General features: G+C 36.9%; 8 protein-coding genes and 2 long non-coding RNA genes across 16 annotated transcripts; 2 read left to right on the top strand and 8 right to left on the bottom strand.

Annotated features, from left to right (window-relative positions):
* Positions 1–1,080: 1,080 nt before the first annotated feature.
* LOC125280063 (phospholipase A2-like) lies at positions 1,081–3,938 on the bottom strand. The gene is made up of 4 exons (XM_048210373.1): positions 3,807–3,938; positions 2,398–2,545; positions 1,653–1,786; positions 1,081–1,262 (listed from the first exon to the last, which is right to left on the bottom strand). The coding sequence occupies exons 1-4, from the start codon at positions 3,853–3,855 to the stop codon at positions 1,141–1,143; spliced, it is 453 nt and encodes a 150-aa protein (XP_048066330.1). The 5' UTR covers positions 3,856–3,938; the 3' UTR covers positions 1,081–1,140.
* Positions 3,939–16,409: 12,471 nt separating this feature from the next.
* Positions 16,410–19,081, bottom strand: LOC125280065. Its single transcript, XR_007187522.1, has 3 exons — positions 18,652–19,081; positions 17,850–18,053; positions 16,410–17,625 (listed from the first exon to the last, which is right to left on the bottom strand). It is a non-coding gene; the product is annotated as an uncharacterized LOC125280065 (long non-coding RNA).
* Positions 19,082–22,073: 2,992 nt separating this feature from the next.
* LOC125280062 (phospholipase A2, minor isoenzyme-like) lies at positions 22,074–26,044 on the bottom strand. The gene is made up of 4 exons (XM_048210372.1): positions 25,973–26,044; positions 23,275–23,425; positions 22,785–22,918; positions 22,074–22,255 (listed from the first exon to the last, which is right to left on the bottom strand). The coding sequence occupies exons 1-4, from the start codon at positions 26,019–26,021 to the stop codon at positions 22,134–22,136; spliced, it is 456 nt and encodes a 151-aa protein (XP_048066329.1). The 5' UTR covers positions 26,022–26,044; the 3' UTR covers positions 22,074–22,133.
* Positions 26,045–26,566: 522 nt separating this feature from the next.
* LOC125280061 (phospholipase A2-like) lies at positions 26,567–35,329 on the bottom strand. 2 transcript variants are annotated; one of them, XM_048210370.1, is made up of 5 exons: positions 34,855–35,314; positions 33,826–33,878; positions 31,917–32,064; positions 31,682–31,815; positions 26,567–26,781 (listed from the first exon to the last, which is right to left on the bottom strand). In XM_048210370.1, the coding sequence occupies exons 2-5, from the start codon at positions 33,872–33,874 to the stop codon at positions 26,567–26,569; spliced, it is 546 nt and encodes a 181-aa protein (XP_048066327.1). In that variant the 5' UTR covers positions 33,875–33,878; positions 34,855–35,314. The 2 variants fall into 2 exon arrangements, with proteins under 2 accessions (XP_048066327.1, XP_048066328.1); XM_048210371.1 differs by lacking the exon at positions 26,567–26,781 and adding an exon at positions 30,942–31,391 and having other exon boundaries at positions 34,855–35,329.
* Positions 35,330–38,564: 3,235 nt separating this feature from the next.
* On the bottom strand, positions 38,565–48,109 carry prkab1b (protein kinase, AMP-activated, beta 1 non-catalytic subunit, b). Of its 3 annotated transcripts, none has more exons than XM_048210362.1 (8): positions 48,032–48,109; positions 46,457–46,604; positions 45,411–45,562; positions 43,776–43,869; positions 43,478–43,592; positions 43,261–43,394; positions 39,576–39,644; positions 38,565–39,081 (listed from the first exon to the last, which is right to left on the bottom strand). In XM_048210362.1, exons 1-8 carry the CDS (start codon positions 48,058–48,060, stop codon positions 39,004–39,006), a joined length of 819 nt encoding a protein of 272 aa, XP_048066319.1. In that variant the 5' UTR covers positions 48,061–48,109; the 3' UTR covers positions 38,565–39,003. The 3 variants fall into 3 exon arrangements, with proteins under 3 accessions (XP_048066319.1, XP_048066320.1, XP_048066321.1); XM_048210363.1 differs by having other exon boundaries at positions 47,936–48,074; XM_048210364.1 differs by lacking the exon at positions 48,032–48,109 and adding an exon at positions 47,522–47,777.
* Positions 48,110–50,105: 1,996 nt separating this feature from the next.
* On the bottom strand, positions 50,106–57,329 carry LOC125280056 (transmembrane protein 233). Its single transcript, XM_048210365.1, has 3 exons — positions 56,737–57,329; positions 52,541–52,675; positions 50,106–50,666 (listed from the first exon to the last, which is right to left on the bottom strand). Exons 1-3 carry the CDS (start codon positions 56,926–56,928, stop codon positions 50,655–50,657), a joined length of 339 nt encoding a protein of 112 aa, XP_048066322.1. The 5' UTR covers positions 56,929–57,329; the 3' UTR covers positions 50,106–50,654.
* Positions 57,330–58,504: 1,175 nt separating this feature from the next.
* On the top strand, positions 58,505–60,734 carry si:dkey-63d15.12. The gene is made up of 6 exons (XM_048210214.1): positions 58,505–58,841; positions 58,941–59,294; positions 59,457–59,606; positions 59,785–59,822; positions 59,964–60,062; positions 60,221–60,734. Exons 1-6 carry the CDS (start codon positions 58,793–58,795, stop codon positions 60,317–60,319), a joined length of 789 nt encoding a protein of 262 aa, XP_048066171.1. The 5' UTR covers positions 58,505–58,792; the 3' UTR covers positions 60,320–60,734.
* Positions 60,735–61,658: 924 nt separating this feature from the next.
* Positions 61,659–83,660, bottom strand: msi1b (musashi RNA binding protein 1b). Its single transcript, XM_048210361.1, has 14 exons — positions 83,528–83,660; positions 83,247–83,287; positions 82,201–82,282; positions 81,986–82,070; positions 74,191–74,232; positions 73,984–74,076; positions 68,998–69,046; positions 66,741–66,823; positions 66,530–66,647; positions 66,253–66,333; positions 65,075–65,131; positions 64,714–64,776; positions 64,390–64,544; positions 61,659–63,057 (listed from the first exon to the last, which is right to left on the bottom strand). The coding sequence occupies exons 1-14, from the start codon at positions 83,656–83,658 to the stop codon at positions 63,016–63,018; spliced, it is 1,122 nt and encodes a 373-aa protein (XP_048066318.1). The 5' UTR covers positions 83,659–83,660; the 3' UTR covers positions 61,659–63,015.
* Positions 83,661–88,325: 4,665 nt separating this feature from the next.
* LOC125280053 lies at positions 88,326–148,636 on the top strand. Its single transcript, XR_007187521.1, has 4 exons — positions 88,326–88,502; positions 101,778–101,862; positions 140,193–140,278; positions 147,968–148,636. It is a non-coding gene; the product is annotated as an uncharacterized LOC125280053 (long non-coding RNA).
* Positions 94,691–126,160, bottom strand: lzts1 (leucine zipper, putative tumor suppressor 1). Of its 4 annotated transcripts, none has more exons than XM_048210357.1 (6): positions 125,978–126,160; positions 98,806–99,303; positions 97,134–97,973; positions 96,025–96,213; positions 95,655–95,849; positions 94,691–95,563 (listed from the first exon to the last, which is right to left on the bottom strand). In XM_048210357.1, exons 2-6 carry the CDS (start codon positions 99,163–99,165, stop codon positions 94,976–94,978), a joined length of 2,172 nt encoding a protein of 723 aa, XP_048066314.1. In that variant the 5' UTR covers positions 99,166–99,303; positions 125,978–126,160; the 3' UTR covers positions 94,691–94,975. The 4 variants fall into 4 exon arrangements, with proteins under 4 accessions (XP_048066314.1, XP_048066316.1, XP_048066315.1 ...); XM_048210359.1 differs by lacking the exon at positions 125,978–126,160 and adding an exon at positions 101,963–103,080; XM_048210358.1 differs by lacking the exon at positions 125,978–126,160 and adding an exon at positions 101,990–103,080.
* Positions 148,637–264,157: the final 115,521 nt, after the last annotated feature.

The raw sequence follows: 264,157 nt of genomic DNA, 5'->3' as shown, positions 1-264,157 counted from the left end.
AGAATTTAAAAGGTACAGACAGTTGAGATACTGTTTTCGAACATTAAAAAAAGTAGCCTACTCTAGTGCTCTAATAGCATACTCTAGCTTTTTTTTTTTTACTTTGAATACGAACTTTGCTTTTACTTAAGTATATATTCCGCTCCTGACTCGATGTCATTAATTACGCACAAATTTAAAGTGTCTGGACGCGTCGACGGCGCTCGCGTTCTTTTAAACTCGGCAAATGATATATCCAGAAATAACGCCGATCGACAGAACACGTTTATTTTTAGAATACATTACAATCAGTCCAAAAGAGATTATGACAACTCGCACACCTGCGAACTGCACTTCTTTGAGTGCCTGTTTAGCCTTTCGCTTTGCACCACATGAAGGATGTTCGTTTCGGCGCAATCATAATTCAATGAATTAAAGCCAGTCAGCTGCAGAAAAGTTGCATTTTCATAACTTTTTTTTTTCATCTATTTAGAAGGTGGGACCCACTTTGATACAGTTACAATAGTTGGTTTCAATACTAAGAGTCACTGAGGTGAGAGTCACTGTGAATTCATTTATATCCAATGGAAAAAGAGCCTAGTATTTTGCTAGGGGGATGTCACGGCAGTGGAGGCAGGAGGCCCCTCCTCCGTGCCCGAGGCCCTAGGCAACTGCCTGCTCTGCCTATAGGTAGCGCCGGCCCTGAGTGTATGCTACATAATGCAACATATTATTATTTCAAAATGGAACAGTCAACTAGTATCCATGCAGGATTACATTAATTGTTTTTTAGTGTTTAAATTATAAAAGGTTTTATTATGATTCTGTCAATAATGGCATGTAAATGTACTTGACTTTTTAAAGAAAGTAAATTTACTTGAGAAGCAATTGCATAAGACTTGTTTTCAGAGAATTTATAATACGGTTGGTTTCTTCCCCTATATATGTATGTATATGTATATATGTATATATATGTATATATATGAAGAAAAATATAATAAATATTTTTAATTGCATGAATGTTCACATACCATTAAATAATCTCTCTGCTATGAATTAAATATCAATTAGCATGAACACAAAATAAACTGTTACATGATACACCATTGCAAAGTTTAATGAGACTTTAAGGACAGTCTTAAAACTTTATCAAGTGTCAGGTCATTTGCAGTTTTGACTAGGATAGTGCTCGTATGCTGGATTGTAACCCGCTTTTGCAAAGCATTCGGCTGCTTTTCTGTCACATTCACAGATGAACATCTCACAGGGGCGATTCTTGTCAGCTGCAAGAGACAAAAAAACAAATAAAACAAAAAAAAACAAACAGCAGTCTAACTATGTGCCACAATCCAGATGCAGTTCAGGTCTCAATTACAAACAGCTTTCAGATAAAATAATTTAGTACAGTTTGTCCTACTGATTTCTACAGTCTTTCCTACAGCAAACAGGGAGCATCCTCAGAACTTCCTGAGCGTTCTGGCAAGGTTTTCTCAGAGTTATGAACAAACATTCTTCTAGTAACGTTAATAGATCACTCATCATAACCAAGAAAAAAATGTTTTTAAAACATTTAAAAAAACAAACAGAGAACATTCAGAAATAAAATGTTCATAACCTAATGGGAATGTTGGCAAAATGTTATTATAACATATTTTTGTGATCTGGGGACTTACCATGACAGCTGACTTTCTTTGCCGATTTGTCACATGAGAATGAATATTCTTTAGTGTAGGGGTTGTCTAAAATACCCCAGCAATCATCTTGCTGCCATGAGTCTGAAAAGCACTGATCATGCACCTGACAGCACCTAAAGAGGAATAGATAGTGCAGTGGGCTTGGGGGCAGTTAATATTCATGAGCCAAGCTGATAAGTTATACCAAAATCTGAACTTTTTCTGAAAAGCTTCTTAAGAAGCTAATGCCATCAAATGTTCTCAAACAAAATAGCAATGCACTAATTTTTACTGCCTACAAAAATAAAGTCAGCATTAAATCAAAATGATCAATTATTGCTTTATATGGAATATTGCAGTATTTATTATATTCGTCTGTGCACATCATTCATTTTTTTTTCTCCAAACTAACGTGCCTTTAATCAAAATAACTTCCCCTCCCTCTTGCAGCAACTTCTCTGATAACGTGTTTACTGGCGCGAGGGCGGGACACTCACATGACATCACAGCCATAGCAAAACACAATGATCCAATCATTTCCTGATGGACAAAATCAAGTCCTGTCCTACGATATTTCTTTTTCGAGAAGCCATTTGCCTCTTTGCCTCGTTTTTAATTTGTGCAACGTGCAGTTTTCTGAATTTATAGTTATAAAGTGTGCACTAAACTTTTCAGTCTGAGCTAGCAGAAGTGTGACAGACAAAACTGATTCAAATGATTGATTCCAGTGTCTCTGTAATCTGACCTGTCCAGTGCATCCACCGGGGTGCCTGAGCCTCCCAGGCCGCAGTAGCATCCGTAGTCTGCATAATCCAGTAAAGGCCAGCTATTTGGGATGGTACAGATGATCATCTCCCTGAACTGCCACACTGCACGGTAGTCTAGAGCCAGCACTGTTAAACAGTGATAGTTTATTAGTGCTTCAAACTGATTAGCATCAACATAGTATGAAAATAACAGACTGTGATACTTAATCATAAACTGTTATATATACACTAAAGTTAAACTGTCTAACAAAGGCAAATTTCAGTCTTTTCACACCAAACTATCATATGGCTTCAGAAGATGTGGAATAGCACATAAGTCATATGAATCATGCGCCATGTTTTATGATTTATGTTAATGGTTCTTTTGCATCCTTTCTCATTCAGTGTCATTAAATAGAAAATGAAGGCCAGGATATTCTTTAAAGAAATTCAACTACTTTTTATGTTCCATAGAAGAAATGGTGCATTCACTGTAAAAATTCAACAAATAGAACTGAGTTAGAATTAATCAAATTGATTCCTTAAATGTCAACCATTTAAAACTAATAAAATGTAAGTCAAATTTAAACAAAAATATCTGAATAACAGGCAGACATCAAAGATGAATTAAGAACTCTTTATTTTTTATTGGCAAAATTGAAGACACCTGATGATAACAAGCAGAAGGAAAGAGAAACTCAAGAATTAACTGAGGTTTAGATGGTGATGTTGATTTTATTAAAAATATTTGGTCACCATTATGGTGATTAGTGTTTCGTTTAGTTGGGTAGTTTGATTCTTTGCTTTTTATGTCAGTTTGTGGATTTTGTAATGGTGTTTGCTAATTTTACACATTTTAAATGGTTGACTTTTAAGCAATTAATTTGATTAATTCTAACTCAATTCTTATATGTTGAATTTAATGAATAATATTGCTTGTAATCTGTTACCACAATTTTATTGAGTAGATAGAGCGTATTACTTTATCCAGTGTTCAAGTCATGTCAGAAAGACTTCCTATTGACTTCTATTGTATGGACAAAACAACAACAACAAAACAAACAAAAAATACATTTATCATATACTTTTGTTCCACAGTTGAAAGAAAAGCATACAGTTTTGGGACAGAAATAATGACAGAACTTTCATTTTGAGTGGACTAGCCCTTTAAGTTTTGTTACAGCATTCTCATAAAATATATTTTATCTAATAAATGAGGGCAAGAAGTCTTTAGTGCTATTATTTTAGACTGACTAATTAGTAAATGCTATTTTTCAAATTATTTTAATATCTATATTTAATCATCTCATATATCTATATTAAATAATTGCCTTGCGTACTTAAATTATTAAAACAATAAGCTCCTGTAAAGTAGATGAATAGTAAATCCAATTTTAAATATACTCACAGGTGGGCAGACTCACACTCAGGACCACGAGAGACAGAAAGGTGTTCATGGTGAAGACCAGATAAACAGGTGTTTGTTGACGATTATTTATAGAACTTATTTATATAACCTTGATGGGTGGGGCTCATTAATAAGCCAACTTTGTGAATATTGTGATCATGTGAAATATGTTAATATACAGTGCGTACACACACACACCACGAAGCACAAACATACAGTTTGTTGTTGAAATATTTACAGCTTTCTATAAGTTGAGTGTGTTTATGTATATACTTGTGTACACGTGTGTGTGTGATAACTTGTATTTATTACTTTGTGGGGTGCAGAAGACCCCAGAAACTATAAAAGATATGGTATCACAAGGACACAATCTTTTATATGAGACTAAATGTTGACTCAATTTACTATTGTCCTTCCCTACACTATCCCTAAACCTACCCGTCCCAGGAATCTAATGTAATTTTAACATTCTTAAAGAAACTTAAAACACTTAAATTTTAAAATTTAAAAAAATAAAAGAACCTTATAACATTCTTATATATATATATATATATATATATATATATATATATATATATATATATATATATATATATATATACAAGAATGTCAGAATTACGTTAGGTTAGGTAGGTTTAGGTATAGTTTAGGGAAGGGCCATACTATACTGACTTTTAAGATTTTGTCAAACATTCTTATTCTCAAGATAAAGGACCGAATAAAGATAAAGGACCGAATAAAGGACCCCACAATGTCGTAAATTCTTCATCTTACTATCTTAGTGGGGTCATTTGGACCCCACAAAGTAGTATAAACAAGGATGTGTGTGTTGTTCTTTGGGAACCCGAGCAAGTGTTGGCAATTTGCACAGCTGGCACAAGAATTCAGTTATCTCGAAAAAGGATGAGAATTTCATGAGATGGAGTGGAAAAGGTTTATTTTTGGCCAAATAAAAATAAAAAAATTGTTCAGTGCATGCACATTTCACTGATTGCCTTAAAGAGAGAGGCAACCATTATGAAAAAGAAGTGTGCTCAATTCAATCTTTTATGTAAAATATCTTACTCAGGACAGTATTAAATAAAAAAATAACATGCATTTTGTATGATCTTATTTTGTTTAAAATTATTCACATTTTCACATATTCTGCAAGGGGTTCCCAAACTTTTGCATGCCACTGTAGAGTATACTTCCATTAATATGTTTCTTACGCTTAAGTACACTAAAAAAGTGCTCTTTGTAATAATGTGAAATGAAAAGTTTTACCTTAAATTACATTTTAAATCATTATGTTTTAATGATATTTTGTTGTGCTTCAAAGAAGAAGTACACTTATTTTGATGTGTTGAATAAGATACTAAAGCACATGTAAAGAACTTGATTATAATTTAACTGTAGTGTGTTATTCAATATTATTTAGAGTTAATATATTTAGATTACATTTAAACTATAATACATTTTTATTTCATATAATATGCAATTAATTGTCCAAAAAACATTACATTTATGTAAGGACGCTGAGGCGGCGTTAGAATCCATATGCAGTGTTTTAATGAAATCCACAGCAAACAAGGCAATAGACAAACCAGAGGCCGGCAGAGGTATAAACACAATGAGGCAGTCCAATCCAAGCAACAGTACAAGGGGAAATCCAAAAGGCAGAAACAGATCAAACAGGCAATGGTCATACACAAGATAGCAAAACAATGGTAATGGAAACGCTCGGTAAGGCAGGTAAACTGGCAATACTTTGCGATGGTATGAAGGCATAGCTATGCTTAAATGTCCACCAAACAGGAAGTAACCAATGAAGCAGAGGGAGCGGTAAACAGTCAGTACTCGGGAGAGGGCTCCCTCTGCTGGCATGGCGTTACAGAATCCCCCCCCAGGAGCGACTCTTGGCGCTCTACGAGGACGTCCCCGTGGTCGCGGTGCTGGACGGTCGGGTCTGGCTCGATGAAAGTCCTCGATCAGCGATGGGTCCAGGATGTCGTGAGCGGCTACCCATGATCTCTCCTCAGGTTCTCCTTTGGACTGAGCACAGACTGAACATGACTTGACGTAATTAGCCACGTTCTTCACCATGGACGGCCACTAAAATGAGTTCTGTGTGAGATGAAGGGTAAATACCTGGATGGCCTGAGCAAAGTGATGTGTGGACCCATTGCATGACTCGAATACGAAGACTTGAGGGAACATAGTGTTTGTTAGGAGGGCAACCTGGTGGTGTTGGTTCACTCTGCTGTTCTCTCTGGATGTCGTCCATCAAATCCCATGTAACTGGTGCGATGATAATGGATGGTGGTAGGATACACTCAGGTTTGAGTTCTGTTTGTGGATAGTCATGTCTTCTGGATAACGCATCGGCCTTGCTGTTCTTGCTACCCGGACGGTAGGTGACGGTGAACTGGAATCTAGTGAAGAATAATGACCAACGTGCTTGGCGAGGATTTATCCTTTTTGCACTTTTGATATACTCTAGGTTCTTGTGATCTGTGATTACCTGGAAGGGGTGAATGGAGCCCTCCAGCCAATGTCTCCATTCTTCGATTGCTGCTTTCATGGCTAGAAGTTCCTTGTTGCCAACATCATAGTTGTATTTAGCATCTGTGAGTTTCCTGGAGAAATAAGCACAAGGGAAAATCTTGCCTGGTTGTCTGTGGCGTTGAGAGAGCACTGCACCGATTCCATTATCAGAAGCATCAACTTCAACAACGAATGGTAGGTTGGGGTCTGGATGTTTCAGGATGGGCACAGTTGTGAAGCTGCTCTTGAGGTTAGCGAATGCTTGAGTGGCTTGTTCAGTCCATTTTAATCTTGAAGGTTTACCTTTCAGTAATGACGTCAGTGGTGCTGCTGTTATGCTGTAGTTGCGGATGAAGTGTCGGTAGAAGTTAGCAAACCCAGGAAACGCTGTTCTTTAACTGTGGTAGGTCGTGGCCATTCGGTAACAGCAGTAATCTTGGAGTTATCCATTTCCACACCTTGATAGCTGACATTGTACCCCAGGAATGAGGTTCGTTGGACATGAAATTCACATTTTTCTGCTTTCACGTAGAGTTGGTTCTCTAATAGTCTGGTGAGTACAGTTCTGACATGACCCTTGTGCTCCTCTTCTGACTTGGAGTAGATCAAGATGTCATTGATGTAAGCAACTACATGCTTGTTCAAGATGTCTCTGAAGATTTCATTGATGAATGACTGGAAAACTGCAGGTGCATTGGACAACCCATACGGCATGACCCGGTATTCATAGTGCCCCCTTGTGGTCAGGAAGGCAGTTTTTCACCTTCTTTAATTCTAATGAGGTTGTAAGCACTCCTGAGATCTAACTTGGTGTAAATTTTGGCTTCTCTGAGCTGTTCAAGTGCTGCAGGTACTAACAGTAGTGGGTATCGAAATTTCACTGTGACATTGTTCAAACCTCTGTAATCGATACATGGACGAAGTCCTCCATCTTTTTTTTCCACGAAGAAGAACCCTGCAGCTGCTGGGGAGGTGGATGGACGAATGAAACCGGAACTGAGGGCTTCTTCAGTGTATTCTTCCATGGCTTGGGTCTCAGGACGTGAAAGAGGATATATCTTACTTTTAGGAGGCATGGCATTGGGCAGGAGGTCGATGGCACAATCCCAGGGACGATGAGGCAGTAGCAGGGTAGCTTTGGTCTTACTGAAGACCTCCTGTAGTTCTTGGTAGCATGATGGGATGGTTACCTGTTTACACTCAGGACTCTCTACACAGGTGGTTAGACATGACTTGAGAATTGTATTGTTCAGACAGTGGGAAAAACAGAATTGTGACCAATGCGTGATCTCACCATGGAGCCAAGAGATGACTGGGTCATGAACAGATAGCAAGGGGTACCCTAGGAAGATTTCATGGCGTGGAGAATCAATGACATAGAATGTGATGGTTTCCTGATGAAATAGTCCCACTTGAAGTTGTATGGGCAGAGTTTGTTGAATGATGCCGTCTCCAATAGGCTCGTTGTTAACAGCGTTAACTGTGAGAGGAGGATTGCAGGGTTGTATGGGGATGTTGAATGTCGTTATGAGACTTTGGTGAATTAAATTCAATGCAGAACCGGAGTCAATCAGCGCTGTGAATTCAAAAGAGTCATTTTCAGTAGTAATCTTGACTGTAGTAGAGAGAGACTTGGTGCTTAAGAGTGAAAGATTGTCAACACTCACTCGGCTGTTATCATTGGTGCTCCTCCGGGCTTTGAGTGGGCATACTGAATTGCGGTGGCCTGCCTCTCCACAGTAGAAGCACAGTTTATGGTCTAACCATCGTGATCTCTCTTCAGTAGATAGCCTGGTAACTCCTTACTAATGGGTTCTGGGTTGGCATGATCATTGGACTGGGTTGGGCTGGAAATCTGTGTCAATGGCTGGGTAGGTATGTTTCTCATATATGTTGACTTGATTCGAGCATGGTTGCTAGGCATGAGATTGTCGATCTTGAGAGCTAGTGTTACATATTCAGAAAAGGAGAGATCCTCACCCTTGCATGCAAGCTCTGCCTGTAGCTCTATATTCAGACTGCGTTGAAACACGGCCTTGAGTGAAACATCATTCCAGCCACTCTGTGCAGCGAGCGTTCTGAACTCGATGGCATAATCAGCGGCTGATCTGCGGCCTTGAGTTAGCTGCATGAGATGGGTAGAAACATCCCTGCCCCCCGCTGGGTATTCAAACACATCTCTAAGTTGTTTCACGAAATAAGTGTAGGATGTTTGGAACAAATGATCAGTTTCCCAAACTTCCGTGGCCCACTCGATCGCTTTACCAGTTAGCAATGAGATGAGAAACGCACATTTCTTCTCCTCAGACTCGAAATCATCTCCTTGATGCACGAAAAAGATTTCTACTTGACGAAGAAATCCTTTACATTGCTCCGCTGAACCATTAAATTGATCAGATAAAGCAAAGCTTACCTTTCTGGGCATAGGCGGTGGTAGCGATCGTAAGTGCTGGGTGAGATAGTCGTTAGCCACTTGTGCTTTGGCCAGTTGGTCTCGGTATTCTTTGAGAACATTGCTTTGATAAGCGAATGCAGCCTGTAGATTTTATAAACTTCTGCTGGATTCATCGTTGGCGAAGTATTATAAGGACGCTGAGGCGGCGTTAGAATCCATATGCAGTGTTTTAATGAAATCCACTAGCCTGACGTGGTCATACTCAATTCTAGTTCGAATATGAGTCTGATACTGCTCCATTGGGCTTTGATTATGGGGGCGTATTTCAACCGATCCAGGAAAGACCTCAATTGGATAGACCTACAACCAATCAGAGCTACAGAGTAAGTGACGTATGTTGAGCGACGCATAGTTGTCAACAGAACTCTTCTTAGCGACCATCGGGGCCAGCTGATAAATCAAACTTTTGCCGAATCCCGTAGGAAGGACAGCAAAGACATCTTTCCCATCGACAAATGCCTTGATCGCGGTCCTCTGTTCCTTTTTTAAAATTAATGCGCTGTCGATATCTTCTATAACGGACGCGATGACGGAATCTACACATCTCAGTTCTTCAACAACCATCATTGTTGTAAACTAATTGACCTCTATGTAATTGACCTTTCGCAAAGACCCGCCCCCCTTAGTTACTGTTGCTTTGTCCGACAAGCCGTGGCGCTATCACGCCACACAGAGTGGAAAATACATCGCGGAGCAAAGAGGAAACTGACAACACATCGACAGACGAGACAGAGCAGGTTACTTATGATATTAAACAAAGTCCCAGCTTTCAAACTGTGTAGTTATTAAAAAAATTCAAACAATAAAAACCGTTTTGTGGCTCTTTAATAGGTTGTGACCATGACCGTGACAGATTGCTGTAGCGCCTCAGCTCAAGAGGCTCGTGAACCGATCATCTCTTCCTACTAGTCCATTTATAGCATCAAATAAACATGAATGAACATGAGAATGAATGTTGTTTCAAACGCGGAAAGACGTCAATATGCACAATTTTTCAAGTTTAACTCCACCGAGGTTAATCTTCTAACTCCTGACTGCTTTGTCGGACAAAATGGCGGATGCGGCGTTCTGATTGGTTAGATCGCTTGTCAATCAAACTCCCCAAGTGCTCTTTGATGACGTGGCTGATTACGTTTCTGGTGATAATCTGTCAATTATCGCTCTGACAATGTGATTGGCATAATTACTCCTCTACGGATCGAGTCCAGACCAAACTCCCCGACCTCAAAATGTTGTGGGCGGGGCTAAGTTCGGCTGGCATCCAGGCTAGAAATCCACAGCAAACAAATCCAAATTGTCAGGCAATAGACATAAACGAGAGGCGGGCAGAGGTATAAACACAATGAGGCAGTCCAATCCAAGCAACAGTACAAAGGGAAATCCAAAAGGCAGAAACAGATCAAACAGGCAATGGTCATACACAAGATAACAAAACAATAGTAATGGAAATGCTCGGTAAGGCAGGTAAACTGGCAATACTTCACGATGGTATGAAGGCATAGCCATGCTTAAATGTCCACCAAACAGGAAGTAACCAATGAAGCAGAGGGAGCGGCAAACAGTCAGTACTCGGGAGAGGGCTCCCTCTGCTGGCGTGGCGTTACAATTTAGTTCATCCTTAAGTGTAGTCTTTAAAAATATAATATTTCTGTTGAAGGGGTGGATTCTGGAATCCACTGCTGCTTCAATATATATCTTTTAAGATATTAATCAACATTTATCTTTCTGTTAAATTATTTGAATGACTTCTTCAACATATGTTAAAGCATTTATTTTCCTTTTCAAAGATGAAAATAATTTTGAATATTGTCTGTACCTCTCACGGAGAGAAAATAACATGTTATCAGTATGTTTTGGGAAACTTTCCTGAGCTCAGATCAACTTCAACCTTGAAGAAGCTGTGAAACGTGTATCTGTATATGTGCGCTAAAGTGTTCTGTGCAGGACCTTTGTACTGGTGGACAACTGGCACTCTGCTTGAGACCAGCAGACGCCATGTCATGACCCCAAAAGGACATCCAGTACCTAAATCCAGGGTCCCCTCATCAGCATCCTGATGAATGGAGACACGCTTCTGACTATCTGTCCATGTGTGGAAGATTACCAAATTTGTCTGTTTTCTTAGCCAATCAGAATTATTCAACCTGAAGTAATGACGTAGTTAGTAGACTCTTGTTAGAGTATAATTATTGTGGAAATGTGAATGTACGCAGAGCGGCCTACAAACTTCTTGTGAGACCTGAAGCTGACTTCTGCTGATGAAACTGCAAACTATTCTTCAGTAAAATTTACTTCAATTTATTTTTTTTTTTTTCAACTCTGACTCAGGGTCTTTATTCATCATATCTGGTCTTTTGGGTCTTTAACTGTAAAATTCCCCTACACTGTAATAAGTATTCTTTTTAAAAGTATGTCAATCTGTACTTTTTTCACAACGGAAAGTTTATAATACATGCAGTTGGTGGATCCAAAATGGTTGATATTCATATTCATGTATTTTTATTAATATATTAATGTTAATCGTTTATGGCTTATGATTTATCAGTTTCACTTTTGATTTCATATATTTATGTACTCATACTTTATATATATTAGTTTTTATCATATTTTCAAGTATTTACTTGTTATTGTACCCTTATGGTTATTCTTATTTTATATTTAAGAGTATGTATGCTTGTTATGTTCAGTTGTTCTTTAAAGTGTTCCGGTGTGACAGGTCACGCTGACACGTTTGTGGTTAGATATTGGATGCCTGCCAAGTACTGCAGAAGTGCTCATTTGAATCTGATCAAAATATATCTTCTGACATTTAACAGTAAGATTTGCAAAATTCCCTAAAGGTTAAAACAACAATTTTTGACACTGGACCAGTGGACGACGTAATGGGTGAAATTAACCTTTTTCATTTTAGCAAAAACATCAGTTTGAGTGGGTTGGGAATTTCCCTATATGCTTATGGTATAATATGGAGTGAGTTGTTGATAATTTAGCTTTTTCTCTCCTTTGCTCTCCTGGGCTTCTGCTTCTTCTCTCTTATTTGCAAATGTCTTAATGTTTTAATTCTTTTTGATTTTCATCTATTAGATACAATACTCTGGATTTTATAATACTCTAAATTTATTATTAACTATTGACTACTCCTTTATGATGGTTATTTTACCTTTTGGTTTTATATTTTCATTATCGATTAAGTTTGCATGTGAGGCTAAATTTAATTGTAATGAATAAATAATGTTTCTTCAACTTTATCTACTGCCTGGATCTCATTTTCCCAAGTTTTTGCATCACTGTAAATACCAGGGTTATTATTATAATTGAAACTAAAACCATAAATCATTTTCATTAAAATAAATGTTAACTGGTGTAAAATAAAATAAAATAATAAAAAAAAAACTTTTTTTATATCAGTTAGTTGCCAAGGCAGCATTTCTCATTTTCATTTAGTTTAACTTGATGTATTAAAATAACTTAAAGATGCCCTAGAACCCTTTTCACAAGATGTAATATAAATCAAAGGTGTCACCTGAATGTGTCTATGAAGTTTCAGCTCAAAATACCCCATAGATTTTTTATTATAAAATTTTTTAACTGCCTATTTTGGGGCATAATTAAAAATGCACAGATTCTGTGTGTGTCCCCTTTAAATGCTCGCACTCCTCGCCCCCAAGCTCGCAACTCTATAATACATTGCATAAACAAAGTTCACACAGCTAATATAACCCTGAAAATGGATCTTCACAAAGTGTTCGACATGCAGCATATCAGATCATGTAAGTACAGTCTTTATTTGGATGTTTATTTGATTCTGAATGAGTTTGATAGTAGCCTATGCTGTGGCTAATGGGGCTAAAGCTAACCCTAAACCAAACCCTAACCCTAACTGTATCTCTATAAGCAGGGATGGGCAGTATTTCAGATACATGTATTTAAAATACGTATTTGAAATACAAAATACTATTTTGTAATTTGTATTTTAAAGCCTTTGGAAAAAATCAAATGTAATTTGTATTTAAATACATTTAAGATGAGTATTTTTGTATTTTCAAAATACTCAAAATACTTTGAGACAGTCATCCTCTTTATCAGGGTGTTGTTTTCATGCATCAACTAGTTGTGTTTGAAGCATTAACGTTACTGCATGTTAGGGATGGGTGATATCATATGACAATATCGTAGATTCGTAGCGATGATATAAATTGTGAATCGATGGAACTTTTTCTAAATCGTTTACATAGATAGGACTTTCTGCTTTCTCTTTAGCCTTGTGCAGTTGAAGCCTTGTTTATACTTTCGCAATTCGCATGGCTGTACGCCATGAACCTGCTTACTGTGCATGCTCCTCAGTAAACCTACGAGGGTTTTATGCTTGACGTGCTCTCCGTTGTATAATTCTGTGAAACGACAGAGGGCGACTCTGAGTAATTGTTCTCCAAACCACCAAAAAGCAGCGATGAGAGGAAGTAGTTTGCCGAATAATTTGTCAAACACCTCTTATACTATGTCAAACACTCGTCTCGTGAGAAGTTTGTGAATAAATGGATTTCTTCACATGTAAACTGATTAGGTTGTGGGTAATTTTGACGACACATGTGAAAAAGTTTTTTAGTACACTTCTTAAACCCTAACCAAATAATCAAGTTAAAGGGTCATGAAACCCCAAAACACATTTTTTGAGATGTAAACAGATATGTATAGGCTGCACATCATTGAAAACACTAAAGGTACTCATTAATGTTATTCATAAGTGAAAAATAGTTATTTTTGCATTTTTCAGAGCGATTTCTGTCTTCCTGTTTGAAAAGCCGAGTCGGAGCAACGTCACAAAATCTGACGTCATCGTGTACTTTCGAACATGCTGATGTAGACCGTTTCGAGCGATTCTCAACATATATTCATGACATAAAGCTCATTCAATCCAATCACTGCGCTGTAGTATGCATACGATATGAGGAAGTGTCACTTTTCTCGCCTAGGTCTTTTGTCATTCAGAGACATATCGTTGTTGCTCGTTTCCTCAGTACTACAACACAATGTGTTTTCCTGCGACGCGACCAGAGCAGAGGTTTGTGTGCATGTGGATTGTTTTGCTGTAATCTACCAGCACAAATGGAAATATGTTTGCGTGAGATCGCATTACAGCGGAGAATTCAAATGTCACAAAAGTGCGGCTCATTCACATCTGCCTGCTCTAGCTGCGTTCAAACACGCGATCCGTAGGCTGTTTCCCTCAGCACAGCAGCACATGTGTTGTTTGTATTTTGCTCGCGATGCGGTCAGAACTGGAGTTTGAATACGAACACATTAAAAATACGATTGTTTTTACGATATACAGGCGGAGCGCGCATATGATCGGTTTCAGCGCGGAGCTCCGCGATGAGTTTAATAACACTAGCCACGTGACACATAGCTCATACAGAATAAAGTATCTGTGTTTAAAGTTTTTATTTCACACATTCTCCTGCACCAAACATTAACCAGCACGGTGTAGTTATGCACACATATTTCATCAAGTCTTCTTCAAATGAATTATTTGTGTAAACAGGGACACTGATACAGTGGTGTAGCCTATCTGAACGCGACGACACGATTATTCTAAAAGACTGATTTTGAGACTGCAGTGCTCGTAAACGTAATCAAAGTAACCTATTATTAGCCCTATTAAATATTCTTTCGCATTTCTCCCTTGGGCTTGGGAGTTTGTTGTCATTCTCTCCGTGCTCATATATTAATATTCATTATTCTGTATAATGAGTGTGTTGTATGTCTCTGTTTCATTGGTTGTTCTCTCCCCTCTTCTCCCCCTCTACACTCCCACTTTTCCAGAGCTTTACACGCCCATTTTCACAGACTTTTTGAAACTCAGAGGTGTGAATGACCAGGGTAAAACAGGGGGGTTTCATGACCAGTAAACTTGAAATTGTGACTTGTGACATTAGAACAAAACATATTAATATGATAACATATGTATAACACTAAATTGAACAATACTGTGTTATATATGTTTTTTAATTCATTAATTATTTTATTTCAATTAACGATTGTATTAAACACGACCATTACTTTATTCATTATTTCTGCTATGCAGGCTCATTTTGTAAATGTAATCATTTTAAATTTTACAAACATGGTGCTTTATGAAAATGTAACTGGACACATTTCCAAATTGTGATTGTGTTTACCCATCTATGCAAATGTTTGTTTATGTAGAAACGAAATAATTAGGTTAATCATTGTCTGTCTCCATCAGTTTAGTGTAGTGATTGTGTGCATTTGTGATGACAATGATGAAAGATACACTACACTTTTAGTTTTATTGTTCACCAAAAAAAAGTGCCAAATGATTTCTAATTAAAAAAGTTTTTATTTTAGATAAACTTTATATTTTCTAATTATGTATATAGAAACAAATAAACTTTACATTAAATAAATATAAAAGTTACTATACTACTTGCGTAAAAAAAAAGCATCAAAAGAGTTTGAAATTCAGTTTTTGCTGTGGTATCAAAACTGATATTGATAATTGTGAAACCATGCCATATATTGTTACTGTGAAGTAAAATTAGAGAAAAGGTTCCCACAGTTTTACAGTTTTTTTTAGTAGTGTTCACCATAAGTAATAGACTACATTGTAACCTTGTCAGAAGTAAGTATATAAATGGCTGCTATTTTGCACTACATAAGTTTATTTGTAATTACCAGCAAGGAAGCAAGCACTTAAGAAAGAGAGAGAGAGAATGACAGAAAGAGAGAATGACAGAGAGAGCAGAAATGAGGTAAGTTTCTAAGTAGTTGCACACATCTAAATGCTTTTTGGCATTCAGAATAGGCCCAGATAGATTTCAGCCTAATAGGGATACCTGCACTGAATCTTCAATTTCACATGTATTTTGTGTATTTTCAAAATACAAAATACTGTATTTGTATTTAAATACATTTTCCCACGCAGTATTTTGTATTTGTATTTAAGTACATTTTTCCACACAGTATTTTGTATTTGTATTTTAAATACATTTCCATGTATTTACGCCCATCTCTGTCTATAAGTACATGTAGGCATTAATTAATATTACTCAGTGCTTATTTGAGTAAGTACAATGTAACTACATACACCTTAAAATAAAGTGTAAAAGTTTATTAAAAACTATATAATAGTATCGCAATGATACTAAATACTTATCTCTTGTTTACCATTAGTTAATGCTATACGGCAGCATTTGTGCATGAAGGTACCTCACGGAATTGATTTCGGACAGACTTCTGAGGCTGCGTAACAGTTTAATGATCTACAGCAAAATAGTGCGAGCTTTGGTGAGAACTAAACAAATATTTAATTATCACAGTAGTAATTTCTCGATAGAAATGATATCAAAATTGAAATATGTTGGTCAAAATCGTACATTTATACACAAAATGAGCAGCAAACGCAACTTTCAGACGCCATCTTTATTTTTCTAGCTCAACTGTCACAGAATGGAAAGCACAGGATTGTGGGGTATCAAAGGCAGCTAAGGATACATCCATGCTTCCTTCAAAAATCGATATGAGGAAGGTATCTCATGAGACAGGAAGTGAAGCTAACATTGGATTCGGACGTGCCTTGATGCCTTCCTACCTTGAAATGTGTCCTCAGAAGGCAGCATTTTCCAGTTTTTGGACGCAGCCTACTTTTCGCCTCGACGAGAAATCTTATCACATATTAATCTCGCGAGATCTCGTGACTCGTCACACCCCAGTAATACTTCAAATCTTTACAAAATCTAAGAAAAAGGGGCTTTACAGACCCCCCCCCAAAAAAAACAATTGCAAATTGCACATGTATAAAAAATTTAGCTAGTAAAATAAATAGATTTATTACATTTACATTTAACATTTACATTTATTTATTTGGCAGACGCTTTTATCCTAAGCGACTTACAAGTGAGGAATACAACAAGTGAGTCATCATGACGAGGCAAATAGACACAAGAAGTGCTCACAATACAAGTTTTAGGCAGTGCTATCATAAAAGAGAGAGGGATTAAAGGAAGTGAAAGGATAGGTATAGGTTTTTTTTTTTTTAGGATGAGGTTAAGTGCTCACGAAAGAGATGAGTTTTCAGCTGTCTTTTGAATATTGCCAGGGATTCTGCATTCCGGATGAAGGCAGGAAGATCATTCCAACAGCAAGGAATAGTGAATGAGAATGTCCTGGAGAGTGATTTCATGCCTCTCTGTGATGGTACCATGAGCATTTGCTCCTTTAATGAGTGTAGGCTTCTGGTAGGAGTGTAGACTCGTAAGAGTGAGTGGAAGTAGGAGGGTGCTAAGCCTGTGGTAGAGCAATCATCAATGCCTTGAATTTGATGCGAGCAGCAAGTGGTAGCCAGTGCAGAGAGATGAAGAGAGGCGTGACGTGGGCTCTTTTGGGCTTGTTAAAGACGAGACGTGCTGCAGCATTCTGAATCAATTGTAGAGGTTTGATTGTGCATGATGGCAGTCCAGCCAGAAGAGTATTGCAGTAATCAAGCCTAGAAATGACCAGGGCCTGGACGAGAAGTTGTGTTGCATGTTCTGTCAGAAAGGGCCTGATTTTCCTGATGTTGTATAGTGCAAATCTGCATGACCGAGCTGTCTTTGCAATGTGGTCTTTGAAGGTCAAGGATTACTCCAAGATTTTTGGCCAATTTTGATGAGGTAATTGAGGATGTACCTCGCTGGATGCTGAAATCATGCTTTAGAGTCAGATTGGCAGGGAAGACGAGAAGCTCGGTCTTTGCCAGGTTGAGCTGCAGATGTTCTTTCATCCATGCTGAGATGTCCGCCAGACAGCTTGAGATTTGTGCAGCTACTGTGGGATCATCTGGTTGGAATGAAAAGAAGAGTTGAATGTCATCAGCATAGCAATGGCAGGAGAAACCATGTGCCTGTATGATGATGTAGTGTAAATGGAGAAGAGGAGGGGTCCAAGAACTGAACCCTGAGGAACCCCCATGGTCAGTTGATGAGCTTTAGATACCTCCCATCTCCAGGCAACCCTGAAAGACCTTCCTGTGAGATAGGATTCAAACCAGAGAAGTGGAGTACCTGTGATGCCCAGTGATGGAGAGGGTGGACCAGAAGGATCTGATGATTCACCGTATCAAAGGCAGCAGATAGATCGAGCAGAATGAGAACTGATGATTTGGAATCAGCCTTTGCAATCCGCAAGGATTCAGTGACCGACAGTAGTGCAATTTCGGTTGAGTGGCCACTCTTGAATCCAGATTGACTGACGTCCAATTGATTGCTCTGTGAGAGGAAAGATGACACCTGGTTGAAAACAACTCGTTCAAGTGTTTTTGCTATGAATGGTAGGAGAGAAACAGGTCTGTAGCTGTCTACAAGTGACATGTTTAATGTGGTTTTTTTAAGCAGTGGGGTTACCCGAGCCTGCTTGAATGTGTTAGGGAAAATTGCCAGTGTGGAGAGATGTATTGATAATGTGTGTAAGTGCTTGTAAAAGTGTAGGAGTGATGGCATGTAGGGTGTGAGGGAATGGGATCTAGAGGGCAGGTGGTGGGATGACTGGAAAGAAGAAGTTTAGATACTTCTGTCTCAGTGAGGGGAGAGAACGAAGAGAGGAGGTGTGTGGCTGTGTATGTGGTTGGTCTGAGTTCCTGTGTGTGTGGAGTGGAGAACTGACTGCTGATGGTAGATGTTTTGTCAATTAGCAAAATTATCAGCAGTTAGGGAGGAGGTGGGTGGTGGTGCAGGGGACAGAGGAAAGAGTTGAATGTTTTGAAAAATGTGCGTGTGTTTGAAGCGCTGTTGATTTCGTTGTGGAAATAGGAAGATTTAGCAGCATGAATTTCAGCAGAAAAGGATGAGAGCAGAGACTGATAGCTACCTAGGTCAGATTGGTCTTTTGATTTGTGCCATTTCCTCTCTGCAGCCCTGAGTTTGGTCCGGTGTTCACGAAGAACATCAGATAATCAGGAATTTGAGGGAGTAGCATGTGCAGGCCTGGATGACAGAGAACAGATACTATCTAAAGATGAAGTTAAGGTGGAACATAAAGTGTCTGTTGCTGTATTCACATCCAGAGATGAGAATTGTGTGGATGAGGGAAGGGAGGATGATACAGCAGAGTAAAGATAAGAAGAAGAAAGAGAGCACAGGTTTCATCTGAAGGTAACTGGTAGAGGGGATGGTGGTGAACAAATGGGGAATTACGATATGAATTTTGACAGGAATTGAGATTGTAATAGCATGAAACTCAAATGAATTGTTGTCCCAGGTGAAAAAAGGACACTTCTATAATGTACTTAAAGTGCTCTATTTTTATGCACTAATTTTGTACTTAATATACTAAAAATTCTTCTTTAGTACTTCTTAATATCAACTTAAGAACATCTAAGTGTACTCAACTGTGCTATTTTGAGACAGCATGAAATATGAACTAAAATGTGCTTTTAATATACTATCTCTGTATTTAAAATATATTTAGCTACCACTTGTAGTATATGGGTTCAAATGTACTATAAGTGGTATCTAAATACATTTTTTAAATACAGAGATAAGCACATTTTAGTTCATATTTCATGCTGTCTCAAAATAGCACAGTTGAGTACACTTAGATGTTCTTAAGATGATCTAGAAGTACTAAAGAAGAATTTTTAGTATATTAAGTACAAAATTAGTGCACAAAAATAGAGCACTTTAAGTATATTATAGAAATGTACTTTTTTCACCTGGGGTTGCATAGAGTAGAGTGAGTTGAGTATTTCCAATTGTCAGAAATGAGCCATTTGACCAATCAGAGCAGAGGAAGCTCTCAAAAAGGAGGGGTTTAGAGAGACTGAATCCTTTATCAAACTGTTTCAGACACTTTAAGAAAAGAGGTGAGGCTGTAATGTATATTATGAGAAAATGAAAGTGTTTTTTGACCTTGAATCCATGTAAACCTGTTGTAGGAGACCTCCAAAACAAAATTAGGAACTTTTAAAATAACATAATACCATAATACCATCTAACACTTGATGTTTGTTTCAGCCACTGGGATATACTGTAGTTCAACCAGATGACTGGGATTTCCTTGTGAATGGTGAGGACTGTGGCCAGCTCCATGCTTGGATAACTGAGGAAAGACGGAGGCTGTGGAATGATGCAGACTGTACGCTCTCTTACATCTGTGAGGGCAAACCCAAGAACCACTGACAAAAAACAACTAACCTCACACACTGCAAAGATCTGTTTCTTAAGCAGCATTTTTGTCTCTTTTTCCAGTAAAAATATCTAAACATTCTTATTTGAGGTGCAAGATTGTACACAGCAAAATCCCCAGAGTTAAATCAGCTCTGCTCAGAGAACATATGGTCCCGCTCTACATAGAGTTAAAATATCACTGAAGCAGAGTTAAAGTTAATGAAATAATATGCTGTTTGTGGAGTTGTTTAATGAGATCTTGAGAGATTTAATGTCTTTTATCTTCATTTGATTTCATCTAAGGATGTAGCTGGAAGTCCTTTTTTGTTATTGTGTTTCTCTTCAGTGATTATGCTTGTTAACAGCAGGTGTTCATCACTAATGCTCAATCATAACTTCATCACTTAATTATCTCATTAACTTTAACTCTGCTTCAGTGTTACTTTAACACTATATAGAGAGGGACCATATGTTATCTGAGCAGAGTTGATTTAACCCTTTGAGCGGTACGGTCCCACATATGGGATTTTTATTTCTGTGCCCCTGGGCGTACGGTACCACATATGGGATTTCGAACGTTCAGCGACGTCACATAACTGCCAGATTCAAACTGTGCTTTCGCGCTCTGGCTGCGAGACGGACGCGCGCAGCTCTTGTCATATATCACAGCTATGCAGCGTTTTCAGCCACATAATGTTTCTTTTAAGGTTTCAGACATTTAAATATGCATAAGCACCATTAAAACAATACATTAAGAGTTTTATAAAATACACACTGATGTCCGACATCAGTGGAAGCAGCAATAACAAATATAATTTGCCGACATTTTATCAGACGCACATAATGGGCCTAAGTAACTATAAAGTTTACTCTATTATTCTTCCAGTTCACCAGCCACTTACTTGCATATATTTCGGGAGAAATTGATGAATTCACCTGCTGTAAATCCGACTGACAGGACTCTGTGAACTGCAGCGCAAACTAAGATGGCGGCGCCCATCTCGTAGTATAGATCAAGATAAAGATCATTTATAAAGGTTTTAAAACGACAAAGCACACTCACTTACATATATTTGAGAATCGGAATATCATATAGTTGATGACATGGTAAGCAATTTTGCGAATATTTTAAATATAAAAGGAAAAACTAAATAATAGCGATCCATCTGTCATACAGTGTTATTGTTGCTGCGTTCAGCGCTCGTGACACGCAAGACGCGTCGCCATGGAAACATTAAAGGCAAACGTTCTAAAATAACGGTCGCCTTTAAAAAACTCACTCTGGGGGGACAGTTAGAATATTTTAAACTCACGCTCGAAAGGGTTAACTCTGGGGATTTTGCTGTGTAGATGAGAAGATACATCTTGAATATGAAGTTTAATTCAAAAGTTCTCTTCAAATAGTATAAAACAGTTTACCAATGGGACAAGATTAATAAATGTTATCTAAGGAAATTTTGCTTCTCAAGTGAATTTAAGGATGTTTAGATGTTTTTATTAGAAAGACTGAAGAAATTATTTTTCAGTGTATGCTACATTATGTAACATATTATTATTTCAAAAATTAATGTGACAGTCAACTCGTATCCATGCAGGATTACACTATTTTTTATTTTTATTTTTGAGTGTTTAATTTAAAAAAGATTTTATTATGATTCTGTCAATAATGGCTTGTACTTAAAAATGTACTTAACTTGTAAAAGTAATTTTCTTAAATAGTATTTTTGACTTTGCTTCTCAAGTAAATTTTTATTTTTGAAATTTACTTGAGAAGCAAACGTAAGACTTGTTTTCAGAGAATTTATAATACAGTTTGTTTCTTCCCCTATCGGCAAATTGTTTTTAGTTTTTTTTAAGGATAAACCTCATAAAACAAGAATAACTGCCAATGGAAAGAAAATTAAACTTAATTCTTATGATCATATATCCTCTAAAAAAACAGTTCTTAATATATAAAACTTTAAATCTAACTTAGACATTTTTTTTCTGGAAAACAGACAAAAATATTAAGAAAATTATATTAAATATTTTTAATTGCATGAATGTTCACATACCATTAAATAATCTCTCTGCTACGAATTAAATATCAATTAGCATGAACACAAAATAAACTGTTACATGATACACCATTGCAAAGTTTAATGAGACTTTAAGGACAGTCTTAAAACTTTATCAAGTGTCAGGTCATTTGCAGTTTTGACTAGGATAGTGCTCGTGCTCTGGATTGTAACCCGCTTGTGCAAAGCATTCGGCTGCTTTTCTGTCACATTCACAGATGAACATCTCACAGGGGCGATTCTTGTCAGCTGCAAGAGACAAAAAACAAACAAACAAAAAAACAAACAGCAGTCTAACTATGTGCCACAATCCAGATGCAGTTCAGGTCTCAATTACAAGCAGCTTTCAGATAGAATTCTTTAGTAAATTTTGTCCTACTGATTCCTACAGTCTTTCCTACAGCAAACAGGAAACGTTCTCAGAACTTCCCGAGCGTTATGGCAAGGTTTTCTCAGAGTTATGAACAAACATTCTTCCAGTAACGTTAACAGAACATTTGTTCAAATTTATCTGGTCTTTAAAAAATAGATCTATACATCATTTTAAAACATTTTAGTTGGATGCCTGTCTAACATTTTTAAATACTTGTTTCAGAATGTTCAGAAAACATAATGTTTGTAAAGTGGAATGTTCCATTAACATCTGCATAACCAAGAAAAAAAATGTTTGTGAAACAATTAAAAAACAGAGAACATTCAGAAATAAAATGTTAATAACCTAATGGGAACGCTGGCAAAATGAACATATAGAACATATTTTTGTTATCTGGGGACTTACCATGACAGGTGACTTTCTTTGCCGGTTTGTCACATGAGAATGAATAGACTTCAGTGTAGGGGTTGTCTAAGATACCCCAGCAGTCATCTTGCTGCCATGAGTCTGAATAACACTGATCATGCACCTGACAGCACCTAGAGAGGAATAGATAGTGCAGTGGGCATGTTTATAAAGTTTGTCACCCTCACTTTTTGATTAATAATTATATTTTAAGAGATTTGTGTTATATGGAATCAGATCCTGATGGACAAAATCAAGTCCTTTTCTACAATAATTCTTGTTTGAGAAGCCGTTTCACTCGGATATACGTCACATTAGGGAAGAAAAGACAATCACAACTTCCATTTCATGCCGACTTTAATTTGTGCAACGTGTAGTTTTCTGAATTTATAGTCATAAAGTGTGCACTAAACTTTTCAGTCTGAGCTGGCCGAAGTGTGACAGACAAAACTGATTCAAGTGATTGATTCCAGTGTCTCTGTAATCTGACCTGTCCAGTTCATCCACCGGGGTACCTGAGCCTCCCTTGCCGCAGTAGCATCCGTAGTCTGCATAATCCAGTAAAGGCCAGCTATTAGGGATGGTACAGAGGATCATGGACCTGAACTGCCACAGCGCACGGTAGTCTAGAGTTGCCAGCACTGTTAAACAGTGATAGTTTATTAGTGCTTCAAACTAATTAGCATCAAAATAGTATGTAAATAACAGACTATAATGCTTAATCATCAACTGTTATATACATACTAAACTGTCTAACAAAGGCAAAAATGCTTTTAAATTTTAGTCTTTTCATACCAAACTATCATATGGCTTCAGAATAGATGAACCATAAACTTTGTTTTATGGTATATTAATGGTTCTTTTGCATCCTTTCAATGGATTCAACATCTCTAGTCGAGGGTAAATTTTCATAAATTATTTAAAAACATAAAAAGCAAAACAAAGCTGATCCGCATTCTTTGTTCTTCATTTTCTAGAAGTAGAGTTAAAAAAATATTGCTATATTTTTGTTTAGTTAATTAAGAGAAGGTACACCACCATCTTGCTCCGTCGTGTGACTTGAATGCTCCTCACATTGTAATTATGACTTATAATTCATAAATACGAACTTCCCAAGAGAACTTGAATGAACCAAAAGAATGTCAAACATGTTTAGAATGACATGAGAGTGAGCAAATGTTCATCTTTGGGTGAACTGTCCCTTTAAAGGGATATCTGATACCATTTATAGTACAGACTTCATTAATCAATAGACCAATTTGGTGTTTGCAAACAGCGATGACGTTTTTTATGGGCGGAGCCTACCTGGTTGCAGAAAATGACAGTTGAGCAGTAGCAGTCTATGGAAGGCACGAAATAAAAGAATAAAAAAAAAGTTAATTTCGAGTTTATATCTCACAATTCTGACTTTTATTTCTCGCAAACCTGAGTTTATATCTCACATTTCTTACAAAGAAAAACAGAATTGTGAGATATGCTCGTTATCCTGTAACTCGTTACACTCGTTTTCTGAATTGCAATTTATCCCGCAATTCTGACTTTTTTCCCCTCAGAATTGTGAAATAAACTCACAATTGCGAGTTATAATGGCCGAACTGGGAGTCATAAACACGCAAATGCAAGAAAAAAAGTCAGAATTGTGAAATAAAAATTTTATAGACTATGTTTAAAAGTTATCTATGTAAAATGTTATAGGTTTAAATATTATTTCATGCTGTAACTGCTATGTATGTATGTCCTCTGAACTGCATATGTGAATATTGTAATAATATGTAGACTTACTGTTTACATCAAATTCCTGCTTTAATAGTAGACTAATCCTTGCAGGTGTCATCAGTGCAGTCTGTGAAACGTCTCCATTTAGCTTCAAAGGACGTTTTCAACGATGGTTTTCTTTAAAAATGAAGACTATATTTTTTTGCATTCCGATTCCAACATCCAGAGGCACAACAAAACGTTTTTCTCTTATTCTGTGGATTTTGCACATTTTCCTCCAATTGCTACCGCTATTTTTCTGCAACCACTATGCGCGCGCAGCTGCAAGTGACGTAATTGTGACGTCTGCTCTAAAGAGGTCTATAGAAGCACCATATAGCATAAATTTATCATCAAAATAAATAAAACTGTATCTTTCATCCACCACCTGTCTTACAAAATATTTATAGCAATTTCATATGTTTTGTTTCTGCTTTACATCCAGTGATCCGTTTCATGGTAAAATTGTAGAGGGAGTGTCAGATGGTCAGATGTAACACGCTAACTTAACCAATTAGTTTCTTAACCAGTTATTTTCTCAAATATTTTAAAATAATTATTTTTAAGAAATAATTTCATTACCACATAAAAAAAATTAAATCAGTGTCCATGTTTTTTTGTCAGTATTACAATCCACTCTTGTAGTGAGAGCATTCTTTTTATTTGACATTAACCTCAGGGTGTTATAAGTTTTAGTTTTCAAAAGAACTTCATCTTCAATTTATATATTATAGAAAAAAGTTAAGACAAGAAAAAAGAAAGAAAATAAAATATAAAAAAAAGACTTACAGATTATACAATTATACAGACATTGAACCAAATGTTTCACTCCATGATCTTTTCAACACACCCAGTTTTCTGGGTTGGCTTTAGGTCTTGTATAAAGCGATACTCCACCCCAAATTGAAACTTGTCATCATTTACTCAACCTTGTGTGGTTCCAAACCTGTATGCATTTCTTTCTTCTGTTCATGGAACATAAAAGATAATATTTCAAAGAACCTACAAACCAATCAACATTGACTTCCATTGTATGGACAAAACAACAGCAACAAAACCAAATCAAAACACTGAGACATTTATCAAAATATCTACTTTTATGTTCCACAGATGAAAGAAATGCATACAGTTTTGGGACAGCATGAGGGTGAGTAAACAATGACAGACTTTTGGGGTGGACTAGCCCTTTAAGTTTTACAGTATTCTCATAAAATATATTTTATCTAATACATGAAGGCAAGAGGTCTTTAGTGTCATTTTTTGACTGACTAATTAGTAAATGCCATTTTTCAAATTATTTTAAATATCTATATTTAATCATCTCATATATCTATATTAAATGTTTTCCTTGCATACATAATAGGTGAAATTATTAAATAAAATATGCTCCTGTACAGTAGATGAATAATAAATCCAATTTTAAGTATACTCACAGGTGGGCAGACTCACACTCAGGACCACGAGAGACAGAAAGGTGTTCATGGTGAAGACCAGATGAACAGGTGTTTGAAGATGATTATTTATAGAATCTATATAACCTTGATGGGAGGGGCTCACTGATAAGCCAACTCATGTGAAATATGTTAACATGTGAAATATGTTACAGTATGTGCATGTGCACACACCCTTTTTTAAAAGGCTTATAAATCATACAGAACAAGTTTTTTGAGAAAGTAAAAATGTGCACAGTTTCCTGTGATGGGTAGGTTTAGGTGTAGGGTTGGTGTAGGGCGACAGAAAATACAGTTTGTACAGTATAAAAACCATTACGCCTATGGAAAGTCCCCACAACTCACAAAAACAAACGTGTGTGTGAATACGTTTTGCTCTTTGGGAACATGAACATGTGTTGGCAATTTGCACAGCTGGTACAAGAATTCAGTTATCTGAAAAAGGATGAGAATTTCGTGAGATGGCCTGGCAAAGTTGCAAACATGCAAAAGTACATGCAAAACAGCTGTCAGCACACAAAAGGTTTCTTGACCAAAATTACAAATAACAATAATAATGTTCGGTGCATGCACATTTCACTGATTGCAGGGTATTTTATTGCTGTAACATATTGTGAGAGTGACCGTGAATGCAACAAGAGTGATGATAAAGCTGCTGATCTCTCTGGATGCTGAACTGCAAACACTTGAGGGCAGATGATTATTGGAGGCGTTATAGGGGGATTGAGCGAAACACTCCGCTGCAGCCTTGTCACACTGGCAGATAAACATATCACAGTCATCATTACTGGCTGAAAGAGAGAAAGAGAGAGGCAGCCATTATGAAAAAGAAGTGTGCTCAATTGTATCAAATGCGCACTTGTACATCAAATCTTAAAAGTATATTTGCAGGTAATACAATAATGAAATAAAAGGTCACTTAAGAGAGTAAACTTCCATGGATATATTTCTCATGCTTAAGTACACTGAAAAAGTGCTCTTTGTAATAATGTGAGATGAAAAGTTTTACCTTAAAGTACATTTTAATTCATTCTGTTTTAATGATCTTTCGCTGTGCTTTAAATAAGTACACGTATTTTGAAGTGTTGACTAAAGCACATAAGTACTTGCTTATAAATTAACCGTAGTGTGTTATTCAATATTACATTTAAAGTTAACATGTTTACTGCAATTTATTATTTACAATTAACTGCAACTTCATTACAAATGTGTAATTACAAATATATTTAAATACACGACATGCAAGTTGTAATAGAAATGATATTAAAGTAAATTTTTGTTTCAGTACATTGGACATTGCACTTTAACCATATTTCAAAGACAACAGTGTCATGGAATAGAAGACGATTCTTTGTTTCGGTGGGAGATGAGAGAACACTGGATCACTAGGGAAGACTAATAACAGAAAACTGTAGAGTGAAGAAAGGATTGCACAGGTAAGTTTCACAAATTAGGGAGTCAGGTTAGGAGTTCTTGGTAGGAACGACGAGACCAGACAAATGGTGAACTGACTGGTGAGCTTAAATAGAAAGGTGCTGATGAGGGTAATCGCAGACAGGTGTGGTGATTTTGGAGTGTGAGCAGGTGTGAGCCAGGAGGGATTCTGGGAAATGGAAATGTAGTGTGCTAAGGTGACTGGACAGGTGAATGGAGATCATGAAAGTACTCCCTCCCTACTGGAAGGTGCGACCTTGCGCAAAACAGAATCCAGCCAGGGTTGGAGGGTGCATTTCCTGGAGCTGTGTCAGGTGACAGGCAGGTGAATAGGGATATACGGGCAGGTCAGGGAACCTCCAGAATGGCACCAGCAACCTTGTAAAACCAGGAAGGTGTCGGCAGCTCAGGGGACTATGGCGGTGCAGATAACTCAGGGGACCATGGCAGTAAAGGTAGCTTGGGGATCATGGTGGCCCCCATGGCCGCATCCTGAGAACTTGGGACACAGGAGATCATGGCGCCCTCAGTAGCCAAATCAAGGGAACTTTGAGCACAGGAACAGCTTCGGCCTCTGTGACAGTGATGAAGGGTTCTTGATCGGTCTCTGCAACAATGGTGAGGTGAATTTGACCGGCCTTTGGCAATGATGAAGGGATCTTGATCAACCTCTGTGGCTGTGGCGTGAGCTACATCAGTGCAAATTGAAAACTCAGGGACGACCTCTGGGCAAACAAGATACTTGGAAAAGACCTAGGTGATCAAATCTAAACAGACAGGAAACTCGGGGACGATCTCAGTGGTTGCATCGGGGCAGACAGAAAATTTGGGGATGACCTTCTTGGATGTATCTGGGCAAACAGAAAACTTGGGAACGACCCTCTTAGTCGCATCTGGGCATAGAGGGAATTCAGAAACGAACTCCATGGTCACATCTTGACAGACAGAAGTCTTTGAAACGACCTTCATGGTCAGGAAGAACAATCATTGGAAGAGGGGTCTCTGAATCCTCTGGGCTTGGAAATATCTGGCTGGGTTCTGGCATGATGGCCATGTTGGCTGAGGATTCTGACAGGATCACTGGACTCTGGTCTGGGGCTGGAGCCATCACTGGACTGTACTCAGGAGTGGACTCTTGGTCTGGGAGGAATTCTCATATGGACTGGAGGTAAATTTAGAGGTAACTCACAGGTGTGAGTGTGCTTTGAGACTGATTCAGGGGTTAGAGTGGGCTCCAATGTAGATTCAGGGGTTAGAGTGGACTCTGATGCAGACTGTGGGGCCAGAACGGGCTCGATACAGAACTCTGAGACTGGAGCAGACTTATTACTGGATTCTAGGGCTGGAATAGACTAGTTACTGAATTCTGGGACTGTGACTGAAATCTGTGATGAGGCTGAACTCAGGGACTGGAGCCAACTCTGTACTGTGCTCAGGGGCTGGAGCCATCACAAGACTAAGGTCAGGGGCTGGAGCCAACACTGGGCTGTGTTCAGGGGCTGGAGCAGACACTGGGTTGTTGTCAGGAATGGGAACAAACACTGGGCTGTGGTCAGGGGCTGGACTTGCAGAGGGCCGTTTCTTTTTCCCCTGCCTTCTCCTTTGAGCTGAGGTTAAATGAGGCGCTGAGACTTTAGTAGTCCTTGGACTTTGCTCCAACTCTGGAGCAGGCTCATGGGTTGAAGTATATTCTGGATCTGGAATGGACTTATAACTGAACATTGGGGCTGGAGCAGACTTGGGACTGAACTCTGAGGCTGGAACTGGCTTATGACTGGACTCTGGGGCTGAAGCGGACTCTGGAGAGCATTCTGGAACTGTCTCTTGGCTGAATCCTGGAGTGGATGAGATGGTCCTGATGTTTAGAGATGTGGAGGATTTGGTTGCAGGTTTGGGGTGAGTTGGAGAGCCCAAACACTTACAGGATGGGACTGGATGAGGGTTGAATTGTCCTCTTTAACTTCTTCAACCAAGGAATCAGTACCATTTAGCCAGAGGATGAAATTAATGGATTAATGGATGCACAGCATAAATGAGTACACCCCCTCTGAAACTTCTGAAAGTCAGAGAATAAATCTTTAGAGATATAATTTCCAGCAAGTCTGCTTAATCAATTACCAAAGAAGCATGTCAAAATTATTCAGGAAAATAAGATTTTCTTATCAAGGTGATAAAATGTTGTGTAGCAAAAATGAGTACACCCCCCTAAAAGTTACTAAATAAAACAAAATAAAAATTTTCTGGTGTTTGTTTAAGGCAATGTTTGATCAACAGGTAAGTATGTTGAACCAAAACATTTAAAGAGAAGTCATTTCTTGACAATTAAAAGTGTTATATAGCCCACTGAATCATTCTCAGACTTAATGCTGACAACAATGGCACCACTTGGGAGAGAACTGCAGGAGACTTATTTCTTAGCACAAAAGAGGACAGTGGTACAAGAGGATTACCAATTCATTGTTTTAATTGTGAAAAATTGCAAAGGTAACACAGAAATTCAAAAACAATGGACTTGTGACAAAGCCCCTGAATTAATCAGGCCTTCATTTTAAGCTTTCATTGAGTGAATTTTTGCTAGACAAAGAGCAGGAGAAATACCAAGCGAGTGTCTCAGAGCCAGCAAAAGCTATGAAAAGAGTGACTGTTTATCTCACAGAGTAAGATGCAGCCTGCAGAAATGACATGCATGGTTGTTGTTCTCACTGGAACTACCTACTGTAGCCAAAGCACAATAAAGTCAGTTAGCCATTTCCAAAGCCCATATTTACAAAATATAGATTCTGGGAATCAATACTCTGGTCTCATGAGACCAAATCAATCATTTCAATCATTTGGAACAGCATCCAAATGTTATGGTGTTGCTAGAGGAGGAGTACAGTGAGAAGTGCCTGGTTCCCACAGTAAAGTTCAGTGGTAGTAAAGCTCTTATATAGGGATGTATGAGTGCTGAAGGTGTGAGGGAGTTGTGCTTTATCAATGCTGTCATGAATCAATCTTAACACTCTTAAGCGCCTGTGGGGGATTCTGTAGAGATGAGTTAAGCAAAACTCCCCATTAAAAATCAGGGCATTTAAGGAGCTCATCATCCAGGAGTTAAACAGGACAGATGTGACAATTTGTCATGAACTTGTACACTCTGTGCCAAGAATGGTCAGAGCAGTATATTCAAAATTATGGAGGGCATAAGTGCTAGAATATTATACATTTGTTGAATTAAATCTAGGGTGTACTCATTTCTGCAATCCTTAATTTAAACAAAACTGGCTAATTTACTGGCTATTTTATGGCTATTAATAGCATATATTTCTCAGTTTTTATTATGTATTTGATTAATACAGTTTAGTTTTGCCATCTTTCCATTAATTGTATTAGTGATCATAAAGAAAATACATATTTTGTATTTGTTCAGAGGGGGTGTACTCATTTATGCTATGCACTGTATAATAGTATCTCAACGAAATAACACTTTCATACTTATCTATTGTCTACTATTAGTTAATGATATCACACAACCTCAGCCTTATATTTTAGTCAGGTTGTAAATGTGAACATATACAACAGTTAGTTCTGGGGTTTTCCATGGTTTATATCATCATTCGTTTGTCTGTTTTTATTCCAAAGAGATTGATAGCCTGTGTATTAGTGGTAGGGATTTTCATTGAGTCTTTCTGCATTTATATGTTAGGCCAGTATGTGTACTATTATTATGAGTGAGCCAATGAATCAACTGATTCGTTCAACAATGCTGATTTATTCAGGAACTTGTAAGTCATTCACTCAAACAATTTGTTCAACAACGTTGGTTCATTCAGGAACTAAAATTAAAATGGACAATTCTTGTTTTTGGATGGAATATTGCAGCATTATTATAAATTATTTATCAGTGCATATCATTATTTTTTAAATTTCACTTCTCCTCCCTCTTGCAGCGACATCTCTTCTCTTCTCTGATGAAGGGTGGGGCAACCTGTCACTCACATGAGATCACAACAATGGCAAACCATAATGATTCAATCAGTTACTGATGGACAAAATCCTACATTTTTATCTTGTTAGAGAAGCTGTTTCATTTGGATACATGTCACAATAGAGAAGAAAACACTATAAATAGGCCTAAAAGTTCGTGCAATATAGATTATAATGATACATATTTCTTGTGACCCTAAATAAGACAAGCAGGTTTGAAAATGGTTGTCTCTTTTGGCCTTTTAGGAATCACTGATATGGGATGGAATCCTGGGATTTATTTTCACTCACCCAGACATGTGATTGTTCTGGTAATCTTATCACACTGGTAGTCATATGTGTTTGTGTAGGGACTGTCAAACAATGACGTGCAGGACTGAAGAATCTTTGCCTTGGCATAGCAGTCATCATGGGTAAAACAACACCTACCAGGTCATTATAGAGGGAACATTATTATTACAAAAAATAATTAAAAATAAGCACCATTAAAATACTGTAACACATTCCCACAATAAAATCAACTCACCGGTCGAGCTGGTCAACTGGCGACCCTTGACCACCAAAACCACAAAAGCAGCCATAGTCTGCAAAGTCCAGCACTGGTGAACTGTTCGGTATTGTGCACTCGATCATGTCCTCAAATTGCAACAAGTTTTTTATACTGTACAGATGCACTACAGAGAAGATAATACTGTTAGAGTGCTAAATTATGTGAAGGTCACAGTACAGGAAAACATATTACAAATGAAAAGGGTGACAAAAAAGGATAGTTTTACCGAACACACAAACTGTAATTAAGCATAATGCTGATTACAATTGTACCTAATAATAGTCAAATTATTATTTTTAAATCAAACTTTATTTTACTTTATTTTTGGAATTCACCTGACTTTCAAAATCCAACAGCAGGTAATATACATGATTTAACAAGATTTATCTCAATTTAGACATGCTTTTTTTTTAAAAAAACAAAACAAAACAAAGTAATAAAACAAAGCAACTGGAATACATTGATTGTTAGAATTTGTAGCAAGATTTTTTTATATATGTAAATAATTATATATATATATATATATATATATATATATATATATATATATAATTATATATATATATATATATATATATATATATATATATATATATATATATATAGAATATATATATCCACTTTCAAATAGCATTTTCTTGATAATTTACTCACTCCCATGTCATCCAAGATGTTCATGTCCTATTTCTTCAGTCGAAAAGAAATTAAGGTTTTTGATGAAAACTGTAATGAATGGTCATTCAGGCAGGGATCCATTTGCATGCTTTATTAGACAATAGCGTGGTCGTACAGGCAGGGTAAATCAGGAGCAGACAGGTATAACACAGGGCAGGCAGAATCGTAAACTGGGACAGGCTAAGGTCAGGACTGGCAGATAACACTCGCAGAACAGGAGACAATGCACAGGTCAGAGACAGGCAGCAAAGGTTTGTAAACGGTAAACAGCAGGATCAACAAGGGGAATCAGTCAGACAGACAGATAGATAGATAGATAGATAGATAGATAGACAGATAGGTAGGTAGGTAGGTAGGTAGATAGATAGATAGATAGATAGATAGATAGATAGATAGATAGATAGATAGATAGATAGATAGATAACGCTCAGAATTGTACACCACGGCAATACAAGACTTTGCGTCTGGGTGGCGTAATGGTGAGTCCTTTATAGTCCAGTAGATGAGTTGCAGCTGGCGGATAATTAGTCCAAGGCAGAGGATTATGGGAAATGTAGTGTGTAAATGTTAGTACTCAGGTTAGGGCTCCCTCCGATGGCCAGAGGAGGGAGTCACGGAGTTCGCCTCTGTGACAAAAACATTCCAAAACCGCATTTTTGTAAGCTTTTTGAAGAATACGAAAATGCGGTTTTAGCGTAAACACTTGGAAGGCGATCATTTGTTTATATAAAGCATATACATTTACATTTTTTCGAAAATGACGTTTCGCTAGATACCCTTATTCCTCGTCTGGTATTGTTCAAAGCCCTTTGAAGCTGCACTGAAACTGTAATTTTGACCTTCAACCGTTTGGAGTCCATTGAAGTCCACTATAAGGAGAATAATCCTGGAATGTTTTCATCAAAAACCTTAATTTCTTTTCGACTGAAGAAAGAAGGACATGAACATCTTGGATGACATGGGGGTGAGTAAATTATCAGGAAAATTTTCTTTGAAAGTGAACTAATCCTTTGATGCTATTTCTATGCAAGATTAAAAAAAAAAAACCTCTTGGATTTCATCAAAAATATCTTAATTTGTGTTCTGAAGATGAACAAAGGTTTTATGGGTGTGGAATGACATAAGGGTGAGTAATTAATGACAGGAATTTCATTTTGGGGAGAATTAACCCTTTAGTGTCAGAGCTAATAAAATTATTAACAATACTTACATGTTGGTAGAGAGACAGTAAGAATCAGAAGTGTGAGAAGAACATCCATAACACTGCGAGACAGAAGCAAAGTGATGGAAAATTTCATATGGTCAGATTCTGTCATTCTCTTGTTTCACACTGAATATTAGCTTACAGTATTATAAATTATATTGTACATACTATATTATTGCAAATCTATTGCTATTGTTTTCTCCTGAGATTTCACACAGATTATAATTTTTTAGCAACTCTATGGAGCTCAAGACCAGGAGCTCAATTTGCAGAAAAATCATGGGGATCAATTCAGAGAATCCACATACCGCATGTCTCATTTTTAAAAAATGTTACATGAAAGTCTCTTTTCAGAAGATTTCTTGCACTTATGAAACATTTTTCTGAACTCCACACCTCTTACAACCTTCTGTGTCAGATGGCACTTCTGTGCTGTATGTTGTTTTTATTTCTCACACTTCATTCTGTATAAGTGTCCTCTGAATGAATGAAATGTTATTAAAAGCATGCAGGAGAATGGAGGCTGCTTGGGTGTGATGCCCTATGGCTTCACATGTAAACTAAAACACACCTTTCTCTTGAGGCTATAAAAACACTATTACATGAACAACTCTCATGAGGCAAACTACTCATGCTATATGATGAAAAACACATTTAGACAGGAGCATGAATATTTAAACAAATAAATACTGCTACTCCATTTACTTTATGTTTTATCTACGTTCTATCTACTATATTTATCTGTTATATAATCAAAATCTAGCCATATTGAAAGCAAGATGGTATTTCAGTTCTGGAAAGGATAAAATTCCTTTTTTAGTCACATAATACCAGAGCCTGCTTAATTTTAATCATTACAAATGACTGAAATGTGGCCTAATATTTATGATCCTAGTCTACACAGAGTGCATGACTTTTAAATAACAGCATAAATGCAAAAGACATTTTATTTATGTGACACACATACAATGCATACCCTTCACTTTATCACTGTGATGTTAAAGTCAATATAAAACAATGATTATTTCATCTTACCTTAATAAACACTATACAGGGCTTTCTCTAAACGATTTAAGAAATAACCACTGTAGTTTTCCAGTGTAGAACAGGTTTAAAGTGCTATGCCAAGCACAATGACTTGCACCAAATCACTGTCTCTTCTCTAATTAACAGCCTTCCTTTTATAGACAGGATTTCTTTTTACTCTTTTACATGTGAGCAGCTTGTTATTACAACCAACCAGTCTATCAACTAGTTTGGTGCAGTACATACTTTGCATTCTTCATTAAATATGTCTGTTATGCATGAGAAAAATTGCATTGATTGAACATTAGATCTCAAAGTAAGAAAGATTAAAAAAAGTGGTTGCTAAATTTATCAGCAAATTTGGAGCAAGTCCTTTCAGTAACAGGTGGTATTTTTCTTTCTCTGCCCATGTGTTCCACTTTTGATATTAAAAGAAGGTTACACTGAAGCACAGTGCAGCTCTACTATAGCAGCTGTTAAACTGAGTTTTTAAATGAATTCATAATGTACACTGTTAAAAATTATGGTAACACTTTATTTTAGGGTCTTTTAACTAGTTGCTTAATAGCATACATATTACTATAATATTGGTTCTTTATTAGTACTTATTAAGCACATATTAATGGCTTTTTCTACATGACCTTATTCTACATTCTTAATCCTACCCAATACCTAAACTTAACAACTAACTTACTATTAATAAGCAGTAAATTAAGAGTTTATTGAGGGAAAAGTCATAGTTAATAGTTTATATGTGTTCCCTATACTAAAGTGTTACCAAAATTATCTTAATTTTAACTGTAAAAAAAAAATGTAAAAATGCTATGGTAAAAATGTGTTAATTGGTATTTTACTATATACAGTGAAAACTGTAATACAACCCCAATTCCAGAAATGTTGGGACATTTTTTTTAATTTTTATTTGAATAAAATGAAAACTAAAAGACTTTCAAATCACATGAGCCAATATTTTAATCACAATAGAACATAGATAACATAACAAATGTGTAAACTGAGAAATTTTACACTTGTATCCACTAAATGAGCTCATTTCAAATTTGATGCCTGCTACAGGTCTCAAAAAAGTTGGCATGGGGCAACAAATGGCTGAAAAAGCAAGACATTTTGAAAAGATTCAACTGGGAGAACATCTAACAACTAATTAAGTTAATTGATATCAGGTCTGTAACATGATTAGCTATAAAAGGGATGTCTTAGAGAGGCAGAGTCTCTCAGAAGTAAAGATGGGCAAAGCTGTGAAAGAGTGCGTAAAAAGATTGTGGAATACAATCCGCCGTGCCATCTGCAGATGCCAACTAAAGCTCTATCACGCAAAAAGGAAGCCATTTGTGAACATGGTTCAGAAACGCCGTTGTGTCCTGTGGGCCAAGGCTTATTTAAAATGTTTCAAAGTGGAAAAGTGTTGTATGGTCAGACGAGTCCAAATTTGACATCCTTGTTGGAAATAACGGACGCCGTGTCCTGCGGGCTATAGAGGAGGGAGACCTTTCAGCGTGTTATCACCATTCAGTTCAAAAGCCAGCATCTCTGATGGTATGGGGGTGCATAAGTGCATACGGTATGGGCAGCTTGCATATTTTGGAAGGCATTATGAATGCTGAAAGGTATATAAAGGTTTTAGAGCAACATATGCTCCCCTCCAGATGACGTCTATTTCAAAGAAGGTCTTCTGTATTTCAGCAGGACAATGCAAACCCACATACTGCAGCTATTACAACAGCATGGCTTCGTCGTAGAAGAGTCCGGGTGCTGAATTGGCCTGCCTGCAGTCCACATCTTTCACCTATAGAGAACATTTGGTGCATCATTAAACAAAAAATATGTTAAAGACAACCACAAACTCTTTAGCAGCTGGAAACCTTTATCAGGCAAGAATGGGACCAAATTCCAACACCAAAACTCCAGAAATTCATAACTTCAATGCCCATGCGTCTCCAAACTGTTTTGAAAAGAAGAGGAGATGCAACACCATGGTAAACATGCCCCCATTCCAACTATTTGAAATTAGCTCATTTTGTGCATAAAATTTTAAAATTTCTTAGTTTACACATTTGTTAAGTTCTGTTGTGAATAAAATATTGGCTCATGTGATTTGAAAGTCTTTTAGTTTTCATTTCATTCAAATAATAATAATAATAAAAAACGTCCCAACATTTCTGGAATTCGGGCTGTAGATCTAACAGGACATTTCATGTAATTTTACAGTAACATTTTAAAATGAAAATAAATTCATTTTTTGAAAGTGAGAACCAAGACCTCTTAGAATTTACAGTAAAAAAAAAAAAAAAAAGCAATGCAAATTGACATTCCCAGAGTTCTCTGTGTGACATTTCAGTGAGGTTTTTTCATTTAAATCTTTTTTTTAAATATATATTTTTATTGTCCATTATGGTATGTACATTCATCCTATATATTTAAATGAATGTTTATTGCATTATTTTAGTGTCATTTGAGTTACCATGATGGTGTTTTGTGTTTGTGTGTATGACACTGTTCATCTTTTATATTTTAGTATTTAGCTCATCTTGTGGAAAAGCCACTCGTGGTGAACTTTGATTAATCATGTGGCGTTTTCATTACCAACTGTGTTTTGGTGGATACTAGTGTATTATATATTGGTTATGTATTATACCATTAGTTACAGATTATAGTATTTTTGGTCCCACTTTATATTAAGTGGCGTTAACAACTATGTACTTACATCAAAAAATAAGTACAATGTACTTATTGGGTTCATATTGAATTGCAAAACACTTTTGCTGCTATTGAGGTGGGATACGGGTAAGGTTAGGGAAAGCTTTGGTGGTATGGGTAGGTTTAAGGGTAGGGGTAAGGTGTAAGGGATGGGTCAACAGTGTAATTATCAATGTAGTTACAGAAATTAATTACAGATGTAATTACATGCAGGTATTTTTAAAATATAAGTACAATGTAAAAACATGTATGTACACAATAAGTGCATTGTATCAAATGATTAATTTAAATGTAAGTAGTTAAGGCCACTTAATATAAAGTGGGTCCGTATTTTAAGTTAAATCAGATTATCTGTAAATCACATACTTTTTTCAGTGTAGCCTAAGTCTACATTTAGATTTATAAAAAACAAAAAACAAAACACATATAAAAATTCTATAAATTCCAAATTCTCATTATATAATAAAGTGTTTTCAGCACTCTTAAAGGACTCATGCCAAGCTGCTGTATGAAAAAAACATTGCAGATCAGTGCTTTCCACCAAACTATCACACTTAACATACTAGAAAAACATCACAAATATCTCAGTTTAGCAGAACTTTCAACATTATCACCTGGTAACATCACATCACATCACACTCACAACACTCTCAGCCAACCCTAATTACGGTGCAGCACTGACCAAAACTGTTGCCATGAAACTTGTGTTGTGATTGATCTGCAGGAGAACCTTCAATTTCCTCTAAGCAAAATGTGACAGAAAGAAAACCTTACATTAAGAAAAACATGCACATAATGCATCATACTCTTATAGACCATACGTAATTATCACATTAAAGCCCATTAAAACTGCAGAACAGTTCAAATATATATAAAAAATATATTTGACAAAAAAAGAAAAAAAAGCTGATCCCACACTTTCAAAGTTCAGTCTGTGATTGCTCCATGTAATTAAATGATACACAAATAGTGTTTTATTAGCACAATGGTCCACTCATCAACGATTATTTTATGGTTCATTTTATTTGCAGAGATTTCTTAAGCAACGTGATGGGAATGTTCACATTAAATCTTTTCACAAAAATCTTTTAGTGACATCCCTAGAATCAAGATCTCAAAGATGACATCACAGATGTCCTTAAAATGGTCTAGAAGTATTTAAAAAACTGAAAAGCCACACACAAAACAATTATACATGTCTGCAAGTCTGATAAGAAATATCTTTACATTTGGAAAATGCATTACATTACGTGTGCAAACAGAAACACTGTAGATATGGGTTTATGGATCGGAAGCTGACATTCAGAAACACAAATATAAACTCACACAGACACGGTTTTGTGATGTTTGATAGTTATGGTCCCTTTCTTTGATGGGTAAAATTTTACAGTACATCAGGCAGAAAGCAGAGAGAATAGTGTTGGTCCCACAGGTGGATTGAGATCAGATAGGCTTGTACAGCAGTGTGGTCACATACTTCTTTTTGTAGCGGTGTGTTGCACTAAGGACCATCACACCATCCTATGTGAGGAAAGCAGATTCACAAGTCAAGTTAAGTCACCTTTATTTATATAGCCCTTTTTAAAATACAGATTGTTTCAAACAGCTTAATGGTGATAAATAGGAAAATAATGAATCAATGATGCAAAGCAGCTCTAAAAAGACAAGACACAAGATGCTGTCATCTCTACGGTAGTAAAAATTAAAATGCATAAAGAGTACACCCAACAATAAAAACATATTTACTCACCCTCATGTTAAAATTCACATCTATTAAAGTAATTATGCTTTTATGGTGCTTCTGTCAGCCGTTCATTGAATGGAAAACAGCAGCACTGTCATTCTGCTAAACATCTACTTTTGAGTTCCACTGAAGTCATACAGGTTTTGAGTGAAATGAGGGTGATTAAATGACAAAATGTTCATTTTTGGGTGAACAATCACTGAGGGTGTGAACATTATTAAATAATTTCCTTCTCTGAGTGTCCTAAAGTGTGTGTAGTCTGTTATCAAACCTTGATGGATAGGGCGTACAGGTGGTTGAGCATCACATGGTTTGGTTCAGGCAGCAGGGTTGGGTCACACTGTTCAAAGCAAAAATGGGAACATGTTAGGGAAAGTCACTGCTTTGTAAAAAAGTGCACGGTCAGCAATTTCCAACCAGAGGCTCTTTATCTTTTCTTATCTCTTTAAGCCCAAAAAGAAACTGCTTTAACTGCAACACTGTATTTACAAAGAATCGGCCTCCTCTCAAGTCACTTGCTGGGTTTCCATCCACCTGTTTTTGTGTGCTTTTGAAAACCTAAATGAAAATGCTTTAATATCCATTTGTTTAAATAGTTTTAAGTAATAGTAATAGTTTATGTTATTTATATTAATAGCAAAAAAAGGTAACGCTTTACAAAAAGGTTTAATTTGTTAACTACATAAGTTAACATGAACAAACAATGAAAAATACTTCTAAAGCATTTATTTATCATAGTTAATGTGTAAGGGATTTTCTGTGATCTGTTTATGTTTGGGTGGGTTTTGTCTAGTATTTTAGTATTTAAACAACAACAATATAAAAAAAACAGAAACATTTTTTCTTTGTATAGATGACAACTGTCAAAGCGATCCCCGTTTGCACGGGTCTGTATTATGCATGCCAGGCCATGCACCTGTGCACATACGCATTACTTTACAGAGCACTCATGCCAAATGCACATGACTATAGACTAGACACGTAATAAGCATGTGCATGCCGTCACAGTTTTCACAGATCTCCGTTTTTGTAGTTAATATCAGCATTGTTTTCAAAAACTTGCACTTTGAAACCAGTTTTCAAAAGTTTGCATTTCAGTTGAAAACGGTGCTGTGTAAACAGCCCCTTAGTTTTGTGACCTAGTTTTCAGTTGGTGCATGGTTTTTCATTAGTTGATCATCTGTTACACCTATTGTTAATTTCATTGATTGGTTTGTGTGTTTATTTAAACTCTGTTTTCTTCAGTTCTTTGTCAGTTCTCATCATGTTATGTTTGGTTTTTGTTCTTTGTAAAATACACGTAAAACCGCTACATTTAGATCCTTTACTCATCTTTATTTTCAACCCAATTGTAATGATGTTAATTCCAGCATTTACTAATGCATTGTTGAAATCAAAAGTTCTATCTATTGATATTATTTAATGAACCTGAGCTAACATGAACTAACAGCTTTATTTTTACTAACTAACATTAACAAAGATTAAAAAAATACTGTAACAAATGTACTGCTCATTGTTAGTTAAAGCTACAGTATGTAGATTTTTTGCTGCTAGAGGTCGCCTATTCAAAAGGCTTGATGACACCGATTTTGAGCGCAGAATCTTGGGAGTTGTCGTGTTCATCTCACAGCCAGTGGAAAAGAATCGGGATAGGACTCAGGCAGAAATCATGTTCATGGATGAGATTATTAATGTTACTGTAGTATGAAGCAGAGCAGGGCAGAGTGATGTTGGAGTTGAATGAGGCCGCTGGAACGATTGTTGATGAGAGACTAACGCAACACACGCCTCGCGAGCAGCGGAACTTTTATTATGCTGCAGTCGCCGCTTCCGCTTCTTCTGATCAAGCGTATGAGGTAACAGCGCTGTTTATCAAATTAGATACATTTGACTGTGTTGAAAATGATGTTATAATGTTGTGATGCATACATACAGCGGCTGTGAGACACTTGTTACACACTGCAGTAAGCTAGATCGATATTAGAATAACATATTAATAAATGCTGGGTGGCTTGTGTTGATAAATGGCATGTAATTAATTTTAATATGTATTGTATGATGGAGAAAATACTGTATTACTTAGGTACTTGAAAAAATAGTTTTTCTCTGAGGCATGGTAATGCACTGTACTCTAGGAAAATCAAGAAAACTGGATTTAAACAATAAGACTAAATGTGTTGAGCTATTTAACAATAATTCATTTTCTGTCCATAAATGTACCCAAACAGTTGATCCCTTGTCTAATAAAACATAATTCCAGCATTTATAATAAAGCGTCTTTGGTGTTTCCATGTAATATAATAAAGCGTCTTTGGTGTTTCCATGTAATATAATAAAGCATCTTTGGTGTAATATAATAAAGCGTCTTTGGTGTAATATAATAAAGCGTCTTTGGTGTTTCCATGGTTTCTACAAAATAAAACCGGAAACCGAGGGTAACGTGGGTATGACGCAATTGACAGGCGACTCTTCACACGTCCCGAAGCCTTGGTTAAAATCGTGATTTTTTTTCACGATTTACAAATAGTTGGAAACATTTGCGATATTGTAAGTACTCAAATTAACAAAATATATAACTTTTGGATATTTTACTGTAAAAATCGTACATATTGTGCCTTTAATGCATTAACTGACATTAAGTAATGGGACCCTAATGTAAAGTGTTACCATTGCCGAATTTCTTTTTTTTTTATATACTATTAAAGTATTTATTTAACATTTTGAATCACTTCTATTAAGATATTTTTAGTTTTCCTTTTAACCATAGTTTAAAGGGTTAGTACACCAAAAAATGAAAATTCTGTCATTTATTACTCACCCTTGTGCCGTTCCACACCCATAAGACCTTCGTTAATCTTCGGAACACAAATTAAGATATTTTGGTTGAAATCCGATGGCTCCGTGAGGCCTCCATGGCAAGCAATGACATTTCCTCTCTCAAGATCCATAAAGGTACTAAAAACATATTTAAATCAGTTCATGTGAGTACAGTAGTTCAATATTAATATTATAAAATTACAAGAATATTTTTGGTGCACCAAAAAAAACACAAAATAACAGCTTATGTAGTGATGGCCGATTTCAAAACACTGCTTCAGGAAGCTTCGGAGCACAAATGAATCAGCGTATCGAATCATGATTCGGATCGCGTGTCAAACCGCCAAACTGCTGAAATCACGTGACTTTGGCGCTCCGAACTGCGGATTCGACACACTGATTCATAACGCTCCGAAGCTTCCTGAAGCAGTGTTTTGAAATCGGCCATCACTAAATAATTTGTTATTTTGTTTTTTTGGTGCACCAAAAATATTCTCGTCGCTTTATAATATTAATATTGAGCCACTGTACTCACATGAACTGATTTAAATATGTTTTTAGTACCTTTATGGATCTTGAGAGAGGAAATGTCATTGCTCCCTATGGAGGCCTCACTGAGCCATCAGATTTCAACAAAAATTTCAATTTGTGTTCCAAAGATTAACAAAGGTCTTACGGGTGTGGAACGGCATGTGTGTGAATAACATTTTTGGGTGAACTAAACCTTTAAGTTTTAGTAACTTTATAATGTGCTTTTGTCATTTTTATTAGTTTTTGTTTCTTATAAATATTTCTGTATAGCTTTAACTAATTTTTTTTATTTTAATTTTAGCAATTTTAGAAGTTCAACTTAAACTTATTTTAGTTAGTTGTCAAGGCAACATTTCTAATCCCCCCCCCCCCCCTCTGTTATCTAATATTAATATTTTATTTTATTTCAGCTTTATTTCAGTTACTGAAAATGATATTTAATAGTTTAAATTTTAGTTGCAGTTAACAGTAACTGTTATTAAGGCTTTGAGACTCGAACCTGCGACCTTAGGATTACAAGTCCAACTCTCTAACCACTAGGCCACAACAGCCCCTGCAGCTGCTTTCATTAGATTGGGTGATCAAGGACGTAGCAGAGCAGCACTTACAGAGATTCCAGTGTCTTTGTTGAGGAGCACTTGCAACAGGTGTGGAGGGAGTATGGGTGGAGAGCGCAGTCGATCTTCTGATTTGGTGGAGTAGGGATCCTGATGGTACGGGCCTGGTGGGGAGCTGGATAAGTCTGACAGAAGACGTTTAAGATCAGAACCCGTAGCATATTTTAATTGCGTAACAGTGAAGAGCTTTATGTTGATCAAGAGTTACCTGACATGTCAGCACATTTCTCAGAGTCCGTCTTCAGCGCATCGAAAACCTCAAAGTCTGTTTTCCTCACTTTAATGACATTATTCACCACGCCTGACTTATTAGTCACAACAGGCTAGAAAAAAAAAAGTATTAAAATTAAACTTAATAAAAGAACAGGATTAAAAAGATGTTGACTACGTTCACACTGCCAGTCCAATTCTGAATATTTGAGTATCCGATTGGAATCTGATTGACTGTCCACATTGTTTATCGCAACTGTTCAGATAAATGAAAACTTTAAGAGGCTCTCTCCCACCTCTTTGGGGTCTAATATCCAGTGTCCATCCACATAGAACTTATACTGGTGTTCTCCTTCAGGCAGGTCAATTATTGCCACAAAATTATTATGACTGTTAAAAGAGAAAGAGAACAAAACAATAAGTGAAATGATGATGGTAGTGAAATGAAGGCACATGCAGAAAGATGCCCTTTGGTCTTCTGCATGAGATCACATGAGTGTTTACTGTCGTTTTTTTTAAGTTGTTTGTTAGCACACACTGACCCCTAGTGTTGAACATGTAAAAGCACAGAAAGTGCTGTCTTTAAATTATCCTGCCAGTTTTTACTGACAAAAAAGGCCAAAATTACAAAATCAGAAAGACTAAGTGTGTAAGCGCTATTTACCATAAGATAAGCTATCCTAAGTATGTATGTTAATAAGTAATATACCTCTGGTTCAATGCAAGTTGAGCTCAATCAACAGCTTTTGTGGCATAATGTTGATTACTACAAAATACAAAATATAATTTGGATTGGTCCCTCACTTGAATAAAATAATTACAGACCCCAAACTTGTCAAAGGCGGTGTTCATTAATTCTTCTTATAAAACTTGTGCTTTATTTTAGCTTGTCATTTTTTACAGTGGTTTTAGGGTTTTAGGCATTACATTGTCATGGCATATAACATAAGAAAAGTTTTTTTTACATATTTTTGAAAAAGTGAGTATTTTAAAGTTTACAGTTTTTGTGAGCTTAACTTGTATTGAACATGGAATATTCCTTTAAATGTATTTTATTATTTGGATTTAGCTTTTAATTTCCCTCTGAATCTCTGAACAGACCTATGATTGAGATCTAGCTGGCTTAAAGGTCCCGTTTTTCGTGGTTTTGATTTGATTTGATTGTGTTTATAGTGTGCAATATAACATGTGTTCATGTTTCGCGTGTAAAAAAACACAGTATTTTTCACATAATTTACTTATCTGTATACCGCTGTTTCCACTGTCATAAAAACGGGCTGATGACTTCCTTGTTCTATGAAGTCCCTCCTTCAGAAATACGTAACGAGTTCTGATTGTGCCAGCGGTTCCTGTGTTGTGATTCGACAGCAGTTTAGCGCATCTTGCCCGGAAAGGTCACGCCTCTTACCATAACGTGGAGATGCACGCGCTCAGTGTTATTGTAAACATGTCTTTAATTTTACCCTATCAATTTGAGCCGGAATCAGACCCGGTGATTGGACTGCGGGATGAAAATAACAGCGTTTCGACGACATGGCGACAAACACACTCTACAAACGCAACTCTTGTGTATTCCTGTGGGCGGAGGTTAGTCAAAAAAACTGTTTTAGTGACGTCATTAAAGAAGGAAGTAGAGGGATGTAGTCCAAACTGGCCGTTCGATGTAGGCGACTTCTGTTAAATAAAATATCTCGCTTGGCATTGAACTTTGAGCTTTAAAATTTTACAGATTTTATTTATACTCTAACAACAACATTACACACTAACTAAAGTTTGAAACATTGGATCACGAAGAACGGGACCTTTAAAGCCCCTTGTAGAACATTCAGCTCTATAATTTTTCATGATGATGTAGATACCTCCTGCTGTGTTTCTTGTGTTAACACAGTCTACATGTCATTCTAATGATCTATTGGTCTGTCAGCAGTCACCTCTTAGTCAAGGGAATTTTGCTGGCCCAGTTGTTGAAGGAGCCAGACAAGTAGATCTCTTTCCCTGGACCATTCCAGCGGAACACAGTGGGCCTTTCCTCTGGCGGGGCTTTAGTATCTGATTCCTGATCATGTCGCCAGGCGAGATACTCCTAGAAAGACAGAGCGAAAGATTGATGAGGTGTCTACAGGAAATAGAGGTAGATATTGCAGCAATAAACAAGTTAAAGTGATAGTTCACCCAAAAAATGAAAATTTGATGTTTATCTGCTTACCCCCAGGGCATCCAAGATGTAGGTGACTTTGTTTCTTCAGTAGAACACAAATGATGATTTTTAACTCCAACCGTTGCAGTCTGTCAGTCGTATAATGCATGTCAATAGGAATTCCATCTATAAGAATAAAAACATGCACAGACAAATCCAAATTAAACCCTGTGGCTCGTGACAACACATTGATGTCCTAAGACACGAAACGATCAGTTTGCGCGAGAAACTGAACAGTATTTATATAATTTTTTACCTCTAATACACCACTATGTTCAACTGCCTTGAGCATCCGGTTGGTGAGGTCTGATCGCGCTCTGGTGACGGAAGTGATCTCTCGCGTGTATACGTCAATGAGTGCGAGCGATCACTTCCGGCATCAGAGTGCATTTAGACCTCACACACCGGATGCTCAAGGCAGTTGGACATAGTGGTGTATTAGAGGTAAAAAAAAATTCTATAAATACTATTCGGTTTCAGGCACAAACCGATCGTTTCGTGTCTTAGGACATCAATGTGTCGCCATGAGCCGCAGGGTTTAATTTGGATTTGTCTGTGCATGTTTTTTTGACTCTTACAGAGGGAATTCCCATTGACATGCATTATACGACTGACGGACGGCAACGGTTGGAGTTAAAAATCATCATTTGTGTTCTACTGAAGAAACAAAGTCACCTACATCTTGGTGTAAGCAGATAAACATCACAATTTCATTTCTGGGTGAACTATCCCTTTAAGGGACATGTTTTTACAATTAATGATTCACTATAACCACACTACCTTGGCATCATCTGCTTGGAAGATGTCTCCGTCCTCCGTGCTGTCCATCAGGATTTTGGGTCGAGCTCCATCTTTACCACCACGGCTCTCTCGCCTGTTCGCCTTCTCCGCTCCGCTTCTCTCACTGCTGGTGTTGCCCATGCTGCTCCTTATTTTTATGAATGTTAAAGTTACCATGAAATCAAAATTGATATTCTGACGCATCCATGCTTTATAATGGCAGTGAACAGGAGTCACGAGTATGAGCTGAAGAAAGTGTCTCCATCCACATCCATCCATCGTAAAAATGTACTACACATGGCCCCAGGGTGGTTAATAAAGGCCTTCTGAAGCAAAGCGATGCATTTGTGTAAAAAAAAAAAGTCCATATTTAACAAGTTATGAAGTGAAACATTTAGCTTCCACCAGACTGCCTTCCGTATTCAACGTATAACGCTAACGCTACATCCTACGCCTTCCCTATTCAACTTACGGAAATAGCGCAACTGATGTGGCGCCAGTTTACACTTTCTTCGTAAGCAGAATACGGAACGTTTTTGATGGATGGATATGGATGGAAGCGCTTTCTTCAGCTCATACTCGTGACCCCTGTTCACTGCCATTATAAAGCTCGGATGCGTCAGGATATTTATTAATATTTCTCCGATTGTGTTCATCAGAAACAAGAAAGTCATATACACCTAGGATGGCTTGAGTGTGAGTAAAGCTTGGGGTAATATTCATTTGAAAGTGAACGAATCCTTTAAATTCATGTGCCCTCATAATCTTTTATCAAAATAACTTGCAGCATCTTCTCTGATGACGTGTTTACTGGCAAGAGGGCGGGGCCACGTGTCACTCACTTAATATCACATTAATAGACTTCTTCAGATGTATCAGCACATGACATACAAATTATGTAGAAAACATGATTGAGTATTTATGAGAAGTCATTATTTATGCATTTAAGATAGATTGCTGTCACATTCGACTTAAGTATTAAGTATTAAAAACTTAATTGTCGTTTAGCTAAAAGTAGCTTTGCATCCCACTAGTCAAACTGAAACAGACTGCAACCGAACCTACCTTTGTATTTACATTAAATAATTCAACATGGGTTTAAAATCCATTACAACAGGTCTGCAACACTGAAAGTCGTTGTTATAAATCGCAAACAGTGCAATACACGCGATTAAAGAAGTAACCTAACCTTTTACCGCTGTTTACAATTGTTTTGGCGATCATCTAATATACCTAAACGACATTTTTATACTTAAACTGCGTTTTTGTTTTGTTTTATCTGTCTGGAGTTACACAGCCGATTCTACAGTTGAGGGACCTGTAAGTACAAAGGAAGTAAAGACTGGGATGTTGCTTCTTTGGTCGTATTTTTCGACTTTGTTGTTCCTGTTCTTGCGTGTAGGTCTCGCCTACATGAACGACCGCAGTCTATCTCCCTTTCATCTTGGACTGTGGTAATTTCCCTTATGATCAACTTACCTCTGAAAACTTTATTTGCCTGTAGCCCGCGACTATGTTTCTTTTCATAACGCCATTTTCACATTGCCTCACAAAAAGGTTAAATGTTAAGCACACCTCTTCCGCCTGATACTGTCCGGGACCATCGCGCTCTGTGTAGTTAAACCATTGGGAGTCGGGAAGTGTTGTAACAGTTTGTCGCAACTCCTGTTACTTGGAGTTTTTGTGCTTTGTGTATCTCAAACGTTGATATAATTTATACTTATCTGCTACAGAGCGTATAAATCTACAACTTGTTTATAAACTATATAAAAAGAGCTGTTTTGACTACTTGCATTCGGATTGTTACACTTAAATAAAGCATTTTAAATGCTATGACTTATGTACTATTATCATGGAAATAAAATATACTTGTATCCAACCAGCTTCATTTAAACTGACAAAATTAAATTAAAAGTGGCTTAATAATTAAAAGCATACAGGAAATACTGTAGTTCAAGTCAGCACATAAAATATTGCATATTTTAATATTATATACAGTACAGTCCAAAAGTTTGGAACCACTAAGATTTTTAATGTTTTTAAAAGAAGTTTCGTCTGCTCACCAAGGCTACATTTATTTAATTAAAAATACAGTAAAAAACAGTAATATTGTGAAATATTATTACAATTTAAAATAACTGTTTTCTATTTGAATATATTTCACAAAGTAATTTATTCCTGTGATGGCAAAGCTGAATTTTCAGCATCATTACTCCAGTCTTCAGTGTCACATGATCCTTCAGAAATCATTCTGCTGATCTGCTGCTCAAGAAACATTTAATGTGTACAATTGTACAAAATGTTTGTGTACAATATTTTTTTTCAGGATTATTTGATGAATAGAAAGTTCAAAAGAACAGTGTTTATCTGAAATCTAATCTTTTGTAACATTATAAATGTCTTTACTGCCACTTTTAATTGATTTATAAAAGTATTCATTTCTTTAATTTCTTTTCAAAAAAATAAAAATAAAAATTCTTACTGACCCCAAACTTTTTAACGGTAGTGTATAATGCTACAGAAGCTTTGTATTTCAGATAAATGCTGTTCTTTTGAACTTTCTATTCATCAAGGAATCCTGAAAAAAAAAGTACACAACCATTTTCAACATTGAAAATAATCATAAATGTTTATTGAGCAGCAAATCAGCATATTAGAATGATTTCTGAAGGATCATGTGACACTGAAGACTGGAGTAATGATGCTGAAAATTCAGCTTTGCATCACAGGAATAAATTACTTTGTCAAATATATTTAAATAGTACACAGTTATTTTAAATTGTAATAATATTTCACAATATTACTGTTTTTTACTGTATTTTTAATTAAATAAATGTAGCCTTGGTGAGCAGACGAAACTTCTTTTAAAAACATTAAAAATCTTAGTGGTTCCAAACTTTTGGACTGTACTGTATATATATATATATATATATATATATATATATATATATATATATATATATATATATATATATATATATAAATATTTTGTAATAATTTTTATTTAAAAAAAAATATTGTATTTTTTATTTTTATTTTTTTACTTTTTTTGTTGTAATTCTATTTTTTTAATATTTATTTATTTATTTATTTTTAGGGATTGTGCCAGGTTGGGTGTGTCCTGTGATGGAGTGAGCCAGCTGTGTTTAAGAGTCCACATCAGAATCTTTCGACATTCTCACGGCTGTCCAGTTTCGCAGTGTCATGACATGACGGGCAATGTGAGGTACTGAGAGAAGTGGAACTGTATCCGTGAAGTACACGTCAATAAAAACAGACATGGGTGGCAACAGCAGAGAGATGGACGACCAGTACTTCTTGGAAAAACATTAGTTAGTAGTTCAAGTGAGATTGATGGTAGAGACACATGATTAGTATTACTATAATATTACTATAACTGAAAACTTGTCAATGAAACACTTGTAAATACTACCACTAGTATTCTATCACATGTGTAGCTAGTAGTTGTTTGCTTTGATTGCCAAGACTGGAGACCAATTTAGCTATATTTAACTATAGCTGGCTATAATATTACATATCAAAATACAGGATACTCCAAACGCGGCAGATTACATTGGGCGTGAAGGAGGAGAGGTACCCGCTAGTACCCGCTTTAATCCATTATAAAACTGAGACAGACACTTGCACATTTAGTATATTGAGACATTTAATACATTACGCATTTATTCATATTTTCCTTAAAAAATGATCATACTTTCTGTCATTTTACATTCACCTGTACAACATAACACTGGTTGTTTTTTTTCTGTAAAAGCATTGGTTAGCTATTTGGCTGCAAACATCCTTTTAGTATGCCAAGTTTAGGACAAACACAATGTACACTTCTAAACTACACATATACAATATTTGAAGTGTCATCATACTTAACAAATACAGACTGCCTGCAGGAATAAACATCATTCTGATATATCTTTGAGATGATATGAATATGAAGTGACTCTTAGTGTAAGATTTCAGTAGTTTGGATTCTTGGCCATGCTTTGAGCAAATCAGACCCACTTATACATTCCATTTGAAAATATATTGATTACTTATAAACCCGGGATGGTTCAAGCACATGGTGCCACCACAGTGAAACCACGTTCTGGGTTTAGCTCACAGTGTCCTCTGCCGTTCACTGGAACTGGTCTCCACCAATTTACAGTATAGTCTTCCTGCCATACCGGTTTCTCCACCATCAGATTGCAGTCTGTTTAGTTGATATAAAAAGAGCAATAGAAGAAGGAAATGTTTTCTTACTAAATGAGAACACAGTGCATAAATCATGCTACTTCAATAACAGGACACGCAAATGATAATTTAAAGCAATAGTTCACCCAAAACTAAAAGAGCTTAATTTTGTAATCCTCATGTTGTTTCAGACACTTTGATTTTATGTCAAGGAACAGAAAAGAAGAAAATCTGGTGATTAAATAGGGATGGAAGCTTTCAAGCCTAAAAAACAAATTCAAAAGCTCCCTAAAAGTAGTCAATATGACTCTTGTGGTATATTATATTATCTTCTAAAGCCACATAACAGCTTTGTGTGCTAAACAGACTGAAATTTAAAGTTGTAGCTGAGGCCTGGAAGAGTTTGGTTCATGTTGTCAACATGTCGAGAAGACGCTGCACTGCAAAAGTAAATCCACTTTACATGCACTTCCAAAGGATGAGGACTCAGGCTCGAATTGATACAGTGACATCGACGGCATTGTTCATATAACTGTGCTGAGGAAGCCTCCAGAGCTGAAATTCAGATATGTTGATGGCCGTTATGTTTCAGATGTGTGCAGTAAGCGGTAGACCAATCGAAAAAAAACTGGGCCATCTGGCCAATCAGAGCAGAGTGTGATCTTGGAAAGGAGGGGTTTAGAGAGACTGAATCCTTTATCGAGACGTTTCAGACACTGTGAGAAAAGAGGTGATGCTGCAATGTATATTATGAGAAAATTAAAGTGTACTTTTTTATCTTTAATGCATGTAAACATGTTGTAGGAGACCTCCAAAACAAAATTAGGAATCTTTTATAATAGCATAAATGTTGCATTTTAAAGGTGCCCTAGAATTAAATATTGAATTTATATTGGCATAGTTGCATAACAGGAGTTCAGTACATGGAAAAGACATACACTGAGTTTCAAACTCCATTGTTTTCTCCTTCTTATATAAATCTCATTTGTTTAAAAGACCTCCGAAGAACAGGCGAATCTCAACATAACACCGACTGTTACGTAACAGTCGGGATCATTAATATGTACGCCCCCAATATTTGCATATGCCAGCCCATGATCAAGCCATTAGACAAGGGCAGAACGTCTGGATGTGCACAGCTGAATCATCAGACTAGGTAAGCAAGCAAGAACAACAGCGAAAAATGGCAGATGGAGCAATAATAACTGACATGATCCATGATAACATGATATTTTTAGTGATATTTGTGAATTGTCTTTCTAAATGTTCGTTAGCATGTTGCTAATATACTGTTACCGTCGCAAATTAAAGGTGCCGCAACCTATATATCGGTGCATAGGTAATGATGCCCCAAAATAGGCAGTTAAAAAAATGAATTAAAAAAAATCTATGGGGTATTTTGAGCTGAAACTTCACAGACACATTCAGGGGACACCTTCGACTTATATTACATCTTTTAATATGGAATTGGTGGAATTTTAATCACTGCAATCAGACCAAGTGAATTTGAGAACCAGATCAGTCAATTTGTGTATCTATCTGGGATTCACATTCATTCATTTTGTGAACAGAATCAGCTGATTCATATAAAAGATTCAACTTCAAAGAATAATTTGTTAACAAATTGGGTATTGATGCTTTGTTTAATTAATACTCCAAGGTGCATGTGTCAAGATTTTCATATATATATATAAATATATATATATATATATACAGCATATATATATATTTCATATATTTCATTATATTGAAAAGACTAGAATATTTTTTCAAAAGTTCATGTGAGTTTGGAAAGACATGAGTAAATAATGATTTTTTTGAGTGAACTATTCCTTTAACAAGTCATATTTATAATATTCTTGAAACATTGAGCTGCTTTGTGCACATAAGTACCGTGGTGAAGTGTACAATACAGAAGATTGTTATGATCAGAAGGCCAATGACTAGAGAAGCGATTCCCATGTGAAGAGCCTTCCTCCCCAGCCGCTGAGCTCCTTCATAGTCTTCTGCATCATAACTGCTTTGAGACTGAATGAGAGAGAAATCGTAATAGTGAAATTACCCAATTTGACAAAATAAATCATCTCAGGGTGGAAAAACTCAAAGAGATTAATTTGATTGAGGTGATACAAAAATGATGTAATGCTTAACATGAAATTTGTAGCATATTTCAGTGGCAGGTCTCCAAGTGAAAACTAGACTTCAGTATGTGGCCCATAAAGCAGCAACGAGGGGCATAGTGATGATGCCAGTGATTTCAGCTCTCTTAATAAGATCGGACAGCAAACTGAGACTTGACATACAAATTACTGGCACTAAATCACATTTACTGGGATGACAAATATGATTTAACTTCACTTAGATGATTCACATTTTAAAAATCTGAATTTTTTCAGATTCAAATAACATTTGAGACAAGACAGGTGGTCTGAACTCTTTTAATAGACATACACATTGCTAAACTTTAGATTTATGCCATGAAAAAAAAATTAAATGTATAAATATTTTTAACATTTATATTTATTGTGGTTTCAATTTTTGTTTTAATACTACTGATGTTTTTGTCATGAATGAACATGAAGTTTAACTACATATGAGACAAAAACAATATTTAAAAGTATTAAATCTCTGCTCTTGTAAAGATAAACATTTTTTATGTTAACCACTTTTTACATCAGTACAGTGTGCATAAACCCCCCCCAGTGTGTCAGAGGGCAGTTATCTGGGTTGCGTGATTTGCGATGCTCATTTAGTTTCTCACAGGCCGTGTGGTGGCGGCTGCAGCTTCTGTAGTCACTGAGCCCTGACGTTTTACTGTGTAGCAGAGGCGGACTCAACCTGAAACTAGAGGTGTTGCTCTCCACAGCAAACCCCTGCACTTTACCCCATTCAGACCCCACTGCCATAGTCTGCTAGTGACATTTGAAAAGCACAGATTGATTGCTGAATGCAGGGCAAAAGTATGACAGGAATGGGCAGGTGGTGAAAATGATTCATTTTTATGCCCTGATGTGAATGGATCATATGCTATGAATCACTGTACCTTACAAAAATATACAAATGAACATATCCTACATTTATTCCCACTCTGTCATGCACCCCATGATTAATTGTACCATATTATGTATAATTTTTTATTATAGTGCTTAAACTTGTTAATAAAGCATTAAGCCCCACGAAGCCATGATTTACAGTGAATTTAAAACCGCTAAGAGACGTTGTTATAGAAGTTGAACATTTAGCTATTCTAAATTCACTGTAAACCAGGGCTTCACTGGGCTTATGGCTTTTATAAAACAGTTATTCAGTAAACATATTTATTTTAATAAATAACAGGTGTATGTTTGTGGAGTAATTTACAACGGCTTCGAACTTGGCTCAACCAATTAGAGTCAGGGACTATCTGTTTTATACTCAGACATTGTTAATTAAAAATAGCAAGGTTCTCATTAGACTAATCAAAAACTTAAGTTTTTTCCCCTGTTAATTTTCTTTCTTTCACCCTCAGACGAACATGCTTGAATTTCCCACAGAAATCCACCAGGTCTCTCTTATTATAAAACATTATTACAAGCTTACCATTGTGAATCGAGCTAAGATAATGAGATAGTTTTGAACACTGGCTGGTTATGTACTTGTTCAAAAATTGGTTTTGGATAATTTTTAACCAAAAAATGTTACAGACTGCAGCTTTAAGTTGTGTGTATAATTTTATAAAATAATATATAACATTTAAATAGATAATTTACATTTTTTTATTCATTATTAACATTATATATATATATATATATACACCGATCAGGCATAACATAACGACCACCTCCATAATATTGTTTTGGTCCCAACAGCCCTGACCCGTCGAGGCATGGACTCCACTAGACCCCTGAAGGTGTGCTGTGGTATCTAACACCAAGATGTTAGCAGCAGATCCTTTAAGTCCTGTAAGTTGTGAGGTGGAGCCTCTATGGATCGTACTTGTTTGTTCAGCACATCCCCACGGATGCTCAACTGGATTGAGATCTGGGGAATTTGGAGGCCAAGTCAACGCCTCAAACTCGTTGTTGTGCTCCTCAAACCATTCCTGAACCATTTTTGCTTTGTGGCAGGGCACATTATCCTGCTGAAAGAGACCACAGCCACCAGGGAACACCGTTTCCATGAAAGGGTGTACATGGTCTGCACCAATTCTTAGGTAGGTGTTACGTGTCAAAGTAACATCCACATGGATGGCAGGACCCAAGGTTTCCCAGCAGAACATTGCCCAAAGCATCACACTGCCTCTGCCCGCTTGCCTTCTTCCATTAGTGCATCCTGGTACCATGTGTTCCCCAGGTAAGTGAGGCACATGCACCCGGCCATCCACAAGATGTAAAACAAAACGTGATTCATCAGACCAGGCCATCTTCTTCCATTGCTCCATTGCTTCTTCTATTGGTGCTTTCGGTGGTGGACAGGGGTCAGCATGGGCACCCTGACTGGTCTGCGGCTATGCAGCCCCATATGAAACAAACTGCGATGGACTGTGTATTCTGACAAATTTTTATCAGAACCAGCATTAAATTTGAGCTACAACTGTCTGTTGGACCACACGGGCCAGCCTTCGCTCCCCATGTACGTCATCCTTCCTCAATGAGCCTTGACTGCCCATGACCCTGTCGCCAGTTCACCACTGTTCCTTCCTTGGACCACTTTTGATAGATACTGACCACTGCAGACCGGGAACACTCCAGAAGAGCTGCAGTGTTGGAGATGCTCTGACCCATTTGTCTAGCCATCACAATTTGGCCTTTGTCAAACTCGCTCAAATCCTTAAGCTTGCCCAATTTTCCCGCTTCTAACACATTATATATCCTACCCACTAACCAGTTCCGTGATGAAGAGATAATCAGTGTTATATATATATATATATATATATATATATATATATATATATATATATATATATATATATATAAAGTCAAACCAAAATTTTTTCAGACATCTCGAACATTTCATTCATTAATACAGTTTATTCACTATAGTTTAAAAAAAATGGTAATAAAATATATGAAATATGAAAATTATATATGACATATTATACCCAAAAATTTTTCATACAGTGGACTACCATTAAAATTGATAAAAATTTGGAACCAAAAATTATTCAGACACTTTGACCTGACCATGTTTTGCTTAAGTGTTATCTGACATAATTAAGATTATTTTTTTTTCTGTCAGTTTAACTCTGAGATCTTGTCATATTTTATTACCATTTTTAAACTATAGTGAATAAACTGAATTAATGAATGAAATGTCCAAGGTGTCTGAATAAATTGTGGTTTGACTGTATGTGTGTGTGTGTGTGTATATATATATATATATATATATATATATATATATATAGGTCTATTACATAATATATACTTTAATGAGAATGTAAAACAATGTTCTATACAACCAGTAAATCCATTGCAAAAATAACATGTATTTATTAAAAAGAAAGTGAATTGCTGGGTGTACGTTAGTGGCCAGAATGTATAACCATATCTCTCATTTTGAGGTCAAGGTGTGAAAAGTCAGGTAGAAAACCACTGAAAAAACTTTCCTGTTCATCTACAGTATAAGCATTGTCTGAGAACAACAGCCTGAGAAAGTTCATCATCATAATATCCACCTTTCACATGCCTTGTGCAAGTGAGCACATCTGCAGGCTGCCGTGTGAATGTTCGAGTAGGGGAAAGGGTGTGTGAGACGTGTGTGAGTGTATGCAGTCTTGCTTGCTTGCATGTGTGGGAGTGCTACAAAGTTAACTGCACAGATACTTGAGGCCTGTCTATTTATAACACTTATATGTCTATCTGGACCATAAGAACATTAGGTTTAGTCGGATTTCAAAGCCACGCGTATAACACACTGCCAAGTAAACCCACAAGAAATATACCTCTTAAGAAAAACACACTGCAGCGTATGACCAAAACTCTGTGAGGATCACTGTACGTTTTGATATATAACCTCAGTTAAGAATCTGATTTAATAAAGCAGCATATGAAGACACAACTCTCCAGTTAGATCAATTCAGAATACCAAAAATAATAATGTTTTCTACTCACCATCAGAGAAAAAACCAACGCCACAATGTTAATAGGCCATGCCGGACAAAAACAAGTGCAAATAGTCAAAAAAATGTAATTTTTCAGTGGCGGTGCCTCTTGAGCCTCAGTACTCCTTCCCAGACTGTGGTCAGAACTTCCATCGATAGAGCGGTTTGTCTTTCCATCTGACCGTTGAAGACCAGGACTCATGATGAAGGAGTTAAGAAGGAGCAGACGATGGTGAGAACATTTACAAGAAGATCAGGAAACTGAATGGAAGACTGGAGGAGAAACAAGAAGGCAAAAGCTCATGAAGACACTCATGGGGGATGTCAGATGATTGGGTAAGTGTGAAAGGCGATGGATGAGAAGTTGAGTGAGTCAGAGATGGCTTATGACCTAATTACCACCCGGGCTGAACACTATCCCACTTCAGAGAGGGAGAGAGAGAGAACGTGTGCAGGACATTGAAGCAATGTAAGATGTAAGAGGAGAGGCAAGAGGAGGGAAAAAACTCTGTCTACTTGCCCATATTACCATTATCTGTCAAAGGGAGAAGCGAGTGTTAAAGTTACAACTGATACAGCCATATGGATAATGGCCCCAAAATCACATTACTAGGCTGCCAAGAAATGCACACTGGCAATTTTCCCACGGTTTCGCATAGTACTGTAAGTGAGGAGAGCGAAAACAGCGCAGCATAGAGGACAAAAACTGTATTACGCATTACAGATGCACAATAGTGCACTGGATGATACAGTATAAATAAATGGAAAACTTTTATGTCCTTGTTACACATCACGTTATTAGTATAACTAGTAAATTATGCATAATTACATGCAACTAACCATACACCAAACCATAATTCTTACCTTAACCCTATAGTAAGTATATATAAGTATTACTCAGTACCTAACAAGGACACATTAAAGGTCCCGTTCTTCGTGATCCCATGTTTCAAACTTTAGTTAGTGTGTAATGTTGTTGTTAGAGTATAAATAAAATCTGTAAAATTTTAAAGCTCAAAGTTCAATGCCAAGCGAGATATTTTATTTAACAGAAGTCGCCTACATCGAACGGCCAGTTTGGACTACATCCCTCTACTTCCTTCTTTAATGACGTCACTAAAACAGTTTTTTGACTAACCTCCGCCCACAGGAATACACAAGAGTTGCGTTTGTAGAGTGTGTTTGTCGCCATGTCGTCGAAACGCTGTTATTTTCATCCCGCAGTCCAATCACCGGGTCTGATTCCGGCTCAAATTGATAGGGTAAAATTAAAGACATGTTTACAATAACACTGAGCGCGTGCATCTCCACGTTATGGTAAGAGGCGTGACTTTTCCGGGCAAGGTTCGCTAAGCTGCTGTCGAATCACAACACAGGAACCGCTGGCACAATCAGAACTCGTTACGTATTTCTGAAGGAGGGACTTCATAGAACAAGGAAGTCATCAGCCGTTTTTATGACAGTGGAAACAGCGGTATACAGATAAGTAAATTATGTGAAAAATACTGTGTTTTTTTACACGCGAAACATGAATACATGTTATATTGCACACTATAAACACAATCAAAGCTTCAAAAAACCACGAAAAACGGGACCTTTAAAATAAAATAGTATTACATAAAAAAAAAAAAAAAAATATATATATATATATATATATATATATATATATTATGACTTAATTTATGATTATGGAAAACTATAGGCTTTTTCTTGTTGTTTTTTTTTTACTTTCTCTTTTACCCCCATATGCCAAAAAAAAAAAAAAATCTTAAAATTAATTTTAATAGAGAAATTAAAATCCTGCTCATTATAGAATAGGTGCATTGACACATGCAAATTCATAGATTTGCAAATCAAGTAATGTGGAGCTGACAAAAGTGAGTCACGTCATCGAAAAAGCTATAGCGTTTCAGCTCAAGTGGCCCGTCTGTGGGTGTCACCGGAGCGTGTGAGTTTATGCAGATAAGGTGATGCTTTCAGATGGCAGGATACACCACACAGGAAAAATGAAAAACACCTGCTTCTGCTCAACGTGAGAAACCCGCTGTCTCTGCAGTTTAGATAAAATGACTCGCACCAGTCTCTGTGCTCTTTTCGCAACCATCTGGTTCACAGGTAATATCCTTTTTCCTCCTCGATAACTACTTATTATCAACATTATGTCAATAGCTTGATGAAATTATATTAATTACATACTTTGCTACTTTCTCACAGGTCTCATCTCTGAAGGTGTAACTTTGCCAAATCCAAATATATCTGTGTGGCAAAAACCTCAGACAATAAAATGGAAAGGCACAAGTGAGAACATCACCTGTCACATTAAAGCTCATTCACAATTTAAAAGAATCGTGGTTAAGTGGTTACAAGATAATAAAACTGAAATAAAGAGTGAAAAGATTGAACTGTCTGACAATCGATCGTCTGTTTCTGGAACTGTGCTTGTTAACGCATCGCTGGACCTGCTGTCAATACGTCTAAATCATAGTGCCATGTATTACTGTACAGCACAGATGGATTTACCTATACTTGGATTTGTTAAATATGGAAATGGGACGCATGTATATGTGGGTGAGCTTTATTTTTTATTCTTTTTAAAATGTTCATTCTATTCAGTTTAAAGACTCATATTTCATATTTCATGTAACAGGCTAAACATCAAACACAATTTTTTTTGGTGCTTAAAAAGTCATAGGAATCCAAAAGTGAAATATGTATACTTCTCATTTGCAGTGTCTAATTCAACAACTGTGACAAAACCTTCTCCCACACCTGAGACTGTGACAGCAATCCCAATGACACTTATGGTGTCATTGACTTTAGGATTGAGTTGTGTCTTGCTAATCATCTGCATTGGCTGTGCTATTCACAGACATTATAAAGGTAAGAAAAATTGTGAAATGTCTTTAAAAATTTGATGTTTATGGTTTTATCTTAAATTGCTTCAGATTATTAACAATGGCATGCTATCTACTATCAATTACTACTGATAGCATACAGTCAGTGTTTAAAATAAAATTCAAGTGACTGTAAAGTTTAACAGGTTGTTTTTTTTAACTAGGACACTCCAGGATAGAACCTAAAGCAAAAGAAGCCGTAGTGAGTAACATTTATTTACTTATTTTTCATTTGATTGTGAATACTGGCAGAAGTGATGATCTTTAAATCTGATGATCTTTTAAAAGCGATACAGTACTTTTTAAAAAAAAACAAAAAACAAGTTGTTATTTTCACTCTCAGGTTGATGCTACCCATGAAACACCCTGCCCTGAAACTCATGAAACTGTTGTTTATGCAGCATTAAACATTCCTCGAGACAGTGTGAAATCAAGAAACGAGGTAAATCGTGCCCATCAAGAGCATTTGGTATTCTGTAGTATCCAAGTGATGCTTAGTTAATTGCTACGTGTTATCAATTTAGTAAGCAAATGGACAGTTTTGGAGTTTTGCAAGCATCCAGATGCAATTATTATGTCATGTTATATCTTGTCTTTCAGAACAGTGCAGCTGTGGCACTCACTCCAGTGACCTGCACCGAGGACTCTGTGACATACTCTGAGGTCCATATGAAGAAAGGACCAAAGGATGAAGGTTGAGCATCAATTTATTCGCACTTTCATCATGCATATGGGACAGGGTGTTACTGACAGTCTTTGAGCTTCTGGTCCTGTTAGATTTTGTCATGGTATTGCTGTAAATACTGTAAATGTTGATATCGTTTTCAATGGTTTGTGTTTCTTCATGAAGACTGAATTGTTAAGTGCCGTCGGCTCACATTTGAGTCTGTTTTAAGCAGTATTGTGCTCATGGCAAATGTATATATTTAAGATACGATTATAAAAAAAATCCTCTGATAAAAACATAAGACTTTTTCTTGTCTTTTGAGTGATCAGGTTAGAGTTTGTGTTTATAGAGTTATGATGCTTGTACATACAGTCAAACCAAAAATTATTCAGACATTTTTGATATATTTTTACTAGTGAGGATAGCAAAATAAAGTAAACTGTGAATTCTTCTTCATACAGTGGACTACCAGTAAAATTGATAACAATTTGGAACCAAAAATTATTGACACTTTGACCTGACCATGTTTTGCTTAAGTGTTATCTGACATAATTACGATTTTTTTTTTTTTCTGACAGTTTAACTCTCAGATCTTGTCATATTTTATTACCATTTTTTGAAACTATAGTGAATAAACTGAATTAATGAATGAAATGTTCAAGGTGTCTGAATGAATTTTGGTTTGACTGTATTTTTATTGGATCCTATAAAAGGTTCCTGTCAAATTGATATGCAACCTCATGGAACGGCAAAATGATGTTTTGCAAGCGGTTTATTTGTCAGGGCTTTCGTTTTTAGACTAGCTTTAGATGCACTAAAAAGAAACTGTTTCAAAATGATTTCATATAGGAATTAACCTGCGAGAAAATATAGTGTGACAGCTCAGTGCAACGCTTTAAGGTATTCTAATATTTTGGTTTTCATATCATTTAATGATACGCAAGTTTTCGTTGGCAATAAGCGTCATATAAGAAGATAAAATGTTAATTGACAGAACAGAGATGTTTATCGAAAAAGAAGTGATGTGTTACCGCCTACACAACCCCATCTAGAAGCTTAACGGTAAAAGCCCTAATCATATGACGTGCTTCCACAATAAGATAATGCTGTTTCATCCTGACAGAAATCTTTAGTTTCGTTGTATTTTCACAAGTGTCCCGTGAACACAGATTTCTATGTGGGGGTGTTCAGTGAGCGCTTTCAGAAGAGACATTCAATAACAGACTGTGGGTGATTTGACATGCCCTGAAGCCACATGTGAATAATAAAAGACTGACAACATTAACAGGCCTAAAGTGAGTCACGCGTGCCATTTTTCAATCCTGTAGTAGGAGTTCTGAAATTTGAAATAATTTAATTGCCATTTCCAAATTTACTTTTTCATTTTTTTATTTCAATTTTCAGAGAGGGTCAAGCTTCAAACAAGAAACATTAAAACTTTCAAATATTAACAGCCATCCTGTTTACTTCATAAAAAGTGTTATATTAGTGTTCTTTTTTTTTTTTTACCAGTTCCAGAATCTTCAATTAATTGAAGTATATTCATATTCCAATTATTACAAGACTTTAAACCTCTAAAAGAGATTAATGGAATTGTGTTACGAATATAAACTTGGTAAATGCAATGTAACAGCATGGAAATAGGGGTTACAATTCACATTTTAAATCATCTTACTGAAGATAATACATTAGATCATGACAGCATCAGACATGCATTCGATCTCCAGCACACACAGACACACACACACACACACACACACACACACACACACACACACACACACTCACTCACTCACTCACTCAATAGTAGCATCATTCACATTGCCTTCTGTTTCTGTCAACAAAAAAAAAAAAAAAACACTGAACAAAACAAAAAAACAAAACAAAAAAAAGTTCAAGTTCATCAAATCATGAAAAAAACAAAACATTTTTGGACACGAAGAATTCATGCGTTTGCGTTCTTGAGTGTAAAAAACTCTCTTAGTCACGCTGACAGATCTCACCAGATCAAAAAGACATTATATACAATATTTTACACAAAGAAGGTCGAATCTAGGTCTGAGAAATATGTTCTCCTTATAATTACTGCTATTTTCATGATCAGTGTAATAAATCCAGTTGCAAAACTAACAAAATATACATTTTGATGTCCCATCACACTATATTCTTCAGTAGAAAATGTACCAAATGCATCTGAAAGTGATTTAGTCTTTTAAATACACTACAAAGATTCACATAGATTTGACACAGATTATTGCTCTTATAAGACTGTTCAACTGAAGACTTTTCTACAATTACAAGCCTACATGTACATAATGTCATCACAAAACTTTAAACAAGAACTGAGAGAGGAAAAAATAAAACTAAGACAAAAATACACACAAGTTGTTAGCATTTCAAACTGAGAAATAAACTAATTATTTACAGGTTTAGCTCTATATAAGAGGAGCAGGAGGTTAGTTAGACTGATATGACAGTAATTCATAAAACAGGAAATATGTCACATCACATTATTAGTGTTGCAGCCTTCATTCCATCAGATTAGGGCTGATTCATCTCATCCAAAACCATTCAAAGACAGAGAGCTTGATAAAATAACTATAAAACCCTGCTGCACGTAGAGTGCATCCATTATATTCGATTGAGATCATCACATACTTTAAAAATCCTTCCTTAAGATGTAGGGAAGACGTCAGAGTGATTAATACTATTGTACCTTTCACTCATTTCAATGGTAGCCGTTAGTAAATGCCGTAGCAATCAGAGGGCCCTGTGAAGGTGAAAATAGGCATTAATTGTAATGCAGCAAAACGGACAATTAATTCATTGTGGGCATCGGGTATTCTCGATCAATGATGTGACACTCATTTTTTTTTAATTCACACAAAATGCATTTCATACATACAATGACTTGGACACATCTTCTATGATTATCATGTTTTTAATTAATTTTTAGTGAATTATTATAATAAAAAAAGTAATAGATAACAATAATAATTATTATTTCTTAGAAAAATATGACTGCTTACTGCTTATTAATATTTGAAAATACTTGCAGACACTCCTGACTGTGTCAGGGTCAATAATTTGACCTTTTTCACATGGCAAGGTTAGTTCAGGTTGTTAAACGTCATGTGGTGTGGCTCTCCAAAAACGTAATATTTGAGAATATCGTATATTTGGAATCTTTTAACCTTGAAAAATATATTTTAAAATTTACTTTTTTATATAATTTTTGTTACTTGATGGATGTTTTAAGAGTCATTCAATTCTTTTTTTTTTTTAACCATATTAAATCATATGAAACCAATATGAATACAAAAAAGAACATTTCTACATTTTCCTTTTAACTTTGTCATCGGTGTTATTTTAATATTAATATTTCTAATATTTTGAATTAATTTTTATTTTTATATTTTCAGTTTACAATTTTAATTGTAGTTTAAGTTTTAGTAATTTTATGTGCTTTTGTCATTTTTATTATTTTTTAGATTTCTGTTTTAGTAATTTTAATACTTCAACTTATTTTATTTCAGTTAGTTACCAAATCAACATTTCTAATTTTCATTGACATTTTTTTATTTATTTAAATTTTTTGGACCCACTTTATATTAAGTGGCCTTAACTACTATGTACTTACATTTAAATTAATCATTTGATACAATGCACTTATTGTGTACATACATGTTATTACATTGTACTTACATTTTAAAAACACCTGCATGTAATTACATCTGTAACTAATTTCTGTAATTACATTTATAATTACACTGTTGACCCATCCCTTACACCTTACCCCTACCCTTAAACCTACCCATACCACCAAAGCTTTCCCTAACCTTACCCATACTCCACCTCAATAGCTGCAAAATGTGTTGCAATTCAATATGAACCCAATAAGTACACTGTACTTATTTTTTGATGTAAGTACATAGTAGTTAAGGCCACTTAATATAAAGTGGGACCAATTTTTCATTTAATATTTGCATTTTATTTTATTTTAGCTTTATTTCAATGACTTTTCTGGAAAAAAATATCTTTTTAATAGTTTTAGTTGACATTAACAACACTGCATTTGATTGATCCACTCATTCTGACTCACCCCAAGGCTGTGGCTGAATCCAGTGCTTGGAGCGGGACTTGCGGCGCTGATATAGCTACTGACAGTTGAGTCCTGACTGGCCGTTCCATACAGGTCTGCCATCGGCCCAGGGCTGCTGGTACCTAGAAACCCAGCTGAGCGAGAAGGATTTGAGCCTACAAAAAAATGAAATTCCACAATATCTCAATCACTTTTCATGAACAGGAAATCTTATACAGTAGATATATAGGTCAGATGGATAGTGAAAATGCACATTGGGGTGTGAGCGCTCGTTTCCTGAGAATAGGTCATGTGTAGGATGTAGAAAAAATGAAATTCTCGCACCTCTGACCACAGCTGCTGCTGCTGCGGCTGCCGCCATGGGGTTGTACGCCGTTAGAGGAATGGCTACAACAACATCCGCGAACACGCAGAACAAGCAAACAAACAGGAAAGAGAACTCAATCACTATCAACAAACAGTACGGCTTGTCTAAAACCAATGGGAAAAGAGCTTGCATCATACAGAGTACAAAATGATATGATAATGTGTGGTAGCGCCTGAGTAAGCTGTTAAGCAGGATTTCCTGGGTGGTGGAGTCACAGCGTAAACTTGCAGCACTCAAATCACACTTTGTTGTGTGTTGGAATACGGTGAGCGGGCACCATGAACAGTAGCTGCTTGTAAAGCTCATAGAGGGACTAACCTGTGAGCTCAGGGGGGTGGGGTGATGTCAGAAGGGGGGTCCTCTCTAAGTGGAATTCTAGAATAGAGATAAACACAGAAAGCGTTTAAACATACACACAAGTGCTGTTCAGACTACACACATGGACAAGCACTACAGGGCAAGTATACAGGCCTCAAGTGCACATAGATAGAAAGACAGTCTTGGACCGCCTCCCTGAGATTTACAAGCAGCCATGTGTCTCTATGAGTTTATTTAAATGACTGATTTAAATTCAGTTGCAAAACTGTGATATATGACAATATACACTACTGTTTGGAGTCCGTACCATTTTTTTATTAATAATTTTATTCAGCAAAGATGCATCAAATTGATCAAAAGTGACAGTAAATACATTTATAATGTTTTAAATATTTAATAAAATATGGTTGAAATATTTATATTGTTCTTTTGCACTTTCTATTCATCAAAGAAGCTTAAAAAATATATTGTTTTCACAAAAATATTAAGCGGCACATCCTTTTTCAACATTGATAACAATAAGAAATGTTTCTTGAGCATCAAATCAGCATATTAGAATGATTTCTGAAGGATCATGTGACACTGAAGACTGGAGTGATGATGCTGACAATTCAGCTTTGCATCACAGGAATAAATTACATTTTAAAATACACTCAAATTGAAAACAATTATTTTAAATTGCAAAAATATTCCACAATATTACTATTTTTACTGTATTTTTGATCAAATAAATGCAGCCTTAGTGAGCATAAGAGACTTCTTTTAAAAACATAAAATAATCTGAATATATGTGGTTTTTTTTTTACACATAAAATGGGAAATTTACATTTTTGATTTCAATTAGTATATTCTTCTGTGCATATGCAAATTGGGTGACATCAAATGCTTTACCAAGACAGCCAGATAATGTTCACCAGCATATTTAGCAACTAGTTAGTTATGTTGCTTAATGTTGGGGATTTGGATTTGACAACCTACCATTATATAACACTTTCTGGATAGTGTATATGCAATTATAAACTGATAATCAATAATTTCCTGGTTCAAACACCCAATATTTGATTATAGAGTCTAAAGATTCATTCCAGGAAAGAGTTAATACCCATGAACCAATGTGTGAAAAGCTGTACGGAGACACTGATACAGTATTACAGTATTAGCCAGACACTGAGTCTTACCAGGGAACTGATATGTGTATCCTGGTGTGAGACTAGTATAGCTGCGACCGGCGTATGTTGCTGCCTGGAACCCTGGATACCCTGGGGAAAAAATGTCACTCATCAAACTGTATTAAATTAACATTAATGAATGTAGTAGAATGAAAGTATAGAATTTGTATGAATTCTATGGCCTGTACAGATTGCACTTTTCACTCTTAACAGCAGAGGGCGGAAGAGTCCACACTATGCTTTTCATTACTACTAATCATCCATGCAATCAGTGCTACACTCTTACCCAGCATTCCTATGCCAAGCATGAAGGCGTCCATCCCATAGGGCATGACACGAGCACGACCTCTTGAAGAGCCTGTGGGTGACATCACTTCCTTGGGTTGGGCTTTCTTACACTCCACCTGTGATTGGAAAATGAAGACATCAGTCAGTCAAACACAAGTTGTAGGCAGTGTTTCTGAAACAAAACAGAGTGTCAGAAAAAGAACTCTCACCATTTTGTTGTTGATCTCGTGGAAATGAATTTCACAGACTTTCTCCACTACATCTTCATTCTCAAAGGTTACAAATCCAAACCCTGAGGAAAGAAAGAGTCCAGACACTCAGACTGCAGTTTACATTTGGATTTCCACTTCAGCCATCATTATAAACAATGTCTACAGTTCATATACTTCAGGTGAGAAGTTCAGATGAAACTGCCAGTGAAATCTACTTCCTTTTTCATAGACCTTGTTTAATGAATATGATTGTGACTTCACTAAAACGTACCATGATACCACTGTGTTTTTAGAACATGTACCAAGGGAGTGCCATGGTATACATCAAAGTACCATTCGATACCATCACTGTACTTTTTAATTAGGGATAAAGTTGGGTCCAAAAATGCTTTGCTTTTTAAAAAAAAAATATATAAAAGGTGTCATTACAATTGAATTATCAGCATAACAATTTGAGGGACTACATAATTTCTGTAGTACACTATGGTTCAAATGTTTGGGGTAACATTATAAATGACTTTACTGTCATTTTCAATTTAATGCAGCCTTACTGATTAAAAGTATTCATTTCTTTAAAATCTTACAGACCCTTAACTGACTTTTGAAGTGTATATCAATTACAGAATTTCTAATTATTTGGTATGTGACTAAAAAAGTTCAGTATCACGCAATCAGTGTCAATTTGTGTACTGCAGAATCTTAAAGGGTTAGTTCACCTAAAAATGAAAATTCTGTCATTTATTACTCACCCTCATGCCGTTCCACACCCGTAAAACCTTTGTTAATCTTCAGAACACAAATTAAGATATTTTAGTTGAAATCCGATGGCTCAGTGAGGCCTCCATAGGGAGCAATGACATTTCCTCTCTCAAGATCCATAAAGGTACTAAAAACATATTTAAATCAGTTCATGTGAGTACAGTGGTTCAATATTAATATTATAAAGCGACGAGAATATTTTTGGTGCACCAAAAAAATAAAATAACAACTTATTTAGTGATGGCCGATTTCAAAACACTGCTTCAGGAAGATTCGGAGCATATCGAATCTGCTGTTTGTAGCGCCAAAGTCACGTGATTTGATTTCACGTGATTTGATTTCACATGATTTGAACAGATTTCAGCTGTTTGGCAGTTTGGCAGTTTGACACGCGATCCGAATCATGATTCGATACACTGATTCATTTGTGCTCCGAAACTTCCTGAAGCAGTGTTTTGAAATCGGCCATCACTAAATAAGTCGTTATTTTGTTTTTTTGGCGCACCAAAAATATTCTCGTCGCTTTATAATATTAATATTGAACCACTGTACTCACATGAACTGATTTAAATATGTTTTTAGTACCTTTATGGATCTTGAGAGAGGAAGTGTCATTGCTCCCTATGGTGGCCTCACGGAGTCATCGGATTTCAACTAAAATATCTTAATTTGCGTTCCGAAAATTAACTAAGGTTTTACGGGTGTGGAACGGCATGAGGGTGAGTAATAAATGACAGAATTTTCATTTTTGGGTGAACTAACCCTTTAAATATTTTACCTCACAACATTTCCTTGTAAAATGTCAAAAAAGAATTCCTCTTTATATTCACATTTAAATGATCCTAGGTTGTGTGTTCCAGATGTTTGGACTCGACCAAGTATTTGTTAAAAAGGAATTTCATGTGCTCTTTCCATATGCCTGTAACTTCTCCATTTTGAGTTTGAATGTTTGTGAATGTGAGTGTCCTTAAGGTTCACCCTTAATACTGTAATTATACAGATTTCCTGTGACCTGTATTCTATTTTAAACCTTTGTGGTCATACACAAGTCCACTTTGCCTCCGTGAACAGTGCGATTTTCTCAACAAAAAGATGTGCAGCTAGATTTTTTTCAGGACAAACTTGCTTCTTTCTTCTTAAGTGCTGCTCTCATCCCCTGTCTGTCTGTCTCTCCATGTGTCTCATCTCCTCCACCTCTCCGCTGGGTTGAAAGGCTGCGGTAAAGCCATGCAAGCTGTCATAATCGATGTGCTGTAGAATCGGCAGGGGGAGGGAAGGGCGCTTAACAAGGTTTTAGCCTAAACCCCGATTAACGAACACACTAATTACTCAATCTCTCTCCTCACCTACCGCTTATCCTACAGAGTACAGGATGGAGGGCCATGGAGAGGAGACGGAGACAGATTGGACTAGGTTTTGGAAAGGAAGGGGCAAACAGAAGAACGGCTGGCATTGACAGGCTTAGTTATTTAATGAAAGATAAAGGGAAATTTACCTCTGTGCCTGTTGGTGGTTTTGTCAAACATAAGCATGGCGTCATCCACCTGTAGGACAGGAAGAGAAAGAGAGAAATTTATACATTCATTTATTATTTGTTAATATGTAGCATTAGTCAGTTTTCGATTCTATTATGAATTTCCTGTTGTAACAGGAAGTTTTGGGGATTTTTTTGTATATGTGCTTTAGTTACGTCATTGCCATGAACCATAATATGCTACATGATAGTCAGTTTCAGTTGATATTAGGGGGATTTGATTGGACAAAAATAATATGCATATATCTAACTGCAGTATCGTAGGGGTTTCTGTTAGAAGAGGCGTGAAAGTGTATTTTTCTTGCGTTTTAGTGTCTGTATGTGTGTGGGCAAATGTGCGTCACTGACAGACATCTCTCCAAACAGCTTAAACCCAAAATGTCAGAGGTGAAGGTCAAACTTAGAGGGCATAGTGTGAGAAAGATAGAGAGAGGAAGAAAAAACTGTTTCATATTCAATCCAAATATGAAACACAAGTCGACAGCCTGACCAATCAACACTTAATGTGCACAAACGCTCACAGTCTCTTGGTGAAAACAAACTAAAAGACCAATAACACTCTCTGCGCTCTCTCCGTTTCCTTTTACTCATCTTTTACTGTTTGTGCATGGAAAAAGAAATCCACTTGCCTAGTAGTGTAGTATGGCTTTCATTTAACTGAAAACTGGAACCAAATCAATCAGTTCAAGGTGTCATGTTCTCAGGTAATAAACCAGTAGTAGTAAATTTCTTCAGCAATGAGCCGCCTCTCGAATTTTCAGCCAAATAAATTTTACATATTGCTTTTCTAGCATAATTTTTGGCCATGGTGAAGTGCGTTCACACTGCTGACATGTTTGCCTAATGTAGCTTATTCGTGTTTTGTGCACAAAGCAGATACTGACACAGTCAAAATGTGACCTGTTTCTGTCAATGATTTCGGTTCTCCAAAACTATTCTAGCCAAAGCTGATTTTTTTTTTTTTTTTTTTTGCTGCTTCTGCTGAAAATTAATTTTATGCATATTTAATTTTCTGTCATTTGTGCTTGACAATATGGCAGTCTTGGACATAACAGCAAAATTTTTAATTTTTTTAACATTGTATTTTTAACATTTTCCAATCTGTTAATATTTTCAAGTAATAGACATAATGAGCAAAATTCCTGAATGCAACTTTAAAGGCCCTGAAATCGAAGAGCGAACTGATATAACATCATATAACATCACCTTCGAACTACCATTGTTTCGTGGCGATTACGTAATAGGTATTTGTGCTCTGAGACTCCGTCAGAGACGTGGATCTTCAGTTCATTTCTTTTGTTCAGTCCTTCAAGGTCAGATGTGAGTACAAACATGAACACTCTGTAGAGCTGCTTTATAGTAGAAAAAGAAGTTGTAGTTCTAACTGAATTACATTTTTTTTCACATTTTTCTTCATGTTTTTTTTACTGTAAAGCTGCTTGCTTTAAAGCAGTTTCTTATATAAAGTGGTATATAAATAAACGTGACGTGACGTGACCTGACCGGAGAGAAGAATCGCAGAGCTTGCGCAAACGTAGGCCCCATCCCATTTCTACCCCTTACCCCTTCCCTTTCCTGCTGCTAGAATGGGTGTAGTGATCATGGTAGTGAGATTTCCACTCAGGATCGATCACTTGTTGTGTGTTACCTGGCTGCCAGTTTCTCTGTAGCTTGGTAAACGCGCTATTTGAATTATGTGAAACAAATGAATAATACAGTTAAAAGAAATATCTGGTCATCCTTCATTAGCAAGGCAACAACAACTAACTAGTGTTTGTATTACATTGCAAAGAGCTCCGTTTTTGCAGCACCACAGTAGAAAACGAAACCATATCCGTACTAGCCGGCTCGGCACAGAATGGAACGGTTAAAGGTGCCATCGAACGTTTTTTTACAAGATGTAATATAAGTCTAAGGTGTCCCCTGAATGTGTCTCTGAAGTTTCAGCTCAAAATACCCCATAGATTTTTTTTAGTTATTTTTTTTAACTGCCTATTTTGAGGCATAATTAGAAATACTCTGATTCAGGCTGCGGCCCCTTTAATTGCTCGCGCTCTCCGCCCCCTCCCGAGCTCTCGACTCTATCACTGCATAAACAAAGTTCACACAGCTAATATAACCCTCAAAATGGATCTTTACAAAGTGTTCGTCATGCAGCATGTCTAATCGCGTAAGTATGGTATTTATTTGGATGTTTACATTTGATTCTGAATGAGTTTGAGGCTGTGCTCCGTGGCTAACGGCTAATGCTACACTGTTGGAGAGATTTATAAAGAATGAAGTTGTGTTTATGAATTATACAGACAAGTGCAAGTGTTTAATAATGAAAATAACAACGGCTCTTGTCTCCATGAATACAGTAAGAAACAATGGTAACTTTAACCACATTTAACAGTATATTAGCAACATGCTAATGAAACATTTAGAAAGACAGTTTACAAATATCACTAAAAATATCATGTAATCATGGATCATGTCAGTTATTATCACTCCATCTGCCATTTTTCGCTGTTGTCCTTGCTTGCTTACCTAGTCTGATGATTCAGCTGTGCACAGATCCAGACGTTAATACTGGCTGCCCTTGTGTAATGCCTTGAACATGAGCTGGCATATGCAAATATTGGGGGCGTACACCCCAACTGTTACATAACAGATTCGCCTGTTCTTCGGAGGTCTTTTAAACAAATGAGATTTATATAATAAGGAGGAAACAATGGAGTTTGAGACTCACTGTATGTCATTTCCATGTACTGGACTCTTGTTATTCAACTATGCCGAGGTAAATTCAATTTTCAATTCGATGGCACCTTTAAACAAACCACTTGGTCCGATGGAAAAGCATCTCCACCAGTCTTGTACGTTCTGTATCATTCTGTATTGTCGCGCCTGATTTCTGTTGATATGCACACTTAATTGCTGGTTAAATGTTACAGGACACTAATATAAGAAACTAGGTATGATGACGTGTGTAATGGTGTAGTAGTGGTGTCCCATTTCTTAGGGGAATATTTTCAACCCTACACCAAGGGGTAGGTGAAAAGGTATAAAATAGAATTGGGATTGGGCCATAGACACATCGCTATGATCAGATGCTTTCTTAACTGCTGTTTTCTCACTGATGTCATTTCTGATGTTTATTTTGTTATTGAGAGGAAAGCGTGCAGCACATATTTACATATTCATCTAAACGTCACTCTCAGCAACGCGAATGGCGTCGCAACGTTCACTAATATTATACCAGCAAAGGTATTCGCTGCGATTTTTGTTTTACACCCTGAGCAAAGAACAAACAAGAATTTTGCTGTGAGTATATCAGAGCCTTAAAGGTTAGAAATCTGAGAGCCGTTCTCACTTTTCACCCTTTTGTATTTAATATCTTGAAAACCTTTCTATTTTCTAGTATCTTTTGTAATTGAGTTCCAAATTGAGTCCCTTCTTGTTCTGTGTGCTTCTTCTCATGGTGTCTGTTTTTCTCTCTCCATCGCTCCCTCTCTCCATCCCTTGTTTAAACCAGGCCAGAACACAAAGTGACCAGTGAGGCAAACTAATCTGCAACTTCCCCGGGTGGCTGCGACTATCATCTCTCTCTTTTTTCTCTCTCTGTCTGCATTCCACACTCAAGTATGGCTCAAGAATGATGAATTATTTTCAGTCAAAGTTTTGCACCCAAATCACTGACAATGTGTAATTGAAGTGTGATGCAAAGAAACATTAGAAGATCTATTACAGAAGCACATCAGTTTTGGGGGTGTATTGTTATGCTACTTCAGTTATGAACATTTGTCCTCCCCCTAAACACACAGTCTCACCCTCATTTTCTCTCCTACACACACACACACCAAACACAAAACCTTTTGCCCGCTAAATTACTTGGGGACAATGGATGGGCAGGGTCACCGTGGTAACCGGGTAGGAGGGGGGGCTGAGGGCAGGAGCAGCTGTTCCATCAAATTAATTCAGATTCAAGTAATCTCCCCCACCTTCCCCTGCAAACAAAACTCACCCCTTCAAACTCTCAAACTCTACCCCAACTCTTTCTCTCAGTCTCTCTGCGCCTTTCTTGTTCCCTCTTTCATGCTTCCCTACCAAACTGGCTCAAATTTCACTCAGTACACCTCTGAAAAACCTCTAATTGATTAGTTTCTGTTATTTTATTTAGCCGTTTTAAAATTTTATTTAAAATTAATCATTCCGACTGTTAATTCTGATTGAACGATTCATGTTTGATACTATTTTAAATTGACTAGAAACAAACACATTCTACACTACTGTTCAAATGCTTGGGGTCAGTAAGATATATATATATTTTTTTTTAAAGAAATTAATACTTTTATAATACTATTTGAGCTGCTTACATCAAAGAATCCTGAAAAAAATGTATTACGGTTTTCACAAAGCATTTTTACCATTGGTAATAATAATAAGAGATGTTTTTTCAGCATCAAATCAGCATATTAGAATGATTACTGAAGGATCATGTGACACTGAAGACTGGAGTGATGATGCTGAAAATTCTGCTTTGCCATCACAGGAATAAATTACATTTTAACATATATTAACAAAAGAAAAATTGTAAAAATATTTCACAATATTACTGTTTTTACTGTATTTTTGATCAAATAAATGCAGCCTAGATGAGTATAAGAGACTTCTTTCAAAAGATTTAAAAAATCTTAATGACCCCAAATGCACATTAATGAAAGTGCATTACTTGGCAACTATAAACTGCTTAACATTAGACCAATGAACTTTATCTCTTATCGAAAGAATTGTTTATTCTGATTATTATCATAAGTATTTTATCATATTTCTTTTGCCAAGCCTAAGTACCATCACTTAACCATAGTAAAATCACCGTAACATGCTGCCTCTCAAGGCTTATCTCTTATATTTTATCACCATGATATCCCATAAAGCCTTCAATTGTTTCACACAAAGGCGACTTACCTTTCCGAACTGGTCAAAGTACTGCTTTACATCTTCAATAGTAGTGTTCACCGACAGGCCTCCAACAAAGATTTTCTTTGTCCGAGTCACCAACTGAAAGAGAGAGAGAGGGTGAAGAGATGAAGATCTTCAAAAATAACAAAAAATCTGAATATTATATAGCACAAGAGTCGGCGCCTTGACCATGTTGACCAGTCAGGCACATACCTTAGGCTGGGCTCGTCGCGGGAAGGCAACTTTCGGGTCAATCTAGAGGAGAGTTTGAGAGGAGAAGGTCTAGTTTAGAAATTCTGGAGAAAGAGGAACACTGACACCAACACACCCGGGACTGTAAATGAGAACATCAGTGAGAAGCTCACATCCTCTGAGCTCTGGTTTCAGTTGGTGTCTCTTGGCCCTTGCAGGGACATCTGCCTGTACGTTTTAAAGGCTCTGCCTGCACCCTGCATTAACTTTACTCTCTGAGAATGATGGTATATTCATACATGCAGAGTTCAGGGAAGGACAAGAGTGATGAGAAATGTGAAAAATAAATGTAGATTCATCTAAAGAGAGAACAACAGTGACAGTGAGAAACTATTAAGAAGAGAGTAAAGCTCTGTTCACACTGACAGTGATTTTATTGCTGGATGTTGGCAGGTCGCTGTGCTGTTGGTTGCTTGTAGGCGTTTCTAATATTATTGTTGGGCTGCACAATTGGCCGTAAGTTTTGGACATCCAATCATAGATGAGATGTACTGCCGGTAAAATAAGTGTCACTCTATTTTTACAATGAATCATTCTGGAAGGAAATTGCTTGTATATAAATCGACTCCTTGGAATTATAAGGTTCTATCTGACTTTTTTTTTTTTTTTTTGGTCAAAATTTAGTTATTCACATTCTATTTTTTTTTTAAATGTTGTGTACATTTTGGGACTTTTCATTTAGAAAACAAAAATGGAATGGAATGGAATGCAAAAACTTTGAAACTTAATATCTCAAAACTGCTCGGAATGCAGATAAAACCTTATAATTCCAAGGGAACGAAATGGAAGCAGTGCATAAAACATTATAATAACTTCCATATTCATAAAAGTCATAATTTTGAAAATTATATCCCTATATACACTACCATTCAAATGTTTGGCGTTAGTAAGATTTACAGTGTTTTTAAAATAAGTCTCTTATGCTCACCAAGGCTTGATTTACTTGATCAAAAATACAATAAAAACAGTGACATTATGAAATATCATTACAATTTAAAATAGCTGTTTTCTATTTTTTAAAACATTTGGGCTGCTTAATATTTTTGTGGAAACCTTGATGCATTTTTTTTCAGGGTTCTTTGATAAATAGGAAGATCAAAAGAACAGCATTTATTTGAAATAGACGTCTTTCTAACCTTATAAATGTCTTTATTGCCTCTTTTCATCAATTTAATGTTTCCTTGCTCAATATAAGTAACATAACATGCTCCACTGTCTTCCCTCCAAATGTCAGTCAGCGCAATGTGACTTTTCTCAACGCTAGCAGTCACCGCCGCTCATGGCAAACTGGGGTTCGCTTTGTCGCTGTCAGTGTGAAGTAACAAGATTGTAGTAACGACACAAATGACAGAGTGACAGGTGAAAAGTGTACAGGTTTCTATGAGAGGCAAGTGGAAATGGAGGAGTATGACTAGACAGAAGAGGCTGTCATGGCCACCTGTGACTGAGTGCACCGGAAAAGAGGGTCAGCTTTCCTGTAAACATCACTGGACGACATGAAAAACACTCAGGGAAACACCAAAACCATGTTTCTTTGGAAGAAGAGTGGTCAGAAAACAAAAGAAGGCACAGAAACTCAAGCAGAAAAGCATACTTGACCCACACACTCTTCTGACAGCCAAACAAAAGTATTTTGTTTGTTTGTGTTTGTTTGTTTTTGCATGTCTTTCTTTCTACTTCTTTTCTTTCTTTCTACAGATTTGAATATTGTTTAATGGTGTCTAAATCTGGAAAATGAGCTGTAAATTAGTGTCCAGCTCCTTGAAAACTGCTATATATTTGTAATTAAATACATTAAAACACTGTTGAAGTAGCTATAAAAGCTAATAAATCTGTGTAAATGTAGCAACAACATTTGATGATGTTTTATTTATGAACCATGTGTAGAAAATTGCTGTCGATCAGCACCCGTTGAAACAATAGACAAACTAGATTACAGATACTCAAGATACTCTATATTAGTCTATAGTCTAGTCCATCTATTTACCAAATGCTAGTCTACATCATGCTGTACTGAGGTTAAACTCTAGAAGACAGTGAAGGCAGTACAGCGCTAGCAGCAATAATGATTAGTCTGTCCGAGAGAGGGTTTGAATAGAGCTACGCTAAAGAGCTAGCACCTCTGAGGTAAACTACAGCAGTTTACCAGAGTTGCTTGTTTATTTTCACACACCAGACTACGAGTAACAGAGATTCTTTGTGAATCTAGAGAGTAAAATGAAGAGGCTAAGCTAATCTGAACAGAGATCTGATGCAGACGCTACGGTTTATGTCTATAGTTTCTAGACTACTCTGATAGTCACCTCCGGTCCACAACATTGCTGAGGCCACACCACTCCTGTGCACAATCAAAAACAAACAAACAGACACACACACAAACAAACAAAATCAACATACAGCCACCGACGCACATGAGAGGAAAGCTGAGGATAAAATGTATGGTCACATAAAACAGATTATTGTCAGTTGATTTTGACTATGTGGAGAGTGAAGAGACATTGTAAGTAATGGAATCAGCAGAGGCTTGTATGTTTAACCAACATAGACATTCAATAAAATCAGATTATTAGTGGTCGATCTGACACTTTTTCAGTCTTTAATATTTGTTAATATCTTTTGCATTTCAATCCAGGAAATTGGTCAATGAAAGTTGTTTTTTGTCTATTAATTATTAATTAAAATACATTAAAATGCAATTAATTTAACATGTTCTGAGTATGTTTTTACAGTACATTTAATCACTACAGGCATTCACAAAAAATCTGATTAGCGGTTGATAAATATGAGTTTTTCGACTCTTCTACTTTTTCAGTCTTTAATATTTGCTTATCTTTGCATTTTATCAAGTAAATGGTTAAAGGAAATGACATGAAATTTTAATTCTAATTCAAAAATGCATTAAAATGCAATTCAAACTTACAATGAATGAATGAATGAATGAATTACATTTCTATTGTAAACATGTTTTCTGAATTAAAATTTATTTTGATATTTTTTGGGGACCATTGAATCAAAATTGTTAAATATATCAAGGTGGTACACCTGTCCTGATATTATAATAAAGAAAAAAATAATAATTTAACGAATGCAATTCTTGAAATAGTCTTTTATTATTATTATTATTTAAATTATATTTTATCAAATTTGCTTCACTGCTTATAAAAACGTATATAAACAAATATATATGACCAAAATTCATAAAAAAAAAATGAAAACAGGTAATGATATTGTTAAGAAGTTCCTTGCAGATGCTCAAAAAGTCTCTTAAAATATAAGATAATTTTATGAAAAAGCAAGGTTCGTACAAGATGTAAAATGTCATGTGCTGCAACCCTCCAAAGCCTTAAATGGTATTCATAAATCAATAATTCATTTGTAATAAATAAATAAATAAAAATATTTTTTTTAACTTTTTTTGAAAATATTAAAATATTAAGATTTTAACTGGATGGTTACACCACATGACATTTTTATTTTTAACTTTAAACTTTTGTTAAACAGTATAAACGTTGTTTAAAACCACCTGAAACCAACATGAATACAAAAATCTAATTTCTAAGAACTTGACATGTTTTATGATAAGTTCACACAACAACGATGTTCTAAAAATGTAAAAGTTTTTTCTTTGTGTTTTTCGCGAACAGGCGACAACGTTTTCAAAATGATTCCATTCACACGGATCCACAAAAACAACAAAAAATGCTGTATTTTGCTGCCAGACCAGTAGTTGGCGATGTCACTTTGTAAAGAAACACTACGCACCTATAGAATGATATGCATGCGTGTGACGTCACTGCTTTCACAAATTCACGTTTTTGCAGTTTACACTGAGACGATAACGGTATTGTTTTCAAAAATTGCGCTTTGAAACCCATTTTCAAAACTTTGCGCTTTCAGTGCCCCAAAACGCTGTTGTCATGTAAATGAACAGCCAAAATACATGAAAAGGTTTCAATTTTTAGCTGAAACAGTGCCATGTAAATGCCCCTGTAAACATATAAGATTTTCCCTTTTCTTTATGTGGATACTCTTATTTCCCTTTGACTAAGAGGTCGATATTACAGTGAGAACGTCTTTCCGAGTTTGACTATCAGAACTGGTATTGAAGTGTACACTACAGCACTTTGTATGGAGATTGTGATTTGTGTGTTTACTTTGAGTGTTTTAAGACGCTGTCAATACTACTGTGTGGTTCAGGGAATAACATTCCCCTATTGATTCATAACTTTTCCATTTTAAGGAAATATAAAGCTTTCTTTCTTTAACATAAAAAAATATTCTAAACATGCATACATGATTTCTTAAATACAATAAAAATAATACATTCTAACAGTATTTGACCACCATGTGTCCTTAAACGGACAAAATTGCCATCCCTGTCAAAACTATTTCAAGTCAATAGACTTAACTAACCAGGTCAATCCTTTAGGGTCAGTCGCTGGAACCCTGTTAGCAGTGTGTATCAATCACATGCAGACAAACACACAAGCACACAACTTAACAGAATGATTGCATCGTCTACAAGAAAGTTCAACAGTGCGTCCCAAGACCGCTGACCAAAAAATGTGATTTTTATGAGTTGCGCCGTACACATTTCTCTCTTTCTTTCCTGGCCTCCCCTCCTCCACCGGCCCATCGCTGAGCTCGTTAAGCTAATCTCCAGTTTAAAGTCGGCCCAGGCGAGCAGCCATAAGGCACCTTCACAGGGGCACAGTCATAGAGGTAAAGCAGGACAAAGGCCTCCATGTTCCCCTGGCTCTGCCTGCCTCTCTCTCAGGGGGGAGGCACTTAGGAAACAGCACAAGCGACCACGCTGTGGAAGACTGGAGCTGAGAGACACTTTCTAAATGTTCTCTTTAGTTATTATGTTGGTTTTATTTAAGAGTCTGATGTGCTGTTCCAGTCTTTGTCAGCTTCAGAAAATGTTCTGAATAGTATGGAAGCTTATTTCCGGCACAGAACAAAAAATAAAACTTTTATGCTTTTATATATAAAAGTGTACTTTTTTTCAGTAACACTTTATTTTACAGTGTCATGTAGTTACATGTAGTTATTAGCTATTGTAATAACTATAAATTATGCATAATTACATGCAACTAAACCTAACCCTAAACCAAACCAAACCAGACCCTATCCTAAACCTATAGTAAGTTCATGTAGTTACTTAATATTACTCAGTACTTAAATGTATAATTACAGTGTAACAAAGACACCTTAAAATAAAGTGTAACCCTTTTTTCTAGCAATTATGAGTTTATATCTCACCATTGTGAAGTTTGTCATTGTGAGATTTAAACTTCGGAGTAAAAAAGTCAGAATTACGAGATATAAACTCAGAATTCTGAAAAAAAAAAAAAAATCAGAAATGTGAGATTTAAACTCAGAATTCTGAAAAAAGTCAGAAGTGTGTGATATAAACTCAGAATTTTGAAAAAAATTCAGAATTGTGAGATGTTGACTCAGAATTCTGAGAAAAAGAAGTCAGAATTACGAGATATAAACTCAGAATTTTGAGGAAAAAAATCTGAAATGTGAGATTTAAACTCAGAATTCTGAAAAAAGTCAGAAGTGTGTGATATAAACTCAGAATTTTTGAGGAAAAAAATCAGAAATGTGAGATTTAAACTCAGAATTCTGAGAAAAAAGTCAGAAGTGTGTGATATAAACTCAGAATTTTGAGGGAAAAAGTCAGAATTGCGAGATGTAAACTCAGAATTCTGAGAAAAAGAAGTCAGAATTACGAGATATAAACTCAGAATTTTGAGGAAAAAAATCTGAAATGTGAGATTTAAACTCAGAATTCTGAGAAAAAAGTCAGAAGTGTGTGATATAAACTCAGAATTTTGAGGGAAAAAGTCAGAATTGCGAGATGTAAACTCAGAATTCTGAGAAAAAGAAGTCAGAATTACGAGATATAAACTCAGAATTCTGAAAAAAAATTCAGAATTGTGAGATGTTAACTCAGAATTCTGAAAAAAGTCAGAAGTATGTGATATAAACTCAGAATTTTGAGGAAAAATGTCAGAATTATAAGATATAAACTCAGAATTCTGAGGAAAAAGTAGTCAGAATTACGAGATATAAACTCAGAATTTGTAGGAAAAATATCAGAATTACGAGATATAAACTCAGAATTCTGAAAAAAGTCAGAAGTGTGTGATATAAACTCAGAATTTTGAGGAAAAAAATCAGAAATGTGAGATTTAAACTCAGAATTCTGAGAAAAAAGTCAGAAGTGTGTGATATAAACTCAGAATTTTGAGGGAAAAAGTCAGAATTGCGAGATGTAAACTCAGAATTCTGAGAAAAAGAAGTCAGAATTACGAGATATAAACTCAGAATTCTGAAAAAAAATTCAGAATTGTGAGATGTTAACTCAGAATTATGAAAAAAGTCAGAAGTATGTGATATAAACTCAGAATTTTTAGGAAAAATGTCAGAATTATAAGATATAAACTCAGAATTCTGAGGAAAAAGTAGTCAGAATTACGAGATATAAACTCAGAATTTGTAGGAAAAATATCAGAATTACGAGATATAAACTCAGAATTCTGAAAAAAGTCAGAATTGCGAGATGTAAACTCAATTTTGACGAAAAAATCACAATTGTGAGATGTAAACAGAATTTTGAGGGAAAAAGTCAGAATGGCAGAGATATAAATTGTGAGATAAAAAGTCGCAATTACCTATTTTACATTTTTATTCTGTGGTGTAAATAAGTTTCCACAAAACAACTCGGTAAAATCTACGATGACTTAGTTTTGGGGTAATTCCAAACAAATCACCTGAAGTGTTCTGTATTTTTGAAGTACAGAAACACACAGTTTCATTGTGGTTTGCCGTGTACTACCTGTTGCCATAGTGCAAGGCTGTTTTCACTCAAAAGAGGAACTAGTTCAAACTTTCAGAAGAGGGAGAGAAAGAGATGAGAAAGTTTTTTTCCTTCTCCTTCAAGCCTCACCCTCCCTCCCCACTGACCCCCTGGGGGGTGACTCCACTGTCGCCATGGCAACCAACGGGCACCATTGTCCCAGGACCCGCCTGCTCTGCACAGTGACAAAGACTCTCACAAATAGATGCACCACAACCTCTCATCAAAGTTTCCTATTTTTTAACACTCTTACTCTTAATAGTAATTATTTAGCAAATACAAACACAAAATCATGTTCATTTTATGAATTGCAATTGTTGTCATTCATAAACTAGGCCTTACATTAAAAGAAATATACTTTTTATAACAGAAATAAACCTGTAAGGAAAACAGCATTGACACATCACAAGACTCAAGGACTTGCCACAAGGGAAAAATCGGAATTCCGCATGAGTCTAATGTGTTTGGTGAGCACTCTTGAGACAAGGCACCACAAAGGCTTCCCAGCAACTCCCAGCATACCCTGTTCGGGTCCCCTAGTTACCATAGCGATTGACACAGAATAGGAATGCTTCCCTGACAACCTCATTGAGGAAAGGCTGAGATGGGAACTTTTTCTCGCTCTCTCTCCAAATCTTCCCGAACTGTTTGACCAAAACCCAAAGTGAAAAGGCATGAAACCTCACATGCATACACAGCATCTGCGACTCTGAACGATTACGAATCGCCATTTCACGGCGTTACAGTCAGTCAGAGATACTGCACAAATACTCCTTAAAGAAAACGTGTACCTAAAGTGTTTAGTTAATTGGCTAATTGACAAAATAATCCAAAGAATGGCACTGACGCACAGGAAATGGTTAGTTAAATGAGGTTAAAACTCACAGTTTTGGAGTCCAGCTCATGTCTGGTCTGGGCCAGAACTTTGTCCACGCCAGCTTGGTCAACAAATGTGACAAATCCAAAACCCCTAGGCGAAAGAGAGATCAAAATTACAACACCGTCCTCCACCCATTCAGTGCAAAACGGACAATACAGTCAATAATAAAAGCCTTTGTATGTTTGTTGTCGCTTCTCAGTCAGGTTGGTCGTTCCCTTACCTCGAGCGCTTTGTAACTGGATCTCTCATCACCATACTCTCTTTCACTTCACCAAACTTGCAGAAGTAGTCCTTCAAACCCTCTGAGAAAGCAGGAGAAGAAGACTTATTCGATCACATTATGGATGAGAAGCTTAAACACTTTGGAAAAAACCAAGATTATTCGTGGATGACATCAACAGTGAACGGATGACATCATTAATAGAGATGATCTAAGAAGCCTGATGTGAAATACAAGGTGAGGTCATCAACATGTAGTGAAATATACAAAGCTTTTACATTACATTACATTATCCACTCTTTAATCATCTATTTTTGATGTCTACATCTAGATAGTTGCTTTAAAAACATCAAATATGATTTTCACACCCATACTTTAGGCTAACATTTGATAATAGTTATTAGGCCAAAATACGCTCCTTAGTTACCGACTTTGCTGTTAAGTTGGTGTCTGCCAAGTTTGATGAAAATGTTCATCTATTAAATGATCATAATAGCTGGCAGAATCAGATGACAGGGAGGCTATTAAGAGTTCTGTGGCGTGAACAATACCTCAGCGTAATTCAAAACAACAATGTGTCCTACATACTGAGGACAGCCTACAGCATGACAGCATTTGGTGAAACTTTCTCCATTCACTCAGCTAAACCTGTTGTATAGCCTTTGCACAAAGGATCAAGCCAAATTACAGTGCAAACCAATGGATGTTTTTCACCATCCAGGACTGCTTGCTTATGCATAAGATGAATGACATAACTGGAGCTGTGCAAATGATATGCATTATAAAAATGATTTTATCTTTGATTTAGTTCAATTGTCAGTATTTTCTTACATTTCTAATCAATTTTAAGCATAGATTTCCTTGAAAAAGTGGTTGAAAAGTTGCAAGTTGTAACTGATTTTACTGTACACTTTTTAGTTGGTTGCTAAATCTTTTCTAGATTTTATTCAGACCACAATTAGACAGTTATTCAGCGTTTTATTTCAATCAGATCTGTCTCTTTGGCTGACATCTGCAGATAGCCTGCTTAGTAAAGTGTTACTCACCTTGCGTAGTCTGCCAGCTCAAACCACCGATGAACATTTTGCTGTGAAAACAACACAAACATGTGATCAACAAGTGCGGAGTGCGTATAAATCTGAAAAGACATGGAGATCTTCAAGAGATTCAAATAACAGCAGTGATTCTCATCCGAGTGGATGTGAGGTGCGCTGGACACCGCCAAAACACGTTTCCCTCTTTGTTGAGTTACTTTTTAATTGATTTCGTCCGAACGCTCTTATATGTAGATATGTAAGTAAGAGGAAGATTTGTTTTGTTTTTTTACCAGGGGTCGTGCGGAGAGTCCGAGGAGGACAGGTTACTTTGGCTGCCTTCCGACTCCATTGCGCGGCTGTGTATCCCGTCCGAGTATGGTGCGAGAAAGGAGGCAGAAAGTGTGGAGAGGGGGATTGGCATGGGGTGAGTTAGAGCTCAAAGCCCAAAGACTCCACCTCTCTCTTGGTCCAGTCCCGACGTGAAACACGGGGGCTCTCGGGAACTGACCGGGAGTCAGTGGATTACCTTCCTCCGTGACACGATGATGACATCAGAACTTAAACGATTTAGTATCACGTTAACTGTTTCTGTTTTACCAAGTAATAGTGAATTAGCTCATTTAACAACATTATAAACATTTATGTATGTTTGTTATTTAGGCTATTTCAAATGACATTTCTGTGTTTTTGCTTACCAAAGCATCAAATGTCAGAGAAAATTTACAATAATGAAATACAAATATGGTAAATGGCTTACCATTAATGTTAATAATAATGAGAATGAACAATAAGACGTTAATGACTTATACAAAAGACTATACAGACAATAAAAAACGAATAACAACGAAATGTCAATATGAAAATCATGCACAAATGCACTCCCCTACCTGCGTTTGATCAATTTCTGACAGTTTAGGAGTGACATTTTAGAGTTTTTTCTCTCTTATATCTCTAATTTTATAGCAATGAGGGTGGAAATGAATCTCAACATCACCGGTGACTCTTTCTTTTGGAAGCCATGTTTGTCTGAGTTTGGCTTTTTTATGAGAATCCGTTTCTGACGTGTATTCAGACCAGACTTTACTCTGATTTTCACTTTCATTTTCCCAATCTTATGAGTAGGGGTTTTTGTGTGATTTGGTTTTGTTCAGCAGTCTTGCTATGACTGATTCCTCTCACTCTGCCATTTTCTTTTTTTTTTCTCCCCCTGACACTTGTTGATAAAACAGCTCTGGTGGAAACCCAGTCCACTCTGACCTCTCTAGAGGCAATCCATATCAGGACAGCATATCAGCATCACTATAACAACAATTTCAGAAATATAGATGCTGCTCAGCTGGAGTTTTCAACCTTTACAGACATAGTGACCCCCTAAAAAGTTACTGACTTGAAACACATTATTTCTACTTCCTGTTATTTGAAACCAGAACATGGTTTAAAAATACATTTGATTATAGTTCAGACAGATTTCAGTTCTCCATGCAAGACACAGTAGTATAATCTTTTCAAATTATCCTTTGTGAAAAAGACATAAACGCTGACTGTGTGCAGTGTGTGAGCAGGTGGTACTGGAGGCCATCTTAAGATCAATACCGATTTATCTTCCCGTATGTCCTAATTTGACACATATGAGAGGTGGAAAAAGGCCACTGCACATTGCCAAGTGGCTCTCTACAACTAGCCAGATCTTCTGGAGATTTATATGTCATAATAGGATTGTGAGTAAGCGGTGCTTGGCTGTGTGAATTTATGTGCCTGATTTGTCTGTCCCACTCATAGCACTCATTCTATCTAATTCACACACTTAAGGGCTCGCAATGGACAAATGTAATTAGAGCGGAACGTAAACATATGGTAGCAACAGTGAGTTTAAGACATTAATCCTCGCTGGTTACGTACGGTTGGATCAGTTCTGTGCACAGCGAGTGTCCATTTTGTCTCCATTTGAGTTTTATCATAAACAGACACCCCATAATGAATATTCTTCATCATTCCTCGCCTTCATGTCAGTCAAAAACCATTAAACTTTCATTCCACCTTGGAATAACAAAAATGACGTTTAGTAGAGTGTTTGTGCTGCTCTTTTTCAGAGCTGTCAAGCACCAAAAAGGACTAAAGCATCATAAAACACCATAAAAATGGCATTTTATCAACTTTAAAACTACATTTCAAGTCATCCCAAATTCAGACAATAGCTTTGTGTGAGGAACAGACTAAATTAAAGTTGTTATTCACTGAAAATCTTCCTTTGAAAAACTTGATAACGATGGTCCCCATTCACTTTCATTGTGGAGAAGAGCAGCTTGGACATTATGCTATAAATCTTTAATGATATTTATCCATGTGGTGAATTTTTAAGAGTAAGTTTTCATTTGTTTAAGGAATGTTCATACATTTTTGTCAAAAATATACTGAATTTCAAGAACATCTTTTCTACAACTGAATTATTAAGCGCTTTGGTTATGAAGTGGTTGGTTATGAAGAATGTAATACCTGCTTTTGAATATCTCATCGTTTACTTTTGTGTTTTTATGCAAAACTTATGTTAAAACGTATATAAAATCTGTGTAATTATATTTTGATTATGTAAACTTGCGTCAAATTTTGTGACATTTAAAAATGTAATTTCAGTCTTTGCAACTGAAAAAAAGAAATGCCTTAAAACTCTCTCTCTCTCTCTCTTTCTTTATATATATATATATTGCCTAAATGTATGATAATGCCTGTTTGTCATTTGAAGAGGTTTAATAAATGTTAAAATGTAAACTATTTATGTAAATGTAAAGATATACAGACATAACTTTATGGAAATTATTGTGCTCAATTTATGGAAATGCTTTGTTTAGAATTCTGTAATTCTCACACCCACAAAATCTGCATAATATACAAATAATACAACGTTCACATTTGTATGGGATATGATTTTCAGCTATTGTGCAACAATAACAGCAAGTTTTCTTCATGGAGTCTCAGAGTGTTGCTGAGGTTTTAGTCAGCATGTTCACTGATTATGGCTGAGTCTTAAGTATTTAATTAGTGCCAGCCATGGCTAATCTCTCTCTTCAGCACACACACATAAACACACACGCGCACACACACCTCAACATGTGACCCCCTCACCGATCACTACAGGATTACCCAACCTCTCTAGCATGCTTAAACACATGGTGGCCTAGTGTACAGAGGAGGACTTGTATGAGTGGCAGCACTGCTTTAAATATTTCTCTGAACAGTGTTGTGCTCTGTGTGTCAAACATGTAAAAGATTTAACTGCACACCACGTAGCCTATTTATAATCCAGCTGTTTATTTTTATGCATACAAATAAAATGTAACCTATGCAAATAAGGTCTTATATATATATATATTTAGTCAATAAGAATGTTTGTTGAACTTGTTTTAAATCAGGGTTCTACACCAGAAGGTCTGTGGTTCCCATGGGGTCCTAATACTTAAAGCATGATTCTAAACTAAATTTGAAGGGGGAAATAAAAAAATAAATAAAATAAAGTAGGCTACGCAGTTCAATTTTTTTTATTTACACGTCATTGGGGGTCCCTGCTCCGTCTCTATAATTTCTTCCACTAGAGGGCAGCCTTTACCCTAAGTAAACCTGCAACGAGATGCTGTTGTTGAAATTCAGAGTTCGCATTTGTACAATCATGAATTGCTTGTATTTTCGTCAAAAGCCACACTTATACGATTATTTATGACATGTTTCTAAAAAGGTTTGTTCTGTCAGTTGAATACAGAGAGAGAGAGAGAGAGAGAGAGAGAGAGAGAGTAACTTGATTCACAGTTGTTCACAGTTAGAGAAGGTGAATGGATTATTAAAAGTGCTCCATCTAGAGGACAAGCCGAGAATATTTTTCACCTCTGATACAAAAACACTTATTTTAAAGGGTTAGTTAACCCAAAGAAGAAAATAATGTAATTTATTACTCACCCTCATGTCGTTCTACACCTGTAAGACCTTCTTTCATCTTCGGAACACAAATTAAGATATTTTTGATGAAATCTGATGGCTCAGCGAGGCCTGCATAGACAGCAATGGTACTTCCTCTCTCAAGATCCATAAAGGTACTAAAAACATATTTAAATCAGTTCATGTGAGTTCAGTGGTTCTATGTTAATATTATAAAGTGACAAGAATATTTTTTGTGCACCAAAAAACCCCAAAAAACTTTTTAACAATATTAATACAATATTAACAACACTGCTTTAGAGTGTTATGAATCTTTTGAGTCGAATCAATGATTCGGATCGCGTATCAAACTGCCAAACTGCTGAAATCACGTGACTTTGGCGCTCCGACAGTGTTGCCAAGTCCGCGATTTTTCCACGGAATTGGGCTACTAGAGTAAACTGTTGCCGCGGGTTGTTTTTCATGTTCGTGGGTTGAAGTGACCCCAAATAACATGATATTTAGTCCCCGGAATGCGACTTGAGGAGCCCCGCAAAAAATTTGAATTTTAACCCCCGGAATGCAAATTTCACCGTGGGACCCCCTATGAAACGCGATTGGGCTAGTTTTGGGTAGCAATTGGGAGGGTTTTGTTGTGAAAACCTGGCAACTATGCGATCCGATCCACTGATTTGAATCGTAAAGCTCCGAAGCTTCAAGAACCAGTGTTATGAAATAGGCCATCACTAGATATTGTTAAAAAGTCGTTATTTTGGGGTTTTTTTTGGCGCACAAAAAATATTCTCGTCACTTTATAATATTAAGGTAGAACCACTGTACTCACATGAACTGATTTAAATATGTCTTTAGTAGCTTTATCTTGAGAGAGGAAGTACCATTGCTGTCTGGATAGGTGCAGTGCCTAACATAAGCACGTATGGGACACCAAACCTATAAATTTAAATAAACAAGACCTGTGTTAATAATAATAATAATAATAATAATAATAGTAATAATATAATAATAATAATAATAATAATAATAATAATAAAACGTTTCTTTTAAGCATTTTCCATTAATTTCATATTCGACGTAATATATATATATATATATATATATATATATATATATATATATATATATATATATATATATATTTTTTTTTTTTTTTTTTTTTTAGTCGGTTTTCATAAAAGTCATAATATTACTCTTATTTTGATATTTTACATAAACGGAAGCAATATTTGCATTAAAACTTCCTGTCTTTGATTTGGCGGGAGGTTTAGATTTCGCTTGACAGTGGCCAGTAAACGTGACATCCACGTGGATAAACGGAAAAGAGGAAACACCTCCAAATCAACTGTAAGCAAACATTTCAGAGAAGACAATCTTTTTTATTCAATTAATATGGTTTAATCGTGTAATAAGATAAAGATTTTTGGCTTGGCTCGGCATTTTTTCATCGTTGGTTGGCGTGTGTTTGTATTAAAAGTAGTTTACATTTATACATACCTTAGAAGCTGACTACAAATCTTCTGCTTCATCATATCTGACATCAGATTAGAATCAGTCACAAAGAGGACAGTGCTGAGCAGCACTGGAGGAGATGGAGGTAAAAACAACAACAACAACAAAAAACTTTTATACAATAAGAGTCAGACTGGACCTGTGTAATAACAGAAGGTTGCCACAAGAGGGCGACTTCACAATATCAGTGATTTATTTAAACATTCATAGTTGTGTCTGTCAGACTCAGTACTAGAGCACTGAGCAATATAATATTTTGCAATACCTACATGAAGTATTTTCTGTTCTGTTGCGAGTGGTTTGCGGGGGCGTGCCCCGTTTCTTGATAAAGTGCCAAAAGGGAACCGCACAGAACAGTGCAGCGCAACGAAAGCCGGTGAAACCTTGTAGATTTAGTAGGTTTGAGCATTAGCAAAGATAAAATAGGATTACTAGGTAATTGATTATATTTTTATTTTGCATAAAATATCACCATTTTCACTTTATTTTTGTTTGCTTACTCAATTCTTTTTTTTGTTTTGCATATTTTTGTGCAATTAAATTAATTTGACTCCATAAACAACAACAACAACAAACTTTTATACAATAAGCAGACTGGACCTGTGTATAACAGAAGGTGCCACAAGAGGGCGACTCAATAAGGATTTATTTAAACATTCATAGTTGTTTTGCATTAGAGCACTATATAATATTTTGTTACATGGTATTTTCTTTAATCATTTCATAAAATATCTTTTCACCTTACTGTCATTTGTTCAGGGTTGTTTTGCATTTATGTTGGCTTTAATCATTTCCTGTCATTTGTTCAGCTTTCAGGTTCAGTGGACATTTATAAAGCTATAGCAAAGGTTCTGGGTGTATGAAAACTCATTTACCTTACCCTACTAAGAAAAGCACAATATATGTAGTGCTGTGTGGATTACTTAGTCAGTTACTGATTCCAATTTACATGTTAAAAATTGTAGTTAATAATGTAGTCATTACACATTTAGGTTAATATTATCTGACTACATTTTGATTACTTTTAACTCGTTTATCACATTGTTTTGAATATGATAGGATGATCTTGTACCATACTGATATACAGTAAGAATACTAGAGAAAGAAATTATATTTCCATTCTTTGTTGTCAACAACATGAAGTGTATTAATGAAAATCTAGTAAGTAATTAAATCATAAAGATTTGAAATTAAAGTTACATTTACTAAAAAAGATTAAAAATAAATGTTCACCTACATGTCTTGTGACCATTAACTGAGAACGTTCTGAACCTAGTTTTGTTATAATTATTATTCACTTAATCAGATTAAACAAAATAAGTATTTTTATTAGATTATATTACATTTTAAAATATTTGTAATCACACTGCAGTTACTTTTTTATTGATTACATGTAATCATTAAAACCCCAGTCTGGGAAACCCTGACCTAATATTTAATGCACTTGTTGTTCATAACAAAGAATGTAATACAAACCCGATTCCAAAAAAGTTGGGACACTGTACAAATTGTGAATAAAAACAGAATGCAATGATGTGGAAGTTTCAAATTTCAATATTTTATTCAGAATACAACATAGATGACAAATGTTTAAACTGAGAAAATGTATCATTTTAAGGGAAAAATAAGTTGATTTTAAATTTCATGGCATCAACACATCTCAAAAAAGTTGGGACTGTGTGGCATCCCCTCTTCTTTTTATAACAGTCTGCAAACGTCTGGGGACTGAGGAGACAAGTTGCTCAAGTTTAGGAATAGGAATGTTGTCCCATTCTTGTCTAATACAGGCTTCTAGTTGCTCAACTGTCTTAGGTCTTCTTTGTCACATCTTCCTCCTTATGATGCGCCAAATGTTTTCTATGGGTGAAAGATCTGGACTGCAGGCTGGCCTTTTCAGTACCCGGACCCTTCTTCTACGCAGCCCTGATGTTGTAATTGATGAAGTATGTGGTCTGGCATTGTCATGTTGGAAAATGCAAGGTCTTCCCTGAAAGAGACAACATCTGGATGAGAGCATATGTTGTTCTAGAACTTGGATATACCTTTCAGCATTGATGGTGCCTTTCCAGATGTGTAAGCTGCCCATGCCACACGCACTCATGCAACCCCATACCATCAGAGATGCAGGCTTCTGAACTGAGCACTGATAACAACTTGGGTTGTCCTTGTCCTCTTTAGTCCGGATGACATGGCGTCCCAGTTTTCCAAAAAGAACTTCAAATTTTGATTTGTCTGACCACAGAACAGTTTTCCACTTTGCCACAGTCCATTTTAAATGAGCCATGGCCCAAAGAAAACGCTTGCGCTTCTGGATCATGTTTAGATATGGCTTCTTTTTTGACCTGTAGAGTTTTAGCCGGCAACGGCGAATGGCACGGTGGATTGTGTTCACCGACGATGTTTTCTGGAAGTATTCCTGAGCCCATGTTGTGATTTCCATTACAGTAGCATTCCTGTATGTGATGCAGTGCCGTCTAAGGGCCCGAAGATCACGGGCATCCAGTATGGTTTTCCGGCCTTGACCCTTACGCACAGAGATTGTTCCAGATTCTCTGAATCTTTGGATGATATTATGCACTATAGATGATGATAACTTCAAACTCCTTTCTGATATTGCTCCACTATTTTTCGCCGCAGCTTCTGAGAGACACTGCCACTCTGAGAGGCTCTTTTTATACCCAATCATGTTGCCAATTGACCTAATAAGTTGCAAATTGGTCCTCCAGCTGTTCCTTATATGTACATTTAACTTTTCCGACCTCTTATTGCTACCTGTCCCAACTTTTTTGGAATGTGTAGCTCTCAATTTCACAATGTCTCACTTTCAACATTTGATATGTTATCTATATTCTATTGTGAAATAAATATAAGTTTATGAGATTTGTAAATTATTGCATTCCTTTTTTATTCACAATTTGTACATTGTCCCAACTTTTTTGGAATCGGGTTTGTATATTTTCTTTCTCTTTGTATTCTTGTGTCAATATGCTACAAAATTATTCTTTTCAAATAAATGTGATAAATGAGTTAGGCCAAAAACAATCTAAAAGTAGTCAAATTATATTACCTTAAATGTGTAATGTAATTGATTGTTACTAACTACAATTTCAGTCATGTAAATTGGAATCAGTAATCAATGACTACAATTTGTCTAAGAATATAGGAAACTACTTTTCTCTTTATTCTCTCTGAGAATGCTAAAATACAGGATGAAATGTTGAAGATTACTACAAAGAAGATTATTTGTCTGGTCTGGGTTACTCACTTGTATTGCAGATTGATGTCATCACCTGCTCTGGCAGTTGCGTTGTCTTTTATCAGCTTTGGTTTTGGTTATTGTTAAGGGACTGTCTCATATATTTGTCTCTTGATGATTAACTATAAAATAACTGTCTGATTGAAAACCAATTGAAACAGTATTCAGAAAACATCTTAATTTATTTAATCAAAATAAATAAGATATATACAACACATACATGCATTCAAATGCATCTAAAGACAGCCTGACACCCCACCACCACCCTGCACCATCAATAATATGATTATCAGTTTGTTCTTATCAAATAAAGACTGCTGGAAGCTCTAAATATGATAATTTACAAGGCAGCTTTTTGTGAAATTTTGCATGATGAAACACTGGGTAACAAATTTGTGCAATGAAGAATCGAAACCATCTCAGTGCTGACCACCTCACTCTTTCTGTTTGGCATTTAAGGGACATTGCTAGGAAATGTTGTCCTGTGAACCGTTAAATATAGTATTGTATTACATCTGTTTTTTTCTTTTTTTTTCTTTTTTCAGTGTAAGTGCTGCAAAGGAGGACACACTACTCTGTTATCACCATCTTGTTTCATCACCTGTTTTTCTGCCGTAGTAAAAAAAAACTCGTTTCATCTCTGTATAGTGTACTCCAATAATCAGGCTTCTTGTAGCTACATGTTTTGTAGAAAACTCCCACTTGAGTAAAATAGATCACTGTTGTCCATTCACTTTAAGACTCATTTTTACCTGGTCCAAAAATGAACATTTTGTTATCATGTGTGTACTTCCTCTTATTGTTATAACCGAGTATTATCTTCCTTCTTCCATTAAACATAAAATGAGAATTACTTTAGACAGAAGGTTAGACAGTGGATAGTGATTAAAAAAAACAAACAAAAGTAGTCCACATGACTCGTGAGCATATTATTGGTCTTCTGAAGTCATTGTTTGAGAAATAGACCAAAATGTAAGCCTTTATTCACTGATTATCTTCCCTTCCAAATCTTTTAAATCTAATTCATGCTTGTTTTCAATTAGCAGAAAATGTCATCCTTTAGATGCATTGTGCTAGGTTTTTTCATTTTCATTTCAAAATGATCTATTCCTGTTTTTGTTTTTTTTATTAACCCCTGTTGATTATAATTTTAAAACTGAGATATACAATGTCTAGGTTTTAAAGTTGCGAGTATAGTACTGGTAGCACAAGTGTTATATGTGCTATATATGAAAAACTGTACAATAACAATGGAATATTTACCTGGACATTTGTTTACAGTGCATATTTGCAGTCAACATGACATCATCTTATGGTATGATACAGATTGTGTCTTTAAGCCTGTCTGGCAAGACATTGGTGATAAGTATTCTTGTCATATAAAACAGAAAGTGCAAAACTAGCAATTATAGCAATTAAAACATTCACACCACATTGTCTCCTTGTTGTGAGACTATACAATTGCTTAAGGTTTAGGCAAGAAGCACTGGATTGATTGGTTAAGTAGGAGGTAAAGCATTTGGTTGAATGTGCACAGATTAAAGGTGCTGTAAGCAATGTTAGCCATTCTGGAACTTCTGCAGATTTAAAGGGTTAGTTCACCCAAAAATGAAAATAATGTCATTACTTACTCACCCTCATGTCGTTCTACACCCGTAAGACTTTCGTTCATCTTTGGAACACAAATTAAGATATTTTTGATTAAATCTGACGGCTCAGCGAGGCCTGCATTCACAGCAATGGTACTTCCTCTCTCAAGATCCATAAAGGTACTAAAAACATATTTAAATCAGTTCATGTGAGTACAGTGGTTCTACCTTAATATTATAAAGCGATGAGAATATATATATTTTTTTTTTGTGCCAAAAAAACTAAATAACGACTTTTTAACAATATCTAGTGATGGCCGATTTCATAACACTGTTTCTTGAAACTTCTGAGCTTTACGAATCAAATCAGTGGATCGGAGCGCCAAAGTCATGTGATTTCAGCAGTTTGGTGGTTTGATACGTGATCTAAATCACTGATTCGACTCAAAAGATTCATAACGCTCTGAAGAAGTGTTTTGAAATCGGCCATCACTAGATATTGTTAAAAAAAAAAATTCTCGTAGTTTTATTATATTAAGGTAGAACCACTGAATTCACATAAACTGTTTTAAATATGTTTTTAGTACCTTTATGGATCTTGAGAGAGGAAGTACCATTGCTGTCTATTCAGGCCTCGCTGAGCCATCGGATTTCATCAAAAATATCTTAATTTGTGTTCTGAAGATGAACGAAGGTCTTATGGGTGTAGAATGACATGAGGGTGAGTAATGACATTTCATTTTTGTGTGAACTAACCCTTTAATGACTAAATTAGACATGCCCCCTCTTTCCATAACCCCACCCCAATGTTGTCCCATAGAGACCATTTTAGTCAGAGATCAGAAAGGAGAACGGTAGCATATCTTATTGTTGCCAGAGTTGTTAAAAACTAAACAATAGCAAAATAATTCTTCTAGTTCTTTTTATATGACAAACTAACAACTGTTAATTGCTTATGAAACTGAATATGGTGCTTAACTTGAATTAATCACTTCAACTACCACACTCCTAAACACCTGCTTCCCATGTTTGGGCTGTCCTATGAATGCAGAAAATAAATGACATGAATGAAATGGCTAAACAAAGAATCTGTGGTCAGTTATTTGGATTTTACAGAATTTATGGCTGCCACAGAGAGAGATGTGATAGTTTAGGAAACATGAATTCAGTGAGATCTGTCAAGTCAGAGGTATATTTTCTGAGTGCCATTCTAATAAACAAAATCGCTTACGGTTGACGTCCTAAGATTTTCAATTAAGTGATAGATCTAAAAGGAGAAAAGCTTTTGGTGGTCTGTACAAGTGATGTTATATTCTTGAGTTTCGAGTATCTCCTGACATCTTAGAATCTCCTGTGACGTTATGTTTCTCTCTTTAAATTTTGCTTTGTGAATTCTGCCCACTAGTACATTCATCCTTTTAAGACCATTCGGTTAATTGTGAAAACATTCATCCTCTATGACCTCATATCTCTGTGGCTACAATTTTATCAAAGTTCAGGTCAGAGCTATGGCTGTCCATGTCCATCTCTGTCCGACTGTCCATCTCAGCCGTTAGCTCTCTCAGAATCTTCTCCAGATCCTTGTTCTTTCTGTACATCTGCAGATAATTGTACTGCAACTGCTTTTGGTATCTGATTACTTTGTCTTTCTCTTTATTCCATGTTTGTCTCTCTTGCTGGAAGCTGTTCATCATCTTATGTTTCTTTTGCTTCTCTTCCTTCAGTTCCCCTCTCAGCCTTTCTACCTCCTTCTGTAGGGTATCCAAGTCAGCAGTCCCTCCATTATGATGCAGTGTTTTACTGGCACCTGTTCCCTCCTGGGCTTTCGATTTGGCTTGACTAGCCCCAAAGGCCTCCATCCGAGCTTGGCTTATCTTCAGTTGCAGCTGTTGCTCCTCAACCTTGGCTCTCATGGTCATTAGCTGCTGTTGCTCCTCTTTGGCCATTGCTAGGTCCTGCTTCATGCCCTTGATGTCCGTTTCCAGCATGTTCACCTTCTCCCTGAGAAGGTCAGCCTCATTCTTCTTTCTTTGAAACTCATTCTTAGATACCTTTTTAAAAGCAGATATCAAAGTAAGTCATATGTAAGAGTACAGGATGCAGTAGCAACTGCAAGTTAATCTAATATCAAAGAACACATACCTCGACTTCAGCGCACCGCTGGTGAAGAGCTTCCTCATACTCCTTGATCTTCTGTTCCAGTTCTTCCATCTTGCATCTGGACTCTTTCAGAGAAGCTTTGAGACTGACAATCTCACTGAGTTTGTTTCCAACATCAGCTTGGGAGTCCCTAAGTTGCTGCTTTAGCAGAGAAATCTCACCTGACTTCTGGCACACCTACGAATATAACATGGGGTGAAAAAAAAAAAGTAGTTTTTATAATTTACAATTTAGCTCTTTGACTATCCTAGTATTTGGGATAGTGCTCAATATTGACATATTTATCAAACATAGAGTGCATTCATTGTATCCACATTTGTCATTAAACCACAATAAGATCTTATAGACTGACCTCCCACTGAGTCTCTTCTAGAGTAGGTACAAGGTTTCTCTGGCTTTCATAGATTCGAAGTCGGCTTTCTGCAGTGTCCCTGTCACGATTAAGCTGGTCCACTTCCTCCTGCAGACGTTCCTTGTCCTGTTGAAGTTGTATCACCTGAAGTTGCAATAACTGTTGGGCTCTCAAAGCCCTCTGGGACACCTGCAGGTTATACAAACCAAAAAGTCATTAGGATCTGTCTGGATAAAGGTGAATAGTGTGCTTGGTTATCTATCAAGGTAAGGTAAGGTACTCTTATACCCCTTTTCCACCAGTATGAACCGGGTGCTAGTTCAGAGCTAGTTGGTTCAGCTGGCGAACCGTCTAAGAACTGGTTTGTCTTTCCACAGGCTAGAGAGCCACCACAGAGCTAGCTCTTACATCACTGTATATGTCTCATCTTTCTCAGCAATGCTAGCATGGCAGCGCCAAACACAAACACACAAAGCTTGTTCGAGATACATCGGCTTCTTGCAGACCGATCAGAGTATGAAATCAAAGTCCTGCGAGATTCAAAAGCTTAAGGAGTCGTATGCTCTCCAGATGCTCTTGCAGTACTTTGATGTCATATGCCGTTCGGTCTGCGCAGCGTTGATGCATCTCGAACAAGCCTTCCATCTACAATGGTGGACGTTGCGTTACTATTGATGCTCATGGCTTTGCGAACCTACATGAGCATCCAAACACAGCAAATCCGACGCCTTTGTGCAGCTCGCCGTAATTTGTATAGACAGAGATTACAATCAAGCTGCTATTAGCTTGATTAGCTGCTATTTCAAAAAAAGCAGTCACAAGTTTCTGTTCGTCTTGTTGGTCACGTTAACCCCACCCCAGCCCCTGACGCAAACAGTTCTTACTTCTAGACCAACAATGTTTTGGTGCTAATTACGAACCACATGTCCTGGTTCAGAGCTGGTGCTTTTGGTGTCGAAAGACAAAGAACTGATTTAAAACTAGGCTCAGGCTCTGAACCAGAACTCAGACTGCCTTGGTGGAAAAGGGGTATTATTGGTTTTGGATTAACACCAGACTTTATACATTCGCATTCCCTTCAAATCTATGAAATATTGTAAACAACTTACTTGACGAAGTTTTGTAGAACAGCGTTGTTTCAACCCCTCCATCTCCTCAGCACAGTAGCGTTGCTTCTCCTCAAATAGCTGACATGTGTCTGACTCCTTCTCCTCAAGGCTTGTCTGTAACTCTGCCAGCTCAGTTTCACGTTCCAGAAGTTTGTACTCCAGCTGCTGTATTAATGATTCATTCATTGAAATTGGTGATCGGACACAGCCCCCAGAAGCTGATGGTTTTGTTGGACTTTGCTCTGAAACTGTAAATCTGTGTTCCAGAAACTGCTCTTGGTTTCCAGAGAAATCAGCCTTTGGTTCAGTGGACGAGACTGTCAGTGCTGCAGCAGTTATTTCTCTGTTCATACTTATAGCAGCTGCCACACTTTCACTGAGGACACCAATGGATCTTGTGTTGCCGTTTGTGGACTCGCTACTTCTGTTTGTTTCACAAAATCCATCGACCCAACTGTTTCCATTAGTCCCACTACATATCCAACTGGATCCAGAGTTTCCATTCGTTCCTGCTACACCCCCCTGTGGGTTCTGAGATGTTTCCATGTTTTGGCCTCCATGGCGCACCATGTGGTTATTTGAGGTGCTTAGGTTGTCCATCTGGCTGCTGCCACTGGTGCTGTGGGTGGGCAGGCTGGACATAGAGTTCCTTCCAGAGTCAGAGAAGGTACCAGAATTTGTCTCAAGCTTGGGGTCCTGAAGATCTTTGAGCCTGTCTATAGGACTAATCCTCTTGCCCAGGATAGTGCTCAAGTTGTTATGAGTCTCCACCAAGGAACTGCTGCTTCGAGGAAGAACAGGTTTAAAGGCAGTCGGTCGAATCAAGGCGTTCTCAACACTCTAAATGAGAGAGGACAAAAAAAGACAGATGAGTGTTTTTTGAGATTTAAAGTGCACTATAACCAACTGATCATTGAAGCTCATGTTTAAGGCAGGACACTATCCATCTTAAAACCTATTGATCAGATGCTCTCAAGGTAATTACTCTCATAACTGCCAGACATTACAACAAAACATTTTGCATAAACGATTGATCAACAAGGCAATCTTAAGAATCGTTTCCTCCTTTTTTTATTCTTCTATTTTCTGCAGTCATTTTCTTTTCCCCTTGGTAGTATGTTTGCCCTGCTGGTTTAGCATTAACTTCCTGACCTAGTAAAACTGGGTTCATTTTCCTAGCTAGATCCTTCATAAATGAGGCTATTCAGAGAAAGAGGAGCTTGCCTGCTTGCAAGTGCCACACTGCCATTGGACCGAATCTCTGGAGAGATCAAGGCATTCTTACCTCGTCAATCTGGGGGTTTAATTAAATGGAGCAGACACTGCTAAGCTCTTAGTGAAAGTGTCAGGGGCTGGTGGGGATTACTTAACATCAACTATATTTGACTGTTGTTTGATTTTGTGTGATAACAATGGCTGGGGGATGGGCCATTTTTTGGGTTTGGCTGCTTTAATGTGAACTGAACATGCTTCCTAAGCAGACATTTTGCTTTTTACTGCTTTATAAATGGATTTGTACTGAGTTTTTATAGGATGGAAATACAACTATAATACAAAACAATATAGGCACTGAAGAAATTAGACTCTTGAAGATGTTATTTTGGCCATATAAAATGAACTTTGTAGCCCAAGCCTTGCTTAGTTTATTCTCTGGCTAACTCAGTTCTGTTACCTTTTCTAGTTTTCCAGACATCGGAACTAATTCTGGTGGCCCTCCTCTCCTGTCCACCACATTGTCCATTTCAGCTGTTCTTCCTTGACTGTCTTCAGCTGTATTAATGTTATGTTGAGCAGCTCGGGGCTTGTTGCTGACCTTGATGTAAAAGAAGTCTTCGTTTTTGCCTGAATGATAGCTGACTTTTGAGTTGTTGTTGGTGCTGCAATGGTCCTGAGAGAAGCCATACTTCAGAAGGCCATCCAAGCTACGGCCTGTTTTCTTAGACTGTAGCCCCTTTTTGAGTTTGTTTTCAGAGGCTTTGCAGTGTTTGCTGTGGAGGCTATGGCCTGATATCAAACTGCTGACACTACCCATGTTTGCTGGGACATCTGGAGAAAGCAGGTGGTGGTCTTGGTGGTGGCAGGTGTGTAATTACAGAATTTTAATGATGGAGGAAGGTCTGATGGGCTCATTGCCTTGTGTGGAGATCCTTCTTATTCCCATTTGGGAAACCTGGTAAAACATGGATTTTAAGAATTTTTAGTGAGATGTCTCTTGTTGACATTAGAGCAATATAGCACCAGGGTCTATGCAGAATTTGCCTTAATGTTTACTTTACTTAACGTTCACTAGGTGAGCAAACAGGTCCTATAAAAACAGGAACTACAGCATGTCTTGTTGGCTATTTGCCTGCATGGAATACAATAGGGGTAGACCTAATGGCAGTTACCCTGAATATCCTGATTTACAAAATTTAGACCATACTGAATTCATGCTATGAACAAGTACCCAGAACACCCTCCTCTTTGACAAACAAAGCTTGACAATGCTGCAAGCTTGAAATTAGTGTGACTAGGTCAAACATCTTTTCATTTTACTTGGTCAGTAGGTCAAAAGACCTGCCAATTACTTTTTGTTTTCTCCTTTTCTTTTTTTCTTGTCAGGCTACAAACATTTGTATGTTTACATGCACATTGAGTTTGACTTCAGTTCGACTAAAACAATATCTTTTTAACAGACCTAGATAATGCGACTGTAGCTTGGCTTCATCCAGAATGTACACATTAATTGGACTACATTTGGCCTTGGTGTTGTGTGCTTGTGCAATGTGCATTTAATCCTTCAAATGTCATGTATAGTTAGACAGACTTTAATGTACGACTTTAAGTGGAGATGCACAGGTCAGCCGGCCGGTATTTAGACTTATTTTGACCGATCTCTATTCCAGACACAAACTACATTGCAATCATTTAAATGTCATTTGTGTGGAAATATTACGAAGTCTGTAAACTGGATGCTAACACAGACTAGAGACTGAACACACCGAAGACGGACTCAAAGCAGAGAACAAAGACGCGCCAGCAGAGCTGTACCAGGCACAGCAAGCTCACTGTTCATAATGCTCAAAATATAGTAAGAAAAATATAGATATTGAATTGGTGTTTTGGTGAACGTATCTCTGAAGGGAACTGTGATCATAAAAGTTTTGATGGCATTTTCTTTTCCTATTACCTCTGTATAAAGTAGTGTATCCAAAGAAAGCACTGATGTTCCATAAGCGCCACCTACTGTCAGAGAGTGAATTTGCATTTTGATTCAGTACATCTGCTTTTGTTTTGTGCAGGTTTCTTAGGTAGCATAATTTCACAAATCTAAAGTCAGGCCATTCTGTTTTTGCTTTAAATCTTAAGATTATACGAAAAAAATAATAATCATAATCGGCCAATTTGCTTGTAGAAAAATCAGAATTGGAATTAGCCATGAAAAATCATGATCGGTGCATCACTAGCCTAATGTTTTTGCATTCTCACTTGTTTATGAGCTACCTTACTTATAAAAGGCTTCATATGTTGGAAATAATATTCCAATAATGGGAGCCCACTTGGGTGATTGGACCTGTCAGTCCCCTGACAACAGTTCAAGAGTACCAGAGGTCTGTCACCAGCTAATCAACCTTCTTTTATGATTCATATGTGCCTAAAGCATATTGCACATCCATAATCAACACATCATGCCTTCCATCTGTCTTTCAGAGCAGATAGCAAGGGGCTTTATGAACAAAAGACCTGCCATGATCATCACACGTGGCTTTGTATAACTAGCCTAATTGTGATGGCTGATATGTTAAAGGCTTATTAGCTAGAAGGAACAGAGCAAATATGCCAGCTGTTTCTTAATTATTAATATCACATTATGAATTCATACAATTACAAAGACATTGTATCTTTTTATGTTATTTTATTGTGTGCTGCCAGCTGCTTTTAGACAAGAAAAACATATATGCAACCACATGTTTGTGTTTGTTGTCTCTCTATATTCCGTAAGCTTCCTTGTTGCATGCCATTTCAAAATCGAATATAAAACAGTATAGGGGTATGTATTAATGACATCTTAAACACTGATTCAACTGTTTGTACTCCGTTATCATTGCCAGAAGCATGATGTTCCAAACAACTCAATTATCATTCATGTGGCTTTATTCTGCATATGCAGTGATTTAAATAAGGTTATTTGATACTACTTTTGCATTAAACATCTGTTTCAGCAGAAGGACTTAATGACTTCAGGCAACCCTTTGGCAGTCCCCTCCAATGAAAAGCGACCTCATCAGAGTCTTTGTTTAAGAGAGTTACACATATTTTGTCCTTGAGTCATGCCAACCAATGATGTAATGCTAATAGTCTTCTTTTATACAGCACTGCAAATTAATCACAGTGCTTGACATTATCATCAGTTCACACGTTCTGTCACAACACATAATACATACTTGGCATAAGTTAAAAATGCAATGAAATCCATTTAAAACAACTCCCATAAATCACTGGAACAGGCAAACTGTTTTTGCTAACACACAGAGGGGAGTATTTTTTTTTTTTGTGTGATGAGTTTGCACTTTTCATTTATGAAGAGCAATATGTTTAGCAATCTATACACACTGCATGTTATTATGTTATTAATGTATTTATTTATTTTTTTTAATTTAAAAGGTACAAACAATCGGCAGAAGTCAAGTCGGACATTGCATTGTGCTTTGACACATGCACACACATCACTTCCCACCATGTGCTGCAGGTAAACAATCTCAGTTGGACCGTCTCAATGTCCGTCTGGCTTCTCTAACCCCAAATCACCTCTTTTTACTCTGCGATTATGTTCAAGTTCAAAGGCTTACCGGAATAGATGATAGAATGACACTTACTCTTCGAACAAATAAATCCACAGACACCACGTTTGTCAAATCGGAATCAAATCTCCTTCGCATGCTCTCCGTGGCGAGTCAGAATGTGTTTGTCCTTGAGTGAACCACTGAATACTATATAGACTGGCTGTAGACAAGAGTCTACCATGCAAAGGGGGCGGATCTTATCATCACTGGGATTTTTTTTCCCCCCCGTATCTTTTTTTGGAATAACCGACATGTAAATGTTGCTGGGAGACGGGACCCCAGTGTCCCCTGGGGTCCCCTGGGGCAAGGAGGGGGCAGAGACCATTACACCTCTTTACATAAGACGTGTGCCACTAAAGAGATTAACTCACTGCTGCTCACAATGAGCTCCAAGCCCCCCTCTGTCACACTCACTTTCACTCCCGCTCTTTCTCTGTCATAAACATACACCAACACTAACACTAACATAATCACAATACACAAACAAATAAACAAGTTTGAGTAGCTTTTATGACTCACTCCTTTAGTATTGGTTATCTTTCACAGTTTTTTCTTTTCTTTTTTTTTTTTTTTTTTTGTACAAACACACACTTCTCCCAGTTGGCTCTCTTTGCCGCCCTCCCCTCCTCTCTAAACTGCCCTGCACCCACTCTGAATAAACACCCCTCCAGGAAAAGAAAGAGGAGCTTGATGTTCCCTCCCTCCGTCTGTGTCTTTGTCCACTGAAGTGTGCCTGTTTTGTTTAAGGTTCAGTGAGCCCGAACATTTATTTAGGCTTGAGTGCTACATTTACACCATAAAATAAATGACTCTCTAACTACCTCTCAAAAAGAAGTGTGTTTGCCATAATGTGCAGAAGGTATGCGGATGTTTATGTGTACAAAATTAACTTCTGTTACCGAAGCAATTGAATCTTTTAATAACTTCCAAAAGCAGTTCAACATATGTTTAAATGACCCTCTTGATACTTTCATATTGGAGTAGTAAAACACAAGTGGCCCTTTGACTGGCAAGCAGTCATAATTAGTATTTTTATGTTTTCCAGAAAGAAATCTAGTATAAATTGCTTTAAAACAAGATACTTCTATTATTTACTTCAGCAGTTTTTTTATAAATTAAAACAAAATTTTATTTTTGTATTTGTTTTGAGTAAAAGAATTGCTGGTTTAACTTAAAAAAGTAAGTTACATGGATGCCTTACTTTTGAGTTCATTGAAATTAAAAAATTGAGTTAATACAATGAAGACGCTTGGTTTAATCAGCAGAAACTCAAAATATTAAGTTTTCTGAACCACATTAATTATCTAAGTTGATCTGACAAAAGAAAAAAATGTTGATAACAAATATATATATATAATATAATATTACAGTGTATAGTATACCTAAAACAATTCTTATAACAATATAAGAATATTCTCTGGAAAAAGGTTGTAATATTTTTTTGCAGTCATGCTTCTCATTTAAATGTATCATTTTTTAAGGATGTTTTACTTGAAAACAAGACACTTACAGGAATATTCACTTGTACATGTTATATATTTCTTGTACAAAAATTACTTCAATTCAGCACATTTGTTTTTAAGTCCTTTTGCTAGGTCTGCATCTGGATTTTATTTTTTGTGACTTTTTAAGAAATTATCATAAGCATTTTCCCCAACAATTGTTCTAAAGTCGTCACATAACTGTTTTTGAAAATGATAAAAATATCTAAGAGTAAACTCAAAATGTCATAAAAACCACTACACAGCTATTGCTCTTCAAGTTTTTGCATCTGTGTACATTCATCTGAAGCGCAAATTCAGCACCACGGGGACCAGAACAAAGAAGGCAGACTTTCAGATAATCAATCTGGCTGTGAAACTCTATCCCAACTCTGCGGATGCATCCCTTTGTCCAAAACACCAAGGTTGGAGGAGTTGTGTTGTTTGGAGGGAATGTTAGATTTAGAGTTTTCAGAGTTTTAACAGTGCTAAACTTGAGGAAAATAATGCGTTTTCGAAAGCATTAGCACGGATTTGTCGCCCCAAGTCCCTTCCGAGTATTAATTTCATTGCACCCCGACAAGATGTTGTTTTGGGGGTGAAGTTTGATTTGGCAAGATGACAGCAGAAGGCATGGTATTGATTCTTCAGATGCTCTTTGTTAGTGCTTAGTGGAGGGATCAATGTAATCAATATGTAAAAACAGGCCATAGTCGTGGACAATGGGACTGGCACATTTGCAAGTGTGCGAGGAATCAAAGGTCAGCCAGTCTACGGCTGTGGCCCCTTGGGACAGGGGGCACAGACAGCACATTGAATACGTTTCTTTAAATTATGAATGTGGATTTAAGTGTCTAGGAGTTCCCAGAGGAGTTGTTGTTTAATACGGTACCTTGCTATGAAAGTGAGAGGGCAGAAGTGTAATAATGAGATATGCTTATATGCATAATGTTATAGGCCCTCATTGGTCAGTTCAAAGTAGGGCCAATTTTGATTTATGACATCTTCAGTTGGGTGCAGTTCTGAGTCTCATTCGGGAGACAACTGATGTCATATGTGGCCATGTGCCAGATGACTGTTTTGGACAAAAAGGAAAGCTCTAATTGACTAAAATAGTATGTTTTAAACTATTTTCATTAAATTATTGTATTCTATTATTTTTTTATTTTATTCTAACATTTGTTTATTTACTATTATTTTATTACATAATTTATTTAGGTTTTATTATAATGTAGTTTATTTATTTAAATATTAAAAATAAATATATTTATAATGGATTTATTTGGATTTATTTCAATTTTTGACTGAGCTTATCACAGTGCATCCTGGATTGCTATATCCACCAAGGATACATGTATTGTTGCCTACTTTTTGCACATATGATGCTATAAAATGCTGTTTCCAGAAAGTAGCCTACTTTTTTTTTTTTTTTTTTTTGGACAGACCTGTGGCTTTGGAACAGTTTATAAACAAATGAGGCGAGCTAAGGTTCCCTATCAGGTTGTGCAATGATTAATATATTTACTGATGTATAACAAATGGGTGACAACTCCGCAAACAGACATTTAAAGATAACACATACAAAATACAGCATCCTTAAGTTAAATCAAGTCAATCAAAAAAATAAGTCAATCAACTTTTGGCCTATAGGATAATCAACTACACTCAAATACACCCAAAGGTGCTTTTTGCAGCAATGCCATAGAAGAACCTTTTTTTTTTTTTTTTCTTAGTGTTAAGCATTTTAATAATCAGAAGAACTCTTTTCCAATAAAAAAAGGTCCTTCGGTTCCATTGATGTTCAGAGTTCTTCTTCATGGGACCATAAATCTCAATAAGGAATCTTTATTTTTAAGAGTGTTGCTGGAATTTTATGGGTTATGAATTACATTTAATGTCTATATAATAACTGACACTTTGCCCTCCCAGAGAATATCTTTTTTTTTTCTTTTCTTTTTTTCAGCTTAATTGTCAGATTTTGGCCTTTATAACCCTGGGGCTCGTTCAGACACCATTGTAATCACCCAGCAGTAGGACACATGATTTACAGTTTGTTGGAGAGTAGGTAATGCAGACTTGAGACGGCCAGCTTTGGCTCTTTATGCTCTTGGCTGTTGTTTCATTGTTCTCAGAGACAGATGAGAACGATATGACCTAATCATACAGTCAATGAGCTGAGTTCAGCGGGAGCCGTGACAGAGCGGCCGCGCGTGTCTGCAGGAGGGGCTTGCCGCTAATAGATGCTTAGATGTTATTGAGGTGGAAAGTCGAGCTGCTTTAATTGGCCATGAAAGACCTTTATTACAGACAGTGGGCCTCCTTTGGGTGCGTATGTGTGTGTGGTTTTGTTCCCCTCACACGTTCCACTTGTTTGTCAACCTATGCGGGACAAAGAAGTGTGGCCAGCAGACGTTATCCAACGCATGGCCAATCCATTACTGCATGCATGCATAGAGATCCAGTTCGGGCTGTTGTACTGTAGAAGATTTACTGCAGTCTGAACAAAGCGTACACTGCTGCACTTTACCACACCTGGGACTGCCAGATGGCACCCATAGACTTGCATCTGTATTGTTAAGAATCTTTTATTAAAATAAGTGTCCCTTCATATCATGGTATGAAGGACCCTTTTGCTCTGGGCTGTGATATCTGCTTTGCGTGTGGTACTAGATTTCTTGAAGAAATTAAATGCATTAAGAATTTGTGGACTTTTTTTTTTTCAGAATGTAATAATAATAACAAAAAACTACACTGTAAAAAAATATTTTCATGATTTATCACAATTTTTTCTTTTGTCAAATCAACTTAGATAATTAATGTTGTTCAGATAACATAATATTTTGCGTTTCTGTTGATTAAACCAGTCACCTTCATTGTATTAACTCAAATTTTTAATTTCAATGAACTCAAAATTTTAGGGCAACCAGGTAACTTACTTTTTTTAAGTTAAGTTTAAGTTAAACCAACAAATCTTTTTTTACAGAGTAGTTTTGGGGAAATTGACTTCTTGGTGCACTTACTGAGGCTATAAACAATCTATTATGTCATGTGTTTTTGGTCACACTTTAGATATGGTGTCTTTAACTTTATATACATCAAAAAATGTTCATGAAATGTATTCACTGTAAACCCAAATAAGTTGGCAAAACTCAAAATATTTGAGGCAATCAGTTGCTTCAATACTTTTAAGAAATTCAAATCTTAAGTAAGCAGAACTGGCATACTTTTATTTTGTACTCATACATTTTAATTCTTCTTAACTTGAAATGTTTGAGTACACTAATTCATACATTTAACTTAAAATTTTCATGTAACCTCAATGTGAACATTTTATTAGTGCAAACTTAGCTAGCTATAACAAGCTACTTCAGAAAATGCTAACTTGCTAATTTGCTAACATGTTAACAATAGCATGGTATGGCACTTGCTGAATGAATCTAGCAATATAAAGCATTTAACATACTTGATCTCAAACCAATCAACATGCTTCACTTGTCACCATGATGGTAACTCTCCAAAAACTCACATTAACAGAAACTGTTCTAAATTAGCATAATAAAACATTACTTAAGATTAATCTTGCACAAAAAAAACATTTATATAACACTTAATTTTAGCATTTAATCTCCCTTTCAAACCCATGGGCAAAGCATGCTGGGAAATTTAAATCCCAGCCCAGTTTCATTTAAACTTAAGTTCCTCTAAATTAAAAGAAATAAGTTCATAAAGCTCAAAACAATAAAACAGCTCATTTTACTTAAAGTATATCAGTTCTGCGATCTTGAAAGAAAAAGAAAGTGCTAAATTCTCATTAAAGTTAATCTGACTGAATTAATTTGTTTAATTAAAGTTTTTCCTACTCAAACCAATTAATTATTTTGAGTGTTAGGGTTTACAGTGTTGCAAAACAATTTTGCTGGTATTGAGGTATGGGTAAGGTTAGTGGCAGGTTTGGTAGTATGGTTAGCAGTGTAATTACAGATTTAATTACAGAAATTAATTGCAGGTAATTTTTAAAATATAAGTACCAGTACAATGTAAAATATGTATGTACACAACAAGTACACAATCAAATTATTAATTTAAATCTTAGTACATAGTAGTTAAAAACATGATGTAAAGTAGAGTAATTTTTTATTATGAATTCATGAAAAGCTCTGGAACATGTGTGCCATTGATATACTCAGTAAAATAACGCTGACACTATTGTGACATGTGATTTCCAGAAAACAGTGAAACACTTAAGGACTGATCAGACCTGCCTATAGAGTTGTGCGTGTATAGCTGCTGTGAATATACTGGAGGGCAGCCAGACCGGAGTGTCCCGTGGGAATAATGTTTCTCAATCATAACAATGCTGCTTTGTATGAGCACATGTGCTAATTAGCTGAACTGATAGTAACTTAATATTACTATGAATTAATTTGGTTCATTGCACAATTTGAACCACAGTTTTATCTTTTACATGTAGAATGAGGCTCGGGTATATATTTGCAGATGGTTAATAAGCAGGTTTTGAGCTGAAATACATACTCTCATCTATGTAAAAAACTAATGTCATCGTGCATGTTTAAAGACCTTGGATGTATAATGCTGTCTTATGGATCCATTCATCATCTAGTCAGGGAGACTTAATTGGTGGTATATTGTGTGCAGCTGCTAGGGGTCTGTGGGGGAAAGTCTTGTTAGTGATCTCTTTCTCTCTCTCTGTCCACCAGCAGATGTGATCTTATCATTCCTAATCAAGAAAAAAAAAAAAAAAAAAAACTGAGCACAATGACCATCTGGAGTTAAGCCCATCAATGTGCCCAAGCTTTTACACATCGAGCAATGTGCCCCTGTTAATTTTCTCTCATTAGCTAGCAATTTGTGCGTAATCAGTAACTGGTATAAAAGGCAATAGGATGTTGTTTTTACTTACTATTGATGTTTTTTGCCCCATGATGGAACAGTTACTTTTTTTTTTCTTTTTTTTTTTTAAACTGTGCTATCCACCAGTCTGATTGTCTCTGTATTTTGTTTTTTTGTTGTTTTGGAAATGTTTATGGGGTTCTATTAGATGGTCGTCATAGGAACAGTTATACTGCCGGACTGCGACCCAAAATGTCTGATAAAATGATAATTGTCAAATGACAAATGTCTGATAAAATGACTTAAAATGATAATTCACCCAAAAATGAAAATTGTCATCATTTACCTTATGTCGTTCCAAACCTGTATGACTGACTTTCTTCAGCAGAATATAGAAGAAGATATTTTGATAAATTTATCAGTTGTTACCAAAACTGTTTGGTTATCAAGATTCTTCAAAATATCTTCTTTTGTGAAAGTCATGTAGGTTTGGAATGACATGAGGGTAATTAAAGGATGACATTTCATTTTTGGGTAAACTGTCCCTTTAATGGTCAAAATCATACTGTGTTTAATTGATTAAAGGGATAGTTCATCCAAAAATGAAAATTCTGTCATTAATTATTCACCCTCATATCATTCCAAACACATTATGCCGGCTACACACTAAAAGATTTTTGAAAACTTATAAGATTTTCAAAATGTGAGAGACCACAAACATGAGGACAAAAAAAAAAACCTAGATTTAACCGTTTTGCTCCTATAGTGTGTGGTGTGCCGTGATGTGACAAAGACAGCACACCACACACGAACAGATTTTCAACCAGAGTCCCGACTGTATGGTGGCCCAGTAGTGCACAACACAACGAAATTAAAAAAGCAAACATAAGTTCACAACACAATGAAATCGAGCCACAACACAACGGAATAAAGCCACAACACAACAGAAACAAGCCACAACACAACGAAATAAAGCCACAACACAACGGAATTGAGCCACAACACAACAGAATAAAGCCACAACACAACGGAATAAAGCCACAACACAACGGAATTGAGCCACAACACAATGAAATAAAGCCACAACACAACGGAATTGAGCCACAACACAATGAAATAAAGCCACAACACAACGGAATTGAGCCACAACACAATGAAATAAAGCCACAACACAACGGAATTGAGCCACAACACAACGGAATAAAGCCACAACACAACGAAATAAAGCCACAACACAACAGAATTGAGCCACAACACAACGGAATAAAGCCACAACACAACGAAATAAAGCCACAACACAACGGAATAAAGCCACAACACAACGGAATAAAGCCACAACACAACGAAATAAAGCCACAACACAACGGAATAAAGCCACAACACAACGGAATTGAGCCACAACACAACGAAATAAAGCCACAACACAACGGAATTGAGCCACAACACAACGGAATAAAGCCACAACACAACGAAATAAAGCCACAACACAACGAAATAAAGCCACAACACAACGGAATAAAGCCACAACACAACGGAATAAAGCCACAACACAACGAAATAAAGCCACAACACAACGAAATAAAGCCACAACACAACGGAATAAAGCCACAACACAACGGAATAAAGCCACAACACAACGGAATAAAGCCACAACACAACGAAATACAGCCACAACACAACGGAATAAAGCCACAACACAACGGAATAAAGCCACAACACAATGAAATAAAGCCACAACACAACGGAATAAAGCCACAACACAACAGAAACAAGCCACAACACAACGAAATAAAGCCACAACACAACGGAATTGAGCCACAACACAACAGAATAAAGCCACAACACAACGGAATAAAGCCACAACACAACGGAATTGAGCCACAACACAATGAAATAAAGCCACAACACAACGGAATTGAGCCACAACACAATGAAATAAAGCCACAACACAACGGAATTGAGCCACAACACAACGGAATAAAGCCACAACACAACGAAATAAAGCCACAACACAACAGAATTGAGCCACAACACAACGGAATAAAGCCACAACACAACGAAATAAAGCCACAACACAACGGAATAAAGCCACAACACAACGGAATAAAGCCACAACACAACGGAATAAAGCCACAACACAACGGAATTGAGCCACAACACAACGAAATAAAGCCACAACACAACGGAATTGAGCCACAACACAACGGAATAAAGCCACAACACAACGAAATAAAGCCACAACACAACGAAATAAAGCCACAACACAACGGAATAAAGCCACAACACAACGGAATAAAGCCACAACACAACGGAATAAAGCCACAACACAACGAAATACAGCCACAACACAACGGAATAAAGCCACAACACAACGGAATAAAGCCACAACACAATGAAATAAAGCCACAACACAACGGAATAAAGCCACAACACAACAGAAACAAGCCACAACACAACGAAATAAAGCCACAACACAACGGAATTGAGCCACAACACAACAGAATAAAGCCACAACACAACGGAATAAAGCCACAACACAACGGAATTGAGCCACAACACAATGAAATAAAGCCACAACACAACGGAATTGAGCCACAACACAATGAAATAAAGCCACAACACAACGGAATTGAGCCACAACACAACGGAATAAAGCCACAACACAACGAAATAAAGCCACAACACAACAGAATTGAGCCACAACACAACGGAATAAAGCCACAACACAACGGAATAAAGCCACAACACAACGGAATAAAGCCACAACACAACGAAATAAAGCCACAACACAACGGAATAAAGCCACAACACAACGGAATTGAGCCACAACACAACGAAATAAAGCCACAACACAACGGAATTGAGCCACAACACAACGGAATAAAGCCACAACACAACGAAATAAAGCCACAACACAACGAAATAAAGCCACAACACAACGGAATAAAGCCACAACACAACGGAATAAAGCCACAACACAACGGAATAAAGCCACAACACAACGAAATACAGCCACAACACAACGGAATAAAGCCACAACACAACGGAATAAAGCCACAACACAATGAAATAAAGCCACAACACAACGAAATAAAGCCACAACACAACGAAATAAAGCCAGAACACAACGGAATTGAGCCAGAACACAACGGAATTGAGCCACAACACAACGGAATTGAGCCACAACACAATGGAATAAAGCCACAACACAACGAAATAAAGCCAGAACACAACGGAATTGAGCCAGAACACAACGGAATTGAGCCACAACACAACGGAATTGAGCCACAACACAATGGAATAAAGCCACAACACAACGAAATAAAGCCAGAACACAACGGAATTGAGCCAGAACACAACGGAATTGAGCCACAACACAACGAAATAGAGCCACAACACAACGGAATTGAGCCACAACACAACGGAATTGAGCCACAACACAACGGAATTGAGCCACAACACAACGAAATAAAGCCACAACACAACGAAATAAAACCACAACACAACGGAATAAAGCCACAACACAACGAAATAAAACCACAACACAACGGAATAAAGCCACAACACAACGAAATAAAGCCACAACACAACGGAAATGCTCCCGACCACTAGGGGGCTCTCAGAGCTCGGTAATATTAGTATTCCTTGCCAATGTTCTATAAAGTCGACAGTCTTACAAAGATATCAATACCATGATTAGTTTTAAGTATGTAAACGTTGTATATCGACATGAAATATTTATTCAAAATCACTTGAGTGCACAATAGCTTCATATTTATACCTGTGAATGATTTGACGTGTTACCACGGATGAAGGGAATGTCTGACAATTCCACCAAGTGGTTAAAACGTATAATTTGTATTCATTACAATGACTTTGTTTAACATTTAAAAACAGACATGTTCAAATTCCAAAGCTTGTTACTTCCTGTTGGTAAGACTGACAAGCTTTGGAATTTGAACATGTCTGTTTTTAAATGTTAAAAGTAATTTTAATGAATACAAATTATATGTTTTAACCACTTGGTGGAATTGTCAGACGTTCCCTTCATCATTCGCTGTGGTAGCGCGTCAAATCATTCACAGGTATAAATATGAAGCTATTGTGCACTCAAGTGATTTTGAATTAATATTTCATGTCGATATACAGTGGTTATATACTGTTGAAACTAATCGTGGCATTCATATCAATGCCGACTCTATAAAACATTGGCAAGGAATACTAACAATACCGAGCTCTGAGAGCCCCCTAGTGGTCGGGAGCATTTCCGTTGTGTTGTGGCTTTATTCCGTTGTGTTGTGGCTCGATTTCGTTGTGTTGTGGCTCGATTTCGTTGTGTTGTGGCTCGATTTCGTTGTGTTGTGAACTTTATGTTTGCTTTTTTAATTTCGTTGTGTTGTGCACTACTGGGCCACCGTACGACTGTGAACATGGGAAATCTCGAAAAATCTCTCAAGATCTCAAAATCTCTCAGAATAAACATGACGGACGATGGGCAGAAAGAGATTGCGTTGATAGTGTTTGGAATGATTTTAGTATGTTTTACAGGACACACTATAGAAACACTCGTGCTGTTGCCACAAATCGACAAGCTCCATCTCTGCTGTCCAAATCCATTTATCTTTCTGCGTTTGTTATTCTTCTGTCTTCTGTCAGCTTGCTTTCTGATTGGATATTGTTTAGTTTCATGTGATAATCTCCAGAGCGCGAGCGCATTTGTCCTCGGGGTTCCCCCCACACATCAGGATTTCTGATTTCTGATCAACATTGAATATTTACGATTCTCGATCAGGGTGCCTCCGACGTTCTTCCAAGCAGATTCAGTCACTCTTATCACACCTCACACCACAAGAAAATCTGATAAGATAATCTGTAGAACCATCAAGATAATCGGGACATTACCTAGGATTGTCTGAAGGGGAGAAATCAGCCCAAAATCAGTCTTGTTATCTTGTGGTGTGTACCCAGCATTAGACTTTCGTTCATCTTCAGAACACAAATACATTTTTTTTTTTTTTTTTTTTTGATGAAATCTGAGAGCTTTCTGTCTCTCCATTAACAGCTACGCAACTACCACTTTGATGCTTCAAAAAGTTCATCAAGAGATCTTAAAACTAATCCATGTGTATTGAGTGGTAAGAGCCTCATTGGCTTTATATGATGAACAGATTTGATTTAGGCTTTTATTCACATGTAAACATTGATCAGGGAACATAAACAGAAGCTCAACCGAACCTGCTTGATGCGCGAACCTCTCAAATCTCTTGCAGAAGTTCAAACATGCCATGTAACACACAAGAACAAACCTCATTGGTTCTTGTGGAAGCTCAAACGTGCTGCATAACACATGAGAATGAACCTCATTGGTTCTCGCGCATCAAGCAAACATGAGCTTCCGTTTTCCACAACTGATGTGTGATTTGATGAATGTTTATATTTGAATAAAAGCCTAAATACAATCTGTTTATCATATAAAGCGATCGAGTGTCTTCAGAAAATTTTGACTAAACTGCTCGATTCATATGGATTTGTTTTACAATCTCTTTATGAACTTTTTAAAGCGAAGTGTCAGTTGCATAGCTGTGTATGGAGGGACAGAAATTAACCAGATTTCATCAAAAAGATCTTTATTTGTGTTCCAAAGATGAGAGAAAGACATGAAGGTGAGTAATTAATGACAGAATTTTTATTTTTGGGTGAACTATCCCTTTAAGTTATCTATTGTATTCAATATCAAATGTGTCCTTTCTATTTTCACTTCACTTGTGTTTTGTGAAATCAGTCTTGCACTTTATTTTGTAACGCTTTACAATAAGTTCCAATTAGTCAGTTGTAGTGATTTAGTTTTCATACTTTTAGTAAAGTTCCAATAAGTTTATCTATGTAATATTCATTTACATAAATGAATACATGCAAGTTGTATTAATGAACATGAATGTATTGTGTACAAACATGAATTAAAAATTAACAATAGTAAATTAACATTAATCTAAATTAATAAATGCTGTAAATAATTGTTATTGTTCATTTTAGTTCACTTTTTCTTTAAAGAAGAATGGTAGATAATATTACTTTGCACTGTCGGAATTAATTCGAGCCCATGTAACAATATCCAACCAATTTTGACCACACTGAAAATCATGCTGTTCACGTAAATCTCCGTTCCCTTTCTATAGGAAACTCTCATACTTGTCTAACTGAGGATGTGGAACTTAGTGGAGAGTCAAACAAATAATCTGCACCAACCCAATAATTTTGCAATGCAACACTGACCTTACAGTATTTACAGTACAGAAAGTCTGTTTGAACTTGAAAGTATTCAACATGCATTCAACATTGCAAGTCTCCATGGCAACTCTAAATAAAGGATTTTGGTGGCCATTATTCATGGTTTTAAATTCTGGGCATTGCCTACTTTAATATACACCCCAGCAGTGCACTTATCTCATGCTGGATGATCTGAGATCTGAGTCCTAAGTAATTGAGTTGTACATAAAGTAGGTTACAGAGGGAGAAAAATCTTAGTAGGATATTTATTTTAATTCTTAAATTTGGCCGACACACACACACACACACACACACACACACACACACACACACACACACACACACACACACACATACACATGCAGGCATCCCATTGGTCACAATTTCAAACTCAAGCCCTCAGACACATCTGGAGCAGTTGAGAGTAAATGCACTCTTGAAATAAGAACTCTCGACATGAAGGCAGATGCATTACGGTGATGGAGTGAATAATTCAAAAGGAAGGACATCTCCTCCTCCAGCATCACTCAGAGTCCTCTCCAACACCCTCACAGCACTTTCTAACCACTCTCTTATGCACGCCGACCACTTAGAGTGCTTAAGTGATACGCCTTCCTTTGAAAGTTAGATTTCATGTATAATTGTGCAGAGGACAAATAAATCACTGCCATTGTCTATGAGAAACAGCTCGTACTCTTTCTCCTAATTCTAATAACTTTTTACGCCAAACTTGAAGTCTGATATTAGTCTGATATTATTGTTTCCACCACATAACTTAAGATAAAAAAAAAATCATGCTTTGCTAAATCATAATTATGAAATATATGTACTAACTTAAACCATAATTGTGAGATAAAAAGTTGAAATTATGATGTACTAAGTCATATTTATGAGATGAAAAGTCAGAATTATGACACACTGTCATTATTATGACATTAATTATGTCATACTCAGTCATAATAATAAAAAGGTAAAATTATGGCATAAAAATAATCAGTTTGACAGTCATAATTTCGACGTTGTATCTTATAATTACATTTTTTATCTATTTTTAATTATGACATAGTATGCCATAATTTCAACTTTTAAAACGCATAATGAGTTAGTATTTCATAATTATAACACTAATCATTTTCTACATAATCTCATAATTTCGACTTTTTATGTCATAATTAAACATGATGTATTTTTCTTATGTGGTGGAAATGGGCTTCCATTAATTACAGCTATCAAATGATAAAATAATTGCACATATCAATATTTGCTAAGCCCCCAAAATGAAGAAAATTAAAAGAAATCGTTGAATAACTCACTCAATACAACCCTCTTAGAAGTAAATCACTTGCATATGTGACTAAATTCTTTACCAGGCTACTAAATAATGTAAATAATATAAATAATATCATTATCATTATTTTAGTTTTAAATTGTAATGTTTATTTAGTTTTTGGCAATGGTAATTAGACTCATGTCTTGATTTATTAATGTATTTCTTTTAACCATATTTTTTTCTTAGAGCTATGACACTTAAATACCCACCGACACTCATAATACCCACCACTGCACTGATAATGCTACACAATAAGTAAAAAACAGGTGCCAGCTTAATTTGATCCTCAGTCTCCCCACATGTGGTGTGAAATAAAGGAAAAGAATGATGGTGGGCTAGAGTGGCCTCGATTATGTCCACCTCTTCCAATGCCCTTTAACCTTGCTGTTTTGGATAAAGGTGTGTAGGAGACTGAATAAAATGCAAGAATAGAGAGAGAGGAGAGAGTGATGGAGGGGGAGTTGAATTTGGAGTTAAATGAAGGGTGTGTAGGTTGGATAGAGTGAAAGCGAGCTCAGTTAACTAAACAACCAACAATTGTTGCCAACAGCAACACTGAAAATGAAACAGTTGTAATGATGAATCATAAGGTTATCATTAACTAAAATTATTAAAAAAGATAAGAACTATCAATGAATAATTTTAAAAATGATAAAAAAAGGAGTTTGGCAAAAAAAAAAAAAAAAGCAACAGCAACAAGGGCAATGTGAGTGCGGGCCAGTCGGGGAATGGGAAGGGGGAACAATCGCGCTCTGTCTTGGTTCAAGGCAACCGTGCCTAGTGTAAGTACACCCTAAAATACAATGATGTGACGAACTACTATAGTACAATGCGTTGTTGGAGAAACTAACCAACTAGTCAACAATGTTTCCAAAAACTGTAGTAACATGGTCACACATCTGTTGTTTGAACCACATTGTTTCAACAATATAGGACTGTCGTTAATGACGTCACACACAAGTGGTGGAGTAAAAACCTGAGCGAATCAATCTATTCGAGGTCTCTGAGATGGTAGTGCAATGAACATGGCACCTAATGACTACTTTACTGTTTTTGTTCCATGTCATTTTGCCTTATTTTATGATTGATTCATCGTGGGTTCCCTCATGTCATACTCCTTTGCACATTTTACACATATGTGCACTCTTCTTTAAAAACATCACTGATTGTTGACAAGCTAAAATATAAAGAGATTAAAATGTATATATTTAAATAGAATGAAAGATATAGAATGTATTGAATGTTAGCTTGCTTGTTGTATTCTAGAGCATGATCTATTTAAGTCCACGTGTCATTTAACAAGAAATTATGTTTCTAACCACAGCTCGAGAGCTGTAGAGCTCCACTTAAGTTGGCGATGTTTGCAAATGTTTGTTGGAACTATGGTTTCAGGAAACTCCAAATCATTGAACTATGTTAAAGATGGAACTTGCAACCATAATTGGCTGATGATGCTTTCAGGAAACATCCCAGATGGTGTAGTTATGATATCTACCAAAAGGAGCTAACATGGTAACAGTCAAACCTTGACCCCGTGATTTTTTTTTTTTTTTTTCTGTGAAAAAGAGCCATCCAATTAGACAGGATGGGAGCATCGTCTAATTAGCATCATTAAAGTATTTAATCAACAAACTTGCAAAAGGTGATGAATAATTAAAGCATTTCGTAGCAGATACCAAAAGGGCCTGTTCATAACTGATGAATTTTCTTAAGTAAAATAGTTTCTACTACTTCTAATAAGAATAAGAAAAGATGAAGAAAACATTTATTTGATTTAAAGAATGCAAAGATGGTTATTATCATATTTCTGCTTTCCTAGGCTCTAATTCTCTTTGGAAAAGTGATCGGATGTCATCAAGCATCTAGACTCTTGTCTCTGATTGATCTCTGTTGTCTGGCTCCTGGTACCATCAAAGATTCCCTGAAAGCTTAGAAGCCTCTGGAATCTGTCCAAAAGTAGTTTTAGAGACCAGTGTATCTGGGAAATATATGCCCCATGTCATTTCCATGAAATATTTACAGATATGCTCTCTTCTCTGAACGAGCCCTGACAGATAGAGACAGCACAATACCATATTTCCATTTCTTTTTTTAAGATTCTAGTAGTGACTCATGAACCCATGGTAGCACAGCAAACTAGGCAGCTGATCTTAGATCTGATCATTGATGTATCTGAGACCAACAGAGCACTCATCATGTTGGAAGATGTAATTAGATGTGCAAAACTATATTGTCCAAATCAGTTTGTCAGTGGGCTGTAATTAAGTAATTGAGCTGGTTTAAAGGGTTAGTTCACACAAAAATTAAATTTCTGTCATTAATTGCTCACCTTCACATGTTGTTTCAAACCTGTAAGACCTTCGTTCATCTTCAGAACACAAATTAAGATATTTTTCATGAAATCAATGAGCTTTCTAACCTCAGATAGCCTGCAACGCTATTACCACTTTCAAGGCCCAGAAAGGTAGTAAAGACATTGTTAAAATAGTCAACATGACTACAGTGGTTCAACCTTAATGTTATGAAGTGCCGAAAATACTTGTTTTGTGCAAAAAACAAACAAAAATAATGAATTAATTCAACAATTTCTTCTCTTCCATGTCTTTATCCTACGCTGTTCACGTAGTAAACACAGTGCGGCGCTTCCGGGTTCTACGTTAGAACGCCAGCTTAAATTAACATGTTAACTTTGACAGCCCTAAAATACATTTTTTTTTTTTTTTTTTTTTTTTTTTTAATATTTCCCTTTTACAGGACCTAAGGCCCTGTTTACACCTGGTATTAAGATGCATTTTGGTCAATCAGATTACAAGTAGACAAGAGAGACACATACCTGTTTATGCCTGGTATTTTAATCCATCTCTTTTGTCCACTTTCAACCTTTTGTACCTGATTTCTTCGAGGGGAGGGTCTATGGGCGGGTAAATGTATGTTTTTTTTGTTTTTTTCAGATCTTTCGATGTAATGGACAAAATAAGCTTGCATAATTTTCATATGAATGAGCCCGGAGATGATGGGAAAACAAAGAAAGCATAAGTTTTCGTTTGTGCTCTGATAGCCGAAAGAAGTGTTAGAAATCAGGAATGGTGAGCTTGTGTTTGGTACATTTTTTTTTTTTTTTTTTGTCTTCAACCCAAACTTGAGTCTCCATTCAACAAAGTTTAAATCCCGTCTGGCTAGCGTGCTTCCCATGTTTACACATTATGTCAGTAGGCACAGAGTCGGCGTCTTTTGTGGCTGTTCGAACTATTTTGACCACATGAGTGTCTACACTACAAAAGGCAGTCCGGTCAAATGCGTTTTCGACTACCTCTGGAAGTACTGGAAAGTGGACAAGCTCATAACATTTTAGACCCCATTTACACCTGTATTTAGCATCATCCACTTGTGATGCGATTGACCAAAATGCATCTTAAAGGTACAATTTGTAAGATATTCACAGTAAAATATCCAAAAACCACTAGGCTAGTGTTATATATTTTGTCCAGCTGATTACTAACAGTATCTCTAATGTTTTCAACTACTTGTAAATCATGAGAAAATTCCCATTCTAAACAATGACACGGGGCAGTGCAGTTGCCTGTCAATGATGTCAGTTACCCTTTGTTACCACCTTTACTGACGTAGAAACCACATGACAACAGTGTCGTGGACAAATGCGGAAGTAGTGTCTAGCGTCCAGCAAACCACTAGCTTGCTTCAAGCAGTTCCTTATTTACTTCTTGCACGTTTTATGGTGGATTGTGTTACTTATTTATGGAACATAATTACTGTTTACCATCTGCCGCTGGTTCTGTCGACAAGGACAGCTCCCGTAAATGTAAGCGTACGGGCCAACCAAATGACCCAAGAAGAGTTTGGGACAAGAGGAGAGAAAGAGCGAGGATCAATATCGGTGTTGCAATTTCTAGATGGAGAGAGCTTCGCGACAAACTTCACCTAGAAAGAGATGCCGATCTCACTTGTGTTTTACTCGACAGGTGAGTTGTTTTGATTCGTATCTTTACAGAAAACGTATGCCATTATAACGATCAACACGATTAGTATTATGGGGCATACACGCCAAACGCGGGGCGTCGCGTCTCTAGACCCATAGTTTGTACATTTATAAAACTTTACCTCATCCGTTAAATCCATGATTTATCTTTCCGTCTGATTGATGGCCGTCAGCGGTTGGGTAGAAGACAACAAATCCCATCATTCCACGCACCTTCTTAGCGTCATCAAACCACACGACTGTTATTGTTTTGGTAGTGCGCCCTCTAGTGGCAGGTCCTACAAATTGTACCTTTAATACCAGGTGTAAACAGGGCCTAGGATACACTTTCCTCTGTACATTTAACCTAAAATCTTGAAAATAATTCATGCAGTAAGTTAACACATAACGTACAAGTACAATGCTTGATTTTTAGAGTTTCCTGTTGTCTTTTTTTATCAGATACAACTGTAAATGTAGTTCCAAAGGTAGGTTCGGGAGGAGCCTAAACATTCAGTCCTGTCAACAATTCCCCCCAGCAATTTGTCAACCCCAGCAACAATTCTTCCAGCATCCCTCCTCCTCCACATCTCCTCCTCTATTTCTATTATTCTCCCACTGTGCAGTACTGTTATATGGGGGTTTAGCTCGGAGCTCGAGCCGAGCTTTGGTTCAAGCCTCCTTCAAGGACAGCAAGCCAAGTTTGTTTACCATTAACGGGCAGGCGAACTCATGAAAAGTTTTTAAAATTACATGTTCAGTGAATAATCAAGAGGGTAGATGCGGCAATCTATGTATTTTTGCCAGACAAATGTTTAAAATGCTTGTTTTGAGCAAAAATATATCAAGGTATAGTAGATTGTTTTCCTAAATAAATCCATTTTTGAAGCTGCTGGTGCCAAAACAAGTGTCATTGTTGCAACATGAGTGTTTAGATCCCAAAACACCTTTAATTCTTCTCTTGAAAGAATGTCACTGCATGACACCTTGTTCAGTGCCAGTGCTCCACACCCTGACTGTATCTCACCCACACAAGATTTCATAAGCGCGGATGAGTAATTTCTGGAGGCAGGAAAGAACATGTCTCTGTCTTCAAAGGATTAACTGTATACATATAAAAGGCCAGCTCTGATACTTCTGAATGTTTTGAATCCTCTAAGGTGCCAAACTGGAACAAAATCATTCATGAGATCATTATGTGCTCTAACCGTCTGTTTAGTAGACAGATTGTCCAAAAAAAAGTTTGACTTGGAAGATCTTCGTACCATCTTGAGTTATTGATCATTTTTGGAGGGAAGCAGGTGTTTAAAATATCTTTTGCTGAATATGTCTGGCATGTGGATAGGGGAGTAAAACGTCTTGGACTTCCAGTGAACTGGAAAATAACTGACTCTCTCTTAAAACCTGATGATAAACTTGTCTATTCAGGGTGAAGTCGTACACCAACTGTTCTCCCACATACAGAGACAGTAAGAGAGTGAAAAACAAGAAAACGGGAAGCGTCATTTATATGGTTAGGAGACAGTCTCAAGTTTCACACAGCTTTGGTGCTTGTATATGTGTTTGTGTGTGTGTGGTTCAGCTGTACCCTACGTTATGGGGACAAAATGTCCCCACAAAGATGGCAATATCTGGAATCTTTGTCCTTGGTCCCCATGAGGAAAACAGCTTAAAAAAAATCACACTAAGTGATGTTTTTTGAAAATGTAAAGATGCATAATGTTTTCTGTGATGGGCGGGGTTAGGGTTAGGGGATAGAATATACAGTTTGTACAGTATAACAATCATTATGTCTATGGAATGTCCCCTATATAACACGAAAAGCTAAGAGGAAGGCTAAATAAGGTCAGTTTAGCACTGCCTGATCGGTCATAATTATCATGAATTATTAATTTATAAATATCACGTTTTTGTGGAGTCGCACCACATGATATTTTAAAACCTGAGCTAACCTTGCTTTGTCAAAGAAAGGTCAAGTTATCTGATATTTGAAGAGACTTATTGACCTTGACACACAGTAATGATCGGAGTTGAATCTCTGTCTTGCCCTCCCAATCAGACTTTAGAGAAATTGATCTGGGGCAGGCTGTGTGTTGAAAAGTTTGGGGAAGGGCTGTAGACTGCCCCAACCTACAATATCATAACACCAGATAATTGCTGTATTTTTCTGAAAGCAATGGCGCGTTATGCACAAAGCGGCTTAAATCTGTTTGGGAAATACAGAGACTGACAATCACATTAGCGATAACAGGCAGAAATATTTGCATGCTAATGCTATCAAGGTGCGAATTACAGGGAGTTTAAAATGTATCTTCATGAATATGTATCCCTATACTGTATTTACTTGTAAATATGAAGCCACCCCTAAAATGGGTATAGCCTAAAGGCTTGTTCACACTAAGAATGATAACTATAAAGATAACTGTTACACTTTATTTTACAGTTCGTGCACTTTTAATGTACAGTGTACTTAACAAGAAATCAAAGAAAGAGTAATATAAGGTAACTACATAGGTTAAGAATAGGTTTAGGGGTAGGTTCAGGACTAGTGCGTCGTTATTGCCCAGTTATTGTAATAACTACAATGAGTATATAGTATGTATATGCGAAACAGGATTGTAAAATAAAGTGCTATCAAAATAACTATAATGATAACTATATTAGCGTCCACACCAGCACACGATAACGTTCAAGCTCTTTAAAGCAGGATTCTGATTAGCTGTCAATGTTTTGATAGTTCATCAGTTGAAAAAAAAAAAAAAAAAATTCGGTAACACCTTTTTTTAGGGTCTTTTAACTAGTTGCTTATTAGCATGCATATTAATAGAATACTGGCTGTTTATTAGTACTTATTACGCACATATTAATGCCTTCTTCTGCATGACCTTATTCTACATTCTTAATCCTGCCCAGTACCTAAACTTAACAACTTCTACTATTACTATTAAAGGTGTTAAAGAGGATGTTTTGTTTTATACATTTTTGCAATATTACTTGAAACTGTCTTTACTAACTAATAAAAGACTATTTATTAGGTGCACTGAAAGGAATAATATTAATATACATCATCTGTGCACGAGGTAGAGCCTTAAAAACATCAGCCAATCGTTTACGCGATCATCGCGTAAACGATTGGCCCTCTGGCTTGTCAATCACTGCCATTACGTTCCTTGTGAAAGACGTGCGCGGATTGGCCCTCTGGCTTGTCAATCACTGCCATGACGTTCTTTGTGCGAGACGTGCACGGCTGCGCGCTCCAGTAACTTTCCACACTCTACAGGTGCCGCATGCAATGTTTTTGTCAGGAGACAGGAGTAACAACTGCAGATTATGAGTTACCTGTGGTGAGTCCGACATAATGAATCCACTAACACGACACAGCGAATGCTGGTGGTAAACACTCGTGTTCCAATACTCGTGCACGAGTTTTGGGAGGCGTTCCCTTGAAAACTCACTAACAGTCAGCGCCTTTAATAAGCAGTAAATTAAGATTTATTGAAGGAAAAGTCAAAGTTAATTGTTCATGTGTTCCCTATACTAAAGTGTTACCACAATTGCTCTGAAAGTGATTCCAGCAATTTTGTTCCTAAGTCATTATCGTTATAGTTCTGTGGATTCTGCTATTATTTTATATTTAGAACATTTTTTAGAACTATAACTTTTATTGTTATAGTTATCATCCTTGGTGATAGCCTACTAAACACCTTACCTGAGCAGTTGAGTTAAATACGCAAGAACATAATGTGTTTAAAATAGTTTAAAATGCATTGTTCAGTTGAAAGCTGTCATGTTTGATTTGCTTTTATTGCTGAATGTATGAAGCAAACTGTCTGCTTAAACAAAGAGTTTGTGGTTTATCAATCAGATGCACGTTAATGTTGCATTTGTTACTATAACGACAGTATAAGCTACCGTCAAGCTACGTTTTCTTTCAGAATTGTCATTCAATGGCGGAAAAGTAAAAACTGTAGCATTTAATTTAAAAAGGGAAAATAAGATGTCTACCTAAATAACGTCATGTCACTGACCCAAATAACTGAATAAATGGTGCTCAGTAAAGCATTAGTTTATAATTTATTCATGCTGCAGAGAGAACTGAAGTCCTGCAGAGATCCATATTACTGAATGGTAAATTTGCAGTTTAACTTGTTATACAGATAATGAAATGTTAATAACTTAATTGTGCAGCCGATGAGCTAATATAGTCATCTATATAGGGCACTGGAGGTCCACCCTACATGGTCCACCTACATTTCTGTCCTTTTTACTTGTTTGTATGAACATAAGCCATGTCTTTGCACTGTGCATTCACACACCCACTCTATGAAAACTTGCCTGTGCAGATGTCCTGTTAAACTCTTCCTCTGACAGTAAATCTGTGTGTTTTCCTGCCTTTCCCTGAACTCAAGGACTGGTTTAAAGTAAAAGGATCCTGCACTCCCACACATCTTCAAGTACTTGTGTATTATCTGAACTTGCCTTGGCATGTAACAGGCTCTTGTGTTCACATTGTTATTCTGTTTAGATGGTATTACCTTCCCCCAGTCTGCAGTTTCTTTGAGACCCAGAAAACAGGATGAGGCATGCTTTTTTGCCTTTTTTATGTCATGTTATCATCATCATCATCATCATCATCATCATCATCACAGAGTTTTAACCTTCTAATTAACATTTGCTGAAAGTAAACAATATTATCAATAGGCTCATGACGTTTTAATGGACAAGTTTACGTTGTAAAACCAGAATTTATGCAAAATGTTACCTAACAAGAACTGTCAATGGTGTAAGGGATAAAAATGGCATAACATGGTTAACTGAGACAAAAATAAATCTGTTATGTAAGAATGCTTTTCTGACATAATTCATTGCAGTCTCTGTGGTCACTGATCACATTTGGTTCAAGCAGTGGCATGATTGTTTGTATCTTCTAGAGGTTTTGATAATGAGCATGTTCCTTGCAAAGAACATTTCATATTTTATCATATTATGATTGGTATCCTATTTGCCCTGTTACTGTATTGTACTCATAAAAACACTCATATGATCATACTATCTCATGCATGAGAAAGTTCCATTGGCTCTCATTTAATTTGATCAGCAATAATATTTTGTTATTATATATTACACACTTAGGACTGCTGTAAAATCGATTAATCACGATTAATCGCATCTAACTTAAAAGTTTGTTTCATATGTATATAATGTCTATGTGTACGCATATATAATATGTATAAATATAATAATATATATTTACACACACATATATTATGTAAACAGACTTTTATGTTAGATACGATTAATCGCGATTAATCGATTTTACAGCTCTATCTACACTGCAAAAAAACTTCTAATCAGTATTTTTGTCTTGTTTTGCATTGGAAATATTTCAGCAATAATAATTCTATAATAAGGTCTCCTTTTTTAACATTGAGTAAATATATTTTAAAGCATTTATTAACCTTTATTACCTTAATTTTCATATTTATGTTAGTTCACAGTGCAATAACTAATTAGTAAATTAAAAGTGTTGTAAAATTAAAAGATTAGTAAAAGTATGTTCTTTCTTTATGTTAACTCATGTATTTAACTAATGTTAACAAATAAAACTTTATTGTAAAGTGTTACCGTTAGATTTATGCTTAAAACAAACAAAAAATAAGGTAACACTTTAGTATGGGGAACACATATTCACAATTAACTATGACTTTTTCCCTCAGTAAACTCTTAATTTACTGCTTATTAATAGTTAGTAAGGTAGTTATTGTAGTGGTTAACTTCAGGTATTGGGTAGGATTAAGGGGTGTAGAATATGTGCTTTAAAAACAGCCAATATGCAGGCTAATAAGAAACTAGTTAAAAGTGAGAATTGTTCCCCATACTGAAGTGTTCCCATTACTAATAGGGTAAGTAAGTAATATTATATTCTCTGAAAACAAGTTATCTTATGCAGTTTTACTTAGCATTTAGCTTGCTTTTCAAGGATGTTTAGATACTTTTACTGTAAAACAAGAGATAATAATAATGATGTATTTTTTTTTACAGTGAAACCGAAGAATGAAAACAACATTTCAAATCGTTCGATACCCACAATAAATGTAAAATAAATAGTGACTCACCATGTTTCATGGTCCCTCAAGTGTGCTTTTGTTTTTGCTGTGTATGTTCTGTATAAATGCGCTGCTTATATTTAAATGGAGAACAGGAGGTTACAAGCATTATCTCTCTGGTCTCTCCTCTCTCGATCTTTCCTCCTTCTGTACTGTGGGTTGAGTCTCTACAGACTGCCATGATGTGGGTGTTTTGTGTAATACCCACCAGTTCACAAACCCTCCCTCTCTTTTGGTTTGTCCCTCCCTTTTCTGTTATCTCTTTCCGTGTGTCTATGTTTGCAAGAGCTGCCACACTGTTTCTGCTTTGATATCTGCAATGCATCATTCATACTTTTGCAGAATTTATATTTCACTCCATGCATGCATTTAGTTTTCTTCTGTCCTGGCATACCATTTATGTGGGCATTGATCCATCATAAGACTCATGTGCACTCACCTAAAGCAATAATTCTACCGCATGTGCATTTTTCCAGGTCTGCCAGATGGTGATCGAACATAAAGCAAGCTGCGTTAACATGAAACCTCAGGAATCCCAGCATAACCACTCGTTAGATGGGATCACATCCGTCCTACATGAGGGCAGTGACAGTTAAGAGGGATATGATACTTCACATGTCCCAAGGGCCGACTTTTAATGGGGCTATTCCGGTCCTTGAGTCCAGTGCCATCTATTACAGCTGTGACCTCCAAAGGGCGTGAATGGTGTAGTAGAGGATACTCTTTCTAAAACATCTGTGTCCTTGTGCAAGGATGCATCCTTCATTTATGTGATAGAGCCGTTTTTTCACCTACTGTATTACTTCACAAGTCTTTCTCATGTTATATCATACTGTGATGTGGATTGCAGAAAAGAATGACATATAATAATCTAAAGATCTATCACTGATCTCATATGTCAGTTTCGTTATTCTCCCAGGCAGAAATTTCCAGCTATGCAAATACTACTTTTCCTATCTACTTGAATGATGAAAGACATTGGATTGTGAATATTTAAATAAAGTTTGACATCAGAAATAAAATCTGACAACAATGGTAACATTTTAGGATGCACAATATATTGATACCTTATTGGTTATCATTGATATTAGATTTTCTATCATATCAGTAAATATTGCATATTTTATTAAATATTTAATTTTTTACATTTAGATTACGTTTGCATCATCTAACACTCACTTAATATAAGATATATAATAATAATTTAATAACACTTACTTACTGAACATGATAATTTTTTATAACTTTTAAAACAAATAATTTTAGCTTTTAGTGTTTTATTTATAATTTATTTGGACAAACTATAGAATTGTAACATTAGGCTTTTGTTGGTTATTGGCCATAACAGGACAATTATTATTGTCAGTATTACTGTTTTTACTGTGTTTTTGATCAAATAAATGCATTGTCAAATAAATGCAAATGTCATTTTCGTGAAGGTGATAATGGTATCGTTTTCAAAAATTTGCACTTTGAAACCTGTTTTCAAAAGTTTTTGCATTTTCAGGCCCCCAAAACGCCATTGTCGTGTATATGATCGGCCAAAACTCATAAAAAGTTTTCCGTTTAAAAGTTAAAAAGTTTAGTCAAGAACAGTGTTGTGTACACAGCCTCTTAGTGTTCATGTCTATTTCTTTCTCATTCAGTTCACCTGTTGTTAATTAATTAACTCATTAGCTCCCTCATTTGTTCTAGTATTTATACTCCCTGTTTCTTTCAATTGGTTGTCTGATCTCGTCTATGTTTTATGTCTGTGTAAACTGCTGAGTATCTCCTACATTTCCCTGTGGATTTCCAAATAAAGACTGTTTCGTTGGACTTTCTATCGTTGTGCACTCCTTGAAATCACATTACGTGACAGAAGATCGGACCTAACAGAAGTTATTTTTGTGACATTTTCCTTTTTTCTCTCCCCCTCGTCACTGTGGACCTTCCCGCTGGCCAGTTGTGCCTGGAGTCAAACACCAGGGATTTTTTGGAATTGGCATGCCAAATGCACTATCCTAACCGGGCAAGCCTCTCAGGTAACGGTCCTCGTGAGGATATCATTGCATGTGTGGAGTGGGCACTTGTGAATAACAACTCGCCATTCACCATCGGCCTATTGGAGGACACCAGTCCCACTCCAGACCCAGAGCCCAGTCAGCATTCACCCCATCCGCAAAACGACAACAGATCTCCACTGCAGACACGGAGTCAATGCCAACAAGCCAGTAAACCATGCTGATCCTTATACTGCCCTGGATCCTGTGCCCATTTTGATGTCTGACCAGGTGCACGAGACTGCAACATCGCCCATCCCCAAGGAAGTATTAGTGGAGCTTGAGGACTCTGATGGAAGCCCCACCCACACTCCCACTGCTGTGAATGTGCTAGACCTGGCCTCTCTGAATATAATAAACTTATCTGAGGAGGTAATACCCATGTTTCTCCCATCCCTGCTGGTCCTGCCCAGCATGAACTCTGCAGTACACCCACTTGTTTCGCCCAGCCCTGAGTCTCCTGTTTCCCCGCTGAATCTCCTGTTTCTCCACTGGTTTCCCCCAGCCTTGAATCTCCTGTTTCTCCTCTGGTCCACCCAGCCCCATGTCATCTGTGCTCCTTGTGATCCCTGCCAGCCTCCCTCTCCCACCTCCTCTACCAAGTCCAGTCAGTTCCTCAACCCTGCCACCTCTGGTTCCTGTCAGTTTCTTGGTGCATCCTCAGTAGATTCAGTCCGGTGGTGTGGATCTGCTTCACACCTTCCAGTCCCCAGCTCTGCCTCGGCATGAGGATCCCCCTCTACATTTACATTTACATTTACATTTATTCATTTTGCAGATGCCCGAAAGAGATGAGTTTTCAGCTGTTTTTCGAATATTATATTATATAATTCTGCATTCTAGATGAAGGCGGGGAGAACATTCCACTGGCAAGGAACAGTGAACAAAAATGTTCTGGAGAGCAATTTTGTGCCTCTCTGTGATGATACCACGAGCCTTCATTCATTTAGTGATCGCAGGCTTCTGGTTGGGATGTAGACTCATAAGAGTGAGTAGAAGTAGGAGGGTGCTGAGCCTGTGATAGATCTGTAAGCAAGTGTCAATGCCTTGAATTTGATGCGAGCAACAAGTGGTAGCTAGTGCAGAGAGATGAAGAGAGGTCTGACTTGGGCCCTTTTGGGCTCATTAAAGACAAGACGGGCTGCAGCGTTCTGAATCATTTGTAGAGAGCCTCAGACTCTCATTGGCTCCGACTTGGGCCAATGCTCCCTCAGCTCCACTGTAGCCTGTCATCCCGCCAGCTCCACCAGGCTCCCTCATCCACCCGTTTCCGCCTTTGTCAGATGTCACCCTGGCTCCACCATGGGATTCTTGGCTGCTGGTTGCACCTCTTCTCTCCATCCCTTTGGCTCCACCGGGTTCCGCCTTCCCTCCGGCTCCACTGTTGTCCTAGGTTGCACCGGTTGCACTGCAGTCTTCCGGATCCCTGTCTTCAACTTGGTCTCATGAGCCGTCAGCTCCACCTTGGCCCTCCGGACCTGAAGTGTCACCCTGGCTCCGTGTCTCCTCGGCTGTGTCTGGGTCTCTCTAGATTTGTCGCAGAAGATAACATCCCTGTTTCCATTGACTAAGCCTCCACCATGGCTCCTCCCTCCCGCTATGCCACCTTGGAACATCGCACTGGCTGTGGCCTGCATCATCACCTGGCCCCTTCTGCTCCTGGCTCCTCCCTCCCTCCACTCCCTCATGGACTGTTTTGTTTGCCCCGGATTGCATTTGTTTCTGTTCTCTTCCATGCCCCAAATGAGAATGGGGGTAATTTTGGATTCAGCCTAGGTCACAAGAACACAAAGCATAATCCTGACAGTTGCCCACTCCAAAGCGCGTCACTCCAAGGACGCGCCCAGAGGGGGGCCTACTGTCAGGATTATGCTTTGTGTTCTTGTGACCTAGGCTGAATCCAAAATTACCCCTATGCCCTCTTTCACTATTCCCTACATTTCTCCACTAATATAGTCCAGTGAATGAAAACAAGTGAGTGAATTCGGACATTGAGTGGATGGATAGATGATTTAGCTGCAGGCGCCATCTTCTGGCGAGATGCGTAAATTCATTCAGCGCGTGACTCACAATGCATTTATGGGTATTCTCTAGCCATTGAGCGTACATCAGTTGTACACTCGTTTTTGCGGTGCATTGTGGGATTGAATGAGTGCCCTTGATAATATCCACTAAGGTTTTGGACACCACTAGTAATGGCTGTTTGATCCCTCAAATAGTGCCCTATTTAAGGGTATAGGGGGTGATTTTGGACACAGGGCTAGTTTTCATGTCTGTTTCTTTCTCATTTTCTCCTGTTGTTAAATGATTAACTCATTAGCTCCCTTGTTTCTTTCAGTTGATTGTCCGATCTCGTCTATGTTTTTCGTCAGTGTAAACTGCTGAGTATTCTTTGTTTATCACCTACATTTCCCTGTGGATTTGTAAATAAAAACTGTTTCGTTGGACTATCATTGTGTGCTCCTTGCACTCACGTTACGTGACAGGTACATTCCAGAGTAAACAAATATGTGATTTGCTATTTGTACTATAAGGCAGGACATTCAATTCTAGAGCCGCCATATTATGCGTTGTGGTGTCTCTATCAAAACTGGAAAGTACTACAGATGCCATAATGATATAACGATTTATCTCATTCATAAATGTATGAGGGGACAGTCTCTGCCTTGTCTGGTTCGATTGCTGTTGAACAAGCTGAGTGAATCAGTCACGTAGTGTAATCAGTCACGTAGTGTAATCAGATGTGTGAAACTGTGATGTTTAATGTTGAATTAAGAGAGTTAATGGTCCGTTCTGCTGAAAGTAGAAAGGGTTGACACTAGGGGTGTGACGAGATCCCGTGGCACGAGATCTCGCGAGACTAAACTGTGACGAGATTTCTCGTCGAGGCGAAAAGTAGTCTTGTGATGTTGCCATGACAGAGTGTTAGGATGATTAGGAAAGAATATGCCACCGCTACATTTACATTATGCCTCCACTGTCGTTTTGCTTTGTATTTAAATAAAAAAAACATTTAATTCAGTTGGATAACGGTCGCCGCCGCTCCATATTTACAGAGTACGCGCGACCGTTGAAAGTGAAAGTAAATGCGCGTGCGCATTCAAACGTGATTTCAATACCCCGCATTTGAAAGCGGCTCCCTGATGAATGCAAATATCTCTCAATATGAAACCTATTTTAGGCTGGGCAGTGTAGTTGTAACCATCTCCTAGCTCTGTATCAAAGAAAAATTTGGTCTTATTTTATGGCGGCATTTTAATGCCATTAATGACAGTAAATCACTTCCGCGAGAGGATAACAGATCTGCACACGAGGAAACGGGAGCCCGCAAGCTCATTTTAAACCCGCGCGCGCGCATGACATCTCCTCTGCGCGCAGATCAAGCCCTCGCGTGCTCGGACAAGATTCGCAGCACGCGCATCATCATTCCCCACACTCGCGCTCAATCTTCTATTTCGCTCACGCGAACACTTTTGATTTTTGTCAGTCGTGGGGCGGGACTTTACTTATTTCAGTGTAACCTCAAATGTCATTGGTCAATTCAGTTTTTCCAGAAGTCTGTTTTGATTGGACGCCTGTTGTAAAATGATTAGACATGGCTTGGACCAGATGAAAAAAATACTACAGTAATTTATAGTAAATACTATAGTGTTTTTGAACCATAGTATAGTATAGTACTTTTATTTGCTGTGGTAATTCTATAGTTGTTGAGGGTAATATAAACAAATTACCCAAATACTATAGTTTTCTACAACTATAGGATATATTACTACAATATACACTAGAGTTTACTGTAGTAAAAACTAAAGTAGCCTATACAGTATTTATTACAGTTTATCAGTTCATCATAGTTAATACACTGTATGCTGAAGCATTCATTAACAAAGTGTTGTAAATAGTATAATGTATACAGTATACTACACTTTACTATAGTATGGTCCAAAACACTATAGTATTTACTATTATTATGCAAGTGAGTTAAACTTTATTTATTGACTGATTGATTGCATTATTATTATTATATGTCCTTATTAGATAGATACTATATTAACTTATTAGATTTATTATTTTTATGGAGCTGTAGCTGCTGGGGAAAAATGAGAACACATAGTAGTTCACCGCTACATTATCATTATACTTCCACTAAACAGTATCTGTTTACCCATGATAGTATACAAAAACAACAACAAAAAAACGAAATATGTCTTAGATATAAAGATTTCTAAATTGGGTTTCGGGGGTATGATCATTCATACTGTGTACTGTATCTTAACTTTAACTGCAACCTTTCAACAGAGTGAAATGCTGAAACCATTTTATACTGTATTTAATGGAAAATATATTAACCTGATAATATATTAAACTGACAAAGAATGATTACAAAAAGCTTACACAACAACTCTTGCTGATATGAACAAGTGATGTATCTTTCATCCAAAGCCACATGAAGCAATTCTGGATTTAGAATCATAGTTACAACTATTTAATTGACACTTTTGACATTTCTGTAGTTCTCAGAACTGATATAATTTTGGCTGGGTAAACAGATACTGTTTAGTGGAAGTATAGTGGTAATGTAGCGGTGAACTACAGCAAATATAATATGTGTTCTCTTATTTCCCCAGCAGCTACAGCTCCATAAAAATAATAATAAATCAAGTTAATGTATATGGTAGGCCATATTATAATAATAATGCAATCAATCAGTTAATAAATAAAGTTTAACTCACTTGCATCTGGTCCATTGATGAAGCCATGTCTAATCGTTTTACAACAGGCGTCCAATCAAAACAGACTTCTGGAAAAACTGAATTGACCAATGACATGTGAGCTTACACTGAAATAAGTAAAGTCCCGCCCCACGACTGACAAAAATCAAAAGTGTTCGCGCGAGCGAAATAGAAGATTGAGCGCGAGTGTGGGGAATGATGACGCGCGTGCTGCGAGTCTTGTCCGAGCACGTGAGGGCTTGATCTGCGCGCAGAGGAGATGTCATGCGCGCGCTCGGGTTTAAAATGAGCTCGCGGGCTCCCGTTTCCTCGCGTGCAGATCTGTTATCCTCTCGCGGAAGTTATTTACTGCGCGCGCAAGCATCAATTGTGCGCTCGGTCATTAATGGCATTAAAATGCCGCCATGTTATTTGATCTTTGAATATTGAGAGAGTGCGATTATGGTTGCACTTATTGTAAAGTGTTACCATAAAAATGAATAACAGTTTTCTCTTCTTATTATTTACTAGTACAAACAATAAGGTTTCATTTGTTAACATTAGTTAATGCACTGTGAACTATCATGAACTAACAATGAATGACTATTTTTATCAACTAACAAACAAAGATTAATAAATACTGTAGCAAATATATTGCTCATTGTTAGTTGATGTTGGTTAATACATTAATGTTAATAAATGAGACCTTATTGTAAAGTGTTACCATTTTTATTTATACTGTTTTTATTTCTGTGATCAGTTTGTAGAGAGGAGTTCAGTTAGGAGGTCAAAAGTTGTAGAAGTTCATAATTCATGTACAGTAAGATCTGAAGAGAAGCCAGTCAGTTGAGTTAGTGGCAAAACCTTTTACAGTGCTTGAGTATTGTTGTCTTTTACTGCATATGATAATTCAGTCTCAGAAAGTAGAACTGAAATGACATTCATTACAAAATGATTAGTTAAAACATTTCAAATACACCTGCAGAATATTTTTTCTAGTCATGTATTTCGCCATCTTGTCTCGTCTCGTGAACTCAATCTCGAGTCTCGTCTCGTCTCGTGAGATACTGGTCTCGTCACACCCCTAGTTGACACACATTAAACTGTATTGCACATGACAGGCAACACTTGTCAAATGTCCCTCTTGTGCTACTGATAGAGGCTCCATGCTTTTATATATCAATTGTCTTGTGTCTGTGTGCTTTATAAGCCTGTAAAGAGCTTGATGTTTACCCTAGTACTCCTGTTTCTTTTCCTTTCTTCCATCCTACACTTGTTTCTTGCTCCCTCAGCCCAGTGTTATGCAACAGAGTGACTGAATTAATGATCAGTTGATGCAGCCAAAACAACAGTGTCATTTCTGAAGCACAAATCAGAAATGACACAGAAAAACACTTTTCTTTTGCAAAAGACTGCTTAAAAATTAACATGAAACTTTTCACATCAGTTCAGTGTGGCAAGTGTACATCATTTAATCTGTAACATAAACATAACATAAAACCCCACTGTCAGTTGTCTTACAACTGCCTCAGGGGCAGTGAATGTCTCGTGAATTATGGGAAATACATTTGTTGTAAAGGGTTACCAACTGTAATCTCTGTCCAAAGGCAAAGAGTGCATGTGTAAATATGTGGTGAGTTTATGAAAATCCTTTCTGGTTCTAGTCATGTTGGAACTTGTAATGGCAGCAGGGAAGGTAAAGTTTGTTATTTACATTTTTAGCTTTTGTCCAAGTTGCAAAGAATTTATGACAAGCCTGAACATAAGGGCAACAAATGTTCTTCATTCACCATCTCTTTCTGCACATTTAAACCACAATATTGTCCTCATTTTTTTTTTTTTACATTTAAGTGTGTCTTTCCTTCTGCACCACTGATTGACTCCTTACTCGACAAAACTGGAGTAGAAGACCTGCAGTCAGTTGCAACAAACACTTGAAGTTAATGAAATCCTTGATGATTATTCCTTAACAATTGTAAGGGTTTTCTTAACTTAAGGAATATGTTGTAACAGATTCCATGAAGATTCCATGAAGAACCTTTAACATGGATCCTTTACATTGCACAAAGGGTTCTTTACAGAGGAAAAAGGTTTAGTTTATTAAAATGTTCTTCACACTAAGAAAACAAAAAATGGTGCTGTTCACTGAAAGCTTCTTTGGGGAGCCAGTAATAGTTCTTCTGTGAAACATTTTGGAACATTTATTTTTAAGAGAAGACTTGGGATGCAGCATGGTATGATACAACGATTAAAACTCACCTCGGTTTTGTCTGAAAAAAAGACTAAAATCAGTAATTTTAATAAGTTTACCTGCCTGAGTTCCTAGTTTGATTGTTAATTAGTCTCTCACCAGTTTCTGTTTAGTTTGATTACCTTCTCCATGTATTTATGCTGCCTTCACATGCTTTCGGAAATTTGACAATTCCCACTTCTAAAGTCGTGATTACAAGCTCATCGCATTCAACTTTCGAAATGGGAGGGTGTTCATGTGTAATTTTTACCTACACTGTAAAAAAAATCCTGTTGTTTCTACGGAAAAATACCGGCAGCTGTGGTTACCAGAATAATACTGTAAAAATGACATCAAACCGTAAACATACTTACGGAGTTACATGTGAATTTTACATTTTAAATATGTATATTTAACATTGGATTTCAGTACACTGTAAAAAAAATCCCAGTAAAATTTACGGTAAAATAACGTATTTCATTAACTGATATAATGTTAATTTACCAACCTAATGAAGTACTAATATCTGTTTTGTACCTTTATAATACACTGACAGTCACCAAACACAGTGGTGATAAGAGTCACATGATGAATCAAAGTTCATCACAAGCAGCTTTTCCACAAGCTGAGAAGGACAATACTAATATATAGAAGGTGCACACAGTGTCATTCACACACACACTAAACACCATCATGGTAACATGCATGAAATTTTAAAAATGCAATAAACATTAATTTAACAACATTAGATGTAACATAAAACCCTAATGTACATAACTGATTAGAAAAAAATGAGAAAAACTAAGAAGAAACAGTTATTTCAACGAAAATATATAAAATGTGAAGTGTCACGCAGGGAATTGTGGGAATGTCAATTTACGTTTTTTCACTGTAAATTTTACAATGAATTGTTATTTTTCACTTTCAAAAACTGTGAATTTAACGGTATTTTACCGTAAAATTACATTAAATGTACCGTTAGATCTATTACAGTTATTCACCGTATATAGTATGGAAACTTTCTGTAAACCAATTAACAGTTTTTCACCGCAGCATTTTTACAGTCTTTTACTGTTAAAATCACGGTAATTTTTTACAGTGTAGGAAACTCGTATTTACAATAAATCTGAGAGCACGTGAAGGCAACATTAAGCCCTGAGTTTCATTCTGCTCCTTTTTCCACTATTGTCTAAGTTAAACGTGGTAGTGTTCGTTATTCTTCTGCGATCTCCTGAGTTTTAGTTGTGGATTAAATAAAAATTGAAGCCCCAAGCCCCATTTTACAATAAAATTACTTTTAAGGTGATGTTAAACCATTTACAGTTACCGTATGAGGTATCTTACAGTTAACAGTTTTTTTACTGTAGCATTTTAAGTAAAAATGTTTAGTGTAGAGGAGACAACAGGGAAAAAAAAGGAACTGAACATTTTTACAGAGACCATTTTATGTTTGTTAATGTTCATAGCTTTTTTTTATGACTATATAATGCAATTATAATAAATATATATATATATATACACTATTATTTTTAAAGATCAATTCAAAGGTAATATAAATAAGGGAAATTAGCATACACAATTAAATGTACACTATGTAAGCATGAATTTTGCAGAAGAACATTGTTTTTGTTGTGCTTCGGCTCTGCGTGACTGCGGATGAATATGGTTATCCTACTGCTCATAAATCATTCACTATAGTCTTAAGAGATATAACCAGTTTAGATGGACAGGATCTCAAGCTGAAGCTATACCCATTAATAGACACAGTTCTTCCTTGAAAATAAATTCTAGCACAGCGCTACAACCATAATGAAATGACCCTTCACAATAGACAATGCTTTACAATGAACTCTGTTAGAGAGCTACATATGGCAATTTATCTGTTAAATAAAATACCTAACTCAACAGTTGAGTAATAAAACACCATCTCCGAAAAGCCAAGCCATTGTTGATTCTTGTTTTATTACGACCTCTGCTGCGTTCTCTTTTTGCTAGCAGACTCTCCTGTGTTCGGCTTTTTTTTTTCTTTTTTTCTTTTTTTTTTTTTAACCCTTAAATGCATGACTGTTTCGCCAATCATTCTTACATATTCGGGTCTTTATCGACCCGGATCTACATCTAACACGGAAGGATCTCAACCTGTCACGATAATATAAAACTCCTCTGATATTAGAGTAACAATTACAGAAGAATAAAATAAAGCATATTTTGTTACCTTTTGGAGCTTGAAAGGGCTCCGTTTGAGCAGATGTTTTATGCCATCACCACTGTCCTCATCAGAGCTCATTTCCCAGTAAATTCAGCAAATAATGGGCTAGTTTTATATTTGAGGTCACGAGCATGAGCCCATTCGCGATCTCAAACGTATTCTCAAAACTATTTAATTTCCAGCATCTTCAAAATCAATATTTTGATCGCCAACAACTTCACCAGATTCATCCTGTAACAGTTACAGTCATATTTGATTGCGTTCTGTACTTGCTCTGCAGTAAATCGCTGAGCCATTTCATATTTTTCTTATTATTTTGTTTTCTGTCTGAATGAATCGTCACTTCAGCATTGTGTATCAGACATTGCCACCTTGTGGAATAAAGGTGAATTGCACTTATTCCATTATCTAAGATTCAATTATTGTTGTGCAGAAAAAATACAGGTACACTGATACACACCTCGGGTCGTTAGCGACCCTATACAATTTTTACAAAAAATTAATACAAAAATAGGCAGTTTTATAATTTTATTATTTTTTTCTTGTTATATTCTTTATAATGAATTGATTGAGGAATACCAAGAAGGTTGATGTCTAACTTTGAAAAATGAACGAGGAGGAGGGTAGTGAATGACGTCCCGGGTCAATAAAGACCCGAGGTATGCATTTAAGGGTTAAACGGACGTTTGAGATTTGGTGTGCTCCATGTCAACCTTTCTCACTCCTTGCAATGAGTGACCAAACATTACCTGTAGCTCCTTGTCCTTGTGTGTTCATGTTTGTTTTTTTGTGCATGTACAAGGTTATACCTCAAATCTGATAATTTTAAACCTTTAGACAAGATGACCTAAATCAAGACATATGTTCACTGTCAAGAAGTGCATGTAACTTTCTCCCTTCAGCTTCTGTCTCGCTCTTATTGGTCCTCACATGGTCTTTTATTAGCTATTTGGCAGTGACACACACTGGCTCACCTCATTCCCATCTGTTCTTTCCCTAATGCACTTCACAGTGTTGGAGGAGAGAGGGAAGTGACCCCTGCTCACCTCTACTCAATACTCTACAAACACATCCATGCTCCTGACCACATCCTCCTGCTGAGCAACCCCAGGGGACGTGCTCTGAGCTGAAGGCCACATCAGGTCAAATAACTGCTGATGTAGAGCCAGTGTGACGCTCACTGCCATACATTCAAAGACCTTTTGCCTTGCCAAATTCAATTCATGTCCTCTGCTGAGATTCATACACAGATGTTTCACTGTTAGCTGAGAGAATCATGTGATCATGGTTCAAAAATACAGATAGAAATTCAAGTTGATGTTGAAAAGATTGTCTCAAAGTTATGAGAACAAATGCAGTCAGTTTACCCCAAGACTTTCTTCTTTTTGAGGTACACAATCTGAGTTATATGAATAAATATCCTGACGTGTCCAAGCTTTATAATGGCATTGAATGGGGCCAATGAGTTTGAAGCTCAGGAAAGAGCATCTATCCATCATAAATGTACTCCACACGGCTGCGGGGGGTTATTAAAGGCCTTCTGATGTGAAGTGATGTGTTTGTGTAAGAAAAATATTCATATTTAACAAGTAATGAAGTAAAATGTCTAGCTTCCGCCAGACCACCTTCTGTAACTGACATGGATGCACTTTCTTGAGCTTCAAACTTGTTGCCCACATTCACTGCCATTATAAAGCCTAATATAACTCTGATTGTGTTCATCAGAAAGAAAAAAAGTCGAATACACAGGATGGCTTGAGGGTGAGTAAAGCCAAAGACTATAGACCTTATTTACCAGAGAAACAAGCGCGCCGCCATCTTTCTAAAATTGTCTTTGAACTTCCGTTTTGCGGTAGCTCTGTACATTTCTATGGCATCGCTGTCAAAGAATAATTAGTTGGTTAAGTGGATTTACTTGTTGTAGAGTTAATGAAAGTTATCATGAGCATTGTTATGTTTAAAGCAGATGTCTTAACAAATGTCAGTAGGTCGGGAAGATTTTAAAACGAGCAGTTCATTCATAAATGTAAGATCGCTGTGGAAATACAAACCGGAAGTCAAAAGACAACGAGCGCAACGCTGAAAAGGGGCGGGGCTACATAAGGTCTATAGAATAACAGAAGTCGCGTCACTCGTATTGTTTTGAATGGGAGAAAGTGTAACGCGCAATATGGCGGAATAAGTCCCGCCTTCTAAATAAGAGCCAATCGCCGACTGGTAAAGTCATCGCGTCACTTCAGCGGCCGTTAGAATCACCGGTTTCTATAGAAACAGTCAGACGCGCGCCTCCGAAGAGACGCGCATTTAGGTCTGCGCATGCGCATTAGCTTGATCCAGCCTGAAAAGTACAGTTTTTTTGTCATGATTCGAGCGTTTAGAAACTAAATTTATGAGCCGGTTGTTGTTAGATTTCATTGGTGATTTCAAATATAAAATCATAAGGTTGGCGAACAGTTTTGGAGAATTTGATGTTTCCCCATTCAAACAGATTGCATGATGCGCAGGATGCCCGAGAGGCATTTCAAAGATGGCTCCCGAGTGAAATGTCTTAAAGGGACTTTGGTAAAACTTGGGGTAATTTTAATTTTAAAGTGAACCAATCCTTTAAAAACTGGATTTAGAAATCTGAACACAGTAATTATGACATAAAAAGGGTTAATGATCCTTTTGGAATTGGTATGTATTTTGTATAATACAGTGAATCGCACCATATCAAAACCACTTGCATGTTCTTGTTCCAAACATTTGAGGGTAAAAGGAGAACTTGCCCTCCTTTCAGATGTAGATTTTTTTTTTTTTCCCATAAGAATTTTACTGTTGTCTTGCCAAGATTGAGCATCTCTTTCTGTCATTGTGTCAGCTAGATATGTGTGTGAGCTGACACTGCATGTCCTCGCCTGCACAGATGCAGATAAACTGTCAGCATGGGGAAAGATTCACACTGAGTTCTGACTGTAGTTTTGGCTGGCAGCGGGCATTAGGACATGATCTGGATCTATATTGATTCTCTCTCTCTCTCGTTCTCTGCCTTCAGGACACGTGTGGTATTGAGCTCCTCTGTGAAGGGATCAGGCAGCGGGCAGAGAGTCAGCTCAGGAAACTGTCCCTGCGAACATATGGGTGAGTTTCTGATTACTGTACTCAATATTCACATTGTGTTTGCCTAAAAACTCGAGACCTCTAATGATTCAGCTCTGCCCTTTACTCTATTTTCTTTTATAGATTTCTAGAAAGTATCTAGAAAATCAAAACTAAATCATGGTTAACAGCTATTGGCTACTTTAAAGAAACAGATGTGACTGTATTATATTAAAATAAATTACAGTCATTAAAATATGGCCTATTAACCAAGAAATGATGAATTATGGTGAAACACTGCCCCCTTGGGGTCACACTGTGTCAACAGAGCTAGCTAATAGCTGCAGAAACATTCATATTATTTTAAATGGATCTTACTGTATCTGTAAAATCAACATCATAGCATGATTTTGTTTTTATTATGTGAGCATAAAGAAAATAGATATAATAAACTGTTAAAAGGATAATTCACCCCCCAAAATTGATGGAAATTCTGCCATCATTTACTCACCCTCAAGTTGTACAGATTTCTTTCATCTGCTGAACACAAAAGAAGATATTTTGATGAATATGGGTAACCAAACAATTGATAGGGAAAAATACTATGGAAGTCAATGGGGTCCATCAACTGTTTGCTTACTGACATTCTTTAAATTATCTTCTTTTGTATTCTGCAGAAGACAGAAATTCATACAGGTTTAGAACAACTTGATGGTGAGTAAGAGTAATACGGAGTTTTCATTTTTAATATAAATATAATGCAGTTTCATTTAATTGTAAATATGCAAATAAGTGTTACACTAAAGTATATTCTTTTAAAGTATATTATTTCTGAAATCAATACTTTTTTAAAGGTACACGAAGTGTACTTTTTATATATATATATATATATATATATATATATATATATATATATATATAACAAGAGACTTTTATACGGAAGAGGATTAGGGCCAAGCAATAATAATAAAAAAAAAAAACATCTCGAGATTAAATTAAATTTCGAGAAAAAACTCGTTAAATTTTGAGAAAAAAGTCGAAATAAAATGTTGAGAATAAACTTGTTAAATTACGAGAAAAAAACTAGTTAAATTACAAGAAAAAAATCATTAAATTTCGAGAAAAAAGTCGAGATAAAATGTTGAGAATAAACTCATTAAATTACGAGAAAAGAACTAGTTAAATTACGAGAAAAAAAAAACGAGATAAAATGTTGAGAATAAAGTCATTAAATTACGAGAAAAAAGTTGTTAAATTACGAGAAAAAATTTAAAAAAAAGTCTGGATAAAATGTTGAGAATAAACTCATTAAATTATGACTTTATTCTCAACATTTTATCTCGACGTTTTTCTCGAAATTTAACAAGTTTTTTCTCATAATTTAACAATTTTTTTCTTGTAATTTAATGACTTTATTCTCAACATTTTATCTCGACTTTTTTCTCGAAATTTAACACGTTTTTTTCTCGTAATTTAACGAGTTTATTCTCAACATTTTATCTCGACGTTTTTCTCGAAATTTAACACGTTTTTTCTCATAATTTAACAAATTTTTTCTCGTAATTTAACGAGTTTATTCTCAACATTTTATCTCAGCATTTTTCTCGAAATTTAACAAGTTTTTTCTCATAATTTAACAAATTTTTTCTCGTAATTTAACAAGTTTATTCTCAACATTTTATCTCGACGTTTTTCTCGAAATTTAACAAGTTTTTTGTCATAATTTAACAATTTTTTTCTCGTAATTTAATGACTTTATTCTCAACATTTTATCTCGACTTTTTTCTCGAAATTTAACACGTTTTTTTCTCGTAATTTAACGAGTTTATTCTCAACATTTTATCTCGACGTTTTTCTCGAAATTTAACAAGTTTTTTCTCATAATTTAACAAATTTTTTCTCGTAATTTAACAAGTTTATTCTCAACATTTTATCTCGACGTTTTTCTCGAAATTTAACACGTTTTTTCTCATAATTTAACAAATTTTTTCTCGAAATTTAACACGTTTTTTCTCAACATTTTATCTCGCCGTTTTTCTCGAAATTTAACAAGTTTTTTCTCATAATTTAACAAATTTTTTCTCGTAATTTAACAAGTTTATTCTCAACATTTTATCTCGACGTTTTTCTCGAAATTTAACAAGTTTTTTGTCATAATTTAACTATTTTTTTCTCGTAATTTAATGACTTTATTCTCAACATTTTATCTCGACTTTTTTCTCGAAATTTAACGACATTTTTCTCATAATTTAATGAGTTTATTCTCAACATTTTATCTCGACCTTTTTCTCGAAATTTAACGAGTTTTTTCTCGAAATTTAACAACTTTAATCTCGAGATGGTTTTAATTTTTTATTATTGCTTGGCCCTAAACCTCTTCCGTACTTTTATCCAAATTGACTGTGCATTCTTTGTATAAATCTTCCCAGTTTTTTTTTTTTTTTTTTTTACATTAATTTTTTAGCTGTTGTTTATATACTGCTGAACTGATATTGTATTGTAGAGTAATAAACAATAATTTGTTTTACAGTTTTTCAGTTTCTTTTTTTTAGATTGATATTAGACCCTTTTTAGATTATAGATTTATTCATGCCATTTGAAAAACTGTCATCTTATACGTTCCCACATGGCATCAGGGACAAAGCAGAGCAAAACTGAAGCCATTATCTAAAGAGTAATTTTCAGTCAACTGTATGAATTTACTGTGATACCACTAGTCAACCATTTTTCTCAGCAGTTGTCTTCGACACATCATTCTGCTGTGGTGTTGAAACCTTCAATCAGCCATTCATGACAGATGCATTTCCTGTTTAGTGCTATAATTCCTACTTCTCTCACAGCATAATGACAAACTAACTCCCAGGAAGTAACACAGCACCTATTATTTGAAATCAAATATTTCTTTCTACATTATCAACTTTGATCTAGGGGTTTTCAAACTTTCTGAATCAGAAAGAGCTTTATTGCCAGGTGTGCTTGCACACACAAAGAATTTTCCATCGAGACTTTCAGTATATGTGTATAAATACCACAACAACACATAATATATAATTAGAAAATAAAAATAAATGAAAGTATGAAGACAGTTAGGTGATTTCAGAAAAAGAGCTAATGGGACTCTCCCAATGGGGAGAAAGGACAACACAAATGACTCTTCTTCAGTCATCATATGGACACTGCAAAGAACAATAGATGAACATTTACAAATAAATACAGCATGTTTTTCACAGAACTATATAATTGTCTATTTTTCACACTCTAGCACCCCCTTGTGGCTTCTTTGAAAGTCCCTGATCTGAAAAATTTTACACTACCATTCAAAAGTTCTCTTTAATCTCTAAGATTTTTTTTGAAAAAAGTCTCTTATGCTCACCAAGGCTCCATTTATTTGATAAAAAAAAAAAAAAAATAGTAAAAACAGTAATATTGTGAAATATTATTACAATTTAAAAGAACTGTTCTCTATTTTAATATATTTTAAAATATATTTTATTCCTGTGATGGCAAAGCTGAATTTTCAAAATCAATACTCCAGATTTAAGGAAAATCATTCTTATATGCTGATTTGCTGCTCAAGAAACATTTCTTCTTATTATTATCAATGTTGAAAACAGTCGTGCTGCTTCTGAGACTTCTTTCAAAAACATCCAGTTCTTTTAGCTTTAACAGTGTAATACATTTTGTTTGTGATAAAGTGAGATCTGCTGGGTCATACTTCTGGTAGAATACAATCAAGCTAATTTGAACAATATATCAAACATTATCAACCCTATCAACACTTGTCAACCACGTAGAGCACATCCTTTCAGATTTACTCTAAATAATATCAGCAATCATAATTCATACCACCAGGGAGGCATCTCACTCTTACAAGCTATTACAAATAATAAACGAGTAGTTTGGGATGAGGTGAAGTGCTTGGGAATCTCTATTGCCCTTCAAAAGATGCAGTACTGTGATGAGTGGTGAAGAAATAATCTCTAGTAATCTCTAGGCATTCTCTAATGATGAAGATGATTCAGAATCCTCACAGACATTGAGAGAAGAACCAGTTCTTTTCTGTTCTGAGGATATTTTAAAGTGCATATTGCAGGTTAAACATTTTTTTCGAGATGAATATATAACCTTGCACAAAAATACCATATAAAAAGGTACTGCAGGGTTTAAAAATGTTTTGCAGGACATAAGGGCATGAATTTAGTAAGTGACGGTCTCTGTAAAAAACGCATTTTTTTCAGCGTCGCGTCATTTTACGTCACTAAAGGGAGTCGTTTGCCGAGCTCTGTGTTGACTCAATGCAGAGTAGGCTGGTATTCAGTGACAGCGGTCGTGAATTAGTATGTTTTCGGTAGTTTTTGTTTTCTATTTATCATCGTCATGGTAAATTATTGTGTTTGTGGAGGCTGCACAAACTCCAGCCTGTCAGGACATGGAGTCCAGAGGTTTACTAACAAGAAAAAGGACGCTGCTATCTTCCGTGCCGGGGTGTGTTTTGTGCAGGTGAAGAGAAGGGACTTCACTTCTGCATCTGTTTCGAGAAACGCGTTCATTATAGACCGGATGATTATCATCCTGGCGATATGATGGAGTTCAACATTGTAATACTACTGTAAATAATGATATTAAATGAATAAACTTACACACGCGATGCTTCTTCACCGTTTTTACTTGAATCAATTTCAACACTGATGAATACAAATTATGTACACAAATGCATACAGTCTGCTGGTAATGCACTCTAATTTCATTCATACCATATATAAACTTGACTGTAAACGTATATAGCATATACATTCAAATTCACACAACTACATAATCATGGCGTCATATACATCCACACACAGTGATCGGCACGGAATAAACTTATAACACATAAAGAATGAATAAAGGATAACATTTCAAGAAACACATACAGTAACACTACTTATGTTCGGCCTCCGGCGGGAGTCATGATCACGGATCCATCAGAGAGATGAAACGTGAATGGTGCACCGTAAGTCTTGTTTTTTTATCTTTTTTTTTTTTTTTACATTTGCTAACGTTACCAAATCAGTTGTGATGAGAAACCGCTATATCACGTAACGGTAGTGTAGACGGATATTAAGGAAGTTTATTCGTTTCTGTTATTAGTAATCAATAACGTTACTCCTAGATGACCAATAGCTTTGTTTTTGCCTGATTCATAATAATCTGTACAATATTGTGATCTGAGAACAGTGTTGCATATCATTAGCTAACGTGTATAGGCTATCTATAAGCTAACACCTGTCTCCTACCCTGTTCTCCACTGCTTCTCCTCACACAACAGCTCAATTTGTCTATTTTGACCGTTGTTGTGTCTAATTCTGGCCTGTCGCTGCTCTCTTGACCACATAGCAGGCTAATTGTATGGCTTTGGTTTGTGATACGAGTATGAATAAACATTTACAATTTCCTCAGCGTCCGAACTGTCATTGCGATCCATTGTTTTCCTATTTTTTATATTGATCGCACTCCCTTGAGTTACGTCACTTCCGATTTGGCATTTTTCAGATGTGGAAGTAAAATTTTCTCACAAAAACGACCCCAGAAGCCTAATTAGCGTATTTATACGTGTTTTTTTTTTTTCAAGAAAATCAATTTCATACATTATGTTTCTATACATTGAATCACTGAAGCTCTAACCTGCAATATGCCCTTTAAGGTGGATTTTTAATTTAGCTTTAAGCTGTAGATTTTTTTCTTATGTATGTATTTATCAATTTTAGTCATTTACATTAGTTACTTTATTATTATTATTATTATTATTATTATTATTAAAAGTGTGGAAACATTAATTTGCTAGGATTTCTCTATTTGGGCCTTGTCGGTCCTTTTGTAACACTTTTTGTTCAAATCAGGGAAATTATAATTTCCAAAATACACCGATCAGGCATAACATTATGAGCACTGACAGGTGAAGTGAATAACACTGATTATCTCTTCATCACGGCACCTGTTTGTGGGTGGATGTCATGATCATTACTGGGAGTGCCCTTGTCTGCCACTAGAGGGCACTCCTACCTGGACTTTTGGTTTTTATCACTCGGACTACATTTCCCAGAACTCACTTCCCGGACTCATTATCCCCGTTTCATTGCACCCAGCTGTTTTGTGTTTGCTCATTAGGGTCTGTCTATTTATACTGAGTTTGTTTCTGTTTTTGTTATCGTGGTTTCACTTTATGTCACCGGCTTCTGTTTGTTTCTTTGTTTTCTGTTTGGACTGCTCTGTGGATTTTGACCCTTGCCTGTTGTGGATTACGTTTTGGATTACCCCATTAAGGCTGCATTTGGATCTTACCTGTTTGTCTCTGTGCATTCCGTGACATATTAGGCAGCAATTGAACATTTTGTCCTCAAAGTTGATGTGTTAGAAGCAGAAAAAATGGGCAAGTTTAAGGATTTGAGCGAGTTTGTCAAGGGCCAAATTGTGATGGCTAGACGACTGGGTCAGAGCATCTCCAAAACTGCAGCTCTTGTGGGGTGTTCCTGGTCTGCAGTGGTCAGTATCTATCAAAAGTGCTCCAAGGAAGGAACAGTGGTGAACCGGCGACAGGGTCATGGGCGGCCAAGGCTCATTGATGCATATAGGGAGCGAAGGCTGGCCCGTCCAACAGACGAGCTGCTGTAGCTCAAATTGAAGGTGGCCTGGTCTGATGAATCATTACCTGGGGAACACATGGCACCAGGATGCACTATGGGAAGAAGGCAAGCCGGCGGAGACAATGTGATGCTTTGGGCAGTGTTCTGCTGAGAAACTTTGGGTCCTGCCATCCATGTGGATGTTACTTTGACGCGTACCACCTACATAAGCATTGTTGCAGACCATGTACATCCTTTCATGGAAACGGTGTTCCCTGGTGGCTGTGGCCTCTTTCAGCAGGATAATGCGCCCTGCCACAAAGCAAAAAATGATTCAGGAATGGTTTGAGGAGCAGAACAACGAGTTTGAGGTGTTGACTTGGCTTCCAAATTCCCCAGATCTCAATCCAGTCTAGCATCTGTGGGATGTGCTGAACAAACAAGTCTGATCCATCAATTATCAATTTATCAATTTTACTGCTAGTCCACTGTATGAAGAATATTTGGATATAATATGTCAGTTTATTTTTCTATCCTCACTTACATAAATGAACTATAGTGTACTGCACAGTAAAAATAAATAAAAAATATCTGTCTGAATAATTTTTGGTTTGACTGTATATATATATATATATATATATATATATATATATATATATATATATATATATATATATATATATATTTTATATAAAAAGAATTTTACTATAATTTAGAAACAATATGTACTTTTCATATATACTTTTTGGTTTTCTGAGTTATTGTCATTACATACTAGGAAGGTCTCACTGCCAGTGTGTTCAAAAATAGCATTTTGAGAAAATGATTGATGTGGAAAACTGTTTCAGGTATATTGTTTCACAGGACTTTCATGAAATATGAGTTAGTCAGTGGCCTACTGAAATATTCTAAATGTCCACTAAGAGGCAATGTTGATCTTTTTCAAATGAGGTTTGGAAAGGAAAAGGATCAAATCTGAATAATATGGAGAGAAAAAAGAAAGAAAGAAAAACATATCAATGCACTTCAGCAGAGTCAATAATATGTATATTTTTTTTAATTTTTTTTTTTTAACAGAGAGGCCATTAAAAGGTAACCTACCGCTTACTTGTGCTGTGTTAAAATGCAGGATGAAGACTGGCGATTGAACTTCAGATGCAGCTAGTAATTAGATGACGGCATCTAAAGCCCTTTTCTTCCCACGAAAAGAAGTCATTTACAGCAATGCTATTATTAAGGAACCTGCTGCAACAGGTACCATTAAATTCATATATGCACATAGATTCAGAACTTTACTTTGTACATAAACCTGTATGGCCACATTTTGGATTTAAGTTTTAACTGAATCCGTATTGGCATAAAAATCTCAAACCTGGTAAAAAGTGTGTGCTGTGCTGGAAACAAGATTTCCCGACAGACAGATTCTCATTCAGACACCCACATCGGACATCACAGCAATCAGTAATAATAATAAAAGCACACACAGTTTGAAGATTAGACAAGCCACAGACACACAATCAGCACCTCAGAACCCGAATGTCAGCAAGAGAAACTGAATGCTTTCTGGCTGAAAAGAAAAGCGCTTACAGAGACAAAAAGAGGCTCACATAGCAGTGCTGATGATGTAACGGTGGAAATGGCTGCTTCAGATTCCTTGGTCTACTGATCTCAAGACCACACTCAAAAAAGGTGTTGTGACAGCTCCACTTTAGGTGCTGTTTGAGAAAGTGTGTGATTTTGACAAACAATTGTGAAGCACTATCATAGAGAACACTCTTACCGCCGCTATTTACTGTTATCTACCAACAAGAGCGAGGAAGAACACTCATGGGTAGCTGGTACAAAACACAGTTTAGAATGTACTGTCATAAACTGGCATAACTATTGCAATTTATCAGTTGAAATCTGTTCCCTACACATAGATCCAAGGGAATATTCTGATCATCTTTATAGTGATATTGTGTATTTCTGAGTGAAACAGTTTATTTATTGAACTAAAAGTGTAAAGGGCAGGACTTTTATCCATTGGGAATTGAATGGATCATTGCACTATTAGAGCAAATATGTAAAAATTGTATCTTTTATGGGTACAACAGCTGGTTCCTGGGGCAGTGCCCTCAGAAATACATCTTTGTACAATGCAACGAGTGCAATGTTGTTTTGGACCTCATTGACTTTATTATATGGAGAAAAAAAGTTCTTTAACCCTCTTAAGTTTTTCAAAAAAGGGTAAACTTTTTTTGGCCAGGAACAGTAAGAATAACTTAAGAATAACAGTAAGAATAATTCCCCTTTAGTAATAACAGTATAACAACATATTTCTTTTAGTGTTTATTTATTTATGTAAACATTTCTCACCATATTTTGTATAAGCAAATATACAAATACATACAGTACAAGTAGAACTCCACACTTCTGTAAGTTGAAAGAAACTCAAAGAAAACATGAGATTTTGTTATTTTTGGCCAGATTGCTGCTATCTGGTGTATAAAGAAAAATAACATGACTTCATGTCAAGTCAAAATCATGTTGATGAACTGTAGATGTGTTGCAGTGTTCTATTCATCCATCCCACTGTGCATAAAATAAACATTTCTATATTTATTTAGAAATTATCCAACTGTTATTTGTCAAAGTTTGGACTTTGTTTTAAAATCTTTGTGAAGTGTATTTTGTGCAGTAATGCTTACAGTCATTGACCTCATTCATTTCACTCTCTTAGTCTGCCTGTATAAGAGTGCAGTATGTGTGTGGCTGGGTGTGACTTTTTTTTTTTGCACTCTGACTTTTTTTTTTTGCACTCTGGATGTTTTATAGTCTTACTCCATTATTTCTGTGTGTGTTCGTTCAGAATTGTGTCCGATAAATAGATCTTATTCAACATGTTAAAAAATTCTCTGTCAGGGTCTTTCCCATTCATCTCCTATGTCAGTCAATAGGCTTTATGTCGAAAACGGGTCTCATTGCATCCGCTTGTTGGGGAAAGAGTTAAGGGCAGTACAAACCGAAGGCAATATCTATTTTTAAAGGGTTAGTTCACCCAAAAATGAAATTTCTGCTATTACTCACACTCATGTTGCTCCAAACTCGTAAGACCTTCATTCATCTTCGGAACACAAATTAAGATATTTTTGATGAAATTTGAGAGTTTTTTTTTTTTTAAATCCCCCCATAGAAAGCAATGATATTACCACATTCAAGGTCCAGAGAAGTAGTAAAGACTGTTTCGCCAATCATTCTTACATATTCAGGTCTTTATCGACCCGGATCTATATCTAACACAGAAGGATCTCTACCTGTTGCGATAATATAAAACTCCTCTGATATTAAAGTAACAATTACAGAAGAATAAAATAAAGCATATTTTGTTACCTTTTGGAGCTTGAAAGGGCTCAGTTTGAGCAGATGTTTTATGCCATCATCACTGTCCTCGTCAGAGCTCATTTCTCAGTAAATTCAGCAAATAATGAGCTAGTTTTTTGTTTGAGGTCACGAATATGAGCCCATTCGCGATCTCAAACGTATTCTCAAAACTATATAATTTTCAACATCTTCAAAATCAATATTTTGATCGCTAACAGCTTTACCAGATCCATCCAGTAACAGTTCCAGTCATATTTGATTGCGTTCAGTACTTGTTCTGCAGTAAATCGCTGAGCCATTTCATGTTTTTCTTATTATTTCGTTTCCTGTTGAATGAGTCGTCACTTCAGCATTGTGTATCTGACATTGCCACCTTTTGGAATAAAAGTGATTTGCACTTATTCCGTCATCTAAGATTCAATTATTGTTGTTCAGAAAAAAATATGCGTACATTCATACACACCTCGGGTCGTTTGCGACCCTATACAATTTTTACAAAAAATGAATACAAAAATAGGCATTCTTTTATAATTTTAGGATTTTTTTCTTGTTATATTCTTTATAATGAATTGATTGAGGAATACCAAGAAGGTTGATGTCTAACTTTAAAAAATGAACGAGGAGGAGGGTAATGAATGACATCTCGGGTCACTAAAGACCCGAGGTATGCATTTAAGGGTTAAAATAGTCAATATGACTACAGTGGTTCAACCCTAATGTTATGAAGACAAAAAGAGGCTCACATAGCAGTGCATTGCACTGTCTATACAAAATAAACAGCATAGGAGAATGACGGAAGAGACGAAATTGTTGAATAAAGTTTTGTTTTGTTTTTGCACACAAAAAGTATTCTTGTCGCTTCATAACATTAAGGTTGAACCACTGTAGTCACATGGACTATTTTAATTATGTGGTAATGAATATGGTAATATCATTGCTTTCTATGGGGGGGTAAAAAAAAACCCTCTCGGATTTCATCAAAAATACATTAATTTGTGTTCTAAAGATGAATGAAGGTCTTATGGGTGTGGAACGACATGAGGGTGAGTAATTAATGACAGAAATACAATTTTTGGGTGAACTAACCCTTTAATGTAATCAGCTAACATAGCTAGTTGTTTTTATTGTTGGTGTTTTATTCGATTGGAAATCTAAATGTTAGTGAGAAGAAGAAAAGAAAAACTTTTAGATATCAATCTGCATATCCGATGGACATCGATTATGCTCATCTTTGCTCGCTCCTTTGATATCTTGAGTGAAATGGCTCTATATTTAACGAAGCACATACAAAAGACTTGAATTGGAAGCCATGCGATCTGTTTTACAGAATACAGAAGTTTGTTGCGCATAACCCCCATTTTGACCATGAACAGCCAAGCTGTAATTTTATTTATGACCACTTAGACTCATCTGTCTTGTTTAGACAGATATGTTCAGATTGCGTATCTTAAAGGTACACTTGTAACTTTTGGCCATCTAGCGGTTAAAAACAGAACATTCATCTTGCAGAAAAACATTTTTTTTTTGTTGTGCTTCGGCTGTGTGTGACTGCGGATGAATGTGACCTTTCACAATAGATAATGCTTTACAATGAACAGTTAGAGAGCTACATATGGCAATTTATCTGTTCAATGAAGAACCTTACTCACCTGTTGAGTAATTAGAAATGCCATCTCCAAGTCATTTTTACATTTCAAATCCCTAAGTTCACGCCATCTCAGAAAAGCCAAGCCAATGTTGATTGTCGTTTTTTTAGGAGCTCTGTCGCATTCTCCTTTTGTTAGACTTTCCACTAATTGGCGTTTTTTTTTTTTTTTTTTAAACGGGTGATTTCAGAGGTTCAAGATTTAGCGTGTTCCATGTCAAACTTTCTCGCTCGTTGTGACAACTAACTTACACCATCTCACACCCAGTGATGTAGCGCAAATCCGCAACACAGATTTATGCAAATAGACAATTACAATATTTACAGATGAGAAATTAAATGCAAAATACAAATACAAAGACCAACAAAACATACATAACAGCCAATAAGATGTGTGTGTGTGTTTGTGTGTGTCTGTAACTGTAAGTGTAACTGAGTGTGGGAGTGGAAATATATTAATAAAGGAGCATGTAGGGATGTACAACAGACATAACCAGAGTTAAAAAAAATAATAAATGAAATAAAGAAAAAAATGTAATGACAATAATAATGATGATGATAATGATAGTATTAATCACACAAAAAACTGGAAAATGGAGGATGAAGCTTGTTGGGTGAAGTCGGTGCTTGAAGTAGCTCATGATGACTGCAGTCAGTGTTAGGAAATATTATAGACTGTTAATAATTTTAATTATAGGCCTATAATTCATTGTATAATAGACCTAAAAAAATGTTTAAAACATTTTCAAAGATGAGCTAATAGCCTAATCTTTTATTATCCCCACAGAACATCAGTTAGGCCTATGCGGTGATGCGCTATGAAATTAGGTTAGTAGCCTAACCTAATATTAATAATAATAGACTAGAAGAATGTAACAGGCTTACATTAATTGGAAATTCCAATAACATTGCCAATATTTTATGCTTTTGACAATATCTCTGGCTATCGTAGAGACATGATCATCGTCTGTCGATGCAACCTGGGTTATCGCAGGCCCCCCCGATTCATGATATCATGATATTTTTAGTGATATTTGTAAACTGTCTTTCTAAATGTTTTGTTAGCATGTTGCTAATGTACTGTTAAATGTGGTTAAAGTTACCATTGTTTCTTACTGTATTCACGGAGACCAGAGCCGTTGTTATTTTCATTTTTAAACACTTGCAGTCTGTATAATTCATAAACACAACTTCATTCTTTATAAATCTCTCCAACAGTGTGTAATGTTAGCTTTAGCCACGGAGCACAGCCTCAAACTCATTCAGAATCAAATGTAAACATCCAAATAAATACTATACTCACATGATCCGATGTATGCATGCAGCATGCATGACGAACACTTTGTAAAGATCCATTTTGAGGGTTATATTAGCTGTGTGAACTTTGTTTATGCAATGATAGAGTCGAGAGCTCAGGAGGGGGTGGAGAGCACGAGCAATTAAAGGGGCCGCAGCCTGAATCGGCGCATTTCTAATTATGCCCCAAAATAGGCAGTTAAAAAAAAATAATAAAATAAAATTTATGGGGTATTTTGAGCTGAAAATTCACAGACACATTCAGGGGACACCTTAGACTTATATTACATCTTGTAAAAAAAAAAACATTCGATGGCACCTTTAAGGGTACATATGAGTACCTTCAGGGCATCGATTGTTAGGTATTAATATGCAACCTTTATGGGTGAATAAGAGGGTACTACCCCAATGACAAACTAAAGGTACACATTTTGTGTCAGACATACAAACTTTGCGTCAGACATACAAAATTTTGTCAGACATTGAAAGTAGGTTTTACCAGAATGAATCAAGACCTGAATGTGAATAGCATTAAAACAATGCTAAATTGCTGAAATAGCTGTTTGGCTAAAGGTTTACGTTATCCAATAGCCACACAGATTAAAGATTAAAGATTAAGAAGCATATGCCTCAATGAATCATTCGCGATAAGAACAGGAATGTGCATTCAGAAAGCAAATAGGGTCAGCTTTGATTTCATGAGTAAAAACATTACGAAAAAACAATCAGCTACTCTAATTTTGATAAGCTTATTGTCGCTCAGTGTATATTATTGTTTACACCACCATGGGGTGGTATTGCATATAATGTACTTAGTATCTCATATGCATATTACATTTTTATGCTATTTTGATTGTACCCTTTTCTGCATAATGTGTTATTCCACATAACTCTAACTGTAATTGTAACTCTCTCGCACTATTACAGGCCCCCTGAGCACTCTACAAAGGTTTTATTCATTATTGGCAAACCCATGTCCTTCCCCGCAAGCATGCCATTGTGGTTTGCATTTAATAGAAGCAAACTTATCTGGCTGAATGAAATGAGCTTGTGGTAAGAGAGGGAACAGTGAATGTTTATCTGTGAAAGAGACTCCCACCAGGGACATTATGCAGAGGGGGAACTCGATGAGCTAAACTGAGCCAAGTTGCACAAATTATACTATTTATCTGTGTTTTTGTCTCAGTGCTCTGAACTCTTGTCTCAATAAGCACCTTATAAACTATTAAACGCTTTCTTTTCACCATGCTAAAATGTGGTTCTCCATCATTTCATCAGCCTGAAATGCGTGATTGCTTTTCATGATTAAGTATATTTAACATAACAACTGAATGTATCATATTTTTGTGTTTATTTCTAGTGCTTGTTTCCTGTGATTTACTTCAAACATGCAGACGCATATCCATGTTAAGCATAACTCCTTCACGTTTCGCAAACATGTCCATTTCACTTGAGAAATCTAGATCAAACTGCCTTTTTTGAATCACATTGACTGCACACTCTTGTTCTGGTGAAATGCTGTTGATTTCACCCTCAGGCTGCGCTGCGGAGCACTGCAGTTCCACAATCGAGGTGGCTCCAACTGCGTTTGATTGAATTACAGTCAGCAATACAGTGGACAAGTCCCCGAGGACTACAGTAAATCTAATCACCTGCTTGTGGAAATGAAAAGGCATGGCACTACCTGCCAGTGTCTATGTGTGTGTGAGTGGGTGGGGGGTGAAAGAGAGAGAATGGGCCACAACAGGTAGTGTCTGCAGTGCAGGAACATAATAAATATAGAAGAATGGGAGCAGTGGGAAGGACAGGTGTTAAATGGACATCGAGGGATTTTAAAAAAGGAAGAAACGAGAGTGACAGAAGTATAATATAATAAGAAAACTCAAGGAAGGAAGCCTAGAATAGTGTAGAAGGAGGGAACAAAGCTTGAGTGAATGAATGGGGATAAAACAAACAACATGAAAACATTTTGAGCTTGTCCAATTTTGACCACTTCCAAAAGTGGTCAAAAACGCATTTGACCGGATTGCTTCTGTAGTGTAGACGCTCATATGGTCGAATGTGTTCAAACAGCCACAAAAAACCGCCTACTCTCTGCCTACTGACCTAATGTGTAAACATTATGGGAAGCGCGCTAGCCAGATGGGATTTAAACTTTTTTTTTCCTCTTGGTTTGAAGATGAAAACCGTACCATGCACAATAGTAGAAACGAAAGCTGATGCTCTCCGTATGTTTTTTTCCATCATCTCCGGTCACGTTCATACGGTATGTAAATTGCGTGAGCTTTTTTCGTCCATTAGATCAAAAGATTTGAAAAAGCCCATACATTTACCCACCCACAGATCCTCTCCTCGAAGGTATCAGGACAGAAGTGGATGAAAGTGAACAAAATAGACGGATTAAAACATCAGATTTAAAGGGAAATGTGTCTCCATTTTCTACTTGTGATCCGATCGATCAAAACGCATCTTTATACCAGGTGTAAACAGGGCCTTCAAGCTCTTGCCGAGATGTAATGATTTAAGTAAGTCTTGCTTGATGGTTTGTTTGAAACAGTGAGACTTGCATCATGGGAAAAATTGACTTTATGTGTCCTTGTTTGTGACATCAAAGAATTCAATCACAATGACAGTCAATGGTATAAAACAACTAGATAACAGAAACGAATCTGATCTGATAATACATCTTCAAACATAAACAAGTGTTGCTTGCTGAAATACATAATATCACACTTCATGTCATCAGTTACTTTTCCCATCAAGTTCCATGCAACGCATTCTGAGAAATGGAAATCACATGCCCAGTTTCAGACAAAAATTATTTATAAAGTATGTGTAGAAAATGTTAAACAACTTCTTCTTCTTTTTTTTTTTTTTTTTTTTTTTTTTTTAACAAATTTAACACAGTTAAATTCCATTTCTGCAGTAGCTCGTTTAAAGTTACCTATAGGTAAATTGAGCCGGAAGCAATTATTTGAGTGTCAAATTATATGATTTTTACATGACAGTTTTTTTTTTTTTTTTTTTTTTAATGTTAAAGTCTCTCAACAAGGCTGTAATTATTTGATCAAAATACAGTAAAAACATTAATATTGTTAACCCTTAAATGCATACCTCGGGTCTTTAGTGACCCGGGACGTCATTCATTACCCTCCTCCTCGTTCATTTTTTAAAATTAGACATCAACCTTCTTGGTATTCCTCAATCAATTCATTATAAAGAATATAACAAGAAAAAAATTATGCCTATTTTTGTATTCATTTTTTGTAAAAATGGTATAGGGTCGCAAACGACCCGAGGTGTGTATGAGTGTACGTATATTTTTTCTGCACAAAAATAATTGAATCTTAGATGACGGAATAAGTGCAATTTATCTTTATTCCACAAGATGGCAATGTCTGATACACAATGCTGAAGTGACGACTCATTCAACAGGAAACAAAATAATAAGAAAAACATGAAATGGCTCAGCGATTTACTGCAGAACAAGTACTGAACGCAATCAAATATGACTGTAACTGTTACAGGATGAATCTGGTGAAGCGGTTAGCGATCGAAATATTGATTTTGAAGATGTTGAAAATTATATATTTTTGAGAATACGTTTGAGATCGCGAATGGGCTCATATTTGTGACCTCAAACATAAAACTAGCCTATTATTTGCTGAATTTACTGGGAAATGAGCTCTGACGAGGACAGTGGTGATGGCATAAAACATCTGCTCAAACGGAGCCCTTTCAAGCTCCAAAAGGTAACAAAATATGATTTATTTTATTCTTCTGTAATTGTTATTGCAATATCAGAGGAGTTTTATATTATCGCGACAGGTAGAGAACCTTCCGTGTTAGATATTGATCCGGGTCGATAAAGACCCGAATATGTAAGAATGATTGGCGAAACAGTCATGCATTTAAGGGTTAAATATTATTATAATTTAAAAGGTGCAACAGGTGATTCTCTTATGACGCTTTTCCGAGAGCAGCTGTGTGTGCGCGTTCATGTGTTTTGAAGGACGTGTGGCTTTGGACAGCGATTTGCAGGGAGGGTGGGATTTTACGCTTTCAAGGCAAGCTAATGTTAGCATTTCCCAGATCACCTACTGCACCTTTAATTTAAGTGTTTTCTATGCATCATTACTCCAGTCTTCAGTGTCACATGATCCTTCAGACATCATTTTAATATGCTTATTTCGTGCTCAAGAAATATTTCTTATTATCAATGTTTAATATTTTTATGGAAACTGTGTCAATATTTCAGGATTCCTTGAGAAATAGAAAGTTTTTTTTTGTAACAATACTGTCACTTTTGATCAATTTAATGCATCCTTGCTGAATAAAAGTACTAATTACTGCCAGAGCAATAGCCTTGCTGGCAGCCTTCTGATATACAGCACAGCTGCGCCTCTGGTGACACTAATTCAAGTCCCAGCTCAAGGTACTTTGTCTATCCTGGTTCCCCTCTCTCTGTGTGTGTGTGTGTGTGTGTATATATATATATATATATATATATATATATATGATAGTGTATGTACTTTGTATATTAGATTTATATACCACTTACGACCACCACTCTGCTCTAGTGATTCTTCAAATCTTTTCGTTTTGCTGAGCCAGATTCAAGGATCCAAGTCAGAAAAATGATCTGATCTTCCCATCACTAGCATACTATCTCTTCAAAAAGCATAAGTTGTTTTTTTGCTTCAAGTCATTTTGTTCATTTGAGCAGAATTAAATTAAAGGTTATATTTTCAATAGCCAGATTCCCCCAACATGTCTACTTACACAAAATGTAATCATATTCCGGAAAAAGAAAAAAAAATGATAATGTAGACAATGGCAAATTATGAGAAACAGATATGATTAATTCAGGGTCTTCTGGTCTGAGTCATTTCTTGTCATTTGACAGCTGTATAGATTTGAGTTTGAAGAAAAAGAAATGATTAGTTCACCTCCAGAGTCTTCTTGTTCAAGTTGTTCATTCTTTTGTCATGTGACATCTTAAATTGTCTCTGTACAGGAAACAGACATGATTAGTTCACCTCTGTTCACCATTCAGTTCATTTGTCACGTGACCACTACTCATCTCTGTATATAACATTCCACATCTTTACGAATTATCATGTAATTATCAAAAGGTGTGTGTAATAAACAGTTTTTGTAAAGACGTTTAGGAATTATGAACTAAATTCTGGATCCGATACAGAAAATACGCGGCGGTCACGTCACTTGAAAAAATGAACTAAAGACTCAGACTGGAGAAAAGACTCAAAAGGTGAACTAATCATTTTAGTTTCCTGTACAGAGTCAGACTCAGATCCTATGCGGCTGTCATGTGAAAGAAGGAACGACTCGAACCAGAAGACTTGGGAGGTGAACTAATCAATGTATCCAATCCTGTACAGAGCCTATGCGCTTTTCATGTTAAGGACCCGGTATACTTCATTTTCCACGTTCCGCTCCATCTCGTGCACAGTCTTGTCTGCACAGCTTTCAAAATATACTCAACCGTGGATATGTGAATGAACTAGTTCAACACATGCTCAGTACAATTGCTTTTCTATACTCTACAGGACTACAGAGGGCAGCACTGAGTCTTGAAATTTACATGATATTCGCTCGGTATCATAGAAGAAGAAAAGTAGTGGATGCGCTATTGCTTACAAAGTTCAGAACAAGAACCAAAACAAAAACGATAGAGAATGATATGCTGCCTTGTTTACTGTTCTTGGAACAGCATGTTTTGTATCCCCCTTTCCGCACTCTTTTTTCGACTGCTGCACACTACACACAACTGCGTATTGCCACCTAGTGGACTCTTCTGTCTCAACATTCACCTTACGCGTGCGCTCTTGTATGTGCACGGACATCCGCGGATCCTCCTTATGATGAAAAGTACATCACACGGACCGTCACGGAACGTGGGCTGTTGAAGCATGGTCTTTGGTTATGGCTCATTCACATGGGGCGTCGGCTCTTGACGGAGGGCGTGTCTGAAACTTGCCGCTGACTTGACCGTCATAGTGACAACAGCCAATCACAATACTTCCAGCTTACTTATATGCTATGCTATGCTAGCCGGCATTCAATGATAAACAGAGTACACAGACACAATACAAGCATAATATACACCCTATTCACTTCTGATATGAGAACCGGGTGATTACCCACTGCAATGATAAGCTTTTCCTCCATTTTGATGTTCCTCTATTTTCTGGTGTTGCATGAATGCAATTGGCTAGCGTCTGAGGTAGTGTATTTGCATAAGGCGATCTGATTGGCTTACGCCTGCGTTTGGCGCTTGAAAAGTTGAAAAATGTAAAATTTATGCCGCAGTGACGCGATGCAATGGATCCCACAATTCACTTTGGCAATGCTTGACTTCACCCAAAAATGAAAATTCTGTCATCATTTACTCTCCCTCAAGATGTTCAAAACCTGTATAAATTTCTTTGTTCTGCAGACACCAAAAGTGCCCCCCCCCCAAAAAAAAAAATATATTTTGCCCCTGACAATAATAAAATCCTCAATGTACAATGATCTAAAGTAGAGTGAAATTGACAGTCAGAGACTTGTGTAGACTGAAGGAGTGTGTACACTCAATGGACAGTTTCAGTTTGAGATAAAAACAGCTTATTATTTTGGCTTCAGTGGTTTGATTTAAATCTTGTCAATAGCGTTCTCTACTCTCCCCCCTTGTATTATTTATGCTCGGAGGCTGCATTGGCCCAGCACTGCCGTATTTTCTGCCTGTAAGTGTTTGTAGTAACCTACTCATTGAACCAGTAAATTGATCTGACAGATGCTGATGCTCTTATATTGTACGCCTTTAAGCAAAGTTTTGGCAGATAGCATCAGATTAGGCTCAGGCACTGGACTGCCAATAAGCAAAATCTGCAGTCTAACCATCTCTCAAGAGTCTGTCTGAGTGTTACCTTTGGAGGCGTCATAAATCATGTGATTGATTTGTTCTTTTTGACTAGCATAGCACCTTTACTATAATATCCAATAGCATCTACTCACTGGTCAGCGCAGCATAAGCCTACATCTTGTTACATCTTATACATCAAGTGCATTTAAAGCAAGTGCTCCTAGATCTAAATCTGATTAACATAGAATTACACAGTGAGATAGGGACTGGGGTACTGGGGTTATTCCAGATGTACCCACACAGCAAAATCTCCAGAGTTAAATCTACTCTGCTCAGAGTACATATGGTCCCTCTCTAAATAGTGTTAAAATAACACTGAAGCAGAGTTACATTTAATAGAGATAATTAAACAATTAATTAAATGATGATTGTGTATTAGTGATGAACACCTGCTGTTAACAAGCAGAATCACTGAAGAAAAGAGAAACACAAGAACTACAGCTGACTTCAGTCGCAGCCTTAATAATTGCTTAATTATCTCATTAACATTAACTCTGCTTCAGTGTTATTTTAACACTATTTAGAGAGGGACCATATGTACTCTAAGCAGAGTTGATTTAACTCTGGGGATTTTACTGTGCATGCAGAACTTTTACTGTTAACTTATGTGTTAAGTTGTGTGCTCCAAATTTTGGGTTTTGGACATTTAATAATGTTGATGTATTACTAATGTGAGCAGGAGAGTCCAGCCAAGGGTGAGACGATTATCCCAAAATGCTCATCCATAATCCGTTAATGCTTCCAACTTCAGAACATCCTGCACAGAAACCAATGTTTTCGTTAAAATGAAAGTGAAATGATCCTAGTGGGCATACATACATATGTATTGCTTGATTGATTGATTGATTGATTGATTGATTGACTGATTGATTGACTGATTGATTTGATTGATTGATTGATTGATTGATTGATTGATTGATTGATTGATTTGTGTAACATTTAATTGCATTTATTGCATTTTAAATGCATTTATATTTTCTAGTCCAGTGGTTCTCAAACTTTTCAGACCAAGATTTTGATTAATAGCATATTATGCCTGCTGATGTATGAGTAAAATGTTAAATTATTATTATTATTTTTTTATTATTATTCAAAATAAAACATGAAAAATTACAATTTGAATAAAACAACACTTAAAATATTATTATTATTATTATTATTATTATGGTGTATACAATTCAAAATTTTGTGGTCAGTTAATTTTTTTTTTTTTTTAAACAAATTAATACTTTCATTCAGCAAGGTTGCATAAAAATGATCAGAACTGACAGTAAATACATGTACAATATTACAAAAAAATTATATATATTCTCTAGTCCAGTGGTTCTCAAACTTTATTAATATCATATTATGACTGCCGATGTATGAGTATTATAGATGCATAATGATATTTTTTAAATTGCAATCAGATTACATTTTTTTTATATATATTTTATTATTCAACAATGATGAAAAATTGATTTGCGTAAAACAAAACTTCTATTATTATTATTATTATTATTATTATTATTATTATTATAACTAATTAAAAAAAAAAAAAACTTTAATTCAGCAAGATCACATAAAATTGATCGAAAGTGACAGTAAATAAATTTACAATTTTACAAAAGATATGTATTTAAAATAGACCCACACCAAATCAGCATATTCGAATGACTTCTGAAGGACCTTGTGACCATTCAGCTGTAATCACAGAAATATTTCAAAATATATTAAAATTTAAATTTTACGGCAGACCTGGTGTATATGGTGCTGGCAAGTACTATTTGCCATGCATAAATATGTGCAGTGGATCACCTTTGGAAAATCACAACAGTAGTGTGCATTTCTGTACAGAATGCTGGCTGAGTCATTCAATGCAAGACAGTCACTTTACTTTGGCTGTCTCTCTTTATTTGACAATTTTCAGGGATTGAGTATAAAGAATAGAAACAGATCAGAGCTGCTTTCCATTTAAAAATCAGGACCTTGGCTGAACTGTGCAGTTTCAGCAGCATCTGGGTGTTATTATGGACTAGATAATGTCTTGCACGATAGTAACATCTCCAATTGTATCTGTTTAAAGTTAATACATCCCGTGCGGCACATATCGATTTCCAGGCCGCAATTTAAACCAGAAAATGACGAACACTAATAGGCGTTTCATCGTCTTGTTTAACCATCCTGAAGTCTCACAAGCTTCCATTTTGTTTTGTTCCCAATTTCAGTCTGGCCCTAATGCAAATGCAGCCCTTCTGTCTGAACAGTTTTTGTGTGGAACCATCAGTTAACTGCTGTAGGCAGTTGAGTTGATGACAACATGGTGCTCTAGAGTTGAAGAAATAACTGGAGGATAAACGTTGAGATTGACAGCTGCTTTCACTGAAGTAACTGACGTTGATTCTGCTTTCATGTGTTTGCACTGAGCTAAAAGCTGTAATATGTTTTTGAGAAAACATCCATAAAGGAAATGTTCACCGAAAAATGAAAATTGTGCCATCATTTACTCATCATTTATCTTCTTTAGGAAAGCAAAAAGAAGACATTTTGAAGAATGTTTCAATTGTTTTTGTTCATGCAATAAAAGTAGTGCCCAAAACAACAATGAACTCCATTCACTTATTATTTGGACAGTTGATACATTCTTTAAAATGTCATCTTCTGTGTTCTGCCGAGGAAAGAAAGTAATACATGTTTGTAACCAGGGCTTGACATTAACTTTTTTGCTCACCAGCCACTGTGGCTAGTGGTCTTTCCAAAGTTACTAGCCACTCTGCATTTTAACTGGCCACAATTTTGCTGTTGGGAAATTACATTTTAAATGATTAAAGTTGACTTTGGCATGCTTAAATTACTTGATTTTGAGTCATTGTACTTGATTTAGTTAGATATAAAACACTTTCAATCTTTCAGATGCAGATTGACCACCCAAATCAAAACTATATGGTATATCAGCTGGTATGTATGGGTGGGAAAGGGGTGGGTAGTATGACCATAATATGAGAAATTGTATAATTTTATGTTATTTTTGTTAGGCTATATAAAAAGAATAAGCGCTTATGTTGTTATTCAGCGCGATTTTGCCTATCCCGCCTTCACTAACTGCAAGTTAGATCGATAAAGAATTGAGAATGGATTGTAATTTTGTGCTACGACAAGCTTGGCTACCTTTGATTAGGCTGTAGGCTGAAATTATATTCAACCCGCCTAAGTGGCTAGGGGGAGTGGCTGTCTTACCCACCACCCACCAATCTACCCGCATTTGGCGGGTTGGCGGGTGTTAATGAAACGTTTGAGTAAATGAAAAAACGAGTAAAATTTGTCAGTTTTCAGTAAACTATTGTAGGAACCGTGGACGAACCAGACATTCAGATGATTCTTTCAAAACATAATTCCAGAAACCCAAACTCAGAGAATCTAATTTTCAGCTCCAGTCTGACTACAGAAAACCCCTGCTGGGAACAAAGAGTAACCATGGAGTAACAAGAAGAAGAAACAAAGACAAGACCAAGCAGCTCATTCAAGCCATCCAACCTTCACTCACTTTTCTTTTCTTTTACTTAATTTTCTTTTACTTAATTTTATTTTCCGTTGAGAGTCTTGTGTTCTAAGTTTTGCCACAAAGTGTAGCCAACGACTTTTGCCGCTTCAACTTTAACTCCAGCCACAACAAGTGACTTCCGTTCATTTTGCCAGTATGCTCAAACGTGATTGGTTTTTACCTAACCTCCATCCGGACCCGAAAAGACCCTGCAACAAATCATCGACTCGGGAAACCCTTTTCTCCACGCCGATGAGAAGATTCACATTTTAAGTCGACTCAAGCAAATACCTCCAGATTCTAAAGCTGAACTGCTGCATTTAAAGGTGCCCTAGAACTTTTTTTAAAAAGATGTAATATAAGTCTAAGGTGTCCCCTGAATGTGTCTGTGAAGTTTCAGCTCAAAATGCTGCCTATTTTGGGGCATAATTAGAAATGAGCCGATTCAGGGTGTGTGGCCCTTTAATTCTCGTGCTCCACGCCCCACGAGCTCACGCTTGCCTTAAACAACATAAAAAAAGTTCAAACAGCTAATATAACCCTCAAAATGGATCTTTACAAAGTGTTCGTCATGCAGCATGTCTAATCACGTAAGTACAGGTGTTTATTTGGATGTTTACATTTGATTCTGAATGAGTTTGAGGCTATGCTCCGTGGCTAACGGCTAATGCTACACTGTTGGAGAGATTTATAAAGAATGAAGTTGTGTTTATGAATTATACAGACTGCAAGTGTTTAAAAATGAAAATAGCGACGGCTCTTGTCTCCATGAATACAGTAAGAAACGATGGTAACTTTAACCACATTTAACAGTACATTAACAACATGCTAACGAAACATTTAGAAAGACAATTTACAAATATCACTAAAAATATCATGATATCATGAATCATGTCAGTTATTATTGCTCCATCTGCCATTTTTTGCTATATTGTCCTTGCTTGCTTACCTAGTCTGATGATTCAGCTGTGCACAGATCCAGACGTTAATACTGGCTGCCCTTGTGTAATGCCTCAATCATGGGCTGGCATATGCAAATATTGGGGTTGTACATATTAATGATCCCGACTGTTACGTAACAGTCAGTGTTATGTTGAGATTCGCCTGTTCTTCGGAGGTCTTTTAAACAATGAGATTTATATAAGAAGGAGAAAACAAAGGAGTTTGAGACTCACTGTATGTCTTTTCCATGTACTGAACTGTTGTTATTTAACTATGCCGAGGTAAATTCAATTTTTGAATCTAGGGCACCTTTAAATTAATGATTCATGGTTCGTTCAGGTCAGGTCTTTTGAAGTGCATATTTTGCTAGGAATCCTGTTCATCATAACACTCTCTCTCTTAAACCTCTTTCTCTCTCATTTCCTTTCTTACTGCAACACGTATGAATGTGTGTGTGTGTGTGTGTTTGTGTTAGATTAGTTTGTGTTAGAATAAATAAAGTCTCTTGTAGATTTTAAAAGAAAGTGTCTTGTATTATGTGCTTGTAAAATTTAATGTCTTTAACTGTCGATCTTAAAGTTACCGGGCTCATCCGTGTTATCACGATAGTGGATATTCATATCCGTTACAAGAGCATATTACGGCTTGAGCAGATGAACGCTGGACGATTCAGTTGCTCAGTCGTAAACTAAATGACTCTTTATAATTCCCTATGAATTAATTATTTCATTTGAGCTAATTTTGGTCCTTTACCTTACACTATTTTAATTAAGAAATAATTGCGAAATTAATGTTTCCCCCATCCATCCATCCATCCATCCATCCATCCATCCATCCATCCATCCATCCATCCATCCATCCATCCATCCATCCATCCATCCATCCATCCATCCATCTTTTCCAGAAAAAAATGCTTTAAACATAAATCAAAAGTTAGTGGTTAGGGGTAAAAAATACAACGGATGTAATTCAAGATATGTTCTATGTTATATGTTACTGATTTCTTTCGCCTGACTCAAAATAAAAACTCAAATTAAATCTAGATCTCTACATTCCTCAAAAAATACCAAATACATACAGTTAAATGTTAAATTGCTTTTTTCTTATCCCAAAAATCATTTTATTTAATTTGTGTTTAACAATTGGTAGATCAGATATAAATATCCCCATGGCCATTTATCTATAATTTATTGTAAAACAATAAACTATAATTCTCTTTTTGGAATGATAACAAATCATAAAAAGACACATTCATCAGCCAATAGTGTTATAACCAAATTTTCTGATAGATTTTGTAAATGCAATGCATTTACAATCAGATTACAAGTGATCACTTAGCAAACTTGGGTCCGTTGATCAATTTTTAAATGTTAAGTGTCCCCATGGCAGTAGATATTGGGAAAAAAATAGCACAAATTCTGAATGAACAGGCTTGCAGAGACCGTATAATAAGCAAGGCTGTTGCAGTAGAGTGTGATGAGATGTTTTTGCTATGCTCACACACAGTGTATTCCCCACAGTCTTTGTTGGTTTTTCTCTGTGGCTCCAGCTTCATTTGTTCTGCTGGGCCTGGCTGCCTCTTACACCTCCACCCGGCTCTCTTTCTGTTGGGATCGCAATGAATGGCTGTGAATTTTAAACGCTGGATTAGAATCCCTGAGAGAGAGAAAGGAAGTGGGGAGCTTTACAGGCAGCAGCGTGCTAATTTGTAATTTTCGAACACAAGCCCAAACATATTCTTGCTATAGGTTGGTCCTTTAACCACAGAATGCCAATCTGCTGAGCAAAACCGAAAAATATTTGTCGGACAAACTATGAGTGAAAGCATGAACAGATAAGTTTAAAGATATTTGGAGGAAAACGCTTATATTACACTGCCCGTGGCGTAAATTCACAATCCTTAGATTAGTGTCAATCCTTGCTAATATGAGGCCAGAGCGTTTGGTATTGAGGTTAAGCTTATGCATTCTAAATCCTCTCTAAATCCCCCTTACAACACTGTAGCTCTGTTAATGACTGAAACCAGAGTTGTCTGGGTTGGGATGTCAAGAATTGTACCATAATTACAAATGTAAACGTTATATAGAGACAGACATATAACTGTTTGCAAATGATGTTATCTTTAAAGGCCCACTTAAAGGGTTAGTTCACCCAAAAATGAAAATTCTGTCATTTATTACTTACCCTCATGCCGTTCCACACCCGTAAGACCTTTGTTCATCTTCGGAACACAAATTAAGATATTTTAGTTGAAATCCGATGGCTCCGTGAGGCCTCCACAGGGAGCAATGACGCTTCCTCTCTCAAGATCCATTAATGTACTAAAAACATATTTAAATCAGTTCATGTGAGTACAGTGGTTCAATATTAATATTATAAAGCGATGAGAATATTTTTGGTGTAAATATCTTGACGTGTTAAATATCTTAATTTGTTTTCCGAAGATTAACGAAGGTTTTACGGGTGTGGAGCGGCATGAGGGTAAGTAATAAATGACAGAATTTTCATTTTTGGGTGAACTAACCCTTTAACCCTTAAATCGATACCTCTGGTCTTTAGTGAGCGCCGGGAAGTCATTCACTACCCTCCTCAGCTTGTTGGCAGTTTTTTACAAGTTAGATCATCAACCTTCATTGGTATTCCTCAATGAAATTCATTATAAAGAATATAACAAGAAAAAAATCATAAAATCAATAAAAGAATGTCTATTTTTGTATTCATTTTTTGTAAAAAATTGTATAGGGTCGCTAACGACCCGAGGTGTGTATGAGTGTACATATGTTTTTTTCTGCACAACAATAATTGAATCTTAGATGACAGAATAAGTGCAATTCACCTGTATTCCACAAGGTGGCAATGTCTGATACACAATGCTGAAGTGACGACTCATTCAGACAGAAAACGAAAGAATAAGAAAAACATGAAATGGCTCAGCGATTTACTGCAGAGCAAGTACTGAACGCAATCAAATATGACTGTAACCTTTATGGATCTGGTGAAGCTGTTAGCGATCAAAATATTGATTTTGAAGATGTTGAAAATTATATAGTTCTGAGAATATGTTTGAGATCGCGAATGGGCTCATATTCGTGACCTCAAACATAAAACTAGCCTATTATTTGCTGAATTTACTGGCAAATAGCTCTGACGAGGACAGTGGCATAAAACATCTGCTCAAACGGAGCCCTTTCAATCTCCAAAAGGTAACAAAATATGATTTATTTTATTCTTCTGTAATTGTTACTAATATCAGAGGAGTTTTATATTATCACGGCAGGTAGAGATCCTTCCGTGTTAGATATAGATCCGGGTCGATAAAGACCCGAATATGTAAGAATGATTGGCGAAACAGTCATGCATTTAAGGGTGAAGTGCCTTGGAACGTTTATTCACTGTGTTGATGTAATTTCCAAATGAAACCGGAAGACAGGGCGGGATATATCTAGAAGCTCCTCACATTTTTTCAAAATAGCCAATAGCGTTTCTCCTAGATCACAGCTTGGCCAGAGCTGTTGAGCTCGTAAAACCCAATATTCCTCATAATTCCTTGACCTTTTTTCCTTCATGTTGCTTTAAAATATAGCATTGTTTGTAGAATTCAAATGTGTCCGAACGTTTTGTGGTCTGTATCGAACTCATACGTATGATCGTCTGTGCTCTCCGTGTCTCTGGACCAAATCAGACTGTGCTCTCGCTGCGGCGGTTCACGTGACCCTAACGGATTTCAATCGCATCAATGGAAAGCATATTTACACTGTCTGAAATCGTTCCCTATCCTCTATATAGTGCATTCTGTGCCATACACCATATAGAAACTTGTAAATGTGTGAACAAATGACCGATTTCAGTCACAGATTCAGCTCCTGTTTATAGTGTAGGAGGGGGCGGGACTTCAGATTCTAGAGAGCATTTGATAGGACAGAAGATTTGATGAGAAGCTGAAGTGCGATGTGATGTCATGAAAATCTGTGATCCATTTTAGCAAATGTGAATTTTGTTTATGTTTTGGAACACACCAGTTTATTTATAACCTTATTAATACTAAAAGCTAAAAAAACTTAAATTTTGATTTCAGGGGGACTTTAAAAGTAGGCAGCGGCAGTAGGCACTAAGTAAAAATGGCATATTTTCTTATCGATAGATGCTATTTACACTAAGTGCAAATAGCTGTAGATGCTATTTAAGTGAAAATAGCAATATATTCTATTTATAATAAGTGACAATAGCAGCATTTTCTTAGCAATATGCTATTTACACTAGGTGAAAATAGTGATAGATTCTATTTACGCCATGTAAAAGTATCAGTTCTTTGTAATAAGTGTAAATAGTAATTAGATGCTATCTATACTTTATATTGACATACTATTTCCACCTCAGTATTTTTGTGCATTAACAGGATGCAATAATATCATGATGATGTAAATGATTATATTTCTTAAAATTATTAATGGATGCTGCCTTATTGGGAGAATAAAATCCCTCCCTATACCTTCCCTTAACCCTACCGAGTAAACATTTTTACTATTATTAAACACTCGTTCCCAGTTTATTTCCACTTTTAGAACATTATTTTTATTTTTTATTAAAAATAAATCCAAACTTGGCAAAAGGTGGATTCAAACCTGTGTCATTAAAAGCCAGGTCTGCGAGCCTTACTCACATCTTTTTTAAAACCTGGGTGGCCCAACCAGACATTGGTGGGCGGAGCTAGTTTAAATAGCATTTGTCCAACAAGGGACGCTATTTGCACTTGCACCATTAAAATTAAGATCCACAAGTTACAGATAAGATACAAACTATGCTGTTTGCTTAAATTTATGCTATTGTGCAAAAGTTTGGGAACAGAAGTTTTTTTTAAATGTATTATTATATATATTTCATTTTGTGTATTATGTAGGTGTAGTATTTAGTCTTCTAGGTTCACCAAGGCTGTATTTTTTTTTTTTTAATCTAAAAATACAGTAGGAAGAGTATTATTGTGAAATATTATTACAATTTAACAACTATGTTCTATTTGAATATATTTGAGTATTTTTTTCCTGTGATATCAAATTTTCAGCAGCCATTCCTCCAGTCTTCATTGTCACATGATCCTTCAGAAATTATTCTAATATTCTAAACATTTAATATTATTATCAATGTTAAAAACAGTTGTGCTGCAATATATATATATGCAATATATATATATATATATATATATATATATATATATATATATATATATATATATATATATATATATATATATATATATATATATATGCAGATTCTTTGATGGAGGATATAAAGTTCAAAAGGACAGCATTTACTTTAAATATCTTTTTTTAAACATTATAAATGTCTTTACTGTCACATTTGATTAATTTAAGGCATCCTTCATGAATTAAAGTATTAATGTCTTTTAATAAAATCTTACTGAGCCCAAACTTTTTAATGGTAGTGTATGTTGACTGTATTGCTTAACTGTAACTGTAGTTGTAGTCTTTTTTTTTTTTTTTTTGGAGAATAATGAAAATGGTTTAATTCTTTATTTAATTTATTGAAATAGTTTAATATTTGCATAGTACATTTATTAAAATAAACATTTATTGGTAATGTTATCAGGCTGTTAGACTTCTCCAAAAGATGCATTCCAATTTAAGTGTATATCAGGTCTTATTAGGGCTTATTTTTACTTCATTTCTAGACTTTCTGGAGCCACTGCAAGCTTTCATTTTGCAGCATTTCAGACAGTCAGGTGCTTCTCTCTAATTGGATAACATTTGTAAGCAGGGCCATTGTCTTACAGAGAATGAAGAATCCTCAGTTTACTCGCCAGTACATTTAAACAAAATATAGATTAATTATTTGCATTGAAAACAGAAAACCTCATTATTTTAAGATTATTGACGTTCCAAGTGTGTTTTATGGCCCTACAGTGGCATCTCACAGGAAACGCTTGACACATTAATTAGGTGAACCAAAGCCTGACTTAATGATGGGATATACCAGGATAAGAAGGGATCATTTCTGCTGTTTCTTTTAGTTCACACAAGGACGAGCAGGTAAAGTCATTAAAGAGGTCTCATGAAGCAACAATAGTGCGACGTAAATAATGTCAGAAACAAAACATACATCTCTTTTCATTTGAAAATTCTATCTGAGTTATGTCTACATGTAAAGAGAAAAAAATCACACAGTATCAACGCTTAGATTGAAAGGCAAATCTTCTGGAAAATCTGCACAATTTATACTCCTCACACATTTATACACATCAAGGACAAGCAATTCAATCTTCTAAGAAGAGATGATTCTTATACCTTGTTTGTGGCACTCACAATGACATTGCTTCACAATATGGATACCGGGAGGTCCCATGTGTAGTCCATGAATATATTTCCAAAGGATTGACGTGTTGTGTCTTGGTTTGCCTAACATAAGCAGGCCTTTCCAAGGTCCTTAACAAATGGCACTATGTGTGGAGAATAATAAAAAGGAATATTACTTGACTCCTACCTCACTCAGCATACACCTGTAAGATGAAATGATTTAACCAATGTCTGCTCTGAATACAAACAGCTATATGAATATGTTATAAGAAAGTCCATTGAAGAGCAGATGCACAATGGAAAATGGAGATACTAATAAAAGTCAGTAGATTCAGCAATCATTGTTTGGCTTCTTATATGAAAAAAAAAAATATTAATCAAACTGGCCACAATAGGCAAAGAGAGGAGGCAGAAAGTCTAATTACCATTAAAAAGATAAGATTTTTCATTCCTCCATTTCTGCATTAAATATAATTAACAGCATTGGCTTTTTGGACCTTATCTAGGTAAAGAAAATGTCAGTGGCTTTATAGATATGACAAGTATGGTGGCGATAAAGAAAATGTCTAGAGTGTTATACTTTAATATTTGCTATAAAAAATGCCTACACTGTATTTCTCATTCACATGTATTGATAATAATAATTTTAGCAGAAATAATGCATAAATGCAAAACGAAATAAATAAAAATACACTTTTTCACGCAGCGTTTATATATGCATGTTTTATTTTATATATGTGAGGGTTTTCAGAGGAACTCTGATAGTGTGCTACAGGACTAGCTTACAGCAAACACTGAAACAGACTATTTAAATGTTGAGCAAGTAATCTCATTGGCTGCCAGATCAGCAGAGGCCAATCAGCTTGTGCCATGCAATAATGATGTGACTGCTTGCAGACTGCATGTAAAGGACCAGCCTGTGCCATCTAGTTTTTCATGTCTGAACTAGATGTTTCATCATTCATTTAAAATTTTTCAGAGATCTGTGGGAATTTATTCCATGTAAGCTTGCTGATGTCTGTAGCACAGTTAATGATGAAGTTATACTAAGCCGCTCTTACCAGGCACATGACTGTCCAAGTCTGGCTTTAAGCTTTAGCTCTGAGCTCTAGGAATCCTTCTCTGGTCCCCTGCATCCAGATTTGCACTTCCGTTCTTTCCAGAGAAACACATCCTGTGCAAAGTTTCTGAACTATCCACAGACCCTTATGAAACTGCCAAAATCGGCACTGGAGCAGGACTAGGGGAGTGATATTTTTTTCCTCAGCTGAACCTACGTAAAAGTATGGCCCTCTTTTATGCAGTGCCCCTAGTGTCTAATGGGTAACAGTGGACATGACAGGCAAGATAGTGAGAGTATAACAATGTGTAAGGTGTCATTCAAGGTGTCCAGCTGGGAGTTTTCACTGCTGAAATGTTGTGAATGTGCATTTGTGTCCATGTTATGCTATAATGCAGTGTTTATATGCAGGATCCATCATAGAAAACAAGTAAAACATGAACCATGTAGGATCCATGTATATTAATACACATCCACACTATCATAAAAAGACAAAAAATATGCATTCACATGGTTGCATGAACACAATTGGCTAGCATCTGTGATCTGATTGGCGCCTGCATTGGTGCTTGAAAAGTTAAGAAATCTTCAACTTCTGCCATGAGCAACGTGAGTGAAGCTACGCGACGGAACCCACAATTCAGTTCGGCAACGCATGACGTCACCCAATCAAGGTAAATGAGAAGTGTTAACGCAGCGTTAGGGGTTCTGCTTTATTTCTATGTGATCAAGGGAGGCACAAGAGACGCGGACTCCCTGCTATAACTGTACCTGCGGGTGTCGCTGTTGGACAGTGTTACTTTCGAAAAACGAGTGACTTAAACTATATCATGTCAAATTTTGTAATATTTGCATTGTTTTATTTTGTAATATCAATTATTTTCTCATCTAGAAAATGCCCCTGATATATATATGATATATATGAATTTTATTACCAAATTGTAATATTCATTCAAGTCCCATTACATCTTGATTCTCTCCCGTTATGAATAATGTAGCTTTCTTTAAAACTGTGGCACCCATTAAGTAACATTATTTGGACTCTTTCTAAAGCATAGTGGGATTTAATTTTTTTAAATTTAAATTTTTAAATTTTAGAAATTTTTGTAAATTTTTTTTTTTTTTTTTTTTTAATGTGTCTTTTCCTTAAAAAGTAGAAAAAGAATAACTGTTAATTGTGCAAACCTCATATAAAATGAATAGAAAATTAAATTTGCTAATTTAGTTTGACCTCCTGAGGTTGATAATTACAAGTACTTCTTTTCACTGACCATTTGTTGAATTTATTTTATTTATTTATTTATTTTTTTTTTGTGGAATGTTCCAGTAAACTAGCCATTTTCTCTGTTCTTTAACCGTAACAGCCATTTGTGACATTATTTAAGGTTGCACACAATAGATCTCCTGTACTCCTTATGTGCTCTTGTTAGCATGTAGACCTCACTCCAACTAACAATTTTGTATCTATCATCAACAAAACCTCTGAGCTGTTGGTAAGGGTTGAAATTACCTCTGGGGTTCATGGTGAAGATGTTGTCAGGCAGTCGGCTTACTTCTACCTCTTCAATTTCGACATCATCTGAAGAACTTTTTATTCTTGAAATTTCAACCCTCTGGCTATATCCTCAAAGATTCTCTGTTTGTGGCTGTGTTTAGAGAGCAGTCTGTGTGTGTGTGTTTTTTCTATACTGTAGATTTTCACAATAAAAAAATGAATAGAACATTTTCTCCGGCATACAGTTCACCACCTCTTGTATCAGTGTGTTTGACTGAATCAACGGGTGGCACAGTGATATTTTAATTAAGCATGCACATCAATAGTACATCTTTGGCCAGCTACGGGGCAAATTTTTGCTAGAATTTCAAACCACTCTTAAGACCTTTTAAACCAAATACTGACATTATTGGACTGACAACAAACCAGGTTACAGGATTGCAGGTTGCTTGTTATTCAGCAGAACTGAAGCACATTGTTACAGGAACTGTGCAAAACTGAAACCAATCATAACCTAACAGACTCCATTTATATTGCCAGTTTTCCTACAAATGTGATGCTGATATAACCGTAAATCCCTAAATTGAGTGTTTGCTTTAAAATTAGAAGGTATTATCATACTAATGAAGTATGAATATCATCTAACAGTGAAAACTAACATATTTTGTGTTGTTTTGGAGAGATTAAGGCGGAAGTGGGTTTTGCTAGTGGAACAAATTACCTACAGATCAAGCCAAATTTGACTCCAGGCCTTTCTGGAGATAGTCAAAATGAATAATTTATGTGGAAGGACAGAAACCTACTCATTGCTGTGCTCAGTCAAAACGAGAAGGGAAAAAAACACAACCACTAGATGATTCAAGGTGGCACAAAATTGGGTTTTTAATTAAACGCTTGATTACCTCCTATTAATTGGACTTCAGTTAAAATAAATGCCTGGGACTAATGTTTTAACCTCCCTGAAAGTGAGGTTCCCTAACAAATTATCTAGAATAAAACCTCTTCATTCATATGTATGCATTATCTCTACTTAACCTTTATGTCACAGTGGAAAATGGTTTGTTTATAAAAAGAGAAGCAGTTGATCAGTAAGCTGATATGAACATAACATATTCAAACATCAAATAATGTTCAAATATACAAGTAATTCCAGTTAGATCACTAGGTATATCTGAAAATAGATCGAGCTCTTGTCCGATCTACATGAAATGTCACTGGTACTGTATACTATGTTAAACCTGTCTTAAGTCACACTGTTTGTATGCTAAAGAGCAATGAAATTGTTTTTTTTTTCCCTTTTTTTCCCCCTGAACATATTGTAAGATAACCACTAAGTATTTTTCTCATTCATTTTTAACTATAAAAATGTCTAAATATTATTCTTTAAAAGAGTTTAAAGCATGATCCAAACAAACTAGCTCTGATGTGAATCACAACATAACAAACAAAAAAGTATGTGAAAATCTCATAAAAATATTGCACGACGTTGGGGAAAAAACAACATTATGGCCTTAAAATAAGAAGCAGATTAGTACAACATGGTCACAATGTAACTAAAACAAGGGTACAGTTAATAAAACATGGTTACGAAATAATAAAATGTGGCCATGTATTAATTCATGGGAACAAATCCTTAATTTGTGGCCAAAATGCCTATTTTTTCCCCCCTCATGTCATGCAAGGGTACCCATACAAAAAGACAAAGGTACAACACTTTGTACCTAACATTTAATTAGGGAATGAACTACTGTCCCACTAAGCATTGAAATAAATTTTAATAAAATTAAAAGCAGTGGACAAATTATTGATGTAAAATTATAATATATATATACAGCTTATAAAAAGTATTAGGTGTAAGGGACATTGTCGTTTTTGAGAGCATATATTATCTAAAAGTTAAATAAATTTAATCAACTTTTAAGAGTACAATATAGCATTTACAGTAGATGTCGTCTAGGCTAACAAACATGGACTAAAATCCAGAAATCTCCAGTTTTAATTTCATTGGATCTTTACAGTATAATAACAGGCACCTCATAGTTGAATTCTTCTATGTAATGTTAGATACTTTTATAAGTTTAATATACAGTAGCACAAACACACCATCAATCACCATTCACATCAACCGCTGCCTATAAGATCAGTCTGAGACGCTTCTATGTGTGAGTATATCTGATACAACAACCGAACATTTCCACTGAGACGGAGCTGACTTTGTATGTGTTTGTGTGTGAATGTTTGTGTTTGTGCGATACAAAAAAATGACTGGTTCCACTGAGACAATGCTGGCGGTTTATTGAGTTGATGATTTATGTGTTTGCTGCTGCCCTTTCCACATCCTGCACTAAGAATGCAAAGCACAGGTAGGCTGCAGCTTTTTAGGGAGCATTCACAATGTGTTTGTGTGTGTTTCTCTATGTGTGTGTGTGTGTGTACATATCCTCGGCTGAATTTCTGATGCAACATTGTGCCTCGGGCAGTCAGGACTATGTTCTCAAATCCAGGCAGTTCATCACCAGCACCTTGGTAGACATCTTACCAGAGAACTGCTTTGACACTGCATGTGCAGGGGCGAATGTGGCCTCATATGTCCATCAGCATAAGTGTATTTATACAGCATGCATACCATAATATGAAGGGTTTTCTGTGTGTGTGTGTGTCTCAATGCTCAAGTATAGTAGATGCATGTCCTGGCTATGTACAGATCCTCCTTGTGTATTTCTGTCTAGTTTGTCTAAAAAGAAAAAAAGGTTTCCCATATTACATGTCTTTAAACATCTGCCTTTGGGTCAATGACGTGACTGGTCATTTTTTTGTCCAAAGGCCTTAATAATAATAAAACACCAAGATATGACATACAAAGTATGTAAGGTAATACAACAAGAGCTCTTTTATTGAATCCAAAAGGTTTTAATTATATTTTGCTACATAAAAGTATTTTAAAGATTTTGAAGTGTCAAAAGGTCATTCGGTTTAACCGTCCAAAGGCCAATACAGCAATTTCATTTGTGATTAAAATATCTTAAAATGTAATAAATGTATTATTTTTTTATTCTGGCATGATTTTATTACATCATATATCAACATAGTGCAACATAGTATTAAAATTATGTATAGAAGTCTTTGCTTTGTAATGAGAAAGAATGTCCAGAAAAAAATTAATTTCACTGATGTCATTCGGAGTAACCAATATAAAGGGACCATTTTGGTTCAAGTCATGTGGTCAATATCATATGACAGGATGTGATATCATTCAGACCCCTTGCAAAGGACCATATGGTCGTAAAGCAAAGTAACCAACTCTCTTAACTATTTGAAAAATTCATGTTTTCACTTACTCATACGCACGTCCCGAAACATCAGGTCATTCGGTACATCCGCTATAAAACATGGAAAATGTTGTAATATTTTAAAAACTTGTACTAAATATAAAATGTTTGATTGTCCCTTTGTTAGCTAGCTAGCCAGCTAACTAGATATCAACCTGTTAGCATTGTTTGAAAATGTTATTCGGTATAACCAAAAGTGTCATTCGGTAAAACCGAAATTTTGGTTATATCTAATTAATTTTTTGGTGACAAATTTTGTCCATCTTGTAAAAAAAAAAAAATGACAAAAGCAGTGTTAATTGATTATAAAAACCACATAATCTCATTGTTAACACTTAATAAAACTTAAAAATTAATTATATCTACATTGTTTTTTTGTTTTTTTTTACACTTATTCATCAATGACCCATTCACATCTGTTGTTCTCTACAGTCATAAAAAGCAAACAAAGCCTTACCCTTCTAATATTATTAAAATATTAATTTTAATGTGGGTATTGTTGACTGTAACAAGGTTTAAATGCTCAGGAAAGGAGTAGGCGTGAACCGGCAAATATTCAACATAAACTTTAATCCAAAAATAAACAAACAACAAAACGAAAGTAAAGCGGCAGCCCCTCATGGACGACTGCTGCACATAAACATAATAAAACACAACATAAAGTCCAGGTCTGGTCCTCTCTCGTCCTTCACTTTTGTCACTCCTTCTTTTATCCTTCCGGAGCTTCTCCGTGAGACTTGAGACTCTTTAGCTCTCAAATCACCGACCTCACTCCATTCCCACAGCTCTCGGCCTCACCCTGCTTGCCATATTAAATACTTTAGGTAAATTGACATGTCCTGCGTTGTCACATGCTATGCATCTAAAACTATTGTTGTGTACTAATAAGTTCAGGAGATCTTGAAGATATCTTAAACACTTTATTTTATTTTACAATATTTGTTATATTTCTCTTCTAGGTTGTAATATGGTCTCGTTCCTAGTTGAACTACAACACAAAATTTGCCGAAATGAAAAGATCTGTGAATTTGATAATCATGATTCAGTGGCAGAACATTCCATAGAGAGGGAAAGTTAAGTAGGAAAAATAAAACACTGATGCAATGAGTAAAAGTTAATTGATCTCTTTCAGAGAAATTATAGTTAACACATACAGTGGGTACGGAAAGTATTCAGACCCCCTTAAATTTTTCACTCTTTGTTATATTGCAGCCATTTGCTAAAATCATTTAAGTTCATTTTTTTACCTCATTAATGCACACACAGCACCCCATATTGACAGAAAAACACAGAATTGTTGACATTTTTGCAGATTTATTAAAAAAGAAAAACTGAAATATCACATGGTCCTAAGTATTCAGACCCTTTGCTGTGACACTCATATATTTAACTCAGGTGCTGTCCATTTCTTCGGATCATCCTTGAGATGGTTCTACACCTTCATTTGAGTCCAGCTGTGTTTGATTATACTGATTGGACTTGATTAGGAAAGCCACACACCTTTCTATATAAGACCTTACAGCTCACAGTGCATGTCAGAGCAAATGAGAATCATGAGGTCAAAGGAACTGCCTGAAGAGCTCAGAGACAGAATTGTGGCAAGGCACAGATCTGGCCATGGGTACAAAAAAATTTCTGCTGCACTTAAGGTTCCTAAGAGCACAGTGGCCTCCATAATCCCTAAATGAAAGACGTTTGGGACGACCAGAACCCTTCCTAGAGCTGGCCGTCCAGCCAAACTGAGCTATCGGGGGAGAAGAGCCTTGGTGAGAGAGGTCAAAGGTCAAAGATCACTGTGGCTGAGCTCCAGAGATGCAGTCGGGACATGGGAGAAAGTTGTAGAAAGTCAACCATCACAGCAGCCCTCCACCAGTCGGGGCTTTATGTCAGAGTGACCCGATGGAAGTCTCTCCTCAGTGCAAGACACATGAAAGCCTGCATGGAGTTTGCCAAGATGGTGAGAAATAAGATTCTCTGGTCTGATGAGACCAAGATAGAACTTTTTGGCCTTAATTCTAAGCGATATGTGTGGAGAAAACCAGGCACTGCTCATCACCTGTCTAATACAGTCCCAACAGTGAAGCATGGTGGTGGCAGAATCATGCTGTGGGGGTGTTTTTCAGCTGCAGGGACAGGACGACTGGTTGCAATCGAGGGAAAGATGAATGCGGCCAAGTACAGGGATATCCTGGACGAAAACCTTCTCCAGAGTGCTCAGGACCTCAGACTGGGCCGAAGGTTTACCTTCCAACAAGACAATGACCCTAAGCACACAGCTAAAATAACGAAGGAGTGACTTCACAACAACTCCGTGACTGTTCTTGAATGGCCCAGCCAGAGCCCTGACTTAAACCCAATTGAGCATCTCTGGAGAGACCTAAAAATGGCTGTCCACCAACGTTTACCATCCAACCTGACAGAACTGGAGAGGATCTGCAAGGAGGAATGGCAGAGGATCCCCAAATCCAGGTGTGAAAAACTTGTTGCATCTTTCCCAAAAAGACTCATGGCTGTATTAGATCAAAGGGGTGCTTCTACTAAATACTGAGCAAAGGGTCTGAATACTTAGGGCCATGTGATATTTTAGTTTTTCTTTTTTAATAAATCTGCAAAAATGTCAACAATTCTGTGTTTTTCTGTCAATATGGGGTGCTGTGTGTACATTAATGAGGGGAAAAAAATTAACTTAAATGATTTTAGCAAATGGCTGCACAAAAGAGTGAAAAATTTAAGGGGGTCTGAATACTTTCTGTACCGACTATAGCTTTAAGAAATAAACATTCTTAATCAGCACCTTTGATACTTTTTAATACTTTTGTTACCAAAGCAGAATATAAACTTTTAACTTTTTGCCTCAAACTATAAATTTCTTTTTGTCAGGTTGTTTTTCTATTTGTGCAGACTGTGCTTATTGGGAGCCAGGTCCTTGATATGACTCCACATTGAGTTGTGCAGTAAAAAAAAAAAAAAAAAAAAACATCTAATGAATACTTTGCATTTATACTGATGGAAAACCTCTACCAAGGGATTTATGAAGCCTATTGAAATTTGCATGATTTGCAAGGGGCCAGAAAATGTGAAACAATTCACAGTTTCAGTGTTTCAACCTTTGGCTCTCTGTTAAAATATAAGTATATTAATTATTTTATGGTAGAAATCATTGAGTTATTGCTTAAAAGATCAAAACATATATTCAAATATTTAAGAAATGTATGCCTCCATTACATTAATGAGTCTGTGTGAAATGGCTGACTGAGGGAGAAAATGCTGCCTGAAATGACAGGGAAAGCAAAAAGTTTGAGTTCTGTGCTGTTACAGCATAAAAGTACACGTCAGAATGTCAAAGTCTTGTGGAACTGCAGGAAGTTTCTGTACTTTAGTGCCATAAATTAAAAAAGGCTCTTCAATTTTAATTTTTACATCAGTCACAGCCATGTTGATACAGTATTCAGGACAACAGAATTATAATTTAAAGTACCTATTGTGCTATTTTAAAGGTTCAGAATCGATTATTTCTTTTAGGAGACCTTTTACATTCACAAACATTACACACTGCATGAAATGTATTCGTAATAGGGGCATTTTAATATGAGTGAATCCAACAATCTATAGGTTACAGCACCACAAGTAATTTAAGGGTTAAATCACGTAGAAATATATCTTTTTGGTAACAGTTGCAAATTACAAATTTTACAGTTCATGGCCCAAAAGAAACAAATAGATTAAATTAAGGTTTGGTTAGCAGTTCATTGTTTAAATTAACAGGTGAATTCAGTTAACTGTTTATCCTCATAGACCCTGTGCATCAACAGCCTTAAGCCCAAAATCCCATTCATTTTCTCTATAGAGGTTATTTTTAATAACCTTTGCACTTTTGAGACCGACTCACTGTGAGTTCTGACTTCCTAAGCAATGGCCCATGCTTCTTTCTTGGAATTTTCATTGCCAAATTCTTGGAAAAGTGCTGCACTACAGTGACTCATACAGTGACAAAATTAGGTCAGCAAATCATTCTTTCTATATACTGTGATTCTTTTCTTTTTCTTTTTCTGACTGTTGTGGAATGAGCAGTTTTTCCCCATGAAAGAATGAAAGGTGTTAAACTGTAACCTGTAAAATCACACTGTTGTTTCAAATCAAAGTGTTTCAGAATTCTCTGTAATTCTCAGATCTGGTTCGTTTCATTCAAAGCTTAGAACTCTTTTGAATGCATATAGAGAAAATGAATGGAAAAATACTTGAATGGGAAAAAATTTACCTGAACCCAAGGCCGCTGAAAAAGTAGGCAGTCACTGATGCACTTAACAACCCTGTATGTCTCAGTAGCTGTTCTAACACTGGGTCCTAACCATTTGTGACATGATAAAATGGCAAGCAATAGAGATCCTATGTTCTCCATATTATTCTGAGTCGTGACCCTAACCAACATTGACAAGCAATGAGCGACAAGTCATTGTTAGTGACTTGGTTTCTATTTTTGTTGTGTTTTGCTGCATGTTTTGTTGTGTTGTGCTTCGCCCACAATGAAATGTCACTGGTCTACATATTAAATCTCATATTTTCTGATTGGCTGTGATTTTGTTGCTGTGCAGCAGTGTGTTGCTTTGTTAGCATAGAAATATTTGTTGGAAACTTGTATGGTTAGAACACAGTAGGTTTTGAGTAAGGTTAAACGAGTCTAAAGGCTAAAGAGTCTCAAGCTTCACTTATGAGCTCCAGAAGGATAAAAGGCGGAGTGACAACAGTGAAGGACGAGAGAGGACCAGACCTGGGGCCTGTTTTAGAAAGGAGGTTAAGTGAAAACTCTGAGTATGTTAACCCTGAAATGAGGGAAACTCTGGGTTTTCTGTTTCAGAATGGGAGGTATGTCAAACCCGAGAAAGCAGGTTAAGTCAAGCCCGTTTCTGAAAGAGAGGTAACTTATACTCAGAGTCAGTTACCATGGTAACTTACTCTGTGAACCTAACCTGGTCAGGAGCAGGTTTTTCAGTTTCCTTCGGTCTCCTCCCCCTTTTTAAAGTGCAAGTGATGTTTAAATAGTTAACTCATTCATTCAAACTGCAAAAATGCTTTTCATAATGAGTATTTTTCATCCTATTTCAAATATCTAAAAATTCCTAAATCAAGATGGATTTTCTATATAAGAAAATGATATAAGATATTTAGACTTGTTTAAAGGGGGATCTAAATTAAGTGCATTTTACTTAAATAAAATGATCAATATCTGCCAGTGTGGTAATAAAAATAATCTTAATGCAAACTGAAAGTGTTGGAGTGTCTACTCAGGTGGAAAAATACACTTTATTTTAGTACACTTCCATAGTGTACTTAAAGTGCTCTATTTCCGTGCACTTATTTTGTACTTAATATACTAAAAGCTCTTCTTTAGTACTTCTTAAGATAATCTTAAGAACATCTAAGTGTACTTAACTGTGCTATTTTGAGCCACCATGAATTTGAACTAAAATGTGCTTTTAACATACTATCTCTTTATTAAAAAAATGTAATTAGTTACCACTTGTAGTACACTTGAACCCATCTTTCAAACTTTTAAAATAGACTTATGATGTATTTCAAATATAAGATTAATATATAATGAATATATACAGAATGTATTTATAATTTATTGCCTACAACATTCTGAATACATTTTGTATAGATTTATCATATATTATTCTTATATTTTAAATAATTCATAAGTGTATTTCCTATGCCTGATGAGTACATTTAAAGGTGTATGAAAGATGGGTTCAAGTGTACTACAAGTGTATTGGTGTATGTATTGGCAGAAGAAAGTCCCTGTACTCGGTTTGCAGCAGCTCTATTTCACCAAGAACAAATGTGACCCTGGACCACAAAACCAATTGTAAGTCGCACGGGTATATTTATAGCAATAGCCAACAATACACTGTATGGGTCAAGATTATCAAATTTTATGCCAAAAATCATTAGAATATTAAGTAAAGATCATGTTCCATGAAGATATTTTGTAAATTTTCTATCGTAAATATATAAAAAATGTATTTTTGTAAGTAATATGCTTTGCTAAGGACTCCCGTTTGCTCCTCTTTAAGAGCCAATAGAAATAGAAACCAAGTAGGTAGCACAATAATTCTTTTTGCATACAAAATCAGAGAATTTACACGTTCAGATCATGCCTCCAACATGCTCCTGTTGCGTAATTTTCACCCTCTAATGAGTCTGCACAAATTGAGAGTACAACAAAATCAGGCACAGGCGCTAACTATAAACAAATATGTAAATTTCACATGCCGTTTTTGCTCATAACAAAATTGCACAGATCACAGATCATCACATCACCATTTAAAGCAGATTCTTACAAATAAAATGAGCCCAAAAAACAACATAATCCATTGTGTCGATAACGAGATATTACTCACGGAATGATGTAACATATTTGGCTACTTAGGAGTTAATCAAATTGCATTCATGCATTGTAAAGTTCAGACACTAAGCTTTCAAATGACACCTATTTTGTGTTTATTAAAGGTGCAATATGTAGGATTTTTATGTAGAGTTGTCATGATAGAATTACAGTTATTTTAGTGCAAAATACCTGGGCTAACATTAAAAATGGATTTCAGGAGAAGAATTTATAGAATTGGCTTTTTCCTGTCAGTGGTGTCCTTGAATATCTGTTGCACATTTCCAGTGACACTAAAATGAATATCCTATTTGACCACAATTCAGTTTATTTATTTATATATATATTTTTTTTTCTGAGGGTTCTTCAGTAAAATTACAACAAATGATGAGTGACTAAGAAAAAAAAAAAAAAAAAATTGACAGTTTTGGAACTAATTGAAAATACCGTCTATTTAACAGTTTAGCTGGCGAGATTTAATAGGAGACTGTAATGGCGTCTTACACATTGCAAAGTGGCGTATATACCACAAAAAGGCCCATCTACACTGAATGAGATAAATGCAATTACACAGAAATCCGAATGGCAAAAATAATATGAAATTCACTCAAGCACCTTATTCAAATGTTTGTTTTGGCTACTAAGCCTTATTTGCCATCTTGCAAATAAGCTGTCATCCAAACAAGATCCAATTATTCAATGCCAAGCCTCACACAATTTATTTTAAAAATGTAAAATAAATAAGATGAATCTACAAAATAGCAAGGATTTCACTACATGTTCCTACTTATATCATGCTATGCTAATTTTGCACTCATCTGTTCCACAAATGAATTACACACAATTCAATATGCTTTCCACCAAGGTAATTTGTTACCTTACGCAACTGTTTTAACATGATAAGGGCCATGTAACAATATTCATACTTTTTGGTTTGTCAATGGGCTTATTTAACGCAGTGGAAATGAATGAGCTTGTGCTAACAAGCATTGTTGTTGCTAGCACTCAAATGCAACACCACTAGCCAAAGTCTATATAGAGGTAATCATTCATGCTGAAGTTCTGTCAGTAGACAAACAAATAATTGGGTCCGTTCTAGAACTCAGTGTCATAGGGCGAAACATGATTTAGAATGAACACTGTTTAGTTTTGCTTCCTGTTATGCGAAAATTCACATACTACAATCCCACAGCTACAGGTTTCACTCCCACACACACACACACTTATTATATCCACAAAAACAAGTATGAAAACTCTAACTTAGAAAACTGTGAAGCACAGAATCTTGAAAAGTTGGTTTGTAATTGTATTGAACCAATGAAAAATTACACATTATAAATTCATTGTGAGAATTTAGTCTGTTTAGAGTGAGGTGATGAGCTCCATTTCATAATAATGACAAATAATAATAATAATAAAAAAAAACATCTTTGACTCATTATCTAGCAATAATACAACTGCATGCAAATATTATCCAAGTCCTTCATATTGAGGGATAAGGATAATATTATATTATACTTTATTCTAGCGTATGTTCATGACTTGTATGAGTTGTATGGAAACCAAAGTTACATTGGACTGAACTCCAATCTATAGTAGTTGGTTCAGCACCATCAATTTCCCTGCTGTGGTTATTCAATGCAATCTATTGTTAATTCACACAGAAGGAGACTTCTGATTAACAGAGTCCTTGTGGACCACCAAGCTCCTCACCACACTCATGCAGCTCTTTTTAATTAGGACACAACACTCAATGATACATTTCTCAGAAATTCATTAGAATTCAAGTGGCCTTGAGCCTGTGTCCCTATTCATTTTCAATAGGTGGCTTTACACGAGGGCAATCAATCGATTCAGAAGAAGCCCATAGTGCTATCCACTGTGTGAAATGACAAATTGAACGGGTGCTTTTCGTGGAAATTTTTTGTATAATTTACAACATTTTATATCAGTTTTCCATTGTTGGTGTACCTTAAAATTATAATCTATAGTACTACAGAGTTATTCACTCAGGATGGGATGTTTAGTGTTTGTACTTACACTATATACACCGATCAGGCATAACATTATGAGCACTGACTGGTGAATAACACTGATTATCTCTTCATCACGGCACCTGTTAGTGGGTGGGATATATTAGGTAACAAGTGAACATTTTGTCCTCAACGTTGATGTGTTAGAAGCAGGAAAAATGGGCAAGTGTAAGGATTTGAGCGAGTTTGACAAGGGCCAAACTGTGATGGCTAGACGACTGGGTCAGAAACTGCAGAGCTCCAAAACTGCAGCTCTTGTGGAGTGTTCCTGGTCTGCAGTGGTCAGTACCTATCAAAAGTGGTCCAAGGAAGGAACAGTGGTGAACTGGCGACAGGGTCATGGGCGGCCAAGGCTCATTGATGCACGTGGAGAGCGAAGGCTGACCCGTGTGGTCTGATCCAACAGATGAGCTACTGTAGCTCAAATTGAAGGTGGCCTGGTCTGATGAACTCATTACCTGGGGAACACATGGCACCAGCATGCACTATGGGAAGCTGGTGAAGGCAGTGTGATGCTTTGGGCAAAGTTCTGCTGGGAAACCTTGGGTCCTGCCATCCATGTGGATGTTACTTTGACAAAGCATTGTTGCAGACTATGTACACCCTTTCATGGAAACGGTGTTCCCTGGTGGCTGTGGCCTCTTTCAGCAGGATAATGCGCCCTGCCACAAAGCAAAAATGGTTCAGGAATGGTTTGAGGAGCACAACAACAAGTTTGAGGTGCTGACTTGGCCGCCAAATTCCCCAGATCTCAATCCAATCGAGTATCTGTGGGATGTGCTGAACAAACAAGTATGATCCATGGAGGCTCCACCTCACAACTTACAGGACTTAGAGGATCTGCTGCTAACATCTTGGTGCCAGATACCACAGCACACCTTCAGGGGTCTAGTGGAGTCCATGCCTCGATAAGTCAGGGCTGTTTTGCCAGCAATATGGGGACCGACACAATATTAGGGAGGTGGTCATAATGTTATGCCTGATCGGTATATATAGTTATTAATTGGAAGTCATAATGGTGGTTCCTTGTTAGAATGATTTTCTTAGTATTTATGTCTTGTTTTCCAGTATAAATATCTAAACATTTTAAAATCGAGATACATTTATTTGAGAAGAAAAACTTGAGATATATCTTGCTTCCAGAAAAAAATATTTTATGCTTAAAAGTAGAATAAATATCTGCCAATGGTCTAAGAAAAATACATTTATTAACTCTTTAAATTAAGTTTATTTTTCTTACCCCACTGGTGGACAATTTTTCTTGTTTTAAGCTTAAAGGGTTAGTTCACCCAAAAATGAAAATTATGTCATTAATGACTCACCCTCATGTCGTTCCTCACCTGTAAGACCTCCGTTCATCTTCAGAACACAGTTTAAGATATTTTAGATTTAGTCCGAGAGCTTTCTGTCCCTCCATTGAAAGTGTAGGTACGGTGCACTGTCCATGTCCAGAAAGGTAATAAAAACATCATCAAAGTAGTCCATGTGATATCAGTGGGTTAGTTAGAAGTTTTTGAAGCATCTAAAATACATTTTGGTCCAAAAATAACAAAAACTACAACTTTATTCAGCATTGTCTTCTCTTCCGGGTCTGTGTATATCCACAGTGACGCTGCTTCTTCTTCTTCTTCTTCTACGGCGGTTGGCATCCAGCTTATTGGTGCATTACCGCCCCCTTCTGCTCCGGACTGTGACGCGATTAGGACATCCGCGACATGCACACCTACGCACCATTTTAAAAAATATAGCAATACCAAAATACAAACAATGTAGAATAGCTTGAATACAGCGTGCATCTCCCTCAGACTGTAAACGAAGCTCAGGCGCACCGGATAACACGTCATCAGCGTCACTGTCCGGAGCAGAAGGGGGCAGTAATGCACCAATAAGCTGGATTACCTTTCTGGACATGGACAGTGCACCGTACCTACACTTTCAATGGAGGGACAGAAAGCTCTCGGATTAAATCTAAAATAACTTAAACTGTGTTCCGAAGATGAACAGAGGTCTTACGGGTTTGGAACGACATGAGGATTCATTAATGACATAATTTTCATTTTTGGGTGAACTAACCCTTTAAACTCACTTTGTAACAGAACTTCATTTTGTGGGACACAAACAAAGATCCAAGACATGATTTTGGACCCCATTGACTTTCATTGTTTGACCAAAAACATTCAAAATGTTCTTCAGAATATCTTCTTTTGTTTCTACAGAAGAAAGTCATACATGTACAAGTTTGGAACTACATGAGGGTGAGTAAATGATGACAAAACGTTTTTAGAAAAGTTTTTAGATAAACTTTGACTACCTCTTTAAGGAATTAGTTTCAGTAAGAAAATGTGTCCTTTATATTCTGGAAATGTTCTCTTGTACCTGATGTTGTCTTCTGCAATAGGACTGCTCATTTAGGATAATCCTTGGATGTCTGTCTTCTGTGAACAGTTTTGGCTAAAAGGGATTACATTCAGGTGTATTAGGTGGAAAAAGCTGTTGGGAAGTGATATGCAGGTTTTGTAGGCTACATGCTGCTATCCAACATCAAAGACATCCTTCAATTCCTACCTTTTTGACAAGAATGTCTACATATTTACCTGATATGCAAGAGTAATGTGAAGAAACTTTGATATTATTCCAAGACAAATTGTTGCTGTTGGTTTGTTGACATCAGTGACGGATATCTTTAGTATATTCTCGGGTCCAAAAGTCATTACTGCTAATAAAAAATTATTCTATTTAGCATTTCTTGTAATTTACAGTAATTGACCTTATTTCAATTTATTAGCATGGAAAAATTGAGAGAAAATATGACTGAAAAATTAACATGAATTTCATAAGTTCTTAGTATTTGGTTTGTTAGCAGTCAAACAGTTTTGCACTGTACAAGTGTGTGTCAAACCTGTGGTTGGATTGGTAAAATATTTTTTTCACAAAACTTTCATGGCCCCCAAAGTTTGAATGTTTTTTGTAAGAATATCTGAGCATGGAATATATCAAAAGAAAAAACAGAGAACAAAGAACATTTTATTCTAGCTTCATGCATTTTTTTTTTTAATCAACACTTGAATGTGGGTAAGTTTCATAAAAAAAAAGCAATATTTTCAACAAAAAGCTGAGAAAATTGTGTTTTTGTCAAAGACTACAATGTCCATAAGCAATGCTTTTATCGCTTGTTTCTGCTTCTTTTTTGCATGTGTTTTAAAGTGCTCCTACTATGGATTTTTGAAAATTACCTTTCATGTAGTGTGTAACATAGCTCTAAGTGAATGAAAACATCCTGCAAAGTTTTAAATCTGAAAGTGCACTGTACATAAAGTTATTGTCTCTCAAAAGTAAGAGTCGATTTAGAGTCAATTAAACGAGTTGTTTGTAAAACGAATCCCAAGCCATTTCATTGTGACGTCACAACGAAACATTAGCATATTGCCCACCCACTTATTGTGTGTGCAGACGCCAGGGAAAATTCACTTTTTCAACAATACAACAGCAGTACAATCTTTTGTTGTGTTCTCGTCATTTTACTGGCGACTGCCTCTTAAACCTCGGGGAGTTTAACGCAGGATTCACAAAACGCTTGGTCTTCAAATATGGATCAATACCCAGTTTATTTAGACCAGCTTGCTCCTCTGAATCTCAACCTGTAAGTATGATTAATAATTTATGTTTATATTTTCTAGCGATCGTTCAAAATTCGTAGTTTTGTATGTTATGTTGTGTAACATACACCCTCGTCTGTCTCCCGCTAACCGGCTTACGTTTCTATAGTTCTGCTATTCAGATGTTGGTCCAATATTATCTAAACGTGTTGATTAATGCAGCTTGTCTGTCTTATTACTTGGAGTAATGATCAAGGATGGAGCACGACTTTTGTTTACAAAGTCTATTGCATTATCAGCTATTCATGTTTGTGCTTGACTAACGTGGGCGTTTACAACAAAGCTTTGGGCCCGGGTCGCTTACATAACTGTAAAACAAACTGTTTTTTTTCCTCTGCGTTTTTATTATTACAGTAGAGTGGAGCTCTATCTGTATTGTAATAGGATGCTAAGATGCTAGTCCGCGCTAACTAGTTGAAGTATTCTCAAATATTGGCTCATTTTGGATTTCATGAGAGCTACACATTCCAAAAATGTTGGGACAGGTAGCAAGTTGAGTTTCTCAGGGAAAAACTGCAAAGAGTTTGACATTATCATCTACAGTGCATAATATCATCCAAAGATTCAGAGAATCTGGAACAATCTCTGTGCGTAAGGGTCAAGGCCGGAAAACTATACTGGATGCCCGTGATCTTCGGGCTCTTAGACGGCACTGCATCACATACAGGAATGCTACTGTAATGGAAATCACAACATGGGCTCAGGAATACTTCCAGAAAACATTGTCGGTGAACACAATCCACCGTGCCATTCGCCGTCTATAGGTCAAAAAAGAAGCCATATCTAAATTTGATCCAGAAGCGCAGGCGTTTTCTCTGGGCCAAGGCTCATTTAAAATGGACTGTGGCAAAGTGGAAAACTGTTCTGTGGTCAGACGAATCAAAATTTGAAGTTCTTTTTGGAAAACTGGGACGCCATGTCATCCGGACTAAAGAGGACAAGGACAACCCAAGTTGTTATCTGCGCTCAGTTCAGAAGCCTGCATCTCTGATGGTATGGGGTTGCATGAGTGTGTGTGGCATGGGCAGCTTACACATCTGGAAAGGCACCATCAATGCTGAAAGGTATATCCAAGTTCTAGAACAACATATGCTCCCATCCAGACGTCATCTCTTTCAGGGAAGACCTTGCATTTTCCAACATGACAATGCCAGACCACATACTGCATCAATTACAACATCATGGCTGCGTAGAAGAAGGATCCGGGTACTGAAATGGCCAGCCTGCAGTCCAGATCTTTCACCCATAGAAAACATTTGGCGCATCATAAAGAGGAAGATGCGACAAAGAAGACCTAAGACAGTTGAGCCACTAGAAGCCTGTATTAGACAAGAATGGGACAACATTCCTCTTCCTAAACTTAAGCAACTTGTCTCCTCAGTCCCCAGACGTTTGCAGACTGTTATAAAAAGAAGAGGGGATGCCACACAGTGGTAAACATGGCCTTGTCCCAACTTTTTTGAGATGTGTTGATGCCATGAAATTTAAAATCAACTTATTTTTCACTTAAAATTATACATTTTCTCAGTTTAAACATTTGATATGTCATCTAAGTTGTATTCTGAATATAATGGCCTAAATGTTTATCTTATGTTAGAGGTTTTTAGCTTGTCATTCTGATACAGTTCCCACAGGTGCACCTACATAAAGTATAACAGTGAAACTACTATCACATCTTATAATTAATGCAAACTAAGGTGACACCATAGTGAAACGTCATACTCCAGTCGTGATTATGAATCAGTTTCTGGTTGATCGACTATTTCAGATGTTTCATCGTCGGACTCGGGCTCTAATTGATACGGTAAAATTTATGCTATCTTTTCTGTCCATACATTCAATGTCTTGCGAATTGATAGATGTCATTCGGTTATGGCAATGGGCGCGCGGTGCACACTGTAGATCACAAAGGATTGGGCCATTTGACCAATCAGAGCAGTGTAAGCTCATGGAAAGGAGGGGTTTAGAGAGACTGATTCTTCAAACTGCTTCTAATGAATAGTTTACAAAACGTTACAGAACTGAGGTGAAATTAAATGTATATTATGAGAAAACGAAAGTGTTTTTGACCTTGCATGCATGTAAACCTGTTGTAGGAGACACCCAAAACAATATTAGAAACGGCATAATAGGCATAATAGGGGCACTTTAAACTGGAGATTCTGTACTCTTTCAGAAGATGCGTAACAGCGCCCCCTACCGTTTAACAGAGAAAATGCCGGGGGAAAAGTTAAGAATTAAATTCAGTAACACTTCATAATAAAATTCAGTTATTAGTCATAAATTATTAGTTAATGGTGAACTAATCATTTACAAAACATGACTACATTCATAAATGATTAATAAGTGATATACTAACATTTTATGAAGGTTTTATTAATTCAGTTATAAGTCATTTATACATTATTAGTTAATGATGAACGAATCATTTACAAAACATGAATATACGTTCATAAATTATTAATAAATGGTATGCTAACGATTTACAAATGTGTTGTAAGTTATCTTAAATAATGTGTAAATCATGAAGTAAATCAAACAGATCATTAGTAAATGGTTGAAAGTTATTAGCATCGTTATCTTCGAAACACAAATTAAGATATTTTTAATAATTATAAATAAATAATTTCTGTCCCTCCATTGAAAGTCTATTCACCCAAAACGCTGATGCTTCAGAACATTAATAAAGAGATCATAAAAAATAAATCCATGTAAATCGAACAATTGAAGTTCAAGTCTTCTGAAAAGACACGATCACATTATATGACGAACAGATTTTATTCATATAAAAATTCATCAGCCAACATATATAGAGCACTAAAATTTGGTAAACGGAAGCTCAGTTGTATACTTTTCAGATGTCCCATATTTCCAATGTGGTCTCAGATATTTGGATCCCACTATCCCCATTACACAATGGCTTCCTGTTCTTAATACACTTGAGATGGTCCTCAGCAAAAGCAATAATAAAAACAAATGGGATGAATCTGAACTTCTGCACATAGCTGTCCTTATGTGGACATTCAATCTACCCTTGTTGAGGGTTTCAGTATTGTACAAACACCAGAACATACCCACAGCTTACCAAGAAGACAATGAAAAATATGAGCTCATAGAATTTTGGCTCAGTGAGTGATGAAAAGGAGGGAAAAGTGTGTGCGTGCACAGGTTCTCAGATGCCTGCAAGAGAAATCCGTCCACAGCATGGGATCAAAAAGAGTGAGAGAAAAAGGAGGAAAGGTGAAAAAGCATAGGATGAATCTATCTCTTCAGTACACAGAGGAGATGAAACAATCGATCCTTTGCTCTTGAGCAGAGCCTGTTGATGATGATGAACCTTTGCAGAACTTTCCTGCTGGCCACAGCACTGCGGCCCTGTTCATCCCAGTCCCCAAACCCAGCCGACTGCAACCCATCATTCTCTGACAGCCTGCCTCTACGCTGCTTACAGCCCATTCTCGCCTCTTGCTGCACTCACATATACAAAGCTGGAGAGAAGCTACAGGAGAAGGTCTCGCAATGTGCTTCTTTAAAGGGGCAGCTCAGCCAGAAATGAAAATTCGTCATCGATTGATCACCCTCAACAAGAAGAAGAAAGGTCATGTGTTGTTTTTATTGGGTAATGTTGAATTTCAATCACAGTGTTAAAGCTCAAAGCTGTATTAAACATTTTGGATGCGATCTGGCACATTTGGTCTCTTCTCTCACCCAAAGAGATCATCTTATATGATAACGACGTAAATTGTGAATCCGTGAAGCCTGCATGGCCAATATAATGATAAAAGTGTCCATTACTTTTCAAGAGTATGTCATAATTTTCTCAGAGGACGGTGTGAAATGAAAGGATGCGCATGGCCAATGAAATTTAATTCTGTCTTTGTGGCATTTAAATGGTTTTCATCCTTGTCATTTTAAAAGAACATGTCTGGTTTTGAACCAACAGGCCTTGTTGCTCAGTATGTTCTGCAATTTTCCCTTCTCTCTTTATATCAAATTTATATTTAATTTTCAGTTTCTGCAGGTGTTCGCTATGACAAATTCATTCCTTTTGGCTAAACAAATTTTTTCCATGAATCACATCTTTTCAATAGTTTGTTTGTGCAGTGTTCCTGCTCTTATTTTGGCAAGCTTTGCATGACAGGGAATTGGAAAGTCCATTTATTCGGCTGACATTTATTCTGTCATGCACATCGCAGGGATATTTAAATGTTTGCAGATAGACACAAACAACTCTTTTTTTTCTGAACTGTCATGGTTATTTTGCATTCTTGGTAGTAAGTCAGACTTGTTCCCAATGAGTGTTGAACTCCACCAGGGCTGTCCCTGGTCTCATATTCTGTCTGTGGTATTCATGGACAGGATCTCAAGGTGCAGCAGGAGGCGGGGGTTGTCCAGTATGGGGTCCTTAGGGTGGCATCACTGTTATTTGCGGATGATGTTGTCCTGATGGCTTTGTCGGGCTGTGACCTCCAGCGCTTACTTACTTACTTACTTCCCGTGGTGGGAATGAGAGTCAGCACCTCCAAATCCAGAAAAAAAGGTGGATTGTCCACTCTGGCTAGGGAGTGATTTGCTTCCCCAAGTGGAGGAGTTCAAGTATCTCAGGGTCTTGTTCACAAGTGAGGATAGCTTGGAGCAGGAGTTTGATAGGCATATTGGTATGGCAGCAGCACTAATGTGGCTGTTGCACTGGGCCGTTGTAGTCTTCGCCTGAAGTGCTTGATTTACCAGTTGATCTGTATTCCAAAACTCACCTATGCCACATTTTTAAAGGGGACCTATTATGCAAAATTCACTTTTTCATGGTGTTTGGACATAAATATGTGTTGGCAGTGTGTGTACACAACCACACTATAATGATAAAAATCCAGCCACTCCTTCTTTTTAATCCCCATAAATCATAAGCAGTGTCTCAGAACAAGCGGTTTGCTGGTTCCTGGCAATGTGATGTCACATTAGCCACAGGCCCCACCCAAGAATGTTGACAGACACTGCCGTTTTAACATAGAGCCGCCCTGAGCGAGTTCACAGCCAGTTGTACACAGTCCGCCATTGCTGCACTGATGAGAAATTCTCTCAAACGTTTTAGGTGTTCTGTAGCTGGATGGATTAATCCACATAGCTCTCTCCATTTAATCCTGAAATCTAAGATGCTGAAGATGAGGTGGATTAATTTTGTTTTCGAAGAAAATGCTCCCTCAAATCTACTGAAATTCATTTATGTCTGCACAAATCATTTCACACCGGACTGCTTTGTGAACGAATGTCAATACAAAGGGACAATACAAAACAGAGGTTGTGCTAAAAAATTGTTACTCAAGGATAGATCAGTACAAACTGTTTGTGATCCAGCTTACAGTCTCCAGAGTGATACTGGATACAGCAGTAATGAAGGTGAGAGCACTTTATTACAGTTCATCAGAGTTGATTTACGGATATAAAGTTTACCAGTTTGTTAAGCACCACCCGAAAAGGCATAAGGTCTTCATAAATTTGTTTACTGTTAGTTGTAACAAGTGTTTCTGTGTACTTTTCTATGTATGTTGATGAGAATACAATGGAGAGAGAGAGTTTATGGATAATATTTTAATGCACACTTGCACTGTGTCTTATTAAGTTCTTAAAGTGATTTTTTTAGAGTGAAAACAGATGCTTCATATTTTGTGTGAAGTACAATAAATGTTATAAAACTCATCTGTAAACAGGCTTGTACTAATATAGTGGATAAAAACAAGAAGACAATATAAGTTATAACTGTAATTTAACTAAACTATACCTGTTCTATCTCCATGCAGCATGTATTCACAGTTTCTGACATTATAGTGCGTCCTGACTGAATCCTGACAGGGGAGAACCTTAGACTAGGGAGAACGAGCTCTTGAAGCTCCGCCCTCTTAGGCCGAGCACAGCTGCTCATTTGCATTTAAAGGGCACACACTGAATCGGCGTGTTTTTGCTCACCCCCCAAAAGTGCCAATTTTAACATGCTATAAAAAATTATATGTGGGATATTTTGAGCTAAAACTTCACATACACACTCTGGGGACATCTGAGACTTATTTTACATCTTGTAAAAGGGAGCATAATAGGTCCCCTTTAAAACACCAGGAGCGTAACGAGGCGCTGAGTAGCTATTTCACGCTGAAGCGTTGTGTTGAAGAATGTTTAACTTTGGGTAAAAGGCGGCAGTCATTACTGTCACTTTCCATCCAATCACAGTGGAGGAGGGGCGGGACAAATACAACACCCACCAACCACTACATTCTGCTTGTACAACGTCAACAGATGACAACAACAAGCTAACGTTACAAAATAATTTAAAACAAGAGCCAGAGCAAATACTTTACATCGTATAAACATTTTTATTACAGAAACAAACTATCTGTGAAATAAGATATTAGTAACACTTCCACGGATATTACGTATCATAGCAAACAAAGCATCTCAACTGGAAAAAAAAGTTACGCTGCCAAAGCGCTCACAGCTAGGTGTTTTCAGCAGAGCGCCTGTCATTTTCAGCTGGCTAAAAATGCTTTGGTGGACACACAGCCTAAGAAACAGGGTGCAAATCCCTGATATTAGGGAGGGACTTGGAGTAGAGCCGCTGCTCCTTTTCATTTAAAGGAGCCATTTGAGGTGGTTTAGGCAGCTGGTCTGTATTCCTCTCGGACGCCTTCCGGTGGAGGCAATCCGGGTATGTCCAACTGGGAAGAGACCCTAGGGAACACTAGAGGGATTATATCGCCTGACTGGCCTGGGAACGCCTTGGGATCCCCCAAGAAGAGCTGGAGGTGGCCCTATTTAGCCTGCTGCTATATTATATTATATTATATTATATTATATTATATTATATTATCACTAAAAACACTAAAATCTATCAAAACAGCAACATTTGATAGCGTACAGTAAAACTGTCTTAGGAATTTATTTTTTTTTCTTCAGTGCCTTTTTTCATCTTCCCATGGACGTCTGTGTTTTGTTAGAACAAGCTTTACTGTGGACTTTAGCTCCTGCTGTTCCTTTATCTCTGCTTTCCAGTTTACCTTTATCAAAGCCTTCCTCAACACTGTCTGTCTGGGATTACTGTGTGTGTGTGTGTGTGTGTGTGTGTGTGTGTGTGTGTGTGTGTGTGTGTGTGTGTGTGTGTGTGTGTGTGTGTGTGTGACCTCATGTCTGATTGTCTGGGTGTGGGCTGAAAATAGTGTTGTGATGGATTGGTATGTTTAAGTGTGGATTAAATAGCACTTTATTTCCCATCCAACTCTTTTTTGTAAAGCGAGCACTAAAGACTCTAATCTCAAAAGTATTTCCAGAAGGTAATGGTACTGACCTAAACAATGAATGTTCAACAGAATATTTGCTGTTACAAATAGGACAGAAGAGATTGGATTGGTGGCTAGACTGTCTTTGCTTAAAGTAAAATCCTAGCTGAACAATTTTTTAATTTAATTTATTTTCAGACACATCAACCATCGAACAGTATTTCATTGTGCACTGTTAAGAATTCAGCATTAATTACCTGTGAGTTTATTTTGCTATTTGTCAAACATTTTTGAATGTTGACTGACAGAAATTTATGACAAGCTAAAGAGAAAAATGTCAACAGTGGGTTGTTCAGCTGTGATGTACCTCATGAATTTTGTACGGTTAGCCTGTCTAAAAATACACTGTGGTGGGGTTTCTTGTCTTGTTCGTTCTGCTGTCGCACAATGTAATCAAAGTAGGTTTTGGCACTTGGATTTTTGACAAGACGTGAGCTGTTGTCAACCAATAAAGTGTTTTCTGTAGTGCAACATGTCAGGCTTCATAAAACTTGTTTCCTCTTGCCAAACTGACAAGAAAAATAAATGAATCTTTAGGCTCCAATTCTCTCTGGTGTAGTTTGGGGAGCCTATTGGGCTTCAATAATCTGCAATCAATATCTGACAGGCCCTGACTCTGATGTACAGTTCTCGAACTGGGATTCATCTGTTGTGGCACAAGAGGGTTATTGGACATGAGAGTAGCAGTGACATGGCTCTGATAAGACAGATAAGACAGTTCTGTTGGATATACAAGAGCATTTATAGAAACTGATTGTGTAACCAAACATTGTGGAGATATTGAATAGCTTTAATTTAGCTTCAATTATTTTGATGATCGAAGTCATCATTGTTATCAGGACAAGTATTAACACCTAGGCCCATTCACACCAAAGACTACAACTATGATAAATACACCAATCAGGCATAACTTTATAACCACTTTCCTAATAATTTTGCTGCCAAAACAGCCCTGACCCATCAAGGCATGGACTCCACTAGACCCCTGAAGGTGTGCTGTGGTATCTGGCACCAAGATGTTAGCAGCAGATCCTTTAAGTTCTGTAAGTTGGGAGGTGGGGCCTCCATGGATCGGACTTGCTCGATTGGATTGAGATCTGGGGAATTTGGAAGCACCTCAAATGTTGTTGTGCTCCTCAAACCATTCCTGAATCATTTTTGCTTTGTGGCAGGGAGCATTATCCTGCTAAAAGAGACAAGGGCCACCAGGGAATACCGTTTCCATGAAAGGGTGCACATGGTCTACATCAATGCTTAAGTAGGTGGTACGTGTCAAAGTAAAATCCACATGGATGGCAGGACCCAAGGTTTCCCAGCAGAACATTGCCCAAAGCGTCCTGGTGCCATGTGTTCCCCAGGTAAGCGACACACGCACATGGCCATCCACGTGATCGGACCACACGTGCCAGCCTTCGCTCCCCACCTGCATCAATGAGCCTTGGCCGCCCATGACCCTGTCGCTGGTTCACCACTGTTCCTTCCTTGGAGCACTTTTGATAGATACTGACCACTGCAGACCAGGAACACTCCACAAGAGCTGCAGTGTTGGAGATGCTCTGACCCAGTCATCTAGCCATCACAATCTGGCCCAAATTCTCATGCTTGTCCATTTCTCCTGCTTCTAAGACATCAACTTTGAGGACAAAATGTTCACTTGCTGCCTAATATATCCCACCCACTAACAGGTGCCGTTGAAGAGTGTTATTCGCTTCACCTGTCAGTGCTCATAATGTTATGCCTGATCAGTGTATATACTGTAGTTCTAAAATTGTTCTGAATATAAAATAATAGGATAGGAGAAAAGAATAGAGTCCACACCACAACTATAATGATAACGGCACAGAGAAATATAGTTGAATTCACTTTCAGAATTATTTTTTCAAGCTGATGAATGATAAAAACATTGACAGCCAATCAGAATATCCTTCTTTAAACAGTTTGTGCAATTAAAGCTGCAGATAACATACTGTGTGCTTAGTGTGGTGTTGTGGACCCTAATATAGTTAATACTATCTAATAGCCCAAAATTTTGTCATCACTTGCTTACCCTCAAGTTGTTCCAGACCTGTAAGAGTTTCATTCTTCTGTTGAACACAAAGGAAGATATTTTACAGAATGTCAGTAATCAAACAGTTGACAGAAGCCACTGACCTCCATAGCAGGAGCAAAATACTGTGGTAGTCAAGGGCTACTGTCAACTGCTTGATTACCGTCCCAAAACTTTTGAATGCTAGTGTGCAATCTTTTTAAGTCTCTTAATTTTGGGGGATTTAAAAAAAAAAAATCAATTGATTGATTCTGATTAACTGTATTCAGAATTTAATTAATTAAAGAATCAGCATATCATTTCATTAATTTGTGTGCATTTCTAATCAGTTAAAAGCTGTAATATTTTTGTCATCACCCCCTCCCCCAACCTTAAAAAATATAGTTTAGCGACAGATCCATATTAATCCATTACTAATAAGCTGGAATGACAGCAGTTATGATGATGAGATTAGTTAACAAACCAGTCTAAGTATAGCTCCAGGTCTTAATTTGTTCATTAAACATTCACAAGACTAGGGTTAAATGCTATTTTAGTGCACCGTCAGTAAGATAAGGTGGATGTGGCTGGGCTACTTCCTCATTACCACCTCCCCCCTCAGTGAAGTTTTCCTCTCCTCTGTGAGTGCACATACACCTACATTCCTCTCATTAATCAGAATTCTGCCCCTCTTCTCCAATCCAATTACAGGCTCTTGCAGGAGGGCCTGATCAGGGATGAAATCAGGCACAGATTTGTTGAATTTCATTATCAGGAGTTTTCCCAGGCTTATTTTATTTATTTATTTATTTATTACCAGGAGAAACTCTTCTTCAAACTTCTTCAATCATCCCTTCATATTTGTCTAGGTGCCTTTGGGTTATCACACTTTTTCATGCTGTTTTTCCATAAGAGATTCAATCACTGCATGCTCAACTGTGATATGTTGTACTTCTTTAGAAGTTCTTCTGCCGTTTTCAAATATTTTTACGAGACGGTAAGAAATAGTTATTTCGCCTAGTGCTTACATAAATCACAACCAATATCAAACTCCAATAGTATTTTAAAAATACCTTTCAACCTCACAGCCATGAGGCAATGAACAACTGACGAATGACTAACCTTGAGGGGAGTGTAACATTAAGATGTACGATAAGGGGGTTTCTTTTTCTTTTTTTAATTTTAATTAGTTTAATTTGAGAAGACTCTGTTTGAGAGGTGAAACAGCCGCATGTCCGCTCTGCACCATTCTTGAGCTGATGCTGCTGCAACGTTTTCACTTATTCAACTGAGCCATTTATTATGCATCAGCTCAGCACTGGCTAATACAAACCTTTGGATCAATCTGTGAAGAACTACTATTTGGGTAGACTCAGGATGGTCTAACACTGGTTTTCTTTCAATTGGATTTGCCTTCACTGCATAATGGTTGGGAAAAAAAAAAAGCCTAATCAAATAGCGTGGTGCGACACTCATGACATTGTTGCAAGGTCAGTAATGCTTAATTGGAAAATTGGAGCTTTTATACAAAGGAAAGGATATAGTTCATGCCAGGATGTAATATGTTGTTGTGCAACTCCCCAAAATGTAATAATATTTATTATTAAACATTAATATAAAAAAACAAATATCTTTTATTCGGAAAAATATATGTACCACACCCGAGGTGGTAATGTGGCCACCCGTTACACCACAGGTGTGCATTATTCTCTAAGAATTCAATGGCCCAGAATCAATTATTCTGCTTATACTATGGTTACCACACCTTAAAATACTGTTCCAATGTTGTATTTCAAGTAGTGTTAATCTCGTCAGACGAGACGAGACGAGACGAGACGAAATATGTTCGTCAACGACCTTTTTTTCATGACTAAGACGAGACGATGACAAGACTGCACCACTGTCCAAAAACGCTGACTAAGACTAAATTAACATGCATTATTGTTGACGAAAAAAGATGAGACGAAAATGTTTTGTATAAAATAAAAAGTAAGATAAAATCTCTCTTCATTTTCGTCTACAATCGTCTCTGCTTTTTCATCAGCTGTTACGGCTTTAAAATATTCAGAACGAGTTCGCGGCTTCGCGCTGTTGCTCAAGTAACCGTGCGTTCACACCGCCGCCGACGAGAGCGTCAACAGTCGCCTTGGCCGCCCTGCCAACAACGCTGTACTGTTCGTTCAAACCGCCGCCGACGGGAGGGTCAAAGTAAATGACAAGTCGCGTCAACCAATCGGAAGCCTCTCAAGCAAGGACCTCTAGATTCCAATTGGTTGCCACCGAATTGCGTCATAGCTCATTACCATAAAGTTAACCTGATTTCAACTCTCCTCGACGCTCTCACCGTCCAAGACGCACCGCTCTCGCCGGAGCTCGCCGCCATTGAAAATGAATCACTTTGACGCTCTCGCCGCCGGCGGTGTGAACACACAGGCCTCGTTGAAGCCTTGTTTACACTGCATGCGTGTGCGGCTCGTTACGGCTCCGGCAAGGTGTTGTTCCGTCCTCTGCGCGATGTCAACTCAAACAAAGAAATTTCAAGTTTTTCAACTTAGAATTTCTTGTCGTCAATTTCTAGTGATGTAAAATATGAGCAGAAGTTTACACAGGGTGATTATTTTGACTTTATTTTGTATTTGAGCTGCGCGTCTTGGAGGCGAGGCGCATATCTTTAGCGAAGCGGCACATCGAGTCGCTTCTGGGACGCTTCTCAAACGCACCGCGGCGCGGCTGGTGTAAACACAAGCATTGACTAGAGCCGCACACGCGTGCAGTGTAAACGAGGCTTTACAGGTCTCATACGCCTGTGGCTGCAACACGAAACTGCTGAACACACAACACCCAAAGCGAACACGAGCGACGACGACATGCTAGCTTTTGAATTGTGTTGGTTAAAATAAAATACTCTTCAGAACAGGTTAATCATTTGTGAATGTGTCTCCTAAATCAGAAATTGAAAACAAGACATGTTTAACATTTGCATTCAACAAAAATCTTTCAACAAGTGTATTTTGTCAGGTAATTATGACATTTAACAATGTTTGAGATATGTGAAACACTTTTTTTACTGAAATGTTTATCAGTAATAATCTCAGTAATAATGTGTTATTTTAAAAAAAAAAGACTACAATTTTTTGACTAAAACTAGACTAAAATTAAAAGACTTTTAGTCGACTAAAACTTGACTAAGATACCTTGAGTTTTCTTTTGACTAAAACTAGACTAAAATGACAAGACATTTAGTCGACTTGACTAAAAAAAAAAGATATGTGAATGACTAAATATGACTAAAACTAACAAGGACATTTGGCACAAGACTAAGACTAAGACTAAATTAAAAATAGGTGACGAAATTAACACCAATTTCAAGACATTTGTCAGGTTTTTATCCTTAAAACACTCTTGTGTGTGGGACTAATTTCTTACGCATCTCATCCCAAGCCTCCATTGCTAATTCCACAACGTCATTTCAGAACTAGTAACGGAGGCTTGAGTCTTGATAGCAGAATAATACTGTTGATACAGTTATTAACGCAGATTATTTGTTTGGTCTGTGTCGTTGTGGGTTTTTTTCCTTTTGTGGTTGTAGGCTGTAAGGACCTATTGAAATAACTGAAATTGTTTGGCGAAGTGATATTGAACTGTAATGCGGTCAAGAGAATAAAGTCATTCAATTACGAGAAAAAAGTTGTTAAATTACGAGAACAAATTCGTTAAATTATGAGAAAAATGTTAAATTTCGAGAAAAAAGTTGAGATAAAATGTTGAGAATAAACTCGTTAAATTACGAGAAAAAAAACTTGTTAAATTTCGAGAAAAAAGTCGAGATAAAATGTTGAGAATAAACTCGTTAAATTACGAGAAAAAAAACTCGTTAAATTTCGAGAAAAAAGTCGAGATAAAATGTTGAGAATAAACTCATTAAATTATGAGTTTATTCTCAACATTTTATCTCGACTTTTTTCTCGAAATTTAATGACATTTTTCTCATAATTTAACGAGTTTGTTCTCGTAATTTAATGACTTTATAACATTTATAATTTAATGACTTTATAACATTTTATCTCGACTTTTTTATCGAAATTTAAGAAGCTTATTCTCAACATTTTATCTCGACTTTTTTCTTGAAATTTAACAAGTTTTTTTCTCGTAATTTAACGAGTTTATTCTCAACATTTTATTTAGACTTTTTTCTCGAAATTTAACAAGTTTTTTCTCGAAATTTAACAACTTTAATCTCGAGATGGTTTTATTTTTTTTATTATTACTTGGCCCTAATCCTCTTCCGTAAATAATGAACTGCACTTCTAAAGCATGTATTCATCTTTGTTATTGTTAATTACATTTACTAATACATTATTACAATCAAGAGCTGTATTTGTTAATATTAGTTAGAGCACTTTGGACTAACATGAACAAACAATGAACTGCTGTATTTTTATTAACTAACGTTAACAAAGATAAACAAATACAGTAACAAATGTATTGTTCATGGTTAGTTCATGATAGTTAAAGGGTTAGTTCACCCAAAAATGATGTTCATTCCCTTTAATGCATTAACTATTGTTAAAAAATGAACCTTATTGTAAAGTGTTACCAAAACTTCTACTTAAAATTAAGCAGGGAGTCTTGATTTTGGTCTATGGTCTTGTGCCCCACCTATGCATGGAACTTTATCAGATATCTAGACTGCATTCTGAGTGAGTAATAAACTCAGAGAGAAAGGTCAGAAAAGTTTCTTGAATTAATTTGGAGAGGGTAGTTTGGATCTGCTTTGAATGAGGATTATCTATAGTGGAGTTCACAAATGCCATCACAAATAAAACTAGACCGTTGGTTCCATTAGGCTACAGCATGGACAGTGATTTTAGCCTTCTTACAAAAACATTCTTTCTTTCTCTCTCTCACTTTCATTATATAAATAATCTATCTTGTCTACACCCTCGTGATGTCAAGTTCTGAATGACTGGTATATTGTAAATTTCAGATCTCGCACAGGAGCATTAAATAAAAATGATCAAGTTCAGAATTCTTATTGCCAATACATTTGACAGGAGCTCAATGCAAAGGCCATTTAGTAAATTGCTGAGGAGAGACGTAGTTATACACAGCTGTACCGTCATCTCCTCTAAAAAATGTTTTCTGCTGCGGTGGCAGAACTGTACGGGGTGGGTTTATGTGCTGTCCAATCATAAAACAATAAACAAATATTATTAATGGCCACCATTGCAGGGCTTAACATTTCAGTAAGTCTGCAATTTTAGGAAATGCACCATACTCTCATGAAGTTCTTAACCTTTAATGACTTGACCGCTCAGAGTCCATTATTCCACCCGAGACTCTCTTGTTTACTGCCCCAGGTTAGTAGTGTTGTAACTTTAGATCTGTAGAAACACCCTGACAAGTAACTAAAAATTTAAAACATGCCATTTGTCTTGGCTTTTTGTGAGTGCACACATTAAAATCGAAAATCTGCAGACCCAATGAAATGTCATTTCCCTTCCTTCTGAGTCATTTCCATTATTTGTGGAGTCTATTCATTTCAGTCCAAAAGCAACATAACCCAAAATCGAGCCCTCACATTTGTGCTACAGCAGCAAAACTGGTGGTTTTGAAGAAGTGCCTGTCCACCACGGCTCTGCAATTTACTAATTGGTGATACTAATCAACTCTCTACTGTCAGTTGCATTTAGTGTTGCGAACATTCAGACCGGAAGGTTTTACTTCACAAGAGGGTACTTTGTGAGGTACTTATAAAACCCACACTGGATTGTTTTGAAATATGTTTGTCTGTCTCTTAATGGGAATCCATCCATCCATCCATCCATCCATCCATCCATCCATCCATCCATCCAGTTAGTGACTACTTTAATTGTTGTGTATTGAATGATTTCCCTACTGAAATTATCTTTAAAATATTTTATGTTGGGTTTAAATAATTCGGTTCTGGTCTGATCAGCAGTGTACATATGAACGGCCATTTGCTGAATAAATGAAGATGTTGCGGAGGCCATGCCAGTGGATAAGAGGCAGCTGGACACAAGAATGCGGATATTTTAAATGTCATTGTCATTTTCTCGTGTCGTCCTGTAGCTTGTCACTCTCTCTATTCACACAATACAATTATGTCCCCAGAATTGTACTTTGAGCTGGTACAAAAGCTTCGGTGACTGAAGGTTACAGTACCTCTAACTCTATAGACGTTCAATCTTTTGAAAGACTTGAAGCAGTCTGGTGCTCTTTACAAATGTTAGTACATTAATACAACAAGGTCAAACTGTTGGTGCATTTGAATATCTTGAAAAGCTTAGAAATTAGTTGTCTGTCATAGTTAACAGTTCAAAGAAAATGGCCGTCTACTAGTAAATTGCTTCAATTTTGCACTTTTCTTATTTTTGAATGGATTTCTGAGTGTCTCTGTATTTGGTACGTTTAGTTCGTGGTAATAGATTACAATTGAAGGGTTAGTGAATGGGTCAATGACATAAAAATGTGCCCACAATAAAGTAAATGAAAAATAATTTTAGTTTCATTCATGCTGGTTTCATGTGGTTTTGAGAAACCTTAATACCATTTTCAGGAAAGTTTTCAAGTTCAATGACTCATGTGGTGTAACAGTCAAGTAAAATGTAAGAACATATTTTCTATACATCTACGTACACTGTATACTATACTATACATAAATATTGTCCAAGAAATAATAATAAAAAATTATTCCAAACTTAAAAAGGTTTCTTTTTAATAATTTGATTCTTTTTTTAACTTATGCCCCCCCCCCCCCCCCCCCCACACACACACACATTTTTTTTTTTAAACAAAAAATTAAAAATGCTCATCGAAGAATGTGTGTATTTTAGTCATTTTGCAAATATATATATATATATATATATATTTTTTTTATATATATATATTATTATATATATATGGGGGAAAAAAATGATCTTTTCATAGTGATTACATAGTGAATCTGCCATCAAATGTTTAAATTCCGGCATGTGCAGTGACTTCTGGGTAGTGCTTTAAGAAGCATATGGATTACAGAAGGACTCTACATCAGAAATTGGCAGGGTGTTCAAGTTTATGAGTTATGCTGAGCCATGCAACACTGTGTTTCCACTGCTGATGTAGCTTTCAGCAAGGCACTTATCTCATAGCTCCTCTAAGGGTTCTGTACCCCTGATCCTAACAGAGCGGTCTGTGACCACAGGGTCATGACCCTCTGTTGTTTGACCACAGCCCTGGAAACAAGCCCTGTAGCACTCAAATGATACCTCAGATCTCTGATTGCAAGCAAACAAATGACAGCACCTGCCAGAATGGCAAATTATCCTTCCACCTGGCTAGAGTGGACAATGCACAGCTGTCATGGTTTGGGAATCAAACAAACACACACACACACACACACACACACACACACACACACACACACACACACACACACACACACACACACATTCTATTAAATCCTGAGCTGTCCAAACTCTATTTAAGTAGAGAGAAAATCACTCCGCTTTCCCCCCAGTAGTAATTCCAGAATAAATTGAGGAGATTCAGGAATGGAGTGGGAGTAGACAGGAGTTTTAATGTCTGTTGATTATAACAGTGACCTGTCCTGCAGAGCAGTTTTGTACTGGCTGTTGCTGATAATCCCCCTGGCCATCTGATGAACTTCTCTGTTGTTTTTACAGCCGTGAAGCCTCTGAGGTAAATTCCATCCACCGTGAGTCATGAGCAAACTTCCCATCAACCATGAGTCAGACACCTGCAGCACTTGGCCACTTGGCTCTTTCCCCTCTTTCATTTCTTGTTAGATGGAAAACAGAAAGAAAAGGAGCAAAAATTATAGGTCATCCCTTTAATGCTGTAGATGAAATTAAGGAGAGATTACATAAAAAGAAACCACACTTCTGGGTTCTTTATACTAACAGCTTTTAGTGTTGTGGGATTGTTAAACACTTTCATAGTGTAATAATGTTTGTTAATGGAATTTGCCATTACCAATACCTAATACTTATGGTATATAGTAGAGAAATACATGTTAAAATATCAACTTTATTTATGAATTTGCCATGAATTTAGCTAATTGTTTTATATATATTATAAAAATCGAGTTAAAGTTTTATTTACTTCAATATTTTGAAGTACTGTAATTCTGTTTGTTTATATCGGGTTTGCACACTTCGGGTCTGTCAGTCAGCGTGAGTAAGATCGATTTATTTACATCAGCGTGAGTTTGAAAATCACATTTCATTGTTTCAGACTTGTTCCATCAGAAATTTACTATGAATATTGACAAAGTTGGAATGCTGTGCTTTAAAACAATACCATACTTGTGCTGAGGGAAGCACGATTGGTGAAGTGAGCAGAGAAAAATTGCATTTTTCATGGACAAATGAAAGGTACTCCTTTAAAGATACTTTTAGATGTTTAATTGTTATTTGGAGCATTAGGATTGCTAGACGAGGGCTTAATGAACTTATTTTTGTGAAAACCTCAAATTCAACCAAAATCAACATTTTTGACTTGTTTCCTTGTAGCTCGTAATTAGCCCGTGCACATTCTGAATCATTTTGCCAGCACAGGTCACATATGTTACATTCTTGGTGTGTTCTAGTCAACACACATGAAGTACTAATTCAAAAGTCTTTAATAATAAAACCAGAACTCAGGAGGTCACAGGAGAATACACAGGAATACAAAATAGCATAAACACTCAGAGTAAAGACGATAACAAAACACAAAGTATATATACACAGAAGCAAACAAGGGAACTAAATGAGACACAGGTGCTATTAATCATAAACTAAGAAAACTAACAAGGGGATTAACAAGACTATACTGCAAGGAAACACAAAACATAGGCACATAAATGAATACACAATGAAATTTAACATAACCCTGACATTAGCCCCCCTTCCCACAAGGCTTAACCCCGCACGATAAAGTAAAGTCCAAAAGTGGAGGGATGGTGAGGGTCTTGGAGGTGGACGAGGAGCTGGCGATGGACAGGGAGCTGGATGAGCAGGTTCGGCACCTCATGGGGCCGATGAAGGGAGAAGCCAAAGTGAGCCCTGATGGACTTCCTGGGGACGACTGACAGCCGAGTAGGACAAGGTGGAGACCCAAGCTTAACTGTGAGGACAACTGCCCAGGTCGACATCGAAGGCCTGGAGGACAGCTCAAGTGACCGAGGTGGGGGCCTGGCAGAACGAGACGAGGAAGAGGGTGCATGGAAGAAGGAGCGAGGACCAAGGCAGAACCAGGAAGTAAAAGGAGGAATCCGGTGGAGCCGAAGGGGTGGAGAAATCCACTATGGAACCAGGGTGACGTTGGACCTAGATTGAGCTGGAGGGATGAGGGAGCCCGGTTGAGCCTGAGTGATGACCAAGGCAGAGCCAAAGGGCTGACAGGTAGAGGTGAAGAAATAGACTTGGAGGCTCGTGGTGCAGCCAGGGGATCCCCTCAGAGAGCCGAGCTGGTGATGGAGAAGCCTGAGGCAGAGCCGGAGAGCTGGAGGAAACCAGTGATGAGGGCGGAGCCGAGGAGCCGAGGAGTGGATGGAGCCAGTGGAGAGAACGGGAACAACGAGGCAGGCATGATATCAGACAGGACTGGATCATCCAGAAAGATTTCAGGGACAGGTTGATGGGCAGAGAGTTCGAGGGTGGGGCATTAGGTGGGGACTGGCTCCATGTTCCCCAGGTCAATGAGTTAGTTCCCCCATTCTGGCTCTAGGGTGGACTGCTCTAATGGCGCTGACTCCTGGGGGGATCTCACAGTAGGCTTTGGCTTCAGGATGCTCTAGCTTGTGGGGTGCTGAACGTGCTGGGCATGTGCGTTGTCTTATGGTCCGCAGCGGAGAATCTCTCTGGTTGTCCGGGCCCTCCAGGCTGGGATGATGTGACCTATCAGGAGCAGGTATAGAGATGGCTGCTGAAGGTGTTGAAGGTCCTGGGAAGTCAGAGCTGATGATATTGTCTTCCATGACTCCCACAGTGAGAGAAGATCCACAAACCCACAGTGGATGCTCCATTAACTCAATGAAGGGACAGTGACCCTCATTCACCAGCAGCATCTGTCCCAGAAGGTCATCCATTCTGCTCCAGAAAAGATGTTTAAGGGGATTCATCATCTCAGCGCAGCTCATTGTAGAGCTCAAGGATATCCTCTACAAGTTCCTCCAGCGTGTGACCATTCTGTGAATAATAGTCCATATTTTTACTTGTTTGAGGGCCAGTTTCTTCTTGTGTTCTAGTCAACATGCATGAAGAAGTACTAATTCAAAAGTCTTTTGAAAAATATTTAAATTAAATTAAGTTACTTTCCTTAATAGCAATGCTGAGATTAAAGAAAATTAACGACATTGTGAATACTAATTCAACATATTAAAACATTACAGCTTTAATCACAAAAGCATAGGTTTGGTTTGGTGATGTAGATAAATATTGTGTTTTAGATAAATATTATGTTGAAGGAATATAAAAAAGGGACAAATTTGTAGTTTTGAGTGAACAACCATTTTCCATAGTAACCAAGGACAAGAACACTGATGCTCTATAGATATTATATATATAGACAAAAAGATTCTTACTATAAATGCTATGCAAATTGATGTTGTAAATGCACTGCATGTGTAGAGTGTGGATCCATTTCACTTTTTGTTGCTCCAGTGAAATCTGATTAAACGATGCACAGTCATTTATATCCTCTTTGGATGATAGAAACAAGTCCTGAGAGATCTCAAGCATTATCTCAGTACTTTAACCATCTTGTTAAGAAGCAGTTTATTGTGCCTCAGAAATACTTGATTTATGATTGCCCATGTCTTCTAGAAACTTGCAGATATGGGTTTGGTTCAATTTAACACTTTCCAAAAAAAAAAAAAAAAAATCTCTAATAAAAAAAATCATTAGAATATTAGTAGACTGTCTGCTTAATAATACTGGTCTCCCAACAGACATTCTGTTAAGTAACTTTGCAACTACATCAACTTATAACACTAACCCAAACCCTAACCTAACAGTCTACTAATAGTCTAACAAGAGTAAATTGACATGTTAGAAGTTAGAAGAATGTCTAAAGTGGACAGTTGAAATAAAATGTAACCCACATTTTGTCTTTCTTTCTTTTCTAAGACTCATTCCATACTGTGCAGTATGCAACTATTCCATTTTGAACATTACGCTTATCTTAATGGAAGACAGGCAGTGACTAATGGAAGCAGAAATCCAGAAGAGCAACCCATATGGAGTTAATATTGTGCCATAATTAAACAAACAAATCCAGCATTTTGCAAACAAACACGTTCTGCTTTGCAAAGGAAAACTCGACTCGCAAACAAACAGAAAGTGATGTGCAAAGACAAAGGTAAGTTTGAGCGAAAGCACAGAAGAGTAACAAATAAATGTATTTTACAAATATAAATAAATGAGCCTACATCATATTTCACAAATAAATAGAAACCATCCTACAAATGGCATGTAATCTTTGAACAAATACCAAATCTAGTGCATACAAACGCACACCTGTCTGTTACGATTGTAAGACATTTGCCTTTTTATGAGATCTTTCTGCTTGATTTTCTCACAAATGTGTGCAGGCAGATTTTCTCACAAATGCATTTGAGCAACTTCCTCTTCCAAAACAGCAGATGGCACTTTGCTATGGGTCAATTTACACTAGTCTCCTGAGAGAAGCCCCGAAACATGCGTTTAAAATAATAATAATAAACGTTGTTTTATAGTGCCTTTAAAAGTTGCACCTCAAAGCGCTTTATAAGAACATACAAATACAATGAAATAGGGGAAATAAAAGATAGAAACATGCATCAAAACACATTTCAAGACATATATAGGCTCTCTCTCCATATAATTACATATAGGCTAGCCTGAAAAAAAAAGTTTACAAGAAGTTTTCAGCTGATGAAAATTAGTGGTGAGCAGGTGAGTATGATGATTTCTGAAGGATCATGTGACACTGAAGCCTGGAGTAATGATGTTGAAAATTCAGCTTTGATCACACGAATAAACTTCAAAAACATAAAAAAAAAAAAAAAAAAAAAAAAACTGTTAGCCGGTACTGTACATGCAGTGAAGATAATCCATGTAAGCATTGTCTGAACCAAATTTGTGTGGCTATTATTGATATGTTTAAATGAAAATTAAAAGAGGCAGATTGGTGTTTTATAACATGTTTTGTATAACATGTTGCTGGCGGTTATACATACAGAGATAACCGGAGTAGCCAGAGCGAGCCGAGAGATGCTATCAAGATTGCTGCTGTTGCATTTTGCAGATAATGTAGAATTACCAAATCTTACGTACTTGGTATTGAGAAACGCCCAACTCACCTGTTCACCACTCATTTTCATCAGCTGTAAACTCCTTGTAAACTTATTTTCTATACGTGATTATTTTGTTTTATATATAACTATATAGGCCTATGTCTTGAAATCATCCATCTTTTATTTCCCCTATTCCATTTTATTTTATTTGTATGTTCTTGTAAAGCGTTTTGAGATGCAACTTTTAAAGGCGCTATAAAACAAAGTTTGTTATTATTATTTTAAATGCATGTTTCGGGGCTTCTCTCGGGAGACTAGCGTAAATTGACCCATAGCAAAGCGCCATCTGCTGTTTTGGAAGAGGAAGTTGCTCAAATGCATTTGTGAGAAAATCTGCCTGCACACATTTGTGAGAAAATCAAGCCAAGAGATCTCATAAAAAGGCAAGTGTCTTAGAATCAAAACAGACTGGTGTGCATTTGTATGCACTAGATTTGGTATTTGTTCAAAGGTTACATGCCATTTGTAGGATGGTTTCTATTTATTTGTGAAATATGATGTAGGCTCATTTATTTATATTTGTAGAACTATACATATATTTGTTACTCCTCTGCGTTTTCGCGCAAACTGACTTTTGTATTTGCACATCACTTTCTGTTTGTTTGCGAGTCGAGTTTTCCTTTGCAAAGCAGATCGTGTTTGTTTGCAAAATGCTGGATTTGTTTGTTTAATTATGGCACAATATTAACTCCATAAAGCCGCATCTCAGATATGATTCATACACAGTGGAAATACAGAGATACAGAGGTTATAGCAGTCATTATGAAACACAGATGATCTTGAGAGGATTGCAGTCAGGTTCATCATCATTCTCCAGATCAATGTTTTCATTTCCAAATGAGGGATGAAACTTTGCTTTCTTCACACTTGCACTGAGCTTTTTTACAGACCAATTCTTTGCTACTTTCTTTCCTTTGCTTGAGCTTGTGAGTTTGTTCAGGCATTTACAGTACCCCAGGAGATGCGTACCTCACACTACACAGCTTGAGAACAGAAGATGATCTGATATTTTATTCTTTCTCAAGACATGACTGGCAGGCTGTTCTATATCTATGGTTAAAAAAAAACAAACAAACAAACAAAAAAAAAAACATTATTAAACAATTATATTGAGAAGTCTTATTTCTACGGTTATATGCTATAATTTACTTCCATTTAAAATTGATAGTAGACATCCTGTGAGAATGATGCTTCTCTTATACCAGGTGGTAAGTATTTTTTAATCATCTCATGTTTTGCCTGAAATACTGTTCAAAAGTTTGGGGTCAGAATGTTACAGTAAAGACATCTTTAATGTTGGAACTTTAAAGGTGCCCTAGATTCAAAATTTGAATTTACCTTGGCATAGTTGAATAACAAGAGTTTAGTACATGGAAAAGACATACGCTGAGTTTCAAACTCCATTGCTTTCTCTTTCTTATGTAAATCTCATTTGTTTAAAAGACTTCCGGAAAACACGCGGATCTCAACATAACACCGACTGTTACGTAACAGTCGGGGTGTACACCCCGATATTTGCATATGCCAGCCCATGTTCCCAACATTATGAAAGGCATTAGACAAGGGCAGCCAGTAACGTCTGGATCTGCACAGGTGAATCAACAGACTAGGTAAGCAAGAACAACAGCGAAAATGGCAGATGGAGCAATAATAACTGACATGATCCATGATAGCATGATATTTTTAGTGATATTTGTAAATTGTCTTTCTAAATGTTTCGTTAGCATGTTGTTAATGTACTGTTAAATGTGATTAAAGTTACCATCGTTTCTTACTGAATTCACAGAGACAAGAGCTGTCGCTATTTTCATTTTTAAACACTTGCAGTCTGTATAATTCATAAAAACAACTTCATTCTTTATAAATCTCTCCAACAGTGTAGCATTAGCCGTTAGCCACGGAGCACAGCCTCAAACTCATAGAGAATCAAATATAAACATCAAAATAAATACTTTACTCACATAATTCAAAGCATGCATACAGCATGCATGACGAACATCTTGTAAAGATCCATTTGAGGGTTATATTAGCTGTGTGAACTTTGTAAATGTGCTGTAATATAATCGAGAGCTCGTGTGGCAGGGAGCATGCGAATTAAAGGGGCGGCGCGCTGAAAAAAATCAGTGCATAGTTAATGATGCCCCAAAATAGGCAGTTAAAAAATTAATTAAAAAAAATCTATGGGGTACTTTGAGCTGAAACTTCACAGACACATTCAGGGGACACCTTAGACTTATATTACATCTTGTGAAAAAGCATTCTTGGGCACCTTTAATCTTAAAACACTAGTGAAAATTAATATTGTCACACATCAGAAAAATATTATATTATACATGTTTAAGTATGCTGGACATCAGGCCCGACTCCATGGGGAATCTAGCTTAGTCTCTAAGCAGATTTGTACCAATGGACAACATTTAAAGGGGGGGTATCACACACAGTTTCTGCCAATCTCATGTTAATCTTGAGTACCTATAGAGTAGTAGTGCATCCTTCATATCTCCAAAAAGTCTTTAGTTTTATCATATTTATAAAAGATACATACGCTGTACCGAGTCTTTCCAAAAACAGCCGAGCGCCTGGAGGTGTGCCGTGTGAGCGGACCTAAAGAGTGACGAGCCCGCGTAGCTTTTGCGTAGCGATCGTCTGCAAGCTATCGATGGTCAGCTAAACAACTGTATTTAAACACACACAATACACCATCGCATTATCCCTGGATAACTTTTGAATCACTATAATGAATATAACTTATAGTGAATGATGAATAATGAATTTATGAATTCACTACATTTGTGTTGTTTACATTATATGCACTTAGGCGCCTATTGCCAACAAAACATACATTTGAAGCAGTTTTACTCACCACCTGCGGTTCCGACTCATGACTGGGAACATTATCGCTGTGACCGCTCCATCTTTTCAGCGTAGAACTGGACCTTGTTTATGAAGCCATAACCGCCAATCCTGAGGGCTCGAGCAGCCATGGAAAAACATGAGATATTCTCCATTCATTTTAACCAATAAAAAAGTGACTGCAACTATCAGTTACTATGGTTATTTTAATAACTAATATTGAGAGCACATCAATGTAATGCATGAGCACAAAACTCTCAGCTCCACTTAACACTGGGTTCTTTGGAAAGCAAGGCTATCTTTCCCTCACAACCAAAAACACACTTCTTTGGTGACATTGTTGATTTCGTGAAGTCCTGTGACCTGTGCAGCACTGCCGACGACTTCCGTAAAGCCGAACGCACGTTGATGGGCGTGCTTTTGCTCTCTCGCTCTGGTCGACGTGTGCACGCACGCTCTTCCGGGAGAAGTTCTCGTACATGGAATTCCGACCTTTATGACATCACACAGCCCCATACTTGAAAAAAAGACTGCAAAGTTTATGAGGATTTGGAAGAGTATTTTTGGCACAGAAATACTCTGTCATACGTCCAACTCATGTTTTGAAACTTTGGCCATGTTTAGCATGAGAATCCAACTCTTTAACAGTGTAAATAAGTCAGAATGCATGAAATAGCATGTGATGTTAAAAACATCACAAACCTTCTGCTGGTGACCTGTTACAAGAGGCACTTTTACTTAAAAAGAGAGTGCAACAACATGCAGCGTTGTATGAAATTAAAAGCCTCTTCATACGCAAATAGTCTCATTGCTGGATCCATGCAGAGAGTTATTTTCAGCCACTGAGATTATTGTTTCATGTGGCTTTTTGTCTCCTCATATTATGAGGCTGCATGCTCACTAGAAAACGACATTGTCTGGTTCTCTGGTGGCTTTAGGGGCTATAAAACTCTCATGATACTACTCCTTCCTCCAGGGGGGGCACTCTCACAGAGAGATCACATCAAGGCAGGAGATGCGCTCAGCATGTTAGCCCCAAGTAATGTTTAATTATTCAAATTACACATTGCACTTAGCTGTCACGGCTGGGTATGTCTCTGTGCTATTTTACCCAGCAAACTGTAGACTTTTTTTGTTGTCATCAAGTAGCCTTTATAGACTTTATGCTGTTTTATATATGTAAGGAACAATTAACTTCCAGGGTTTATTTTAATTTGACACAAAATATTGATTTGAGTTTAAATATTTTAATTGCTTGTTAAATGCAAAGTTACCATGAAGGTAAACAGTTCCTAGCAAGCAGATTTGAGCCTAAACAAGTTCAAACAAGATGGACATTTAAGGGATAATGCACAGTCATATCACTTAACAACAGTTTTTCACAAAAGAAATAATGACAGGGACATGCAATATTGATTTGAGAATAAAACACAAATCTTACCTGTTTATTATCCTATAATCAATAACAGTTTACAAAAGCTGCATTTCCACTGCAGGAACTTTCCTCAGGAACTAGGGTGGTACTCGGTGTGTTTCCACCACAGCAACCAGGGTCTAAATGAAGTTCCGGGTAAAAATTTCCCCCTCAGAAAGTCCCTGCTCACGAGGTAGTACTTTTTCAAAGTTTAGTAGCTTTAGGGAGTGGGACTTGGGTGCTGAATATGCTGATTGGTTGAGTTCACACAGCATTTTGATTGGTTGACTCCATGCAGAATTTTATTTCAACCACCATTTTAAAAAGTGTTGCGGTGCGTGCACTAAGGGGCCCTTCACACAGAACACGTCTTTGCGTCTAAAAACCACTCAGGAGTGGTTTTAAAAAAAGCGCAGCATAGAACGCGAGAGTCTCAAGATGCACCTTTGAGACGTGATGCAATAACGACAATAACGTAAATAATATAAATAGGCAAACTGCAGAATTTACAGATACAAGTTTTGACATGGAAAAAAAAGAAAATAAGATAATAATGAGCGCCTCCTCCGCCATGTTGCCATTATATAAAACAGTTGTCATGCCAACTCGCAACGCTTGCCCCGCCTCCAAGTTCTTCTGATTGGTCCACTGTTTTGGAACTGACATTGATGAGCTACGCTGCGTGTAAAAGTTGAAATTCTTTTAACTCGACACGGCGTCTTAAAAACGCGGCGCTCATGTGTGAGGTGCTGCAAAAGACGCGAGACGCGAGCGTAACGGTCATGCACGTCCGTCAAGCGCGTTTACATAGAACAACAATGGGAAAGTAGCGCATTGGAATAGAAAAACGCGTTCTGTGTGAACGCACCCTAAGAGTGGTTTGCTATTCAAATCAACAATGGTGTATAAAAAATACGACCGATGGACCGACGACGAGGTTCAGTCTTTTTAAGTTTACATGTGGAGAACGAATTCCAGCGGGAACTGGAAAATTGTGCGCAGTCCTACATCACCGGACTAATTTGCCTAATCTTCACGGTACTTTAGATCATGATGGAAATGCAGACAGCAACAGATTGGGGGGAAAACGTTCCTTGGGACAAATTGTTCCAGGTAATTTCGGTGGAAATGCAACTAAAAAAATCATAGCAACAAGATGGACATTTAATCTTGTGTGATACAAGAGGCACCGGCCTCAGACACGGGGATGAGTAGTCAGTATACCGCATTGCTATTGACAACGGTCCTTAACAAAGAGTAAAGGTGCATTCATGCGGCCTCGTAATTCCTGTAGTTATGAGATTCTAGCTTGTAAAAAGCATTCACGTCCTCGTAGAGATCGTAGTTACAGCTTGTAAACTGGGATTTTTGGCCGCGCTGTACCACCTGACCACTGTAGATTCATTTAGGCGTTGATAGTGGTGCCACGGAAACGCATAATTCCCAGTCCAAGGACCAAAAGGACGTGAACAGCTCCGAATATAACGTCACGTGTTGTCATTTCAAGATTCCGGTAAATACAAAGTGGCATGAACGCAGCATAACTGACCTCGGAATCAAGCATTTCAGAGAGCCGTGGAATAAATAAAATTAAACTTTTGCTCCTCTTTTACAGTAATGAAGAGAATTCCTTTGGACCCAGCACAGATTATAATTTCATTAATTACAAACTGAATATCTGGAGTTGGTTAAAACACTTCATTTCATTATAAATTCATGATATTCATAATTAATGTGGTTGGTTATAATTGATGCCAGTGAACTCCCAAGACATCTCGTCCATGTACATATAAAATTTTAACTGTAATTACTTACTAATATCATAGGCAGCATGTTTTCATGGCATCACATAAAATCTGCGTATTTAGCCTTTTAAAGTTGAAATGTGCTAACATACGATTTATCAATACACTTGAGAGAGAGCTTTTTCACATATTTTCCACTTTTGCCCTTTAAAGTCCTCTCAAAACCTTGTCATAGTTAAATTTCATGTGGTTTTCCCAGTCAGCCGAGCAGCAGGATGTTTCAGTGGTGCACTGGACTGACTGCAGCTCCTCACAGGAGGTGGAGAGCTTGCACTGCAAGTCAGTAATAGATAGCCTACATCTACAGCGTGAACACGCGGCACTAAATGAGAGAGATTCTCGCCTGAGGATGTTACGTGTGTAGCGGACGAGATGTGTATATATATATTGATGTAGTGGTATGAACTCAAGTAGTTATGTATGTATTGCTTATCATTAATATTATTAGTTGTCATTTGTAAAATATGGTTCTTGTGTTAAATGTATATCAAAATATATTTGTATATAGTATTGTGCAATGATGCCAACTTGAACATCACGTAGACCTGTAGACGCTGGCGGGTGACGCTAGAGGGCGATCGTGAGCCGCAGGACATAGAGCTTAATTTATATATGAAGAAGCCACTCTGGCAGTCACTGATAAACAGTTGAAAACAACTAATTCCTATCTCTGTTTATGTGTTTTTACAGGTAAGATGAGTGATGTGGCATCACAGTTTGTGTTCATAAAATGTTATACGTTAGTTATATGTGTTAGTTTGATGAATTTGTATATTAATTCGATAAATTTAACGGTTGAGATGCGGCCGGCGGCGCCCGCGCGATGGATTGCGCAATCGCGGCTGGGAGGCGGCCGACTCCGCTGGGCTGGTGGAGGCCGCGCGAGATATTACAGCAACATAATCATATTGCTTAATGTTGTTAGTATTACAATATAATTGTAATAATTGGTTATGGAAGAGTTTATATTTGTTTATTGTTACGTTTGTGTTCTGTAAACCTGTCATGGGTTAGGAATAAATAAATTGCTGATACAGATCGTTTATAACAGAGCACACAGAGAGACATAGCATACTAAAAAGGAAACTAAGTGCTGTTTATTGAGTATTGAGTATTATTGTCTGTCTGATGTAATGGAAATGTTAATGTGTTACAGACAGTATACAGCAATATATTCTTATTTTCTTTTGATGTAGTGTCATAAGATTGTGCAAAGTGAGTTTAAGGACATAGAGCTTAATTTATATATGAAGAAGCCACTCTGGCAGTCACTGATAAACAGTTGAAAACAACTAATTCCTATCTCTGTTTATGTGTTTTTACAGCAATAAAACAATATATGTGCCACCAGAAGTCTCCGCCTCTTCTGTGTGTGCAACATCATGGCGAGCCAGCCAGGAGAGGACTGCTGATTGGATGTGAGAGAGACAGTTCCTCCCTGAGACGAACCTAGAAATAACAGAAGATTCATCAATAGAGAATAAAGTACATTATAGAGACTTAATTCAAACAAACAAACAAAAAAAAAAATGGAACAACTTCAAGACTGCGTTAGTTCCAAGTTTCTAATGCTAGAGAAGCATGATCTGATAAAAGTCTGCCTCCATCTGAAGTGCAGCGAGCCATCGGGTGAAGGTTTCCCAGGCCAAACGAGGCGAGCGCTGATAAGGCTGGCAGAGGGAACATTGGATGAAATTGAGGAAAGTTTAGAAGAGGAACAATATGCAGAGAGCCTTAATGAACTTCTGTGCTTCATCGAGTCCCTTAAGGAACCAGCCGAGCTCAAAGTGTCACCAGTAACCCAGTCTGAGATAGAGAAGCTAAGAAAAGAGTATGCAGAACTACAGCAGACTCATGCAAATGCTCGTCGTGCATTAGAGGAACAGATTGGGCTACTTGAAGAAAAACAACAGAGAGGAAAAGATAAAATGAGTGTGAAAGAGCAAGCCACCAGACACGAACCGATTCCTGAAGTTACTCTGAGGAGGGAATTCCGAGTCTTCGGACAGATTGGAGAGGCTGGTCAAAAGGAAAAATTATCATACACTAGCCTCAACAACCAGATTGAATCAGGAGTGAGAAAGGGGTACGCAGAGGCGGAAATCATTGAAGCAGTTATCAGAGCAGTGAGTCCTGGCCTTCCCCTCAGAGAACTCCTTGAAATCAAGCGAGACCTCACACTTTCTACATTAAAGACCATCCTCAGAGGACATTATAAAATAGACTCTTCATCAGATCTACTGCACAGGCTCATGAACATCTCTCAGGAACCCAAGGAGTCTGCTCAAAGTTTTCTGTTCCGAGCCATTGAACTGAGGGAGAAACTACTGTGGACATCTGGAGATGAGCATGATGGAGAACAGTTTAGCCCTGAGCTCATCCAACGAAAGTTCCTTCGCTCTGTGGAGACAGGCCTTCTAAACGATGCGGTTAAGTTCCAAGTCAAACCATACCTCAGTGATCCTAAAGTAGCAGATGAAGTGTTGATTGAGAAAATCGGTGAAGCTGCTAATCTGGAATTGGAGAGACAAACAAAGTTAAAGAAAGCAGTGACTCCAAAGCCTCTTAGACTAAGTGAAGTTCGAGCAGTAGAACACATCTGCAACACTGAGCAACATTCGAGCAGCGAGATGGAGACTCAAGGACAGAGGAAAGAGACATTAATGAAAGACATTATCACTGGCAAAGACAAGAAGAAACAGATACAAAGCAAAGAGACTAACAATGACACTGCTAAAGCAATTGAAGACCTCAGAGCAAACGTTATGGAAATGACCAAAATGTTCAGAGAGACAATGGAAGCGACCAGATCACAGTTTCACCCTCCCATGACCCCACTTCGAACTGAGAGGAGACCCAAAGGCTGCCGTTCATGTCAGGAGGCCCAAAGAGGTGAAGAGTGCAGGCACTGTTATCGCTGCGGACAAGATGGACATCTGTCACGGGGCTGTCGACAACGGAGGCCCGCATCGGGAAACGGGAGGGGACTGCTGAGCTGGACCCCCCAGTAGTCCATTCCGCCATTGGGTCCCAGACGAGTTCAGAAATGCAACAGACATCCAGACCTGTACAAAGCAAGCAAAATAGTAAAGAAAATAATATTCAACCTGTTACTCATTCAGATGCGATCACTTCTGCTGATAAGTCACTGTCCCTCGCCACGCCTGGACTTTTGAACATCATTGGAAAAAGGTGCTTGGTTCACTGCCAGCTCAATGATGTCTCAGTTGAAGCCTTATGGGACACAGGAGCCCAAGCCAGTATTATCAACGCAGACTGGAGGGAACGACACTTACCACATACCACCGTCAGACCGATTGAGGAGCTCCTGGGGCCAGGAACGCTTACTGGACTGGCTGCCAATCACACAGAGATCCCTTTTGATGGCTGGGTGGAAGTGAGCTTCCGTCTAAGTGATGATCCAGGTACAGAAGGGACCCTGCAAGTACCCATACTCGTGGCAAGTGATATTAGCGTGGCTGAAAACCCTATCATCGGTTACAATATCATCGAAGAGATAATTACCAGGTGGGAGAAACAGAGACCATGGTCCAGTACTGTCTGTAGGGTAAGCAAAGCTTTCTCTATTTCAATGAATAAGGCCAGATCTATGCTTAAACTGTTGAAGACTGTAAATTCAAATGTGACAGTTGGAACGGTGCGAGTGGGTAAACAAAAGGTCCAGCTCAACGCAGGGCAAATAACCACTGTCTATGCACAAGCACACATTGGGGGGCAATTTCAAGAACAAAGCCTGTTATTCACTCCAAGTGAACCATCACCACTACCAGAGTGTTTAATAATGCAGGAAGGCGTAGTCAAAGTTGGTAATGGGAAGACAGCAAAAGTGCCAATTGCCATCGCTAATACAGCCAGTCACCCAGTCATACTTGCGCCACGACTCATCCTTGGCCACCTGGAAGTGGTAAAGACAACTTACCCAATAAAAACAGACTCTTTCCAGAGAAATGAGACTCAGATGGAGCAGGTGATAGAACAGCCAACATCCACGGTGCAGACATGTGGGGTGGGTGTTACACCACATCAATCAAAGAGACCCAGTCAGTGGGATCCACCAATAAAACTTGAACACTTAACAGAGTCACAGCAGCAGATTGTACGACAACTGTTAAAGGAAGAGTGCAACGCTTTTGCTTTTGATGATGATGATGTTGGTTGCATCCCCTCACTCAACATGCATATTACACTCCATGACAAATCACCTGTGCAAAAGACTTATATTTCTGTGCCCAAGCCACTTTTACAGGAGGTGAAGGAGTACCTTCAAGATCTGCTGAACCGAGGGTGGATAAGCAAATCAAGATCTCATTATTCCTCGCCAGTCGTCTGTGTGAGGAAAAAGGACGGGAGCTTGAGACTTTGCTGCGACTATCGTGAATTAAATCGCAAGTCTGTACCTGACAGGCACCCCATTCCCAGGATCCAGGATATGCTGGACTCCCTGAGCGGCAGGTCTTGGTTTTCGGTCTTGGACCAAGGGAAGGCCTATCACCAAGGATTCCTTGATGCCGAGAGCCGACCCCTAACAGCCTTTATAACACCCTGGGGACTATTTCAGTGGAACAGGATTCCATTTGGCCTTAGCTCAGCTCCAGCCGAGTTCCAGAGAAACATGGAAGCTTGTCTAGAGGATCTGAGAGATGTTATCTGTCAGCCTTACCTGGATGATAACCTTGTTCATAGTACCTCTTTCAATGATCATGTTGCTCATGTTCGCACAGTTCTCCAAAGATACCAGAAACATGGAGTCAAACTCACCCCACACAAATGTGAACTGTTCCGAAGGAAAGTGCGGTTCTTGGGCCGTATTGTTTCTGAGGATGGATATTCCATGGATCCAGCTGAAATAGCCCCGGTGCAGGCCCTGAAGCTCCGAAAACCAGCTACAGTGGGAGATTTGAGAAAAATTATGGGATTCCTTTCCTATTATAGAACTTACATACCCAATTTCTCTCGCCTGGCAAGACCTCTCTATCAGCTGATAGCGGTGCCACCTCAAAACACATTACCTGCTGAGCCTAAGGGAAAGAAAAGAACTAAAGTCAGTACTAAGTTAAAAGGGCAGGCATCCCCCAACACACCCATAACTTGGACACAGACTCATCAAGATGCGTTGAACACACTGATTGACTGCTTAATAGAGCCACCAATTCTTGCTTATCCTGACCTGACTCTACCGTTTGTCCTCCATTGTGATGCGTCACAGGATGGATTGGGGGCAGTCCTGTATCAAAAACAAAAAGGAAAGATGTCAGTGATTGCATATGGGTCAAGGACACTCACACCACCGGAGAAAAACTACCACATGCATTCAGGAAAACTAGAATTCCTCGCTCTTAAGTGGGCCATTTGTGAACGCTTTAGGGATTATTTGTTCCATGCTCCACATTTTGAAGTGTACACAGACAATAATCCCTTAACGTACATTTTGACGACAGCCAAACTCAATGCAACAGGGCACCGTTGGGTCGCAGAGCTGGCCGATTTTAATTTCACCATCAAATATCGGCCAGGGAGATGCAATGCAGATGCAGATGGCTTGTCGAGGATGCCGCTGGACATTGACCAGTACATGAAGCTGTGCACAGAGGAGATAAACCAAGATGTGATAAGTGCTGCAGTGCAGGGTGTGGTTTTAACTTTCAAGGATGCTTCTCTGTGGACAAGTGGAATTCACTTACAAGCTGTACATCTGGTGGAAGACAACATCTCACTGCCCACTAATATGTGTCTGTCACAGGAGCAGATCAAACAATCCCAAGAGAAAGACCCAGTTATCAGCCGTGTCCTGGAGTACAAAAAAAATAACAGTCGTCCATTTGGCCGCACCCTCAAAGAAGAATCTCAGGATGCCAGATTCCTGTTGAAACAGTGGACACGACTACACTTGAGCGATGACGGAGTCCTGTACAGAAAAGCAGGAAAGAGAAACCAGCTGATTCTACCGAAAGAACATCATCAAGCAGTTTACAGAGAGTTGCATCAGGAAATGGGGCATCTGGGAACAGAGAGGACTCTAAGTCTAATTCGTGAAAGATTCTATTGGCCCCATATGCAAAAAGAGACAGAGCACTTTGTGACGCGTGTATGTGAGTGCCTGAAAAGGAAAAAACCTCATAAGCCTACAAAAGCCCCATTGGTTACAATTCAAACCACCTACCCATTCCAGCTTGTGTCCATTGACTTTCTTCACCTTGAGAAGTGCAAAAATGGTTATGAGTACATACTTGTAGTGATGGACCATTTCACACGTTTTGCCCAGGCTTACGCCACAAGAAATAAGTCGGCAAAAACTGTGGTACAGCATGTCTTTGGTGATTTTGCCCTCAAGTTTGGCTTCCCTGAAAAAATCCACCACGATATGGGAAGAGAATTTGAGAATCACCTGATGGATCAGTTGCAAGAGGTTTGCGGTGTGCGTGGGTCACACACAACCCCGTATCACCCAATGGGCAACGGGCAAGTTGAAAGGTTCAACAGGACGCTCTTGTCCATGCTCAGGACGCTGAGTGATACAAAGAAGGCTGACTGGAAGAACTCGCTGTCCAAAGTGGTCCATGCATACAACTGCACCCGCTCTGAAGCAACTGGCTTCTCTCCATATTACCTGCTATTCGGACGTTCACCCCGGCTCCCCATCGATCTCATGTTTAACCTGCAGGCAAATGAGAAACAGCAGAGTTATGCAGAGTATGTTGCAAACTGGCAAACACAGATACAGGAAGCCTATGATATCGCATCAAAGACTGCAAGTAAAGAGGCCTTGAGAGGGAAAAAATATTATGACAAGAAAATCCATGGCATTGAGCTTTTGCCTGGCAACAGAGTCCTACTCAGAAACCTAAGCGAAAGAGGAGGACCAGGTAAACTGCGCTCACACTGGGAAGATTGTGTGTATACAGTGATAAGTCGGAAAAGCCCTGATGATCCAGTGTACGAGATCAGACCAGAGAAAGGAGGACAGAGTCGGGTGGTACACAGAAACCTCCTGCTGCCCTGTGACAGTTTACCTGTAGAAAAGCCAGACATAAAGGACGGCCAAACACAAAAAAGAAAGCACAGTGTTAAGAGCAGGAAAGTGCCAGAACAACAACACGACCTAGACTCAGGCAGTGATGATGACGAAAGATATGAACTCTGCTGTAAATTTCCACCCCGTTCCGAACACAGTGCAAATCTCACCACACTGAATCCTGAAGCTGAACCATTTGAACCGGCTATGATGGATGAGTACTTACCCGAATACCAACCTGATGCTGGAGAAGGAGAGAATGCAGAAGTCACAGAAACGGAGGAGGAGAATGTTCCACAGGAGGACAACGATTCTGTAGAGGGGGATCAGGATTCTGTGAGTGAACTGGAGGTGCCACAGTCATGCACTTACCCACAAAGACTGAGACATCAGCCAAAGATGTTGACTTATAATGAACTGGGAGCACCGACAGTGGTACGGAGAAATGTAGTTCTGAAGGATATCAACTTCCAGCCTGCTTGTGGTCAGAATCTGTGGAGGCCATGGACTTTAATAAACAACAGAATGGTAAACTAAAGACAATCAAATATCACAGAAGAAAAAAAAAAAAGAGGAAAGAAAGAGGAAATAGAAAGAATACATACCTGTGAGTTGAGACCCGTGACCTGTGACCTGTAAAGTAAACAAAAAAAAAAGAGGTAACAAGATAAAGTGAATAAGTGGCCGAATATTATGGAGTCTGATTACATGGTAAGACTCATCTAATTAAGATGTAACTGTTTACATATATGCTAATATTGCTGGTAGGAATAGTCAGATAAGTGGTAAAGTGCAATAGTTAAGAAAATATAGCACAATAGTGACTGAACCCTTTTTTTTTTTTCTAGAAAATAAGCCGGCAAGGAGGGAATAACTGATTTCATGCACAGAGTTTAAACAAACTGAGAACCTACCTTTTGTCTCACAGCAATGTACAGGTCATCCTGAAAACAACTGTTCTAAAGTTGTGGTAAAATGTCGGAAGAACATTTTTAAAAGTGGGGGAGGGTGTAGTGGTATGAACTCAAGTAGTTATGTATGTATTGCTTATCATTAATATTATTAGTTGTCATTTGTAAAATATGGTTCTTGTGTTAAATGTATATCAAAATATATTTGTATATAGTATTGTGCAATGATGCCAACTTGAACATCACGTAGACCTGTAGACGCTGGCGGGTGACGCTAGAGGGCGATCGTGAGCCGCAGGACATAGAGCTTAATTTATATATGAAGAAGCCACTCTGGCAGTCACTGATAAACAGTTGAAAACAACTAATTCCTATCTCTGTTTATGTGTTTTTACAGGTAAGATGAGTGATGTGGCATCACAGTTTGTGTTCATAAAATGTTATACGTTAGTTATATGTGTTAGTTTGATGAATTTGTATATTAATTCGATAAATTTAACGGTTGAGATGCGGCCGGCGGCGCCCGCGCGATGGATTGCGCAATCGCGGCTGGGAGGCGGCCGACTCCGCTGGGCTGGTGGAGGCCGCGCGAGATATTACAGCAACATAATCATATTGCTTAATGTTGTTAGTATTACAATATAATTGTAATAATTGGTTATGGAAGAGTTTATATTTGTTTATTGTTACGTTTGTGTTCTGTAAACCTGTCATGGGTTAGGAATAAATAAATTGCTGATACAGATCGTTTATAACAGAGCACACAGAGAGACATAGCATACTAAAAAGGAAACTAAGTGCTTATACACCGTTTGTGTATTTTATTGAGTATTGAGTATTATTGTCTGTCTGATGTAATGGAAATGTTAATGTGTTACAGACAGTATACAGCAATATATTCTTATTTTCTTTTGATGTAGTGTCATAAGATTGTGCAAAGTGAGTTTAAGGACATAGAGCTTAATTTATATATGAAGAAGCCACTCTGGCAGTCACTGATAAACAGTTGAAAACAACTAATTCCTATCTCTGTTTATGTGTTTTTACAGCAATAAAACAATATATGTGCCACCAGAAGTCTCCGCCTCTTCTGTGTGTGCAACATTGACACCATGGGATTAAACCAATGGGCAAAAGTCCAGAGAATTTTACAGGCTAGTGGGTCAGATTGATGCATTAAACCAGCACTGCACCATCAAGAGAAAATACTGTTTGGTTTTTTATCATCGAGACAATTCCATGTTGCTGTCAGGATGCTTTCGTCTTGCTAATGTTTGTTGACTCATTAACAGGTCTCATGTGACTTGTCCATAACCTTGAGGAAAACTCAAAGACGGGCAACCAGACTGCATTAGGTTTTTACTCATCTCTTAAACTGGGTTAAATCACCTAATTCTCTCAGTTTTTACACATCATTACATCAGCAGAGATACTGATGCTGTAAATTGGAGCCATTAGAAAAGCTGTAAATGTTTCCTTTTAAAAATGAAATGTGTGAAAATACGAATAAATTAATTACATTCATTTAAACACATCTGACAGCTCTTTTGGAAACATGAAATGTTGTTCAATGTTTTGCAGAGGATTTTGTAGCTGAGAACCCAGGCTCAGTGGAAATACATGCTTGTGGCGACATTTCTACAAAATGATATTATGTTGCTTCTTGCACATTTCACAACACTTTTAAAGTGAAATGTCCAGTGATTGGCTCCATAAAAGCACATTCAGTTTTTCCGGAACAAATGAACATCAATCTGGCAATATTTTATTACGTTGGTTGTTGAATGTATTGTACGTATATCGCAAGTAAACCTACCATAAACCTAATTGAAAGTGTCAACTAAAGCAAATGCAAGATAAAAAGTATTTGATTGCTTCATGTCGCAAGTGCAGTGCTGTACCAGGTGAGCCACAGAGCAAGTGTACTATGACAAGAAAGCCATATTTATGGAGCTTGATATGTGGTGCAAACACCAATATGTATTAGTTTTCAAATCCTGTGCTATGCTAAAAGCCTTTTGAGGTCATAACATAGTATTGTGCAAGAAACTGAGCAAAAGTAAGTTTTTATTAATCGATAGTCTGCCTCGTAATCCAAATTTGTGTGAAACAGAATAAAGTTGTTGCCATTTAATGCCTCTTGTGTTCATTTCAGCTGGAAACTGCAGTGAATTTTAAGTGACATGAAGGCCAAGTATGGTAACCTCACTTCTGAATGAAAATTTCCTGATAATTTACTCAACCCCATGTCATCCAAGATGTTCATGTCTTTCTTTCTTCGGTCGAAAAGAAATTAAGGTTTTTGAGGAAAACATTACAGGATTTTTCTCCATATAGTGGACTTCAGTGGGGTTCACTGGGTGGAAGGTCCAAATTGCAGTTCCAGTGCAGCTTCAAAGCGCTCTATGGGATCCCAGACGAGGAATAAGGGTCTTATCTAGTGAAACAATTGGTCATTTTCAAAAAAATAAAATGTATATAGTTTTTAACCACAAATGCTCATCTTGCACTAGCTCTGCGATCTGTACGCATTACGTAATCACATCAAGGTCATGTATGACGTAGGTGGAAGTACCGATCCAGTGTCTACAAAGCAAACGTGCAAAGATTTTTGAAAAAAAAAAAAAAAAGGTAAAACAATGATATTGGACGATTTTAAAGTTGGAGGAGAAAATTGGATGTTTTTTGCCCTACCACGGTATTTCCGCTTACGTCACACGTAACCTTTCAACGTAATGCATGGTGCATCGCAGAGCAGTGCAAAATGAGCATTTGAGGTTAAAAAGTATATAAATTTTTATTTGATAAAAAACGACCAAACGTTTCGTTAGAAAAGACCCTTATCCCTCGTCTGGGATCGTGTAGAGCCCTTTGAAGCTGCAGTGAATCTGCAATTTGGACCTTCCACCCGGTGAACCCCATGAAGTCCACTATATGGAGAACAATACTGGAGTAAATTATCAGGAAATTTTCATTCAAAATTGAACTAATCCTTTAAAGGGATAGTTCACCCAAATCTGCTTTTTATCTGTTTATCTGCTTACCCCCAGGGCATTCAAGATGTAGGTGACTTTTTTTCTTCAGTAGAACACAAACGATGATTTTTAACTCCAACCGCTGCCGTCTGTCAGACAAATAATGCATGCCAATGGGAATTCCATCTATAAGAATAAAAATTTGCATAGACAAATCCAAATTAAACCCTGCGGCTCGTGACGACACATTGATGTCCTAAGACACGAAACGATCGGTTTGTGCGAGAAACCGATATATAATTTTTTACCTCTAATACACCACTATGTCCAACTGCGTTTAGCACTCGCTTAGTGAGGTCTGATCGTGCTCTGACAACGGAAGTGATGTCTAGCACTCATTGAAGTATATGCGCAAGACATCACTGCCGTTGTCAGAGCGCGATCAGACCTTACTAAATGAATGCTGAACGCAGTTGGACATAGTGGTGTATTAGAGGTAAAAAATGATATAAATACTGTTCGGTTTCTCGCACAAACCAATGTGTCGTCACGAGCCGCAGGGTTTAATTTGGATTTGTCTATGCAAGTTTTATTTACTCTTATAAAAGAAGTTCCCATTGACCCACACTATACGACTGACAGATGGCAACGGTTGGAGTTAAAAATCATCATTTGTGTTCTACTGAAGAAACAAAGTCACTTACATCTTGGATGCCCTGAGGGTAAGCAGATAAACATCAAATTTTCATTTTTGGGTGAACTATCCCTTTAACTCATCCAGTTAGTGCACATTAGGAGTACTGAGTAATGACACACACATACTGCAAACCGTAGACACACGACAACCTTCGGGTTACCAGTCTGACTCTCTAACCATTAAACCATGACTGTACTGTATATATATAGCAGTTAAATTTTTAGAGTTTTGCGAAAATGTAAGTTTTTCCAATTAGCTTATGTTGCATAGTATTAATTGTACTTAATCACTGGTACACAGCCAGAACGGCAGCTTTAGTTCATCACTGACCACTGCAGCCTGTCAAATACACTCACAGCACACAATGCACCTTTCCTAAAGATGTAGAGTTTAGTTACAAGCCTGCTCTAATATTCTTACCTATAAAATATTTGAAAACCTTGATTAACTGCTTCAGGTGTGTTTGATCAGAGTCACGATGTAAATGACCATGAGCTGAGTTAAGCACTCCTGCCACAAGTAATCTGTTCCTCTGACACCTAAATCTATTTACATTATGAATGTGCTGAAGATATATAAAGCAGTGATTGGAAGGGCAAGATGTATTTGGATGGATGCAAATATACATGAGACAGGCTGATGTGCCAATTTAAATCCAATAAAAGTTTTTAAATTCAGTTCCGCATATTGAATTAACTTAGAAAAACAAACGGGACACATTTTGAATTCAAATTTGAATTTAAGGAAGTATATTTTATATACACTACCATTCAATAGTTAGGCATCAGTAATATATATATTTTTTTTCTTTTGAAATAAATGATTATGTTTAGTATTTATTATTAGGACACATTACATTAAACAAAACTAACAGTAGACATTTATAATGTTACAAAAGTTTAATTTCTAATGAATGCTATTCTTTTGATGCTATTCATCAAGCACTGGAAACAATGTATCACTGATTTCACAAAAATATTATGCCATAAGAAATGTTTCTTGAGCACCAAATCGGCATATTAGAGTGATTTCTGAAGGATCATGTGACACTGAAGACTGGAGTAATGATGCTGAAAATTCAGATTTGGCATCACAGGAGTAAATTACATTTTAAACTGTATTATTATTATTATTATTTATTTCAAATTGTAATAATATTTCAGACTGTATTTTCAACCAAATAAATGCAGCCTTGGTGAGCAGAAGAGAATTCTTTTCAAAATTTAAAAAATGTTACCAACCACAAACTTTTAAATGGTAGTTTACATTGCATTATTTTTAGTAACTTCAGGATTTTATGAACCATGGTGGAAGAAAACTTCCTTTCCAAGAATTCTCTAACTTACCCCACAATTTGGTTATTTTTAATAATGTTCACCCATCTGAAAATAATGTGGTGGACATTTTGTAATGGTTTGTTGCAATATATATATATATATATATATATATATATATATATATATATATATATATATATATATATATATATATAACATTAAAAGTTGTTAATGTAAATTGTTGTGACAGTATTGAACTTAGTTGCATTTCTGTCTAATCAATTGAGAAAAAATATTCAATCTAAAAATGAATAAATAGTTCTCATTCACTTATTTATTTTTTTGTTGCTTGTGGTAAACTAATTTATTTAGTAGTTCAGTAAATTCCTCTTGCCATTCCACATCAGCATCCTGTTCGGTGTGTCCAATTGAATTCAAATTCAAAATAATTAATTGAAAAGAAGCCAACACTTATGAATTATGAATTTTGCCTCAATATTGCTTTATAATCAAGGAAAAAGAGATAAAGAGAGGTGAGATATTTGCTTTCATGGCACAGCCTGTATTCTTCAACATGATTACAGTGAGGGCTGCAGAGGTCATACATGTCAGTGATGTTTCAAGCTTCCGCTCATAGCAAACATGATTTATTGTCTCTAGTTTGACAGTATTCTGTTAGTGGTCACTTGACTCTGACACATTTTTTGAACTTTTACCTACAGAGACAGTTACTGAACTGCCGCCGTGACCAAAAAATGTAATGTGTGCATTCCTGTCAATCCCGGGGGCTAGCAATAGGGCTTAAAATAAAACCACTCACCACATGGTTTTTGTGTGACAGACAATTTTACCTCCTTGGCCTTTGTTTGCTGGCATTGTTCGGATGTGTGTGCTATGTGTTACACAAAGTCCTACAAATCTGTAGTTCTCAAAACAGTATTTTCATTGTATGACAGCAGTACACATGAGAATACCCTCACTGCACTCTAATAGCCTCTTCACAATATACACTTGATGAACAGTGAGCTTGTATGAAAAGAAAAAAAAAAAATGAAGTGCTATTGACAAAAAATTGGTAGGGGTCCTTAATTTTTTTTCCTTGACCATACACAAAATCTTATCTCAAAACTTGATGAATAGCTAATTTTGCCTTTTATTATATCAACCTTTTTTGAGATTTAGTCAAAAAAATAGTCCACTTGACTAGTGGTTCAACCTTAATGTTATGAAGTGACGAGAATACTTTTTGTGCGCAAAAACAACAACAAAAATAACAACTTTATTCAACAATGTTGACATAGGAAATACAATGCAGAGCTTGAATAAAGTCAATATTTTGGTTTTGTTTTTGCGCACAAAAAGTATTTTAGATGCTTCATAACTTTAAGGTTGAACCACTTTAGTCAAGTGGACTATTTTAACGATGTCTTTACCTTTCTGGGCCTTGAAAGGTGCAATAACGTTGATGCCTATGTGTGCACCTCACGAATTTTATCAAAAATATCTTAATTTGGTCTTACGGGTGTGGAACAACATGAGGGTGAACAACAGAAATTTAATTTTTGGGTGAACTAACCAAAGAATCAAAGTGTTGGGGTAAGTTACTTTTAAAAAGTAATGCATTGCAATATTGCGTTATTCCCTAAAAAAGTAATTAACTGTGTTACTTAGTTACTTATTGTGTTACATTACGTTACATTTTGCATTACTTTTTCCTACCTGAGCTGCAGGGCTTGCTTGTTTTTTTGTTTTGTTAAAACATTTTGGCAAATTTAAAAGCCCTTTCACTCCAAAAGTGAAATGAATAAACCTCAGGCTGAAGAAAATGCAAATTCACACCTGTACAGTAGAGGGCACAGCTTTCAGCTGTGCTGACATTCTGGACTGCATAAGAATAGGATGCAGGAGAAGAAAGTTCAACACTCAGCGATAGAAACAACACAATAAATAAAACACAAATATGATGTTTAACGCCTTTATTGGTATGGTTGAATTGAATTATCGAAGGTCAGCAGCAAAGACAACGATTATTGGCCACGTTCACATTGTAAATTTTTGCAATTGACAACTACATTGAGTCTCAAAATATCCCATTCACACAACAACTTTATAGAGTCTTGAACACTGTCTGCATGAACGTGCAGTGATAGTCAAGCGTTCTGTAAAAGTTTAGACAGTAGTAAGGTAAGATTGCTTCTTTAATTTTGTTCTACTGACAACTAAATTAGCAAATTTTTTTCCCTTAGTAACACACTGGCTGATGCATCGTCATCCTGCACATGCTAAACATAGATATATTTGAATTTGTAATTTAAATATACTGTTAACAAGTAAATGCACATTGTTCTCAAGGGGGTGTCTTCTACCATTACTAAACTCGATAAATTACGACTAAATACCTATGTAATCAGGTGTCATGGACACAGAGTTGAAACCCTGTCCAGAAACTACGGGTGCTGGTCATATAATTAGAATATCATCAAAAAGTTGGTTTATTTCACTAATTCCATTCAAAAAGTGAAACTTGTATATTATATTCATTCATTACACACAGACTGATATATTTCAAATGTTTGTTTCTTTTAATTTTGATGATTATAACTGACAACTAAGGAAAATCCCAAATTCACAAATTCAGTATCTCAGAAAATTAGAATATTGTGAAAAAGTTCAATATTGAAGACACCTGGTGCCACACTCTAATCAACTAATTAACTCAAAACACCTGCAAAGGTCTCTCAGTCTAGTTCTAGTTGTCCAAAAGACGACCATTGACACCTTGCACAAGGAGGGCAAGACACAAAAGGTCATTGAAAAAGAGGCTGGCTGTTCACAGAGCTCTGTGTCCAAGCACATTAATAGAGAGGCGAAGGGAAGGTAGAAAAAAGTGTATGAGCAATAGGGATAACCGCACCCTGGAGAGGATTGTGAAACAAAACCCATTCAAAAATGTAGGGGAGATTCACAAAGAGTGAACTGCAGCTGGAGTCAGTGCTTCAAGAACCACTACGCACAGACATATGCAAGACATGGGTTTCTGCTGTTGCATTCCTTGTGTCAAGCCACTCTTGAACAACAGACAGCGTAAGAAGCGTCTAAAGACAAAAAGGACTGGACTGCTGCTGAGTGGTCCAAAGTTATGTTCTCTGATGAAAGTAAATTTTGCATTTCCTTTGGAAATCAGGGTCCCAGAGTCTGGAGGAAGAGAGGAGAGGCACACAATCCATGTTGCATGAGGTCCAGTGTAAAGTTTCCACAGTCAGTGATGGTTTGGGGTGCCATGTCATCTGCTGTTGTTGGTCCACTGTGTGTTCTGAGGTCCAAGGTCAACGCAGCCGTATACCAGGAAGTTTTAGAGCAATTCATGCTTCCTGCTGCTGATCAACTTTATGGAGATGCAGATTTCATTTTCCAACAGGACTTGGCACCTACACACAGTGCCAAAGCTACCAGTACCTGGTTTAAGGACCATGGTATCCCTGTTCTTAATTGGCCAGCAAACTCGCCTGACCTTAACCCCATAAAAAATCTATGGGGTATTGTGAAGAGGAAGATGGGATATGCCAGACCCAACAATGCAGAAGAGCTGAAGGCCACTATCAAAACGACCTGGGCACTCATAACAGCTGAGCAGTGCCACAGACTGATCGACTCCATGCCACATTGCTGCAGTAATTCAGGCAAAAGGAGCCCCAACTAAGTATTGAGTGCTGTACATGCTCATACTTTTCATGTTCATACTTTTCAGTTGGCCAAGATTTCTAAAAATCCTTTCTTTGTATTGGTCTTAAGTAATATTTTTCTGAGATACTGAATGTGGGATTTTCCTTAGTTGTCAGTTATAATCATCAAAATTAAAAGAAATAAACATTTGAAATATATCAGTCTGTGTGTACTGAATGAATGTAATATACAAGTTTTACTTTTTGAATGGAATTAGTGAAATAAATCAGCTTTTTGATGATATTCTAATTATCTGACCAGCACCTGTATATCCACAAGCCATATTTTGAGGCAGCATTTGGCCCCATATGGGAGAATGTAGTCCCTCTCCCTCTTTGACACAATTGATTGCAGCGCTGCTTGGTTGTCCTTTGGGACCAAAATAGGGATGGGGTATCAAGGCCACTTGAATACTAATGAAATTCTGAGAAATGTATTGCTGACTGTTGTGTCCTAATTAAAGGGAGCTGCATGAGTGTGGTGAGGAGCTTGGTGGTCCGCAAGGACTCTGTTAATCAGAAGTCTCCTTCGGTGTGAATTAACAATAGATTGCATTGAATTACCTGGGCAGGGGAATTGATGATGGGCCTGGGGAAGGGTGTTCCTCTCTTTGTGCACTTTCTCTGGTGTGAAAATAATGATCTTTCTCCTTCCCTGACTCCCTCATCTCAGACACGGCACTATAAAAAACAAGCCAAAAATAAGTCATCTCTTCTGTGAAGAGCCTTCATACATATATATGATGCATTTTTGAGTTGTAAAAGAGAGATAAATAATAATTATGCCAAAACATAAGAGATTTCTGCAAACAGACTGGCAGGTGCATCATGAGAATTGCCTAGTCACAGCATGAGTAGCGCTACCCACAATGCACAGTGGTGGCGGCATGCAGCCAGCCCTAATTCTCTGGGCTTTTGATACCTGATGTGGTAGCATTGTGCTAACTCAGCTGCACTGTAATTGGGAACCCTCTCCATTACCCCATCAATGCACTGCTACCTTCACATGTAAATTAGACTAATTTCTAGACTCATTAACAAAAGAGATGGTGTGGAGGTTTATGTGAAGAAATCTGTTCTCAATTATCTGATAAAGATTAGCACACAAGAATTCATATAGATACATATGAAATTGTTAGTTAGTGAAGTGACAGAGTACCATCCAGTTATCATCTCAGAAAATCAGTTATTTAGCATTTTTAGTGTAAAAATGTTCAAAAATAGCTAAAAAATAGTGAGTTACGTTATATAATAAAATAAAAATGTACTTAATCACAATTGAAATTGAAGGTACATATTGCATTGTGGAATAATACACCGATCAGGCATAATGACTCAGACTCAGAACAGTTTCTAACGTTTTAAGTGAGTCTGTGTGAGGTAATCGGAGCTGCTAACAGGAGTTCTTGAAACTCCGCCCTCTTCTTAGGAGCAGCAGCTCATTTGCATTTAAAGGAACACACACAAAAACAGTGTTTTTGTTCACCCTCAAAAAGTTTAATTTAACAAGCTATAAAAAATTATCTTTTTGAGCTAAAACTTCACATACACATATATCAGAGACTTATTTTACATCTTGTAAAAGTGCCATTATATGACCCCTTTAAGATAAAATTCTGCAGTCTTTAGAAACAGGTATAAAAGTGCATTATGTTTATGGAAGCTCTGCCACAGAATAAAGAAATAAAAATTTTTATCTCAAAATTCTGATTTTATTTCTTGCAATTCCAATTTTGTAACTTGCAATTCTGAATTCAAAAAGTCAAAATTGTGAGATAAAACGTTGCAATTACCTTTTTTTATTTATTTTTTATTCTGTGGTGGAAACATGCTTCCTTATAGTCAGAAGCATAATGAAGGAGTTTTCTTTGTCATGTGGATGCACACAAGCTTAAAATCACCATGTGAAAATCAAGTGTCTATTGGAGTGGTTTGAAGCTCACTGCCACTGCGCTGATCCAGGAAAAATACACTCTCTGGAGTGATGATTTATGTTTTACCATATGGCAGTCTGATGGACAAATTCGGGGTTTGGCAGATGTCAGATAAACACTACATGCCTGAGTGGCTAAAACCAACTGGAAATAATTATAATAATAGATTGAGCCTGTTCAGGTCTCTTAAATTCTGCTGAAGGGAATATTTTCTTAATGCATTTCCAAATCGATCACAATATTTTGGGTATGCCGCTTTGATTCAAGGGTTATGTTTTATTTTATTTATTTATTTTAAATAGGGAGTGATACTTGTAATATAAATGGATTAATGATCAATTAATTAATTAAAAAAACAAAAATATAAAAACAAATTAATTAAATTATTTTTCATATTGACAATTTAAATTTAAATTTTAATTAAACACATTTAATTAATGTTTAATAAAGTAGTTAAATGTAACATTAAAATAATAAATTATTTAATTAGCACATTTAAAATTTACAAATAGAAATGTATTATTATTAATATTGTTATTATATTGTAAGGACTACCCACCTGTTGGCCCAAAAATGGATACTGACAGCCTGGGCGAAGATGTCTTTTCAGCACCCCTGTGAAATTAACTTAAGTTTTAGAATTTAGTTTAAATTTTAGTTTAGATACCCGCTTAATCTGACTCCAATTTCAAATGATTACAACTCTTAGGTTGTGTTTCTAATTAGGAATCATTGGTCATGTATTAAAGGTGCCCTAGAACTTTTTTTTAAAATATGTAATATAAGTCTAAGGTGTCCCCTGAATGTGTCTGTGAAGTTTCAGCTCAAAATACCCCATAGATTTTTTTTTTTTTTAATTCATTTTTTTAACTGCCTACTTTGGGGCATAATTAGAAATGAGCCGATTCAGGGTGTGTGGCCCTTTAAATCTCGTGCTCCACGCCCCAAGAGCTCGCGCTTGCCTTAAACAACATAAAAAAAGTTCAAACAGCTAATATAACCCTCAAAATGGTTCTTTACAAAGTGTTCGTCATGCAGCATGTCTAATCGCATAAGTACGGTGTTTATTTTGATGTTTACATTGATTCTGAATGAGTTTGAGGCTATGCTCCGTGGCTAACAGCTAATGCTACACTGTTGGAGAGATTTATAAAGAATGAAGTTGTGTTTATGCATTATACAGACTGCAAGTGTTTAAAAATGAAAATAGTGACGGCTCTTGTCTCCGTGAATACAGTAAGAAACGATGGTAACTTTAACCACATTTAACAGTACATTAGCAACATGCTAACAAAACATTTAGAAAGACAATTTACAAATATCACTAAAAATATCATGTTATCATGAATCATGTCAGTTATTATTTCTCCATCTGCCATTTTTTGCTATTGTCCTTGCTTGCTTACCTAGTCTATTGATTCAGCTGTGCACATCCAGACGTTCTTCCCTTGTCTAATGCCTTTCATAATGTTGGGAACATGGGCTGGCATATGCAAATATTGGTGGCGTACACCCCGACTGTTACGTAACAGTCTGTGTTATGTTGAGATTCGCCTGTTCTTCGGAGGTCTTTTAAACAAATGAGATTTATATAAGAAGGAGGAAACAATGGAGTTTGAGACTCACTGTATGTCATTTCCATGTACTGAACTCTTGTTATTTAACTATGCTGAGGTAAATTAAATTTTTGAATCTAGGGCACCTTTAATTTAGATATTTGATTATTCTGGATATCCCATACTATCGATTATTCGTTCATTATGGACCCGATATCGCACAGGAAGTTACATCGGCCGATTAAGTACTTCCACGATCACAAATTCATCAGTTTCTGATTCTTAGTCAGAGGGTGCAGAGTTTACTAATGCATTTGAGTCGAACCGCCACATGCTTGTTCATACAAAAACACAGTTTTCTTAGCCACGATACTGCAACTTGCTAAGTCAGTGATAGACAGAAATCGAAAGGTCTCACATGATGTGCAACATGCTCTTTTCATTGAGCCTTTAGTTTGACCTATCCTAAAGCAGATTTGCAGAAATATGGACTCCAATAATCTACTTGTCATAATGATTTCAGAAGAATATAACATTTTATTTGTCAGGTAAAAATGTATCATGCCAATTACATAGTTAGACAATTAGAAGCCAATTCAGAAATAATAAATGCATAATGACGGTTTTATTTTACCATTTGTCAGCCATGTTAAAAATGCCATTGTATAGTTCACAAGTAGGAGAAACAATTAATTTTACTTTCTGAAATGCTGCTTTTAGTTAAGAAAAAAATAAAAAGAAAAAAGAAACCTCAAAACCAATAAGCACATTTGGGAAATATTTGATTGCAGAATACCTATCATCAGCGTCAAACTCACCTTTGTTCCTATATCTACAGAAATGCTATAGCATCTCGAAGCAGGGAAGAGCGAAACACTGCTACAGCAATATAGGAAAGCTGACTCTGTATTAAAGGTGCAGTAAGCAATTTCTGAGAAACATTGTTGATATTTGAAATCAACCCAAACAAACACACCCCTCCCTTCATTGCTCCACCTCCAAAATGCATGAGCACGCAATGGATGTTTCTCTGTCATAGTTGAAGCAAAGCAAAATAATGCTTTGTGAAAAATAAAGCAAAGATGACGAACAAATGTCAAGGAAGTACAAAAAATGAACATACAGTACACAAGAGTATATACAAGCAGGAGTTTGTTGTTAGTCGCCAACAGCACACCAGCTTCAGACAAACAATGACACTGAAAACTGTCCTGTTACTATAGCTAACATTACAACAAGAGCATATCTTGGTTCTGTGAAAGCTAGCAAAACCAATGGAACTCATATGGAGCAGAAGCAAAGCAACCTCTGTGTCTTTTTTAGGTCTTCCCACTTTAGGTCTGTTCAGCGTTGGAAAGCTTTTCTAATATTAATAGGTCCTAAAGCTAACCCCTCTTTTCCCAGTGATATTCCTCTAACCTTTTCTTTTTTTGTAATGTCTCTCAGCCATCTCTCTTTCTACAGTCATCAAACCTCCTTCTTGTTCACTCTCTTTCTTCCCCATTCCCCATCATGATTGTATCTGCCCCCTACTGCTGATTGGCTACAAGTGTGTTGTGGTGCTCGGTCCGATCCACTTTCAACAGCATTTCTCAGAAATACTGCACCTTTAATAGGCCTACCCTTTAATTTGGGTTAATATGAATGAATGTATATTCGTCCTCCAAAGAAATAACAGAATAATAACCTTCTGTGAATCTGCATTGAGACTGCCATCATATCGCTGATGTTTCTGACAAAGTTAACTTGCCCTGCTGTTGTACTTTTGAACCTAATTCTCTGGTGCCTTGTCACAACGCTCACGCTTCACTACCTCAGCTGACCCCTACTGACTGCTGGTGTGCTGCAGCCTAATAATTTCTCACATACAGATGGCGTTCATTTGATAAACACACTGAGGCCAAATGAAGTCTGTATGTCAGCAGCCTTTGACTCACTGTCTCCTTTGAGCCAAAATCTCTCTGTCTTTCATCTTTTAGATACCGTACACTCTCACTGCATTACATCTGAACCTACTTTGGTAAATGCCAAGCATGCCAGGGCTGAAATGTCAGAGTAATAGGTAGGTTCACAAGCAAAATGTGTTCAGAGCGTGAGCGAGCATATTTGAGGGAGGGTTCAGATGTACAGTACTCAAGGTGTGAAAATGCCTTAAAGGTTAAGCTACTGAAAGGTTATGAGAAATGTAAATTTTTGTCAGTAGGGGAAAAAACATGTATGAAAAAAAGGGAAAAAAATACAATAAAAGAAATACAGTATAAATTGTGATGATCTTAACTATTCAGGAGATCTTCCTTACATTATATACAGTAGTTGAGGCAGTCAAAAATACTGTCCTTTTTCCAGAATTGTCATAATTAATTGTCTTTAAAATGAATGACATTGTAATTTAATTGTTAATATTTAAGAATTTGGAATGATATACAGGTGCTGGTCATATAATTAGAATATCATCAAAAATAGTTGATTTATTTCACTAATTCCATTCAAAAAGTGAAACTTGTATATTATATTCATTCATTACACACAGACTGATACATTTCAAATGTTTATTTATTTTAATTTTGATGATTATAACTGACAACTAAGGAAAATCCCAAATTCAGTATCTCAGAAAATTAGAATATTGTGAAAAGGTTCAATATTGAAGACACCTGGTGCCACACTCTAATCACCTAATTAACTCAAAACACCTGCAAATGTCTCTCAGTCTAGTTCTGTAGTCTACACAATCATGGGGAAGACTGCTGACTTGACAGTTGTCCAAAAGGCGACCATTGACACCTTGCACAAGGAGGGCAAGACACAAAATGTCATTGCAATAGAGGCTGGCTGTTCACAGAGCTCTGTATCCAAGCACATTAATAGAGAGGCAAAGGGAAGGAAAAGATGTGGTAGAAAAGTGTACAAGCAATAGGGATAACCGCACCCTGGAAAGGATTGTGAAACAAAACCCATTCACAAATGTGGGGGAGATTCACAAAGAGTGGACTGCAGCTGGAGTCAGTGCTTCAAGAACCACTACGCACAGACGTACTCTTGAACAACAGACAGCGTCAGAAGCATCTCGCCTGAGCTAAAGACAAAAAGGACTGGACTGCTGTTGAGTGGTCCAAAGTTATTTTCTCTGATGAAAGTAAATTTTGCATTTCCTTTGGAAATTAGGGTCCCAGAGTCTGGAGGAAGAGAGGAGAGGCACACAATCCACGTTGCTTGAGGTACAGTGTAAAGTTTCCACAGTCAGTGATGGTTTGGGGTGCCATGTCATCTGCTGGTGTTCTGCTGCGAGCAGCACAGAGCCAGGTCTTACGTCACTGTATACGTCTCATATTTCACAGCAAAGCTAGCGCTGCAGCACCAAACACACCAAGCTTGTTCGAGATGCATTAGCTTCCCACAAAGTGATCGGCGCATGACATCAAAGCTCCGCGAGAACGATCCAAAAGTTCAAGGAGTCGTATGCTCTACAAACGCTCCTGGGGATCCGCAGCACCCGCCGAAACGGTCCGCGCTGCTCCGGTGCATGCTATTAGCTCGATTAGCTGCTATTTTAAAAATGGCGGTCACAAGTTTCTTTTTGGTCACGGTAACCCCGCCCCCAGCCCCTGATGCAAGCGGTTCTTACTTCTAGCCCAGCAACGTTTTGGTGCTACTTACGAACCACTTTTCCTGGTTCGGAGCTGGTGCTTTGTGTGTCGAAAAATGAACTGATTTGAAACTAGGCTCTGGCTCCGAACCAGCACTCAAACTGCCTTGGTGGAAAAGGGGTATATCAGAGCAACCTGGGCTCTTATAACACCTGATCAGTTCCACAGATTGATCGACTCCATGCCACACCACATTGCTGCAGTAATTCAGGCAAAAGGAGCCCCAACTAAGTATTGAATGCTGTACATGCTCATACTTTTCATGTTCATACTTTCAGTTGGCCAAGATTTCTAAAAATCCTTTCTTTGTATTGGTCTTAAGTAATATTCTAATTTTCTGAGATACTGAATTTGGGATTTTCCTTAGTTGTCATTTATAATCATCAAAATTAAAAGAAATAAACATTTGAAATATATCAGTCTGTGTGTAATGAATGAATATAATATACAAGTTCTAATATATCAGTTCTGTGAACTTGAAAGAAAAAGAAAGTACTAAATACTTATAAAAGTTAATTTGACTGAACTCATTTGTTTAATTTAAGTTTGTCCTACTCAAACCAATTAATTATTTTGAGCGTTAGGGTTTAGAGTACGCTGATAGCTAATAGATGCTAATTGCAAGGACACTGTAGGATCACATGTAAAAGCAAAGTTGTACCAGAAGGTAGAGATGTTCTATGTAGTATTTATTATCATCATACTGTAAATGTGTATTGCAATAAAAATATTTTTGTGCTTGTTTATCTCAAACCATTTCAGTTTGTTTTCGCAGTAGTTTGTGAGTAATTGGTTGCTATGTGTATGAAACAGTGAAGTTTTGCACTTGGTTCCTTTGAAGAGCTTATAATTTACATCTTCATTTCAGACTGCAAGAATGAGTCATTATTGTGCTTTTTGTTTTGTCACAGTTCTGCATATTCAATGCTACATGCAGGAAAAACACATTCAGATTATATACATGTTAGGGAAATAAATGCTTGAATTGGCTTTGCTTGAATAAAGGGCAATGCTTATGCAACCTTGTGCCAATATGATGCTTGGAAGTCTCCTTTGAAATCAAATCCATTGTGTGGATATGTGATAAAATGGTAAGTATTCAGAAAAAAAAATCACAACAAAGCTCCCGTTCCTTAGCTGGATTAAAACACTGCAATACCCGCACTGAGAAATCCACCAGTTTACCACCCTTCATTATTTCATCACAACTTTACATAAGAAAGGCTTAGAAACCCCTAAGGGTTTTCAGCGCTTGGGAATCAAAGACGACCCTTTGAACAGTGTAATTAGACATTCCTCTAAGGTACACCACTAAGGAAATCTTCCCTCGGTCTGTGTGGGGAGTCGACCAGGATGAGCAGCACACACCTTTAAATACACATCTTGAAATAAATATGCCAGGGTAATGGGGGGTAACTCGAGGTAATGTGCTTTAATACCGGACAACTCAGCAGAGGCAGGTTTAAATTAAAGTTGTTATACACTTGATTAACCTTTGTTTAAAAAAGAAATAAAAAAAGTCTGTACGGCAGCTATCTTTGCTTGATTTTTTAAAGAATATTAAAGACTATATAACATCATTTTAATACATATTTATGTATTTATGTATGTTTATTTACATATATAAATTATGTAGTAATTCAACGAGATGTACATTTCAGACTTCATCTTCGATATTCATCAATACATATAGGCCAATTGAGTGAAATCATTCCATTTAAATTCACAGTGTTGCTGTTATGACATACCTTTAATTAAAACATAGCCACATAATATGTACATAAGTAATATTTACATTTACCTTTCAGATGAATCTCTTTTACTGGGACTCTGCTTTGTCTGTCATTTGTTATTCAGTTATTAATTATTATGATATTGGCAACACTTTACAATAAGGTTAATTTGTTAACATTAGTTAATGTATTAACTACCATGAACTAACAATGGGCAATACATTTGTTACAGTATTTATTAATATTTTAATGTTAGTTAATAAAAATACAGCAGTTCATTGTTCATGTTAGTTCACAGTGCATTAAAAGATTAGTTCACTTTGAAATGGAAATTAGCCAAACCTTTGCTCACCCTCAGGCCATCCTAGGTGTATATGACTGTCTTCTTTCTGATGAATATAATTGCAGAAATATTAATAAATATCCTGACGCATCCGAGCTTTATAATTGCAGTGACAGGGTTCAGTGAGTATAAGCAGAAGAAAGTGCTTCCATCCACATCCATCCATCATAGACATGTGCTCCACACAGTGTTAATAAAGGCCTTCTGAAGCGAAACGATGCGTTTGTGTAAAGTAAATATCCATATTTAGCAAGTTATGAAGTCAAATATTGAGCTTCCGCCAGATCGCCTTTTGTATACAAAGGAAGGTGGAAGGAGGTCTGGCGGAAGCTCGATATTCGACTTGTTTAAATATGGATATTTTTTTTACACAAACACATCGCTTCAGAAGGCCTTTTTTAACCCCCCGGAGCCGTGTGGAGCACATATTTATGATGGATGGATGTGGATGGAAGCACTTTCTTCACATCATACTCGTGACCCCTGTTCACTGCCATTATAAAGCTCGGATGCGTCTGGATATTTATTAATGTTTCTTAGAATGTCTTCGTCAGAAACAAGAAAGCCATAGACACCTAGAATGGCTTGAGGGTGAGTAAAGGATGGGCTAATTTTCATTTCAAAGTGAACTAATTCTTTAACTAACGTTAACAAATACAACTACAACATTGATTTTAACTCTTGATTGATCCATATTTAGTAAAAGGTGCAGTAAGCAATTCACCTTCATTGCTATGCCCTCAAAGTGCTATTTGTTTATTTGTTTTTTTGCTTTTTAAAAGAGGACAATGCACATTAACACAAGTAACAAGTCTCCTATGCCTTATGTCCTTCATTACTATGCCATCAAAGTGCATATGCACACAATGCAAGAGTGGATGTCTCTTTATCATTGCTAAACAGAAGCAAAATATCGCTTTGATGACACTCAAAACTGTCCTGTTACTAACATTACAACAACAGCATATCCTGGTTCTGTGAAACATAGCAAAACCAATGTTACTCACGTATAGAGCAGAAACGTTGTGTCCATTTTCAGGCCTTCCCACTTAGGTCTCTCCAGCACTGGAAAGCTTTTCTAATATTAACGGGTACTAAAGCTCTTGCGTGATCATAACCGTTCTTTTTCAAGTGATATTCATCTGACCTTTTCTTTTGTAATGTCTCTCAGCCATCTCTCTTTCTACAGTCTTTCTTTGAATCTCTCTCTTGCTCGATCTCTCTCCTCCCCCATCATGAGTGTAAGCGCCCCCTACTGCTGATTGGCTACAAGTGTGATGTGTTGCTCTGTCCAATCCACTTTCAGCAGCGTTTCTCAGAAATTGCTTACTGCACCTTTAAATGGGTTAATCATAGGGCTGGGCAATATATTGCATGCAATTGTCACGCGCATTTCGTCAGTAAAGCCGGTTCCCTGATTACCGCTAAATCGCCATCACCTGCTTTCAAATGGAGCGGCATTTAATAGATAGAGCCGTAGTTCACTGATAAGCTACACAATATCGCGTTCATTATCGCAGATGAATCGCCTTCGATAATGAACGCGATATTGCGTAGCTTATCAGTGAACTACGGCTCTGTTTATTAAATGCCGCTCCATTTGAAAGCAGGTGATGGCGATTTAGCGGTAATCAGGGTACCGGCTTTACTGGCGAAATGCGCGTGACAATCGCATGCGATATATCGCCCAGCCCTAGTTAATCATCTGTCTGTCTGCAAACATTGTTTCTGTTACATAGTTCTTAATATAGCAACTTCTACACTTCATTAACTTCCTCCCTTGACTACAAAGTGCTTGCAAACAACTGTCAGCTATAGTAGCCTACCCACATTTGCATGTCAGATTATTCATTCTCAAGACTAAGTTGCTTGTTGTCTTAGACAGGGCTGGGTCTCTTGTGGGGTAATGCAACGTGGCTGGGAGCAGTTGTTTCAACATACAAATTGCAAACAAACCAGAAGATGACTAAGAAGGATGAGGTCTGGTCTGTCATGGGATAAATTATTCTGTTTGTGTTGACTCTTTAAGCAGATGAGTAGAAACAGTGACTGATGCTAATTTGCAACTGCAGAAGATGAACACCATCACAGCATAGAGGAGAGAAGGGATTACTGTGACACTTTTTTTGTTGTTGTTGTTGTTGTTTGTTTATTTATTCAGAAAATGTTTAGCATAAACCTTTATTAGCAGTCATTATATCTGTGTTAATACAATTTACATTCATAATATCCATGCATTAACTGACATAATAAATATGACATAAAATGAGAACATTATGCAAATGTACATATTTTCTGTACATATAATAACGGTACAAATCATCACACACTACACATCATAATCATAATCACACTAATGACATCAGACTATATGTAAACACAGCAAGTTAAACAAACAAGTTGATATAGAATTTACATATTTCAATAAATGAAACAAATCTTTTGTTTCAAATCAGTGGTTCGGAGCACCAAAGTCACGTGATTTCAATAAACGAGGCTTCGTTACATCATAAGTATTTTGAAATTTCAATGATTCACCACTGGGGGGCATGACTGTGGGAGTTTGATACGCGCTCCGAACCACTGATTCAAAACAAAAGCTTCAAAGCTTTATGAAGCAGTATTTTATTAGAATAAAATCGCATCACTAGAAATTGTCATAAAGTTGTTATTTTGTTTTTTTGGCGCACAAAAAGTATTCTCGTCACTTCATAACATTAAGGTTGAACCACTGTAGTCACCTGAACTGTTTTAAATATGTCTTTAGTAGCTTTCTGGGCATCTGAATGTGTTAATTGTCTTGCTGGCAATGCAGGCGTCACTGAGCCATCGGATTTATCAAAAATATCTTAATTTGTGTTCTGAAGTTAAGCAAAGGTCTTACAGGTGCGAAAGGACATGAGGGTGAGTAATTAATAACAGAATTTTCATTTTGGGGTGAACTTACCCTTTAAATAGGCAGAGTTTAACCATATAATGATCAATATGCAGGGTATTAAAATCACTTTTAAATGTGCGCTCGCTTTTTACTTTCGCTTTCCAATTTGCAATCACGTATATGAGTATAGGAGGCGGCGGTACTGACCAAACATTTTACAAGATATTTCTGTCACTTCTGTGTTTGGTTTGGTTTCATGTTTCTGTTTTCTTGTCTTTTATTTTGAAATTTTTCCCCACTGTTCCCCTCATGTGATCCTGTCATGTGCTTCCTTAGTACATGTGTCTTGTTTTCATTGTTTTCATTAGTCATGTGCTCCCCTGTATCATGTATTTAAGCCCTCATGTTTGCCTTGTCTATTTGTCATGTATTGAAGTTGTGGTTCCATGTTGCCATGCTCCAGGTCTGTTCATTGTTCTTAGTTGTTTCATGTTTTGGATTTTGACTTTCACTGTAAAGAAACTGTACTCGTCTTCGTCTGCTCCGTCAGTAATTTGTCAGTGATGCTCAGGATCTGTTGTGCACCAAATACTCCGACATCATCCTGTCAGTCATCTCTCCTCACTATCTTCACGTGATAAGTGAAATTTGAATGTAACTGACTACCACAGCAAGCTTAACCATATCCCTTTAGGGGCTCCGTAGTGCGTGATATTTATTTTCTGTGCCTTTCCGAATTAGGATTCGGGCACATCCCTATTTTTAACGTTTTGGTCCAACTTAATATTAGGTGTCTTTAACTATGTACTTATTATGTACTTACATCAAAAAAATGTTGGGTATATGTACTTCTTGTGTTCATGCTGTATTGCAAAACACAGTAACACTTTATTTTACAGTGTCATTGTTGCATATGTTACATATATTTACTATAGTAATAGCTATAAATTGTGCATAATTACATGCAACTAACCCTAAACTTAACCAAACCGAACCAAACCCTAATTTTAACCCTATTGTCATGAGCACCAGTTGGAGTGCCCCAGTTAGCCACTAGAGGGCACTCCAACCCGGACTGTTCCTCACCACACCCTTGGACTTAATTTCCCATAACACACTTCCCGGACTCATTATCCTGTCATTGCACCCAGCTGTTTTGTGTTTGATCATTAGTTCTGTCTATTTATACCTGGTTTGTTTCTGCTTTTGTTATTGAGGTTTCGTTTATGGTCACTGGTTTTTGTTTCTGTTTTCTTTGTTTATTGTGGACTGTTCTGTGGACTCTGACCCTTGCCTGCCTGGATTATGTTTTTGGATTACCCAATTAAAGCTGCGTTTGGATCTTACCTTCTTGTCTTGGTTTTTCCGTGACACCTATGTAGTGAATCAAATGAATCAATGAATCAAACATCAAATAAAGCCAAATGACATGGAACATAAACAGTGAAGTAGTCATTAAGTGCCATGTTCGTTACATCAGGATCTCAGAGATATCCAACAGATAATCAGCAGACGTTATTACTTTTCTACCTGTGATTGAGTGATGTCATTAAAAACAGTCCTATATTGCTGAACCAATGTAATTCAAACAACAGAGGTGTGACCATGTTACTACAGTTTCGGAAAAACAGTTGTGACTAGATGGTTTGCTCCACCAACACTGCATCATACTAATGACAGTTACATCAGTGTATGACAAACACATCCCGGATTTTAACTGTAGGTTGCTGCGCACAACTCTTTCATACAGATTAAAAGAAAATATTTACCATTTGTGCCATATGGCTTAACTTCAGCTGTGCTTGTTCCAGTTTTGTTTGATTTCCCCTGAACACATTCATTTTAATCCATTCATTTGAAGCCAGTCCATGATTCTGGCATTTCCCATCACTAATATTCAAATGAGCCATTCAAAATATATTTCTCCTTCTGTCAGAGTGAAATCATCATAGTTCCCTCATGCTGTTTCTAATAGATTTACATATGTTTCCTCATTAGTAGAAACACATAACATGGATGGGTGGATGTTTTTATACTCTATGCTCTGATGGCTTGCTATGAGTGGAAAAATCTACTCGGATATTACTGATGCAAGTAATAAGACCTCTCTAAGATGGAAGATGATGAAAATAAAATGGGATTTAAAGGTTTAGCTTTATGAACACATTCCTTCACAACATGTGAATGACTGCGCTTAACATCCATAAATGTGGCTGTCTTGCTGAAGTATGTTAACCGCTGTAAAAAGTCCCATACGTTGGTGGCTTTTATTCACTTTACTGTCACAGTGAAATCCTGAACTGTCTTGTATAGTAAAATCCAAAGACGATGTGTGACGCAGAATGAACAATAAGACGATATTTAAAGGTGCCATCGAACGTTTTTTTACAAGATGTAATATAAGTCTAAGGTGTCCCCTGAATGTGTCTGTGAAGTTTCAGCTCAAAATACCCCATAGATTTTTTTTAATTATTTTTTTTAACTGCCTATTTTTGGGCATAATTAGAAATGCACAGATTCAGGTTGCGGCCCCTTTAAATCGCGCGCTCCCCACCCCCTCCCGAGCTCTCGACTCTATCATTGCATAAACAAAGTTTACACAGCTAATATAACCCTCAAAATGGATCTTTACAAAGTGTTCGTCATGCATACTGCATGCATGCGTCGGATTATGTGAGTATTGTATTTATTTGGATGTTTACATTTGATTTTGAATGAATTTGAGGCTGTGATCCGTGGCTAACGGCTAATGCTACACTGTTGGAGGGATTTATAAAGAATGAAGTTGTGTTTGTGCATTATACAGACTGCAAGTGTTTAATAATGAAAATAACGACGGCTCTCTTGTCTCCGTGAATACAGTAAGAAACGATGGTAACTTTAACCACATTTAACAGTACATTAGCAACATGCTAACGAAACATTTAGAAAGACAGTTTAAAAATATCACTAAAAATATCATGTTATCATGGATCATGTCAGTTATTATCACTCCATCTGCCATTTTTCGCTATTGTTCTTGCTTGCTTACCTAGTCTGATGATTCAGCTGTGCACATCCAGACATTAATGCTGGCTGCCCTTGTGTAATTCCTTGAACATGAGCTGGCATATGCAAATACTGGGGGCGTACATATTAATGATCCCGACTGTTACGTAACAGTCAGTGTTATGTTGAGATTCGCCTGTTCTTCAGAGGTCTTTTAAACAATTGAGATTTATATAAGAAGGAGGAAACAATGAAGTTTGAGACTCACTGTATGTCATTTCCATGTACTGAACTCTTGTTATTTAACTATGCCAAGATAAATTAAATTTTTTATTCTAGGGCACCTTTAATAAACACAGAAAGTAAGAAAACTACACATTTAATGTAATGTTAACACAAGACAAAGAACTGAGGAAGACTGAAGGCTTAAATACACAAAGGGAGATCATTAACAAAACAGGAAACAGGTGTGGAACGAATGAAAGACAAGGGGTGTGTCTGCAAAAAAAAAAGATGAACAATGCACCTTCACTCTCTTCAATTGTAGTAAATGGAGCCGCCAGTGTCCAAATATGGTGCTGACATCTTAAGTCTCGTGTCTGCGCAGTAGTGAACTTGGACCCGAGTCTGCGCAGTAGTGCAATAGTGAGCGTGAAGTGGAGCCGCGATATCAAGGTCCTGCTTACACTCCCACAGAATCATGAGTCAAAACCCGTGTTTTTATAGCATAACTAACTAAAACCAAACTTATTTAAAGAACAAACACTTGAACTAACATCAGTGTAATAAAAAACTGCCTAAAATGACAGAAACCATCTTTGGAAAAAACAAATTTGATGTTTAATTTGATTGTTTAGTTTGTCTCACATCCCATTACATTACATGGAGAGGGCGGGGTTTATGACCTATACTGCATCCAGCCACCTGGGGGCGATTGAGACACTTTGGCTTCACTTTTCAGGACTCATGTGGCACACTTGGGCTGCGTCCGAAAACCTAGGTATCTGTCTTGCTGCCTCAGTGTCTTATAAGAGAATGACTTTTACGGCAGCATTTGTGCATGAAGGTACCTCACGAAACTGATTTCGGACAGACTTCTGAGGCAGCCTAACAGTTTAATGATCTACAGCAATATAGTGTGAGCTTTGGTAAGAACTAAACATAATTAAACATAACTAAACAATATTTAATTATTACAGTAGTAATTTCTCGATAGAAATGATATCAAAATTGAAATATGTTGGTCAAAATCGTACATTTATACACAAACTGAGCAGAAAAGGCAACTTTCGGATGCCATCTTTATTTTTCTAGCTCAACTGTCACAGAATGGAAAGCACAGGATTGTGGGATATCAAAGGCATCTAAGGATACATCTATGCTTCCTTCAAAAATCGATCTGAGGAAGGTATCTCATGAGACAGGAAGTGAAGCTAACATTGGATTCGGACGTGCCTTGATGCCTTACTTCCTTGAAATGTGTCCTCAGAAGGCAGCATTTTCCAGTTTTCGGATGCAGCCAAGGTCTCAATTAGCTCCCTACCTCCTGAGCTTGTTAACCAGTAGGCTATATTGTTAACATTAATGTTAACACAAGACAAAGAACTGAGGAAGACTGAAGGCTTATACATGAAGTGAGATCATTAACTAAATTAAAACTAAGGGAACAGGCGTGGACTAATAAGAAACCATGACAACAAATGAAAGACTAGCTCAGTTAGCTCCCAAGCTTGTGAACCAGTATATCATGTACACAAATTCTTGCACTGGTAAGGACAGTAAAGGACGCTGACTCAGTACACATGATGACTCTGTTTCCGGCAACATGACAACCTTCTGAATGTACAACATCACTTCTGGTATTTATGAACAACAGCAGAGATGAAATCTTTCTGACATTTCTTTTAATGTTTTTTAAAGTACATTATGATAAATAATTACATATATGTGCAACATTTCAGCTGTAAATAAATGATAAATGTTTGCTAGATTATTTTCATTACCTGTCTAGCGATATATGTTTATGCTGGAATATAATAAAATAATAGTTTGTATTTTTAAAAAACATCTATTGCGTGTCGTTATGTGTAGTGAGTCGGATCATGTGATTTAAATTTTGTGATTTAGAACTTCTGTTAAGGGAACATAGTGAGCATCGATGCTACCTGGCTTTTGTGGGGATTTTTAAGGAGGGAACGTCTCAGTGACCTGGAAGGTTATTGCTATTGAGACAGCCATTAAAATGGCCGACTCCCTGATCAGTGCCCTGACTACTGAACTAGGGAGCTGATTGAGGCCGACCCTAGGGCTGTGTACTAAATTGTCCCCTCGTCTTACATTACAGTCCACTGATATACTTCACTTGAGGGAGTGAATGAGGACGAGTGAGCAAATTCGGACACTGAGTGCGCTGGAAAGGCTGCTTTTGCATAGTTTGTGCTTGCCGTTTAGTAATTATTTGAAACTTAGCTAACTGTAGTACTAGTAGTAAGATAAAAAGATTTGTCTTGAACTATGTCATGGAAACTATGCATGAACCTCAATTAAACAATTAAGAAGGAATTTATACCTGTATGAACTTATGCTGGAGCCACATTAGACCAGCAGTTTGGAAAATGAAAGGATGAATGATTCAGCTGCAGGCGCCATCTTCTGGTCAGACGCGGGAATTCATTTGGCGTACGACTCTCACAGTGCATTATGGGTATTCTGTAGCCGTTGATTGTACATCTGTTGTACACTTCTTATTACGGTGCATTGTGGGATTGAAAAAGTGCACTCAATATCATCCACTATGGTTTCGGACACAACTACAAATGGCTGTTCCCTCAAATAGTGCCCTGTTTAAAGGTGCCATCGAATGAAAAATTGAATTTATCTTGGCATAGTTAAATAACAAGAGTTCAGTACATGGAAATGACATACAGTGAGTCTCAAACTCCATTGTTTTCTCCTTCTTATATAAATCTCATTTGTTTAAAAGACCTCCGAAGAACAGGCGAATCTCAACATAACACCGACTGTTACGTAACAGTCGGGGTGTACGCCCCCAATATTTGCGTATGCCAGCCCATGTTCCCAACATTATGAAAGGCATTAGATAAGGGCAGCCAGTATTAACGTCTGGATCTGCACAGGTGAATCAACAGACTAGGTAAGCAAGCAAGAACAATAGCAAAAAATGGCAGATGGAGCAATAATAACTGACATGATCCATGATATCATGATATTTTTAGTGATATTTGTAAATTGTCTTTCTAAATGTTTCGTTAGCATGTTGCTAATGCACTGTTAAATGTGTTTAAAGTTACCATAGTTTCTTACTGTATTCACGGAGACAAGAGCCGTCGCTATTTTCATTATTAAACACTTTGCAGTCTGTATAATGCATAAACACAACTTCATTCTTTATAAATCTCTCCAACAGTGTAGCGTTAGCCATTAGCCACGGAGCACAGCCTCAAATTCATTCAGAATCAAATGTAAACAATATAACAGTAATAATCACATAATCCGACGCATGCATGACGAACACTTTGTAAAGATCCATTTGAGGGTTATATTAGCTGTGTAAACTTTGTTTATGCACTGTTCAAGGCAAGCGCGAGCTCCGTGGGCGTGGAGCACGAGAATTAAAGGGCCAGTAGCCCTGAATCGGCTCATTTATAATGATGCCCCAAAATAGGCAGTTAAAAAAATGAATTTAAAAAAAATCTATGGGGTATTTTGAGCTGAAACTTCACAGAAACATTCAGTGGACACCTTAGACTTATATTACATCTTGTAAAAAAAGTTCTAGGGCACCTTTAAGGGTATAGGGGTCGATTTTGGACAGCCTAAAACTCATGTAAAACATAGACAATGAAAACTATAGGACTAAGAAAATAAACAAGACAGCAAAATTGTACATAACTGTGACAGTACATTTTTGTTGCTAGAAGAACACAAAGCTGTTAAGGCCCTAATGAAGGTTGAAGCATTAAATTAAAGTAATCTACTTTTACTTTACCAAATGATGTGTGTACAGTATAATAGATGTCTAGATCTTTGTCATTAAGTAATCTTGTTGTCCCTTCCAGCATAATATTGGCTTCACGTTTTTTTTTTCTAACTAAAATTCCATTAAAGTGCTTTTGAATTACGTATATTGCTAAGTTATGGAGACCCAGAGAGTTATTTCCACACACTTATTTCATGGTAGTCTACGTTCAGTTATGGGTTTGTTGACAGTTGTTTTTAACTTCATACAAAATCATGCACTGGAATAATCAGTTGTTGTTTTTTCCTGGCACCATTATAAAAGCAATCTGACATCATTTTGCTCTTCTGTTTGACAAAACTGTTCTATATAAAGCTTCATCCTTTCATTTACCACTTTAGTTTATGCTGAGGATAGAGATGGGCAGTTGAAAGGGGCAGCATTGTTTGCTGGGATCAAATAAATGAAATAAAACAGGCGGCGTCAGTGATTTGCGTAGCATTGCTGTCAGTACTCTGGCACAAATTGCCCATATAGCGTTCCTGGCTTTCAGCTGGGTTCACGATTTCACAGCTGCTGTTAAAGCTCTTTGCCATTTATTGAAGTGTCAGAATGCGCCATTGTGGTGGGTATTTATCACTGTTAAAATGCCTGAGATGTTGAGGACACGTCTCACTCTACCTGTCACTTTCACAGAAGAGAGCCCAGCACAGTCCATATTTAACCATCATACTTTCTCTCCTCCTCGCTTGTCATCTCTTCACTCTATTGCTCTCTCTCTCTCCATTTGAAGGGCCAAACCAAACAACCTGATGTTCTGGATGCTCTATTTCCCTTTAGTATGGTTGGCCAGCCTGAGAAATATTGCAGTGGAATAAATTCCGTTCCATGTGACATTTTCTTCAGGAGGGAATAATCAGTGATGGAGAGAGAGAAGATATGGTGCCGTCTGCAAACCCGAGGTCTTAAAAACAACATCAGTTCAAAATTAATCGTATTTACATTTTTCATGTTTATGGTTGTTATTCTGAATGGATTTTCTTTTTTAAATGTGTATTTTTATTTTTATTTTAATATTTGTAATTTTTAAATGTATTGTATTTAAAAAAAAAAATTAAACATCATAGCAAATGTTATGACAGAAACCATGTCATTATTTGGTATTAATTTATTTCCCATAAATCGTACTTACCCCAAACTTTGAATGTTAGTATATAATCACAAATATTAAGCAGCAAAAAGAGTTTTCATCATTGATAATAATATGAAATGTTTATTGAGCAGCAAATCAGCATATTAAAATGATTTCTGAAGGATCATGTGACACTGAAGTTCTGAAATTCAGCTTTGACATCACAGGATTGAATTACATTTAAAATATATTCAAATAGAAAGCAGTTCTTTTAAGCTGTAATAACATTTCACAATATTACTCTTTTTATTGTATTTTTTATCAAATCAATGCAGCCTTGGTGAACATAAGAGACAAAAACTGTAAAAAAAAGAAAAAAAAAAGAAATTTATTTACAAATAAAAATAATGAATAATTAATTCTATTAACTAAATTATTTTCTACTATTCACCACATTTCAATACAAAAAGTTTTTTTATCTTTTTTTTTTTTTTTTTTTTTTTTCTTGTGAATTAAAATTAAAATTAAAGATCATCATGTGCCAACTTTGGCTTATGTGACAGTCAGAAATACATCATTATTATAGAAGTAATGCCATTTAACATTGACTTTCAGTGTGTGCTGTCTGTGGTATGTGTCAGATGAACAGTTTCCAAACTTGTTTAATGATATATTTGAGTAATTGAGTAGTAACATCATTCCCCACAAAATAAACACACATCAAGGAAATATCCTTTTGAATGTAACTAATGAAGTACACATTCTGTGAAAATTAGAGTCAATTGGTGTCCATTTCCTTTCTCTTAGTTTGTAATTAACTGGCCACTACTTTTGATTTTTTCTTTGCACACAGGGAACAAAAAAATTCTGCCATTACAAGCATGACTGAAAACTGAACTTGAGCTAACTTTGTGTTCAACTTTATAAAACTTTTTACTTCTGTCCTATTTTTCAGAAACAATGGTGGTGGAGGAAGCAGAAGCCCTGGGTCAGGCTAGAGTTTACGTTTCATACTGATGTAACAAAAGTAAGATGAAAAAGGCATTTAATTCTCTTGGGAACCCCATACTCAGCAACACACACTTCTGAAAGCCTTTATGTCTAACAAGTCAACAGGAGTTGTGAAATTTTAATCCAAGATGACATTTCAGATAACTTTTGTTTCTAATCTCACCCTTATCTGCTAGAAATGGTATGTTCTCCCAGGTTTAGCCATCTGACCTGTATGCTTAAAATATATATAGCTCTGAACAATACCATTCAACTGAGGGGAGAACATATGATTCTCACACCATACAATTGTTGACCCATATTGCCAAGTATCTTCCCTCTGATTTTTTATTTTATTTTATTTATGTATGTATTTATTTATTTGCACATGCTTTCATCATTGAGCCATTCATTTTGTAGTTTGTAAACAAGATTTTTTTTTTTTGTAAACCAGATTTATTTTTTTTTTTTCTCGAGTGTATAGGACTGCAAATACCAAACACATTTTATTTTACATGCTAACAAACAGTTATAGACCATATGTAGTGACTTTTTTGAAATTTGGCCCCTGAGAAGTGTAGCGATTTTACTTTCGCCCATTCAAGGATGCCAAGTAAAATAGGGATTGGCACTGACACTGTGATTTTTGGATCACACGTCTCTTAAGGTGTGGTTATGAGTACATCAGATGGCCTCTCTCCTTTGGAATTTGAACATGTCTGTTTTTAAATGTTGTGTTGTGGCTCAATTCCGTTGTGCTGCGGTTCGATTTCTTTGTGTTGTGGCTCGATTCCATTGTGTTGTGGCTCGATTTCTTTGTGTTGTGGCCTGATTTTGTTGTGTTGTGGCTCAATTCCGTTGTGTTGTGGTTCGATTTCTTTGTGTTGTGGCTCGATTCCATTGTGTTGTGGCTTGATTTTGTTGTGTTGTGGCTTGATTCCGTTTTGTTGTGGCTAGATTTCATAGTGTTGTGGCTCGATTTCGTAGAGTTGTGGCTCGATTTCTTTGTGTTGTGGCTTGATTTTGTTGTGTTGCGGTTTGACTTCTTTGTGTTGTGGCTCAATTCTGTTGTGTTGTGGCCTGATTTTGTTTTGTTGTGGCTAAATTTCGTTGTGTTGTGGCTTGATTTTGTTGTGTTGTGGCTTGATTTCTTTGTGTTTTAGCTCGATTACGTTGTGTTGTGGCATGATTTCTTTATGTTGTGGCCTGATTTTATTGTATTGTGGCTAGATTTCATTGTGTTGTGGCTTGATTTTGTTGTGTTGTGGCTCGATTTCGTTGTGTTGTGGCTTGTTTCCGTTGTGTTGTGACTTGTTTCTGTTGTCTTGTGGTTTGATTCCATTGTGTTGTGAACTTATGTTTGCTTTTAAAATTGTGTTGTTTTGAGCACTACTGGGCCACCGTACAAGTGTAATAAAATACATTTTATTTACAAAAAGATAAACTAGAATAACTAACACAACTACTAAATGAATACCATGAATGATAAAGGAATAAAGTGCATAAGATACATACAATACAAGTGATTAAGTTGGGTGTGGCTATGGAAGAGTTACGTTATCTTATGGAAAGATAAATTGTTGTTTCTCTGAAAATAATAAGGTGAAGAACTATGCACAAAACAAATAAAGGAAAGATTATTTGTTATTAAAGACCCCCTGTGGTGAAAATCAAGTTTTTAATGTTGTTTATATGTCTATGAAGTGTTTTTAATATGCTTTAAGACAAACCATGTGCAAATTCATAAGTCAGCACCATTGCTGAGTATTTTATGTTTAAAACTGCAGTAAACCAAAAACCCACGGTTTGAAATTGTGGGTGTTTGTGACATTACAGACTACCTTGTAACCAATCACAACAACGTGCCGGCAGGCTTTAGCATATCATTAACCATGAGCGCTCTGAAGCAGGAAAGTCTCGAGAGAAGCCAGGTTATCCCGGGAAATGTTCTGTTGATATGAAAAATTGTGTAGATTTATCAATATAGCGAGTCTATTACGATGTTATGATGAACTATATGCATTTCTCCTCTGACGTTCTGAGTTGTTCAAAGCGTTTGTAAGGATACTGATTGTTAGAAGGCAGCTGTCTGACTCTGTCTGAGATAAAGAACAGGAACAGTGTGTGTAAAATTAGCAACACATTATTAGCGGTTTGATAACGTAGTCAAGCAAAAGGCTAATCATATTAATTCATATTAACTAATGACAGAACCATTGAAAGGGCTGTGCCAAGTGTGCGAGCGCATAGGGGCTTGTGCCAAAGTAAATTGATAGCTGACTTGAAGTAAAGCCAATAAAGTTCATGTTTTTGTATTTCGAAATATTTTAAAGCCATAAAACATAGCTAAAGCAATATTGCTCTGAGCGTGTGTGACCGTGATTCATGTGCATATTCAGTCAGTGTGTCCTCGCAATTAAGCCAAGTTCTGAGAGAGCTATTCAGTCCATTAAATTCTGATTTTGGCCGCCTCTGGAATGGATCAAACCACAGATATTAACCCTACCTGATAAGTTCAAGTAAATACGCTGGAAATCCGTGCTCATTCAAGGATGTGCATTTATTTCATGTATGAAGAAGGCACAAACAACAAATTGCTCGTCAGTCATCACTACATCAACAGTAGACTCTCCGAGCTGCCGTGAGTGAGTGGGGCGGGGCTAATTTGCATATTCATTAATCCGTGTATATAAAATGAGGCAAGGGTGTAGAGTTACATTCAAACTATTTTAAGGTATGAAGAAATTTTTTTCACTTTCATTTTTTTTTTTTAAATATGTCATTTTGGTGATCAAAGATGAGTTTTAAGGGAAAGAATTATTTACTACAGGGGGACTTTAACTAACATCAGCTATATTACATCTAATGTGAATTAGAAAATCATATACTGATAATATACAACAGTGCCAGAGGTTTGGTTAAGCGATATTTACGTTCCACGTGGTTGAGTCTGATGACTGTGATGGTTGTGCTGGGTAACAATGCCATGGGGAGAGGAGCCGGAATCTGTTTCAACAGCCTTGAACACGAAGCTCTGTAGAATACTGATCTCCTGGAGCACCAAAGAGTCCTAAAGTCTGGAACACGCAGATGAGGCCCTGGCATATGTGCAGAAGGTCCTTAACAATCTGGAACACGCAGACGAAGGTACCTTGAAGTGAAGGTTTGCTCTCCTGAGCTTAACCTTGTTGCGAGTGTCTCTGTGTGTCTTCTACCTCTCTGGGCCAGACACTTAGAACTTGGTCTATCCGCTTTTGTCTCACTGTAGTCATTACTGTCTCGCTGGACGAAAACTCTGAATGTAGTGTTTGTTAATGTCTTTTTCCTCACTGGCTGGAGGCTCTGAACTTGGTTGTATCTGTTGCTGCTTCACAAGCTGTAGACTCAGATCATGGGATCTGTTGTTGTCTCTCTGGATGAACCAGAGGCTCAGAATGTTACAGTCTCACCTTCACAGGCCCGAGACTCAGAACTTGGTTGATCTATTTCCGTCTCACTCGAGGGAAGACTCAGAACAGCATATCTGTTATGTATCACTGGATGAACCATTGACTCAGAATAAGGAGTGTCTGTTTAAAGGATACCTTTATCCCTTTCAGATGAGGAAGAGATTGCAATTTGGCACTTCTCTGTCCAAGTGCTGCAACTGGCTGCTGGCTTCCAAGGGGACACACACAGTGTGGCCCACCCTTCTTTCCCCTGTGGAACTCATTTGCATAAAGCATAAGATGAAAGTCTTTAAAGTGTCTTTAAAGTTTACCAATGCATTTCTCACTTTCCAAACAGAGACCAAACATGATGGAAAAATAATGAACTGTCATGCATTTATTAATTTGTAAATTAACAGCTGAATTTGTGTAAGATGTTGCATTACAAATAGCTGTCACTGGGCATACTTATTTCTGTGAATAAGTATGAAATGGATGTGTGTTCAGTTTTAAGGTTTCCAAACATATTAATGAATGGATTTGGAGGGATCACTGTCATCTCTCTTTGTTTCACCCACTGCTGCTGAGGTCCTGAGGAATTTTTATGGCGGTCTCTGGCCAACCTTAGGAATTAGTCTCTAGATGGGTGAAGGGCTGAAACTGCATGTGGACCAATGAGAAGTCCTGTTCTTCCTGGGCTTGGTACCAGCAGTCTTCTTCTTGCCCTCTAACAGGTGTCTGGATGTTGTCCTTGCATCTTTATCTGATGGCTTTGGACAGTTTGTTTATGTTAGTCCACCAAGATCCAATCAAAATGTAACAAAGCTTTGTCTACTGTTACAGACAGAGAGGGGCTGCTAGAATGTGCTGTACATAAGTTTTGACATGCCCTGACACATGTGCTTTTTTTCAGTTGCTTATAAACCTATTAATGTGATATATACAATAATATGTGAGCAACATGTATGTACGTGTTTGTATTTTGGAGAAAATAACGTTTATGCGTGGTTATTGGAAAAAATAAAAGTCACTGAAATAAGGTCACAAAACACATACTAAACAGTGTGGTTTGAGGTATGAACGTGAGTAGTTAATGTTGGGAAAATCTCTTAAAGTAATAATTACAGCAGACCTTATTTTACTCACAAACTCTAACAACCCCTTAGGAATTTCCTTTAACGCATAGCACAGCCTGATCTCATTAGTATTTGTATTTGTAGGGAACATTCACACATTATAAATAAATATGATTTTATTTTATAGAAATAAAGAATCTGTAGACATCTCTAATGTTATTCCTACTTATATTTTATAGTTCTGCTAGTTCTTAAAGTGTAACTTTACCAATTTTCAACCTGCTTTGTATTGTTACAATGACACTAGTATATTTAAATGAACAATGTTTACTCATTCACTGTGTTACCTGAACCGAGAAATTCACATTTGTCAGCAAAAGTCTTTTGCTTTGGAAAGCTCCAGGACTTGGAAACAACAAATTCTACATTTTTGTATCCTCGCCCATGGATGATCGGATCGACAGAGGGTTATTAACAAAACAGTATTTGAAAAGGTAGTTTTATCATTGAAAATTGTCTACTCTTTAAATAGCATTATGGTAAAAATGGAACACTATTGCAGAAGCTTTCTTACCTGTTCACAACAGTGGGCAAAACTGATGTTTCTTTAACTTTTTCACCCTCCGTTTGGCCTAAAACACTGTTTGTGTTGTTGACTACAGGTTGACTAATGTTGACTACAAACACTGAGGTTTTTCAGATTGTCCGTTGTGGGGTTCTCTCCATATTTATGATTCTTCGTAGCCTTTAGCCACTGCCTACAATGCGCTGAATCCTTCACTGGAAACCGAAAGTAACTGCTAAACATTTACTCTTTGAGTTATTGCACCCAGGGACGATACAAGTCGACACCATTATATCTAAAAGTTTGCTAAGAAGTATTTCCTACTAAAGCAAGGCAGTATTTGACTCTGGTCAAGCGTAGCCATATGAGTGTTGAAGTTTTCCTACCTATTTGGCAGGGAAAAGGGAAGACAACAGCTTTTTTCTGTTTTTTACTAGTCAGCACCTATTCAATACCCCCCCACCCCCCACCCCCCACACACACATTTTTCTGATGTATAGACAAAAAAATTATGTATGTTTCCACTGTCTATGCTAGATGTTTCAATGGGGAGTGTTCAGGAGAAAAAACAGATTTGAAAACAGTCATTATTGGTTCAATTCTGTTTGATGATGCTAGTGTCACACAAATTACACACTTCACTTAAAATCAGCAGATTATAAAACTGGATGTCAGTTCACATTCATAAAAGTTCAGTTGTCCCAACACGAGCTCGTTCCCATCTGATTTCTCTTTGTATTATGTAGGCCTACTCATTAGCAACACAACAAAAAAGGTCAAAGCAAGTGAAAAGAAAATTACCCGAGAGGTTAGGGCTAGATAGAGCCAAGAAAATTACAATTGTAAATTAGCTTTGATATCCCTTGTCAAAAACAACCTTTATTAGAAGACAACAGCCTTTTTTACCCGACGCTTTGGATAAATGTAAATGTATTATCTGCTGTTTGGCACTGATATTTCAACAAATAAGAGGATTCTTAGTCACCCAGAGGATGTAGGCAGACTGCATTTTTCATTTATTTGTTTTCATCCTGTCACCATGAAGCTTTGGCCCTCAGAAACCCTTCCTCTACTTCTTCATGGTTTTTTATCTCAGCGTGCCGTATTACCATACATGATGGTGGAAATGGTGACGATTATTGTTCCGCCTTCCATGCATACAGCAAAGATGCATGAAAACTCAAGTGGATGCTTGACTCACACCTGAGGCCTACTGCTCCTCATCACCGATGCCATAAATTTCCATCAAGGCATCAGAGAAGGGCTTCTTTTGACATCTGAAAACCTCTCAGTGCATATGCTTTTCTCATTCATATAGCACACCTCTCCTTGACTCCATCAATCCTTATTTTTATGATTAAATAATCCCTCTCTAGGGCTCTTCTCAACCACTTTACTGTGTTCGCTGTCATTGTACACCACGTAATGTTGTTACTTTGATTGCGGCTTACATTCAACCCCAGCACACAGCATTTAATGAACAATACCGACAGGAATGCTCATAGATTGCAGAGAAGTTTAAGGTTCACTATTCATTCATTTAGCTTCATGTTACTGTAATTGAATTGCTCAATACCATGAAGATGATATATACTTATACCTATGGCAACAAGGCTGATCTGCTTTTTAACAGGTAGATGCTCAAAACTCATGGCTAAAAGCCCATTCATGCCAAGGATGATAACTAATGATAAAGATATTGTTCTAAAAACATTCTAAATACTGTATAAAAGAATAGCAGAGTCCACACCACAACTATAACGATAACGACCCAGAGAAATTATATAATTGGAAACACTTTCAGAAAGATTTTTTCCAGCTGATGAGTGATTAAAACATTGACATCAGAATCCATTCAAGAGCTCGAGCATTTAAAGCAGCAGACGACAATACAGCAGCGCGGTTCATCAGCTGATGTGGACGTGAATATAGTTATCTTTATAGTTATCATTCTTGGTGTGAACGGGCCTTAAGACTGGATGCAATTGTCATTTTTCATATTTAACTGTGCTAACATTTATTGCATACATTAAAGGAAGGTTGGGATTTATTATCTAATTTTGCTCTCCGTTTTCTAACACATCTTTCCACTTGTGTCTCATTTCCTCATACTCCATTATTCATAAAGATATTAGTGCCATGTAAAAGATGATTTTTATAAGCTGTCGGGAATCCACCAAGGAAGTGAGAGCTCTGAGGGGTGACGCTGCTGCATCTGTCAAAAAGTAAGCCGGCCGAACAGCGAGAAAAGATTCATTGTCCCCTCTTCCCTCTCGCTCAGAAGACTCTCAATCTGATTATACGAAACAACATCAGTGCGGTCGCAAACACAAAAGCATAACTGTCTCAGCTTCCCGTCTCTGTAGCGGGAATGAATTTGGAGATGCATCGCTCAGGCTCGGTGGAAATAAGAGCCCATTTAGCCTCAGCTTTCCCTCACACTGCCTCACTTCATCCCCATTTAGAGAAGCCTTTAACAGGAGTCCAGCAGCATATTAATGCAGTATTTATGATTGGCCCATTTAGGCTTTGCAGAGTCCAAAGTGCCCTCATTAGCCTCTCATTAACACAGGACAAAGAGCAGAGATGTTAATAAATCCTTAATTGAATTACATTCCTCCCTCTGGAGAAAAATGATGAGAGAAAAATGGGGAGGTTTGGTGCTAAAATGATTAACATGATTTTAATGACCATAATTCAGTAGCATTTCACTGCCGGTTTTTCATATAGCACATCAAGAAAATGTGCCTTCACTATAAATAATACAAAATAATTATAAGTACAATGAAAAATATAGATGGGGAAATTTAACTAGACAAACAATGAAAGCACCCACAGCTGTCATGTATTATTTGCTATACATATGAGAGGCTACCTTGTCATCATAAATTGTCACATATAAAAAAATATATATATCATTGAAATCAATATTTACAAGTTAATGTGGTTCAAATACATTACATTCTTGCATTCTGCTTATGCCTATTTTCAATTGATGATTTATGTACACAAGTCAACATGAAATTACTATTGTGTGTGTGTGTGTGTGTGTGTGTGTGTGTGTGTGTGTGTGTGTGTGTGTATTGTTTGATTGATTGATTGATTGTAGCCTGGTTTTTGTGCTGAATGCATATTCCTGGCCATGTTATTCCAAGAAGAAAAAAATGGTAACACTTTAGTTTAGGATCCAATTTTCACTATTACTAGTTGCTTATTAGCATGCATATTACTAGGATATTGACTGTTAAAGGTTATTGACTTATAAAGCACATATTAATACCTTATTCTATATGACCATATTCTACATTCTTAATCCTACCCAATTCCTAAACCTAACACTATACCTTACTAACTATTAATAAGCAGTAATTAGGAGTTTATTGAGGCAAAAATTGACATTAATATTAGTTAATAGTGAGAATTGGACCCTAAACTAAAAAAAAACAACAAAAAAAACAACAACAAAAAAAAACACCTTTTTTTTCCCCTTTCGGCATTCAGCACATATGGGCAACCGGATAGTGTTAACCAATTGTGAAATAGCTATTTAGGGATTATTTTAGCTGTAGTATGAAGTGCCTACTTTTTACAATCCATTGCATCCCTGAATCAAGAACAACTCTTTTTCTCCTAGTTGTTTCACTCAAAAATATCCCAAGTAAAATGGGTTGCAAACTGCATTTTGCGGTCATGGCCCTTTTATGAGAATTTCCTCAGCTGAAAAAGTGTTAAAATTGCTTTTGACACATAGAAAGTCTGTAATAAAACAATTGCTTTGGGTTTTTGACTTTGACTTATGGCCAAAATAGAATTTCATATTGTAAGAGTAAGGGATATTAAACATGTACCAGACTTTCTGTCATTCTTACGGTCAACTGCAGTACGTGGGGGCACTTTTACTGATGCCATTTAGTAATAAAATAACAAAATGTTCCTAGTCTTTCAACTTACTAATTTCAACCCATATCAGTAAAGGTTTGTCTTGTTAAAATGCCATATTGATTTTTGTAGACACAGAAAGCAGTGCAGTAAAATAGTTACTGCAAAATTTAAACCATTTTTGCTTGTCTATCTTAACGTCATTAAATGTAAATCAGACTTAAACATTATCACTGATCAGGCATAACATTATGAGCACTGACAGGTAAAGTGAATAACACTGATTATCTCTTCATCTCGGGACCTGTTAGTGGATGGGATATATTAGGCAGCAAGTGAACATTTTGTCCTCAAAGTTGATGTGTTAGAAGCGGAAAAAAAAATGGGCAAGTTTAAGGATTTGAGCGAGTTTGACAAGGGCCAAATTGTGATGGCTAGATGACTGGGTCAGAGCATCTCCAAAACTGCAGCTCTTGTGGAGTGTTCCCGGTCTGCAGTGGTCAGTATCTATCAAAAGTGGTCCAAGGAAGGAACAGTGGTGGACCAGCGACAAGGTATGGGCGGCCAAGGCTCATTGATGCACATGGGGAGCGAAGGCTGATCCGTGTGGTCCGATCCAACAGAAGAGCTACTGTAGCTCAAATTGCTCAAGAAGTTAATGCTGGTTCTGATAGAAAGGTGTCAGAATACACAGTACATCACAGTTTGTTGCGTAAGGGGCTGCATAGCCGCAGACCAGTCAGGGTGCCCATGCTGACCCCTGTCCACCACTGAAAGCGCCAACAGTGGGCATGTGAGCATCAGAACTGGACCACGGAGCAATGGAAGAAGGTGACCTGGTCTGGTGTATGTG

Source organism: Megalobrama amblycephala, linkage group LG12 (assembly GCF_018812025.1).
Source record: "Megalobrama amblycephala isolate DHTTF-2021 linkage group LG12, ASM1881202v1, whole genome shotgun sequence".
In the NCBI taxonomy this organism is placed as follows: domain Eukaryota; kingdom Metazoa; phylum Chordata; class Actinopteri; order Cypriniformes; family Xenocyprididae; genus Megalobrama; species Megalobrama amblycephala.
Note: the sequence above shows the minus strand (reverse complement) of the source record. Positions and strands in the feature narration are given on the sequence as shown.

Bases quoted from the DNA above. Each gene is read 5' to 3' on its own strand.
- LOC125280061 (XM_048210370.1), bottom strand. From the start codon at position 33,874: ATGGATGTTCTTCTCACACTTCTGATTCTTACTGTCTCTCTACCAACA. The intron at 31,816-31,916 runs GTGAGTTGATTT...ATGACCTGGTAG, and splicing joins CCAGTTGACCAGCTCGACCG to GTGTTGTTTTACCCATGATG. The intron at 26,782-31,681 runs GTGAGTGAAAAT...TCTCTCTTTCAG, and splicing joins CAGAACAATCACATGTCTGG to CCAGTAATGATGACTGTGAT.
- msi1b (XM_048210361.1), bottom strand. From the start codon at position 83,658: ATGCCAATCCCCCTCTCCACACTTTCTGCCTCCTTTCTCGCACCATAC. The intron at 82,071-82,200 runs GTAAGGGAACGA...TCTTTCGCCTAG, and splicing joins CCAGTTACAAAGCGCTCGAG to GGGTTTTGGATTTGTCACAT. The intron at 66,648-66,740 runs GTGAGAGTTCTT...TTCCAATCACAG, and splicing joins ACGAGATCAACAACAAAATG to GTGGAGTGTAAGAAAGCCCA.
- si:dkey-63d15.12 (XM_048210214.1), top strand. From the start codon at position 58,793: ATGACTCGCACCAGTCTCTGTGCTCTTTTCGCAACCATCTGGTTCACA. The intron at 58,842-58,940 runs GTAATATCCTTT...ACTTTCTCACAG, and splicing joins CGCAACCATCTGGTTCACAG to GTCTCATCTCTGAAGGTGTA. The intron at 59,823-59,963 runs GTGAGTAACATT...TTTCACTCTCAG, and splicing joins CTAAAGCAAAAGAAGCCGTA to GTTGATGCTACCCATGAAAC.
- LOC125280063 (XM_048210373.1), bottom strand. From the start codon at position 3,855: ATGAACACCTTTCTGTCTCTCGTGGTCCTGAGTGTGAGTCTGCCCACC. The intron at 1,787-2,397 runs GTCAGATTACAG...ATTCCTCTTTAG, and splicing joins CCGGTGGATGCACTGGACAG to GTGCTGTCAGGTGCATGATC. The intron at 1,263-1,652 runs GTAAGTCCCCAG...TGTCTCTTGCAG, and splicing joins AAAGAAAGTCAGCTGTCATG to CTGACAAGAATCGCCCCTGT.
- prkab1b (XM_048210362.1), bottom strand. From the start codon at position 48,060: ATGGTCCCGGACAGTATCAGGCGGAAGAG. The intron at 46,605-48,031 runs GTGTGCTTAACA...CATAAAAATAAG, and splicing joins GACAGTATCAGGCGGAAGAG to GAGCAGCATGGGCAACACCA. The intron at 43,870-45,410 runs GTGACTGCTGAC...CTCTTTTAACAG, and splicing joins AAAATTCCCTTGACTAAGAG to TCATAATAATTTTGTGGCAA.
- lzts1 (XM_048210357.1), bottom strand. From the start codon at position 99,165: ATGGGTAGTGTCAGCAGTTTGATATCAGGCCATAGCCTCCACAGCAAA. The intron at 96,214-97,133 runs GTAAGTTGTTTA...TATAACCTGCAG, and splicing joins GTTCTACAAAACTTCGTCAA to GTGTCCCAGAGGGCTTTGAG. The intron at 95,564-95,654 runs GTATGTGTTCTT...GCTTTTAAAAAG, and splicing joins AGCGGTGCGCTGAAGTCGAG to GTATCTAAGAATGAGTTTCA.
- LOC125280062 (XM_048210372.1), bottom strand. From the start codon at position 26,021: ATGAACACCTTTCTGTCTCTCGTGGTCCTGAGTGTGAGTCTGCCCACC. The intron at 23,426-25,972 runs GTGAGTATACTT...ACTGTTTAACAG, and splicing joins GAGTGTGAGTCTGCCCACCT to TGCTGGCAACTCTAGACTAC. The intron at 22,919-23,274 runs GTCAGATTACAG...ATTCCTCTCTAG, and splicing joins CCGGTGGATGAACTGGACAG to GTGCTGTCAGGTGCATGATC.
- LOC125280056 (XM_048210365.1), bottom strand. From the start codon at position 56,928: ATGAGTCCTGGTCTTCAACGGTCAGATGGAAAGACAAACCGCTCTATC. The intron at 52,676-56,736 runs GTGAGTAGAAAA...TCTCTCATTCAG, and splicing joins CGTTGGTTTTTTCTCTGATG to TCTCAAAGCAGTTATGATGC.